General features: G+C 43.8%; 3 protein-coding genes and 1 pseudogene across 7 annotated transcripts; 2 read left to right on the plus strand and 2 right to left on the minus strand.

The window, feature by feature from the left end:
* Positions 1–7,309: 7,309 nt before the first annotated feature.
* FAM53B (family with sequence similarity 53 member B) lies at positions 7,310–89,505 on the minus strand. Of its 2 annotated transcripts, none has more exons than XM_077126340.1 (4): positions 89,390–89,505; positions 79,908–79,962; positions 61,485–62,263; positions 7,310–10,949 (listed from the first exon to the last, which is right to left on the minus strand). In XM_077126340.1, the coding sequence occupies exons 1-4, from the start codon at positions 89,465–89,467 to the stop codon at positions 10,608–10,610; spliced, it is 1,254 nt and encodes a 417-aa protein (XP_076982455.1). In that variant the 5' UTR covers positions 89,468–89,505; the 3' UTR covers positions 7,310–10,607. The 2 variants fall into 2 exon arrangements, with proteins under 2 accessions (XP_076982455.1, XP_076982456.1); XM_077126341.1 differs by lacking the exon at positions 89,390–89,505 and adding an exon at positions 68,300–68,496.
* Positions 89,506–89,535: 30 nt separating this feature from the next.
* EEF1AKMT2 (EEF1A lysine methyltransferase 2) lies at positions 89,536–178,708 on the minus strand. 2 transcript variants are annotated; one of them, XR_013161802.1, is made up of 7 exons: positions 178,581–178,708; positions 176,496–176,561; positions 175,935–176,049; positions 156,459–156,566; positions 153,470–153,686; positions 150,628–150,819; positions 89,536–89,649 (listed from the first exon to the last, which is right to left on the minus strand). XR_013161802.1 is itself a non-coding variant. In XM_077126345.1 (6 exons), the coding sequence occupies exons 1-6, from the start codon at positions 178,685–178,687 to the stop codon at positions 150,725–150,727; spliced, it is 708 nt and encodes a 235-aa protein (XP_076982460.1). In that variant the 5' UTR covers positions 178,688–178,708; the 3' UTR covers positions 148,964–150,724. The 2 variants fall into 2 exon arrangements, 1 of the variants encoding a protein (XP_076982460.1); XM_077126345.1 differs by lacking the exon at positions 89,536–89,649 and having other exon boundaries at positions 148,964–150,819.
* An 8,029-nt stretch (positions 178,709–186,737) lies between these two features.
* On the plus strand, positions 186,738–230,735 carry ABRAXAS2 (abraxas 2, BRISC complex subunit). 3 transcript variants are annotated; one of them, XM_077126346.1, is made up of 10 exons: positions 186,738–186,844; positions 190,778–190,868; positions 195,071–195,107; positions 197,365–197,431; positions 203,047–203,205; positions 214,314–214,504; positions 215,330–215,449; positions 216,653–216,737; positions 225,228–225,342; positions 227,292–230,735. In XM_077126346.1, the coding sequence occupies exons 1-10, from the start codon at positions 186,746–186,748 to the stop codon at positions 227,759–227,761; spliced, it is 1,434 nt and encodes a 477-aa protein (XP_076982461.1). In that variant the 5' UTR covers positions 186,738–186,745; the 3' UTR covers positions 227,762–230,735. The 3 variants fall into 3 exon arrangements, with proteins under 3 accessions (XP_076982461.1, XP_076982462.1, XP_076982463.1); XM_077126347.1 differs by lacking the exon at positions 203,047–203,205; XM_077126348.1 differs by lacking the exons at positions 190,778–190,868; positions 195,071–195,107; positions 197,365–197,431; positions 203,047–203,205 and having other exon boundaries at positions 186,739–186,844.
* Positions 219,182–219,374, plus strand: LOC143654702 (small nucleolar RNA U3; annotated as a pseudogene).
* Positions 230,736–231,155: the final 420 nt, after the last annotated feature.

Below are 231,155 nucleotides of genomic sequence, written 5' to 3' on the forward strand. Positions count from 1 at the left end.
TTTCCGTTTTTTGTTACATGGGCTGGGGCCGGGAATCGAACCGAGGTCCTCCGGCATAGCAGGCAAGCACTTTGCCCGCTGAGCCACCGCGGCCCGCCACCTATTATTTATTTTTAATCCATATTTTTTTACTCATCTGTCAATATCATAGATAAAAGGAGCATCAGACACAAGGTTTCCACACTCACATAGTCACACTGAGAAAGCTGTATTACACATTATACATTATACATTCATCTTCAAGAAACATGGCTACTGGAACACAGCTCTACAGTTTCAGGCACTTCCCTCTAATACACCTGAAACTAAAAAGGTGATAGCTATAAAAGAATAACCTCCAGGATAAACTCTCAACTCTGTTTGAAATCTCTCAGCCACTGACACCTCATTTTGTCTCCTTTCTTTCTTCACCCTTTGGGTAGAGAAGGTTTTCTCAATCCCTTGATGCTGAGTCCCATCTCATTCTAGGATTTCTATCCCACGTTGTCAGAGAGGTTTATACCCCAGGAGTCATGTCCCATATAGAGAAGGAGAGGGCAGTGAGTTTGCTTGTCATGGTGGCTGAGAAAGAAAGGTCACATCTGAGCAACAAAAGAAGTTCTCTGGGGGTGACTCTTAGGCTTAATTTTAAGTAGGCTTAATCTGTCTTTTGCGGGGATAAGTTTCATATGAACAAACCCCAAGATTGAGGGCTCGGCCTATTGATTTGGTTGCCTCCACTGCTTGCAAGAATATCAGGAGTTCTCCAAATGGGGAAGCTGAATTTTCCCCCTTTCTCACCATTCCCCTAAGGGGACTTTGCAAATACTTTTTTATTCACTGTTCAAATCAATAATCTATCTTTCCTTCTGGTTTCATTTGTGCCCCCAGCCCTCCTCCCTCTAGCATTCTCACATTCAGTTTCATTGAATGTACTAACATTATTATGCTACAATTAGGTAGTATTGTACTATCCATTTCTGAATTTTTACTATCAGTCCTGTTGTACAATCTGTATCCATTCAGTTCCAATTACCCAAAATGTACCCTTTTCTATTGCATGATGACCTCTGTTCCTAATTGAAATTCACCAAGTTCATTCATTAATGTTAGTTTATATCAGCGAGGCCAGACAGTATTTGCCTTTTGTTTCTGGCTAATTTCACTCAGCATAACGTCCTCAAGGTCCATCCATGTTGTTACGTGCTTCATGACTTTATTTTGTCTTACAGCTGCCTAATATTCCATCGTATGTATAAGCCACAGCTTGTTTAGCCACTCATCTGTTGATGGACACTTGGGCTGTTTCCATCTCTTGGCAATTGTAAATAATGCTGCTATAAACGTTGGTGTGCAAATATCCATTTGTGTCCTTGCCCTCATATCTTCTGAGTAGATACCTAGCAATGATATTGCCAGATCATATGGCAATTCTATACTTAGCTTCCTGAGGAACCACCAAACTGCCTTCCATAGCAGTTGTACCATTTGACATTCCCACCAACAGTGGATATGTGTGCCTCTTTCTCCACATCCTCTCTAGCACTTGTTGTTTTCTATTTTATTAATAATGGCCATTCTGGTGGGTGTGAGATGATATTGCATTGTGGGTTTTGTTTTTTTTTTTTTGCATGGGCAGGCACTGGGAATCAAACCTGGGTCTCTAGCATGGCAGGTGAGAACTCTGCCTGCTGAGCCACCATGGCCCTCTCATTGTGGTTTTGATTTGCATTTCTTTAATAGCCAGGGAAGTTGAACATCTTTTCATATGCCTTTAGCCATTTGTTTTTCCTCTTCTGAGAAGTGTCTGTTCATGTCTTTTGCCCATTTTGTAATTCAGTTGTCTGTCTTTTTGTTGTTGAGTTGAACAATCTCTTTATATATTCTGGATACTAGACCTTTAGCTGATATATGGTTTCCAAATATTGTCTCCCATTGTGTAGGCTGTCTTTTTACTTTCTTGACAAAGTTCTTTGAGGCACAAAAGTGTTTAATTTTGAGGAGTTCATATTTATCAATTTATTTCTTCAGTGCTCGTGCTTTGGCTGTAAGATCTAGGAAACCACCTCCTATTATAAGATATATAAGATATTTCCCTATATTTTCTTCTAAAAGTTTCATGGTCTTAGATCTAATGTTTGGGTCTTTGATCCATTTTGAGCTAATTTTTGTATAGGGTGTGAGATATGGGTCCTCTTTCATTCTTTTGCATGTGGATATCCAGTTCTTCAAGGACCATTATTGAAGAGACTGTTCTGTCCCAGGTGAGTTGGCTTGACTGCCTTATCAAAGATCAATTGTTCATCGATGAGAGGATCTATTTCTGAACACTCTATTCAATTCCATTGGTCAGTATTTCTATCTTTATGCCAGTACCATGCTGTTTTGACCACTGTAGCTTTGTAATATGCCTTAAAGTCAGGTAGTGTGAGACCTCCTACTTCATTCTTCTTTCTCAGGATATTTTTAGCTATTTCGGGCACTCTGCCTTTCCAGATAAATTTGGTTACTGGTTTTCGTATTTCTGAAATGTAAGTTTTGGGGATTTTAATTGGTATTGCATTGAATCTATAAATCAATTAAGGTAGAATTGACATCTTAACTATATTTATAGTCTTCCAATCCATGAACATGGTATGCCTTTCCATTTATTTAGTTCTTCTGTGATTTCTTTTAGCAATTTCTTGTAGTTTTTTTACATAGGTTTTTTGTATCCTTAGTTAAATTTATTCCTAAATATTTTATTCTTTTGCTTGCAATTATAAATGGAATTTTTTTCTTGATTTTCCCCTCAGATTGCTCATTACTATTGTATAGAAATACTACAGATTTTTGAGTGTTAATCTTGTAACCTGCTACTTTGCTGTACTCATTTATTAGCTCTGGTAGTTTTGCTGTGGATTTTTCAGGGTTTTCAACATATAGTATCATATAATCTGCAAACAGTGAGAGTTTCACTTCTTCCTGTCCAATTTTGATGCCTTATATTTCTTTTTCTTGTCTAATTGCTCTGGCTAGAACTTCCGACACAATGTTGAATAACAATGGTGATAATGGACATCCTTGACTTGTTCCTGATCTTAAGGGGAAAGGGTCCTTCATTTTTAAGGGGCTCCTTCACTTGCTCTCCTGGGCAGGGGAGTTTGCTCTTGGGGAAGGAGACAGCTCTGCTCCTCCCGGGGTGTGGTGGGCCCCCACCTTCAAGCTACTTCCCTGGGAGTGGGCACAGGGGAGACAGTGGGTAGAGAGGGGCAGTTCCTGGGAGTGCAGACCCCTGCTTTGTCTGGCAGAGAACATGGCAGCACTCAACCTTGCAGTGGGTTAAGTGAAGTGAATGCTATCATTCTCCCCATTTTACAGACAGAGAAACTGAGGGGCAGAGAGGAAGTGCTCGCCCAAGGTAAGGGCCAGAGCTGAAAATCGAATCAAAGCCTGACCCCACATCCCATGTCCTTTCTAGCTCCTTCCACAGCACTGCCCCCAGACATGCCCATTCATTGGCAGTGACCTGACATGACTCCAGTGGCTGGGATTTTCTGGCATCTTCCCTTGGGAGATAAAATGTTCTCCAGGGGGTGGCAGGGCAGCCTGGGGAAGTCGGGGAACCCCCCCAGACTGACTGATATCATCTGGAAATGGGGAGAGGGGTATTTCCTTAGGGTTTTCCTGAGCCCTGCCAGGGACCAGGCCGAGCTGGGGGCTTTGCTGTCCTGCTGGCAATGACGACCCTTGCCCTGCTGCTCTCTTGAGCCATCGTGCCACCCTCTCCTTTGGGTCTTTCCCTGGCCTGGGCACTGGGGCCCTGGCCCTGACCTAAGGCAGCCCCTCCTTCCACACCCCCACTCAACTTGGACAGGGCATGGGCCCAGTTTCCCCGGCCAGGGACCAAAGGGAGCCACTGGCGCCCTGGGGCACGGCCACAGCCAAAGGACCTGTCTGTGGTCAGATGAGCCATATATCTGCCCTACAAATGGCCTCTGAGCGCAGGAGAACAGGCCTTTCTCGGCAGAGACCCCAAACTTGGCAGCTGCCTGGGGTCAGGCCCCAGTTCCCAGCAACCTGTTCTAGGCAGAGCAGCTGTCGGGAGTGGGGAGAGGAGGAGGATGGGCAGAGAGGAGGACGCTGTGCCTCCAGTAAGCACAGCAATGTCACCTCATTGGGGACACCCTCCGCTGGATATTCCAACCCTCAGGGTTCACACGATGCCACCCTGTAATGACGATGCCGCTGCTGAAAACAAATTAGAATTGGGTTAACCGACCAAGAGATTTTACTGGCCCCCGCGGCTCAAAGTCCCGGACCCTAACTCTCCGCATTTCTCAGCCTCTTTCGGCAGGTGGCAGAGAAACAGCCCCCCACCACCCCAACCTACCCTCCTACTTGCTTAGCCACCCCGAGGCCTGCAGGAAAGTCCCAGCAGGACAGGACTCGTAAACACAGGCTGCGGTTGTGGCTCAATCTGATTGGCTGGGTCCTACTCGCAGGCCGACCTTGGGTCAGGGGTGCAATGTCAGCCCCACGCGGCCTCCTAGAGCTGGTCACGCTAAAGAGGGCAGGAAAACATCAGAGGCCCATCCTGTCATCTCACCCTCGAGGCTGGGGATTGCACTAGCTTAACAGCTGTCTGCACTGCCAAGCCGGGCACATCCTTACAGTTCTTCTCTCCTTTAGTCCCTGGTCAAACACATGTCTGCAAAGGGGCAGGCAGGGGGCTGCTGGGGGCTGGGATTGATCCAGGGCCACCCTGGGCCCTACCCTCACGTGGGAACACCCCGGGGCCTGCTGTGCTTGGCAGAAGCCTCCCCTGGTCTTTGCCCTGCCATTCCTGGGGACGGGAAGCAGAGAAGGGGTGGCCTGGAAAGTTGACCTGTCCAGCTGCAGGTCAGTGGGCTCAGGGCTTTGGGTGCCGTCAAGCTGCCCCCAGCTCCAACCACTGCAGCCTTATCTCCTGTGCTGATTTGAAACTGTTATGTACCCAGGAAAAAACATTTCCTTTTAATCCAGTCTTGTAGGGGCAGACATAGTACTGGGTGGGACCATTTTGATTACATTGTGTCCATGGAGATGTGAACCACCCAATGTAAGGTGGGTCTTAATCCTTTCCTGGAGCCCTTTCTGAGAGAGAGCCAGAGACATGTAGAGAGAAAAAACGAAATGCCCAGCGACATTTTGGAGAGAGCTGTTACAGAGAGTAGAGAGATGAAACCAAGTGAAGGACCCAGAGGGAGAGAGAGACCCCAGAGACCCTGAGAGAAGATCGCAGGACAGAGAGCTCATAGAGAAAAGCAAGCAAGGACCCACAGACGCTCAGAGAGAAAGACAGTAAAAATAAACTGAGAGCCACAGCACCCAGGAGCAAGGCACCAACAGGTGTTACCATGTGCCTTCCCATATGACAGAGGAACCCCAGATGCCAGCAGCCTTTCTTCAGAGATGGTATCTTCCTATTGATGCTGTAATTTGGACATTTTCATGGCCTTAAAACTGTAAATTAGTAACCTAATAAATCCCCTTCGTAAAAGCCTATCCACTTGTGGTATATTGCATTTTGGCAGCTTTAGCAAACCAAAACACCCGTTTCTTGATTCAGGTGTTCATGGATTGTTTCATTTAAAGAAATGATCTGCTGCTAAAAAAATTCATGATCAAAAAAAAGCCTGTCCTGAGTGTGACCAAGGGAGGCCATCAGGACCTTATAGATGAACTACATGTAGATCTAACAGGGCAAAAAGCTTCAGTGGGCGAGGTAGGGTTCTAGAAAACAAACCAACCTCTGCACCCATCCTCAAGGGCCATCAAGCATCCCATACCCCAAGCCCAGCCACCTGGGGCAACCCGGGACTGGGCTGCATGGCTTGCATCCCTGCAGCCAAGCAGCAGAGCTCTGAGCCCCGAGCAAGCAGGGGGCCAGCACCACCTCCTTGGCCCCCCGGTGGGTGAGTGTGGTTGGCCTCGGGGTGTTGGGGAGGGCTGAGTTGAGCTGCTCACCAGAGCTCCGGGAAAGCGGACTCCTCCACCTGCTCCTGGCTCAGAAGTTAGTCAGGGCTTCTGCTCTGTCTCCTGAGGCCCTGTGGGCGAGGCACTGGGCACCTCCACCTCACACACACACACACATACCACCCCTGGGTTCCTCCACCGCTGACACATGCACACATATGTACACACACTGCCCGCTGGGCTCCTCCACCCCTGATACACAAGTGCACACACGTGCACACACTGCCCGCTGGGCTCCTCTACCCCCACACATACACATATCTGCATACACTGCCCCCTAGGATTCTCCACCCCTGACATTCACAGACATGCACACACTGCCCCTGGGCACCGGGCTGCCCAGGACACTGACTTCTGCAGCCACATCCTGTATCTGAGCCTGTTGGCAATGCCCTGAGGCTCAGAGGGAACGGAAGGGCTTGGGCTCTGAGCCCCCAGGCCAGAGGGAGTCCAGTTGATTTCTGCAGCCGAGACAAACCACACAGCCGGGCTCCAGGTGGTTGGGTATTGAACCAGGAGGCTTTATTTACACAGTAAAAGTAACAAGCAAATTCCTGAGAGACTAGAGCAGATCTAGTGCAAGACAGTCATGGATAAAACACAGCAGCAGCCAGCCCGGCGAAGGCCGGAGGGCAGACTGCAGCAGGCGGCGGTGGCTGAGGCTGGGAACTGGGAGAAGCCCAGATCCAGGGTCTCCTGCCTGGGTGTCCCCTTGCCCCTGCGGGGGTGTGGCCCAACACTACACTTTCTGGCCTTTGCACTTCCTGGAACTTCAACATCCACAATGTATGCTCAGGCAAGCATGGCCGCCACCCTAGAAATGGCCTCTACGCTGCCTGCGAGTCCCCAGGACCCCTCCACTGCCAAAGACTATGCTGGAAGGTGAGGACCCCCTACCTAGGCTACAAGCACCACTGTACTGGGGCTCCCCCCGCCCCACACTTTATCTTTTTCTTTCTTTCTATAGAAAGAGGCATGACTTCTCCTGGCTTGACCCACTGCATCCATGCAGCTCGAGTCAGCATCACCTTGCAAGGGCTCCCCAGGGCATCATTTGTTTTAGGGGATAGACCCCCTGTCCCCCGAGGTGCACATACCTCTGACTGTAACTTCCTCAGCAGGAAATGATAAGCTCACGCAGCCACCAAGCCTGAGCCCCGTGGCAGAGGATCCAGGGCTAGTTTTAATTACCCGGGAAGCTGCTCAGACAGGCAGTGCCCCCAACGACACGTTGGGTGGCGTCAGCGGACATAGGAACCACACACCCCACTGCACTAGACTGTTTTGCAAATTTGGGCTTTTTTTTCTTTTAATGTGGATTTGTCCTTTATTAAAATTTTTTTTTCAGCATACAAAGTCACAAAACTTTCCTGCTACATTTTGTTGAAAAGTAAGGCTTTCTGAGAATGGGCATCCGGAAGGGTCATCAGAACAAACTCCCCTGTGGCTGGCTGGCCGGACGTCCGTTTCTGCCTGGGTACTCTGGCCAGGCTCCGGCCTCCACCGTGAGTAAGGCAAGGGGTTTGCAGTCATGTAAACCACGTGGGGCCACCAGGGGCAGAGCTGTGTGGCCCTCGCCCCTGCTGGCACAGGCCCACCCCAGGCAGTCGGGGGGCTAGAAGCAGCTCTTTGGAGTGAGTGTGAATGTGCTAGGAATGGCCAGCCCCTCCTCCCAGCAGGCTTTCCTGGAGCCACAACCCCACCCTCATCCTTCAGGGCCCCTGGACAGGCCACGGCCTCACCTGGTCTCCCTCCTGGCTTCAAACACCTGTTTCCCTTGTGGTGGGAGTTCATGGGCATCAGCTAAGAGAGGCAGGACCCCGAAAAGTGTCTGCAGCTGGGGGGCACCCACACAGGTGCCCAGCCTGGCCAGCTGCGTCGGAACAACCAAGCCGTATCCAGGGGCCTCAGTGGCAAACCCCCCTCCAACTGACTGAGCCCAGAGCACAAGCCCTGGGGCCCCCAGAGAGGGGCACGGCCTCTCTGGACGGTGTGGCTGCCTAGAAGACAGCAGAGGCACCTTCTGATGGGCTCTGCTCTCTCCAATCAAAAGACCGACAATGGAAACAAATGACAACTGGGCAGTAGGGTCACCACTCTCCTCTCCCCTAATGCTGCTAGTGTGAACTGAGCCTTGGAGCTTTGGTGGATCAGGAACAGCCAGATCAGGAAGGCCAGAAAGGGCTGGAACCTGGTGATGGGCCTGGGCCATTCCTGCTCATTAGTGGTCCAGGGCAATGGGGGCAGCTTGGGGGCAGGGGAAGGGGATGAGGCTGTGACCGGGCATGCTCTGCACTTGTCCTTTCCTCCCACTCAGCCCAAGAGGAGGGAGACAGCAGGCAAGTCTGAGAGCAGGTGGCCTGCACCGTGGTCCTGAGGACCCCCACCCCTGCCTCCCTCCTTGCTCCAAGGAAAGGCAGCTAGGGTTGTGTCATGCCTTGGCCTCTGCTGGCACTGCCTGCCAAGCCTCTGGCTATCCCCTGCTAGGCCCTCCTCCCTGCCTGTGGTGTGAGCTGTCCAGAAGGTCTGATTTAGGCTGTGGGGACCCCGGCTCTCTAGGAGAGGAAGCATCAGCAGGCCTTCTCCACATTCACCCACCGCTGGGCGCTCTACACCCAGACCTCTGGATTTGCTCCAAGTCACAGCCTTTGTGACTAACCCGCACGGCAGGTGGCCAAGTGAGATGTCCCTGTCCACATGGTCATCTGCAATCTGACTGGGCTCTCCAGGGTCCCAGGTGGCCGTGCCCAGTGGGAGCCCACACCTGGGACATGCCAGCAACTGCACACATCCCCACTGCACTAGCCAACCTGAGGTTCCAAACCCAACCCTGGAGGGCCACTCAACTGGGGTCTGCAAGCATCTTACAGATGGTTTCTAAGAAAAGCCACCTATAAATCAGAACTTGAGCTGCCACCCTTTTGATTCAGCAACACCTGAAGGTTTAAACAAAGCTTCCCAAACAGCGTCTTTCTTTAGGAGAAAGAAGGTGAGAACCATTTGTTCTCAACCTGCAGCAACGAGGCCTCCACTTGCCGGGAGAAGATGAGCAAAAGCAAACCAGCCACTGTACTACATGTCCACAAACTCCAGGGAGAATGTGCCTGGTTATTTTTAGCCTTATGGGAAAATGAGTTCCTTGCTTATAAAGCAAACCCAACTACTATTGTCTGCAAAGGATGCCAAGTTTGCTAAAAGCCAGATCCCAAGAGAGCAGAGCCCATGAGGTGTGTCTGCAAGCCAGGCCAGAGGGAGCTGCCCAAGAGGGGCCTTTTGCCCATGGCTGGGGCCACCAGCATGGAAGCAGCACTTAGAAAAACTCTGCTTCCCCCAAGCTGAGAAGAGGGTGAATTTGTCTTGAGTTGCATGAGGGGCCTTGGTTAAAGCAGCAGCCCCCACACACAGATGAGAATGCTTTTGGACTGCTGCAAGGCCCCCCAAGCCCAGGCCCCAGGCAGAGACCATCCCATCCTGGGCAGCCCCTCCGCCTAGCCTTTCTCCAGCAGACACCCCTCACCTTTGAAGTGTGCGCATAGCCTAGATTTGTGCACCTGCTCACAGCTCCTGCCTTGAGAACATTTTTAAGAGGTTGCCCTTCATCATGATGCCTGGACACGGGCCTGGGTCAGCTGGGCCAGCCCTTAGTGACTCATTAGCCAAGGAAAATGGCCACCGCCCCAACCTGCCCCTGTGGTCCCATAAGGTGGCAGAGAGGCAGCCTATCTCTGCCAGCCACAGCTCTGGGTAAGGTCCTGCGTGTCCTGGCTAGGATGCCAAGCAGGGGAGCTGGCAAGGGTGTCTAGGTTTCTGGCAATAGGTCTACCAAAATTTTACCTATGTGGACGGCTTCTGACCAGCACCCCCTAACTACCCCCCCACCTCAGCAGGCTGGGGCACCAAGAGTTCAGACATGGGCTTAACCTCTGAAGGGCTACCCAGGACCCCCAGGGCCTCTGTCTCCACACTTGGAATTAAGGCCAATGGTTCTGGTGTTACTACAGAAGGAAGCATCTCCTAAGCCTTCCCAAGCCTGATGCAGGGAGACCTGGGAGAGAAGGCACGGAAAAAAAATGGAGCGAAAGAAGGTGTGGGGCCGACTCCCCCAAAACTGAGCCTGAGCAGCAGACTGGGAAGGCCCTTGGTGTGGCCCAGTGGGTGCTGGTCCCGTCCTGAGCCTGGGCCTTCCCTGACAAGGCCGCCCAGGTCGGGAAGCACCGGCCAGGAGTCAGAATCCGAGCAGGGTCCCCAGAGGCCACTGGAGTGCTCATGTCCAGGGTCCCATGAGAAAAAAGGGGCAAAAAGACCCAAATCAAAAGCTGCTCTGTCAGCTACAGTAGTTACACGGAGCAGGGGGCCACAGGCTCCAAGTCATGGGTGAGAGGCTGGCACGTTCCAAGGCATGGCCTGGCAGGCCAGCCTGGCTGGAAAGAGAGTGGTCAGCTTCCCCAGAGCCTGGGACTCCCTTGGACCGGACAGCCTCTCCCAGGGGGTGGGCAGCAAAGCCTTCTGGGCCCTGAAATTGCCCAGGAGTACAATGTCCCCCGCTCCTTCCACCTCAGAGGGCCCACAAGGTACCCAGAGAAATCCCCGAACCTAGCGCATCCCCCACCCCAAACAGGGCCCACGGCCCCTCAGTTGTTCTCTATCTGTTCAATGTCCAGCTCGCCGTCCAGGGAGCAGGGGCTGTTCACAGTGGCCCTGCGGTCCCGCCAGGCCGAGGCTGGGTCCTCACGCCTGCCGCCATCCTCGTCCTCACAGAACAGCTCCTCTCTGCTCGTGAGACAGCCATCGAAGGCGGGGCGCAGAGGCTCGGGCACCGGGGTCCCGGCAGGGGTCCTGCCCCCAGCACCGGTGGAAGAGGCGGAGAGCAAGGTGGTCCAGGACCTGGTGCTGCTGACATGGAGGGCGAAAGGGCTGTGGGAGTCGTCCGTCCCTGTGCTCAGGCAGCTGAGGCTGCTGAAGGTCTGGCAATTCTGTGGGAGAAGCAGACACACAGGCATCTGAGCCCCATATCCCCTCCTGAGGAGCCCAGGACCAGCCCCCCTCAAAGCCAGAGCCCACGGGAACCTGGGCTCACCCCACTGAGCAAGGATAACGGTTCATGGGCCACGTGCCCACGAGGAGGGACCCTGGCCGATGAATACACAAGCCTCTTGTTGATAGATGCAGATTCAGTTATTCTACTACGAATCTGGCAAACGCCCAGTTCGGGTATGGCTGCAGTGACACAAGCCTGCTCCAGCCTCAGTGACCTGCCTTTCTGAAGGGCAGTTTGTAAGAACGCATCAGATTGCTCTGACCCCATGATCCCACATCTCGGACTCTTATCTATGGGGTACATGCAAAACTCCAGAGACTGGTCTCCTGGTCACCCCACTGAACGGAAGGGAAGAAAGCAAATCCGCTACGCCAATGGCTAAGTAACACAGGTATGCTACCGCTGAGAACAGGCCTTGGTGAACTTCTGGCACAAAGAGAAACAACCCCTCGAGAAGTGGCCTGAGGCGGCTGGAAACGGTGTCAGGTTGTGCTGCTGCAGAAAGGGGGATATAATGCCACCCCAACACCTCCCACAACAGGGGAGGCCTGTGGAGCCCCGAGGGGCCGAGCCATGGCCCCAGTTTAGTGCGTGTCAGAACTATCAAGGGCATGGGGTGAACACGTGACCTAGGCCCACCCTGGAGACACTGATCCCCCAGAATGGAATTGGGCTGCCCCTGCTTTCCACAGGTCCCCCAGCTAGGACTGCCACTGCATGGGTCCTCAGGCAGCACACAGCTTCCCCAGGGCCCAGTGAGAGAGTGTGGCTACAAACAGCTGCCTCACCTGCCATGCACACCTCTGGGGGTGGGGGGCACTGGTGAGGGAAGCGTGGCAGTGAGTGGTGAGCACAGCTCAAACAAGGCAGTGAGGTGCTTGAGTGTTGTTGGTAAATGCCAGTCCTGCTCAAGCCACCATCCTCTAGAGTGCCCCGTCTGGCCCTGAGCACAGGAGATTCAGTGAAACATCTACTGCCGAGGCAGTGTATAAAACTAGGCTTCCTTCTCTCATAGCCAGCACCCCCTGCCCTGGAATCCTGGTGGGGAGCCCAGTCCTGCCGGGCAGACTGTAGGGGTGAGGACACCTGAGGCCCAGCCCCGAGTACCTGACAGGACAGCACGAGGTAGGTGCACACAGGCTAGGGACAAAACCCCCTGACTCTTGATTTATTTCTTGCATGCTCGTGGGGGTCTGGGGGTGGGTGGGTAGCAAAGGCAAGGGCCGAGTCCCAGCCACTTCTCACCCTGCACACTCGCTGTCCCAAGGGCTTGGTCATTTCAGAGGCTGTCATGTTCATGTGTCACTTTGAAAGAAAGATGACCACTGGTTGTCCCAGTGAACAACCCACTGGAACAGGCTCAGCAGATGGAAAATAAAAGGTGTGCTCTCTCAAGGATGGTGCTTTGCCTGTCGTCGGCATGTTCATGGTTCCCAGAAACTATGGAAGGAACAGCTCGCATGGGTTTGTTCTCCTTGGCACCTTTTGATGGACTGTTTCTCTGCTACATGAACATGCTGGCGTGTAGAAACACTTCGCCAATGGCGATGTGATCTGCAACCAGCAGGGACTCTCCTTGCCGGTGGAAACATTGCTCTCCTTGCTGAGGGCCCAGTGCACATGCTGTGGTCCCCCCAGGGTGCCCAGTGCTGGAGTCAGGCCATTATCTCCTGTGAGATAAGAGGTGCAAGAGGGTGGGAAATGCTGCTGAAACCCTCAGGAACAGAACCCACTCCCGAATCTACACCCTTTCCTGCTCCCACCCGGCCTCATGCACAGAGCTGCTTACAGGCAGGGGCTACGTGACACATTCTCAGGCCTAGCTTTGTGCAAATGTGATGACCTACTTCTGGGCACTAATCATGTTCCACGTGAGCCATGGTCAGCATCATGGCACTGGGCCTTCACAGCTGAACGGCCACTGCCTCGTGTGTGCCCTGGCGAGGGCTGGGGTTGGACGAGCTGTGGCATATGTAGAATCTGCCACATTTTGGCATGGTGGCTTCGAACTAGTCCCTTCCAGTCTCTAGGCCTCAGCCCATCAGCCAATAAGGGTGGGACTAGGGTCCCAGGGTCACTCCTGCTCTGCGGCTGCCTGGAATCAGGGCCCTTCAGGCAGCTACAAGGTTTGGCTGGTGAATCTCTCACAGGCAAGCAAGCCATGAGTGCCACTGAACTGCCATCTCCCCTGGTTTCCCCAGTGGCACGTGGAAACTCTCGTGACTCAAAACCGTGCCATTAGGGAGGGCCACGATGGCTCGGCAGGCAGAGTTCACATCTGCCAAGCCGGAGACCCAGGTTCGACTCCTGATGCCTGCCCGTGCAAAAAAAAAAAACTGTGCCATTGGGCTCAGTGAAGCCAGGACTGCCTGCCGAGTGGGGGACATTAGTGCCACACGGGACAGTGTGGGCCCTGCCCAAACCACCATTCCTGGGGGGCAAGCAGGTGCAGCCTTGGGACAGGGGCTAGCCCAGCACCCCCAGAAGAAATACACACAGGCCTACGACAGGCCTGGGTGCCAGAACCCTCAAAAATGTCAGGGAAGGCTGAAAAGCCACTAAAACATTCAATGTGCCCTGTGAACACATTATTCCAAGGTGAAATTGCTGTTCTGGAACAAACTGTCCCTCCCTGAAATTCTGCTCTCCTGAGGCCCATCCACAGTCTAGCTATAGGCCCCCTACTCAGTTGTCACTGAGTCCAGGCAGCAAAGTGGCAAGAAAAGTATCCATGTGGCTTCAAATTAGTGGCTGAAGACCTTGGTCAGGACCCCACTTCTAGTCTATGGCCAGAGAGCAGCAGCCTGCTTTGGGGGTGATTCTGGAATTAAATCCCAGAAATTCAGTCATTCCAGTCAGACCCCAAGCCAGCCACACTGGAGGCCGTGGCGCACCCTCAGCCCTAGCCTGGGTCTCCAGCCCCTCTGAGCCCTCCCATCTCCCCAGGACTCCCTCTTCTGCACAGTGTTCTGTCCAGACATTGGATCCTTCATCCCCCTCCTGTGTGGGGTCTCCTGGGCCCTGGGGACAGAGAGAATAGTGATGTCGCCCTTGTTTCTCACACTGAGGGGTCCCATCAGACTTGGCCAGAAAGTGTACCCCAAGAGTAGAGCTGGTGCCCCTCTACCATGCCTGGCCTCGCACTCCTAGCCAGCCCAGCCCAGCGCTTGTGCTCGGGGATGGCGCTGCCCAAGTGTGAGGCTAGAAAGCATTCCAAAACCGGTCAGAAGAAACTTGAGAGGGCACAGGCCTTTTGCCAGCCGGGGGCCCCTCTGCCTTGAGCTTCAAGGCAAAAGCCAATTCCGCAACCTCAGGAAACTTCAATTAACATCCCACATCTTGCTGCATGTGCAAACCCTGTGGGGTCTCAGGCCCCACCAGATTATCCCCTCTCAGGCCAGCCCAGGAGAGCTTGCAGAATGGCTCCAGAACACCTAAGGGTCTGAACTAAACAGCAGTGACTTATCAGTAGCAACCCAGAATCTACTCTGGGCCCACAAAGGGGCCTTCAAGGAGGCAATGCCGCCTCGGTGTTGGGAGCCTCATGTGATGAAAGCAAGGGTACCCTGTGGACGGTAGGGAGTGTGATGGCACTCAGCAGGCAGCCCGCTTTCTCCCGGCCCTCTCAGCTGGAGGACGGGGAGCCTTCATTCCCTTGCCCCGGGCCCCAACCAGCCCCTGCCCCGGAGGATGTGGGGAGCCTCCCAGCCACACGGAAAGGTGCGAGGAACGTGATTCTGGGGTCAGAGGCCTGGACTCATGTCAGGGCCCCACTGTGCCCGCAGGTCACCTGCTTCAGCATCTCTGAGCCAGGAGCAGCCATCCCTGTCCCGGCGGCCTTGCTGGGTCAGGGCAACCATCACACGAGGAGGAAGAGGCCAGGCAGAGACCACTGGTCCTGCCTGGGTCCCCTTAACGGCAGAAGCACCCCCCCTCCCTGCAGTGAGTGCTGGCTGCAAACAGCTCACAGCTGCTCCTTCCCCTGAGAACTGTCCTCAGTGGGCAAGCCTGGGGTGAAGCCCTCCCGATGAGGCAGTCCCGAGCTACTGACTAAAACAGAGTAAAAAGGCTGCCCACTCCTCTGGTGGGGTCCATCGAGGTGTTCCTCTGGCCCCAGAGCTCCCCGGGGGGACAGGCTGAGGCCAGGCTCCAGCTGAGCCCACGTCTTGGCTCAGTTTCCCCCCGTCTGTCTGTCCCCTCTCCCCCACAGACTTCTCCAGAGCCTCCATCAGTCACCTGCACACAAACCTTGTCTCAGATTCTGCATCCAGGATACTAACTGCAGCCTGCTGTAAAGACGCCATACGACTACTCATCACGCCTGCTGTTCTTTCTAGAATCAGGACAGCAGGCCCTGGTGAGAGACCGATCATGGGAACCAGCCCATCCTGCGTGGCTGCTGGGGACACCACGCATCGGCCAATCAGTGTCCTAAAGGCAGTGCCCACACAAGTACTCCCTCAGTACCCCACAGAGCCCAGGCCACCTGTTTCCCTAGTCGCAAGGCAGTGCCATGTGCTCCACTCCCTCTTCCCCACACCACTCTCAGGGCTGCAGGGTCACTTCTCACTTTTTTCCTCCTCAATGTTATCTCCTTCTTTTGAATCCAATTGTAGGGCTCTCTTGGTGGTGAAGGTTTTTAGGAAACTACCCCAAATCCCTTTTAGAAAGAGGAGTACAAATAAACCCAATCACCACGTGGAGATGACTGGAGCCCTGAAGCCAGCTGCCCTGCTGGCACATGCTGGGCCCAGGGCTCTGGCTGAGGCAAAGCCTCTCTCCTCCCAAAAAGTCACTTCTCTGAGAACAGAATTCTCCAAGTATCAAGAAAGCATCCAGCCCATGAGAAAGGCCAACAGCTTAGAAATTGTCTAAGCGGCGTTTGTACTGGAAGCTGACACAGGGACAACTGAGATGGCAAGGCCTGTGGTGTCTTAGGGTTTTCACCTATCTCAGAGAAGAAAAAAAGAGAAAGCCTCCAGCATATTTGTGGCCTGTCTTGCATCCATCTTGATCAGCCTGAATTTGGCATGAGGGCCACACTTGCACAGGAAGCCGCTGCTGTCCTGCCCCACGGAGCTGGCGGGGTCACAGTGGCAGGCACTTCTCCCTCTGCGGAAGTCCAGCAGCAGGGCTGTGAGACAATTTGGTCCCAACAGGTGCTTAGATGCGCTGCCCCTCCACCCACTCTCTCTGCTCCCCATACAACTGCAAAACTCTTGGGTTACAGCACTCGGAACCCAGCCCCCAGCCCTGAGTCAGTGCAGTTTCTGCTGCCCCACCCCCTCTCTCCTTACTCACCTGGCCCCTCCCCCTCCCGAAGGAGAAGCTTTGCATCACCACCCCTCTGGAGGCTGCCCCAACCCCATGTGCACTCTCTTCCCTGTGAGGTAGGCTGCTTGGAACCCCTGCTCCCATACCCTACTGCCCTGACCCTAAAGCCACCATTTCTGCTGGGAGCCGGCTCACAGGGGGTGCTCAGTGCAGCCCGAGGGTACAGGGGCCCCCAGTCAGCTCCTCCTGAGGCTCGTATCTGTGCAGGCCTGAGCCCTGGAGCTGCACCCTGGTAGGCCATAGGTAAGAAGAGCAACAGGCCTTGGAGGCCTGAGGCCCACACGGCCTCTGGCAGCCCAGGCCACAGTTCATGGTGGACACCACTACTGCCCTAGCCCAGATGGCAGATGGCCTGCCTGAGCACAGAAGGCATGGAAGCAGCGCCAAGGGACCTCCCAGGGCTCCCACAGTGGAAAGCAAACATTGTGTTTCTGTGGCCAGCGTTCTGGGCAGCACATGCTCAGGAAGGGGCCGGGAAAGCTGCCTTGCTCTCTTCTTAATGTGAGAAGGACTCAGCCTAACAAAAGTTAAGGGACCTTTCCAAAGCACACAAGGCTTTGGCAGGGGGCCACAGCTCACACACGACCAGAGCCCACAGTCGGCCAAGGTCAGGGGCGGCATCTGCAGCAGGCCTGGGGGCATGGAAGGTGGGTCCAGGGCTGGCTGAGGGGGTCACAGGCACTGGTTCCCACACGGGCTAACTGGAGCTGAGTGCTTGGGCCCCCATCAGGGCTGGGGAGACAGGGCTACTGAGTCCTAGGGCCCCCTTAACTCTGTTCCAGCAGCTCTCATCTCTGTTCTAAGGAAGCCTTCTCTGGAGGACATACCAGTGCAAATGGATCCTTTTTGGACAAGTGAGCAAATCACTGACCAGGTTAACAAGCTCATTTTACAGATGAGATTGAGGCCTAGGGAGGGGAGGGCAGTTGATGTGTCACCTTCCAGGGCCAAGCTCAGAAAAGCATGAGGTGCTCGGGGTTAGATTACAGGGTAGGACAGGCCGGCAGGCTGAACTAGACTCTCAGCTGAGCCATGTGCCCACTGGGACACTGGGAAATCCTCCCAACTTCTGAGCCTCAGTTCCCTCATCTGAAAAACAAGGCTAATATGAGCCTCAAAGTTAGAAATGTTCAGAGAATTAGGAGAAATGAGAGCACCCAGGGGGCCCTGCTGGAGCTCAGCAACCCCTCCTGCTCTCTGCTGTCCCACTGCGCTAGGGCTTGGAGGAATTCCTGTAGTACTCTACAGTGCCAGCAAGATGCAGAAAATGGAACTAGGAGCTCACAACTTTTGGTGCAAAGTCTACACTACAGATGGTCAAACCCAACTTCCCTTTATTACAAAAACCTGCATTTCAAAGTGAGGATACATGAGCCACTCAAAAAGGTAAAATACCTAGGAACAAGCTTACCTAGAAAACCACACAAAACTGACACGAAGAAATTTTTTAAAAGCTCTAAAATAATGAGGAGAGACTAGCCCTATCACATACCAAAACATAAAACCTCAATAAATAAAATAGTATACTAGCGTATGAGTACACTTAAAGACTGATAAAACAGAAGAGAATGTTCTGGAATAGACCTAGGCTAGTATATGATAAAGGTGGAACCCCAAAGGGAGGAAGAGATGGAGTTTTCAACAGATGCTGTAGGGTGCGTGCCTGGGGAGCCAACTGAGAAAAAACTAAGGTACAGATTCACACCACACACAGCATTAACCACACACAGGATTAACCATATAGATCAACAATTTCCATATGAAACCATAAAAGTGCTAAGAAGGAAACATAGAGGAGTACCTGTAAAACCTTGGGGTAGAAAAGCCTTAGACTGAAAATCCAGAAGCCAAAAAAAAAAAAAAAAAAAAAAATTGATAAAAACATACATATGTCAAAAATGCCAGAAGTACAGCACAATACTACCTAATTGTAATGTAATTATGTTAAAACACTGAATGAAGCTGCATCTGAGCTATAGTTTTTTGTTTGTTTTTATATATTTTTTGTATTTTTTTCTCTATATTATCATTTTATTTCTTTTTCTGTTGTCTTGCTATTTCTTTTTCTAAATCGATGCAAATGTACTAAGAAAATGATGATCATACATCTATGTGATGATATTAAGAATTACTGATTGTATATGTAGAATGGAATGATTTCAAAAAAAAAAAAAAAAAAAAAAACTGTATCTCCTAAATAACACCTCACTACCTGTATTGCTACCACCCTGAATTATTGCAGTAAATTCCTAAATGGTCCTCCTGCTTCTAACCTTGTCTATTCTCAATCCAGCAGCCAGAGTGACTTGAATGAGTCAGGTCATCACGTCACTTCTTTGCTCAGAACCTTCCAGTCTTTCTCGAGCCACTCAGAGTGAAAACCAAAGTTTTTACAGTTGTTGCAAAGATCTGGTCTCATTCTCTTTACATGTTTTAAATAGCACCATCCCCATCATTCTTTTCTCTTGCCCTTCTTTATTTTTCTTCATAGCACTTAATACTACCCAGCACTTCATAATTTATGTTTATTTGTTGTCTGTCCTTCTACTAGAATGTAAACTCCATGAGAGCATTTTTTTTTAAATAACTGTGTAACCGCATTTAACTTGCATGAACCTTTCTTTGTACATCTGTCAAAAGGACATAATAATAACCAAGTAAATCATGATTGTGAACATAAAAAAAAAAAAAAAAGCCAGAAGTCCCGGTAGGAAAGTTAAATTGGTACAGCCGCTTTGGAAATCAGTTTGGTGGTTTCTCAAAACGTTAAGTATAGTCCCAGCCCCCAGCACCTCCCCCCAGGTATGCAGCCACACAAAAATGTGCACGCGAATGTTCACAGCAGCACCCTTCCCAACAGCTAACTGGTGAGTGCCACCCCAGCGTCCGTCAGCGGATGGATGGGTGAGCAGAGCGTGGGTCATCCACACCAGGAAACATTATTTGGCCATCAAAAGGAACGAAGCCAGTCACAAGAGACCCCATTTTGCGTGAAGTGTCCAGAATAGGCAGAGAATAAGTAGATTCGTGGTTGCCCGGGGTTGGGGCAGGCAGCGGTGGGGGCTGGGGCAGGATGGAACCAGGAGGAATGGGAAGTGACTGTCAATGGTTTCGGGTTTCTTTGCAGGGTGACGAAATGTTCTAAAATTGATTGAGGTTATGGGTCCCCAACTCTGTGCATACACTAAAAACCACTGACTTGTGTACTTTAAATGGGTGAATTGTATAGTATATGAATATCTCAATAAAGTTGTTAGAAAATGCCAAGAGCAAAGTCAAAAGACAAAGAACAAACTTTGCACATAAAAAGAAATATGTGCAACTCATTGCACAGGCAAAAAGTAACCTCCCTCATATACTCTAGAAAAGGAAAAGATGAATAACCCAATGTTTTAAAAAGGGCAAACAAGCAGAACATAGAAAGGGACAAACAGCCTTTCAATATATGAAAAGAGGCTCAGTTGCATTCATAATTAGAAAAATGCAAATTAAAATGACAGAGAAACCATTTTCCACCAATCCGATTGGCAGAACTCCCACCGTTGGACCAGACTGTGGTCATGGGCCACTCAAGCCTAGCCGCTGGGCTGCACCCAGGTCAGCTTCTACCCAGGGCCTCCTGGCAGTCTCCTCCAAGGTATAAACACACGTGCCAGGGCCCGGCAGGCCTCCTGTTGGGGATCTGCCACAGAAGCAACCCTTCCCACACCTAAAATGACACAGGGACCCTGAGTTCTCTGCAGCCAAAGACGAGACACAGCTAAGGGTCCCTCGCAGGGATCTGGGTACAGACATGCAACCGATGCCCTGCAGCTGGGAAGCAGGAGGCAGCGGGGCCCCAAGGTTGCCCACTGCAACTCCATCCGCCAGGGTTGATTAGTTAAGAAGCAAGGTGCAGGGCGGGCCACGATGGCTCAGCAGGCAAGAACGCTTGCCTGCCCATGCCAGAGGACCCAGGTTCGATTCCCAGTGCCTGCCCATGTAAAAAAAATTTAAATAATTAATTAATTTAAAAAATTTTTAAAAAAAGAAGCGAGGTGCAGAAGGGTACATGCAGTGTGTTATCTTTTTATAAGGAGGGAGAAAAAACATAGAATTGAAATTTCCATTTGCATAAAGGAATTCTGGAAGGATTACAAGAAATAAATAAAAACGTTAACCCAAGGGCGTGGGGGATGGGAAGGGCGAGGACAAGTGCTGACACTGCATGGTTTTTGTTTTTGAACCTCATGTCCAAACTCCTCCTAAAAGTAAATTTATATTTATATACTTTTAAAAACAAGGTGATGCTATGTTAAAAATGAAGAATGACCCAGAAGTTAAAATCTTATCCAAATGGTCACTTGTATTATCCAAAAAAGAAGCCCCTGTCACCGCCCCAGCCACAAAAGCAAACAAAACAAAAGCACCTCCGCGTTAAGCAGTTTTGATGTTTCTCCACCAAAGTTCTTTTCAACTTTCCTTTTCTCCTTTTTGGCAGGAACAAAGTGTATGTGCTTTTTCTTATTACAGCACTTCGAAAAATTGTGTGGACCAAAACACCCTCCCAGCCTGAGTTCCTGCACTTCATAGTCATCACCAAATTGAATGGGAGTTTCGCCCAAGCACAGGGCGCAGAGGCATGGAGGGGGGCGGGGGCAGGGGGGCACGGCATGACAGGGAACCACCACCTGCATGTGGGTGGGGAGCTGCTCCCATGGGGTGATCCCCTCGCAGAGAACACAGGCAGGTGACCACTGGAAAGCACCGCTCTTGTAGAGGCTCACATGGCCCATTCCCACCCAGGGGCTGGTTTGGAGCATCCTGCTGGGTGGGAGTGCGCCCGTGGGCTCTCCGCATGGCCAGGGTAGGGCTGGCTGCTTTGTGCCACAACCTCAGCCGTGCAGAACCACGACTGTCCCTGGGGCTGCGTGAGCCTTGTCCGAGGGGTCTAGGGAAGGCCACCACACCGAGCCACTGCCGGCTGCTAGTGGGAAATGTTTCTGGGGCGGGGACAATCTCCCCACATCTGAGAGTGGCCTCCAGCAGAGACACTAGGCACAACCCCCAATCCAGATGGGCATCTAGCCAGGTGTCTACAATTGTGCTGCGTGTGTACACGGGAGGGCCCATTTCCACCTGTTGTCAGAGCTTTACACCTGGCAGACAGATGAGAAGGAGAAATCAACTTCCAAGTGTCCTTTCAGCTGGATTTCCTTTCAATGTGATGGTAAAAACTCGCCATTCCTTCCCAACCATAAAAGATAAATCATAAAGCAGAAAAGCCAGGCTAACGCTGCGGAAGCACACTGACAGATTTATCTGCCCAAACAGGCCCTGGTGCGGTCAGCTCCAGCAGCAAGTGGCCACAGCCTGCCTCTTTCAGTTGACAAAGCGCTCCCTACTCTCACCCTTGTGGGTTTGGCTCTGCCCCCTCCTGCTCCTGCGTCACCAAGGAGTGTGCCAGGCAGGGCCCAGAGCAGCACCTCAACAGTGGGGGTCTGTCCCCACACTTCCCGCTCCTTCCAGGGTCCACCCCAAGACCATGGCACAGAAGGAATAGACTTTGCAGCAAACGCCCACGTAGCCAAGGCCCTGAGCTCAGACAGCTGGGAGGAAACACACGTACATCCTGGAGCTGCTCCCGGAGGGAGTCCGGCTGTCTCCCAAGGTCAAATACTGGGAAATCTAAATAAAACTTTCCAAAAGTCAGACTGAAGTCCAGGCAAACCTGCGGCTGGGACCGCCTGTACCAGCTTGTCTTGGGGATCCCTAACATGTCCGGACAGTGGTATTCTGTTTTTTAAGACAGAGGTGTGCTAATCTCAGGACCAGCCTAGGCTCAATACCTCCTGGGTGGGCCTCTGGTGGCCAGCCTAGAAACCCAAGGGGTGGCACAAGCAGCTGGCCCTACACGGCACCAGCGTGGATCCTGACCATGTGGTCAGAGCAGGAGGGCCGGCTCAGGCAGCAGTGATGAGCCACACTGTGTTAGGGGCCTGCAAGGACCATGGCCCACAAGGAGGGGCACTCCTCGCCGACGTGGGCACCCTTGTTGTCCAGGTTCCCTCAGAGACCCACGGCAGAGCCACTGCAAAGCAGTCCCAAACTGGTTATAAATGTCCCACGGTCACACTTCAGCATCCAGGAGCCTTCTCTACTGCCCCTACCCCCGGCCACCCGCCAACCCAGAGTGGCTCCTCACAGGCTGCAGCCACCATTGTAAGTCTGGCACACATGCCATGCGTCACCGGAACCTCCTGCCCCCCATCCCAGCTCCTTGGCTTCTTCCCAGGTCAGGGCTTCCAAGGGTAGCAGCCGTTCCACCCTGAGGAGCGTGCCCTGGTGGAGGAGAGCAAGCAAACTCTGCCCCTCCCTGTGTGAGAAGAGGGTCTCCAAGGGTGGCTCTGGAATGTCCTGCCCCCTCTGGGCACCTATGGAGGAGGGAGTCACCCTACCTGAGCCCCAGGAAGCCCCGCCCTGCCCAGAGAACCTGCTGCCCCTCAAACATCAGCCTTAATGGAACTTGAGCTCCAGCACTGAATCCAAATCCAACCTGTACCCCTGACCCCAGTGTCCCCAAATGGGCATCTTCAGGCCAGACCCTGTTCTGAGCTCCTGACCCAATGAGCAAGTCCTTGCAACATCCCACGTGTCTCTGAGCTTGACTTGTCTCAAAGCCGGCCCAGCACCTTCCTCTCCCAACCTCAGAGCATAGCACAAACCCTGGCTCCGGGGCCAAAGGTCTCACCTGCCCTGCCCACGCTTCCCAGGCCACCCAGCTTTCCTAGGCACAACCTTTGGCCACAGCCACCCTCCTCACCTTGCACAACCCAGCTACTGGCCTACATTGGAGGTTCTTGGCCCCCAACATCCCTTGGGGTCAGTTGGAGGGCCTTGGTGGGCTCTGGGCCCTATCAGCACGAACCAGGTCTTCTGCTCTCAGTGTTCATGATGCTTGGAGAAACAGGCAGGGCTAAAGGAACATTTGTTGAATGAAGGAAACGGTGAAAACGATGAGCCAGTTGGGGTGGAATCCTGGCCTCAGCACTAGAACTGGATTTCTCTGTGCTTATCATGTGACAAATGTTCTCTTTCCCACGTCCTCATGAGGCTGAGATCACAACAGTTTGTGGCTCAGAAGGGGTTCAACACCAGGGCTGAGTGCCAGATTGTGCAAGCAGCAGGGAAGGCACCCCCCTATCACCCAACTGCCCATCCCATAAAGGATGCCACCAGAGAATATTCCATGAGAACAGAAATTGCAAACCTGCTGGGAAGAGGAGAGGCTGCTGGCCCTCCCTGGCTGGCCGCAGAGGCCTGCGGGGGTGAGAATAAGGCAGTGGCCCGGCCCAGCCCAGCCCACATGCCCCAGCATGCCCAGGCAGGGCACAGGGCCATGGACAGACCCGCAGGCAGGGGTCGGGCAGGACATTCCTGGCACATTCTGCTTTTCTGGGCTCTGCTGTCACCCTACCCACAGGGTGGGGTAACTGGCAGGGACAAAGTGCTTGGGGCCTTGAATCAGAGAGGGCCCCTTAGAAGGCTCCTTTTCCTGTAACCTGTGGAACACCTTTGCTTAGCTACCTGGGAGTGGGGAGGGGTTCTGTACTGTCCCTCAGGCTCCAGCAAACCCAGACACCCTGGAGACATTCCTTTAAGGTGCCTCCAGATACCTGAGAGGACTCAGAGGGCCCTGTAATTCAGTGGTGGGAGTATAACTGGAACATGCCCTTGGCCACCAAACAAACCCAGGCTGGCCACCTGCTGCCTCCCTCTGGCCGAGCAACTTCAGGCGTGTTCCTTCGGCTCTCTGAGTCCTGGATCCATCCTGCAGTTGGCAGTGGAGAGAGGGTGAGACCCAGCTCAGGCCAGCATGTGCTCGGCAGGACGTGGCTTCCACGTGCAGGCCTGACCACAGGCTCCGGAAGGGTTGGCCGGGGTGGGTCTCCTCCTGTGACTTTCCCAGGGACACGCCATGATGCAGCTCTGAACTTTTCCTGAGAGGCTTATTTTCTTCCCTTTCCATTCTTCCGCTTTTGCTCATAACTGTTTAAATACTTGGCAGAACACACAAATGCAGCACCTGCATCCCGAGGCAGCTCCAGAAACCCTCAAAGCCTCACGCTTCCAGTTAATGGGCCCACAATGGATGTAGGAGGCCAGCCCTGGGTAAACCTCTTGCTCCTTATTCTCTCACCATCTAACCCTGAAAGCCGGGCTCAGCCAGCACCCCCATTTGACACATGGAGGGACTGAGGCTGACTTAGGCAAACTTCCTACCACGGGCAGTGGCAGGGCCAGGCTCAAACCACCACCACCACCCCTGCTCTGCTCCTGGGCACTTCCCTCTTCCCTGCACTGCTGCCAGAAACACCAGCACCCAGGGCTGAAGAAATCCAACCTTGGTATTCACCCCAGACCCATCCTCACCTGCTACTTAGCAAAAACTCCCGAATACACCTCCCCATCCCCCAACCAATCACAGCAGCAGAGAGAGCTGATGGGTGAAGACTGCTGGGGCTACACCTTTGCAAAAGGGCATTTCTGGGCTTGCCCCTTGTCTCCCAGGAGTGCGGGAGTCCCAGCCCACTCCAGGCTCTCTCTGCATGGTGGGTGGGGTGGGGGACCACATCTGCTCACCAGCAAGGGCACCCAAGAATTATGCACAGGGCTTGGAGCTGCCCTGAATCGCTCTTCAATCCACACCTCTCCTCGTGTGTAGAAAATCAGCCCACCAGGTTGAGCTGCCATAAATTCCATGTCATCCCCTGGAATCTGGTCTTGTTCCAGGCACCAAGGGCATTATTGAGGGTTTGTTCTTGTGTCCTGGCAGCTGCAGAGCCTCTTGTGATGACGGAGCCCTATGGGGATCCTCCCACTGCACCCTGGGAGGAAGACACCATGATCCTCCCTGGAAACTGAGGCACAGGGATGAGGAATGTGCCTGGCCACCCAGGGAGTGAGTGGGGAGCCAGGACTGGAACCACAGCAGTCAGGTGCTGGGACGGAGCGCTACACACTGAGCAACACTGCCCACGTGCAGGAAGAAAGAGGAAGGGGCACGGCCCCTCCTGCAGAACAACAGTGTGGCCACAGCTGGGCAGACGTGAGGATGTGGTAGGGAAGGAAAAAGCCAACAGCAGGAGAGAAGAGCGTGAGCTCAGGGCATGGTCGTAGCCCCAGCACCCACAGTGCCAGGGGTCTTCACGGGGCCCACTAGGACTCCCTCCTCTTTCTCCCTTCTTTCCCAAAGATGAAAATGCTTGCTTATACATGCACGTGTACATGCACGGGCACACACGGCTCCCCCATTAATCACTTCAAGAGGCTGCAATCTCTACAGAGAACTGTGATGGCAGGTGGCACCTGAACCCTGACCTCCCAGTGCTCCTCCCGTTGAGATGGGAGAGGCAAACTGGAGGGGTAGCAAAGATGGCCAGAGAGGTCCGGAAGGAGACCAGCACCCATACCTGGGGCCCCACCTCTGCTGTGAGACCTTCGACTGACTGAGCCAAGTCTGGCAAAGAGCCTACATTTTCCTTGCAATGTCCGATGATTTGGGAAAGGCACAGAAACCACAGGGGAAGCCCCTCACTTGCCTCTGAAAGTGGATCCTGCAATAAAGGAGCTGCCTAGCCCCGTGTCATGCACTGGGAGCTCAAGAGATTACCAACCTCCACCCCACCTCCCTGGGAGAGGCCCCTGGAGAAGAGAAGACCTGGGGCCAGGTTTCCATCAAAGCTCCCTCTGGACCCTGGAAAGAGGGACCTGCTTTCACCCACTTTACTTCCAGGCAGTAAATGGATCTCGCGGAGAGTCAGAGTGGATAATACCACAGCTCCCATGAATGGGCGCCTTCTGTGTCCAGGCCCTGCACTATAGATGCTCTCCACCTCAACAAAACAGAAATGCATACCCACAGAAATGCACACACACACACACACACATGCCCATCCTGCAAATCAAGCAAGATGTATTCCTTGGAGGAAAAAGGAGACCCTGGAGCTCTAACTGGCAAGCCGCCACAACTGGAGCCGGGGCCATGCCAGGCAGGCCTGGTGCACAGAGCGGTCATTCTTCTCTCGCCCCCTCCAGAGCGCTGGCCTGCGAGGGCTGAGCAGCAGTCTGCCACACTGGCAAGTCAGGGGGTCTTAACGAGGCTTGAGCTCCAGGCAGAGAGGGGATGAAAGCCAGAGCTGTGCACATGGATAAATCACAGAGAGGGCCTCTCACCCATGCCAGCGCCTCTTTGGGCAGTCATGGATAAAGCAGGCCAGCTTCAAGGGGGTGCTGTTGTAGGCAGTGATTCTGCCACAGCAGATGTGAGCTGCTCAGCTCATCCAAGGGAGCCCAGACACCACCTCCTCAAGTTTGGCACCTCCCCCTGCAAAATAACTGGCTGGGTATAGGCACCACCATGGTGGGCCAACAGACAGATGGGGTAGGGGGTCGGGGGATGCAGCCAGCACACAGGTGCTCATTCAGCCACGGCAACAGTCAGACTGGTTAATATATTATGGTGGCAATGGTCACGAGTGAACAAGGAATCTAAAATCCCCAAGGGTGGGTACCCCCAACACACACACACGTGCACACTCAATTCATGTTCATGGAAGCTTTGAGATCACCTCATAAAAGAAACGGGTCTTCTCTTTCATTTGCTCTTAAAATTGGTTCTCATCATGAAACTAAATGTGAGCCCAGAATTTTTCTCATAATTGTTTAGGCAGGGTCGGTGAAAAGAAACCCCTTTGAATTACAGCATAAAGCTCCTGGCAGCTAAGCAAGCTGGCCTGGGCTGCCTTTCTCTTCTCCATGTTTACTTGCGCTCCCTCCCCTCTTTAATCGTCACCATCGTCTCCTTTAAGTGGAGAATTCATGGTGTTTTCAGGAAAGCAAGAAAAATGGACATTCCTGAATGCATTATTATGGGACCTATTAAGGCAGAATCATTCACATTCTCCTTTTTTCTCACTATTAGCTTGAAATGATGTTAGAGAAAAAGGGAGAGAGAGTAAAAAGCAAACAAAATACAAACAAAAAATCCCTTCCTCGATGGCCACTCTCCATCTCTTGAGAAAAGTATCAACTGTTGAAGGACTCAGGTTAACGGGAGACCACAAAATTGGGCTGCTCATCTGGTTGAAAGCAAGAAAGCTTCTAACTGACTGGGGGAGAAACATCAATTGCAGCTTTAGAAAAACCTATTCTCTTGGCCAAGACACAGGGTCATTGAAGCCCAAGCCGCCTTGCGGCACTTGTGGTCATGGCTAGTCACAGCTATTCATGACCAGGTGGTGATGGCTACTGCAGGAGCTATGCAGGGCCACCTGTGGCTGTGAAGACTACTCTCACTCACTGCCGGGGGTCCTGCAGCCCCAACAGAGCCCCAGGAGGCCAGATACCAGGCAGTCAGAGCTGTGCCAATTAAACCCCTGAGCCACTGGCCTTTCTCTTTCTTGTTTTCACTCCTACGGATATATTAGCACAGATTCCAAAGGTGAGGCTGCTGCCTCCACCTCCCACCTTGCTCTTTAAAAGGGTAGGAAGAAGCTCTGAAGAAGAGCGCTGCTGGGGTTCTCTGGGGGAATACCTCTGCCTCATCCCCAGAAGGCCTGGGCCCTGCCTGGGTCTCTGAATCATTCTAGGGTAGTGTGCCAGTGCTGGAGGCCTCAAACCTCCTCAGGAACACAGGGGCATCTGATCTGAGAGTGGGGGCAGCAGAATCCCAGGCCACTCAGAGTCCTGCTCCTGGCTGACCCACCCCTGAGAGCATCCCACTTGACCCTTTGCTACCCTGGGGCCTGCTCCCAGGACACTTGGCCATCCAGGGAGAAGTGACTGTCAGGGGTAGGCAGGGGAGCCAGGTCCGCCCATTGAACAGCTCCAAGCCAGCTTCCCTAACTGGGCCTGGCACCCTACAAGCATGTGGGCAGTCTGGGACCTAGCCTTACCCAGGGGAAGTTGTGATGGTTAGGTTCTGGTGTCACCTTGGCCAAGTGATGATGCCCAGTTTTCTGGAGAGGCAAGTACTGCCTTAACAGTTCCTGAAAGAATATTTCATGACTGGTTGATAAGTCAAAAGGCCGATTTATTAAATCATCAGTCAGTTGATTGCAGCTGTGACTGATTACATCTACGATCAACTGAGGGCATGTCTCCTGCAAAGGAGATAATCTCATCAGTTGGGTTTAATCCAGTTGGGTTTAATCCAGTTGGGTGAAGTCTTTTAAGGGAGAAGAGAGAATTTTCACTGCTTCTTTAGTTCGTGATTCTCTCCTATGGAGTTTGTCGAGATCCCTTGTTGGAATTGCCAGCTTCACAGCCTGCCCAACGGATTTTGGACTCATCCATTCCCACGACTGTGTGAGACACTTTTTAAAATCTCGTATTTACAGATATCTCCTGTTGGTTCTTTTTCTCCCGAGAACGCTGACCTATACGGAAGTTGAGACTACAAGCATCCAGCACACCAGCACACTGAGGGGTTCTGGTTGCACCCTCATAAGCAGGACTGGGACCACACCTCTCTCCCTCTCCTTCCCAGTGCCCTTGTGGAATCTGGGACAGCTCCCAGCCCAGAAATGGTTGAAGACATGGGTGGCAACTCTACCTGCCAATGTGATGCACGTCGACCAACTGACCCACCTGGCACTTAGTGACCCTTCTCCAAATGAGCAGTGTCTAGGCCGCAGAACATATGGTCCTCGAAAGGCAGCATACTTCCAGGAGGGCCACCTTCCAGGGTTGCTTGGAGAGGGTATGGGAGGATAGGACCCGGAGAGACCAGCAGAGCCTGAGGGCAGTAGGTTCTGAGGGCACAGCATGTCTTAGAGGTGCAACACAATGGGATGGGGCAAGAACGTAACAGAATGGCTGGGCACCCTCCCCATCTCTGCGTGGGACATGACTCCCAGGGGTGTGGACCTTCCTGGCAACGTGGGACAGAAATCCTGGAATGAGCTGAGACTCAGCATCAAGGGACTGAGAAAAACCCTAGAATGAGCTGAGAATTAACATCAAGGGATTGAGAGAACCTTGTCAACCAAAGGGGGAAGAGTGAAATGAGACTAAGTGTCAATGGCTGAGAGATTCCAAACAGTCGAGAGGTTATCCTGGAGGTTATTCTTATGCATTAAGTAGATATCACCTTGTTGTTCAAGATGTAGTGGAGAGGCTGTAGGGAACTGCCTGAAAACGTAGAGCATGTGTTCCAGTAGCCATGTTTCTTGATGATGATTGAACAACGATATAGCTTTCACAATGAGACTCTGTGAATGTGAAAACCTTGTGTCTGATGCTCCTCTTAGCTACTATATCAACAGAAGAGTAGAACATATGGAATAAAAATAAATAATGGGGGGAAAAAATGTTAAAATAAATTTTGTTTGAAATGCTAGTGGTAAATGAAAGCGAGGGGTAAGGGGTATGGTATGTATAATCTTTTTTTTCTCTATTATCCTTTTATTCCTTTTTCTGTTGTCTTTTTCATTCCTTTTTCTAAATCGATGCAAATGTTCTAAGAAATGATGAATATGCAACTATGTGATGATATTAAGAATTACTAATTTATATGTAGAATGGAATGATATCTTAATGTTTTGTTTGTTAATTTTTTTTAATGAATAAAAAAAAGTTAAAAAAAAAAAAAAAAAAAGAATGGCTGAGGAGTCAAGGTAACCAGCCCTGCCCAGAGCATCTGCTCCCACATGGGGTGAGGACAGCATCAACTCCCACCTGGAATCCTGAGGGCCTGCCTTTCATGCTCACCTCTGAAGGAGCCAAGCCTGAGAGGGCAGGACACCTGGCCGTGGCCACCTGCCAGCAGACAGCAGCAGGGCAAGGGCCAGGGTCAGCCTTAAAAGAGTCCGAGGGTGGGACAGGGCAGCATGGGCTGTATCATCATACACTGTGGACCTGCTCTCTTCAACCCCACTTGTCACACTTTCTACCTTCCTTTTCCCTTAATTAAAAAAAAAAACTGGGGGCGGGCCGCGGTGGCTCAGCGGGCAAAGTGCTTGCCTGCTATGCCGGAGGACCTCGGTTCGATTCCCGGCCCCAGCCCATGTAACAAAAAAAAACAAAAACAAAATACAATAAAACAAGAAAATGTTTAAAGATGTTTCCCTTTCTTCCTCCCTTCCTTCCTTCTATCCTTCCTTCCTTCTCTCTGTCTTTCCTTAAAAAAAAAAAAACAAAAAAAAACTGAACAATGATATCCATAACGACAACAATAATTAATGCTCACCGGACTCTCACCCTGAACCTGCTGAGAAACACGAGGCCTTAGCCCATCAACCAGCTCCAAGAGGGGCAAGCCAGGAGGTGGTGACCTCCCCTCCTGGGAGCAGGCAGCAGATCCAGTCAACTCAGAAGGCAGGTGGGGGATGGTAAATCAAGGACAGCTCCTGCTAGGTCAATGCTAACATCACCCCACCAGCCCCAAATCCTGATTCACAGGTACAACAACTCTGCCATGGCAGTGGGACCCAGCCATGGCATGCACTGCTGGCAGCTGCCTGGAACAGTGCCTGCCTGCAAGGTTCACTGAAGGGGCCCGAGGAGATCTTGGCATCACCTATGAGGCAGCAAGAGCAGCACACTGAGACACGATCAGTATGGCTACCAGCCTTCCCCTCTAAGGAAGCACCACATTCCCAGCCCCTAGGACCCAGACTCCAGAATGGAGAGAACTGAAAATGTGAGACCAATGAAGCCAACATCTTGCCCAGGGGCAGCAGGTTCCACAGCGAACCTGTGTGGACAGTTATGAGAGGCTCTGCAGGCCAGCTCTATCACCTCCATGGGGTAAGGAAGGGCCTTAGTGGGTTTGTGTCCAAGAAGACATGGAGACAGGAACCTCTCCCTCTGCCACCACACCATTCACACAACAGGACCAGGAGGGAGGGCAGGACCTTTCACTCCAGACCAGTGGTGCTCAACTGGGACCCCACATTTCTGTCATGACTTGGAGGGTGGGCTGCTACTGATCCTACAATGCAGGCTAATGCCACTCCTCCAACAAAGAATCATCCAGCCCCAACGTAAGGGTGCCGACCTCGCATTCCTCCTCAAATCATGTTCTGGAAGGCAGCTTGCTTTCTTTTAGATATGTGCCAAGTGCCTCAAAGAATGGTCCCATTGTGGCATCAATGCAGATTATCTAAATTGGCCTGGGCCCCCAATGGGTTCAAAAATCTTTCCAGGCCTCTACTACCTGATAGGAGAGGTGAAGGAAGTACACAATTCTATAGAAAGGCCTTACAAAGACTCCTAGGACAAAAAGAACCACTTTGCCGAATATTCGCCCTAATTAGGATCTCTACCCCCTTCTTAGAAGGAAGACTGGCTCACAGGAAATCACGCTCCCCCTTCCATTTCTTCCCTTGGCCCTTGTGCTCCCAGCCCTGAGCCTTTGGAAGGTCAGGTCAAGGGCTGAAAAGTAAAGACACTTGGTTTGCAATGGGCCCAGGGTTCATGGCAGCCTCAACTTCCCATCTCGCAAGCCGTGGTGTTAGTGACTGATTTTTGCTGACTTTCCCCCAGCTTCCTGCATGGGAGGCCTGGCCTCCATCTCATCCCACCAGGTATACTTCGATTTCCCTTATCTGCATGCACTGCATCAGGAGGCTGCACTACCACAATGATTCATTTAGTTACTTTGTGGGAAGGTTGGAAGTAGGCATGACTGATCCCTGGGATTCTGGGAAAATGGCTGGCATCTCATTCCAGCTGCAGAAGGGCCTAGGCCAAGCAAAGAGCCATTGGGTGGAAACATGCAGGCTGCCACTGCACATCCACAATGTGGCCCTGTCCATGGGCATCTAGGGATCAGCCCAGCAAACATGACGGGGGGCGGGGGGGGGGGGGGGGGGGGAGATTGTCATCCAGTGTCTGCACCAGGCACCGAGAGCTCAGGGCACACAAGAGCAACTCCTGCCTTTGAGGAGCTGCCATCTGAGGACAAGTGGCCGGTAAAGAGTGCCCACCAAGAGCAAAGAATTAGGGCCAATATTTGCTCATTTAATTTGTGCCACTTCCATTAAAAGCACGGATGGCTCCTGCAATGCTCCCACACCAAAGACCCTACCACACATTCCCAGCCCTTGAAGCCAAAACCCCCATTTCAGGCCACAATTGGTCACTGTGAGGTCTTGAGCTGTTGGTTTGCACATGGGGAGGCCCTGAGCTAACTGGAAATTCTCTAGGGACAAGCAAGCAGGAGAAGGAAGGGAAGACAATTTGTTGAAGACCCACAAGCTGGATGCTTCACATGCATCCCACTGAGCCCACAAAACCACCAGGGTGAGTTAAGCTCAAGGTCACCAACACACAAGTGTGGAAACTAAGTCTCAGAGAGGAAGATTACATGCCCAGCATCACCGCTAGAATGCAGGCGAGGTTTTCCACATGGGCAGGGCCTTCCCATGGCAGTGACCCTTATCATCCCCAGGGCCACCCCCAGCACTTCACTGGAAGTACTGAAGGCAGACCAGAGGCAGCTGCCTGAGACAAGCCAAGGGAAACATCTTTGGCTTCATCAGAGACACACAGTAGGAGCTTTAGACCCAGAGGGTGGTATTGTCAGTTGGGCCATCAGTTCTTCACAAAGCCCAGGACAGCCCTAGGGAGGGAAACATGGACCTAGAAAGCAGCAGGGAATCAGGGTGGAGTTGAGGGATGGAAAGGAAGTAGGTGTGGGAAAGGAGAAAGTCAATAGGAAATGCACTTGGGACATGCTAGTAAAGCCACCAGTGGCCCCATCGCCCCATCCCGAGCAGGCACAGTTCTCCTTGGGGTGGTAAAAGCCTGTCTGCCTCTTCTGGGCAAAATGGCACCCCTCTGTCTTCTCCAGGAAAGCCTCTTTCTGAGAACACTGAAGGCACCCAAGCTTCTGGGAAAAAATGAAGAGATCCTGAGGCTTCTCAGGCCTGGGAATGTTTGTCAGAAAACCGGAGCTTAAGTCAACAGGCTGTGGTGTGGCCCACAGCCAAGCCTTGGACAGGAAACCTCCAGAAGGGAAAATGACAGTGGGCGGTGGCTACCTCCAACCCCTGTGCCCAGTGCCCATGAGCCTATGCTCCCAGCTTTGCAGTGGGGAAAGGCCCAGAGACAGGGCCCAGATGCACCATGGTCCTGCCACCACTGGCCCCAAAGCCACTGGGCCATCCCTTCCACCCCAAAGCCACCACCTCCCCAGTTGAATAATGGCATCATGACCCCATCTAGACCACCTTGCAAGGCCACTGGGAGACCTGAGGCTTCAAAAGGGAGAAACCACTAAAGTAGTGAGAGCAGGGGCCCTGTGGACGGAATCTGAGGCTCTTCTCGTCTTTGCTGTGCAGGCACTAAGGCTAAGTAACAGGTCCAGGGTCAGACAGCAGGAAGGAGCACTGCCAGGGCACACCCAGCCCACTTCCCCGCCCGTTCAGGGATCCTCTGGCTGCCACAAGGCCTGGCGGTCGTGAGAAGCTGCCCTGGGAGTGGGACATCATCCCTTCCCTAGAGGCATGAGCAGTGTTACTGGAGAGTCTAGCGGAAAACATTGGCCTCAAGATTTCAAGTCTTTCAAGTTCAAGGCAAGGCCTGAGAAGGCAGAATGGTGTCAATGGGGGATGAGTGCTGTGTCCTACCAACATGCAGAATGGTCAGGCCTGTTGGCAGAGAGCCAAAGTGGGCAGGGGCAGAGGGCAGGATTGGAGTGAGTTTCCTTCAAGCTCTCAGATTTACAGGTTCCAGCTATAAACTTCTGCACCCATTTCTTCATCCTTAAAAATGGGAACAAGAGAACCAGTCCCGATTTTCCTGAATGTTTGTGTTTTCGGCCTAGATACCACTCCACCTTAGGAGAGGCCCTGTGTTGATTTTTAGTCCTAACCATGGCGCCAGCATGACATGCTCTGACCAACTAGAAAGGGGCTGTGAGAGGAGGTCACTGCTCCAGCACACCTGCCTGGGCATCAGAGTTAGCAGCAGGAAGGAGTTCTTCTCACCAGCCCCATCTCCCAGGAGTCAGCAGCGGTGACTCTACAGAACCTACATCCTAACAACCCTACAGATTTGGACAATGCCGCTTCTAAACTGACTTCCAGATGTAGAATCAGTCTGCTAATATACAGCCATGCCAAGGGATCTGCCATAAACTGGGCCCAAATGGAAGATGGCAGGATCAGTGAACCAATGGCCACCCTCCCAGAGCTCGGTCCCATGGTGTCCGCAGTCCCTGGATACACACTGGGAAGAGTGCACTTCCTTCTTCCAACTCCTCTAGCTCCCAGCAGCCCCCACACCAACACCACCATTTGCTGAAGGCAGTGTATCTCAGGGCACTGAGATACCACATGCTTTTCTTAGTCCTCATGGTGTCTCCAGGACGCGGGCCTTGGGAAACCTATTTTTCAGAGAAGAAAACAGACGCCAGCGAAATTAAATAATTTGCCCAGGGTCAGGACTGGGCACAAAACTCAGATTAGGCTCCACTCCACTCTGCTCTGTGGTCTCCAATCATCCATGAGATATTTATAGCATTAGGAGCTAAAGTCATAACAAGATGATCTGGCGACAAGTACAGACATAATTATCTACTGAACAGCTTTTCTCCGTAACGGAGCCAGGATATTTTATTCATAGTAATATAATTAAGTATAAGATCATTTTAAGACACTGTAGGTTTCTGCCCTGCTTCCAGAGTAGGCACTAAGGAGACAGACCTTCCTCTATAAGGAAGAACTTTTTACCAGCTAGAGGAGGCCACAGGTAAAAGGGGCCTTCTTGAAGGGGCACAAGCCAAGGTCATTGTAGCTTGCCTGAGATGACAGGTGACTCCCATTATGAATCAGAACCAGGCATGAGACCTGGTCCTTAAGGATTCTCCAGGCTAGATGATGATAATGATGAAGATGGTGGTGGTGTTGAGGGTAATGGTGGTGGTGGTGATGGTGACAGCAGTGGTAACGGTGGTGGTGGTGATGATGGCGACGGTGGTGGTGATGGTGAGGGTAATCGTGATGATGGTGACGGTGGTGGTGAGGGTAATGGTGGTAATGGTGGTGATGGTGATGATGATGGGGATGGTGGTGGTAACGATGGCAGTGGTAACGATGATGATGGTGATGGCAGTGGTGATGGTGGTGGTGGTAACAATGGCAGTGACAGTAATGGCAGTGGTAATGATGATGCTGGTGATGGTGGTGGCGGTAATGATGGGGACGGCAGTGGTGATGATGGTGGTGATGGTGACGGTGATGATGGGGATGGTGGTGGTAATGATGGCAGTGACAGTGATGGCAGTGGTAACGATGATGGTGGTGGTGGTAATGATGGTGATGGTGGTGGTGATAGTGGTGATGGTGGTGGTGATGGTGATGATGGTGATGATGGTGTTGTGGTGATGATGGCAGTGAGGCCATAGCAGCTACCCTTTGCAGGGTGCCCAGAGTGTGGGCAGATAAGCTAAGTGCTTTACACCCTTAGGCTCATCTGAACTTCACTTCATTGATGACTACCTACGAGGTAAATATTATCTCCATTTTATAAATAAGGAAACTGAGGCTCTGAGTGGTTATCTGGTAGCAAGTGGTAAGGCTGAGATTCAATCCCTGGTCCCCCAGATTCCTCAGGCACTGTTTTTCCTCACCTCATGCTCCCTAAGTGGCTCACTCCAGGTGAGAAACTTCTGCTGATGATCAATATCCAGACTCTATTTTCACAGCTCAAATGTCCCAAATTCCCCTATCAAGCTGGCATCCCTTTGCCATCTGTCATTTGTTTTAGGAAACGGGTTTATTTGAAAGGAAAGGGTTCAACCAAAAGTAGACTTTTTGTGTCCTAACACTCTAAATCTACCCTTATTTTACCTCAGTGGGAGTAAAAGCAAACTTCTTCACATGATAAGGAAGAAAGAAAGATGAGGACCAAGGGCTGCTGGGAGGACCTGGGGCCAGGTACCAGGGGCACTGAGGCACTCCATATGTAGGGCTCCAAGCACACAGCTCAGCTGTACCAGGCATGAGGGCCCCCTGCCCTCCTTCCGAGGCCACTTCCTGCCCAACCAGCCCCAGCCAACCTGCAGCAGCAAGGACTATGGCAGTGAGCAGAGCGGGCAGGGCAGACCAACTGTACCTCAGCATCAAGGCAAATCCCTTGTCCTGCACAGCCTCAGTTTCTGCCTCTACAATATGCAGTGATAAAGTAAGGTGACCCCTCCTTGCTTCCCTTGGAAGTTCTGGTGAGGTCCGCTGCCTGCCCTGAGTCCAGGCCAAAGTACCCTGACTAAGCTCGCCAGTGTTCTATTTCCATCCAATGCTGAAGATGTCGGAGGAAGGCAGGAAGGGCGGGGCTACCTGACTTCTCAGACCCGCTGTGGCTTCCACACTAGGGATGGCACCCAGAAGGGTCGTCAAGGAGAGGAAGTAGGAGAGAGCAGCTTGTGACCCAGCCTTGCTCTGAACCTATAGGTACCACTACTGTAAGGCCAGCTGCTGAACAAAAACACAAGCCAAGAATGGGCACAAGAAACTCCGGGTAGAGCGCCCCACTCTCCCGCCTCCTCCCCTGCCTCCTTGGTAGTCCCAGCAGACTGTCCACACTCACTACCTCATTCTCACCTCCTGGGGCAATGCCTTACAGACCATTGGCTGGCATCCTGCCATGCTCAAATCTCCCTGCACAGAAACAATGGGCACACACCTAGCTCCCTGGCCCAAGCTGCTGAGTGTGAGCACGTGGTAGGAACTACTTGATCCCCCGACACACGGCTCCTGCTGCCTACCATGACCTAGCCTGAAGCATTCACACCAGCCCCAACATGGAGATGACCCAAGCCCAAAGGTGTTCTCAATCCAAAGGGCCTGTGTTCACTGGCTCATTTATTCATTTCAAATCCACGAGGCACCCCAGGAACAAGGCACCGTCTAGTGTGCTGGGGACTCAGTCAACGAGCAAGCTCCTGTCCCCAAGGAGTCCCCTTCCAAAGGTCATGCCTGGAGAATTTCACAAGATGCAGGTGTGAAGAACAAGCATTTCTTTGAGGCAGTACCTATCTCCCTAGATTCCTCCTTTCCCACCCTCTTGCCCACGTGGGTCCTGAGACTGACCTGAGGTGGTCCCTGCCAGGGTCCAGCAGTGGCGACTCATCTACTGCCCAACTGTCTCTATTTAGCATGTATGAACCATAATGATAGTGCTCAGGACGATGTGAGGTTTTATCATGCACACAGCACATCCCTATCCAGCCCCGGGGTCAGCAGAGCAAGGAACTCAGGCCCAGTAACTGAGGAGGAACCTCAGGCCTTGGGCAGCCCAAGATAAGAAGGTTCACACTGCCCACAGCTGTCCTTCTCTTGTCTGGTCCCAGCACACCATATCAGCTGGCAACCTGACCCCAAACTTCCCTGCTCTGTGCAGACTTTCTAGCTCAGGGGCTAGTTCCTTCAGTATAGAGAACATACTGTATGGAGCATATACAGTATGGAGCCCCTGGGGACTGGCCAGCAAAGCCCCAGAAAGGCCCAGACAGCTTCTGCTGCTAAAGAGACCATCTTTGTTCCAATGAAACTCTCAGGCTTATCCACGGGAGACAGGGGTACCTCTTGTCACCCCTCGAGCCCACCTACACTTGTTGAGGTTGGTGTGAGCTCCATGCCTCCAAGAACTGCAGACAAAAGTACAAGCCTCCCAGGTCGTCAGGGAAGATGTGACTACCAGGCTTTGAGGAGCAAAACTCAAGATACCCAGGGGGCAGGGCAGTATTATCAATTGTGTCCCCAAGGCTCCTGAAGAGAACTCAGCTGAAAAGAGTCAGGTGCTACTGACTGGTCTGCTCTGATAACGTCACATGGTCAAACCAGTACCCCAAATTCATGGGCAAAAGCTTTATAACACCCAAACCAAAACAACAGTTGGGCTCTGCCCAGCCAACAAGGCCCTCAGAACGTGGTATGGGGCTGACAGTGGGAACATCTCTTGTTCTTGGACAGCCTGGAAACATCTGGCCAGACTGCTCACTGAAGCCAGGCCAGCTCAGCTCCTGAGTCTCAGCCATGGACATCGGCTGGGGTGATGTGAAAGCAGCTGGTTAAATTATACACAAATGTGTCTTTCAAGCTGATGGAGTTATACCCTTTGATAGTTTGTCCTATCAAAGAGAATGCATTCATTCGTCCCAGAGCTTGAACCAAACAGCCTAAAAGAATTCATTCTATTTTTTTTATTTTATCTTTTTTTCTTTTTGGCATGGGCAAGCTCCAGAAATTGAACCCGAGTCTCTGGCATGTCAGGTGCCACTGAGCCACCGTCATACCACCCAAATTCATTCTATTTTGCAGAGGGCCAAGAGTTTTGTGGAATTTTGTTTTTAACCACGTGCCTGTTTTTTTTCCTGGATAGGATGAGAATCCTAAGCTAACCTCATATATTTTCTGTTTTAATAATAGAAACATAACAAATAACAGTTTCCCTGTTCAGGGAGCAAAACTCTTACTTCTTGCCATTTCCACAAGTGGTATAAACTGACTATACCTGAGGGCTGTGGAATCAACAGACTCCTAGGGCTAGAAGGGATATTGAGAGTTTCTTATTCAGTGTGACAGATTTCAGAAAAAGGGCTGCAAGGATCTACAGCAAACATTCAATGTCAGTTACTGCTGGCAGGTGGGTGGAGGAAAGGAGGGTGTATCAGAGGAATCTCACTTTCTGTGTTTTTATATTTCAGAACTGTTTAAATTTTTTTATACATATATGTGTTCAATCTGTAACCAGAAAAAAACAATAAATGTAAATAATGTCTGGAAACTAGTTTGGAGTAACCTCTTATTCCAATCAAAATATTGCCACCTACCATGAATTGAGCATTTGTCATGTGCCACTATATCTGGAGGGTGAGGAAGATGTTACCTCACTTAACTTTCTATTATTGGGTCCATTTCACAGATGAGGAAACAGCTCAGGGAAATGAGTGACTCACTCAAGGTCCCACAGCAAGATCCATACCCAGTTCTGTCTGTCCCCAAAAGGCCTGCTACTGGCAAGTCTGTTCCATGGCCTTCAGGCCAACTCAGTTTCTTTTCTATTTGCCTCTTTTTCTACTTAGTCTCCAAAGGCAGCTGTGATGATATATAGGTCACACTAACCACAGAGATTACGGGGACTGAGGAACCCCACAATCAAAGAAGGTCGGATCCTGCCTTCACCCCAGCAGACCGTGCAGCATGGGGTAAGGGGGCCAGCAGCTAATCATAGAAGGGGTTTCATGAGATAATAAACTGGAGAAAACTTTTATGTATTTGGGATTGGGACCCCATCTGGCAAACACGGAGGCCTCACCACTTTCTGACCTGGCACATACCATGCCATCAAAGGACTTTTCAGGACCAGAAACACTGGGTCCCCTCTGGGGGGGTCCCTAGGCCTCAGGGTCCCCACTTGCCCAACGTCGATTGCTCAGCCATGGTGACACGTCAACTGGGGCTTCGCAAAGGGTGTTCTGCCAAAGACGGGGTTCCAGCCATGCCGGGAAATGCTGCACTCTGTGTGTCGACTTGGAAAGACAGAAGCACAACCAGGGCTATGAGGAAACCTTGAAAAGACCTACTGAATTGTGTATGATGTTCGGGAAACATCTGCACGGGTCCTGCAGAGTGTCCAGAAAGCCCCCCTTGGGAGGTATGAGGGATGGTGCCCGGGTGGAAGGTGGAGGCAAGGAAGTGCCCAGTTCTGAGGAGCCTGCCAGCCCCCTTGACCATCAGGCCTTGCTTCAACTCAGCCACCTAGAGCAAGCCTGTGGCACAGCCAGGGAATGCCAGGGCTCAGAGTGGCATTCCCAGCTCACACCCATGTACCCACTTTCTCCTTGGTCTTAGACCATGGGATGTGCTTCAGCCTTCAGGACCCTCAGACCCTCCTCGCAGTCTCTGAGGTACACTGGCAAAGTGCACGGACTCCCAGCCACGCTGCCTAGGTTCCCGTCCCTCATCCGCCACTGACTAGCTCCCCAACCCTGGCAAGGATTGTAGTAAGTCTTTGTGCGTCCCCATCCTCAGCTGCAGCCAGACCTGCCACCAACAGCATTCATCTCAGCGGTCTGATGCGAGGACTAATGAAGCTGCAGCATGGACGGCGTTTAGCACAGGACCCAGCAAACCCGGCGGATGCTCCATAGTTACGATTTCACTCTTGTCATCCAGTCATCCACCTGGGGCCCCAGAACACTCCTGGGGTCTCCCCATTTTGCACAAGCCTTACTTTGCCTTCATTCCACTCATTGCTCACCCAGTGGGGACTGTGGTCAATACGTCCCCCATCCTCCAGTCTACATTCATAGGATTTGCAGACTCTACATAGCCTTCACAGCTAAATAGCTCTTTAGAAATATCTCAGCTGCAGATACTCCTGAGTCTGCCCCCGAGCTGACCTGCAGTATGGCCGCCCAGCAGGTTGTGGTAGGGCAGGAGGACTTACAGGGGTATGGCTTTACTTGGGAGGGAGAGGTACAACTGCTCCTGACCATCCTCTTCAAAGTTGGGCCTGTGCCAACAGCAGTGGTGGAAGTGGTTCTCGATCACCTCCAGACCGTATTTCTGAGTCCTGAAGTCGTTCCAGCCCATGCACACAGCCCCCAGCTCTGGGCTGCCCATTGCAGTGACGGCATGAGCCCTGGGTCCAGTCGGCTGCTGGTGACCGAGTCTGAGGGTGTGTGGGGCAGAAACCACAGCCATCGGAGGCTTTCAAGCATCTGAGCTAAATACCCGCTCCCTTATTTTCACAAAATTGCTCCAAAACTAACTTGCCAGGCCACAGTTCTGTTACCACAAAGTTAATCTCCTCTAGCAGCCCCCAAGATGGTTGTTTCCCTTGGGGGCCAGAAATTTCTGGGTATCCGGCTAAGGGCAAACTTCATAGATGTCTGTCATTAATGAAGAGAACGCCCAGGTGACATGACTCCTAGGGGTGTAAATCTCCCTGGCAATGTTGGACATGACTCCCAGAGACAAGCCAGGACCTGGCATCATGGGACTGAGAAAGCCTTCTTAACCAAAAGGGGGAAGAGAGAATGAGACAAAATAGTCTCAGTAGCTGAGAGATTTCAAACAGAGTCAAGAAGCTATCCTGGAGGTTATTCTTATGCATTATATAAATATCCCTTTTTAGTCTATAGTGTATTGGAGTGGCTGGAGGGAAGTACCTGAAATTGTTGAGCTGTGTTCCAGTAGCCTTGATTCTTGAAGATGACTGCATAACGATACAGCTTTTACAAAGTGATTCTGTAACTGTGGAAAAACCTTGTGTCTGATTGCTCCTTTTATCCAAATATGGACAGATGAATAAAAAAAATGGACAAATAAATAAATAATAGGGTGATAAGGGGTAAAATAAATTGGATAGATTGGGGGAAAAAATAAAATAAATAAATAAATACATGGGGAAAAAATTCCTATCTACCTGAATGTCCCCTTCCTTCCTTTACCTGGCTAACTCTCATCCGTGAAGAATCAGCTTAGGTGTCATCTCTAGGATGATGCTCCTGAAATCGGTCAAATTATGCTCAGACGCCCTTCTCTGTACTCACAGTATCCCATTATTCCGTTTATGATAAAAATAATCTCATTTAATTGTTATTTAAACGGTATACTTATCCAGTAAACTATGGATTCCTTCAGGATTAAGAACTTTGTCTATAAAATTTCTGTATGTCAAGTGACTAATACAACGCCAAACAGATAGCAGCCACCATAAAAATGGTTAATTATTATCAATACTATTTGTTGAATGAATAAGTAACTGAATGAGTTGAAATGAAAATAAAAAAAAGAGAGAGAGAACAACCCCTCAGGCTGCCCCTGCTTTTGGGGCTGGAGTTTTATTCCACTGCAGTGAGCCAAATGGATGTTAAACTTCCTCGAGGGATGGGAGGAAACAGGCAGTGAGTGAAAGCACAAAGACTCGGGCCCTGGCTTTCTCAGGCACGGTGGTGACACGAGGGCAGTGAGACCAGACAAGCAAACCAGCAGTCCTGATCTAGAAGGTCTGACAAGCTGCTGCCACTCCTGGATGGTAAGGGTGACACCAGAATCAGAGCCCCAAGGGGGCCTTGGCACAGTTCCCATGAGAACTTTAAAGGGCCATGAATCTGGTCCCAAACAGAACTCAACAGACACAGGGCCCCAGGCCTCCGTAGCACCTCCCCAGAGCCCACTCTTCCCCTAGGCCGGCTCTCACCTAACGCCCCCTCCTCTGCACAGGAGGTGGGGGATGGAGGAGGCCCAGGCAGAGAAGGACCTCAGGAGGAAGACAAGGCACCTAAGGCTGGAAGCAAAGGAAAGGCTTCCCCACTGGGAAGGCTCGTGCAGGGAAAGATGCGGCCCCTCGCATGTCCCCACTGAGGCCTGGGGAGCCTCTGAGCCTCAGGTCTACTCCAGAAGCAAAACTTCTTAGTGAGCCACTGTGCTTCAAGGCCACCATTACCACTCCCATTTGGACCCTGCACAGTGTCACCGCTTCACACTCAAGGCTCAGATTGCAGTAATAATCCAATTTTAGCCGACTTTATCTAGAATGATGATAACTGTCACCTCAGCCTGTCTGGACGGCTCCAACAGCCAGCTTAGCAGAACCTAGATCAGGAACACTGGGCAATATCCTGTGAGGTCTCAGCTGCTGCCCTGTGACTGAGCATCGACCCCAAGGCCAGCCACTGCTGTCCTTACCTGAGACTGCCACATACCCAGAGCGGTATGTATGCGAGGGCGGGAAAGCCCATTCCTGGCCAGCCTCCAGCCCTGAAGCCCTTTGCAGATCCCTGGAGGGCTTGCCTCCCTCTAGAGGTCTGGGACAACCCCACCAGGCCCAGTTGCAGACAGGGCTTTCTAAGGGCTGCCAAGGGCCAGGGGCAAACAGAGAGGCCATCCACAGAGGGGCTATCTCCCACATCAGGAACTGCTCACAACCTAAGGAGCACACGAATCATCTGGGGATCTTGTTAAAATACAGGTGTCAGGGGAAAAGATTCTGAATTTCACACACACACACACACACACACACACACACACACACACACACACACACACACACACACACACACACACACACACACACACACACACACACACACACACACACACACACACACACACACACCACCCCAGTGATGGCCAGGCTGCTGGTTTGTGGATGACACATCGCCATCTTTAATCCCTTGAAAAGGGTTTGCCATGGCCCCCTTTCACCCCAGGGGTCACTGCTCTCCCTGGGGACTGACCAGCTACCCATGTCTCCCTACTCCTGCCTTCAGGATTCCCCAGGATCCCAGGTGAGTGCTCCAGCCTGCAGGGGAGGTACTGGCCTTGGCCCGGAGGCTCTGAAGCTGGTTCCTCAGCCAGCACTTCCCCCATACAAACATTTGGCACATGCCAGTGTTGAATTCCAGGGTCTTCAGCTGGCATATGAGTGCCAGGTTCACACAGCACCTGGGACGGAGCAGACCCTAACTGCTCAGGCCTCATCTGCCCATAATACCCAGGAGACAAGCAGGGGCCCAGCTTCCTATGAGGAAGGGGGAAATTGGACACAGGGGCACCTCCTCCCAGGTCCTGCCAGGACACAGCCTCAGACACCTGCAAGGAGCTCTGCAAGGGAGGCTCAGGGGTTTTGCCACCTCCTCAGAGCTGGGCCCACTGACCAGAGGCCTCCAATGTTTCAGTGCCTACCTCATCACCCTCAATAACATTTATCTGTCCTGCCTGCTAGCACCAGGCTCCCTCCATGGGCTGGGCACACCTATCCATGGAAAGCTGGACAGAGTACCAGGTGTAGAAGCCTGAGAGACTGAGCACCTTCGGTGGCCAGCACAGCCTTTGGGACATCCTGGTGCTCTGCTCACCCCCAGAAAGCTGCAGAGAGGGTGCTAGGCTTGGAAGGCAGAGATCTGGGCTGGTTCTCAGGGTCCCCCATGCCCCACTCTAACCATACTCCAGCCATATGAGTTGGTACGTTGTCTTAGAACATCCACCCATCCACTCCAGCTGGGGCAGAGCTGGGCTAGGGCTGAGGCCCCAGGCCTGTGCGGGCCCTTCTGGCAGGAGAACACTTTCACTCTTCTGTTGAAGGGGCTGGTGCCAGGTCACATACATGATGGGGAGAATCTCACCGCGCCCCACGTTCCCCACCACTGGCTTTCTCCAACCTTCCTGCACGTGTTCTAACCGCCGGGTGAACTCAGCATTTGCCATCTTGAATCACTGGCCTGGTGAGGTGGTCCTCACCACAACAGCGTTGTGTACTAATGCTACACACCAGGAGGCCGGGCTGCCTGAGTCCATGGCTGCACCCGTGGAGGGTGAAGAGTGCCCACACCCTCCATGTGCTTGGTACATGCGGCCTGAAAGAAGGACAAATCCGGAATGTGAAACTAGTCCTCAGGGGACATGAATACTTCATTTTGCTCTGCCTCAGCTTATAGCTGGCTATGGAGACCCAGCTGTTCCTACCCCAATGCCTTTCCCTATAGCCTGCTACCCCTTGGAGGAACAGACGGGGCCTGCTGCATGCTGGTCTCCCCGAGACCCTGGCCAGGCTCTTGGACACAGCTGGTGCTCAATCAGTACATGCTGATTTGAACCATTTTACAGGGCTGTTAGCTGCCTGAAGTCTGAGGGCCCAAAAGGTTCCCATGACGGGTAGGGCCATGTTTCTGAAGCTCCCAGGCTGACGGAGCTGTAGGCCCAGCATTCCTGTAAATCCCTCCTGGGAGGGAGGGGAAATCAAGAGCCACAAATGGAGTTCTCAGGAAAAGACAGGGCTGCTCTGGGACCTTGTGCTCAGCTAGTGGCTGCCATGTTCCACCCAGGGCTCTCCCCACACCTGCCCCGGAACCCATCTAGGCTCATGTTCACTGCTGGTGGGTGGATAGGCCCAGCCCTGGGAACTCCCCACAGACAGGGCCTGGAGCTGGAGCTGGTCAACCCTACAAAGACTGGCTCAGATGCCACAACCCAGGTGACATATGGTGACAATGCATGGCCAAGCATCAAAAAGCAAGATGGCAAATGAGGAGAAGTGATCAGAGCCTGATGCTCTGCAAAGCCTACCTTCTCAGCATCACCACCAGAACCTTACATTGTCACCTGCCTTCCTGTCCCACCCATCAATGACTGCCACCTGCCTCCTCTAGCCCTGCCCTGGCCATGCCCCAGTGACATCAGAGTGATTGAGGTTTCACAAGTACTGTAATTCAGTAGAAAAGAAGCCCAAGGGGACAAAGACAGGATACTAAGACACAGCAACCCTCTCTGGGCCTTCCTGACTGGCCCGTCCCACAAATGGGATGGAACAGGCAGGGGCAGGACTCCACAGTTCCAGGATGGAACAGTCGCAAGCATCTAAAAGCTCCCTCACTCAGGAGTCCCAGGACCCACTCTTCCCTGGGGCTGCTGTCCTGGGAGAGTGAACACAGTCCGGAGGACCAGCATGTCAGAGCCCAGGTACCAATAAAAGCCAGGGCAGTAGGCCTCTTATCCAGCCTCCTCCTCAGTGCTGGGCACATGGGGCCTCCCTAAGGGAAGGCTCAATCCCCACATCACAGAGAGGATGCTGAGGCCCAAAGAGGTATAGTGACCAGCCCCAGGTAGCCACCCTTCCAGGGAGCAGCCCACCAAGACTCTGTGCTCAGCCCAAAGAGCCCTGGAGCCCAGACTCCTTCCACTGGGGGACCTACCATCCGAGGCTCGGGAGAGATGCTGGCACACTGGTTTGCTTGTCATTTTCCCTGTGTGACAGAAGCTAAAGCTCTGATGTCTCTGCTGAGTGACAATTAGCCTCGCACCATTTCAGATTAGATCTCCTTTTTCTTGCCAAACAGTTAATGCTGCATAATCAGCTCACATCTGCTAAAACACTCTTCCAAACACACGGCCGCCGGTAGGCGGGCTGCTACCCCTTCTGGCTGGACCGTTTCTGAGCAGGCCTGTTCCCAAAAAAAGGGTCTTTTCTTCTACCGGTTCCCCTCCTTGATTCTGTGCCCACGTTTATTTGCCATCAATCCTTAGAAAGCTTCATTATCCAAGACAGTTCCAGATTAAAGTGTGATTTCTGGAAATCCTCCAGGTGGATTTGTGTCTTTTAAAAACTGTATATCAATTACAAGGAGGGATAAAGGGAGCATACATTTGCACAGAGCATGTGCACTTAGAACTGCCCAAGGATAAGATACACCACCAAGTCCCAGGCTGGATCTGTCACCCTTCCCCATGGGGCAAGTGAAACTCTGAAACAGAAAGGCCTGACAAGGTAAGCAGGACCAGATGGCCCAGGAGCCCTTCCCCCTCAGCTCATTATCTTTCTGGGGTGACTACATGAGAACAAGGTGAAGAGGCAAGAAGGGAAATCGTGGTGAAGACACTGTGCTCTGAGGGCCCACGATGTGCAAAGACCAGGGCCAGCGGAGCAGAGCTGCCTTGCAGCAATCTTCCAGGCCTCCTTCTCTCCTCTCTTGCCAAGTCTTCAGCCCTCTCCGTCAGGAGTGTGGTTGGAATTTTCCCTCTGAGAACACAAAAAGCCAAGCTCCCATCCCTCTTGTCCTCATGCCTTGACACCCCTATGGCTGGTTACTTCAAAGGCACCTCTGGGGGAAGAAGAGCAGGACCCAAGACCAAGGGAGAGGGGTGCACCCCTGCTGCCCCAGCACGGTCTGGCTGAGGGCCTGGGGGAGGCTAGCTGGGTCCCTGGGCTTGGGCAAAGAGCAGGTCAGCCTTGGGCCCCTGCCCCACCATTCAAGACTTGTCACTCTGGGGGATGGTAGTGGCAGCAGCCGAGGAATAAAATCTTCCAACAAGCCACAAAAAACAGATGACACAGGTTCTACTTCAGCAACAAGAGGATTATTCTAAAATATGGCAAGTCCAACTGAGGAACAAGACCTGCATTTCAGGATCCTCCCCCAGCCTGGGAGGGACCAGATACCTGGGCTGCCCCCCAGAGCAGAAGAAAACAGAAGAGGAGAGCTGGACCATGCCACTGCGGGTCAGGCTGAAGCACTCTCCCAGGTAAAGCAGACTGCCATCCAGGGGGGCCTCCCTACCCCAGTGCCCTGGCACAAACCTGAGAACTCTCAGCTCAAGAAATGCCACTGGTCTGCTCGAGGGCCAAGGAAGGAGACTGGGTGGCACAGTTGGGTCGATAGTAGAACTGTGAGGGCCCTCACGGTTTAAGAGCCCCATGGGCAGGAAAAGGGGCCATGCTCCCTGAGACAATCCCATGTACCAGTCCCTGGGTCAAAGGCTGCACAACAGCCCCACAGTAAGGATATGCCCATCTCCACTTGTGGGCCAGGCAGCTAGTGATGTTGGGCAATGGTGGGCACAGCTGCCCGCATGGAAGGGAAACGGCCCTGGCCCATGGCCAGGGAGAACAAAGATGGAGCTCAAGTCACTGCCCAGCCACACGGCAAGGTTGCAAACAGCTCTGACCTGCCATTTCCTCCCTAAAGCGTGGAATGAGAGGAACTTCTCCCAGGTCAATGAAAGGATCACAAAGTCTGAGGAAAACTCAAGAACAACCAAGTCTCACAGAAATGCCAGCCAGCATGGTGAAGACCCAGAAAGGAGAACACGACAGCCCTCAGGCCTCCAGCCCATCACTGCCACTTCCCACTGGGCTTAGAACTGAAACCCCCTCTTCACCATAGCAGGCAAGGCCCGATCAAGCTGACCCCACAACCCCTTCAAAGCTCCTCTGAATGCCTTCATCGCTCGGGACCCTGTGACAGTGGCCTTGCTCTGCCCGAACCAGCTCAGCTCACTCCCACCTCAGGATTCTGGGGCTTGCTTTTCCCTCTACTGGGGATGCTCCCCATTACCATGGGGAGCTGGAAGGTTTCAAATCATGTGGGTCTTTGCTCAAGGATCACCTCTTACAAAAGGCCCCCCAGGCCCCAGTTTGCAGGTGGTTGTCCCATATTCTATCCTCCCACCTGGCACTGCACTTCACCCCAGCCATTATACTTCCTTTCACACACATATCCCCATCTGAAATTACTTTGAATTATCTATCCCCCTTTTTAGAAAGTAGCTCACAGATAAAAGGAACAACCAGGTGTAAATGGCAGAAATGTCCCCAAGGCCTAGCAGGGGTCCAGGTATCCCACAGATGCCAGCTATGACTGGTAGGAACCTGAGACAAGAGCTAGCACAAGTCTCTATGTCCACATTCCAGGGAGCTGGACACACATTGGGAGATGGCAGCTTGGCCCAGGTTTTTATAGGCCGGTCGCATGGCTATAGGAGCTAAGTGAAAGCAGGAGGGCTCAGTTCCCACAGCCAACAGTCAGCCTAGATCACTGAACCGCAGCACTCAGTCTCAGCCCAAGACCCACCCACACATCAACATTGTGCTTGATGGGGTGGGGCCCTGTTGCCTGTTTCCTGTGAGGCTCTGGAAATAGGGGCCCTTCAGGGAGCCCCGAGATGGGCAGCAAATAGCAGGCAGTGAGCCTCACATCTTCCTCTCCTTTTCCTGGGGCCTTCAGTCCCAAGGTGGGTAGCACGAGCCACTAGGCTGAGCAGCAGGCTGTGTATCTTCCTGTCACCTTCATGGAGCTGTCACTTCATGGAATATCATGGAGCTGATATTTCAGCAGCCATGCTCTTGACCCCAGCAGGGGCACTTTGTTCCATCAGTAGCAGATGCTTCCACTTTACAACACTCACAAAACCACCTTCATTAAACTCCCTCTCCAAGGCTATCTCGGAGACACCAGCCCTGGCTAGCCAATGCTCACTTCCTTGGAGGTCTGGTTCCCCTCCCCATGGACCTTGACTCCAAGCTTCCAAGTTTGGTCCTTGAGTCCAAGGGTTCAAGCAGCTTCCAGCAGTAGCTTCTTCCATGAAGGCTTGGCGTTCTCTTCCTGCCCCTTCAGTTCTTCACATACCTGGTTAACAACTTCTTACAGTGAATTCTGTTAACATAACAGGTGGTTTCTCTCTCCTCGTGGAGTCCTGGCTGATCCTTTAGGCTTGCTGCACTCTCCATGCTCAGAGCTCAGGCAAGGAAGCAGCTGAACCTCCCCACCCCCATAACACTCCATAAAGACTCAATACCTTGTGTGGCCTTGCACTGTTCCAGGGAAGGGGGTGGGGGTCCTGATGATCTTTAGCTACATATATCACTGAGGTGAGCTCACTGCTACTACTCACACATTCAACTTCTGGTGGTTGTACTATATTTTAGAACCAAAATTTTCATTTGTTTTCTAAAAAAGGAAGAAAAAAATGCCACCCTCTCTCCCCACAAAAAGTGGAATTATCCGAGAGTTCTACTAAGACTTTCAAAGGAGACATTATTACTCTTTGGCCATACATAGGCAATTAACACCCACTCTGAGTCAAGTTAAACTAAGTTCCTGATGGCCTGGGTACTGCAGCAGAGTCTGTTCTACGGTGTGGCTTCAAGTGGCAAGAAAGGATGGTAATTCAGGACAGCACATGATGCAAAATGTTATAGACAAGCAGGCTCTCATCAATGCAGAGCTTCTCTGTCAAGGCAGTGTTCGGAATGACAGAGGGCCACATGACAAGAGGCAAAATGGCTAAACTGAGGTTCATGCCCCACCCTCACCCCACAAGAGCCAGCAGCCAGCTCACTCTTGGGTCACAGGCCCAGACAGGCTTCAGAGCACACTGATCACTGACGTTCAGCAATGAGCTCCTGGAGCTCCTGGAGCTCTCCTGTAGGTACCAAGCTCACTTAAGGGGGTGCACAGCCTACCTGGGAGGCAGGAAGAAAGGAAATGCCCAAATTCTCCCAGGGACTCAGTTTTCCCTTCCCTGTGCCCTCTGAGGCTGCTTCAGCAGGAGATCCAAGAGACCATCCCAGGCTCCTCGTTTTCTAGGGATGCTTTCTCAGCAGTGAAGGGACCAGATGAGGCACAGTGGAGGCCAGATTCGGCGTGGTAAGCATCTGCAACTGTGAAAGCTTCCATACTTCCCCAAGCCCGAGTCCACAATGGAGGAGTCCAGTTTCAAATGGACAGAGACAGAAATACTTCAACAAAGGAGTCAGAAGTTTGAAAACTGGAGGTGATGGAGAAGGATGAAGAATTGCGCTTCCATGGTATGGAAAGGGTAGCTTGGGCTAGCAAACTACTGACATTCTAGGATTTGGAGGGCGAGAGTAGTTCCATGGATACTTACAGAAACAAAATGAATCACAATGATCAACTAAACTTCATTTCTACTGAGAAACAATTAAGAAGAAATATGGCCAAAGTGAGAGCTACAGGTTAGATAGGGATAAGGACTGAAGATCAGCCAACACTAAAAAAGAGCAAATGAAAGGAAGCTACCACTTACGAGGATTAGGATGACTGAGTCTCTGCCCAGTGAATCTATGACTAGGGGAGTTGGATGCTAATAAGGAGATTAACCCATCAGTAGACACACTGGTATCCCCCAGGGATGCTTCTTGAACCTTTAACACAAATTATACCTTCCACCCCACAGGTGAGCACACCATCACATTCGCCAACAGCCTCCTGGTTAGCCTCCCCGCTTTCTCCATACCCAGTTCAGAGGGGACTTTATCTGGGGTACACTTGCTCCTCTGCTTAATAAAACTCTCTAAGGGCCCCCCTATACTCAAAATAGGAGTCAAACATCTTCCAGGGCTTACAGAGAAGGGCACCTGGGCCCTGCCTACATCCCTGACCTATGCTCCTCGCCTGCTCTGCTCTAGCCACACTGGAGTTTTGCTTAGCCCCTTGAAACCTCCAAGCTCCTCCATGAAAGTTATCCAGTGCTTCCCAGGCCTGGGGCACTTTCCATGTGCAACTCTCGCCCATCCTTCAACACGGCTGAAAGTTATCTCCTCAGGGAGGCTCCCCGCTGTTGCTGCTGCCTCTGCCCTTGGCTGCTCCCTCTTGGCACTAGCTCTAGGGTATCCTAAGAAAACAGTCCGGGAGCCCGACTTCCAGCACATAACAAGGAACAGGGCCACCAGTACACAAAGCACCTGGATGGGCCATGAGGAGCCACCCAGGGTTTCAGACCATTAACTCTGCCACAAAAACTGGGATAACAATCAAGGATAGGAACTTGCTTTTAACCACCTGTTTCTGCCTCAGTATGTCTGGCACTTCCCATCAGAACGGTATTTCCAGACTTTTCTGAAGCAGCCATTCATCCATTGCAGCAGTAAATCAAGCCCACCCTTCTCTGACTGGTGCCCTGGAAGGTTCATTCACAGGTGGGCCACCACCCACTTTATGTAGGATTGGGAGCCTGTAAAAGTGGGCTCTCTGATCCCTTCTGTAGGCTCTAGGTCAGGACAGTGAGCCCCGCCTGAGGGACCTCAACCATCTATGCCATCCCGATGAGCCATGACTGGGCACAGCACCTCTGCAAAATTCCTAGGGCCGGCACTGGCCTTCAGTGCTACTCCTGGACTCCCACACTCTCCTGTGGGGGGGGGGGGTTTGAAATAGCCAGATGCTGGTGCCAGACTGCCCCAGGCCCACTGATACACTGATATAGACTCGGGTCCTCGGCCCAGGAGGCTGCAGTTCCCTGGCTTCCCAGCTGACGCTGGACACCTTGAAGCAACCTGAGGACTTCTCTAAACACTTCCCTTTGGGTCCTTAGGGTTGAATGGACCTGTCTGAGCTGGTCAAAGAGGCAAAGCTGCTGCTGGCCCAAATGCCTTTCCTAGTTCGGCTTGGATGAAGAAGTAGTATAGTCGTCCTGGGGATGTGTCAGTGCTTCGCTGGGAAGGTTCCATTTCCCACCTGACCACGAGGGCCTCCACCTCCCAGGCCTCTGTGCCTGGCATCAAGGCAGGGCCTGACAAGCCTAGGGTACTCCGAGTACATCTGGGGGGTCAAAAGCTCTCCTCTAGTGGCTGGCTCAGGAAGAAGAGGCCCCCCACTCCAGGAAGTATGGGTGCCCCCATGCTTCACCCCCTCAGGCTCCTCAGTGCCCTTCTGCTCAGAAGGGCTCCAATTAAGGCATGGAAAATCACCAAGTGGCAGGAAAAGCTGCCTCCCTGGCAGGTCCCCAGCTGAACTCTTCCTAATTTTTTTTTTATGGCTGGGAGATCAAAGCTATTGTGTTAACACTCGGCCTTGACCTGAGTGACCTTAGCAGATCACTTATACAACCCAGTAGGCTCCGGCAGGGGTGGTAAGGAGTGGTCCAGAGGCCTGCACAGGTTCCCCTGGGATTACCAGGGCCCTCGTCAGGGGAACTATGGTGTCATTCCAGGCCCATTCCAGATCTGGCTGATGACCCAGAGAGGCCACGCAAGAGGGCCACCATGGGCGCTCAGGGGGCCGCAGGGCCAGGCTGACTTGGTGGATCAGGTTGGTATCAGCAGAGAGCCAGCACGTGAGTCTGTACTACATCCTTTGCAGCTCCCTGAATCCTCTCCATGCCCATGAGAGAAGGGAACTATTACTGCCATCTCACAGACAGGGAAATGGAGGCCTGCAGAGATAAAGTCACACGCCCAAGGGCACACAGCTGAAATACAGCAGGTAGAGCACAGCACTGAACCAGAAATCCGGTCTTCCCAGGCCCGAAGTGACTGTGCGGCTTTGGGCAAGTCACTGAGTCTCCCTGAACTCTGGAGGCCCCACCTCAAGTGACAGGCAGGTCAGAGCAGGGATGGCAGATGAAGTCCAATGGCTGCCCTGTTAGTGGCCACAGGGGTAGCCAAGTGGAGAAGCCAAAGAAAGACTCTCTCTGTGCTCAACAGCAAGGATGGCCGATTGGCAATGTCTGTCATGAGCACAGACAAAGGAGTGCTGGGTGGGAGCCCAAAACTGCCCCTTGGCATCCACAGCTCTGAGAGTCCAGGTCCGAAGGACTCTCCTGTGTCGAAGCCTGTCCTAACTCCCACTGAGTCAGAAGCAGATACTCCCATGTCCACCAAGGTTTTCCTGTCCTTTCATTCAGATTTAGCTCATTCCGACTGGAATTATGGGACATTTCATGCCTACCTTTCTCAGCAGGACTTCTCGCCCTCTGGATTCACATTGTAAAGGGAGATCACCTCAGAATTCCTCAGTTTGTGGTCATCTCAGTCTCCATCCCAGCAGGCTAGGGGTTCAAGGCAGCAAGAAGCCTAACAAGTGGAGTGGCCAGCCAGCCACTGGCAAGATAGACAGGTAGAGGCCAAAACGGCTCAGGCAAGCCAGGCCTGCCAATGGGATCAGGCCGATGGAAAGCACAGCTGGCCTGCACCTGCTGGGGTTATCTGAGCAAGACAGTCACACAGTGGCAGAAGGGTGACGCCATATACGGTGACTGGGGAAGGACCCACAAAGGTGGCCCCTGCTGGCACACAGAGTGATGGCTCAGCCTTGCCCAGGGATGAGCCTGTACAGCAAAGAGCCTTAAGTTATTAATGAGCATTTGACAACCCCTCCAGTGGCTTTCCTGCAGCAGACCCTCATCCATGGAGACCCTGCAGCCCCAGCCAATGCCACACTCCAAATCTGTCCAGGACCACAGCACCAGCTCTCTGCAGCTACCCAAGTGGGCTGGCATGCTGCTTTCTACCTCGTGCTGCATTCCACCCAAGACTGCCTCCGGCCAGCTTTCAAGAGGCCCTCAAACATCTGCTAACATAACAGTTGCTGCCTGTTTTGAAGCAGCTTGGGGAGACTTGGGGACTCAGTGTGTGGGCAGCTGCGATCAATCAAACCTCTGTTTCAGTACCCCGACCCCTCCCCATAGACGTCTTGCTTCTGTCTGAAGCACTGTGGAGAAATACAATTTGTTGCTCTTTCAAGCTGACCAGCCTGAGCTAAAAGTACAACAGGGGCAGTGACACCCAGGGGCATGGCCATCAGTGGAGAATCTTTTTCACTGTAGCTTCTTTTGGAATCTGTGCTCACACACATGTGACCCATTTCTAAATCGTAAGGCACAGCTAAAGTCCTGCTGGAAGCCAACCAACACTTGGTGGTCAAACCAGGTCTCCAAAAAGCAGCAACTAATAACATCAGCCAAAGTCCTGCTCATAAACAACACACATCTACAGCCTAGGCCCTGCCTCAGTGGCATACAATGTCATTTTGCAAAAGGGGGCTGCAGCTTCGCATTAAACACCAGGCAGAAGGGTCTCTAAGACCATTAGGAGGAAGAAAACTGTGTGGGGAGATCAACAGAATGAGACCTGAACATGAGCAGGAGCAGAAATGATTCTCCAGGCTGCATTAGAGCAACCTGCTTTGCAGAACCAAGAGGTGGCAGTCACCACCCCAGCGAGGGATAGGTGCTGCTGGAACCAGCACTGTGCCATTTCCCCTAGATAGAATCTGCCTGTACTCAGGACCCAGATGGTTTGGGTTACCCACAGTCTTGTTTCACACGGCTACCCAAGACTTTGGCATTGGAGGATTTAAGAGCCCATGATTCAGTGGTAGAATTCTCGTCTGCCATGTGGGAGACCCGGGTTCAATTCCTGGTACTCCTAAAGAAAAAAGATATTCAACAAACGGTGCTGCAATAACAAGATATTCACATGGAAAAAAAACCCACACCACACAGCATACAAAAAAAAAAAAAAACCAAAACATACAAAAAAGCCATGTATGAAGATGGTCTGAAAGCCACTTCTGAATTCCCACTCACTGCTAGCTGATGGGGATACGGCTGGGAGGGGCAGGGCCACAGGAGAGGGCACCTGGTGGGTTCCTGAGATCAGGATACGCAGGCAAGGAATCTCCACTGTGGGTGGCTAATCAGATTCACAGAAGGAAGGCCTGTGGGCAGATGGCATCCTCGCCATTTTCAACAGAAAAAGGACGAGGCAAGAAGAGGAGTTAACAAGAAGTTAGTGGCGAGGGCAGAAAAGGGAAACAGAACTAGAAGGAAAAAGATGGACAAATAAAGAAAAAGGGGAGTTCCCATAATGGACTGAGTATGCCTCCAGGTAACAGCTACACTCTGGGCTCAGCTCTGCCTCTGGAGTCCCCCAGAACCCACGTCTTGCACTGTAAGGACAGCACTCTCCCTGGGCCAGGCATGTGTGTGTGTGCAGAGACAGGTACTCACATACATACATCATACACACGTACAGATACACATCCACATGCATACCTACACCCTGTTTGGGATTGAATCATGTACCCCACAAAAGGCCTGTTCAAGTCCTAACCCCCAGTTCTGCAGATGTGAACTCTTTTGTAAATAGGATCTTTGAAGATGTAAGTATTAGTTAAGGTGAAGCCAAACTGAAGGGAGGCAGGCCTTGGTGAATGTAACTGGAATCCTTATAAGCAGAGGAAATTTGGATGCAGTCAGGAGAAACCAGAGGAGGCAGAAAGTGACAGATAACCAGGAGACGAAGACAAAGATGCCTTCACCAGAACACAAAAGACTCCAGGAGAAAGCACGGCTGCCATGTCTTGATGTGGGGCTTCCAGCCTCCAAGGCCGTGAGACTGTAAGTTGCTGTTGTTGAAGTCAGCCAGCCTGCAAGGTTTGTCACAGAAGCCCTGGGAAACTAAGACACCTACACATGTATGTCATTTCCCTTCTTCCTCCCAGCAGTCCTATAAGGACGATAATGCTGTAGTTTTCTGCATAGATACTCAGCAATTTGTCCACTGCTGCACAGCTGATGTGGCAGCTGGGATGAGCCCAGATAGCCCATCACCACCTCATCCTGCTCAGCTCTGTTTCCTCTCTCCAAGCTAAGCAGTTACATTCCTTTTATCCCTTTCCCATGGACTCCAGAAACCTCAGCAACCCACCTCTTCTTGAAGGTCTTCTGGAAATCAAGCAGTCCAGTGGGGTCCAGCAAGGCCTCTGTTTCTTCAGGAGCTGGAATGGATAAGCTCCGAGGTCATGCCCCCATCTGACCTCCTCTGGCTTCAGGCTATGGCGCTCTGGGCTTCCAGTGCTAATCTCTCTCAGTTCTCTCCCTTGTCCCCTTTATAGCTGGCAGGTTGGAGGGGCAATGGTTCCCATGCTCTCTCTGGTCACCCTGACGGTCTGAGGGATAACACTTGTGTGTTCATACCTGATCTGGGAGGTCTGCCCTGGGCCCTGTGGCCTAGTTCTAGTTGATGCCTCTAGGGAAACTGTGGGGGGTGGGGGGTGGGGGGAGAGCATCACCCCAGAGAACACAGCCCTTTGCAACTCTCACCTCCCCAGAGCTGGTGCTCATAGTACTCCTGTATAAGGTACTCAATAGGCAACCCCTTCACTTCAAAAAAGAGAAAAGGCATAAACCATAATCACAAGACCTATGAAAGAAAATCAAAGAACACATAAAGGAAGCAGTGGCAGGAAGTACGGAGGAGCGGAGCTGCAGATACAAGCCTGCTGTTTCCTTCCCATATATGTAGACCAACCCTTTCCAGTCTTGGAAAAACTACAGTCATCAGTCAGATGTCAGCCTCCTCTGAGCAGGGGGCAGGTTCCAAGCTGTCTGTTTGACAACAGTCCCTGGATGTAAGCAAGTGCCCAGCTCACGAGGTGCCCAGGTACGGGTTCCCCATTTTCCAGGCTGAGTTCTAGGCTCTTTTTTTTTTTTTTTAATTTTTTTTATTAATCAAAAAAAAGAAAAGAAATTAACACAACATTTAGAAATCATTCCATTCTACACATGCACTCAGTAATTCTTAGTATCATCACATAGATGTATGATCATCATTTCTTAGTACATTTGCATCGATTTAGGAAAAGAACTAGCAAAACTGCAGAAAAAGATATAGAATGTTAATATAGAGAAGAGAATTAAAATAATAATACTAATAAAAATATATATATATAAAAAGGAAAAAGAAAAAAAACAAAAACAAAAGATACAAACACACAAACAAGCAAACAAAAAACCATATTTCAGGTGCAGCTTCATTCAGTGTTCCAACCTAGTTACATTACACTTAGGTATTATTGTGCTGTCCATTTTTGAGTTTTTGTATCTAGTCCTGTTGCACAGTCTGTATCCCTTCAGCTCCAATTACCCATTATCTTACCCTGTTTCTAACTCCTGCTGGTCTCTGTTACCAATGATATATTCCAAGTTGATTCTCAAATGTTGGTTCACATCAGTGGGACCATACAGTATTTGTCCTTTAGTTTTGGGCTAGACTCACTCAGCATAATGTTCTCTAGGTCCATCCATGTTATTACATGCTTTATAAGTTTAGTCTGTCTTAAAGCTGCATAATATTCCATCGTAGGTATACGCCACAGTTTGTTTAGCCACTCGTCTGTTGATGGACATTTTGGCTGTTTCCATGTCTTTGCAATTGTAGATAATGCTGCTATAAACACTGGTGTGCAAATGTCCGTCTGTGTCTTTGCCCTTAAGTCCTTTGAGTAGATACCTAGCAGTGGTATTGCTGGGTCGTAATCCATTCTGCCATTCTATGTCTTTTGATTGGGAAATTCAGTCCATTAACTTTTACTGTTATTACTGTTTGGATAATATTTTCCTCTACCATTTTGGCTTTTGTATTATATATATCATACCTGATTTTCCTTCTTTCTACACTTTAGTCCATACCTCTCTCTTCTGTCTTTTCGTATCTGACTCTAGTGCTCCCTTTAGTATTTCTTGCAGAGCTGGTCTCTTGGTCACAAATTCTCTCAGTGACTTTTTGTCTATAAATGTTTTAATTTCTCCTTCATTTTTGAAGGACAATTTTGCTGGATATAGGAGTCTTGGTTGGCAGTTTTTCTCTTTTAGTAATTTAAATATATCATCCCACTGTCTTCTAGCTTCCATGGTTTCTGCTGAGAAATCTACACATAGTCTTATTGGGTTTCCCTTGTATGTGACAGATTGTTTTTCTCTTGCTGCTTTCAAGATCCTCTCTTTCTCTTTGACCTCTGACATTCTAACTAGTAAATGTCTTGGAGAACGCCTATTTGGGTCTATTCTCTTTGGGGTGCGCTGCACTTCTTGGATCTGTATATTTAGGTCTTTCATAAGAGTTGGGAAATTTTCAGTGATAATTTCTTCCATTAGTTTTTCTCCTCCTTTTCCCTTCTCTTCTCCTTCTGGGACACCCACAACACGTATATTTGTGCGCTTCATATTGTCATTCAGTTCCCTGATTCCCTGCTCAAGTTTTTCCATTCTTTTCCCTATAGTTTCTGTTTCTTTTTGGAATTCAGATGTTCCATCCTCCAGTTCACTAATTGTAGCTTCTGTCTCTTTAGATCTACCATTGTAGGTATCCATTGTTTTTTCCATTTTTTCTTCTTTGTCCTTCACTCCCATAAGTTCTGTGATTTGTTTTTTCAGATTTTCTATTTCTTCTTTTTGTTCAGCCCATGTCTTCTTCATGTCCTCCCTCAATTTATTGATTTGGTTTTTGAAGAGTTTTTCCATTTCTGTTCGTATATTCAGCATTAGTTGTCTCAGCTCCTGTATCTCATTTGAACTATTGGTTTGTTCCTTTGACTGGGCCATATCTTCAATTTTCCGAGCGTCATCCATTATTTTCTGCTGGTGTCTGGGCATTTGATCAGATTTCCCTGGGTGTGGGACCCGGCTGGTTGAAAGGTTTTTCTGTGGAATCTCTGGGCTCTGTTTTTCTTTTCCTGCCCGGTAGGTGGCGCTCGTGGCGGTCGTCTGTCTGCGGGGCAGTCGGCCCAGGAAACCGTGCGTGGAGGCGGGGGTCGCTGGCCGCAGCTTGGGGGAGTGCCGGTCCAAATTGCCCAACTGGCCCGAGACGCCAAGAGTGACGGGAGGGCCCCGCTATCCAACGTTCCCAGTCAGACCGGGGAGCCACGTGCGTGGAGGGGACCCCAGTCGCCAGCCGCCCCGGCCGGGAAAACGTGCGCCCCTTGGGTATCTCACCGCAGCGGATTCTCCCTGCCCGTTCAGCTGTTCCAGAATGGGGTACGCTGTCTTTTTGGTCTCTGTCGTGACTCCGGGAGCTGTTTCGTATTGTTTCTGTTTCTTTAGTTGCTTTTCTGGAGGAGGAACTAAGACCCGCGCGTCTTACTAAGCCGCCATCTTCTCCCTAGGCTCTTTTTCAGGGCTTGCCCTGAGCCTGGAATTTATAGACCCCTGGAAACCCAAGCCCCACCCCAACACACACTCTTTGCAAAGTCAAAGCAGCAAAGGCCCAGAGATCAGGGCATGCCAGAATCTAGATGCTGGCGGAGGGGAGGTGGGACAGGATGTCACTCAGGGGCCATCAGCTTCACCCCAGGGCTCTGGCCATAGACTCTTCAGCTCCCAACTTCCCAGGGGCCCCTTCTCCACTTTCTCCATGACCTACCCATCCTAGGCAGCCAAGCAAAGGCAGTGGATCATGGCAGTTCTCTGGGATGCAAGACTCACTCCTGGATCTTACAGGCCAGCCTAGAGCAATGAGGCAATCTATACATCTGGGCAGAGCCCCACCAACCCATATATTTCTAATCACTTTCTACCAATACGCAGACAGGAAGCACCTCCAATGATGCCAGTGGCGGTACTCCAACTTGTGGCTAATAAAATACAATTACACGTGTAAGCTGTTTTTGTCACCTATCTAGCTATTAGCTAATAAAATAAGCTCAGCATTAAATACTGAACAGAAGCCATTTATTGTACCCAGAACTCAGGGTTCTGGGTTGCCTTCAGAAGTCATCCAAATCTGTCATCTTTCTAGCCCTTTTTTTCCCTATTTAAATTTCTCCAGAGAAGGAAAAGTCCACTTGCTTATACAACGTAAAAGTGTATTTGATTACTCTCTAGCTAGTAAGTCAAAATGTTCAGTGCTCAGGGAAAAGAAACAGTGGCCCATGGAAGAAATAGGAGCAGGGAAGCCAGGGCAGAGAAAACTGTCAGCTGGCGAAAGTCGAAAGGTCCTAAATGAGCCTTGTGGGCACGGGAGAGGCAGAAGCTTTCACCAGCTTGCCGGCTGGTAGCTCCAGGCCAGAACCCTGAGAGCCTGGCTCTAGGGCCAGGTCACTTTAGCCTTGGGGGACCTGCACCTCTTTGGGGGGGGGGGGGGGCAGTGACTCCAGGCTGAAGGGGAACCGTCGGGGCAGAGAAGGAGCTCTCCAAACAGAAGCTACATTTAAGTCCCAGCTAAGTAAACAGTGCTGGGCAATAAAGCAAGACAGCCATCCCCTCTAGAAAGGGAACGGCACAAAGCACCTGCCCACCCCCACACAGCCACAGCGCTGCGAGAGCTAGTACACCCAAGACTTGCCTTACCAAGTGGATCTTCATCCACCTCAAACCCAGCAATGACAGATGATCATTGACACCAGACCAGAAAAGATGGACAGCCAGACCACTTAGCACTTCCTGAATAGAGCCAAGTGGCCACATCAACTCATCCTCAAGTTATGCAGGCAGATTCCAAGCTCCCAACCCCAGCTCCTAGCCCTGCTCCCAGCCCCAACTCCTAGCCCCACTTCCATCCCCATTCTCATTTCTCAGGTCCCATCCCTTCTCCCACCTCTAGCTCGTAGCCCTGCTCCCATCCTCGCTAGCCTCTTCATTAAGAACTGAACACAACCTCACTCAGGTCAAGGCCATCCTGAGGGAGGAGTATTAACTCCAAGGTCCTTCCATTCCAACCCAGTATCAGGGTCAGAACAAGAAAGACCACAGGACGAGGACGATGTCCACATGACAGGCGCGTGGGCTGAGATGTCGCCTACTGTGAGCAGTGAAGAGCACTTTGGAGGAGCACAGAAGACACTGACCACAGCTTCTTGATGGTCTAAAATGGTTAATTTAAGTTTAAACAAATGGGTATGTGCCTGCCTGCACCTCCACCCCCACCCCATCTCTTCCTAAAGCCACCGCCCAAGGCCTGACACCGGAGGCCCTGACACCAAGTCCCAGCATGTGTGAATGTTTCCTACAGCAACTGCAAGGGGTATTCCCGGAGCGGAGGCTGCGACACCCGGTGGGAGGAGGATGGGCCCTGCCCCTCACACCTGTCCGCTCCTGGGCCTCCAGCACCAAGTTTCACAGAGAGCAAGTACTTCTGATTCTAACCTGGGAGCTAGACTCTTGAAAAAAGGCCCAAGCTGAAGTTGTCTTTTTTTGAACAGCATTTAGAAAGAAAGTAGAGACTGGCATCCCTCATGTGGTGAACAGGAGAGGACCAGGTGGCAGAGGCTCTCATAGCGCAGCCTCATCACTGCAGCATCTAGCATACCCCAGGGCCCGGGGGCACCCGGCACGTGAGCTCTTACCTGGGCCATCTTGGCAAGGTCCAGGGAAGGCCTCTGTTCCTGGGCTTCCTCAGGGCGCCGTCGCTTGATGCCAACCTTCTTGTCGTTAAGGACGCACGGCTGAGAGCGGCTGCGGGAGAGTCCGCTGGGGCGTCTTGCCAGCTCTGGGGTTGAGGCAGGGGTGCTGTTGGCAGAGGGGGGGCAGTATTCTGAGAAGGAGAATTGCTCGTGTGAGCAGGAGAGGGATCGCTGAGTGTCCAGCCGGCACTTTTCCGCTGGGCTCGGGTCGGGGCTCCAGACATCACCTGCCTGTCCACAGGTGGCCAAGCCTGGTGCCCCTTGGCTGGGCTGCCCCCCAAACCTGTGGCGAAAGCTCGCCTGGTCACAGGGCGAGGAAAGCACGTTAGCCCGAGAAGGGAGGCTAAAGCTGGAGCTTCTCTGCATGGTGCCGAAGCCATTAGAATAGCGTGGGACACTGCCCCCACTGTGACACCGGCGCTTCTCCACGGGAGTCCAGACTTTGGACCCCAAGGGTCTCCAAGACGTCCGGCAGCTGGACATTTCATCAGAGAAGGACAGTGACCGGCACTGGCGCTTGCTGGGGGGCGCGGAGGGGTTCCCATTGTGGTCGCTGAGGCTGAGGTCTTGGATGAGGCTGGTCACAGCACAGGCCGTCACTGCCTCCCGCTGCCACAGAGGGCCATCCGGACACTTCTCCGGCAGGCACTCCCAGATACTGGCGCTTGGCTGATCAATCTGCAGAGGGCACTTTCTGTCCAGGTCTCGCCATCTGTCATTTTCTGGTTCACAAATAACAAAGAGATACAGGATTTGAGAAGGCCTTCCCGCCAGCCCTCCATCACTACGCTCATTGCCAATTTAAACATGGGGCTGCAAAGCCAGAGAGGCCCTCAAAACCATCCCAGTCCAACCTCGTTTTACAGCCAAGAACCAAGACTTGGGGGTGGGGCTGAGGGGGTATGGGTCCCACGGCCCTGTGCTGAAGTACCACAAAGCCTAGAATCCAGGGAACCCCTTGGGACCCTTCTATGGTTTTCCTTCCAACCTGACATATCTGCCTCCCAGGAAACCCCAAAGCAAGATTTTCACTTTGCAGATGGGAGACCATCCTGCTGTACCCTGTCCTGGCTGGTGGCAGGCAGAGTCACGGCCATCTGTCTGCTGAGTCCATACCCAGCAGCCTGTCGCTCTTGGGCTGGGATGGACAACCAGGGCCAAGGATGAGACTTTCAGAATTTCAGATGATTAAAGCCAAAGAGAGCTGGGAGGCACTGCCAGTTAGACCCCTTATCTGAATTCTATCTTTAAAGCTCTTACTGATAACAGAAGGCGGACCTCATATTGATTTATGCCCTCAGTCCAAAAATGCACAACACCTGCCCAACACTGAGCCCCTTTCTGCAGGCTTGCTGGATTTCTTGCTTAAATGGAGCACATTCAAAGCCCTTAAAACCTAGTCTCAGGTTCCGGGTCAAGATGGCGGCTTAACAACATGCGCATTTTAGTTCATCCTCCAGAACAACTACTAAATAGCCAGAAACAGTACAGAACAGCTCCTGGGGCCACGTCAGTGACCAGACATACAGTGTACCCCAGTCTGGACCAGCTGGACCATGCTGCGAGCATCCCCCAGAACAGTGAGTTCCCAAAGCTGGGGCGGCTGGCGCCCCTCCCCCACAGGCCGCTTCCCAGAGGGGAAAGGAAAGGATTTTACCAGCAGCAGGGACTGGGCACAATCAAACGCCAATTGTGGAACTAATTAACAAATTCTGACTACTAAAAATAGGCCCCCAGCTTAGGTGAACCTGATCAAAGCGGAGGTTGCTCATTTTTGCCCCGGCACCAAGGGGGCAGGACTGACAGAAAAAGGGGGAAAAAAACAAAAAAGAAGGAAACAGAGGTTTTTGTGGCTGTGTATCTACAAAGGCTTGATTGCCTCTGGATACAGCGGCAGGACTTTTCAGGCTGCAACTGCTCCAGGCATAGGCAGAAGTGAGCTCTTTTGGGGGCTTATCTGGAGCTTGTGCCTTCCCCAGGGGAGGGGTGAAGCCCCACCCAGGTGGAATCCCTCCATCAAAGGAATTCAGACACCAGGGCTTGGTAATTTGAAGCCATTAAAACCAGCCTACAACCTCTCCTCTGTCTCCACCACGCCCCCAGCAGAGAGAATCTGCCAAAGTTAAAGGTGCCACAACATCTTTTGCTGGTGGGACTCGCAGGCAAGCAAGTGCCACATACTGGGCAGGATAAGAAAAACAGAGCCCAGAGACTTCACAGGAAAGTCTTTTACCCTGCTGGGTCTCACCCTCAGGGAAAACCGATGCAGGTGGCTCTTTCCTCCTGATAGGAGGCCAGTTTGGTCTGGGAAAATCTGGCTGGGGTCTATAAAATCTAAGTAGACCCTCCTAAGTGTGTGTGTGGGAAAGGCACCACACAAGCAAGGCAAGAAACAAGAAAAGAAGAACTGAAAAATTCTCTTCTAGTTAAACAAAACTTAAGCTAAAGGTCCAGATAAAGCTGAATGGAATGTCAAAGAACAGACAGACAACAAATTCATCCAGCAAGAAAACCCTAGATAAAAGAAGTGAAAGCAATCTCCAGAATAAACTAATTAAGGTAATTAAATGCCTAGATGCCAGCAAAAAATGACAAATTACACTAGGAAAATTGAAGATATGGCCCAGTCAAATGAACAAACCAACCATTCAAATGACATACAGGAGTTGAAACAATTAATTCAGAATGTACGAACAGACATGGAAATCCTCATCAAAAACCAAATCAATGAATTGAGGGAGGATATAAAGAAGGCAAGGAAAGAACAAAAAGAAGAAACTGAAAGTCTGAAAAAACAAATCACAGAACTTATGGGAATGAAAGACACAGTAGAAGAGATGAAAAAAAAATGGAAACCTACAATGTCAGATTTCAAGAGGCAGAATATAGGATTGGTGAACTGGAGGACGGAACATCTGAAATCCGACAAGAAATAGAAACTATAGGAAAAAAAAGGAAAAATATGAGCAGAGACTCAGGGAATTGAAAGACAATATGAAGCGCACGAATATACGTGTTGTGGGTGTCCCAGAAGGAGAAGAGAAGGGAAAAGGAGGAGAAAAACTAATGGAGGAAATTATCACTGAAAATTTCCCAACTCTTATGAAAGACTTAAAATTACAGATCCAAGAAGATCAGCATACCCCAAAGAGAATAGATCCAAACAGACGTACTCCAAGACATTTAATAATCAGAATGTCAGAGGTCAAAGAGAAAGAGAGGATCTTGAAAGCAGCAAGAGAAAAGCAATCCATCACATACAAGGGAAGCCCAATAAGACTATGCACAGATTTCTCAGCAGAAACCATGGAGGAGAGAAGACAGTGGGATAATATATTTAAATTATTAAAAGAGAAAAACTGCCAACCAAGAATTCTATATCCAGCAAAACTGTCCTTCAAAAATGAGGGAGAAATTAAAACATTTTCAGACAAAAAAATCACTGACAGAATTTGTGACCAAGAGACCAGCTCTGCAAGAAATACTAAAGGGAACACTAGAGACAGATACAAAGACTGAAGAGAGAGGTGTGGAGAAGAGTGTAGAAAGGAAGACTATGAGTAAAGGTAAAAAGAAGGAAAATTAGATATGACATATAAAATCCAGAAGGCAAAATAGAAGTAAGTACTACTCATGCAGTAATAACACTGAATGTTAATGGATTAAACTCTCCAATCAAAAAACATAGTCTGGCAGAATGGATTAAAAAACAGGACCCATCTACATGCTGTCTCTACTCAAAGGACATGAGGCCAAGGACACAAATGGACATTTACACACCAATGTTTATAGCAGCATTATTAACAATTACCAAGAGATGGCAACAGCCAAAATGTCCATCAACAGACAGTTGGCTAAACAAACTGTGACATTTACATAAGATGGAATATTATGAAGCTGTAAGACAGAATAAAGTTATGAAGTATATAACAACATGAATGGACCTTAAGGACATTATGCTGAGTGTGATTAGCCAGAAACAAAAGGACAAATACTGTATGGTCTCACTGATATGAACTGACATTAGTGAATAAACTTGGAATATTTCCTTGGTAACAGAGACCATGAGGAGATAGAAATAGGGTAAGATATTGGGTAATTGGAGCTGAAGGGATACAGATTGTGCAACAGGACTGAATATAAAAACTCAGAAATGGACAGCACAATATTACCTAACTGTAATACAATTATGTTAAAACACTGAATGAAGCTGCATATGAGACTAATAGAGGGAGGAGGGCTGGGGCATAAATGAAATCACAAAGAAAGATAGACGATAAAGATTGAGATGGTGTGATCCAGGAATGCCTAGGGTGTATAACGATAGTGACTAAATGTACAAATTTTAAAAATGTTTTTGCATGAGAAAGAACAAAAGAATGTCATTACTGCAGTGTGTTGGAAATAGATGGTACTTAATATTTAAAAATTTCAACTAATGTGTGAGACTAAAAGAAAAAAAATGTTTATTTGGTACAAATCTATACTTTGACTAGTGCATCTCCTAATATAACTTACGTAGATAGTTGATTGAACACCTTAAGTACATGGAACTTTGTATAGGACATGAGATTTTGTTGGTTTGTCCAAGTGATGCCCTGATGAATACCAGAGTGATTTGATCAAAGTCCCCTTCGGGGAACAGTGAGAACGGGGGAAAACTCAACTTCCCCAAGTTGAATTCTTGATATTCTCACAAGCAGTGTTTACAACCAAAGCTATAGGCTGAGCCCCCAGTCTTGGGGTTTGTTCATATGAAACTTAACCCCACAGGGGATAGGTCAAGCCTACTCAAAATTCAGCCTAAGAGTCACCCCCAAGAGAACCTCTTTTGTTGCTCAGATGTGGCCTCTCTCTCCAGCCAACACAACAAGCAAGCTCACCACCCTCCCCCTGTCTACGTGGGACATGACTACCAGGGGTGTGGATTTTCCTGGCAGCGTGGGACAGAAATCCCAGAATGAGCTGAGATTCAGCATCAAGAGATTGATAAAAACTCTAGAATGAGCTGAGACCCAGCATCAAGGGATTGAGAAAACCTCCTCGACCAAAAGGGGAAAGAGTGAAATGAGACAAAGTGTCAATGGCTGAGAGATTCCAAACAGAGTCGAGAGGTTATTCTGGAGGTTATTCTTAGGCATTAAGTAGATATCACCTTGTTATACAAGATGTAAGGGAGAGGCTGGAGGGAACTGCCTGAAAATGTAGAGCTGTGTTCCAATAGCCATGTTTCTTGATGATGATTGTATAATGATATAGCTTTCACAATGTGACTGTGTGATGTGAAAACCTTGTGTCTGATGCTCCTTTTATCTACCTTGTCAACAGATGAGAGGAACATATGGAATAAAAATAAATAGGGGGAACAAATGTTAAAATAGATTTACTTTGAAATGTTAGTGATCAACGAAAGGGATCAATAAGGGGTATGGCCTGTAAATTTTTTTTTCTGTTTGTTATATTTTTCTGTTGTCTTTTTATTTCTTTTTCTGAATTGATGCTAATGTTCTGGGAAATGATCATGATGATGAATGTGCAACTATGTGATGATATTGTGAATTGCTGAGTGTATGTGTTGGGAATGTTTGTTTCTTGTAATTTTTTTTAATTAATAAAAAATTAAAAAAAAAAACCTAGTCTCAGGCTGCAGAGACTAAGAGGACAAGTTAAATTTACACAGTCAGGTCTCTACTTGAATGCATGAATAAGTTAACCCTGCTATGAAATGCTGACTTTGCACTTGGGCATTTATTTTCATGGAGTATGCAATCACTATTTGTTGTTCTTTTACTGTGGAATCAGGCACTGTGCGGAAAATTTTAGGAGATGTAAAGATAAATTTGACACAGCTCTTGTATTCAAGTTCACAGTACAAAAGGTTAAGAAATAGGCTGTGCTGCCAGGAATAGACATGTTAGCACTTTCTCTCTTTCATAATCTACATGTATCTGTAAAATGTGAATAAAGAGAAAACTATGGCTTAGATGGGTCAGTCAGAAGATAAAAGTGAAATGAGAAACAATACGCAGTGGAGATTTAAATGTGCACCAATTCTTGTCATAATGTCAACCATTTATTGAGCATGCCCTGTGGGCCACATGATCTGTACATCACCCCTGTCTGGAGATACCACCCTGGCTGAAATGGGAAATCCAGGCTTGTAACAATAACCAGCCCTGGGACACAGGGTTAACAAATGGTAGGATTCAAACCTGGTTGTTCTGACCCCAGTCTCCATGCTCATTTCACTACACTATAGAGCTGAGGGGAACCACAGGTGACCCCAACACTGGCCCTGTCCTCAAGGAATTTACAAGTTTTGCAAGATGGGCTAGAATCATGTGTCACCTATGTAAGTGCCCCAGGTACCAAGGACTGCTAGTCTGTCTTCTTCATCTGAGGCCCCTTTCCCAGGGCCAGGGGGAGATACGCCCAAGGGTGATGTGGTATTGAGAGGTTCAAATGATCCATGCAAGCCCAAGGGAAATGCCAAATCAGGATTAAAGGTTACATTCCTTCCTCTCGGGCACTGTGGTCACAAGACACACAGATGGAGGGGCGAGGGCCCTGTGTATCCAGAGAAGGTCTCAGAAGCTGGCGATGCTGAAGAGAGATGCCCTTTAAGCCTGGACAGGCTGGTTTGGTGAAAAGCAGGACTGTTCCCGACCAGCCAAGTATCTCATTGCTGACACTGCCCAGGCCCTGACACACTGCAAGTCTGAACATGTTCATTTAATGGAATCTGATCCAATTATTACCAGAGTATCTTTTAGTAATCAGCATATATGTTGTTTAGAATGTCTTCATTATCCACAGAAAACACTGCCCTCAAATAGTCACCATATTTTTAAAGAGTATTCCTTATACTTTAAAAAGTTTCAATTAGGGGCCACGGTGGCTCAGAAGGCCTATTTCTCGCCTGTCACGCCGGAGACCCGGGTTTGATTCCCAGTACCTGCCCATGCAAAAAAAAAAAGTTTCAATTAGACATTAGTCAGCAGTTGAATATTCAGTAAAATAAAATTTTATAAAGTAAAAATAAAAAGAAATACAAACTAACACTGAGTTACAACCATCTCCATTACTGATTTAAAAGTGGGAAAGTTGTCCCAAGAAAAAAGTGGAGATTTATATATGATGGTTTTCATCAGAACGATATGAATGAGAACCAAATGGCAAAAATAATTCAAATGTCCTATAGCTAGGGGCCGGCTAAATAAATTCTGAAGGAATAAGATGGAACATGGACAAGCAGTTTCAAAGAATATTTAATGATGTGGGGAAATGCTTATGATTTAATGCTAAGCAGAAATAGGAAATAAAACCATATATTCAATGTGATTTCTAGCTAGTAAAACACGAATGTTATTTATGAATCAAAAAGGGAAATAAGCTAAAATGCCAACACCTGACTGGTAGATATGTGGTTGATTTTTATTTTTTCCTTGTTTTCAATAGTCCACTAATTTCTCCAAGGAAAAATATATTACCAAATTAGGAAAATATCACTTCTGTTCATTAACAAGGGAGTGGGGAGGAAGCCAAGTCCACTATCCCCTGTGCCCTGGCTTAACTCGGCCAATGACCCAGAGGCCTCCTTTGCGCACGCCCCTTCGGGTCTTTCAGGAAGTTCCCAGAAAAGAAAGCTGGTCACCAACTTCTCTTTTAGAACCGGAGGCTACCTTTAGAACGTCTCTCAGCCACGCACTGGAATACCCATGATATTATAGGGGTTTGATCCTAGTCTCAGAGGATGACAGTTTCATCTCATTTTCATTTCGCTTCTTGGAATTTCCCCCATCTCCAGGGAAATCATGAGAAAAAAGGGGAACTGGGAGCTAGTCAAACAAGGACATACTAGGCTCTCATCTGGCAGCACCTTTCTTTTCCTGTGGCCATTCCATGAAATTGGTGCTTCTTGACTGGGTACCTTAGGTGTCCCTGTCCAGGGCCAGCATCTTCACTGCCTCCAGAGAGAATTTTCTGGGGTCTGTTTCCTTCAGCAGTCTCCCACCACCTTCAGGACAGAATGTAAATGTCTCAAGCCTGGCATCAGGCCCCTCTACTCATCACTGCCCCAGGAGATTCTATACTTCAAATGAACCAAACTTCCCATCACATCTGAAGTCAGGCAAGAATCACAGAGAATTGAGACATCCTGGAAAACCCCTGGAATACACTCCTCCAGGGTGCTCATGTTTTGTGTATATAGCCCTGAAGAATAATTCTTATGCAATGACAATTCTTTATAAAACTAAAGCTTAACCGGACTGAAGGAAGGAACCTAAGTGACATCCACACACGAGGGCTGGGCACACAATGTGTACTGTCCTTTGATTAATTGTCAAACCTCCAATGGCAAGTGGAGTCAGGCAGAGAAATCTAAGGTCTCCAGCCTGCCTGCAGGAACTAGTCCATTCTATTTTAAATAGAAGCCTCTATGACCTTATTATTTAAGATTTCTTTGTTGGGGGGAGGACTTAAAAAGTCAGTTCACCATTAAATCAAAATGTAGTGTGTCTGCAGTGAACATGCAGCTTCTCCCAAACATCAGTGCCCTCATGACCTGCCGCCTTTGCAAAGGCCTGGAATGTCATTCTCCCTCCCTCCTTCTTCCACCAACAGATGCTCTTACTCATCACTTAAGAGCCAAGTCAACCATCCCCTCCTCTGAGGATAGGCCTTCCCTGGATCACCCCTTCTACTCCCATGCTCTTTGCCTGGCACACGTGAGGCCAGATGTCAATTACTCGTTCCCACGTCTCCTTTTACTCCAGTAAGAATGTGATACATAGCAGACCTCAGTCCATGCTGAGTGGAGGAAGGAATGGATTATGACATGCAGGTAAAGGCTGCTGGGAGGCTACAAGGGTTCACCTTATCACCCCTGCTTTTTGTTCCCAGCACAGGTAATCCTTCTTCAGCCAGGTAGAGCAGACCTGGGCCTTGAACTCTTTGCCCTGCCCGGGCCGGGACAGAGATGGCTGCATGGGAAGCAGCCAGGAGCCTGGCTGATCGAGTCATGACCAAGGCACTTTGGACATACCCAGCCTGCCAGCCGCCGAGTGCTATTCTGTGTGTCAACACCCATCAGGGGGCCACTTGCTCTGTCCATGGAGCAGATAATATTTTAATTGTTTCTATCTTTATCACTTAGAGAAGTACAATATAAGAGAAGTAAAAACAATTAAGGCTATGTTTAGCCCTTGCATTTTCCCCGTTTGCTCAGGGAACAGAAAGCAATTTGTTAGGTCAGGTCACCAGACAAAAGAAACAGGAATAGAAGTTCATTTTTAATGGCAAACTGCCCCGAGCACTAGGCCCTGAGAGCACACCCACAAAGGGCCTCTGGAGGGCGCCGAGGAGAGGCTGCAGACACCCCGCCCGTCCCTTCAATATCCCTTCTGCACAAACAACTGCAAACTGACCACGTCATTACTCTAGCAATGCAGATATTCATAAGAACTTTCTACTTGACATTTTGAGAACATTGACAGTTTTGACAGCTGATCAAATGGTATCTAAGTTAGTGTTTAATACTTAGAATTTAAGAACTTTGCTATCTAAATATGTAGATTTTTTATTTGTTGCCTTCATTTTAAATTGGTTTATGAAACTTACTGTGCAAACATAGGCTTTACAATGATTACATGGGTACTTTATTTAAATATGTCTATGGTTAAGCTAACTAAGATATCCATTGTTGGTGGTTAAAAAAGAAAAAAAGTGACCATGGCCATGGGTGTGGGGAGTCTGCTGAGCAGTGATGGCATGGCATGGTGGGAACGATGCAAACCTGGGCTCAAACCTCAATTTCTTCATCTGTACAGTGGAGATGACAGATAGAACCAACCTTGCAGAGCTATTACAACAATTCCGATTAGGTGCCCAGGGGAAGACCAATAGAAAATAGAGTAGGCTCTCAAAATGATAATGACTATTATTATATCAGAGTTGGGAAAAGCTCTGCTATTTGAGGCTGGGCTCTGCTGTGTAAAAGCTCTACAGAATCTGGGTGGAATGGGAGCCTGTGTTTTCTCCAGCAGGATTCCTCAAAGTAGGGTTTCTAGGCCACCTGCATGAGCCTCTTTGGGTGCGGCTGTTAAAATATAGATTCCCAGAGCCTGTCCCTAGAGTGGCAAATCAGAACCTCTCAGGGTAGGAAGCTGCATGTTAACAAGCTACCCAGGTTACACTAATACAAAAAATGTGGAGACCCACAGTTCTAGGTGACAGGCCACAGAGGCCTTCTTCCTCAAACACGCTGCTCAGATAGCAGCCCTGTGAGCCCACCAGCCATGCCCAGGAAGCTCCTTGAGGGTTGACAAGTTTGTTCTACAAATCCAGATTCAGAACATCAATTGAAAGCTGGCATTTGTGGCCATTGTTGCCATGTGGCCAGTTAGAGAAAACACATCTGTGGAGAAGGAAGACTTCTCTCTTCGTGTGCTGAGAAGGCTACCATTCACACACAGGAAGGGTGGGACACAATGCCTCCCTGTTGAGTTTTCCAGTGTGTTCTAGGTGGAGACAGCCCACATGTGAAGAGGATGAGTTTAAACCTGCTACCCTGTCCCTGGGAACATGCTGTGTCCCAGCCAATTGGGGCCTAGAGCTTTGCAGAAAGCACCTCAGCCATCTGAGTACAACACCAAGCCTCTGCCAGCTGCATGCCCAGTGACTCAAACTGGGAAAGCTCTGGCATCAGCTGGTTAAAACTACCCCATCACATTTTCTTCACCCTTCAGGATCCATCTAAAGCATCTCCATTTCCCTGCTGAGCCTATCTTTCCAAGTTTGAAATTATATACAGGAGTGTGTGTGATATATGAGTGGTTGGGTGGCTACATGTTCATAGGCGTGTATATATGTATGATGTGTGGTGAGTGTGTGAATATATGCATGCCTGTGTGGTGTGTGTTCATATATGTATGACTGTGTGTGGGTGTGAGTATGTGACAGTATACCTGAGTGTGAGTATATGTGGTGCGTGAATATGTACAGGAGTATGGTGACTGTGTGTGCATGTGTGTGTATGTGACTATATGAGTATGGTGAACGTGCAGTGAGTGTGTGTGTGGTGTGTGAATGCACCAGGGCTCTGCCTACCAATGGCAGGGACCCCAGGTACATGCCTTCATGCCCCGTTATCTCACTGCTGGACAAGCTGACCTCTGAGGCCTCTTCCAAAACTGAGGCTCTGTGATGACTGAGCTAGAAGTTTCCAACTTAAAATTGAGTATCCCAGAACGTTCAGGAGAACCCAAATCTCCACACCCATATTCACAAGGCCTCTGTCCTGCAGCCCCTTGACTAAGGCATGCAAAAGGCTGGTGAGTGAGCAGATTCTAGAGCTGGAAGAAGGAAAATGCTCAGAGGAACATGACTAACATTTGACCTCAAATGTTCTCGTTTCTATTTCTGCCCTTAAACTTGAAGAGAAATTCTCAGGGGCCCAGATCTCTGGGGGACTACATTCAGAAGACAGAGGAGTTTTACAGCCCTGGATATCTGACCTCCTTGCTGTGTTTCAGAAACTGCCTTGTAGCGGCATAACCACAACAGAATGTGGTTTCTAGAAAAGGTTAAGCACCGAAAGCACACACCCAAGACACAGGATTCTCTCAGCCTTCCAGACCAGGGCTGTGAGCCTCCAGGCCGATCACCCTCAGCTGACTCATTTTGGGATTTCACACCTGTCTGTTTGCTCTGACTAAAAGTAGCTCTCCCCTGCCCTGTGGCTTAGGCTATGCTGACTTGACCTGGGGTGGGGGGGGCTGCAAGGAATTTGTGTTTGGTTTGGGGAGTAGAAGCTTATCAGGCCTTTCAACAGCAAACTCAAGAGCAGGGAGCTGAGGTAGCTTTCCGACGGCAGTTTTTACTGAACTGATCTTATGAAAAATGCACAGGGGATTAAAACAAGGAACAAGGCATGCATGTGAGATATCTGTTATGGTGTCCTCCGTTTTTAAATGGATATTAGAACCCCTTACCCCCTGGAGTACCTATTTCCTTCCATCACCAGAATGGAGACTCAATTCAGAGTTTTGCTGGGAGGAAAAGGTCATCAGACTTGGCCTGCCTGAGCCTGTCTGCCCTCTCGCTAAAACACAAGCCGTAACTTGGGTTCAGTTACAGCAACACAGGACTCTAAGCTTCTCACATAGGTCCAAGAGACAAGGGCTTAGTGAGGCTGCAGATATCACACCCCACACTGCCCCATCAAAGGACACACGGGAAGGCTGGCCTGCAGGGCTCTGGGAGAAACCAGACAGGCTGCAGAGAACAAAGACCTCGTCCAAAACAGCTTACAGGCCCCTGTCCTCCCCAGCCCCGTGGAGTGGGCGTGTGGCCGCTGCCACTGTTTCTGGGAGGTCTTTGTTCTTGCAAAAAGAGGCCCAATGGGATCCCCAAACAGCGGAGTTGTAGAAAAGCACTGAGCTGGGCCTGGAGAGTGCTGGCCTCAATCTCCTCATCTGTAAAGGCAGGGTGGACTGGGGGCCCTACAACAGCCCTTACAGCTCTTCTCAGGCCCTCCTACTCCATCTCCCACCCTCCAGGGGCACTTAGAAATTGGTAGGGAAAAGCTAGTATTCACAATGGTAAAAAACACCCTGAAGGGACAGAAAGCTGTTTTATCAATCTCCTTTGGCCTCCCGTTCAGTTTGCACAGGGTGTGCACAGAGCATGTAAACCTGGCAGCTGTTTGTGCTTCATCTCTAAGCTGATCTATATAGCAGAGCTGGGTGCCATTTTAGAGATGAAGAAACTGGCAGTGGCCTGCTCACAGAGCAGATGGAGAGCTAGACAAGAAACTGTCAATAAATGCTTAGTAACTGTTAATTCACTAACACCCCTTTGGGAACCTGGCTAAAGCTAGGACTGAGCACAAGCGGGTATCAGGAGCCCACCACAAACCAAGCACATTACTCAATTCGCTGGTCCTCACAGCACACCCTATCTTCCTGGTGGGAGGGTAGGGAGACAGAGCTCGAGAGAGGCATCTCAGCAGAGCACAGGCTTAACTTAACCTAGTCTGTAAGTCCCAAGGTTACACTCTTGCAGTTGGCTCAGACCACCTCCTAACTTGACTATCATTCCACATGGAAGGGTACTCGGCCATGCATAAGCAGTGCTGGTCCCAGGTCAGTCTGGAAGTAGTCATTCCCTCTGGCATCTTCACGGCCCTGTCCCCATCCCAAGACAGGCCAATCTGAGGCAGAAGGCAGCTCGGGAGGCTATCAGGTGCCAAGGCCAATTGTCTCTACTTCCAATCTGTACTTTACTCCAGAAACAGTCTGAAACTAATACGTGGTAAAGGAAAAGTTGAAAAACCACCCTAAATGAACAAGTCTTATACTGTTTTAAAAATTAAAAATGATAACTATGTATACTTTTATACAGATGTACAGTTTTTGACATGAAAATGAACCTGACTCCAACTTAATATTCGGTTTATACCGGAGGCCCCTGCCCCATGATCCTCTTCCAAATGGCTGTCTCTGAAAGACAGAAAATGCAGCAGAGACAGAAACGTGCCGAGTCACTCGGGTTTGGTTATTATTGTTCATTTTGTTTCTTTCATTTGTTTGTTTGTTCTAAGAAATCTCAAAACTCTCAACCTCCAAACAGCAGCTTTTCACATAACGTGCAATCGCATTCCACTTTCAACGACAAACACTGGCTGGTTAAAGACCCAAAGCTACCAAATCTAAAAGCAAAATCTCCTCATCCTGCATGGCTCTACACAGCCAACTCATTTACCTTGTCCAAATTAATCCAGAAAGTGCCCCGGGGAACAACCCTTTTATGTACAGAGTAGACTTTAACAGGCAAGTAATTAAACACTGAAAGTGAGGGCTTATAATTAAAATGCTGACAAACCTGAACGGTAGCAGCGACCCAAGTAGGCCTGCTATAATATTTTTACAATTCCTTTTTATACATAATGTATGATCCTTCTGCTCCAGTTTCTTCTATGTTCTTTGCCTGTGAAATAATTTACATTAATAAATAATTTATTACCATAACTCCTAAAGTAATTATGGGTTTCCATCCAATTTTTTTAGCATATGAATTGTTTGTTCTCTGTCCATTGATTTGTATTTACAAGGCTTTTCCTAGTAGCCTTTTGAAAGCATTGGTATAGCGTTCCCTCTCTCACAGATTATTTGATTTCCAGGGCTTCTCGCCTGAGCGGTGAAGAAAATGGAATGTAGAGTGTCCATTGTCCCTTCAATGCAGAGCTCACTTAATGGCTGCAATTAGACGAGGCCAGTGAATGAAGCCTGCTCCCGCCCCACTTGCCCTCTTTCCCTGACAAAGATTGAACGAGTAACCCGTGACCCAAGCGCAGTGTGAAGGACCCTTCTCCCACCGCAAGTGGCGGGGTCCCTATGGAACTGTGCACCTGAGGATTCGTGGGTGGCCCGGGCCACTCCCCAAATAGGATGATGTGCTTGGCCGCAGCCCAGCCCCTTCCTGCACCTTCCCTGAACCCCATGCCAGGAAGGGAGAGGGCTCGCGGCCCAGCCAGCTGACCCGTGAGCATACCATACCTAAGAAGCTGCCACCTGAACAATGTTCCGGTGCCAAGCACACGGTTACTGCCCACATGCATGGCTCTGCCCCAGAGATGCCACTGGCAGAGGACATTCCGGGTCAGGAACAGAAGTTGTACTAGGGATGGACTGGGAAGTCAGAAAGAACACTAGGAGGCAAAGATTTTCCCGCTAGAAGGGGCGAGATGGGCCCTGCAGGGATGGGGCTGGGCAGGCTCCCTGCTCGGGGCACTCGGCAGCTGGCCTGGTAGCAGCTTGGCTCCACGCAGGCCTGCCCTGTGACCACCCACACCTCAGGCTTGCTTTGTTCTCGCAAAAGCACAAAAGTGCTTCTATGTATCAAATTCCAAACTGAGGTGCAGAGAGGCCTGTGATTAGAGCCCCTAATCACAGAGTTTGAAGTACTCAAAAAAAAAAAAAGGAAAGGCAAGGAAGGAAAAAGGGAAGAAGGAGAAGGGGAAGCAACCACATTTAGTTAGCATTTAACTGCACGGGCATCAGGTTTTCGAAAGCCTGGCATTTCAGGAAGTGGTCAGTAAGTCAGCACACCTCACTCTATGACACTGCCTGGATTTCTTTAAGAATATTTCAGAAACTCGAATTTGTACTGGCTTACAGCTAGGATAAGCTTAGGAGGGAAATAGATCCTGAGTCCCGGGGTCATGGTATTCCCAGTTCTTACAGAAGAATACCAATTATCAGGCCAGAATGAGTGTTTCATCTCCAGGAGACAGACAAGGGAGTTGGTGATTATAATATTATAGCATCTTATGTTCACTGAGTACTGTCCAGCCTGAGAGACCTAAAACCCTCCTGACAAGTCTAGCTGGGCCCAAGGCATGCCCTCTTTTCTGCATTGGAAAAGCAGGCATGCCTAAGATGTAACCTCAGTGCCTGGAGTGCACTCAGAAAATGGTAAAGGGTTGCTTCTGGGGTGAGTGGGCTGGGGAGGCAGCCTGAGCCCACCTGTCACAGCAGGCTGCTGGCAACAGTGACTGCCAAGCACCCTGCCTTGGCTGGTGCAGGAAAGGGCACCTCCTGGGTAATGCTGTATCTTTTGACTTCACGAGCACTGCCAGGTGGACAATGAATTTTCAAGAGGAGGAAGCTGAGGGCTAGGAAGATGAGGTGCTTTGCCTATAACACTCAGGGTCCCCAATGTTGGCACATAGTGCGGAACCGGCTGTTTCTCCATCTTGCCTCCTCTAGAGGGAAACCTCCTGGAGGGCAGGGGTTGAGTTTAATTTACTCTCTCCCAACACCAAATACTTTACACCTAAGAGGCAAGCAATCGATCTCGGTCAGAGCAAGACCCTGAAGTAAGTGCTGGTATGTGAAAAGCCCTGGGAACACGCTGCCAGGCAGCTCCAGGTTTTACGGAACTAAGTGGGGCTGAATGACAGAAGATGAAGGAGGAAGGAGGGAGAAGCAGAGGATGGCTGCCATGACCCCCACCAGCGCATCTCTCTTGCTCCTCCCTAGGCCAGCTAGTAGGGGCCCAGGGAGCCCCATGGAGGGAAGGCACATATGACTGAGGCACTGGGACCCAGAAGCCACTTCCTGCAGGGCTCCTCCACATGCTTGAGCCTGGGGACCAGGCAGCCCAGCCCATCCTGGGAGCCTGGGCCAGCCTGAGATCTCACCCACGGCACAGGGCACCACGCTCCGTGGCTCCAGCAGCCTCAGAGCCTGTGGTGTGCAAGGCGAGCGTCTCCCCAGGCCTCCCCTCCCCGGCACCTCTGCCCTGCCTGGGGCCTGTAGACCTTCCTCCACAAAGGCAACTCGCTCACCTCCTAGCGCGTTCCCGGTGTGGCAGGGGGTCCTCTTCGGAGGCAGCAGGAGTCTCCACTCAGGTCTCCACCCTCTTTCTACCCTGCATTTAGGGATCCCTCAAACGCTGCCACACATAGTTCTCAAGCAAGCTTACAAGAGAGCTACTATCGTAATTGTCAACCTGCAGATAAGAACACTGAGGCCATGACACATTAAATTCCTTTCCAAGTGACTATGAGCCCTAAGACCGACCAGACCATGACAAACCTGTGACTCCTCTCTCCACCTCAGGACTCACCGGTGGCAAATGCCAAGGAAGCCCAGTACGCAGATACTCTCAAAATGGAAGCCAGGCATTAGCACTCCCACCACCCAGCTGAAAAGTCCGGCCCGGTGTGGAATGCAAGCCCAGGCTGTGTCAGGGTGTGGGCATGCCCGGAAGGCCCCCTCTCCCTCCTGGGCAGGCAGAGGCAGCTTGTCTGTGGGAGAGGGCCTGGGCACAGGTAGGTGAGGCGGGCTCAGGGCCACACAGCTGGGGAGCTGGGAGTTTGCTGAAAGCTGTTACCCCCCAAGGAGGGGTTCAATCAAGTCCTACATGGGGACACGTCTCAGAAAGGTGTTGACAGGAAAACCAAAGCCAAGTGGTCTCCTGTTTCCATTTCCTCTGGGGGGGCAACATCAAGAGAAGGGCCAGGTCTCCCCTACAGGCACTGGGCAAGACTGAGAAACAAACATTCTGCCTCCCCTCCCACCTGGGTCCAACTCTGCCGACCTCAGCTTCTCCATTTGTGAAGGGAACATCCCCACCCTCACCCTCACAACTGCTGGCAGAGCCAACGGGCTCATGCCATAGGACACATCCTCCATCACCATCACCACCATCTCATCTACAGACATGGAGACTAAAGAAGAAAAATACCACACTGGGTCCACAGAGAGAAGACGCTGAGGCAAAAAAGGTGCAGAATACCTCATACAGTCCTACAGGGCAAAATTTAAATCTCAAAACCTGGAGTAGCTCTCTAAGCCAACGCAGACATTACAGAAACTCAGCAGGCAAGGTGTCCACAAAAGGGGGCAGGAGATTCAGGGGTCTGTGCCCAGCAAAAGGAGAAACGATGCACAATCATCTGGAGCAGAAAGAAATCAATGTAATCAATATGGCCATCTCTCCTACACCCCTTATAAAAGCAGTAATTTCCACCTGCGTAGAAACATAACAGACCAAGGTAAACTTTTTGGAAAACACATCAACAATATGAATCAAGTGCCTTAAAAATATTGCTACGCTCTGGGCTTTCTCTTCCACTCCTGGCAACTGTCCTAAGGAATAATCCAAGGGGCAGACAAAGACTGATCGACTTAGACAGTCAGGGTTCATCGTGGCAGCAAATAAGAAGAAACAGCCACTCTATCCAACAACACGAAAGAGTTGAATTGGTACATATATTCTGATACAGCCACACAAGGCAATATTAGAGACTCACGAGAATACATGGACTGAGCAATTGTAATGGTGCGGGAAAATCATGGTGACAACCACCAAGCAAAAAAGACAAAAAAAAATGTAGGTGTATTTTTTATATAATTTCATACCATCACACGTTCACCATGGTCTCGAGTATGTAAAAAAATGCAAAGAATATAAAAATACACAAAATATTAACAGTAGTTACCAATGGATATTGGGACTATGAATTTTACTTTCTACTTTACACTGTGGTTTATTTCTGACTCAAAAAACAGACCGTGAAAAAAATAAAAAACAGACCATGTGTTACTTAATCAGATGGAAACTCTCAGTGGCATCACTGGAAATTAAATGTGTAAACCACCCAGCCAGCGCCTATTCCCTCACTCAGCCCCCAGCCCCGTGTGGGACCGAGAAAGCTGCAATGCACAGAGAAGCCCCTGTGCCTACTACTCCCCTGGAAGAAATGTCAAGCACGTGCTCTCAGCATCTCACCTAGAGGACTCACACCCTTGAGGAAAGGACTAAAGAAGGACTGCCACCGATGCCTCGGTTACTTACCCATAATTCCACAAGAGAAAAGTGTAGGTCCTTGACTCATCTTCTTTGGCGTGTGCTGAAAACAACCAGAAAAGCTATTCACTTCTTCAGGTCATAAGAAGTACCTTTCCCATGACTTTGCACTGACCATTCGTAAAGTCACAATTAAAGGGGTAACTAGCCTCTGCCCATATCAGATTAGGGAAAGGAGCAAAAAGTATTCAATTTAAGAGAAATGACTGCACATAACTAGGCTTGGACTCTTTATCCAAAGTCTCCAATGAGTTGGGGAGTCCATCAAGTCAATCGGCTTTAAAAACACATCAGGGGTGGGCCACGGTGGCTCAGCAGGTAAGAATGCTTGCCTGCCAAGCCCGAGGACCTGGGTTCGCTTCCTGGTGCCTTCCCATGTAAAAAAAAAAAAACATCAGAAAGCCCCACACTTCCTGACAAGAGAGGTTTTTTCCATGCCATTCTGTGGAGGAGGTAAACTGGGAACAGTTCAACGAGCTCCACAGCCCTGCCTAGGAGAGGAGGGGACCTCCCCGGTGACAGGAAGAACCTTGGGTGAAGAGAAAAGGGCCCCACCTCCCACCCCCAGCACCCCTCCCTTCCAGACACAAGAAGAAGGCTCTTTCCCTCTAGAGAGAAGCACCACGTAAAGGCTCAGGGGGCTGGCCTCTCTCTACAGGCCGGCCTACAGCTCCAACAAGGCCTCTCAAGGCATGCTCTCTACAGTGAAACAGAAACTCAAAGATTATATTTGGTCTCAACATAATAGCTACGACTTTTGAACTCCCGGGCACCATATTTCCATGATAGCTGTCTTTCCACTGTAAACATTCTACGTCCCCCCATACCCTAACTAGCATTAGCCAAGTGCTATGGCCACTGGGTAATAAATGGGCCAGAGTGGCCTCTAGGGCCCAAGTCACAGCCACAAAGAACGCTGAGTGTGGGGAATCCTGGGGGCTCTATGTGCTAGCAGAGCCCTGTTCTGACCTCTAGTGAGAAGATGGCCCAGTCAGGGACCTAGGAAGAAGGGTCCCTGCCTCAAGTATTCCAAAGACTCGTTCACTTAGCTGTTCATTCAGCTCATTCATTCAACAGAGACGTACAGGCATGGTGCTGGGGGCTGGACACTTAATTGTCCAGGGGAGTCAGCCTTTCATGGAGGGCTCTACCTCCTGAGAGGAACCCCTGACCCCACAAACGAAGGGACACGTGAAGCTTCCATAAGAGGGCAAAGCCCAGGCCTCAGTTCTTTAAGGTAGAGAATAAGGGCGGGGCTGACTCAGAATCCCCTGACCCACCCAGATAAGAGGGTGGCAGCGCGTGGCAGGAGCTTTCACTCCCACCCGTAACTGCCTGATTTGGGAACCTCTGGTTACTGAATGCCAGTCCTGAGCCAGCCTGGGGACCCAGAGAGGAAGAAGGGCCTGCCTCAGCACTCTGGAAACTCAGACTTCACATAAGATTTAGGCAAGAAGACAAACCATTACACTGTAGAGAAAATGGGGATAGACAGAGGGGCCCAGGGCCAGGAGGTGGCACCTAGCTCAGGTTGAGCAGGTTCCAGGGGTGTGGTGAGGGGTGTCAGGCAGGAGCTCACAAGGGGCTCAATGGGGGGACATTCCCTCTTCAGTCTCCCTGAACACCCCATTTCCATGGCAATTTAAACCATCAAATCTACAGCCATCCACAAGAATATAATGCAGAGTTAAAGGCAGTTGCACCTGTCCCCTCCCAGATGACATGGATCACACAGCAGGAAACACAGCTGAAAGCTCATGCCAAGGTCACCAAACAAAGAGCAATGACAGCCATGCAATGGCTCTGCTGAGAGGCTCTTCTGCCAGGGTCCAGGGCTGGACAGCAGGGTAGAACCCCTGGCTCCCACAGGACCTCGTTCTCTACCCAGGGCCTGGCCAACACTCTGGGAACAGCCAGGCACAAAGAAAACGCCCACAGGGCAGACAGGGCTCCCACCCCCTATGAATGCCAGGGGGTGACAGACCCAAGCCAGAGCCCACAGACACCCACAGCAGGATAGGAGCAGGGAAGGTAGAGGAGGGCAAGTGCATTGAAGTGACCTCTGTCTCTCTGACTTGCAGCAGAGCTAAGAAGGGTTTGGGTTTTACAGACCAAAGCAGGAAGCAAACTCGTGCAGCAGTCTGAGTGCTGGGGAACATGACCCACTGGTCTCTGCCATCCCACAGTCAGTATGTTCTAGGCTGAGGGGCCTCAGGGCAACTCAGGGCCCACCCTGGAAATGTGGGCATGTGAGTGGGCATCAGCCACCCTGGGAGAGGTGCCAAACCTGCAGAAGGAAGCTACCTGACAGCACACAGGGGCATCTCAGCCCTCATTCACTCAACAAGGACTGATCGGCGTTCCCCAACACACACACACACACACACACACACACACACACACACACACACACACGCTGTGAGCTTCACCGCTCCCCAGCTGCAAGACACCACCACCCGACACAGAAACCCCAAACGAGCCTCCTGACAGTTTCCCCTGCCTGTGCCTTTGGCGTCCATTCTCTACCTGGAACCCAGTTTTTAGAGCAGAGATCACACCGTGTCATTTCTCTGCTTAGCACGTTCCAACATATTTCCCCTGCAATGAGGTTCACATCCAAGCCAGAACCTCCACCCCCCAAAACCTGCCAGGCCCACAGGAACGACCCTGGAGCCCTCCTCAATGTCGTCTCTGTCTGCATCCCACTCCTCACACACTGCTCAGCAGTGACAGACCGAGCTTGCTGCCACCTCACAGCCTTTGTGCTTGGATCTTCCCACCACAGGCCCCATGTTCTCGTTCCTGTCTTGTAGCCTCATTGGCAGGGCCTTCTCAGACCACCCCGGCTGAAACAGTGACTCACCACTCCCAATTCCTCTACCATATTGCCTTGTTGAACATTTATTTGCATAGAATTTGTTTCTAGACTGAATCTCCAGGAGAATGTAGCTTCTTAAGGAAGGGCTGCTGTCTTATACCCTCAATATTCCCAGCACAGAGCAGGCACCAAGTATCTTGTGAATGGTAGGTCAGCTTGTGGCCTCCTCCCAGCTCAGCTCACCTTGCTCCTACTGCCCAAGCACCTAGCATAGGCCACACTGGTAGAAATGAACCCACCCAAAATCACTGTGTTCCTGCAGAGTCAAAGCTCAGTGGGGAAGTGGAGAAGTCCCCAGCTGGGAATGGCCTCTGGCTCTGTACCTAAGGGTACAAGGGGCCCAGTGCTGGCTTGAAATTTGGCTTGTGAGGCAACAACTTCTCCGTTTGCCCTGTTGTGGATGAGTCGTGCTCTGAGCCTTTTCCTGCACCTATGAAACTACTTTCATTCTGGTGCTCATATGCCGGTTTGCCGAGTAGAGCAGCAAACCCCTCTGCTAAAAGCACTTTGATACTGAGTTGGGACACCCCACCCTCCCTCACAGTTTTGATGGGACTATCGACCAAATTGCCACAATCTCCCCTGGTCAAGGGATGGGCTAGGAACTTGAGCTGGCCAATGATATGCTTGCTCTCTCTGTGGCTCTGACCCCTGAGCCCAGGGGGTGCCATGTGACCCATCCATGGGTAGGGAGGCCCTGAGCCCACTCATAAGCTCCCACTCCCAAAATCTGCCAAGCTGTCCTGTCCTTGCCTTTTCTAGAGCCTGAGTCATTAGCTTTCCTCCAGTTCTATGAGTTCTCCAATAAATTCTTTTGGTGTGAGTTATGATCCAGAGGTGGTCTCTGCCGCTTATAACTGAGGTGCACTGACTGTTTTTATACCACCTCTTGGCCCTATGGCCTTCTGGGCCCATGCTGTGAGGTGGCCAGCGGTGGCCCAGCTGGAACACTGCACACCCAGCAGCTCCCCTGCATGGCAGGCACCAGGCACCCTTTGATCAGCTGGAGGCTTGACTACGTCAACTCTGAACCCCAAAGTAACACACCAAGCAGTTCCCGATTGGTTCCCAGTGTACCCAGCTTACCATAAATCTCTGCTGGTTTATGCCCTCTGCACCCACTGTGGTAGAATTAGTAAACTCCTACGTGGGAAAATCTGACAGCCTAAGGAACACTCTCATCCCTCTCTACACAGAAAACATCCCATCTACATGCATAAGCAAGTGCCCAACCCCTGGCTAACGCCTGCAGCAAAGTGCAAACAATAAGCAAGCTTCCCCTTTTGTAGTTCTACGCTGAAACCTTCTGTTCCAAGCCCACCTCAGGACAAGGCCTCTTCTCTGCGAGATTCTTCAGATCTGGAGAGAAGGTTTTGGAATCAGATCCTCCAAAGGGAAGACAAAAGTTGGAAATCAAGTTGAGGCTTAAGGCGCCATCTGTCTGCCTAAAGAAAAGAGTTCAGAAGAAGACCCAATAAAGGCTCTGAATGAGGAACCAGCACACAAGGAAAATACCAGCACTCATGCCTGGCCATAACCCGGTTCTTGGGAACCTTCTTATGCAGATTATTGACTAAAGCATGAAGTGGTTTCCTTCTTCTGACCAGACACAGGGAACCACACTGCAATGTGGAGAAGCTCATGCTCCTGCACTTCGGGAGAACAAGGTGGTGCCCGAAACTCAGTGAGATCATGGCAGTGGAAAGCAGAAGGGAGAGCTAGGCATGAGCGAGAAGAAAGAGAAGCTGAAAAGGGAATTGTGTCTCGGGTGGAGGCTCTCAAAAATGCTGACGCAGATGCGAGGGGCCCTAGCTCCCAAGACTCTGGGCTCAGCCCTGGCACAGGGGACCCCTTGTTGCTATGGCTGGCCCAGGTAAGAGGTGTTCAGACTGTGTCAGATCTCTGTGCACCCCTGAATTCTAACCTCAGGCCAGCTTTGAGATTGGCCAGGGACCCCAGCCAGGGCTGCTGAATCCCCAGTGCCAAGGCAGGGAGTCTGAAGGACAGTAAGGAGTTGAGTGTGCAGCTGGGGGCAAAGCCTGGCATGGCTACTAACTCCAAAGACAGTCAAGTACCTTAACATTAGCATCCTCATCTGTCAAGTGTAGACAGAAGACCTGCTCTACCTACCTAAGACACTCCTCCAAAACCCTATCATCGCTGTTTGTGGGAAAATACCCTGAGAATGGGGAAAGTGAGGCAGCAGTGGCCAGCCAGGAGCAGCTTCATCCCTAGCTCCCTTTGGTCTCCAGCCTTGAAAGAGGCTATGAGAAATGCCTGGGAGAGGAGGCTGGACTGGCCCAGGAAGGTGTCCTTCTGGAAATGCGAAAACAGGCCCTCGGCCTGAGTGTGGGCGGCAGGAATGAGCTGGGGGAGAGCAGTGCTCCTGAGGTCAACCATCTGGGCTGCTTTCCAGTAGCAGCTAATGTTAGATCACTATAAGGAAGGGCCCTCTCAGCAGAGGAAAGTGCCCAGGAGGAGCGGGGAAAGGGGAACTGGGCCCGGACATCGCTGTTGATGGTGCAAGCAAAGCCAGGGCTGGGGTGTGGCCTATGCCCTCAGCACTCACTCTGTGGGTCCAAGTGGAACCCAACATGGGGAAAGGTGGGACGCAGGGAGGGCTGGCAATCCGCTTGCTTTTTTTCTACACCTCTCAGGAGTAAGGGCAGCCAGGAGCATTTAGCCTTTAAAACAAGAGAACCACCACCCGGACCTTAGAAGGGCAGAGAGGAGGGCAGGGAAGAGGGGAAGGAGGGACAGGGAGGTGGAGAGAAGGGAAGAGCAAAGAGGTGGGCACAGAAGGCAGGAAGGTGGGCAAAGAGGAAGGCAGACAAGTAGGCAAGGAGAAGGGTAGGGAAAGGGCCAGGAGGAAGGCAGGGAGTCTTGTCACTCCTCAGCCAGGTCTTGGGGAGCATCTATGGGGTTCTCCTCCAACGTGAGGCAGCACCAAGTGCTCCTGAGGACCTAAAGTGACTTCTTTCACATTTCTCTGACTTTCTCCTCTGTGATTGAAGGATTTGCCTCAGATGCACCGTGCTTCGGGGTCTGTTCCCCTAATTCCAAAGTGGCCAGTGGTGATTCATTTCCCAACCTCCCTCAAAACCATCCTATCTTTTTAATCTTAACACCCCTGTTTTATCCATTTCTTAGTCCGATAAGAAACAAAAGAGAAATTACTTCCCATCCTTCCTGTTCTTATCTTGATGGCATTTACACGAGGATGACGGTAGCAGTTTAGGAAGCTGAACCAAAACCCCCACCGACTTCCTCTGGCCTCTCTGGCTGTTGAGAACAGCTCTCCACCTCGGTTGACCATCACCCCCCCTCAGGGAAGCCACCACTAGTCTTTCCCTGACCCTTTACAGTCCCTGTCTCTCCAAGAGGCCCAGAGGAGCCCAAAGAGGTCACCGGCATGGGGAATGGAGGGGGGGGTGTCCTGGGGGGAAGGCCCAGCAGAGGGGACGAGGGCCTGACCTGTGGTCTGGGCCCTGGCACCTGCTCCCCAGTGGTGTGACCCGGGCAGCTTCTGAGTTAGCTGAGCCGCAGCTTCCTGTCTGTGCGACAGGGCAGGGGCCTCAGCAGGGTGGCACGAGGCTCCCAGGAGCGGAAGGGGGTGACAGGTCCCCGTAAACACAGCGCAGGCCACATGTTCCCCTCCCGGCGCCTTCTGCTCACTCACCCTGGGCCCTGGGACAAGGCTGGAACAGGGCAACGTATGGAGAGTTGAACCTGTGGACAAGAACGCCTTCTCTCCCTTCTTTTCCCCTCCACACAGCTAAGGTGCCCTTTTGGGAATCGGGGAAGGGGAGCGGATGGGAAAGAAGTCGGATGGGCCCAAAGCACAGGGCGTCCTGGGTCCAGAGTAACTGCTGAAGAGTAGCAGGGTCCTTACCAAGAAGGGGAAGGGTATGTGAGGAGAAAGTGAAGCCCCAAATTTGTAAAGCAGCAAGCGTGCCCGATGGGAAACACCTCAGAACCCCTTCCAGTGAGCCTATGTTCTTCCCTCAACTTTTTTCCTTTTCTTTTCTGAAAAGACCAGTTTCCCTTGCCCAGCTAGGCCTGGAAGGCCACCGTCCAGGCAGGCACTTAGACCACGACCCTTCCAAAAGTGACTCATTAGACCCCAGGCTCACATGCCGGCACCTCCCTGAGGAGGGATCTAGGCTCAGGGTTGGCCACTGAGGCCAGGAGCACCACTGGAGCTGGACAGGACCCTCCCTGGGGACCTCCAGGAGGCCCTCACCCATGAAGTCATTCCATTATGGCCAGAGCTACTCTAGATGTGTACTTCAGATTTCGCCAGGAAAAACACCCACCAACAACAGCAAACAAAGCAGCCATGAAACAGAGCACCAGCCAGAGAGAGACTAAAACATCAACAAGCGAGAAGGCAGGTGAGTTGAGAAGAAGCCGGGCTCTGGCCTGCGTGCATGCATTCGTTCTGCAAACATTCAATGAGCACCTTCCCTGCACGAGGTCCTCATTTTAGGCACTGGATTCAGAAACAAGCAATAGAGAAGAAATTTCTTGCCTTTATGACACTGGAATTCTAGTGTGGGGAGTTATCCAATAAACAAGATAGAGAGGCGAGGTTCAGAAAGTGATAGGTGCCTCTGGGGGAAAAAGATAGGGAAAAGGGACAAAGTGGAAGTGTAGGTGGGGTGTGGGGAGAGAGGAAAATTGAATTTTACACTGAGTGGTTCACAGAGGAAGGTTTGCTATGGGAACGCCATTCCAGGCCGAGGAAGAAGGACAAAGGCCCTGAAGCACGCTCATGCCTGGCGTGTCTGAGCAAGGCCAGTGTGGCTGGGGCAGAGTGACTGGTGGCATGGCTGAGATGAGATCAGAGCAGTCACGGGAGGCCTGATCACAAGGTCCTGCACATTCTGGTGAAGACGCTGGTGTCTGCTCCCCACAAGACGGGAAGCCAGGGGCAGCTTCTGAGCAAAGGAGAGGCAGGATCTGACTTAACATTCCCTAGATTGCTAAGCAGAGAACAGACAAAAGGGAGACAGAAGCAGGGAGTACAGCTACGAAAATAACCCAGGAGAGAGGGGACAGCAGGTCTGATCAGGGTGGTGGCAGTAGAGATGGGGGGAAGTAATCAGACTCTGGCACATACCTATACGTGATATATTAAATGCAAACTGGAAAGGCGAAGCGGTGGGCACGAGAGCAACATGACCAAAGCAACTGCACTACTTGTTCCAGTGACCCCAGCCACCTGCCCTCTGCCATGCCCTTGGCAGTGCTGGAAAACAGGACTGGCAAAGCCATTCCCTGCCCTGGAAGCTTCCAAGGAGGGCTCTCAGGGGAGGCTCTGGCATATAGCAGCACTGCCACAGGATTCAGGCTGGTAAGGGCAGGAGAGATTTGAGGTGGGGAGAGCTACTGGACTCGTGATGCATCCAGATGCCAGACCAGAGGGGACAAGGCCCAGGCCCTGGAGCAGAGCTGCCAGGAGGTGAGGGGCAGAACTAGTGAGGCAGTCCCTGCCAAGCTCCAAATTTGGGCTGCTTCCTTTGTAAAATGAAGAGGGCAGACCCAACTATTTCTAAGTCACCTCAATTCAACTTCCAAGGCCAAATGCAGCATCCCTGCTCTGTGACGCCTATAGTCAAACTGGCCAGCCGCCTCCACGTGTCCTGGACTTCATTAACGGGTCGCTATGACTGGGACCCTGCAGTGTCGCAGTACCCACTGGACCACCCTCCTTCTGGACTGAAAGCCCCTCAAGGGCAAGAGCGAGACCCAGCCCTGATGTAACTATGTGGCCTCAACGTGTCCACCCCATGGCTTGGTCCAGGTCTGGGGAAATGAACGCAGGTCTCGGTGGCTCCTTCAGGGACAACACACCACCCAGACCTCTCTGCCCTTGGTTTGGTTTTCACTGGTCTGGGATCAAGGAAGGGAACCCACTAAGGGTGCTTAGTGTGGGCTCTCGTAACAAGATTATGGGGGCTCCGGGAGAGGCACTAGGCTGGTGGGCAGCCCCACGATGACCATGGAAGCTGCAGATGGTCCTGGGGACTTAGGCTACGTTACCTGCCTTCCGCCCCAGCCCACCTTGCCACTCAAGGTGGGGAACTTCGGTAGAGGACAAAGTCAAGCACAGGGTTGCCACCGTGGCCTGCCATCTTGGCTGTCAGACTGCACCTTCTCTCTCTGTCATCACTCACTCGTCACGCTCTCCCCTACCCCTTGGAGGTACAGCCTTACCTTGGTCCCTCACTCAGGCACCACCTCCTGGTGGAAACAGCTTCCCTCAGAGTGGACACTTGAGGAATGCCAGCCACAGGCCGGGCCAAGGCAGCAGAACCATGGTTGGCATTACTGAAAAAGGTGGTGGCTTTCCCCCTCACTCACCAAATGACCCCTCATCTGGGCTGGCTAGTTCTTCCTGGCAAGTATTTATCCAGGCTTTGAGTTCATTTGTCCTATTGCCCCCACCTGGAAGGGCTCACAGAGCTCTACTTGTGGACACTGGGAACCCACTTTGCTAAGCCTGTATGCTCAGAGTCAGTCCACAGCCAATGGGTACGGCAGGCCTCCCAAAAGGCCATCAAAGCCATGCAGTTCCCCAGGACCTTACCAACTCAAGGCTGAAGGTTCTGCATGTCATGGAGTCGGCCCCCTGGTTGTCGAGACTTTTACTCAAGATCATCACCATGGTAAGACCTCAGGCACTGGGCCCTGTTCCACAATGGGCACAAGCCATCATGCGCTGAGCAGGCGTGGGCGGAAGTGATGTCCTGGGCACCTGCTGGCTGAGTGACGTCAGCAGATACGGCTTTCCATCAGCCTCTCTTCCTTGGGGTGGGGCCCTTCTGGTAAACGGCCACGGTTTCCTCCCTGGATGGACAAAAGAAAGGCAAAGAGATCAGACCCAGGAAAGACTGAGACTCTGGGGGAGCTGCCTACTGCCCCTGGCACTGGGACTGTAGTGGGAATGAAGACATCTCCTGCCAGAGGAAACACCTTCTGGGAGGGCCAGGAAGGCCCAGAGCACTTCATAAAGTCCCCACCAACACTCCCCCCACACCATGCTAGCTGTTTGGAACAACAATAAATCTGGGTCCAATTAACTTTTCCTTTAAATCTCTTAGGCGCCTAACTAACAATCTGCTGTCCCTGAAGTATGTTCAAGTTGTGGGACACTTTACCACTGAGCTGGCTTTATAGGAAGCTACAGTTTACACCAGGACAAACTAATGTGCACAGCACGCACTGCCCTCCGCATTCAATTCTCCTAGCAGCACTGTTCACAACAGTCGAAGGGTGGACGCAACCCAAGTGCCCAGCACCTGATGGACAGACAGACAAATGGGCTGGACACACTCGACGGAATATTATTCAGTCATGAACAGAAATTAAATGCTGATCCATGCAACAACATGGATAACCCTGAAGATATTACGTTGAGTGAAATGAGTTGGACAAAGGACAGACATTATATGCTTTTACTTATGTGAAATACCTAGAATAAGAAATTTCAGAGAGACAGAAAGGAGATTACAGGTTACCAGGGGCTGACACAGGCCAGGGGCGCTGGCAGGGTATAGAGTCTCTGTTTGTGGTGATGAAAAAGTTTTGATAATGGATAGTGTGTTATGAACATAATTAATATCACTGAACTGTATACATGAAAGTAGTTAAAATGGATAACACTGTCTTATATATACAATAAAAATTTTCAAAAACAAAAACCTGAAGGGATCGGTCCTGGGCAGTTCAGTGGCAGAAGGAGACCCACAGTACTTGACAGGGTCGGTTCCGGGCAGCTCAGTGGCAGTGGGGGACCCACAGTACTTGAAGGGGAGTTGGTCCCGGGCAGCTCAGTGACAGTGGGGGCCACGCAGTACTCATAGGGGTTGGTTTCAGGCAGCTCAGTGGCAGTGGGAGACCCACAGTACTCCAAGAAGTCAGTTCCGGGCAGCTCAGTGGCAGTGGGAGAACTACAGTACTCGAAGGGGTATGAATTGGGCAGCTCAGTGGCAGCAGTGGACTTAGAGTCAGCAAGCTGGTTCCCCTTACCCAGTTATGGGCAGAAGCCATAGGGAGGATTCGGCGGGTCCATTCAAATGCACACGTCCTGCCCTCTTGGAAGCGCCACATTTCAACAGCATACTTGCAACGCTGAGGGCTTTTGTGGCTGTATCCCCTTCTCCATAAATTAACCAAACCAAGTCCAATGGCATTGTAGGGCCTGCCCGCAACATTCTGACCTTCCAGCACCTCCATTCTGCACAGATAACTAGCACCGCCTCCCCAGTTTACCATCACTGCCCACCAAGCAAATGCAACCTTCAGTTCAGGTTTGAAAAATTACTCTTACAAATTAATTTATCTGATTCTATTTCCCTGTCCCGCCCTTCCGTGGTTAAAGCTTCAAAGAAAGTCACATGCACAAGGAATCTGAAGATCACTTTCAGAAAGTAAAAAATAATGATGATAATCGTAATAAATAAAGAGGCAGCTCCTAATTTATAATAAAAAACAAACTGCTCAGTAAAGGAAAATGTTTTAGAATCTGCTATTCTCTGTAAAAATTAATTGCACCCTGGTATTTACTTGCGGTCCAGATTGTAAATCATATTTTCCTGTTTACTTCGATTAGACTTTACAGTGGGTGTTATTGAAATTGCTCAATTACGGACCAGCTGGCAAGCCCAGGAAAATTACCTTCTACTGTTCTTCGAAAACAAGGTTCATCCAAAGTGCAAAAGCAGGGAAGGGGAGGAGGGAAATCAATACATTTTCAAAGGATTTACTGTTCGGGAAGGAGGGCCCGGTAGAGTCTAAAGATTCCCAGATCACACTGGGAGACCTAATACACAGTTCCAATACCACATAAATCTAGAAGCAACACATTCTGACCAAGTATAATCTGTTCAAGAAAAGAATTTTAGACCACTCCTCTACATTCTGGCCAAACAGCTCAGCCAGAAATGCCCGCCAGCCCCCTGGATGCTTGGTTCCCGGAGGGGCTGGGGCCGGGGCCGTGCCAGGTGGGAGAGCACCAGGAAGGTATTCCAGGACTCGTCCCCTCAAAGGGGCTCTTTGTGCCATGTGGTGGCAGTGGCAAGGCAGATGGTAGCCATCTTCCTTCTGCATGTAGGCCTCAGTTCAGTTCGGGGGGCAACCTGCCTCTGGCCCACTGGCTGGGAATAACCTGCCTTTCCTTCTTGAAGGAGGCAGTAAGGTTTGGTAGCTATAAGCTCGGGTCCTTAAGTCAAACACTCCTGAGGTGGAATCCCGTCTTAGTTGGGGGACCTTTGCCAAGTTACTCTGACACTCAGTTTCTCCCTCTGTAAAATAGGGACAACAGAGGCAGCCTCATAAGATTACTATACCCTAAGAAAATAAAGCTCGAGCCCTTTGCTCCATGCCTTGCTCACCGGAGTAAGTGCTCAAAAGAGCAGCTACTGCTATGAGTTTCCAGGGGGAGTTTTTTGGGTCCAGACCCTTTTCTCAACAATACAAGCATCTGTCCTCCCCAAAAAAATTTTTTTTAATGTTAACAAGCTAAATATTGTGAAATTTACTGGAAATGTGGTTCCCCATCCAAGCCTGGCTGCTGAGCGCAAAGGCCAAAGCCAGACTGAAGCAGTGGGGTAGAGCCTCCTGGCTGCCCCCAGCTCTGTCCCCACGCAGCCCCTACAAGTGGCTGGGGCACACTGAGGCAGCATGAGGGTGAATACCGTCAGCTCCCCAGCAACTGAGTTGTCAGCAAACATGGCAGGCACCAAAAAGACAAAGAAGGTATAGCAAGACCCCTGACCCCAGGGTCACGGAGAGATTGCTGTAAAGGCATGCAATGCCTAGAGAGAAAGCAGAACACAGAAGGTCAGACCCGAAGAAGGAAAAGGGACCAGTGGAACTGGGCCTTAAGAAGACCCCCCTGGCACAGGGGCCAAAGACAGGCAGCACTGCTGTAGGAGCCCAACTAGATACCCATTAACAGGGGCTGGGTAAAAAATTATGGCATACCTCTGGCATGAAATACCATGTGGCCTTCAAAAAAGTTGAAAAGAGGCCCTTCTAAATGTACATGCACGGAGCAATTTCCACGCAACCCTGTAAGCGAGCCAAATAAGACCCAGAAGAAAGAGGACAGTGCGGTCCTGTGAACAGAGTTGCCTCCAGAAAGGGGACTGGAGCTCTAAGAACACCCTTTCATTGTACAGTCTTATGTTTGACTATTTCACCCAATGCATGGGATACTTTTTTGATTATAAAAAGAATAAGCAATATTTCAATATGAAGAGAGAGGTATCCCAGGCCTGGGGAACAGCATTAAACAGAGGCATGGAGTGTGGCCCTGTACATAAGATATGTGGGAGCAGTGAACAGAATCATGGCTGGTACAAGGATAAATGGAGAGAGGGCAGCAATAGGCAAGGAGCTGGACAAACAGGCTCAAACCAGACACAAGGCCTCTGAAGGCAGACTGAATGTGAAGTCAGCCTGTGACCAGAGGTGTTTAAGATACTAGAGCTGGCCACTCGAAACCACCTGCAAGACAGTGCTTCCTTCCAAGGCCCTTGCCACACCTAGCACAGTGCCCTGCATATGTCAGAGCTCAAGGCATGTGTCTGGAATCAACCTAAATCATAGCAGCATTTGAAATCCAGACCAAGGCCTGGCACATCCTGGAGCTCCCTGGGATTCCTTTGGCCAAGTGCCTTGGGGAACACTGGCATTTATCCAAAGACTTAGAGCCTGTCTGAGATTGGGGCAGAGATCTTCTTAGGGAGGAACCAGGAGTTTGGCCTTTGAAGAGACAGGAATCAGGTGCACATGCTCTGCCAAAGTAAAAAGGAGGCGACTCTAGATTCCACAGGTGGCAAGGTGACGGTCTGACAAAGCCTTTATGGAGGCACCTCCAGAGCACAGAGCCAGCTCTGGCCCACTCGGTTTTCTTTTAACCCCTATTAAGAATATTAAGAGTAGTTTCTACCTGCTGAGCAACAACAGTGGGGCCAGGTACTTCATACACATTACCTACGAGACAAGTTCTGTCTCGTAGCTAATGTGTCCCTTAGCCAACCTACCCAGGGTGTGGCTAAGGGACGAGCCTGGATTTGAAGCCCTGGGGACCAGTGGTCTCCCAGGCTTCTACTTCCTACCTGTGCCCACCGGCAGTGCGGCCCTCCCATCTGCCTCTCTCCATCCCAAACGCAGCCTTCAAAAGTCCACTCAAGCAATTACTATCTGACCCAGCAATCACACTCCCGGGCATTCATCCCAGAGAAATGAAAATGTATGCTCACACCAAAACCTGTATACAAATGTCCCTAGCAGCTCCATTCATAATAGTAAAAACCTGAAATTAACCCAGATGTCCTTCCACGGGTAAATGGTTCAACAAACTCTGGTCCATCCGTACCATAGACTACTACTCAGAAATATGAAGGAATGAACTACAAATACCCACTACTAGACAAATCACCAGAGAATTAGGCTGGGTGGAAAAAGTCAATTCCAAAAGACTACCTATTGTATGACTATATTAATCTAATACCCTTGAAATAGCAAAAATTATAGGAATGAAGAAATACTAGTGGTTGCTAAGGGTTAGGGATGGGGTGTAGAGCTGGAGGCTTCCTAGGGCGATGGAAAATGTTCCTGGTTGTTACACTGTTCTTATAGTCTTTGCAATGTGTCACTATCAGGAGAAACTGAGTTAAAGGTACAGGGAATCTCTCAGTATTATTTCTTATGGCCACATGTGAATTTACAATTTTCTCAAAACAGAAGAGTTAATTAAAAAAAAAAAACCCACTTAAACTATCAAAACTCAAAAAACTGAACACCAAAAAGACAGAATTGTATGAAATTTCAAAATTTTTTTTAAATGGGGCTGGGAGGACACTTGAATGCCAGTGCCACCACCAAGGAGACAACATGTTATGGGATTCTGCAGCCCTGGCCTCCAACTTGAGGAAGGCACCTACCACCTTCAGTTTTCCCATCTTTAAAAGGGGGTTACTAAGCCTTTGCCCCGGGGGGTTGCTGGGAGGCTGCCTGGGAAATGGGAATAAAAGCACTCGGCCAGGAGGAGGCCCCAGGCCCTGGCAGCTCACTCTCCTCTGCACAAGCAGCAGCTGTGGTCAGTGCTTCTCGTCTGACAGCACCATCCTGGCAGCATCTCTGCTGTTCCCTGGGCCTGTCTTTAATTCTAGTATTGTCACTTCTCTGTGCCACGTTTACCTCTTCTCTGGTGAACATAGGGCCTCCCACCCAGCCCCCCAATACTTGTCCAGGGCCACCCCAGGGGAGGGCTCAGTTAAGTTCTCCCTCAGTCGGCACCCCCGCCTGGTCACGGGGACAGGGTCTCCAGGAGCTCCCACTCAGTGACTCACTTTCACCAGAATTTCTATTGAGAGAGACGGCAGAGTCAGACTTTCCACTCATCTGTGAACCATGTCCCTACCCACCCTTACATTCCACTGGGGGTAGACAGAGGTATAGGCCCTTCTGCCCATCTGCCGAAGTTCTCACCCAAATGGCACAAGGAGAGCCCCAAGCCCCCCAGCAATGTACCCACAGCACGGCCTGTGGTGTGGGTGTACCCAAGGCCCAAGGTCGCAGCACTCCTGCCCCAGAGGCCTCTCCACCTCCAAGTACTCCCGAACAGTCCCACACCCCACACCCTCACCTCTGCCTCCTGAGGGCCAGTCACATGCTGGGCACTTCTCAAGAAATCCTTTCACATTCCTATCGAGTTGCCGCTGCTATTGGTGGTATTTCCATTTTCCAGATGAGAAGGCCAAGGTTCCAAGAATTCAAAGAATTTAAGCCATTCACCCAAGATCCCACAGCTAGTAGGGGCAAGGCCAGGATTCAAACCTAGGCATGCCTCCCCAAGGCTGCTTTGACACTGGGGACAGGGGACAGCTTTGCTCTTTCATACAAGTCATTCCTAACAGGAACCTTACTTGTATGTGTTCTGCAATCTTCTATGTGCCTTCACTTGTTTGCAATCCTTGCACCCTTCCATCGCCCTTGTCTGATATCACTGTGGTCTTACAGCTTCTGGCAAATGGAAACCTTGCCTAGTGCATCTGCTTCAAAAGAGAACTGCATGCTAAACGAACTAACACATGCACAAAAGTTCTGCAAACTCTAAAATTCTATATAAATATCTGAAAGATCAGAGGAGCTTACCAAATGCTTCTCTAATATATTCTGAAGGGCTATCCTATTGAAAGAAACTGCCCATACTGGAAGTCGTCAAGACAACTGCACTTTTTCTTCTTTTGGATTTTTTATTATTTAGCCTGCATTTACTGCTTGCACAAGTTTATAGCTGAGCACTATCTCACGGCCTGAAATACAGGACTCAGAGCAAAACCTAAACATGAACCCAGCCACTGATGGCTCAAGCAAGTCATTCCTCTATGAGCTTCCAATTCCCTCCCATTAAGCAAAGGAAAACGAGAAGGCAAGAGCAACTGCACAACATCTTCACAAAGGCCCTCTGCACTTTTTAAACTTCTGCAGCTTCAGTTATTGGTGTGACAAAAGCAATCTGCAAGCAGGACATAGAAGCAAATTTATGAACATATGGGGAAGTGCATTTCTCAGTGGTTCATGCTGTCTTTCTCCTGCCAGATCCTGTGACAAACCAAAAGTGCAAGGAGGGGGAAGAGGGGAGCCAAATCCTGCAGTCGGCAGTGTCAAGGTTCATATCTGCTAAGAGAGGAGAATTTATTCTGCTTGGTGATGCCTTTTGCTTGCTGTTTTCATAACTGAGTCACATGAGTTTAAAGGACAAAAGTTAAAACCCACCTAAGAACTTTATCAAGCACCCATATTTCCCAGACCACATTGATATTGGAAAGAGAGTCTGCAGCTTCAACCACAGGACAAGTTCTGAGCACATGCATTGCCCATGCTGCAGTGGAACATTTAAACTAACTCTATCAGCCCAGGTTCCCAGGTCTTTAGCATCTATTGAAAGCTAACTGATAAAAAAGGGCTATTCCTTCACACCTTCAATATATACAGAGAGAAAAAGAGACAAAACCTCTTTAATCAACTATTAAACTTATTAACACTAAGCAATTGCTCAACGCCCAAGGTTAGAAATTTGTTTAAAGTAGCATCACAAGAGGGAATACCCCAAAAAAGTACTTTTACTTATTTATTTTTAACTGTTTTCCAGTTCTTCTTGGTCTGTATTTGTAGCAATAAAGGATGACCATACACTCACACACCAGAATAAAATAAGAACTATAGCAACAGCACCAGGTCTGCATCCTCAGAGTCTCCCTATATGTGGGCACCATCATTACCCCATGTTACACAGGGGGAACCTGAGGCCAAGGCCATCACATTGGCAATGACAGAGCAAGGCATCAATTCACATCTGCTCAAATCCAAAGTCTTAGTCTTTACTACTAGACTCCTATATTCCAGGATCTGGGAGTTATCATAATTATCTGACTTCTTGGTTAAGTGGATTAACTGCTGAAGTAGAGACATTAGGTCTGTAATACCCCTCCCTCCCCCACCTTAAGAGTCCACTCAGAGGTACCCCAGGCCAAGCACCCACCTTCTACAACTTAATACTGAAACCCAGGATAGGGTCACTGCACTTGCCACCCTTAACCATACAGACGTACAGCTGTGCCGGGACCAATGAGGAAGATGGGGTATCTCCCAGGGAATCCCAGGGCGCCCTGCTCTGAGGCCTAGAGGGCATTGTGTTGGCTTTTTGCTGCCCCAGATGGAACCTGTGTCCATACGTTCCCCATTCTCCCTTGGGCCTCTGCCTCCTGCTGCTGCCCCACCCAGCCCACTCTACCCTTTCTCTTATGTCTGCACCCAAGGTCCTGAGGGGACACCTCCACCCCACATGAACAGCCTGGGTGTGGGCCAGGCCTCAGTCATCCTCCCAACTTCAATAGAGAGCCTGGCCAGGAGCAGAAGCCTAAAAAGTGACCATCTGCTATCTCAATAACGGAGGTCAGAAAGAACGCTGGACTTCAAGTCCAGAGGCCAGGCTTCCAGTTCCAGATAAGCCATGGGGCCCTGGACAAACTATATAACTTTGCTAAGATCAGTTTCTTCCTTTATAATACGTAAGAAGCAATTTTGTTTCTGCCCACCCCAGGTATGAGAAGTTTAAAGGAGGTATATTCTCTTGGTGCCCACTATAAAAGTGTGCCTAGCAATACTGAAATCCTTAGGTGGGCACAGTTCCTAGCAGAGGTGGGCCCTCATTAGATGCCTGTGAATTGGCTAAGAAAACTCTTGTTTTCACAGCTACAGAATACACTCCTGGGGGCAGGAATATGCTTTTGGATCCTCTGGGCACCTCCCTCCTGGAATGGGATTGCCAGATACTCCTGGGGGTGAGCCAATATTTTCTTGTGGCAAGAATAAAGAGTAAAGAGCAGTCCTGCCCCAGAGTATGTGTCCCAGGAGGGACTGCTTTCTTCAATAACTGGGATAAATCTAGATTCCCTGGCCTAGTCTTTGGGTAACAAAGGCCATCAAAGGCCCACATTTAGGGAAAGAGGGACTGGCAGGTCACAGTTCTTGTCAGTGGAAATAGTTCCTCTAAGTGACATTACATGACTAAAAAAGGACTCGACCTGTGTCCCTGGTTGAACAAAGTGGCCCAGTCTCCCTAATGCATCCCTCTTACTGGAGGAAAAAAAAAACAAAACAGTAAAATGAGTTGCTGAACCAAATCAGGACTCTGTTCTCCAGAACTTCTCACAGTCACTCTCACAGTGTTGTAGGGATTTTCTATTTTTTTAGCAAAACACATTGCAAAGGGAAAGGAAGGAATGACATTATTCAGGGACATGAAAGTATTGGGATCCAAAGCCAAAACAAATCTGAACATGGGAACAAGACAGCCCATGTTGTTTCTTGAAACCAAAGCCAACTGCATGCATAACTTGTCAAGAGCTCATTTATCAATGAGAAATAACTGACACCCGAGTTTCCTATAAGCACTCCTGTAATTCTCACTACTGCTCATGTCATTTAACCCACCAAACGCTACAAAAGAGGAGTTCGCTACGGGCTAGAATTTGCCGAACAAATTGGAAGGAAGTGAAAAAAGGGGAACAGGAGATAAAGAAGGGAGGAGAACTAATACTTACTGAACAAGCACAGAGCTAGATACTGCCTTCTCCTCCAAGCCGGAAGAGGGAAAGGATGGGCAAATAACTAGAGGGCAGCAGGACAGCGCAAGGTGTCCCAGAAAATAATCTACTGTAATGCTAAGCCACTTAGCCCAAGAGAACCATGACCTGTTCTTCAGTCAGACCTATTTACAATTACATTAATTAAATCAAATCATGATCAAAAGAGATGAGGGGTAAAAAACCAGAAAGAAATTTTTTAAAACTTGCAATGCCAAAGCAAAAGGCAGTATGACCTGGGTTAACAGAGAAGGACTTAGGAAACGCAAGTTCTGGCTCCAGCTCTGCCACTGACCAGCTCTGTCCAGTTTGCCAAGTCACTTGCCCCCTCTGGGCCTCAGCTCCTTCACCTGTCAAATGAGGCTGAACCAGGTGAGCTGTTCCTGACTAATGAGAGTCGGTGAGGCCCGTACGAGCTACGTGGCTTTAGCCAGGTCATTTGATGGGCTCTGAGCTCACAGTTTCCTCATCTGTACATGGGAACCCTGAGGGAGCATGAGAATCAAACAAAACAACGGATTTGAAGGTGGTATGTGAACTATAAGAAAGGACAATAGCTGCTGACTCTGTCCTGAAGCAACTACTATGATGGGCTGTGTGCAGGTGGTTGTCCCGCCCTGTTCGATCTGACCTGCAAAGTCAAGGCCCCAGAAAATATCCAGCACAGCTGGACTGGAAGGCCGAATCTTCACTCGTCCCCATCAAGAGCCTCAACTAAGACATTTTATATAGCCAGATCTGGAGCAAGAGGCCATGCACATCTGCTGATCTGCTTGCCAATCTCCCTGGGGCAAGCCTTGGAGTGGGGGGTGTGGACCAAGGTGGGGACCGCGGGGCTGCAGAACAAACTCCAGCCCCTTACACATCTACGGGGGGTGGGGAGCATATACGTAAGTAACTTTCCCAAGCTCAGTCTTTAAGCACACAGGGGCAACCTGGTGTCTTTTTGTGACGCTATCAACCTTCTGAATTAGAGGGCCAGAAAGGAACCCAGACACTAGTTTCTACACCTTCATCTCCCACCTTCCACAACAAGAACATCCTTTTACTTTCCGAAGTATTTATTGACTTTTAGGGCTCCCAGACAGCCATCTTTCCTCCCTCCTTCCTGCAAGACACTCCACCCCCAGCACAGGCCAGACACCCAGCCCTGCTTGTGCCTGCATACCAGTCCTGCTTCAGACGCTCTGATGGGCAGGGAAAAGCAATCCTGGCTGGGGCCGTGGCCAGTGCTCCTCCCACAGAAACTCCTCAGGCCAGGCACAGAGTGAATGTAATCTTTCAACAGCTGGCCCTTGGCTCACAGCTGGGAGGGCAGCAATCTCTGAATCTCAGGGGCCTAGGAGCTGGTGGCCCCAAAACACTGGTCCAGAAGAGTATCAGATGCATCACACTGGAACACCAGCAGAGACACAGGAGAGGACCATGGAGCTCTGTAAGGACTGTTAGGGGTATGAGAGCCTCCGGGTAAAAATAAATCAGACAGGCTAAGAAATCAGGCTTTCAGCCTCAGACATTCTCTCCCCACCTGACTTCACACTACAAGCTCTAGTATACTTTCAAGAATGCTATCATCTGCCAAAACAAAACTCAGAGAGACCCAGGGCAACCTGACAAGTCTGTCATAGCGCCAAAGACCCCTAAAGTCCGTGGCACCTCGCAGGTCAAATCCCCCAGCCTGATACCTGTTGGGGAGCGGTCAGAAGGGTGGGAAAACCCCATGAAGGCCACACTCAGCCGTCAGCTGCAGCACCACGGCAGGGGCCGCTACATGTGTAACCACCACCATCTGTCCGTAGACGGATCAAAATAGACCTGACCAGTGTCTCTTTATATGGAGAAAGACCCCTGAGGGGCTTCACCAAGGGCCTAATTCAAACAAATGTCTGTGCATTTTGCTCGAAGTGATCACAACTGGCCATGGGATTAATGTAAGGAGTTTGGGGGAGCAGCTGCTTATTGGGTTTTCAGCTCCTTTTTTATTTTTTGGCAGGGTGTAAGGGTGAGAGATGGGAGGGGTGCCTCATTTGCAAACTCGTCTCCACTTCCTTCTGAGCACTCTGCACATTATACCTCAGCCTCCTTGGGCTCAGAGCAAAGACTGTGGGGTAGGAGCAGTAAAAAGAAAATGACTAGGCCCAACCAGATTTGCCCAACTAAGAAGCAAGGCACCTCGGGCAGCAGGCCCACCACTTTCAGGTATCTTATAGCTCTAAGTGAGACTCAAAGGGCCTCCAGAGAGTTAACCTAACTTCCAAAGTTGAACTGATCATCATACTCATCAGAAATGCCTAGACTCCAAAAGAAACAAAGATTCATTCTACGGTTTGTCCAGTATCTACCCCAAAGTCCTTGATACACTACCAAAGATGTCAGCTGCTACTGCTGCTATGTCATTGTCACCATCCTAACAGCAGGCCCATTTGACCTGAGATCTCTGCTGCAGAATCCCCTTGTTCTTAGGAAGCTCATTTCCCTAAGTCAGCCAGCAAAATTCCAAAGGCAGGCCTCTGAGCATTCCTCTATGCATCTCCCGGAATAAGTCACCTCGCAGTGGAAAGGGAGTTTCTTCTCAGGTCCCACACATCATCTGGGAGGGGTCAGAAAACATACTGGAGGAGGAAGGCTACACACGAAACCATTAATGCCAGTTAGAGACTGGCATGGATTGTTAACGTCAGAGCTAAAAATAATAATAAAACTACTTATGCCAAAAATAATAATAATAATCAAGTCAAAAGGAAGAACAAAAAAACTCCACTTGTCAAACCAAATAAGTGGATGGGCTCAGAAGAGATGAAATTTAACAGGTACTAGTCAGAGGCAGGCTGAGTTTGGGTACCAACAGAGTTTTAGGAGCCTTCAGTGAAAAGCCAACAGCACACCGTCAGCCATAAAAAGCTGAAGTGATGGAAGGGTATTCATTTATTCAACAAACCCTTATTGATGAAGGAAGTGAAAATAAATTAATAACTGAGGCATGAATGAAATAAATCAAATGTACCAAGCACAGTTAAAAAAACAAATAACCTAATAACACAACTAAGTCCTCTAAAGTTTGAAAATGTGCATCGTTACCTTGGGGAGGAGGGTGAACACAAGTCAACCTCTAGAGACAAACCCAAAACATAATTTGGCATTGGCCAAATGCTTCCAGACTGCTCCACCACCAATCATCTTTGCCCTCTGTGCTGTCTGGTGTGACCAAGGCAGATAGCAGCCTGACTGCCTAGCAATAGGGGCAGATAGAATAAATGCTGGGACCAGCATGCAAAGGACAAAAATGCAGCTTCTCAGAAAGGTGAAAGACAGGAAACCATCTTCAGGTACCATGTTAATGAAAAAAGTAAAACCATAACAATGGGTGTAGTAAGGTCCCATTTGTGTAAAACTAAATAAGTAATCACAATAATTCAGAAGTCTCTGGAAGGAAGCAAAAGAAAATGAACATCAGTTGTCTTGGGGAGGAGAAATGGGTGGCTGGGATCAGGGACTGAAAGGAGAATCTTTGATAAATACCTTTTTGTACATTATGAATTTTGAACTACATGCAGGAATGACCTAAACAAAGAATGTATCTTTTTTTTTTCTCCCATGGGCAGGCACCCAGGCCTCCAGCATGGTAGGCAAGAATTCTGCCTGCTGAGCCACCATCGCACCACCCTCTATAATTTTTTAATAATTAAAATAATATGTATCTGTATATGCTGCCATAGGCATAGAATAACTCTGGAAGAATAAACAAGAAACTGGCAACAGGAATTCCTCCAGAGGTGGAAGGAGATACAAAGCTGGAAACAGGTATTGGGGAAGAACTCCTTCCCACAGTTTGATTCTGTACAACGTGCATATATGTGGCCTATCTTTTAATACTGCAGGCCTGTTTCATGCCACCAGACCTCCCCCAGTTCAGCTTCCCCCTTGCTTTATGCAGACCCTCTCAATCTCCTGGGCCTCCCCACAGGCTAACTATACTCCTCTCGCATTCTCAACTCAGGTGTCACCTCCTCCAGGAAGGTCTTGCCCATACCCATATCTCTGCCTCTCTGCAGGATATCAAATGCAAAATGAAGGAATGGGCTGGCAGTGGGTCTGTTCTCCCCAGGAACTAGGGGTTTCTGGGAAGCACAAGCTCAACCTTAGCTCCCTGGGTTCCCAGCACCTGGCACAAAGAGCTGCTGAGGAAATGTTTGCTGAACCAAAAAATACATATGCCACGGTAAGTCAAGTCTTGAGTTTCCTGGTGCCAAAAGCTATTGAAATTGCTCTTGGTTAAAGGGGGGTTTCCCACAGCTATCAAAATTGTGTTGTTAACACTAATTCAAAGCAATGCACCTCCCAACTCACACACAGTCTGGGCTCCAAGGCAGTTTGGGGTCCACAGCATTTGAGTATGAGAGAAGCAAGCTACAGCTACCAGAAGCTGTGGTCCCCACAAAATCCCTGCAACTGTACCCGCTCACAGTTCTTCAGAAACCTGTGAATGTTCATCAGAACCCCTGCAGGGAGGCGGCAGCTGTTCTCACACCCAGCCGCAGGAAAACCCTAAGCCTCAGGGCCCTTCCCTAACAACTTGCTTTCTATGCTCTGCTTTAAGGGAAAGAGGCCTGAGAACCTGCCTCACTGCAGTCAGGCTGGGGCAAGACTATACTCCCAGGCCAGCCCCAGGCCAGGCAGAGCCTGGAGGGACAAAGCCTCTGAGCACCCTGGAAACTTATGACCCCTGGGAACAAGGAGGTTTGAGGTCCCGGGAGCCTGCCTGCATGTGAGCAAGGAGGGCCAAGAGACAGGGACACCTACCTACAAGAAAGTCAAATGTCTATTTCACACCATGCTCCTTAGAATGGAATCCAAACTTTCCATTGAAACAAACTGTTTTCTAGGAGACTTCAGGTTAATAGGCAGAGTCCCATGCACACCCAGGGCCATGCTTCCCTTTTGTCACTATTATTTCCTCATATATCAGCCTCTCACCCTCAGTTCAACACTCTCTGGGCTGGCTTATGCAAGAAACTGAGGGAGGAAGGCAGAGTACACAACTAAGCTTACACAAACAACCACGTGTTCAAATAAATACACCACAAGGCAGGATAAGTGCTCTAATATGATGAATGCCACAGGGACAGAGGAGTGAGTCTGGGGTTCCAAGTGGGGAGGTAAAAATGTGGGAGATTTCCTAGAAGAGGCAGGATAAGGGTTGGATCTTGACGGACGGGTTGGTAGGTGTTCAGCAAACACAGAGTGAAGGTATCCCAAGAGGAACCTGCCAAGTGGCATGCCTGACCCTCGAGCAAAGGCGGGGAGCTGGGAGCCAAGGGGTCCTTCTCGGCTTCTGGCAGAAAGAGCCCCTCACCGGCAGCCCAGCCGATTTGTCCTGGCTGATGCTGGGGCCCTCCCACAATACAGGAGGGTGGGGGCTTTGCCACACCTCAAAGCCTCCAGGGCCACCCACCTCCCGGCTCCCAGCCTGGCCTCCACCTTGCTCTGTCGCTCTCTACTTCTACCAGCGTTTCTCTGCCTTTGGTGAGAACACCAAACAAACATGCTGAGCTACAAGAGGTGCAAGCCATGGTTCCCAGTTTCCTTAGCTGAGCAGAGCCAGGTGAACAGGGTATCCCAACAGGGCACACCAAACTTCCCCTTCAAAACCTAACAGCATAAGGGCACAAAGCCACAAAGCAGTTATTTCTAGCTCCCCCACACCAACAGCTCTGCCTTCACCCCAGCAGCTAACCCAGAATGTCAACGGACAATAAAGCGATTGTGTTCTCCCTTGGGAAGGGGAGTGGCCCCATGCAGGCCCATATGAGAATGTCACGGCCATCTCCGACTCCCGAGTTACAAATATGTGATGGGGCCTGTGCCGAGCACGCGCTCCCCGCGTGCTGTGTGGCTATGAAAGCACAAGGGTCGCCAGCTGCCTGGGACCGATAAACTGGGAGAGACACAGCACTGGGACAACGAAGAGCAAGTTAGGGAAATACTTGCACAAATGCTTCATTCAAGACCATGACTGATTTAATGTCCCTAGTTTCTGAGGAACGGTATTGGAAAAGAGGAGACAGTCCCTTACAAAACACAACAGCCAGGAAAGCTGCAAAGATGCCAACGGCCACCACCTCCCTGCTAGTCTACCTGAAGTAGAAGATGCAAGGCAAGCAGTGAGTTCAGATTCACTTTGGATGAGTGAAAAATATGACATTAAATCAATACTGCAGGCAGCCAATCACCACTTTTGGCTTGGATCTGTCTGTACAGACTTAGGCATGCTGCTCCCTGGCTCTGGGCCTCAGTTTCCCCAGTGGTAACAAGGTCTCTTTCACCTCCAGAAACTCCGGCTGGACTCATCTGTCTTCCGGTAAGAGAAAGAAGCAATAATGAAGCAGCTGATTCTGGGTACTGTTGACACCCCAGTTTCTACCACTGCATGGGAGCAGACTTTGGGGCACATGAAGCCAAGGGTACCCTGGCCTGGGGATGGACATGATGAAGGACTGTTGTGGTGCATCCCGAAGAGCACAAGCACCCTGAGGGACACGAACCATCCAGGAGGATGACCACAGAGGTGGGGGGTACCAGGGAGTATCTCCATGCCACCCATGCAAGCATCGATCCAACTGAAGCCTTTCTTTGATGAGAATGGGTCAAATCAACCTCCCTAGGAAAACTAAAGCCCAAATCACTGGTGTTGCCACCTGTGGCATCTAAGGTCCAGATAAGAAAGGTGAGGGGCAGGGTACCTGGAGGGGAGCATGTTGTAAGTTACAAACAGGTAGGAAAAACATTTCTCCAACAATCACCACAACAGTCTGAAGATAAAGTTTCCAAAGAAATGGCTGGCTAGGAAATTAAATACCTTTGGGCACGTAGGGTCAAGTTTCCCAAAAAATAAGACGCTGAATTTTATATATGTATCCCACCACACAGCTGGGGTTAGGGAAGGAAGCCAGGCCCATAAATAGGACAGGCATTCAAATCCCAGGCCAAGGCCCATATAAGACGACCCATACCCCTACCAGGCTAAGTATCAGGGCACCTGACACCTGCTTCAACCATGCAGTTTTAGTGCAGTGGTTCTCAAAGTTGGTTCCTGAGCCAGCAGCAGCAGCATCACTTGGGAACCTGTTAAGAGTTGCAAAGTTTCATCCCCATCCCAGACCTGCTAAATCAGAAACTGTAGGCACAGGGTGCAGTAGTCTGTTTAAAGGAACCCCCACTGATGAGTCTGGTGCTCCCCAACACTGAAGATCCACTATGTAATAGATTTTGGTATACCTAGAATGTTGGTAATTGGGAGGATTTTGCAGATAAGAAAACCTGGGCCCATAAAGGTGGAGTCTCCTGCCCAAGACTTGAGGTCAACATTTCCCTGGGCCAGCCCCTGCAGATCTAGATAAAGAGAACCCAGGCCCTGTCTTTAAGGTGCTCCCCATAGTCGCCAGGGCCTTTGGGCACCTTCTCAAGAATCTTGGCCCAGCAGACCAGGGACCAACAAACCCTCCAGCAGCACAATGGACCTACTGGCAGGGAAAAGGAAGCAGGTTAGGATATCATATTTCCACTGCCAATCATGGAAGTGAGGAAGGGCCCAAATTTCCCAAATTTAGCCAACAACTGAAAAGACAGCCAGAAGCCCAAAGGTTGGCCGGCCATACGATGAAATGTGAGAGAATCAGAAAGAAAATGTTATAGGTTATCTGCCACAAAAGGAGGGGAAAAAACAGGATCAAGTTAAAAAGGTAAATGAAAGGGATAATATTAAATACTTGGGAGTGAATATGAAGAGAAAAACTCAATTTTTAGAAAAGTACAAATGGTCTTTTTGAGATACTTCACTTTCAAAGTAAAGCTGCATTGAATCTCTGTCCAAAAGAATAAGTTAGCACACTCTAAAAAAGCATGTTTTCATTTACCCTGAGATGTTTTTCTCCTTCTACCACCAGTAGAAATTATCTACTTGATACATGATAGCTAAACTGCCTGTCAAAAGAATTAAAAGATTAAATCTTTATTAAAAAAAAATCCTACATCATGTGTTGAAATCAAGTGGGCACTTCTGGACCAGGAAGATCAAACTGGTGAGGCACCCGAGTGACTTTTTATTTTATTTTGGGGGTGGGGGGGAGGTGCAAGACAGACCCCTCCATTAGAGGGTCACCTAAAGTTAGCACCTGGTGCAGGCAGCCAGGCTGGGTCAGCTTCCAAGGTGTCAGGGCAGGTCCATGGGAGAAGCAAGGTGCATGCTCCACGAACAGGAATGGGAGCACCTCCCTTTTTAGGTAGCACGCACCTGTCAGTTGACCTGCAAACAGAAGGACAGGAAGGACTGCAGAGGCTAGGACCTCAGCCATGGCAAACGGCAGCATGGCTATCTCCACGAGGAAACACCATTCTCCAGCGCTCGCCCTACACCACATACACTGGATGGCAAGAACAAGTGCATCTGCTGACAGCCAGGCAAGGAACGTAAATGAATGACACAGGCAGCTGGGAATCGCTGTGACTTGCAGAGGAGAAGGCACATCCTACCTGAAGCAGACAGCTACTCGGACACATAAACGTATGCAGTCAGGCCAGAAAGCGAGCTCAAAGTAGTATTAAAATTGTTCTGACATTTCAAGAAAAAACAAAAATCCAGGCTGCTTTGTAAAATTAGGATTTTTAAACATAGTCAAAATAATTGAAAATCCTTAAAGCATCCTGTGCACCAAAAAAATCACATCTGAGGACCACATCAAGCCCAGATTGCAGGTGTGCGACCCATGGCATAGACAATGCTAACTACTGGGCCCCAGAAATATTGGGACGACTAGGTTTCCAGTTGGCTTAAAGAGCTGCACAGACTTGGCCTTAAGAACCAAGGTCATATGTAGATAGTTTGACTGAACACCATAAGTACTTGGAATCTCAGGTAGGACATGAGATTTTATTGGTTTGTCCAGAGTGATGCCCTGATGAATCCCAGAGTGATTCGATCAGTGAATGGAAAAGTATTTGCAAAGCCCCCTTCAGGGAATGGTGAGAATGGGGAGAAATTCAACTTCCCCAAGTCGAATTCTTGATACTCTCACAAGCAGTGTGGACAACCAAAGCTATAGGCTGAGCCTCCAGTCTTGGGGTTTGTTCATATGAAACTTAACCCCACAAAGGATAGGTCAAGTCTACTTAAAATTAAGGCCTAAGAGTCACCCCCAAGAGAGCCTCTTTTGTTGCTCAGATGTGGCCTCTCTCTCCAGCCAACACAACAAGCAAGCTCACCACCCTCCCCCTCTCTATGTGGGATATGACTCCCAGAGGTGTAGATCTTCCTGGCAATGTGGGACAGAAATCCTAGAATGAGCTGAGACTCAGCATCAAGCGATTGAGAAAAACCCTATAGCGAGCTGAAACTCAGCATCAAAGGATTGAGAAAACCTTCTGGACCAAAAGGAGGAAGAGGGAAATGAGACAAAGTGTCAATGGCTGAGAGATTCCAAACAGAGTCCAGAGGTTATCCTGGAGGTTATTCTTATGCACTGAGTAGATATCACCTTGTTATTCAAGATGTAATGGACAGGCTGGAGGGAACTGCCTGAAAATGTAGAGCTGTGTTCCAGTAGCCATGTTTCTTGAGGACGACTGAATAATGATACAGCTTTCACAATGTGACTGTGTGATTGTGAAAACCTTGTGTCTGATACTTCTTTTATCTACCTTGTCAAGAGACAAGTAGAACATATGGCATAAAAATAAATAATAGGGGGAACACATGTTAAAATAAATTTAGTTTGAAATGCTAAAAAAAACAAACAAAAAAAGAACCAAGGTCATGTGTACCTACCTGTGTCACCCCCTGGCTCACTCTGTGCATTTGTAGGAGTTCTAAAGATGGCTACAAAGTTCAGACTGTCTGAAATTCCATGTAAATCAGAATAGTACTATCAAACAAATCCCCAATCCCAAAAGGTGGCAGCCTTCCATCCCAGCCAGATTCTAGGAAAGTTCTTGGTCCCACAGAGGCTGCAGTATCCACTGTATGGGTTGAAAAGTAACATTATCTGGAGCAAAGGAGAGTCAGGGGTCTGCCACACCCTCGCCAGGAAAACTCCCTTCTGGTCTCTCCCACAAGGTTGTGTTGGGGAAGGAAAGACGGTCTATGCCGGATGGTTTAAACAAATGCAAGGAAGCCCAGCAGATGGAACAGATAATTCTGGATCCCTGCCGCCTTCAGAATGATGGCTTTGTCAGGTCATCGTGAACAGAACAGCTGCTTCCTCAATCACGACGACTGCATAGGACAGAAAATTCCGTTTAGATGACTTTTATGCAAGATATAGAAACTAGAAGGGGGATTTCCTGCCTTTTATTTCAGAATAGCCCAGGATAAACGAAGACTTCTTGTACCGTAACAACATACTCAAAGGGAAAGCTCAACAGAGTTGGCTTTCTTTAAATGCCACCCCTCCACCCAGAACCACCTGTTTCTCTGCCCATAAGCCACAATTATAACGTTATCAGGGAACACACACAGAGGACTGTCCAGTGGTATGATGCCTGATGGGGAATAAAGCAGTGTGCTGAGGGGAGATGGGCTTTGGGACAGATGGACATAGGTTCAAAGCCCTCCTGGCCACACACCCCGATATGGCCTGCACTCAGCCCCTCCTGTGAGGTGGAGCTAATGACCAACCCTAGGGTTGGGGGCCAACCATATGAGATACTGGGGAACGAGTGCTTAGCTCACAGTAGATGTTGGTCAGCTCCTTCGGTAAAAATCAATTTCCAGTGAAAAATTATTTGTACTGGGGTTTCTTTTGGGGCACGTACAATTTATTCCTCTCTCAGAGTCTTGGGGCATCAGTGAGCAATTCTGGACCATGATTTCACCCCTCTGCTAGCTAAAGGAATAGGGCACAAGAGACCACTCTGAGAGTGAATGGTTAGAGGCAAGCAGGATGTCAAAGGGCATGACAGGGAGGCATACAATCACATTTGGTCTCTGGAGCTTTTCTTTTCCCTTTTAAACCAAAGGAAAAAAATATATTTTTCCATACACCCTCTCTTAACTTCAACTTTCCCATTAGCACAAATTTCTTTCATGTAACAATTCTATGGCATAAATTCACCAGGCTTAACTTGTTTTATCCCTTTTTTTCTTCTTACCCAAGGTCCTGAAAGCTCCTCCTAGTATCATATTCTTGTATTTTATAAACATTTTTACCCTGAGTACAAGGAGGAGGAAACTGTGCAAGTTGTGGGAACTGGTGTGTATCGTTCCCATACAAGCCCAACATGCAAAGGCCCAGCTACCCCAGTAGGAGTGGAGCAGCCTCCTCTCAACTCACCATCTCTCATTAGAGACCTGAGTGCAGCTGGTCCCCAGTGATATACCCGGCCACAAGGACCAAACCAGTGGTAAGCAGCCAAGCATTTTTTCTCCCCACTCAGAGTCCCTCTCATGTACAAATGATGGAGAGGTGGTTCCAGCTGATTTATTTATGACCAGGTCCATTGAACTGAAAATTCATATTCTCCATATTTATCTCCATACCTCAAACGACTCTACCCCCTCCTGTTCAGAGCACACTGGAACCAAGCAAGATGAGAGCTACAGCTCAACCCAGATCCCAGTTCTTCAATGGATGGCATCAGTATATGAAGTTGACAGCAGGTGAAGGAGAAAACTTTGTGGTATTAGCTAGCAGAAACCTGCTAGTTAAAGGACCTGAAGTTATCTTCCTTCCTCTTGTCACATAAGCCATCATACAGGATGAATTTAGTTCCTGGCCCATTGCCCATGAAAAACAAGGCCATTTCATCAGCACAAAAATGCTCCCCTTCCAGCACTGTCAGAACAATGGCAGGATCCACCACGGCAGATGGCACAGAACAGAGCACGAGATGCTCTAGGAAAGCATGCAGGGCCCATCATGTAGACACTCAGATGGGGGCCCTGGTGGGCAGGCTGGCTGCACAGCAGAGCCAATGAGGTCCAGCAGCCCAGGTGATCCAGGAACTGATGGGAGAAGGACTGCCACTCTCAGGCCAGAAAGTGGCAGTGCTGAGGGGGTTCTCAAAGAGCAAATGGGGAGACTTCATCCCTCACAGTTGGGGAACGTGGCCTAGGCAGTCTGGGTACCTGCCCAGAGTCATACAAAGGAAGGTCCAGGTCCAGGTCCCCTCTGTCACATCATATATCATCCCCAAGTCAGTGGACCAAACCTCCATTCTGTGTCTGTAGGTCATTGAAATCTAGTGTCCTTTCTTTCATCACAATGCCTCCTCCCACACTTTTAGGCCTCTCAGATTTGAGTTTTCCATGCACAGGTAGACAGTCTAGCACACAGCTACCCAATGGGACTTTCCACAATGACATGATGTTCCCCTATGTAGGCCTACACAGTCATACACATGTGGCTACTGAGCACTTGGACATGTGGATACTGCTACTTAGGAACTGAATTTTCATTTCATTTTGATTAAACTGAAACAGCTACATGTGGCTAAAAGCTACACCACAACAACAACATAGAAAAGGGCTCAGCAAATTGTTTCTGTAAAGGGCCAGGAAATGAATTTATTTTAAACTTTGTAGACCAAGCCACTACCATGACCACTATTCAACTCTGCCACTGTAGCATAATGGTAGTGTGTTAGTTAGATTCAGTTGTCAACTTGGCCAGGTGAGCATACCTAATCTTGTTGCTGCGGACATAAGCCAACGGTACGTGAACCTCATCTGTTGCCAATTACATCTGCAGTCGGCTCGGAGGTGTGTCTGCTGCAATGAGTGACGTTTGACTTAATTGGCTGGTGCTTAAATGAGAGATGACAACGTAGCACAGCCTAGCAGCTTGGCATTCCTCATCTCAGCACTTGCAGCTCAGCCGGGGCCCTTGGAGATGGAGAAAGAAATCACCCCGGGGAAAGTTGTTGGAACCCAGGGGCCTGGAGAGAAGACCAGCAGAGACCACCCTGTGCCTTCCACGTAAGAAAGAACCTCAGTGGAAAGTTAGCTGCCTTTCCTCTGAAGAACCAACAAAATAAATCCCCCTTTATTAAAAGCCAATCCGTCTCTGGTGTGTTGCATTCTGGCAGATAGCAAACTAGAACAGGTAGCCACACACAATTTGTAAACAAATGGGCATGTCTGTATTTCAATAAAACTGTATTCACAAAAACAGGCAGTGGGCCAGATTTGACCTGTAGGCCAGGTCTACCAACCACTGACACAGAGTCCAGAGTTGGAAGTTCAAATTCCAGATCTACTGCCCACCAGCTGGATGACCTTGGGCATTTTTTTCTTACTGAGCCTGAAATTCTTCAGCTATAAAACGAGACTTGCTTTGAGAATTGTTCTAAGAATTTAGTGACAGCCTGGAATACAGAGCCTGTCCCCCAAAGAGCAGGCAAACTGGACAGAGGATTATTCTCAGTTTACAGATAGGGAAACAACTTACCTTTAAGGCTCAGAGAAGTTAAATGGCTGATTCAAACTCAAAAGCAATTCACCTAAATGTTGCAAACTGTCATGGTATGCTAAGACCCAAGCAACAGTCTTCCTGAAAACCCTAAAGAATACCCAGAGCTCTGAGACTCTGTGATAGTTTCACAAGGTTTATTTTTCAGAAACTTAAAATCTCTAAATTGTTGAGAAGCTTCTCTATGGCAGAGAAGCCCTGAAATCTAGAGATACCAGTTTCTCCAAGAACATCAACCAGTTGCATCCCCTGGACCCCATAATGTCGACACCACTTCTCAACAGGAAGAGGTTAAAATGGTCATTGCTCAAATATCCCTGAAGATTGAGAGAAGGATCAAATGAAAGAGAGGAGTTGCAACAGAGAAGATAGGATTTAGCAAATGAGTATGACTACTGAACCATTAGATTGATATTTCTTTTCGGTCTCCAGTAACCAGTAAACTAGAGCAGCTAGAAATACCTGAAATTGTGGAACTGTAACTGATACCATACTTGGAAGTTTGTTCTATAACTACTTGTTAAAATGCACCTTGAAATCTATCACTTTTCTGTATTTATGGTATATTTCGCAATAAAAAAAAGTTTTTTAAAAAATCAAAAGCAATAAAGGAGCTGGAGGAGAAGCCAGAGCTCCTATTTTCTGCTTCCATGCCCTTCTCACTGCTCCTCCCAGGCTGTTGAACTGACTGCACCTGTGCGAGGTTCTCACTGGTCTCTGAGGTTCACCCAGCTATTCACACCAGACCATCTGGGCTCACTTGTACTGCTTTGACCTATAAGGGCCTCTTTTGGGAAAAGAAGATCATTTAGAAGAACAAGGGAGACACCTTCTTAAAAGCTCCCAGGCCCTGGTCTCTACACTGTTCTGGAGTCCACGTCACTAGCAGTGAACACAGACCCCTCATCCAAGGGCATCGCCCACCAACACACCATAAGAACCCTACCACAGGCTATTCCCTTCACTGGACAGTGATAGGATGGGATTTGGAGTCCTAGAGATCCAGTTCTGGCCATCATCTTTTAACACAACTTCTCCAGGACTGAAAACCATCTGTCCCCACCCAATGATGGGGGACAGCAAAGAGATGCACTCTTACATTTCTTACAGATCTCTAAAGGAGCAGATTCAGCACAAACAGGAACGGAATAATGGTGTATTTTTTTTCTTCCGTTCAAGACTAAGACCCCACTGCCTCCCAGGGAGAGAAAGCCACAGAGGCCTTCTCTCTAGGCCCTCTCCCTTTATTCGGGTCAGCTAGAATCATCCTGAGCAGAAGAAAGGACAATCAGGATTGCAGTCCTCCCCTCCACCACGTGGGGAACCCAGTAGTACGGTTCCCGCACTGCACAGATGAGTGGGATGACTAAATCAGAGCTGGGTAACCAGCACAGCAGTGAACTAGTAGGGCTCCTGGGCTATGACTACTGAAAACTAGGTCTTCCATCTCCAAAAGCAACTGAGGTCTGGCCCCCTCATGGTGCGTTCCATTGGGCACATCACCTGGTCTTACCAAGGTTCCACACATTTACCTCCAAACTCTACCAGAACTAGTTTCCTCAGAGTATAGGGGAAGGGACTGACCAGGCTTTTTTTTTTTTTTTAAAACATAACAACATACAAAGACAAACATTCTTACCATATGATCATTCCATTCTTGGTATATAAACAATAATTCACAATATCATCATATAGTTGAATATTCATCACAATGATCACCTCTCAGAACATTTGCATCAATCAATAAAAAGAAAAAAATTAATATATACCATATCCCCTACCCCTCCCTGATCACCAGCATTTCAATCTACTAAATTTATTTTAACATTTGTTCCCCTATTAGTTATTTATTTTTAATCCATATGTTTCACTTGTCTGTCAGTAAGGTAGACGAAAGGAGCATCAGACACAAGGTTTTCACAATCACACAGTCATACTGCGAAAACTGTATCATTATACAATCATCTTCAGGAAACATGGCTACTGGAACACAGCTCTACATTTTCAGGCAGTTCCCTCCAGCCTCTCCACTACACTTTAACCAAAAAGGTAATAACTATATAATGCGTAAGAATAAACTCCAGGATAACCTCTCAACGCTGTTTGGAATCTCTCAGCCACTGACACTTTATTTTGTCTCATTTCGCTCTTCCCTGTTTTGGTCAAGAAGGTTTTTTCAATCCCCTGATGCTGAGTCCCAGCTCATTCTGGGTTTTTCTGTCCCACGTTGTCAGGAAGGTCCATACCCCTGGGAGTCATGTCCCACGTAGAGGTGACTAGGCATTTTTAAACATCAGTTCAAAGCTGAGTAGGTTGCTGGCAGGCCTGGAGTGCTTCTCAGGGGAACACAGAGAAGCACGATACTGGTGATTCGTTTTGGTGGCAAAACACTAGGGCTCCTGAGCCACAGCACTGTATCTGAGAACAATGACTTCCAGAGCTTTTTCTTTAATATACAAGGACATGCCTGAACTTCACACAAGTTTAAAAACAAAAACTAATATTTTTTTCAAAGGCAAGTCAGAACCCATTCATCTGCCAGCCAGGTATCTGATCCATACAGGGTTGCGCCTCATGCTTCTAACCTTATTCCTCTTTTGCCTCAGTTTGCAGTTCACCTTTTGGTCTATTTAGCCTCAGCCAGACCTAACTTCTCCTTTACCTGTCTTACTAATAGGCAAGGGTGGATGCCAAGCTTCCTGGGAATTAGATATCTTATGGACACAGAGGTTTATTGCCAAAATTAAGACCATTTGCATCTAAATGGTCTTGCTTTTCTCTTCAAGACAAAAAAGGGATGTGCAAAAACCCTGCAGGGCCTGGAAAAGATGCTAAAAAGCCAGGATGTGGGCAGGAACCCCAGCTACCACAGGAGAAGAGAGGACTGCAATGCAAACTGAGAAAGTGAAGATGGCCAGCAAATCATGCCGAAATGCAACCAACACATTAAATTTGCTGAGGTCCAGTCAACCAAGACTGTGTGTAAGATGCTCTATGGTGCCATTCCCACACTGAATTTTTGAACAACTAGCAAATACTGGCAGAGCCATTTTCTTCAAAACACTGGAAAACAGTTAAGAGGTTGCAGTAATTGGGCAAGGACCAAATAAGGAAAGAAGAGCTTAGAAATTCATGGTGCCCTTGCTGGTCCCTTCTCCACCCCCTCCCCAGCCCAGTGTGGAGCCAGCGTGTACTCCCACTGTGGATCCCCAACCTTGTTTTGGAGAGAGCAGAATCACGCCTCTGCACATTCTGGGGTATCTGTATGTAGGTGTCACCCAATCTATTGGGTGGCACCCTGAAAGACTGAACCGGGAAACTTCTCTCAGTCTCAACCTCAGAACTTGCCCTGAAGGCAGAAGCAGCTTGCTGACAGCTAAAGCAGTAGAAGAAACAATTAAGTCAAAGTAGACTGGGACAAAAAAGGATTACCTACTTTGAGATATAGAATAAAAGCATGGAAAGGGGAGAAAGTCTATTTCATGGGAGTAGAGGGGGGGTGTTCTGATTCCTCTGTACAGAGGAATTCCTAAAGCCATAAGCAAAGGACAAGAAACAGACTCAGAAAAGACAAAGAAGACCTTTCACTTCACTTTCACCTTGGGCTGATCTTCTTGATAATAAGAAGGATACACTATGAAGGACAGCACCAGTCAATGCAGAGCCCATTATCAAATACTGTGAAAGGTACTGGTTTGTGTTTATTAGTTCCTGGCACTCAGAGGAAATCTTCATCATATTACTAGCTGAAACAAACTTAAGGAACAGTCCAGCTCAGGGACTAAATCCAAAAGTTAACACATTAAAATATTAATGTACAGCATATAATAAGAGATTGCAGGACAAAGAAAGGGGCAATGACCTATGCAAAGGAGTAAGAAAAAAATTCAGAAACCATGAACAAAGAATAGAAGACACTGGACAAATCAGACAAAGACTTTTAAAAATGATCCTCACTATGTTCAAGTTGACAAAGGAAAACATGGAGAAAGAACTAAAGGATATCAGGAAAACAATGAATGAACAATATGAGAATCTCAATAAAGACACAGAAATTGCAGAAAGAAACCAAATACAAATAATAGAGCTGAAAACCAAATACAAATAATAGAACTATCGGTTACAGTTCCACAATTTCAGGTATTTCTAGCTGCTCTAGTATTGGTTATAGTTCCACAATTTCAGGTATTTCTAGCTGCTCTAGTTTACTGGTTACTGGAGACCGAAAAGAAACAAGGTTGGGGATCCTTCTCCAAAACAAGGTTGGGGATCCACAATGGGAGTACATGCTGGCTCCACACTGGGCTGGGGAGGGGGTGGAGAAGGGACCAGCAAGGGCACCATGAATTTCTAAGCTCTTCTTTCCTTATTTGGTCCTTGCCCAATTACTGCAACCTCTTAACTGTTTTCCAGTGTTTTGAAGAAAATGGCTCTGCCAGTATTTGCTAGTTGTTCAAAAATTCAGTGTGGGAACGGCACCATAGAGCATCTTACACACAGTCAAGGTTGACTGGAACTCAGCAAATAACTAAAATAAAAAATAACTAAACTAAATAACAATAACTAAAATGAAAAACTCCCTAGAGGGTTTCAACAGCAGATTGGAGCTGATAGAAGAAAAAATTAGAGAACTCTAAGACAAGACAATTGCAATGACTCAGGCTGAGGAGCAGAAACAAAAAGTAATCTTAAAAAGCAAACAGAGTTTAAGAGACCTGTGGGACACCATCAAGCGTACCAATATATGCATTATGGGAGGCCCAGGAGGAGAAGAAAAAGAGAAAGAAACAGAAAGAATATTCAAAAAAATAATTTAAGAATCTCAATGAACTCCAACCAGAAAATATTCAAAGAGAACCACGCTCAGACATAGAGCAGCCAAGGAGAAAGTTCTGAAAACTGCAAAAGAAAAGAAACTTCTTATGTACAAGGGAGACCCAATAACATTAAATACTAACTTCTCATCAAAAACCACAGAAGTAAGAAGGCAGTGAGACAGTATGTAATGTGTTGAGAGGGCAGTATGATGGTGGCTCAGTGGCAGAATTCTCTCCTGCCATGCAGAAAACCCGGGTTTGATTCCCAGTACCTGGCCATGCAAAAAAAAAAAAAAAAAAACCTCTTAAAGTGTTGAGAAAAAATGACTGCCAACCTAGAATCTTATATCCAAAACTGAGGAAAAGATTAAGACATTCCCAGGGAAACAAACAAAGCCGAGGGAGTTCACCACCAGTAGGCCTGTCCTACAAGCAATGTTAGTGGGAAACTGACATTCAGTCTTCAGACTGAAAAGAAAGGAGATTCTAAAATATAAATGCATAAAAAGTAATAATCTATGGTCTAGGGACATACAATGTATAAAGATATAACTTGTAACAAGTAACAAGGAGTATAAGAATAGTGTTGTTGTATAAGCTATTGAAGTTAAGTTGGTATCAAACCAAACACAATTGTAATAGAGTTAGAATGTTAAATTTAAGTCCCACAGTAATCACAAAGAAAACATTTGAAAAATATATACAGAACAAAACGAGAAGCGATTCAAATGGTACACTACAAAAAAAATTGAAATAAATATGAAAGTAGGCATTAATGGAAGAACTGAGGGGCAAAAAAAGGTATAACACGAAAGATCAAATAACAAAATGGCAGGAGAAGGTCCTGTATTATCAGTAGTTACTTTAACTGTAAATGGAATAAACTCTGGTCAAAAGGTAGAAATGGGAGAATAGACAAAAAAGTATCACCCAACTATATGCTGTATACAAGATATTCATCTCACATTCAAAGACACAAGTTGAAATTGAAAGGATGTAAAATGTATACCTTGCACAAGGGTAGTTCAGTGGTAGAATTCTCGCCTGTCATGTGGGAGACCCAGGTTTGATTCCTGGTCCATGCACGTCCCAAACAAATAAACAAACAAATGAAAAACTAAACAAACAAAAATTCAACAAATAGTGCTGCAATAAGGAGATACTCACATGGAAAAAGACTGAAATGTGACCCCTGCCATACAGCATTAAAAACACATACACACACATACACCAAGCAAACAGTAATCAAAAGAGAGCTGGGGTAGCTATACTAATATCAGATAAAATAGACTTTAAGTCAAAAACTGTGATAAGGGACAAAGAAGGCTACTATATACTGATATATGCACCTAATGGCAGAGAATGAAAATTCATGATCCTACTTTAATAATAGGAGATTTCAAAATACAACTTTCAATAGCAGAACATCTAGACAAAAGATCAATAAGGAAATAGAAGACTTGAACAATATTCTAAACCAACTAGACCCTACAGGCATATAGAGAACACTTCACCCAACAGCAGCATAATATACAAGCTTCTCTAGTGCACATGGATCATTCTTCACGATAGACCATATCTAAGGTCAGAAAACAAGTCTCAATAAATTAAAAAATACGGAATTTATATGATGAATTTTCTTCTGATCACAATGGGATGAAGCTAGCAATCAAATAACCGAGAGAGAACCTGAAAACCCACAATAGTGGGGAAATTAAACAACACCCCCCTAAAGAATCAATGGGTCAAAGGTAAATTAGGAAATAACATAAGGCAAAAATGAAAACAAAAACACAAGGTACCAAAAACTCTTAGCTACTGCAAAGGCAGTGCTGAGAGGGAAATTTATTGCCCTAAATGCCTTTATCAGAAAAGAAGAAAAGGTAAAAATGCAGGAATTAACTGTCCACTTGGAAGAACTGGAGAAAGAACAGCAAACTAATCCCAAAGCAAGCAAAAGGAAAGAAATAACAAAGATTAGAGCAGAAATAAATGAAATTGAAAACATGAAAACAATAGAGAAAATCAATAAGACCAGAAGTTGGTTCTATGAGAAAATCAATAAGATTGATGGGCCCGCAGCAAGATTGACAAAAAGAAGAGAGAGGATGCAAATAAATAAGATCAGAAATGGAAGAGGAGACATAACTACTGACCTCACAGAAATAAAGGAGCTAATAACAGGATACTATGAACAACTTTACGCTAATAAATACAAACAATTTAGATGAAATGGACGGGTTCCTGGAAAGACATGAACAACCAACTTTGACTCAAGAAGAAATAGATGACCTCAACAAACCAATCACAAGTAAAGAGATTGAATTAGTCATTCAAAAGCTCCCTAAAAAGAAAAGTCCAGGACCAGACGGCTTCACATCTGAATTCTATCAAACATTCCAGAAGGAATTAGTACCAACTCTCCTCAAACTCTTCAAAATAATCGAAGTGGAGGGAAAACTACCTAATTCATTCTATGAAGCCAACATCACCCTCATACCAAACCAGGCAAAGATATTACAAAAAAAGAAAACTACAGACCAATCTCTCTAATGAATATAGATGCAAAAATCCTCAATAAAATTCTAGCAAATCGTATCCAACAACACATTAAAAGAATTATACATCATGACCAAGTAGGATTCATCCCAGGTATGCAAGGATGGTTCAACATAAGAAAATCAATTAATGTAATACACCACATCAACAAATCAAAGCAGAAAAATCACATGATCATCTCAATGATGCAGAGAAGGCATTTGACAAGATTCAACATCCTTTCCTGTTGAAAACACTTCAAAAGATAGGAATACAAGGGAACTTCCTTAAAATGATAGAGGGAATATATGAAAAACCCACAGCTAATATCATCCTCAATGGGGAAAAATTGAAAACTTTCCCCCTAAGATCAGGAACAAGACAAGGATGTCCACTATCACCACTATTATTCAACATTGTGTTGGAAGTTCTAGCCAAAGCAATTAGACAAGAAAAAGAAATACAAGGCATCAAAATTGGAAAGGAAGAAGTAAAACTATCACTGTTTGCAGACGATATGATACTATACGTAGAAAACCCAGAAAAATCCACAACAAAATTACTAGAGCTAATAAATGAGTACAGCAAAGTAGCAGGCTACAAGATCAACATTAAAAAATCTGTAGCTTTTCTATACACTAGTAATGAACAAGCTGAGGGGGAAATCAAGAAACGAATACCATTTACAATCGCAACTAAAAGAATAAAATGCCTAGGAATAAATTTAACCAAAGAGACAAAAAACCTATATAAAGAAAACTACAAAAAACTGCTAAAAGAAATCACAGAAGACCTAAATAGATGGAAGGGCATACCGTGTTCATGGATTGGAAGACTAAATATAATTAAGATGTCAATCCTACCTAAATTGATCTACAGATTCAATGCAATACCAATCAAAATCCCAACAACTTATTTTTCAGAATTAGAAAAACCAATAAGCAAATTTATCTGGAAGGGCAGGGTGCCCCGAATTGCTAAAAACATCTTGAGGAAAAAAAACGAAGCTGGAGGTCTCGCGCTGCCTGACTTTAAGGCATATTATGAAGCCACAGTGGTCAAAACAGCATGGTATTGGCATAAAGATAGATATATCGACCAATGGAATCGAATAGAGTGCTCAGATATAGACCCTCTCATCTATGGACATTTGATCTTTGATAAGGCAGTCAAGCCAACTCACCTGGGACAGAACAGTCTCTTCAATAAATGGTGCCTAGAGAACTGGATATCCATATGCAAAAGAATGAAAGAAGACCCATCTCTCACACCCTATACAAAAGTTAACTCAAAATCGATCAAAGATCTAAACATTAGGTCTAAGACCATAAAACAGTTAGAGGAAAATGTAGGGAGATATCTTATGAATCTTACAACTGGAGGCGGTTTTATGGACCTTAAACCTAAAGCAAGAGCACTGAAGAAGGAAATAAATAAATGGGAGCTCCTCAAAATTAAACACTTTTGTGCATCAAAGAACTTCATCAAGAAAGTAGAAAGACAGCCTACACAATGGGAGATAATATTTGGAAATGACATATCAGATAAAGGTCTAGTATCCAGAATTTATAAAGAGATTGTTCAACTCAACAACAAAAAGACAGCCAACCCAATTACAAAATGGGAAAAAGACTTGAACAGACACCTACCAGAAGAGGAAATACGGATGGCCAAGAGGCACATGAAGAGATGCTCAATGTCCCTGGCCATTAGAGAAATGCAAATCAAAACCACAATGAGATATCATCTCACACCCACCAGAATGGCCATTATCAACAAAACAGAAAATGACAAGTGCTGGAGAGGATGCGGAGAAAGAGGCACACTTATCCACTGTTGGTGGGAATGTCAAGTGGTGCAGCCACTGTGGAAGGCAGTTTGGCAGTTCCTCAAAAAGCTGAATATAGAATTGCCATACAACCCAGCAATACCATTGCTAGGTATCTACTCAAAGGACTTAAGGGCAAAGACACAAACGGACATTTGCACACCAATGTTTATAGCAGCGTTATTTACAATTGCAAAGAGATGGAAACAGCCAAAATGTCCATCAACAGAAGAATGGCTAAACAAACTGTGGTATATACATACGATGGAATATTATGCAGCTTTAAGACAAGATAAACTTATGAAGCATGTAATAACATGGATGGACCTAGAGAATATTATGCTGAGTGAGTCCAGCCAAAAACTAAAGGACAAATACTGTATGGTCCCACTGATGTGAACGGACATTCGAGAATAAACTTGAAATATGTCATTGGTAACAGAGTCCAGCAGGAGTTAGAAACAGGGTAAGACAATGGGTAATTGAAGCTGAAGGGATACAGACTGTGCAACAGGACTAGATACAAAAACTCAAAAATGGACAGCACAATAATACCTAATTGTAAAGTAATCATGTTAAAACACTGAATGAAGCTGCATCTGAGCTATAGGGTTTTTTTTGGATTTTTTTTTTTTTTACTAGTATTACTACTTTTATTTCTTTTCTCTATATTAACATTTTATATCTTTTTCTGTTGTGTTGCTAGTTCCTCTAAACCGATGCAAATGTACTAAGAAACGATGATCATGCATCTATGTGATGATGTTAAGAATTACTGATTGCATATGTAGAATGGTATGATTTCTAAATGTTGTGTTAATTTCTTTTTTTTTCTTTCCGTTAATAAAAAAAAAAGATTATATATATATATATATATGGAATATGTAAATATAGCTTTCATTTTTCTTAACTATTAACAAAACTCTCAAAAATAGATATTGAAAATTCTATCCTTTCTCTGATTTGCTTGAAATGTCATATACATAAAAATTTCAATAACAACATGCATCTGATTATGGTCTCTACATACTTCTTACTAATGACTTTATTAATCATCTATAATCAGAGAACTGAATTAAAAGATGCCTATTTTAGGTTTAAAAAAAAAAAGGATCAAAAGCGGATACTATGATTGCAAAAACCTTATGACTAACACTCCTTTAATCCAGCATACGGACAGATGAATAAGAAAATAAAGACAAATGAATAAATAATGGGGGGGGGATAAGAGAAATGGAATTTTATAAAAATAAAATTCTTATTTTTATTTTCTTGGGGTAATGAAAATGTACAAAAATTGACTGTGGTGATGAATGCACAACTATATGATATACTGTGAATCACTGAATGCATACTCTGGATGACTACATGGTATGTGACAATATCTCAATAAAACTGCACTTTAGAAAAGAGGATACAACTGTACACCAAAAATTAGACAGCCTAGATGAAATGAATAAATTCCTGGAAACACAAAACTAAATTAAATGATTCAGGAAGAAACAGAAGACCTCAAGGGACCAATAACAAGTCCCTTGGATATTTCTAAAGATTTGTTTTAATTGGGACATTTTCTTGGTCTCAGAACTGTAAACTAGCAACTCATTAAATTTCCCTTTTAAAAGCCATTCTGTTTCTGGTATATTGCATTCCAGCAGCTAGCAAACTAGAACAGACAACAATGATCACTTTCACCACTGCTATTCAACATTGTGCTGAAAGTTCTAGCCAGAGCAATTAGGCAAGAAAAAAGAAAGAAAAATTTTTTAAAAATTAAAGAAAAAAAAAGAAAGAAAGAAAAAGCATCCATACAGAAAAGGAAGAAAACTTTATCTGTGGATGGCATGATCTTATATATATAGAAAATCTTGAAAAATCAACAAGAAAGCTACTAGAGCTAATAAACAAATTCAACTAAGGACAAGGTACAACAAAATTAATGCAAAAATTAGTAGTGCTTGTGAACACCAGTAGTGAATAATCTCAAGAATGAAGAAAAAAATTCCATCTATAAAAGTACTTAAAGAATCAACTATCCCAGGAGTAAATTTAACAAAGATGTAGATGACCTATACACAAAGAACGACAAAATTATGCTGAAAGAAATGAAACACCTAAAGATACAGAGGGATTAGAAGTTTTCATGGATTAGAAGACTAAATATCATTAAGATGTCAAATACCCAAAGTGGTTAACAGATTCAAAGTAATTCCAATAAAAATTCCAACAGTCTCTTTTTTTGTATAAACAGAAAAGCCAATCATTAAATTCTTATGGAGTACATGGGTGGTTCAGTGGAAGAATGCTCACCTGCCATGCAGGAGACCAGGTTCACTTCCTGGCCCATACACACACGCACACACACACACACACACACACACACACACACACACACACACTTTATATGGAAGCATAAAGGGGCCTGAAAAGCTAAAGCCATCTTGAAAAAGAAGAATGAAGTTGGAGGACTCGCACTTTCCAACTTTAAAAATTATTACAAAGCTACATAAATCAAACAGCATGGTACTGGCACAAGAACAGATACACAGACCAATGGAATTGAACTGAGAATTCAGAAATAAACCCTCACCTCTACGATCAAGAGATTTTTGACAAGGGGTGTCAAGTCCTCTCAATGAAAGGTGCTGTGAAAACCGGATATACAAATGCAAAAAAGAATGAAGGTGGGGCGGGCCGCGGTGGCTCAGCGGGCAAGAGTGCTTGCCTGCCGTGCCGGAGGACCCCGGTTCGATTCCCGGCCCCAGCCCATGTAAAAAACAAACAAAACAAACAAAATATAATAAAACAAGAAAATGTTTAAAAATGTTTCCCTTTCTTCCTTCCATCCTTCCTTCCTTCTCTGTCTTTCCTTCCTTAAAAAAAATAAAAAAATAAAAAAATAAAAAGAATGAAGGTGGACCCCCTACCTCACATCATATACCAAATTCAACTCAAAATGTTACCCAGAAATAAACCTAAGAAAAAAGGATCATGGACCTAAACATAAGAACAAAAACTAACTCCTAGAAGCAAAACAGGGAAGCATCTTCGGACTTTGTGTTAGGCAATGGCTTCTTAGACTTTACACAAAAGACAAGCAACAAAAAGAAAAATAGATAAATGAGATCTCCTCAAAATTTAAAATGTTTGCACATCAAAGGACTTCACCATGAAAGTAAAAAACCTACAGAATGGGAGAAAATATTTGGAAACCACATATCCAACAAGGATGTGATATCTAGAACTGCTACAACTCAACAACTAAAAGACAAACAACCCAATTTAAAAACAGGCACAAGGCCTGAATAGATCTTTCTCCAAAGAAGATATACAAAGGGTCAATAAGCACATAAAAGATGCTCAACATCATTAGCAATTAGGGAAACGCAAATCAAAACTACAAGATACCACTTCGCACTCATCAGAAGGACAATTATTTAGAAAGTGGAATATTACAAGTGTTGGAGAAGAAGTGGAGAAATAGGAACATTCATTCATTGTTGATGGGAATGTAAACCGGTAATAGTAGGGACTCAGATACTTGCACACCAATGTTCATAAGCAGCATTATTCACAATTGCCAAAAGATGGAAGCAATCCAAGTATCCAACAACAGGTGAAGGGATAAACAAAATGTAGTATATATACACACAATGGAATATTATTTAGCCAGAAGAAGGCAAGAAGTTCTGATACATGTGACAACATGGATGAACCCTGAAGATTTTACATTGTGTGAAATAAGTCAGTCGCAAAGGAGAAATATTGTATATCTTACTTATATGAAATAGACTAAACAGAGTCACAAAGTAGAATACAAGTTGGCAGGGGCTGGTATGGGGTTAGGGAATGAGGAGTTAATGCTGAATTGGTAGAGTGTTTCTATTTGGGGTGATGGAAAAGTTTTGGTAATGGATGGTAGCTATGGTAACACAACACTGTGAATGTAATTAACAAGACTGAATTACATATTTGAACATGGTTAAATGGGGAAATTTTAGGTTATATATGTTACTAGAAAAAATTTTTTAAATACCATAGGACGGTTCAACACAAATAATGAACCCAAATGTAAACTATGGACTACAGATAATAGTGAAATTAAAATAATAATGTTTCATCAACTGTAACTAAAGCACCACACTAATGCAAAGTGTAATAATAGGGAAAACTGTGTGTGTGAGGGGAGTATATGGGGACTCTTTATTTTCTGCATGATTTTTCTGTAAACCTACAACTTCTCTAATAAGAAAATAAAAAATTAAAAGAAAATTAAAAAGCTGTGATGGTCTGCTGAGCTGAAGAGCCATCTGCTTCTTTACAGATTCATTATCTTCCTTAATTCTCCTCCTTCTAGGCCCCAATCAGACGTCACGCAGCCATCGGGACCTGGACTGCTATTCATGGGGTGCTGTTGCTATCAGTGATTCCAGATAGGCCACTCTCCAGGGTTTATGCCACCAGCTTCCCCCACCCCTTCAGAACCACAGACCTCTCTCTACCACAGGTCACGGAGCATGGAAGCTCCTTGTAGTAAAACCAATCACACCAACATGCTTAAATTCCATTTACACTGAATCAGATTTTTTCAACTCATGCACTGTACTTTGTTCATTTTGATTTGTTTAGTTCCAGGGCAGGCCCAGGCAGGAAACTTTACAAGTTCTTAGGAATCCCAAGTGACCCCACTGAATGCAACAGTGTCAACAGAAAATAAACAGAGGCCACACCCCTGCAGCCAAGTACATGATATTTAACGAAACTTCCTTCTTGCCCTTCCAAGGTGACCACTCAAAGGCCCTGAGCAGTCTCCCCCTGGAAAGGACCCCTTAACTGAGGACCCTAGAGAAGCCTGACCCCTCTGCCCTTTGCTTCCTCACCAGCATTCAGCTGGTGACCAAGTGGTGCTCACCCTTTGCCCTGCCCTGTCTTTGCTCTCTTCTGCCCTTGGTCACCACCTTGCTCCTCAGCCACAGACCCCCGGCTGTCTTCTCCAGCATTAGCACATCATTCTCCAGCTACCCAGACTTGTGGGGTTAAGTCCAGTCACTTTCCCTTGCACTCCACTGCCATCCTGACCTTCACTAGCCTAGCACCCCCTCCCATCTTACACTCTTCTCACCCAGGCGCCCCATGGCAGGCTTTCTGACCACCTGCCAGCCACACAAATGCCCTGAGAGACAGTCTCAGGCTGCTGTGCCTTTGCACAGTCTGCTCTCCTTGTCTAGAGTATCTTCTCCCTACTTCATCTGTTTAAATTTCTGCACATTCATCAAGACTTAGATCAGTTGTTACCATCACCTCTTCCAGGAAGCCTTCCCTACCTGCTCCCTTCAGTAGACTGTGACTCCCACAGCACCTTGTGCATACATATCTCCATTACATTTATTACATGTCCTGCACACTCAACAAATAACTGTAGTCTGACTGTACCATAAGCCTACGAGCTCCCTAAAAGCAAGCGTTCAATTTACTCACCTCTGGGTTCTCCTGGATCTGGGAAAGTGCCTGGCACACAGAGTTGGTGTTTCCTAAATACTGACTGAATTGAACTGAGCAACACGTCTGCAAAGGGCAGGAAGCATGATGAAACCTCAATGCACTCCACAGGTGAGCTCTGTTGTGTCTAACAAGCCTGGTGCCTACACAGATGCCTCAGTTTGGTCCCTTATTTGACCCTCAGTCACAAAGCTTTACTATTTATTTGCCCAAGAAGAAGGTCTGGGTCAATGTCACACAAGCGCAGCCACTTTGGGGAGGTCATCTGGAAAGGGCTTTCCAAGGGTCAGCCCCAACCACCTGAACCAGCCTCTGTGGGGAGAGGGCTGTCTTAACTCTGTACCCAGGAGTCTCTTCCAAAGCTTTCCAAAGCACATGCAGGAAATCCCACGTGCCCAAACTCTCCACCCCATTCACCCCACATGATGCTGGGTGGGAGCCAACCAGGTATGAGACTCAGAAGGTTCAGGGGGGCAGAGACAAGCAGGAACCAGTCCCCTGAGCCAGAAGGAACAGAGACCATAGGGAGGGCCAGGACCTCCAACTGTCACTTTGGTCAACGACTCGTTTCAAAAGCTTTCATGAGCTTAGATGAGCTCCTGCGCCTGGAGAGACTAGTCATGTCTGAGCGGCAGCAGGGTCCGGAAGCACCCACAAACACACTGCAGGAGCCCGTGAGAGGTGGCCAAGCTGTCACCAACAATGTCATCAACAAAGCTAGGGGAGTGCTCCAGCTGCCACCACGTCACCTGCACCAAGAGGAGGACGGCTGCAGCTGCAAAAAGCAGAAGGGGCAAAAACAAACAAAAGATGTCAACTGCAAAGAATATGAATTCAGGAAGGTGGCAAATGGATCCTTCCCTTGGTACAGAGAGGTGTGCAGCCACCAAGTTTTTCAAAGAAGACATTTCACAGAAGTTGTGAGAGTCAAGCTGAGATTTTTAGGCTGCAGCAGGACACTTAACTGCATTTAATTTTCCAGGTTTAAGACCAAACGAAATCACTTTTTGTAAACAGAGATTTCATTTCCTAAAGAGAAGCTTAAAAGATGTTGCCAGTCTTAACTCTTCGTTAAGAGACATGCTGCAAATTAAATTATGACATATGCTTTCAATCCCTCCTTCCAACAAAAACCAAAGGACATCTCTGAATAATCACTACACTGTTAAATTTGCATTTACCTAATCAAACTGACATTGCATTGGAATTTTGAGCTGTTGATATAAGTTTTTAATCCATACACAATTCAACATTTAAAAAAACAAGGATATCTGAGAATGGGTAGGAAAATGCTCTACCTGGCCCGGGCTGACCTGTCTGGAAAGCACAGCTCAAACGCAGTCCCCTCTGCTCTTTCCATCATCCTGTCATCCAGAGAGCCATCAAGACAATTGTCCAACCCCTGTCCTCCCAAAGCATGTGCTTGCTACAGGATGCCCAAGATGCTCAGGAATGTTCCCCAAGCTTTCTGTGTTGCACCTGTGATTTTACTCAGTGCCCACCCAACCAAACTATATGGGCCAGATGCCATCAGCATTGCCATTGTCCAGATGAGGAATCCAAGGCCAGGAGAAGTAGTCCCCTGCCCAAGGGCACATGGCAAACAAGTGGGAGAGCTGGAATTTGAATCCAGTCACTTCAATTCCAGAAAGTCATGCTGCCTTTGCAGCAAGTGACATATAGCTGGGCTCTAGCTCCTCTCCTCCCAAAGCCCCTGGGGGTGCTGAGTGGTATATGCTCCTTCTGCAACCACAGAGGCTCCTGTTGGTCCACGGCCCTCCCCAAACCTCATGACTGACCTTCTTCTCATTCAGAATCCCATCATCTGCCTCACATCCCTTCCCACGGCATTGCACCCTTTGCAAGGGGCTCTTGAGACAGGTTCTCTGCTGAGTGCTGTAAAACATTGGGTGGCAGGCCCAGCAAGAGGAAAAACCTGAGCTCAGAGAGTCCCAGCACATAGGTGGTACTGTGCCCACTCCTGCCAGCCAGGGAAATTCCCCCATGTGATGCCAAAGACCTTCAGGGGACAGTGGCTCTGGGGCCCAGACTACCAGGGCTATGTCACGAGAGGTTTCCTGGCATTCCACAAACCCCTGGAGACTCAAGACACAGACCCTCCTCCTTCCCCCCATGAGCTCCAGGAGACAGGCTACTTCTAACCTGAGTGGGGCGGCAGCTGTAGAAGACATTCTCCTTCTATCTCCAAACACACAGACAGGCTGCCAGTAGCCAGCAAACAAGACCTCCCTCCACCCCCAGGCCTCTAGCCAAAGTGAACATTAGAGCAAGGGGAATTCCACGAGCAGACTGAGTGCCTCTCCCAGCCTGGCTTTGTTTGGTAGGCACTTCAGGCTAAGGTTGGCCTAGGAGGGTGATCTCCACGGATGAGGATAGGACAAGCAGGAGCAACCAGAGCCACACAGGCCACCTCCTCTATCCATGACGCTGCTCACACTGCCAGGGACACAAGAGGCCCAGCAGGCCTTGCTCTCTAGGAGCTGGCAGGTCCCCATGCACTGCCCCAAAGCCCCTCCTGAAAGCAGCAGGATGGTGCCCAGCAGGGAGGTATCAGGGATCCCCCTCTGGTTAATACCACCTACAGCAGGAGCAGTGCCTCCTTTGAACTGTGGCCAGTACAGGATGAAGAAGAAGGATGGCATGGTGGAAAGAATGTAGATTGAGGTCAGCCACACCATTGTTCAAATATCACTGTCACTCTCACCCAGGAGACCTCTCTGAGCATCAATATCTTCACCAATAAAAGGGGCTGGTCTTTCAGCCATACACTGTGCTAAGGGTTAAATGAATGAATGAAATCATGTGCCCATCCATAGGCCAGGGCACTCAGGAAGAACAAGTTGCAGAAAATGACATCAGTTCCCTCCTCCTCCCTCACTGGGCCCAAACCCAGCTCCTAGCAGATTGGAAAGAATCCTTGTTTACCACCACCGACCAAGGCGCAGAAGAGCAGACTGACGGGTTTACCAAAGCGGCCAAAACTCTCTTCACCAAGCTCATCTTCACAAGGTGTCAGCCCTTTCTATTACAATCTGTTTTCCAGTGAGGGAAACCAAGTCCCAGCCTAGCTTAGAGAGCCACACCCTTTCAACAACTCTTTCAAGATCCTTGCTGAGCATGCCTGAGCGAAGGAGGCAAAAAATGGGCTGGGTTGTCAGAGCCAACCAAAAGCAAAGGATATCACATTTCACTGGCCAAAGTTTTGGCTAAAGAATGCTCTGAACAATGATTAAGTCTGCCTGTAGGTCTATGCAAAAGCAAACTGTCCTGCAAGCAAAATAAGGTCACACATCAAAGACCACAGCACTTGAGCAGGAAGACCCGAGAGACCCAGCTCTGGGCCCAATGAGCCTCGGCTGAGGGACATCAGGAAAGCCACCTCTCTTTTCAGGGGTTGCATTTCTCTTCTGTAAAGGGAATGTGCACTGACCAGAGACGCCTCCCTCTCCACAGTCCCTGCTCATCCTAAACACAATGCTGTGAAATGCCATCCTGCATATATTCATAGAAGGATTGTTTCTAAGCAGTCTGGACAACCGTGTGGCAGACAGCACGCCACTCGCTGCAAACCCTAGGGAAAGGGACCCAGGGCTCGGTGAGAATCACCAAGAGACACCCTGGACTCACACTGCCTCTTGCCTTCCTTGAACTCCTGAGGGATACCATGTGCCAAACTTTCAGAAGGAACAAGAAGCTGAAGAGACCAGGCAGATGGTGAGAACATCGGGCCTGAGAACAGCCCTGACCTAACAGTCTGAGTAAAGCCTGCACCCTTTGAGCCTGAAAGAAGGCAGTAGAGAGGGGCCAGACTGAATGTTGTGCAGGGAGGTGTCCACATCCTGGCCCAGCAGGAAGAGGAACTACCTGGGTGAGCAGCTGACGTCCACATCAGGAACTATGCCTACGGGTGGAGACCTTTCAGATCTTCCTTCACCAAGACCCAGCAGAAGCTGAAAGTTCTATTGAGTGTGTTCCAACGATGGACACAAAAGTCCCTAATTTCCTGCCAAAGGAGGTGAGGTAGTCATGGGGTCTATTCCAGCCTTTATTCTGCAGTCTCATATTAACAATAGAATCAACTCAGGGTATTTTTAAAAGAAAATCAATGCTTCGGCCCTAACCCTTTCTGCCCCCAGATTCTCATGTCACTGCTACAGGATGCAGCCTGGGTATCAAGTTTTTTAAAAACCCTCCAGATGATTCTGATGTGCAGCTAAGATTGAGAACCACTCTTTGAGATACTAACTTCTAGAAACTCAAAGCACAGGGCCCCAATCCTCTCCTACAAATTGATTAGAGGCAGATAGGGCAGCAAACCCAGCCAGGCAGGCTTTGCTGGACATGGAGTGCTGCCCTAACATGTATGCACGCGCACACACACACACACACACATACACACACCAGGGCCCCTGAACAACCCTGACTAGAACATACCAAGTTCCCATATGCTGGAGGACAGACAACTTTGTTTAGTAATGTCATTACTTGGCCATTTATACAAAACATGATACCATACAAAACTAAGATAGCAAGCATCACAAAATAATTTACTCTGAGACATCTGAATTACAAACACTGCACTCCCCCCAAAAAAGTTGGAAACCCTTTAAAAAACCTCTTTGAGTGGAAAATGGGATGTGATTACTTGGTGACGCTTCTACTGAGCTGCCAGATTTATTTCCTGTTTCTCCCCAAAGGTCACTGGGAATAATTATACTTTCTTGTGAATCTGTCTTTTGTAAGGATGAAGTAAAACATTTCAATCTTCCCAACTAAGGCACTACCTTTGGTAGCAGAATAGACACAGAATCCAATCATTTCCTCCTGACTCCAAAAAAATAAAAAATAAAATAAGAAAGGGAGAGGCAATTAAAATTTCTAAGTTTCCCTGCAGTGTTAACAAGACTAAACAAAATCTATCGTTTGAGATAAAACAGAACCCAGGGCCTCTATCTTAAACACACGGATAACAGTGCATGGAAAGCAAGCAAGCTCTGAAGCCAGGCAGACTGGGAGACTGCTACTGGCTACTCAGCCTTGAGGCTCTGTGGCCTCTGGCCAGTTACTTGGCCTCTCTGAGCCTCAGTTTCATCAGCTGTAACTGCAGACTGCTTTGCCCGGGGAAAAGACTAAAACCCCTGGCCCTAGATGGGCCTTCACCAACCAGTGGGTACCAGCAAGGGCTACATTGACAACCTGCACCCATTTTGGCTGCACTGAACTTTTCATGGTCCTAAATCTTCATAACTTGGGAACAACATCATACCAGCAGAAGCAGAGGGTTTGTTTGTTTAATTGGTAGAACAAAAGGAGCAGAAACCAGGAGTAGGCCAGCCACTTCATTCTGGGGTCAACTGGGCTGTTTACCAAACCTGATGTGCTTTCAACCTCCAGAGAGTGACACTGTGGAAAAATTCCCTCCACTGAGTGATTAGCTTACGCTCCCTGCTTGCCCAGGAGACTACAGACGCCTAAGAGGCCCTACTGTTTCCATGATATTCCTATGTGGTCTGGCCACCCCCACCCCCACTCCATGCCAAAGGCGGCTTCCCTGTGCAGCCCCCACAGCAGGAGAGACTGAGAAACATTAAAGCAGCAGTGGGGCCTGTCACACTGCTCCTTAACCCCTGACGTGATGTGAAATTCTACAAGGTAGACCCTTTGAAATGCAAAATCTGCCAGAGTCCTTCAAACGTGTTTTTATTTACTCGAGTTCCTAAGGCTGCTTTCAAATACACCCATCACCATTTTCCCTCTCAATCAACCTACACTTAACAAAAAAAAAAAAAAAAAAAAAATGGCTGACTACAGCAAGGATGTCTCTGGTTTTCTTATTTGTTTGTTTATATCTGAAAAGCTCAAGTATCTCCAGTTGCTGCTATGAAAAAAAAATCTTATCTTCAGCCCTAGCCTTCTCCACCTTCCCCTACTCCCATCACCCCGACATCCTGAAGCCAAGTTTCCTCTGGAAGATTTCCTCCTGTTCTAACTGGCAATAGCACTGCCTGTGCTACTCAGGGTCTCAGCAAACATTCTTGTGCAAGAATCCGGGCTCCCTCTGACCCAAGTTCGGTAAGGTTAAGACAGGCAAGGCCACACCACCACCACCAAAAACCACAACCCGCAATTTCCAAAGCCCAAAGCCTGATCCAAAACTGCATGCACAGAAGGTTTAGATTAAGCATCAAAGAAGAAGTCACCTTAAAACAAAGTTGTGTGGCAAAGAAAATTACTCCACCATCAGAAGATCCCTAGGGAATGGTAAATGGCTTTTGAATATACTTTTCAGCAGCGTGGCCACAGGTAACGTTGACTGTGAGCTGCGCTCAAACAAAAATGTTCTACGCACGTCTCCACACCAGCAATAGCATCTGCTATGAATGGGGTCAGCGATTACAGGGCAATCCCTAACCCTGGACCACTGTGAAGGTGACTCAGCCATGTAGAAGGAACCCTCAAACACAGGAAACAAACACAAAAATTAATCAGAGGAGGAGCTTTGAAGATTTTGGAAAGAATATTCATTGGGCGGGTTTAAACAGCCCCTCTTCCTGCACAATCTGACGTTTTAGAAAGGAGATGAGTGAGATCAGCTAACATTCAGGCAGCACTTGAGTCCCTTGGCAAGACCCTCCCTGGGGGGGTGGAGGACAGGGCAGCAGCTGGACAAGGGAGGAGGCGAGTCCAGCCCTGCAGAGCTAAGCCGTGCTGAGCCCAGCCAGACCCGGCCATGTGCTTTGTGTTGGCAACGAATCGGCTCTTTCAAGAGAGGAAGAGTCTGACAAAAAAGGACAGCTGCAGCAAAGCGAGAAGCTGAAATGCAAAACCAGCCCAAAAGCCCCAAATCTGGGATTCTCCCGTCAAGTCAAAATATAATAATAATAATGGTACTATCACCTTTGAGGTATGTACTGCTAGTTAATCTGTTAAAGTCTCCCCCTTGTGAGGTCAATTAAAGAGAGCCCCTCCACATCTGGTTTCCATCTAAAACCGAAAGTTGTATTATCAGCATATTACATAACAAATTATGCCTGCAGGTTTCTCTTATTACACATCAGTGAGGTGCACGTGGTGGTGGTGATGATGGGAGCTGTGCTGATCTGAGGAATTGCTTGTTTCAGTCCTTTTTTTTTTAAGGTCAAGAACAAAGTTTGCTGTACAGTGTGTAACTTAATTCAAGAAAAACACAGTGCCTAGAAAAGACATCAATAGGGCAAGAGGACAAGTGAGTGGTCCACAGCTCCAGCCTCAGTGTCCCTTGCCATCAAGCAGGGGATGAGGGGTGTACTTTTTTAAAGAGCTTGGAAAAGACACACCAAGTTGCTCTGCAGCGTCCTCTGCTGTCAGCTCCCAGTTTTCAAATAAGGTTTCCTCCTTCCTCTCCAGCCTCCTGATGGGAGGAGAGCTGGCTGGACTTGCCTTAGTATCTACCATGGGTCACGCGCCTGCTCACTAGACCCACTAAAAGGACACCAGTCTCCGAGGCCTCTATGGAACCAGGAGGATGGGGAGACAGGGGACATCAAAGGAACCAAGAGGAGAGAAAAAGACTAAAGGGTGTGGAGGGAAAGAGCCCAGGAACTAACATCAGGGTTTCCTGTTAAATGCCAATTAAATGCAGTCACCATAACGACAAAGCTCTTTCCCGAAGAACTTAGGAACTTCCCGACTGTTCTGTGCAGCACATCACAAAAAAAAGAGAGACGGGAGAAGCTGATTTGAAACATCATCAGTCAGAACAGTGGCACACTCTACTTTGTCCCGACAGGGGTAGAGTATCCAAGTCCACTTTTGAGGCAATGGTACTACCAGCTTTTATTTAAAATGTTTGTCTTTGATGTTAGAACAATTGCACACCAATATCACCTTCTTTAAAAACAGAGTCCTTGGACAAAATTATTTGAACTAACCTTAAAATCACTTGTTCTCTGGAGGGGCATTTGGGAGAAAAGCCTTCTTGGCTCTCCTTGGTGTGGCAACCTGGAATAAGTCCCTGGGACCTGGATAAGAATACTCCAAGGTCTGCAAGGTAGGACACCGAAAGAATCCAGAGGAGTTTCCACACTGGTCCAAGGGCTGCCTAGCCCTGAAGTTAAGACCCAAACTTCTCCCACTAAAAAGGGCCTATCAAGGACAAGTCGTTGTTTTCTGTTCATCTGCGTGAACACAACTAAGGGGGGGAAAATCCTGCAGACCTGCAATTCAGTATCAAAACTGTAACTGAGACAAGTTACTGTTAAAAGGATGAATTAAAATGAAACCAAAACCTGGCCAAGTCAGGAACAGTGAGTCTCACAGGATCTACCCACTGGTTCTCTCCTGAAACCAGGTGGCATTTTTTAACCCAGAGTCTGATAGCAAAGAGGTAGCCCCTTTCAACTGGGGAACTTCAGGGACACATATGCTAGTATGTCATTTGGGCATCGGCTGATATGTTGTATGTAGCACATGATGCTCGCCAGGCTTCCTAGATCAATAAACAATGCCATGCCAACTCCTGCAGCAGTCCATAGCAAACAGTCCCTCTTCTCCACCATTCAACAAACATGTGTTCCTGTTGAACAACTGGCAGCCCGGCTCCATCAGCACTGCCTCCGGCAAGGCAAGCACCGTGGCGGTGGCAGAAATGCCGGGCCCGGGATTCCCACCATGGGGGCTACTCCCCCAACACCAGTCCGGAGACTGTAAGTATGGAGGACTTGGAGTGTGGCCTATAGGAGGCAGAATCCCATTCATCAAATGCTGCAAAGAGCTTTTCTTTGTTCACCATCGTACTAAGTTCAGTACGTGTTAATGAACCTGGTGGTCAGATGGGGGGAGCTCGGCTTCGGGGGGCGTCCGGAGGCGAGGGACCCAAGCGATTCGCCGCTGCTCCCCCGTCCAGTCCGGCGTCCGGAGCATTGTTTCCCAAGTCCGCGGGCGGGGATGGGGAGCTGAGGAGTGCAAGAGAAACCATTGGGGGCACCGCAGACCAAGGGCTCTCTCCGGACTCTGAGTGTCCTCTCTATCCATCGCCCCCACCCCATCCGAGAGAAACCCCGAGCGGGGAGCCCAACTCCCACAGCTTGCAAACGATGGACTGGCAAAAATGTGACTTGACCAGTGTGTCTGAGCTGGGATGGCCCTTCTCGCCATGTGCAAAAGCTACGCCGGCGCCAAAGCCCCCACTCCGCAAGCCCCGGTTGCGACCACCCCTCACCCGGGCAGAACACCCACACACATACACAACGTGAGCGCCCCAGCCGGTTCAGCAGCCGCCGAGCGCCCGCATCCCGGGGTGGCAAACGCAAACTTCCGCGAACAAAAGAGTTGTGGCCAAACGATGCGGGAACTTCGGAGCCCGCTCCGGGGATCGGCGCGTCACCGCTACCGCAAGCCGAAGCTCAGGTTGAGACGCGGAGGAAAGGACAACCCACCCCCACCCCCGCCCGCCGCCGGGGAAGCGCAGACTTTTCCGCAACTGACGGACTGACTTGCTTCCTCCGGCTACGCTCTGACAAGCCTCACGCCTGCACCATGAGCGAGGGGCTCGGCGCCCCGAGAACCACCCGACCCACTGCGAAACAAGACAGAATAAGGGGAAACCGGTAACCTAAAAAAAGGCGACCGCAGGGCGCGCGCGCGCGCGCGAGCCAGTGGCCAAGACCAGCTCGCAGGGCGCTCACCGCGAGCACCTCTGCTCGGGGCCAGCTCGTCGCCGCCGCCTCCCGGCCCGGGATCGCTTACTCTGCGCGGCGGGCGCTCGGGGCCGGGCTCGCGAAGTCGTCGGGCTGCCCGCCGCGCGTCTGCCGCGCGCACGCTCTCCTGCCGGCGCCGAGCGCTTTGTACCGCGCGGCTCCCAGGGAGGAGGAAATCGGCTTGTCACTTCCTGAACTGTTTGCAACTCGTCCTTTTAACCAGCCCCAGGAGGGCCGCCCGCGCCCGTCGCGCCCGCAGCCACCGCGGAGCCGCTCGACCGCGGCTGCGTGTGGCTGGGTCCCGGTGCTGTGCGGGCGGACGGCGGCGTCGCGGGCCCCGGCGCTCTGCGCGGCCACAGCGTGCAGGGGCCGGGCGGCGTGCAGCGGCGGCAGCGGGCGGGCAGGCGAGTGTGCTGTACGCGCAGCCGCCGGTGGGCGGGGAGTGGGGGTGGGGGGGTCCGGCGCGCCGCCGGCGGGGCTAAAAGGCGTCCTGCGAACTGTGCCGCGCGCCGCGCTCGCGCCTTCGAGGCCGCCGGGCGCGGGAAGCAGACCTGGGTCCGCGCGGCACAGCTACCGCCACCGCCACCACCACCGCGGCTGCCCGGGCCCGGGATGAGAGGCCGCGAGCTTTGCTCCCCGGTCCCCGAACGAGCCGATACGAAAACCCTGGGCCGCGTGGGCTTCAGATGTCCGGCTTCCGGGTTGTTGGGTTCAGGTTTTAGAGAAACGATCACTTCAGCGGAGGGCCGGGCGGCAGGGGAAGGGGGGGCATGGAAGTGTTGTCACACTGGGAAAATAAAGCGCTAGTTTCCTAACTCTGGGCGCTGATCGAAATAAAAGGAATGTGTACTTCAGAAGCCAATCCAGAATGTATGCAACTGCTGAAGGAAGGATTTGTGGTTGCTAAGCAGAGTCAGAGCATGTTTAGTTCTGTAACTTAGGATGTTGACTTAAGTTCAGGAATGTAACCCTGATAGAATAAGCAGAGTATTTTCATTGTGCTGCTTACCTGGGGGAGGGGGATTGTTTTCCTTGTGAAGTGAAGCCCTAGATTTCCCATTACTCCTTCCTATTGGTGTATGTTATTTTATTGACCTTGTCTCCAAAAAGAGATTTTTTGAGAAGGTTTAAAAAGAACTCCCTCTACCTGTTTTGTGTTCTCCTTTGCCAAAAAAGCAAAATACCTCATTATTTTACATGGATTGTGTATCTGCACCATTTGAGTGGTTCTATTCATAAATCTGGAAACTTTTCCTCTTGCTACTAGGAACATTTAATTGATTTTAATCCAATGTTTCAATCCCAGTATCAAACATAAATGAACAACTAACTTCTTGAGCTTGTATGCACTTGGAAAACTAATATATTTCATGGCTATTACTGAAATATTTCCGTTTTTCATCACAATGAACCCATTCTTTCCAGAAAAGCATGAGCTAACATCTCCTTTCACACTAACTACAGCTCACTCCAGTCATTTCTGCTGCAAGCTTAGGATGGACAACATCAGCAAAAAGATGTGAGTATATTTCAAATAAATGATGCAAGATAAAATCAATTCGTTCTAAGAAAGCCCTAAAGAGCTAATATACAGAAAACGAAGATTCTGAAATCCTTGGTGGTATACATTTCTTTACTTTTAAAAAAAAGTATCAAGAACCACCTTTAAAGGATCAAGAACCAAGTCTCCCCAGATTTAACAAAGACAGGCATAAGGGAAAACCTGAGAATGCTGCTACAACTTAATAAAAACATCAGTGTTTCCCTAATGCCATCTTATCAGAATATAACTTTAGCCTTTGAGGGCTTTAAGGATACAGTTTAATTTACTAACTTTTTATTAGGAGGCCTAGAGTGACTCCTGCTGGCAAGGATTCAGTTTATTCCTACAATCTCTTTGCTCATCAGGTCAACTTAAAAATCAGGATGCAGGCAGGGGTCCTGGGCCTGGAAACAATTATTGCAACCATTATTCTTGTTGCTTTCAGGATGATTTTAGACTCACAAAATTCCAAGGATTGTGGTTATGGCAAGCTCCTTTGCTGTAACGCCTCCTTTCCAACTTAAAGCAGCCTGTTTTTCTGGTTCTGAGGCTTTCTTAAGAGTGTATAGACAAGTAAAAGAGCTGCTTAAGGGGTTGTCTACTAACCAATGAATAGCTATTTTTCATTTTCTAAATTTGAATCTCCAAAGGCTAAAAATACAAACATTAAGGCCTGTGTCACTTAACCTTCCAACTACATGCTCTTCCCACATTATGTAATGTCTTACAGATGTATTATAAAACATCCCCACTTTTTAGTGGTGTACTCCATAATTCTTGATTATAAGAATCCCATCCATCAGGTTGTATAATAGAGAATGTTTAATTCTGTTGACTTCAGAAGAGTAGATATAAACTCAGTCAAACTCTGGATTTAAAACAATGTAAACTACAAGTGGGGGAGGGAGGACTACTAAACTGCCTACCTTTGTCCAATCCTAAATGGTCAAAACCAAATCAGAACCAGATTTAGAGCACAGTTATACACCTACACACAAATTCACAGGCCTATTTAGGGATAAATCCAAAAATAAACACTTGCAACTTTTCTATTATCAGCAACCAACATTAAGCTAATTACCCATGGAACACCCAGGGAATAAAAAATGTAGGGAATCCTAAGTCCCTACTCCAAGCCCAGTTAGGAGAAACCGGGGAAAAAAACACAGCAACACTGGATCTCCTGGAACCTCCAAAACAGGACCACCAAGCAAAGAAGGAATTTTTTTGTACTGTGTCTCATAATCCATTTAGACTGCAAGACTGAAACTGAGTATCATTCTATGCCTGAGAGCTCCCCATTCCAAGTAAAAAGCTCTTAAGCAAGAGGAGACAATAAGGGTGTATTTTATTAAGAAAGGGTGTAACCAGCTATAACCTGTATCAACAAGCTAATAAAAGTATTCACCTAAGCACATTTGTGCAAAGGAGGGTAAAGGTTGAGTTCTGATATACACTAAGGAGTGTCTTAGATAGTTAGTTGGTAGGTGGTTTATTTCTGTCTTTAGAACCAGATAAATGTGATGTTCAAACAAAGAGCCAACTTTTGAAGGTAACAAGTGCCAGTAAATGTTCATTTTCCCCATCAAACCTATATGTACCTATGATTGTAAAACGAGCTCACCCCCAAAATATTATAAACTGGTTTGAGAAAATAACATAATGCTCTCTTTACACCAAGAGAGTGAGCTAAACAAATGTCAAACGTGCCATACACTGGAGAGCAGTATGCAGATGCATGTGCATTAACCCCTTTATTCAGCTTCCAAAAGCCAGGGCCTCTTTGTCACAACTGTTGTATTAAAAGCTAGTCATTCACATTTCACACTGTTCTTTCTACATCTGAAAAGATCTTTTTTAAAGCAGAACCTTTTACAATTGCTTATAATGGATTATGGGAAGACAGTCATCACCAAATCCACTGAAGTATTTTCAAAGAGACTGACCACTGAAAAAAATCTAGCAAACTACACTGGAAAATATGGAAACTTTTTGGTTATAGATGGAAGCCAAAATTTTGAACCAATTATGGGAGCACTTTTCTTATGTGAATCTTATTCAGAAAAAAATATTCTATAATCTTTCCCACATTTATGGTTCAACTACAACTAACAGCCCATAAGCATGTTATAACACACTAATCTGTCCGTTCTTTCCTTTCTGTTCTTTTAATCTGACAGTCTGAAATCTTTCCAGTGATGAAAAGAAGTGATACTTTTGGTTGGACTCTCTCTCATAGATATACATGAAATATATAAAATATATATATATATATTTTAAACTTTAAGAGGTACTTTGGTACTTAAAGACAAAAATATACTTGTTGATTCAAGAACTAAACAAAACAAATTTTTTCATTGAAAAATAATCACAGCAGTGAATTTAATGATACCAATCTAACTCCTTTGATAGGAAATGAGTTGAAAGAGGCTTGAAGGGGATGACTATTGAAATCAGTGCATATGAATCTGCACAGCTTTGTAACTGAATGTCTAGCACCATTGAGGTACGAAAGCATGCCAGCTGGGTCGGCATTGTGCACCACAAAGTGTGGGGTTGTAAGCCCAAGTCCTGAGCACAAACTATGGTTTCCAAGTTGGCAGGTGCTGAAAACACCGCAAATGTCACGCTTGCAACTCACTGGAAGGGAGAGCTCTGGGGAAAGTAAGCTAAAAGGAACAGAGCAACAGTTAAAATTCATTTCAATTCACTATTACTTTTTTTTTTTTTGCAAAGTTAACAGTAGCTATTGGTGTTATGTGCTACAAGAAAAAACATGAAAAAAGGAGACTGAAAAGTTTATGCATAGTACAAAGCAAAAAAAAAATGAGAAGCGTTCCATATTTTAAAAAAAAAAAGAAAGAACGAATAAATAATGAGGGTTTTTCACTATCTACGTTTAAAGTGACTGGCATATCAAACCTTTATTACTATTCTACTGCAGATTCAAAAATATAATTGATTTTTGGGTTTTCCTTGATCTATTTCTGATCTTAGGTGAAGCAGACTCTAATTAGTGCCATATCATGCGGTTAGTCGCCCATAACCTAGTTTACCTCAGTCAGCTACACCACCAAAAACATTGCTAAAAATAAATTACAATATTTTAATATTACCACACATTGAATTCAATCTAGAAAATATTTCAGCTGCACAGCCAGGCTAAATGTTTATGGTATCATCTTCAAATGGAAACTCTAAGAATAAAGGTTTCAACTTACCATTCTTTAGAGGAATTCAAACTCAGTATTTGAGATGCAAGCCCAAAATTTAACTTATTTTTTTCTCTTCTGTCAACTCCCTGCCATCTAAGTCACTGCTCAAGAAAAATCTATTTTTAATTCACTCCCAGTGTTATGCTCAAAGCTACTACTATCTTCCCTATCCCCCTAAAAATGAAACTCAGTGAATTTCATTTTCATTAGGTGGTAATGAAAATGTGAAACAATACAGTTTGTGATTTCACAGAGGTTAAATACCCAGTCTAAAGAACAAATCCTTTGAATTTAAGATGTCAAGAAAAAAATGAGTTTCTGGTGTCACCAGATAGAACATTCCTGGGAGCATTACAAAAAGAGCACTGGCTTCACACATTAGCCTGTGAATTTCTTAACTGTCCTTAGCAGTTTCTCAATGTGCTATATTATTCAAAAGCAAAGATCTTTTGTTTTAATTCATACCATTCCTCCATTACTATATATAAGAGGGACCGAACTTCACCTATTCTATATGTGCAACTGTAGTTTAACAGTATCTAAAATAGAATGAAAAGTTGCCTTGCTAATTAAAATAATTACTTTACAACTCTTCTTAATTTACACAAAGGCACAACAACAACGACCAAAAAAACTTGATCAAAACCAGCTTATTCACATTTGCTCTTGTAAAGTATGGGTCTGAGAAAAGGCACAACACCTCCTGCCCCAAAGTAGCTGAGGTGCACAATGAGACCCAGCAAGGATAAGCACAGACTGAGTTGTACAATATGAGGATGCAGATACAAATGCGTGGAAAATGCATGAAACTCTGAGCTGATATTTTAAACTTGCCACACTTATATGTACTTATATAAATAATTTGTATTCACCTACAGTAACAAGGTGCTGTAGACATCAAATTGTGGTCATACTAATACAATCATTAAAAGGTGTAAAAAAAAAAGTTATTCAACCATTGTTGAATATTCAACCATTGTACTCTTAAACTACCTAATTTAAAGTACTGAAGCTTTGATTATGTTTTGTCCTAAAGCTGAACATCATAACTCCCTGACCTCATCTCTGTAGGGATGTCTTAAAATGGTTCAAGACTACAGTTCTTTGAGGTTAACTAGAGAAGGCAGCACTGCTCTAGCCAGCATTTCCAGTCACAATAAGTACTCCAGGCATATAGTTGTTACTTCACCACCAATAAAAAGGTTATATACACAGATCTCAAAGCCGGATGTGTCCTAGACTAGCATAAACAATGGATTCAATATAATTTACATACTATATGTCAGTTCCATTACAAACAAAGGTAGAATTAGATAAAGTACTACTCAACAGGAAACTTTAAAATGCCACTGTGCCGTTAATTAATAAAAAAAAAAAATGCCACTGTGAATGGCATTATTAATTCAATTTACAGCAAGGAAAATGACTCCCTGACCAAATAAATCAAATATACATGATCCAAAATGGAAATCAATTATAAAACCCTTCTTCCTAAAGGGTCAGTAAAAGACCAAAATCCACCTCAACTTTCACTAAACCCAATGCTATCAACTTCCTAATGGATAGTCATTCGGAGTATCTGCTCTTGGATCCCTTGCTTGATGTCACCTGGAATAATGCCTAAGCATTCTGACCTAATGAAGGAAGGTATCCTCGCCCATTTGTTTTTTTTTTTTTTTTTTTTTTTTATTAACGGAAAGAAAAAAAAAGAAATTAACACAACGTTTAGAAATCATACCATTCTACATATGCACTCAGTAATTCTACATATGCACTCAGTAATTCCATTTGTTTTTGATTCAAAAATGTATCCCACTAACATTTTCCCCACCATATACCAACACTTGTTACGGAATTTATTATTGAATGATCATCACGTAAACAGATTATTATCTAAACTCAGAGGGAATTCTTATAGTCTGCTGCAACACATAATAAAGGACATTTCCTGAAAATCTTTTCCATTAGGATATCTGGCCCTAAATTCTTATCTAACTAAATAAAAAGACACTTTAGCAGCAGCCCTGTCTACAGACTAAGAAGGAGCTACACAGTATGTTTTTTTAAAAGACGTTCCAAAATGCCCACATGTTGCAAACTATCCCTCTCATTAGCTGACACTCCTCCTCCAATATTCGCTCATTTAATCACTCCTAAAATACAGATGGCCTTACCACAGAAATGAATACATTAACTCAGTGGCACTGAGTGTTAAATTCCTGAACTAACACGCAGTTCTAATAAAAATATTAGCTCCAACGGGAAGAAGGGTTCTTAGAGGAAAGAACATTTCCTTGGCACAGATGGCATAAGAGTCTACCTTTATGTTTTCATTTAATATTCACAACGCCACTAAGTAAAATCTACAGAATTTTACTTCTCTCTCCACTATACAAGTTGCTTCAAAGAAACAGACAGAACGGAAATCAATCTTAAATGAGTACTGAGGCACTTTGCCAGCACCTTTAACATACTTCAATTTCATTTGGGGGATTGAGAGAGGTGGTAAACAGTTATAGAGACAAACTTAGCAGCAGAGAGAAATACAGGACATAAGGGCAGACCCAAGTGCTATACTCAAGCACGGAGATCTAAGAAGCCTAAGAAGGAAGAAGTCTCAAAGTCCTGGGCCTACAGCAGGACTTGTGTTTGCAGCAGGGAAAGAATCAAATTAAGGAGATCCCTTCAGATGGTCACAGTTTTGCATAAACCCAGAATGAGCTCAACTTAATCTTTATATAAAATGGAAGTAGACTAAGCATTAAGATGTATATTTCCAAATTCCTTGGACAAAATAGCTTAAGTCAAATGCGTACTGAATTACCAAATAATATCAGAGACAATCAATACTCAAATCTAAAATCTAACAATGAACACTCAAAGATTTTTTTTTAGATTGAAAAATACTCAGCCAATTGCTTAAAATGTTTTATCATAAGGTTCATTTATTTTTTCATATTTTATAGATAACATGGCATAAAATGATGTTTAACAAATGGGCAATTTAAATTTCCTATATATGCTGGAAATCTACTGGGCAGGCCTTTCTCTAAACCTCAATTAATTTCAAGGGTAGAGAACTTTAAATATCACCTATGGAAAGCCCTTATTTTAAAGAGCTAAAAACTGAAGCCCAGAAAGAAAAGTGCTTTGCCAAGGTCATTTGTTTCCTCCAACAATTTTTTTTTAATTTCTCTTTGATATTTATTCCATTACTTAACAGATTTTAAACATGAATTATCCGTTACTATAAAATGAAAAAATAAATTAAATTCCAAGTTCAGAAAATAATCTAATATTTAATTGGCCCCAAATTAAAACATTAATCAAAAGTAGTTATAATGAGATGTCTCTATTACTTCTGGCTATATAACCTCTTTACCATACAAGAGTTTCCTTGGCTCCCTAAATGAATCAATCTTTGGGAAAGAAAGACTTATTTCATAATGAGGTCCAGTATGTAGAATTCCTCTCTCTGTTTAATACAGTTACCTTTTAATTAAGTAACAACTAGACAACTGGCACTTCCAACTACACAGTCATATGGAATTCTGTCCCATCTCTTGAACAAACTATATTGTCAATTATTGGACATAACTGGGCTCTCTTTCTTCTAGGCCTCAGAAGGGATAAACAGACGTGTATGCCTTGCTTAAGAATGCTTCTCAAAAATCAACAAATATTATCATTCAAAACAACAGCATAAAAACAGTTTCAAAGAAACACACATGGTCCCCAAAGGTTCTATTTATAAATAGCACATGTAGTTTTCACTCACAATTTCAGGCCTTTCTTCCAAAATTTGCATTACAGCTTTGTAATTCAGCCCAGTATGTTTTATTAAATACCATATTGTGATTTTCCCCTTTCAGACTCCAACTAGGCTTCTTGGTGAGGGCATGGAAGGAAAACCTAATTATTGCTGCTTCAGCGCATCTAAATTTATTTCATTAACAAAATCAACAGAATAGGGGCTAGACGCAGAAGGATAGAATGTAAACTGTTCTTTACTTTCCTCTTCTCCCCTCCTACCCTGACCCCTCCCCCTAGTGAAGTTCGATGGTTAGAAATCATCTTCACATATTTCATCCTAACATTCTTTTTAGCCAGGATGTACTAAAATTAGATGGGAACAAAGGAAAGACATTTTTATCCTGGAGGAAGGGTTAGAAGGAAAATGTGAACCAGCACACTTACTCTCTTCTGCATTTAGCCGCTTCCTCAGACTCATCCCTCCTCTTTGAGCTGAAGTGGTAGGGAAGGCAAGAGCAGGGGAACCAGGACCCTGCCAACCTTAATTTCTATTCTGCTATAATCACTGTAAACTTCTTTGTCAGTAAGAATGTTAATCAAGAGTGATAAATACAGTTCACTGGGTGGGCCATGGTGGCTCAGTGGCAGAGTTCCCACCTGCCATGCCACAGACCCGGGTTTGATTCCTGGAACATGCCCATGTAAAAAAAAAAAAAAAAAAAAAAAAAACCAGTTCACTGTCTACTTCAGAGTATTTTCAAATTTTTTCCTAAGCTCCTCAGATAATACCTAGGACATGCTAATTGCTAGTTCATGTATAAATTTTTAGGCATTTGGAGAAACAAATGCATTTGATTCTAAATGCTTCCAGATAGCATGCACAATAAAAATCACTCACGAAAATACTCATCATCCTGATGCAGGAATAACAATACATATTTTAAAACATCCCATGGAAGGATTTATTTCTTCAGGATGGGCTAGTTAAAACTGTAGATTTTATCTTTTCATATTTTCCTTTTATTATTTTCCTCATATTTTATCTTTTCATATTTGCAAGTAATTTGCAAATACATCAAGGCACCATTGATCTCTTGGTTGTAAGTCTTTCTTACAATGGTATCAGCATGACAACAGAACATTCTGCCAGACCATAGATCCCAGTTTTTGAAGTTCTACTATAGAAAAAAACAGGATATTGATACATTCAGGTCTTGCAAATTATTCCTAACTTTCTAATATGGCCTCCCTGGACCTAAACTACACGTCCACACAGTGACAGCTCAAAATTCAGTTAGAAAAGCTCTTTTAATGATTAGTCTAATGCACTGCATTGTAAAGGTTTTTTTTTTGAAACTCAGTAATACCAACTCAAGCTCTCTTTTTTTCTGGTTACTGGAGCCCATCTTGACATCTAAGCTGGAAATGAATGATCTTTCAACAACACTCCAGGGATTTTACTAAGGTCATATTCAATCATTCATTAGGCTTCTTACCCCTCGCTTTTCAGAGTTCCATTGTAGAGCTGGTTTTATTCAGCATTTATGTAGCCTGTAGGCTTGGGTATTTGTCTGCTTAATGTTGAGTTTCATTTCTATACCCCTAACATAGGAATCTATCAATTGACCAAAGAACTTCAAACTATTCTTTTACTTTTCTAACAAATCGCATGGTGTGTATGAAGAATAAATTAGCATTAATTTTCTTCCATTAACTGTTAATAAAACATGCTCATGGGCTCCCCCATCTTCTAAGGATATCCCAGTTTCCTGCCTAACTAAGAAATGATGAGGATTTCCTAATTTTTTCCCACTATGCCAGAATCCTTCAAGCTACCATGCTCCTCCCCTTCCTTGCCTAGGTCATGGACAACCTTCATGCAGTGAAGTGTACTAGACAAGACTCCTTTCAAGCCCATCGACACCCCTCCACAATTAGCAAGGGGTTCCTACTGTGGAACACAAGACACTTAGTCTCTTGTTCTCAGAGCAGAATGCTGTCTCTGGAGCCCACACACTTTAGCTCACAGAGCCAGAAACAGGAAATCAAACCCAGGTCTCTCCCAAAGCAGTAGAATACAAGCCTGGAGACCAACTGATTTTTCACATTTGTACATATTTTCATTGCAGGCTAACAGATAAAAACACACACAAAGAAATATGTGTGTGTACATGTACACACAAATACATATATACACATATAAAGTTATTTAAGAGAAAAAGTAAGTATCCTATTAACATAGCAGGGGTACTTAATTTCTTCACATAGCAATTTAAGGAAAATTATTTCAAGGCCACACAAAACTTAGTTACTAATATAGATTCCTTCAAAATTAAGGTTTCTATTATACTTGGGATGAATGTGAGTTAAGGTCAGCATACAGCACTGCATTACAGTATCAGAGAAGTTTAAAAAAGTGAATGAAAAGCATTATATTCTATCCCCCCAGATAAACAGAAGATTGCATGCATATCACAGAAGAAGAAGAAAGACAAGCTCACTGCTACCACAATGGGAAAAAAATCATTCAAGGACAGTTTGTACTTATTTTAAAATGGCTTTAGTTAAGCTGCCAAGAATAGTGTCAGGTTTGATTTGTATATGCATAAATGCCAGTCCCAAAAAGCATCTCTAACTTGTGCACCTGGCTTAAAACAAAATGTTCTGAAAACTTTCTAATTGTTAATTGGTGTAACCCGCCCATTCAGGGCTTAATTCCCTTTGGACTTGCATACGCACTTCCTACACACAGAAGTGGCCTGTTATGCAGCAATAACATCATAATGAAGAGCAACAATTCTGGGCAGGCTCCACAGAGAAATCTCGTTTGCATTTCAAACAAGTTTCCTCAAAATAAGAGTCTTTTGATGAAATAAAATTACTATTCCAACTTCTTATCCACAGAAAACAGTATTCACTACTTGAATTACTGCCCCCTTTCATAACTGCTTCATTTCTTTCACATCTACCCTGATAATCATATGATTCAACACTAAGTTTAATAATAATGCTATTATTATTATAACATTATAATAATAACATTATTATAATATAAACAGTATGACTGCTTCAGTAACTTAGGGACATTTACAGCTTTTTTAACAGCCTGGTATTATTTGAAACATTAATTTCTTTTTAGCGTTTTTGGGCCTTCTATTTGTTCTAATTTCAACTCCTAAGAGGCTGGTTTCCAGCAGCAGTAAACTGATAAGAGATGACCACTCCCTTTTCCTAACCTTATCAATAGCTTCATAATATTAAAAAATAAAAAAGCTTTCATCTTTTCAAATGAAACAAACATAGCCCCACCATGGTGACTCAAGGAGCTTTTCACAAAGGCCTATTCCAAATTATCTGTGAAATAAACTCAACATCTCAGTCTGGTCCCACAGAAGGCCTATTTTGTTGGATTGGTGCTTTAAAATAGTATACAATTAACAACTCAAAATTTTAAAAACATACTTATACACTATTATTTTATTTCAAATCAAAAGTATTAATGGGAAAAAGCAAGAAAAGACTGGATCTTCTCAATAAATTATAAAACCATGTAAATATATACATATATAGGTATCTATATAAACATCTACATATATATGGTTTAAGAGCCTTATGTGCAGTTTGAAAAATCCACACAATTCTTTAAAAATTCAAATTGCATATAGTTTAATAATTTCTCACTTTTTACACGTTGAAAATAAAATCTTTTCAAAAAATGTTACCTTTGTTGAAAGTTCATATAAATATACTGTCTTCAGCTATCTTAGACAAACAATTTTAATGGTAGATTATCAATATGGATTTAAATCAAAGATCCACCCCTCAAAAAAAAACAAAAAAGGAAGAAAAAAAAAAGATAAAATGCTAAATTTACTCACTACTGGGGTAACATTTGCCAAATAAACAAAATTCCTGTTAGTTTGGCAATATAATCCAACAGGTACAAGAAGCTGAAAACTATAGAAAATTATTTCACTTTTTAAAGAACTCATATTGTGGGTGGGCCAGGGTGGCTCAGCAGGCAGGGTTCTCGCGTGCCATGCCAGAGAACCGGGTTCATTTCCAGGTGCCTGCCCATGTGAAAAAAAAAAAAAGCTCATACTGTTACTCTAAGTTTAAACTGTTAGCCAAATACAGAGTCGCATTAGTATTCATAAACTTCATCTTCTAAAAAATGTTTAACAAATAAACTGTTTCTCTTGCTAATTAGCTCCTAACTAGATTATCTTTGTTTCCATATCCCTAAGGGTTTATGTAACTTACACCATACTTTCAAAGAATGACATAATTCAGTTCTTCCTTTCTGGGAATAGAAAGGACAAGCCTTTTAAGGCAGGTAGGAAGACGGCATAGAGTAATGAAGGATGACATGAGCTTATTCATGTGATAGTCCACAGATGAACCTGTCACTAACAAGGAGCTGCATTGCTCCTAAAAATAACTGCCCAATTTCTCTAACTGAATTTTATCTGTACAAGTCCTCACTGCCCAAGTGAACGGTAAATGCCATAAAGGCAGAGGCTTGGCACCTGGGTGGCAGAACATGCCATGGGAAGGGAATGGGTTTTAGAACCACGTTGACCCAGAGAGGAATCCTGGCTTCATCCTGTACTGGATGTTTGACCTTGTAGAAGTGACTTCACTTCTCATTAAATTTACTTTTTTTTTACATACAAACAGGAATAAGTAATACATACCTCAAAAAGATACTGGAAAGACATGATGATTTAATAAAACAACAGAACTCAATACAGTGCCTAACATACAGCAATATCTGTCAGTTTTCTTCCCTTCCACTTTCAGTTTATCTGTCACAGTTTATTGAAGAACATTAGTCACACAATACAGGCTTAATCAACTAATACATTTTTCTAATTTTGCTTAGTTTTGTACATGAAGGCCAGGGGGCTTTTCCCAAGTGTTAAATAATTAAAAAATAACCACCTTTACCAATATTTGACCCAAAATATTATTTCTTATCAATTATATTTCATAAATAAACTAATAAAACACTAAGAAAGGTGATTTGTCTATCATTACGGCCCTGGAAGAATTTGGTCAAATCTACATTCAATTCAACTTTACCAAGGTACAACAATCAAGAGTGCATGCTTTCTGCAAACACATTTACTGCTATAAAGTCTTTAACTGTTCAGCAATTACAGGAAAATTTTTTTTAATCAAAAAGAAAAATATTTACATTTCAAATTAAAAAATTAAAAGTTATTCTCAGCTGATCCCAAGCACTTACATCCTCATGATTTTTTTTATCATCCCTTTCATCTATTCAACATGTGCATCCGCGGTACTTACTAAGCAATTATTGGCACTTGCATTTTCTGTGTCAGGTTTACTTTGTTTGATGTGTGGCTTCTTAAAAAACCTAACTGAATTTGTCCAAGGAAAAGCCTCATGTTTTCTGGAAAACCAATGCTGCTACACTGCTCCCAGATCTGCCTCCAAAGCTGAAGTTAGGTGTTGGCAGTTCTTCGAAAAGTTCAAATCCTGTCAGACAAAATGAAAATAGTTTTATTAGGGACTGAATGGCACGCTTAAGGGAAATTTGTATTAAGCTGTAATTTCAACCCCTTTATAACACTATGTGATTCCAAACATAACTGCGGCAAAACCTTATTTCAAATTTTTAAAATTCTTCTATATGTGGATGACACACGTGTACACCCAAAAACCCTTTGCAATGAACAAGATACAAACCCAAAACACGACCAATACAAAACTGCAGAAAGGAGGTATCCATTCCCCATTTCCTCCTCTTCCTGTTTACCATTTACCTAGGCATCTTCTTTACCCCACTTCACCACCTAGTTTGTAGGAAGCATTTTCAATCACTGAATCTCACCACATGCCAGGCACTGTTTTAAATGCTTTATATATATTGACTCAATTAATCCACATCACACATACAAAAGCATGTAACAGAGAGACTAAGTAACTTGGAAATAAAAATGAATTTGTTACCAAAGGTGAAGACCCAAACTGAGCTAAGATGAAGGACTATTTGTTTCTCTAAACTCCGTGGACCAACTCTGTACAGAATTGGGGTTATTACATTTTAATAGAGAATACATCAAAATATTAACAGTGATTATGTTCTGCTGATGGATACTGAGTGACATTAATTATTCTTGGGCTTGTTAACATTTTTCCATTCTTTTCATAATGAATTGGGACTACTTTTGTAGTAAGAGATTATTTTTTTAAGTCAGTAGTTACAATAAGATCAAGTACCCTTAGAAAATCCTAATTTTGATTCAAGTAATCCTCACCAAAACAAACAACAAAGCAAAATATTTTAAAACATGGCTACAAAGGGAAAATGCAAGATTCACTTTGACAATTTTAGATAACATTTACATTTCAAATCAGGAAAGAAACAAAGAATCTTAAAAGATTGGTGAAGCACACTTTACGCTATACAAAGAGAAACATGGAGGCCAATCCTGACTAAATCCGTAAGGAGACTCTCAGTAGTGGTACGTGGCAGCATATTCCTTTTGTGCCCTGTATCTAACTCTAAAAACCATTTTCTACCAGATTCATGCCTTAAAAATGTCTTCAGTTGTATATAATTATAGCTTTAACATTTCCTGTAACATTTTATTTAATTTCAGTATTAAGCTCTAAAACTGTTTACTCAATAGTACTCAAACACAGACACATTTCTAAGCACTCTCTAGCAGGCTTAGGTCTGTTCCTCATTATCAAAGACAGACAAACATGTTTTTGTCTCGTAAGTTCCAGGGGTAAAAGAGAACACCTGTATTTAAAAACCAAGAAAAGAGCTTGCCCGATGCAGTGTAACTGAGCATTTATTAAAGCTGTCAGGCTTCAGGAAGAGGGAAAGACTATTGATATGTGTGGCCTCAACAGTTTTAGAGGAAACAAATTTAACATGGAAGATAATAAAATTAATGGCTTGAAATAAAAGATAATAAATCACATATACTTCTTGTTTTCCAGGCCACAAGCTCACATTTCAAGCCTAAAACACATGAGGTTTTAAGTTATATAACCTGCCAAAGCCATTGACTGCAGACAAAAGGACATGTGTTAAGTATTCTCCCTCCTAGGGACTGTTCCCATATTACCAAAAAGAAAACAAACTTTAAGATAAGGTGCATACAATTTGATTATGAATAAAAGTACACAGTAAAACTGCTCTCTTGAGGTAATTCATTTCCCATTCTACTGTAACAAGTGAGGTTCAAAATGTAACCAAATATTTAGTACCATAACAATTTACTTAATACTCAGTACTAAAATTTCCTCCCATTCCTATAAAAAGTTAATAATAATCTGAACAGGACTCTAAGGAAAAAAAACAAGCAATTACTAGTCACAGATGAATTCTCAAGATATTTCCCAGAAATGCCTATGCCCTACATGAATAAACTGACAGAAAAAAAACATTATTTAAAACATGCAAAGAACAGTCTCCCAAAGAATTCAAAATATTTCATGTATGGATTATAAATTTTCAATTCTCACAATATCCCCATTTAGTAGACAGAACACTAATTACATTTTGCTAACAGGACAAAAAAAAAAAAATCCTGCCTTGGCACCAAACTTGAAAAACACAGAAACAATTTCTTCAAGAATCAGTAGGTAGCACTTCTACTACCGATTCCCTACACTTTGGTTTCTGGCAGTATTAAAATATTTGTTCTACATACACTGAAAATAAGAAAACAAATCTTAAATACCTAAATGACCACTAGTAAAACATATAAAGTATCTATAAAATTAAAACTCTCATCATGTAAGATTTTTTAAAATACTACTTCTATTTGCATATTACAAATTCACTAGTAAATCTGTACACTCAGGTCAGAAAGTATAATATATGTGCTCTTTTTATTTGATTCTCTAAATAGTAGCTGTATGGCTTAAATAAGAATTTAATATTTGCAAGCTCATAGATTTTAGCATTTAAGTGTCAGAAACTGGAAACATTTTTAAAAGGCCCTGGGTCTAAAACAATGTTATTAAAGTCATCAGTAGAGAAGAAAAGCAGATAATTTCCACAAAGAGAAAAGTAGAACAGTATTAACACCAAAAAAGAAAAAAAAATTCTATTTAACTGCATTAAAGCTGGAATAAGCACACATTTAAACAACATATAACCGTTTACCTTCGCTGAATTCATTTAGCAATTCTTCCTTGGTCCAATTACATGAGGTTATTAGAAAAAAGCCTTTCACTTTCAACACCCTGGAAAGAGATTTCACATATTGCTTTCTCTTCTCAATTGCACTGTCAGGACTAAGGCTTATGGCATCAAAAGTCCCTTTGTCAACACAAATATGAAATCCAGACAGCTCTGTGGAAAGGTTCAAGAAGTCTTCTACCTGTATTAAAAATCAATATCTATATGAGAACTATTGACACACAATCTTTATTAAATCTAAATGACAACCTATAAAAGATTATGTATAAAAGGAGCCTTTAATTATGACACTTCACATTTAATAAACATATTTTCAACTTTATAGCTAACTCTTACATGTTTCATTTCATGATCATTAAAGCTAAGATTAGTAAGAGAAACAGATAGCATTTCCTTGACATTCCAAATCTCTACAAATTTGGAAACAAATCAAAGCCAGGTGAACTGTCTAACAGTACCAGCACACTATGGAGTGTACAAACTTGTTTAATAACAAGCGTTTCTGTCTAAAAGTAGAATATTTGACATATTTTTCAAAATGACAAAATTTATCTAGAACTCAAACAGTTCAATAAAAATATGATATTTTTAGCTTATTTGTTTTTTTCAGCTTAGTTGTGTGAACTAAAGTGAACATGGTAAATCAAAAGTTCATTTTACTTGATTCTGCAACTTACAAAACTACCAATGGATCCAATGACTGGAATAAAGCTTAAGAAATGAAATAACTGTTTAAATCATAATTAATATTATAAATATCACACACTTTAGGTTTTTAGAGTCATACATCGTATCACTCATTTTCAATAATCTAATGTTACATAATAAGCATCTGAAATAATGATCTGCTTCAATTTTATAAAAGTCACATTAATTTACCAATAAATGTAATTCAGAAAAGCTACTCTGAAAAAGCAGTTAAACGACTAGCTTGTGATAATTCATACAAACTTAAATAATCTAAAAATCTTTTAATACTTGACTTAAAAATATGGGCTTTATGTTTTATAACTGAAGTTCATTTTTTTTCCTCCTTCATGTCCAAAGTATTTATTTGTAGCAAAGTAATGAAACTACCACTCTAAAGAGCTACCCTGAAGATGCTTCCTCATCCTAAATACCTGTATAAAAGTTCTCACTTATTCAACAAATATTCTCTGAGCACCTACTATATGCATGCTCTTTTCAAGCACAGGGAACATAATAGTAAACAGAACAGAAAAGGTCCCAGCTGGTATATACATATCTTATATTCTATAAAGGGGAATTTTCAAACATTAAGTAAGCTGACAAATAATTTCAGATAAAATGCCAGGAAGAAAATAAAGAAATGAGACAGAAAATGACTAAGAGACATATTTTGGCAAACTTGGTAGGAAAGGCCTCTCTAAGATTAGGTAACACTGGAGAACAGATCTGAATGATAAGAATGAGCCAGTCAAGCTAAGATCTGGGGCAAGAACATTCCAGGCAGATGGCAGCAGATAGAAAGACTCATAACAATCTATCATGTTCAAGAAACAAAAAGATACTGATTATATATGTAGAACGGAATGATCACAATAGGAATGTTTGCACTTATTTGGTGTTTTTTTGTATTTTGAGGCACATATTTTATATCTATTTTGTAAATAAATACAAAAATAAAAATAAAAGATAAATTAAGAACACACACACAAAGAGAAACAGATAAAAATAAAAAATAATAATTAAAAAATAAATTAAGAACACACACACACAAGAAATTTTAATGATATCTGCTGCATTCACTTTCTTCCTAACTCATTACCCATGACACAGAGATGAGAGGGCATGGAAGTTAAGAGGTTGCACTTCGGAGTCAGAGTTGCATAAACAGCTATGTCCATCACTTATTAATACCATCATCACAGATCTCCTTGTGCCTCAATTTCCTCATTGTAAAATGGGAATATTAACATCTATCTCATGGAATTCTTTAAGGATTAAAGGATATAATATGTAAATCAATTCCTTAATGCCTGGCATATAATAAAGGCTTGATAAATGAAAAAAAAAACAAACAAAAAGAAAGCATGACTGAGGTGTTGCTGGAAAAAAAAAAGAGGAAAGAGCTAAGAACTGTGGGACTATGTAAGATGGAGTTGGGGGGTTAGAATCTTCTTCCAGTGCAATGGGAAGCCCTTGGAGGACTGTGAGCAGGGAAGTGACCTGATTTGATTTAGAGTGGAAACAGTGATGCCAAAGAAGAGGCACTTCCAGTGGTCTAGGCAGGAAGGGATTGTGATATGGACTTGGGAAGTAGGAATGAAAATATTAAAGAATGATCATATTCCTGGTATATTCTTAAGATAAAACTAATAGAACTGGATATAGGATTTAAAGGATTGAGAAGAATCAAGGATGACTTCTTGAGTTGTGAGTGGTGCAAGAGGTTGAACCGCAAAACAGAGACGGGGAATACTAGAAGAAAGCAGGTTTGAGGAAGAAACCAAGTTTTTTTTTTAACTAAGTTAAGAGGCTATTAAGTCTCCAAGTGGAAGTGTAAAATAAGCAGTTTTTATATGATTCTAAAGCTCAGAGGACAGGCCTAGGCTAGAAATATAAATTTAGGAGTCACCCTCTACTCAAAAATAAACTAAGTAATCTTTGATGGCATTATACTGCTTCATGCTTTTACAATTTTTTCATCTGGTTAAACTATTAGATATTATTTGTGTGTGTTTGTGAACATGAGAGAGAGCATGAGCACATATACACACAAGAAAGAAGAGAAAATAACTCCTCCCAAAATTGATTAGATCAAAAGCTTTCTTACTTAAAAAAAAAGTTTAAATTTGGACTATTTATGCCTGATCCTTAATTTACATGAGTTCAAAGAGTCGGCAAATTAACGTCCTTTTATGAACACTTAAAACTTGTAACTCTTATTAATTAAAAAAATAACAGTAATAGGAATAATATAACTAGTTACCTTCAAATTAATGTTAAATAAACCTTCTTTCTCTATAATACTTCCAGAAAGCTGTATTGCAGAAGGAGAGTAATCAATCCCAGTAATATTAGAGAAACCAAATTTTGCCTAGACAGAGAAATAATTTAGTTTAATACAATTTTTAATATAATGCTTTGCCTATGAATTATAATATTCCTCTAGGGCTAGGTGCTTCATTTTTGGTACAGATCAAATGACATATAATATTCAAAAGTCTACAATGTTTACATTTTATTGTAGAATATAAATAGAAACCAAAAGTTTAAATTTATATAATGTGACAATTCATTTGCTTTTATAGTATTTGATTTCTTTTTCTAAAGGAAATCCATTTTCTCAGAGAATAAAAATAATGCATAAGCCTTAGGCAGAAAATACACTAAGTTCTGATGTCGATATGCTCCAGTCCACATACAAATTTATCATACATTTTACTTAACATAATTAAATTAATTGAATAAAAAATATATATGTAATAAATTATTGATTTTAAAAATTCCCTTCAGTGTAATTACAAATTATGTAATTGTATAATACTTTCTGGTTTTTTAAACATTTCATATATTTCATCAAGCTATACAGAAAACCCATGAGCTAGGCTGAACAGGTATTAAAAGTAAAGAAAGCTCACAGGACTTAAGAGTTTTGAGACTAAACCTTTAGTCCTGTTTACCAGCCATACGAACCCATCTAGAGCCTGTAGCAAAAGCATGGTGGCTCCTGTGCTTCAACATTTTTAGACCAATCAGGCTAAATGTATTTTCAAAGGAAATTCCAAGAACAAAAGAAGTTGCAAAGCACTGTGTGGCCTGCATTACATCTTCTGCTCTGTGCCATCTGCTAAATGGTTACTTCTTTTAAAACTTAATGTGCCCCTGGAAAACTTAACCTAGACTTTTCAACCCAAATCTAAATGTAACACTTAAATTATTTTCTCCAGAGGATTTCTGCTCCCTTTGATTATTTTCCTTTTTTAAACATAAAGTCTTAACATTCTATTCCTTGACTGAACCCCTTACACCCTTTCACTACCTCACTTCCTATACTCTTCTGAATCTTCATTTTCCCCCAGTTTTCCCACAATTCCTTTTCTATCAGACCTAGAAATCGGGATGATTCTCTTAAATGCCTCCTAGCAGTCTTTTTTCCAAGCCTATTTATTCTTCCAGTAGAACTTATAAAAACCTCCCTAGACCAATTCATTTGGAGCCTCAAACTATCTCCAACCTTTTCCCATTCAATTTATGGCACTCGGTGAAAAATAAGCAGGCATTCTAGGAAACAATAAATGACCAAAACCTAAGATGGATAAAACTGACATTAGAAATAGACCCACAAATAAAAATAAATAATAGGGGGAACAAATGTTAAAATGAATTTAGTTTGAAATGCTGGTGAAAAATGAAAGCAAGGGGTAAGGGGTATGGTATGTATAATCTTTTTTTTTTCTGTTATCGTTTCACTTCTTTTTCTGTTGTCTTTTTATTTTTTTTTCTGAATTGATACAAATGTTCTATGAAATGATGAATATGCAACTATGCGATGATATTGAGAATTACTGATTATATATGTAGAACAGAATGATATGTTAACGTTTTTGTTCTTAATTTTTTTAATTAATAAATAAATAAATTTTAAAAAAAAGAAATAGACCTATAGGCAATACAAATAAAGGAAACATCAGAAAGAGACTTAAATAACTGAAATAAATGACAAGTTGGAGAATTTTGGCAGAGAAATGAAAACTATAACAAAGAACCAAAGGAGTAACAGAACCGAAAAACACAATAATTAAAAAATTCAAAGGCTAGAGGGAACTGCCTGAAACTGTAGAGCTGAGTTCCAGTAGCCATGTTTCGCAAAGATGAATGTATAATGATATAGGTTTTTCAATGTGACTGTGATTGTGAAAACCTGTGTCTGATGCTTTTATTTATGATATTTACAGATGAATAAAAAATATGGATTAAAAATAAATAATGGGGGAACAAATGTTAAAATAAATTAAGTAGACTGAAATAATAGTGAACAATGAAAAGGAATGGTAAGGGGTATAGAAAAAAATAGGGGGAACAAAGGTTAAAATCTATTGAGTAGATGGAAATACTAGTGGTCAGTGAGAGGGAGGAGTAAGAGGTATGGTATGTGTGAGTTTTTTTTTTATTTCTTTTTCTGGAGTAATGCAAATGATCTAAAAATGATCATGTGATGAATATACTACTAGATGATGATATTGTGAGCCACTGATTGTACACCATGCACGGAACATTTGTATGTGAAGAATGTTCATGCTTGTATGTTGTTTTGGTTTGATAATACAAAATAAATTAAAATTTTTTTTAAAAAGAACATATTAGACACAGCCAGAAAAAGAATTAGTGAACTGAACTGAAAATTAGAAGAAAATATCCCTATTAAGCACAGAATAACACAAGGGAGGAAAATTAAAAACAGAAAAGAACATCAAAGACATAATATGGAAAAAGTAAAAGAACTAACATATACAATAGGAGTCTCAGTCTAAATGACTATCAGTCAATTAATGGATAAACAAAATGTGGTATAACCATACAATAGAATATTATTCAGCCACAAAAAGGACATAAAGCAGTGATATATGCTACAACTTGGATGCACCTTGCAAACATTACACCACATGAAAGAAAACAAATACAGAAGGCTACATTATTGTATGATTAAATTTTAGTGAATTGTCCAGAACAGGCAGATACGTGGTAGACAGAAAGAGATGTACAGGAGATTAAGGGAATTGGGAGTGAATGCGAATAGGTACAGAGTTCCTTTTGGAAGCAATGAAGATATTCTGAAACTAAGTAGTGGTGACAGTTGCACAAATTTCTGACTATACTAAAACCACTGATTGTATCCTTTAAAAGAATGAACTTTATGCTATATGAATTATACCTCAATTTTTAAATAAGAAACCTGAAATGGATTTCTCTATCACTAACATCTGTCAAAGTAGAGTTCAAAGCAAAGAAAATTACCAAAGGATAAACAAAGACAACGTAATACAACAATAGGGGGGTCAATTCATCAAAAAATCCTAAATGTGGATATACTTAACAACAGAGTTTCAAAATTCATTAAGTGAAAACTGTCAGAAATGAAAGGAAAAACAGACAAACTTCAATACTCCTAGCAACTGGTAGAACCACTAAACAGAAAATCAGCAAAGAATTGAACACCACCATCAAACAACAAATCTTAATTAGATTTATAGAGCACTCCACTCAACAACAGCAAAATGCATATTTTTTTATATACACATGAAAAAATTCACCAAAATAGACCCATATCCTGGGTCATAAAACAAAATTTAATAAATTAGGGGAAAAAATCATACAAAGTATGATCTATGACCATAATCAAATCAAAGATAATAGAAAAATCTCCAACAGTTAAAAATTAAACAACAGAAAGAAGGTATTAGTAGCTAAGAGAGTTAAAATAGAGTCAAGAGGCTATTCTGGGGGCTATACTTATGTTAGATATTATCATTTACCATGATCTGCCAAACCCCAACTAAAGCATTCCCGTCAATCCTAGAGAACACCTAGGACTCTATCTTAGAGTCTACAAAAGTTTCATGCACTATGATAACTTTCCAGAAACCTACATTCTCCAGATAAGTTCTTAGGCCAGATAAGTCCTGAAACCCAGAGGGGCCAGCCTATCCAAGAACACCAACTAGCTCCAGCCCCCTATCCCATAATATTGACAGCCCTTTCCAACATGAAAAAGTTGGAATGGGCATAGCCCAAATACCCATAAAGATTGGAAAAGGATCAAAGGAGAAGAAGGAGTTATAACAGAGAAGATAGGATTTAACAAATGCGTATGACTGCTGAATCATTATATCGATATTTCTTTTAGGTTCCAGTGTCTTGGAGCAACTAGAGGAAAAAAACTAAAATTGTGGAACCACAACTCATAAGAAACTCTGTAATCTGTTCTATAACTACTTGTTACAATGTACTTTGAAATTTATTGCTTTTTTGTATATATTTCACAATTTTAAAAAGTTTTTAAAAATTAAACAACACAACTCTAAATAATCCATGGATCAAAGAGAAGTTTCAAGAAAAATTAGAAAATATTTTAGACTAAATGAAAATAAAAATACAACATACATAAAATTTGTGGACTCCAGCTATGCTTATAGGAAATGTCATCACATTTATAGCATTAAATATTTATATTAAGAAAAAAAGCTCTCAAATAAATATTCTAAGTTTCCACCTTCAAAAAAAAAAAAAACAGGAAAAAAAGCAAAGTAAGTCAAAAGCAAGAAGTAAACAATAAAGGGAGAAATTTAATGAATTTGAAAATAGAAAAATAGAGAAACTCAAAACAAAAGCTGGTTCTGTTAAAAGATATAAAGTTCAAAAAAAAAGATAAATCTTTAGCACATCCGACAAAGAAAAAAAGAAGACACAAATTACCAATGTTAGGAATGAAAGGGTATCACTGCAGACTCCTGAGTATAATGTGCAAAACTGCATGCACATAAATTCAAAATGAACCAATTCTTCAAAACCCACAAACCACCCAAACTCACTTAAACAGATAACCTAACTAGTCCTTTAACTATTAAAAAAATTGGATTCATACTTTAAAAACTTCAGAAAAAGAAATCCCAAGGTAGAGGGTTCCATTGGCTATTTCTAGCAAACATTTGAAGAAGAAATAGCACCAATTCTCATCAAAAAAGTAGAAGATGAAGGAACAGTTCCCAACCAATTTTATGGGGCCAGTACTGTTCTAGGATCAAAGACAAGCAAAGATAATACAAGAAAGGAAAACCACATACTAATCTCCTTATGAACATACCTGCAAAAATCCTCAACAAAATATTAACAAATTGAATCCAGTAATATACAAACAAAGCAATACACCATAAACAAATGGGGTTTATTCCAGGAATGCAATGCTGGTTCAATATTCGAATACGAAGTAATAGTACAAAATATTAACAATCCTTAAAAAAAAAAAAAAAACTTCAAATTCATATCCATTGATAGCAAAAAAAAGTTTTTTGACAAAATTCAATGACCAGTCTAGCAATAGAAGGGAACTTCCTCAATCTGATAAACGATATCTATAAAAAACATACAGCTAACATCAGACTTCATGGCAAAAAACGGAAGGCTTTCTCTCAAGATCAAGGATAAGACAAGAATGCCACTCTCATCGCTACTATTCAATTATTTTGGAAGCCCCATCCAGTGTGATTAGGCAAGAAAAATAAATGAAAGGCAGACAGATAGAAAGGAAGGAATAAAAATGTGCCTTTTAACAGACAACAAAATTCTCTACATAGATTACCTCAAGGAATCCACAAAACCTACAAGAAATAATAAGTGTAGGACCAGAGGACACAAGGTCAACAAACAAAAAATCAACTAAATTTCTATCACTAAGCCACTGGAAAATGAATTTCAAAAAGCTCCAAAAAATAAATATGTTGGTATTAATCTAAAAAATATATACAGAATTAATATGCTCAAAAGTACAAAGCACGGCCAAAAGAAATTAAAGACCTAAATAAATGGAGAAACATACCATCTTCATGAATTGAAAGACAAAGATAGTAAAGACGTCAATTCTCCTCAAAGTACTGATTTAGTCCAATTTCAATCAAAATCTTGGGAGGAATTTTTTAGATTTAGATAAAATTATTCTAAATGTATGTGGAATGGCAAAGAGACTAAAATAGTCAAAACAATATATCAAAAAAGAATAAAAGTGGAAGACTCTTATTATCTGACTTTAAGATTTACTACAAAGCTATATTAATCAAGACAGTATGGTAATGACAAAGGGTTGGACATATATGTCAATGAAAGAGAACAAAGAGTCCAAAATAGAGCCATACAACTGTGGCCAAATGATTTTTTACAAAGGTTAAAAGGCAATTCAATGAAGAAAGGATAGGCTTTTCAACAAACAGTACTGGAACAATTGGAGATCTATAGTCCAAAAAACTAATTTCAATCTAAGCCTCAGATTTTATACAAAAAATTAACTCAAAATGGATCACAGATCCAAATATAAAAGATAACATGATAAACCTTTTAAAGAAAAAAAAAATATTGGTAACCTCGGAGTACACAAAGAATTCTTAGACAATATACTAAAAGCACAATACATTAAAAAAAAATACTTGATAAACTGGACTTCATCAAAATTAAAATATGTTGCTCTACAAAACATCATGTTAAAAGGGTGAATAAACAACAGAATGGAAGAAAGCATCAGCAATCACATCAGAGTAAGGACATATATCCAAAAGATAAAAAGACTTCTCAAAACTCAACAGTAAAGAGATTTAAAAAAATTTTTTTTTAAATAGGCAAAGGACTTGAACAGAAATTTCACCAAAGAGAACATACAGATGGTAAATAAGCACATGAAAGCATGTTCAAGATCATAGGTCATAAAGAAATACAAATCAAAATCAAGATTAGATGCCACAAATATCAATATTGCAGGGTGTTGAAAACAGATGGTAATTCATATTTTAAAACTTTAACTTATGTGTGAGACTAAAGCAAAAAATATTTGGTACAAAATTTATATTTTGACTAGTGCATCTCCTAATATAACTGAACACCATAAGTATATGGAACCTAGAGTAGGGCATGAGGTTTTGTAGGTCTGTCCAGAGTGATGCCCTCATAAATTCCAAAGTGATTCGAACAGTGAATAAAAAAATATTTACAAAGACCCCTTGGGGGAATGGCGAGAAAGAGGGAAAATTCAACTTTCCCATTTGGAGAAGGCCTGATATTCTTGCAAGCAGTGAGGACAACAAAATCAATAGGACAAGCCCTCGATCTTGGGGTTTGTTCATATGAAACTTATCCCCACAGGGTAGGCTAAGCTTACTTAAAATTAGGACTACGAGTCACCCCCAGAGAACCTCTTTTGTTGCTCAGATGTGGCCTCTGTCTCTCAGCCAACACGGCAAGCAAACTCACTGCCCTTCCCCTCTCTATGTGGGATATGACTCCCAGGAATGTAAACTTCCCTGGCAACATGGCACAGAAATCTTAGAATGAGCTGGGACTCAGCATCAAGGGATTGAGAAAACCTCGACTGAAAGGGGGAAGAGAGAAATGAGACAAAATAAAGTGTCAGTGGCCAAGAGATTTCAAATAGAGTCGACAGGTTATCCTGGAGATTATTCTTATAATCCCTTTTTAGTTTAAGGTGTATTAGAGAGGCTACAGTGAAGTGCCTGAAACTGTAGAGATGTGTTCCAGTAGCCGCGTTTCTTTAAGAAGACTGTATAATGATATAGCTTTCACAAAGTGACTGTGTGATTGAGAAAACCTTGTTCTGATGCTCCTTTTATCTATGGTATGGACAGATGAGTAAAAAATATGGATTAAAAATAAATAAGTAATAGGGGGAACAAATGCGAAAATAAATTGGGTAGAGGGAAATACTAGAGGTCAATGAGAGGGAGGGTTAAGGGGTATGGTGTATGAGTTTTTTCTTTTTTCTTTTTATTTCTTTTTCTGGAGTAATGTAAATGTTCTGAGAAATTATCATAATGATGAATATACAACTATGTGATGATATTGTGAGCCACTGATTACATACAAAGTATGGAATATTCATATGTTAAGAATGTTCATGTTATGTTGATTGGTTTTATTAATAAAAATTTTTTAAAAAAATTAGATGCCACTTCATACATAGGAGAGAGGCTAAAATTAAAAAATAAATAAAAAGCTGACAATTCCAAGTACCAACAAGTCTATGCACCAACTGGAACCCTCATCTATAACATAAAAAACAAAATGGAAATGCAAAATAGCACAACCTCAGAAAAATAGTTTGGCAGTTTCTTATAAACATATATTTACTCTAGCAATGAAACTTACATTCAGACAAAAACCTGTACACAAATATAACAGCAGCTTTATTCATAATTACCAAAAATGTTCTTCAACAAGTGAATGGAAAAACAAACTGTGATACACCCAAATAACAAAATACTTCTCAGCAATAAAAAGGAACATATTACTGATACACACACAAATGTGGATGAATCTAAAAAGCATTACTCTGAGTGAAAGAAACAGTCTCTAAAAAGTTACACACTGCATGATTCCATTTATATGACAGACTCAAAGAGACAAAACTAGTGATGAAGAATAGATCAATGGCTACCAGAATAGGGAGGTGTTACAACATAAGAATAGGATGAAGAATGAAAGAAGACCCATATCTCACACCCTATACAAAAGTTAACTCAAAATGGATCAAAGATCTAAACATTAGGTCTAAGACCATAGAACAGTTAGAGGAAAATGTAGGGAGATATCTTATGAATCTTACAATTGGAGGCGGTTTTATGGACCTTACACCTAAAGCAAGAGCACTGAAGAAGGAAATAAATAAATGGGAACTCCTCAAAATTAAACACTTTTGTGCATCAAAGAACTTCATCAAGAAAGTAGAAAGACAGCCTACACAATGGGAATCAATATTTGGAAACGACATATCAGATAAAGGTCTAGTATCCAGAATTCATAATGAGATTGTTCAACTCAACAACAAAAAGATAGCCAACCCAATTACAAAATGGGAAAAAGACTTGAATAGACACCTCTCAGAGGAGGAAATACAAATGGCCAAAAGACACATGAAGAGATGCTCAATGTCCCTGGCCATTAGAGAAATGCAAATCAAAACCACAATGAGATATCATCTCACACCCACCAGAATGGCCATTATCAACAAAACAGAAAATGACAAGTGCTGGAGAGGATGCGGTGAAAGAGGCACACTTATCCACTGTTGGTGGGAATGTCAAATGGTGCAACCACTGTGGAAAGCAGTTTGGCGGTTCCTCAAAAAGCTGAATATAGAATTGCCATACGACCCAGCAATACCATTGCTGGGAATCTACTCAAAGTAATTAAGGGCAAAAACTCAAACAGACGTTTGCACACCAATGTTTATAGCAGCGTTATTTACAATTGCAAAGAGATGGAAACAGCCAAAATGTCCATCAACAGACGAGTGGCTAAACAAACTGTGGTATATACATACGATGGAATATTATGCAGCGTTAAGACAGGATAAACTTATGAAGCATGTAATAACATGGATGGACCTAGAAAACATTATGCTGAGTGAGTCTAGCCAAAAGCTAAAAGACAAATACTGTATGGTCCCAATGATGTGAATCGACACTCGAGAATAAACTTGGAATATGTCATTGGTAACAGAGTTCAGCAGGAGTTAGAAACAGGGTAAGATAATGGGTAATCGGAGCTGATGGAATACAGACGGTGCAATAGGACTAGATACAAAAACTCAAAAATGGACAGTACAATAATACCTAATTGTAAAGTAATCATGTTAAAATACTGAACGAAGCTGCATCCGAGCTATAGGTTTTTGTTTTGTTTTGTTTTGTTTGTTTTGTTCTTATTATTATTACTTTTATTTTTTTTCTCTATATTAACATTCTATATCTTTTTCTGTTATACTGCTAGTTCTTCTAAACCGATGCAAATGTACTAAGAAACGATGATCATGCATCTATGTGATGATGTTAAGAATTACTGATTGCATATGTAGAATGGTATGATGTCTAAAAAAAAAAAAATGGTCAGCACAATACTGCCTAATTGTAATGTAATTATCTTGGAACGTTGAATGAAGCTGCATCTGATCTATAGTTTTTTTTGTTTGTTTTGTTTTGTTTTCTCTTATATATTTTTGTACTTTTTATTTTTATTTGTGTTTTCTCTCTGTGTTATCACTTTATTTCTTTTTCTGTTGTAGTGCTATTTCTTTCTCTAAATTGATGCATATGTACTGAGAAATGATGACCATACACCTATGTGATGATATTAAGAATTACTGATTGCATATGTAGAATGGATTGATTTCTATTGTTGTGTTAGTTAATTTTTTTAATTAATAAAAAAAATAAAAAAATAAAAAAAAAAAGATGTAATGGAGAGGCTAGAGGGAACTGCCTGAAAATGTAGAGCTGTGTTCCAGTAGCCATGTTTCCTGAGGATGATTGAATAATGATACAGCTTTCACAATGTGACTGTGTGATTGTGAAAACCTTGTGTCTGATGCTCCTTTTATCTACGTTGTCAACAAAGGAGTAGAATAGATGGAATAAAAATAAATAATAGGGGGAACAAATGCTGAAATAAATTTAGTTTAAATGCTAGTGATCAATGAAAGCAAGGGGTAAGGAGTATGGTAGGTATAATCTTTTTTTTTTCTTTCCTGTGTTCATTTTATTTCTTTTTCTATTGTCTTTTAATTTCTTCTTCTGTATTAATGCAAATGTTCTAAGAAATGATGAATATGCAACTAAGTGATGATATTGTGAATTACTGATTATGTATGTTGTTTTATTTTGTTTCTTTATTTTTCTAATTAATAAATAAATTAAAAAAAAAAAAAAAGAATAGGATGAAGAGGTTTTTGGGTGGAGGTATTCTACATCCTGATTGTGGTGGCAATTACAAGAATCTTTTCATGTGTTAAAATTCACAGAACTTTATGCAAAAATGTTAATTAATTTCTCTAAGCCCAACTCTGCAAGTGAAATCATTGCCCTCCCCACTATGTGGGACATGACATCCAGGGATGAAAGTGTCCCTGCTGGCGTGGAAAATGACTCCCAGGTATGAGTCTGGCCCTGGCACCATAAGATCAATAATGCCACCTGACCAAAAGGGAGAAAAAAAGTGTAACAAATAAAGTATCAGTGGCTGAGAGAGCTCAAATAGAGTTGAGAGGCCGCTCTAGAGGTCACTCTTAACACAAACTTCAGTTAGACATTGCCACCTAACATAATTTGCCGAACTCCAACCAAAACCATTCCAGCCAATCCTAAAGAACACCTAGGATGCTATATAAGATTCTATAAAGGTTCCATGCATTAGGGTAACTTTCCAGAAATCTACAACCTCCAGATGGGTCCCTGGACCAGAGAAGTCCTGAAGTGCCGAGGGGCCAGCCTCTCTGGAACATCAACTGGTTCCATCCCCTTATCCCATATTATTAACAACCCCATCCAACATGAAAAATTAAGAAGGCACACAGACCAAATACCCATGAAGAGGGGGAGAAAGATTAAAGGGATGGTAGAGTTATACAGAGAAGGTAGGGTTTAACAAATGAGTATGACGTCGAATCATTATATTGATATTTCTTTTAGCCTCCAGTATCTTAGAGAAGCAAGAAGTAAAAACTTAAAATTGTGGAACTGTAAACCCATACCAAATTCTGAAATGTGTTCTACAACTAATTGTTGCAATGTATTTTGAAATGTATTCTTTTTTTGCATATCTGTTGTGTTTCACAAAAAAGAAAAAAATATTTCTTCTGGAGCAGCTAGAAGAAAAATTCTGAAACAGAGGAATAACAAACTCTGAAATCTATTCTGTAACTGCTTGTTGAAGTATACTTTGAAAATCATTGCTTTCTCTTCTTTTGTTTGTATATATTTATATTTAACAAAAAAAAGTTAAAAAAAGATATTGGGACATAAGAAAAAACTGGAATATAGAATGTAAGCTTTATATCTGCTAAATTTCTTGAACTCAGTATAATCGCACTTAAGGTGATGACATAAGTGAATATCCTTGTTGGTAGGAAGTATACATGGAAGTACTATGTAATCAAGGAGTATTATGTATATAACCTGCTCTCAGGTGTTTAGAAAATAGATAAACAGAAAGACATAGGTAGATATAACAAACCTGAAAAGATTGCAAAATGTTAGGATTGGTTGGTCTGGGTACCTGGGGAGATTAGGGTGCATTGGGGTTCTTTGTATGGTACTCCAACCTCCTTTATATTATATCGCAAAACTTTGTATAATTTACACAACTGCCCAGTAAGTTTGAAATAATTTCAAAATAAAAAATCAAAACTGGTTAAAAAAAAAAAAGTCAATTAAATTTTTGACAGGATATTATGAACAACTTTACACCAAAAAATCTGAAAATGCAGACAAAATGGATACATTTCTTTAAAAACACAAAACTGACTCAAAAAGAAACTGAAAATCTAAATAGTCCTAAAGCTATGAAAATTTCATAATTTAAATCTTTCCTACAAAGTAAACCTCACATCCAGAAGATGTTGAATATTCCAAACATTTAAGGAAGAAACAAAACCAATCTTACAGAAATTCTTCTAAATAAGAACAGAGAAAGAGAAAAAAAATCGGTGCCCAGGTGGTTCAGTAGTAGAATGCTCACCTTCTATGCAGGAGACCCAGGTTCGATTCCCGGACCATGCACCCAAGACAAAAAAAAAAAAAAGGAACACTTCCCATCTCGTTTTTTGAGGCCAAGATCACCATGATACAAAAACCTTATAGGAAAATTATTGGCCACTTTCTCTCTTAAAGCTAACAAATCCTAAACAAAATACCACCAAATCAAATCCAACAAGACATGAAAAGGATAATACACCACAACCAAATTGGGTTTACTCCAGAAATGGAAGTTTGTTTTGACATTTAAAAAAGCAAACACCACAATTATATCAATAAAAATGTCAATTAAGGGCGGGTCATGGTGGCTCAGCAGGCAGAGTTCTTGTCTGCCATGCCAGAGACCTGGGTTCAATTCCCAATGTGTGCCCATGCAAAAAAAAAAAAAAGGCAATTAAAACAGTTAAGGACATTACCCCTAAAAATTTAATTCATTAATAGAATAATGAAGAAAATCACCTGATCATTTAAATAGATAAAAAAGAAAGCAATTAATAAAATTCAACACCCATGATTAAAAGCTTTTATACTAGGTATACTTGTCAACAAAGGAGTAGAACATATGGAATAAAAATAAATAATAGGGGGAACAAATGCTAAAATAAATTTAGTTTGAAATGCTAGTGATCAATGAAAGCAAGGGGTAAGGGGTATGGTAGGTATAATCTTTTTTTTTTTCTTTCTTATGTTCATTTTATTTCTTTTTCTATTGTCTTTATATTTCTTTTTCTGAATTAATGCAAATGTTCTAAGAAATGATGAATATGCAACTAAGTGATGATACTGTGAATTACTGATTATGTATGTTGTTTTATTTTGTTTATTTTTTAATTAATAAATTTTTTTTTAAAAAAAGCTCTTATACTAGGTATAGAAGGGAATACCCTCAATCTGTTAAAATCAGTAAAATCTCCAGCTAACATTATATTGAACACTGAAAATATTACAGACTTTTCTCAACATAAACAGACAATGGTACAAGGCTGTCTGCCTTCATTTCTATTCAACATTGTATTGAAAAACTTTTTAAAAGGCATTTTAACAAACAAGATATTAAGATTATAATAGAAAAAATAAAACTATATTTGCGCATGATTTTACTGCAAATGTAGAAAATCCAAAAAAATCTATAAATAAGCTATTAGAATTTATGTGTGATTTAGAATGCTCACTGGATACAAGATCAATATTAAAAATCTGCTGTACATAAATATATACTAGCAGTAAACAAACTATTAGGAAATGACATTTTAAAAGAAGCAACTGCAAGAAAAAAAACCCCTAGGAGTAACTATCAAAAGATATGTAATGTGTCTACAGAGAAAACTACAAAATAATAGAGGGAAAATAAAGACAATCTAAATATATGGAGAAATATATCACATTCATGAACTAAGAGATTAAATAGTGCAAATCCTTAAATTCTCACCGAATTAAACCATAGATTTAATGCAATACCAATCAAAATCCTAGCGTTTTTTTCTAAAAAGTAATATAATTCTAAAAGTGAAATAATTGTGCAAAGAGCTAACTAACAATAGCCAAGGCAACAGTGGGGGAAAAAACAAATAAGAAGACTTACAGAACTGCAGTAATTAGGACAGCATGGTATTAGCTATAAGGATAAATAAACATACCAAAGGAAAAGAATAGAGAATCCAGAATCAGCCCCAAATATACACCATCATTTGATTTACAACAGAGGTGCTACTACAATACTGTGTGGGAAAGGATGGTCTTTTCAAAAAAATCAAACAGGGCTATTAGGATATTCATATGGAAAAAAAATAAATCATGAATTCTCCCTCACAACATGCACAAAAATTAATAGAGAACTACATGTGAAAAGGAAAACAATAAAACTTCTAAAAGAAAACACAGTAAAATATTTTTGACTCTGAGTAGTAGGCAAAAATTTCTTAAACAGTACTTAAAAAGCACTAGCCATTAAAAAGAGAATGAAAAACTGAACTTTAGCAAAATTAAAGAACTGCTCATCAAAAGGTATTACTATTATGAGAGGGAAAAGGAAGCCACAGACTGGATAAAGGCATTTTGTAATAAAAAGTTCATATATCCAGAATATATAAAAACTCCTACAAATCAATAAGAAAATGATAGACAAACCTTTTTTTTTTTTTAAACATGGGCAGGCACCAGGATTCGAACCTGGCTCTCTGGCATGGCAGGGGAGAACTCTTGCCACTGAGCCACCATTGCCTGCCCACAAACCAATTTTTAAATAGGCAAAAGCTTGAAAAGTTACTTCACAAAAAAAGAATATCCAAATATCTAAAAAGTATATGAAAATATGCTCAACATCTTTACTCACCACAGAAACGAGAATAAAACCACAGTAAGATACCACAACATACCTACTAAAATAACTGAATTCTTTTTATTTTATAAAACCAGGTGTTGGCAAGGATGTACAGCAAGTGGAATTTTTGCACACTGCCAGTTGGAGTATAAATTGGTACAACCATTTTGGAAAGCTGTTTAGCAGTACCTTTTTTTTTTTTCACATGGGCAGGCACCAGGAATCGAACCCGGATCTCCAGCATGGCGGGCCAGAATTCTGTCACTGAGCCACCATCGCACCACCCTAGCAGTATTTTTTAAAGCTAAAAAAACACATCATCTATGATCCAGAAATTTTGCTCCTAGGTATATATGCAATAAAAATTCATACATATATATACCATAAAATCGTATATAGGAATGTTCATAGCACCACTGTTCATATTAATCAAATACTGGAAACATACCAAATGTCTATCAACAGCCAAATGAATGAATTGTGAATGAATGAATGGTAATGTTTCCATATAAATGAATACAATCCTGTAAAGAAACAAAGTGATTTACTGGTACTCAAACAAAATGAATGCATAGGGGTAAACTTCAAAAATCAATGTTCGGGTTTGGTCCCCAGTGCCTGCTCAAGTTTAAAAAAAAAAGAAAAGTCAGTGTTCACTACAACGTCCAGATGGGTCCCTGGACCAGTAAGTCCTGAAACTAGAGAGCCTATCCTCTCCAGAACATGAGATAGTTCCATCTCCCTACCCCATATTACTGACAACCCTTCCAACATAAAAATTAGAATGGCCATAGTCCAAACACCCCTAAAGAGAGGAAAAGAAAGATCAAAGGTGATGGTGGAGTTATACAGAGAAGATGATAGAATTTAACAAATGAATATGATTGCTGAATCATTAAACTGATATCTCTTTTAGTCTCCAATATCTTAGAGCTAGAAGTAAAAACCTAAAATTATGCAATTGTAACCCATGTCAAACCCTGAAATACGTTCTACAACTAATTGTGGTGCTGTGCTTTGAAATTTATTGCTTTTTTGTATATATGTTATTTTTCACAATAAAGAAAGAAAAAAGTTGATTGTGGTGATGAAAAAGTATTTAAGCCTTCTAGCCTCCTATATCATGGAGCAGCTAGAAGGAAAAATGTGAGGATCGTATGTTAGCCCATGACAAATTCTGGGATCTGTCCTGTAACTACCTGCTGAAGGGTACTTTGAAAACTATTGCTTTTTTATTTCTTTGCTTCATACATGCATATGTTACTATACATTAAAAAGTTAAGAAAAGAAAAACAACAACAACAACAACAACAAAAAGCCTGGCTATTACAAAATGCCCGTGTGCAAAACACGCCTGGGAAGGGAGCTATCATGCAGTGGTCAGCAACACAAAGACCAATTCAGGGGAAAAAATTACAAAAGTTTGTGAAAATTCCATTTTTTAAAAATCAGGAAATAAAGTCTTTATGACGTGCCCAAGCAGTGTGTTATTTCCCTGTCCTTGCGAGTTTTCAATTTTTGGCAATAAAAATTTTTAAAACCATAAAAAAAAGTCAATGTTCAGCAAAGACATGGGCAGCCCCACCATCTCCTCCTACCTGCAAATAAAAATAAAAATACATACACAATGATATCATGATTCTATTTATATCAAGTCAAAAACAGTCAAAACTAAATGTAATGGGAAAAAGCCTTTTCAAGAAGTGAGTGGTGGAACAACTGGACATCTAGGTGCAAAAAAAAAAAACTAACCTCAACGTGTACCTCACACCTCATACAAAAACATTAGCTCAAATGGATCACAGACCTCAATATAAAACATTAAAACTTTTAGAAGAAAACACAATATATTTGTGATCTTAAGTTAAGCAAAGAGTTACTTAATATGTCACCAAAAAGCACAATTCATAAAAGAAAAACTGATAAACTGGGCTTCATCAAAACTTAGAACTTCTGTTCTTCAGAAGATACTGTTAAGACAATGAAAAGACAAGTAACAGACTGGGATAAAACATTTGCAAACCACGAATCTGACAAAGAACTTGCATCCAAAATATATAAAGAACCCTCAAAGCCCAGCAATAAGTAAACAAATGACCCAATTTAAAAATGGGCAAAAGATCTGAACACATATTTCACCAAAGATATACAGATGACAAATAAACACAAGAAAAGATGTGTAATATTAGCTCATTTGCATTAGGGAAATGCAAATTAAAACCACAATGAGATACCACTACAGCTAATATCAAAATTCATCAAAACTCACATGGTGATAGAAGTCAAAATAGTGGTTAGCTTTGAAAGGGAATGAGTGGGAGAAGGCAGAAGGAGGTTTAAATGGGGCAATGTTTTGTTCATGGGTTACACAAAGGTGTTTTTACTTTAGTTTACTAAAACTAAACCCTTATGACATACTCATATTTTTACATGCATATTATTTCATTTAACAAGTTTACATTAAAAAAGAAGAAACTTCCCTTAAGAGACTCCATACACGGGTAGTTTCACCAGTGAATTCCACCAAACATTTAAGGAAAAAATAATATCCATCTTACACAAACTCCTTCAAGAAAGGAAAAGAATCTCATTGAATGATGTCAGCATAATCTGACACCAAAACTTGAAAAGAACATTACAAGAAAGGAAAATTACACGTCAATCTCTCTCATGGTCAAAGTTGAAAAACTCCTAAACAAAATATTAAACTGAATCCAATGATACATGTAAGTTGGGTTTATTGCAGAAATGCATAACTTGAAAAGTTATTCAACATCATTCACCAACATTAATACAATAAAAGAGACAGATTTTATGACTATCTCAATACATACAGGAAAAGCAATTGATAACATCCAATAAGGTTCATGAGAAACACATACACACATACACAAACCCTCTTAGCAAACCAGGAACAAAAGGAAACTTCCTTAATTTGATGTAAACAAATCTACAGGAAAAAAAAAAACCTTCACACTAACATAATAGCTAATAGTGAAATATCAAAAGCATTCTCTGAAACAGGGCGAAAAGGCAAAAATGTCTTCAATCACTTCTTTTCAAAATTCCACTAATGGTCCTAGACACTGTAGTAAAGAGACAAATATGTATGAGATTGGAAAAGAAGTAATAAACTATCATTATTCACAGTGTATGTAACTATGTAGAAAATTGAAAAGAATCTACAGATAAACAATTAACTTCAAAGGATAAACCATTAAACACTACAGATAAAATATTAAAACCCAAAAGAATCTACAGATAAACAGAATGAATAATACTGTGGGTACAATCATGCAACGGAACACTATACAGCAATGAAAATTGTTGAACTACTGCTATGCAACAACTTGAGTGAATCTCACCAATAAACTTTTGAGTGAAAGCAGAAAGAAAACAACACAAACTAAAGAGTTCCACAAAGATATTCAAAAACAGACTAAGCTAATGTATGATGTTCAACTCAGAGTGATTAGTAGATATTGGTTACCTTTAGAGAGGAAAAGGAATGGATTGGGACGAATTCCAGAGAAGTTTCTAGAATTCTATAGTACTCTACTTCTTGACCAAAGTGATGGTTACATGGTGTATTCACTCTCTGATAACTCATGGAACTATACACTTATCATCGGTGCACTTTAATGTGCATATGCTATACCTAATTTTTTTTAAGTTTATTACAAGTTTTCTAATTATATTCCATTGCTTAAAACATTTTAATGACTCCCCATAACCTAAAAGGAAACTCTAAGCTATTAAGCACAGCATAATATGATATGCTCCTACCTTTAACTTGATCCTCATCTCTGTCCTCTCCCATGTATTTTATATTCCAATTTACCAAATTATTTATAGGTCCCAGTACATGCTGTGCTGCCTTAAACCTTCATGTCTTTAACTACTGTTTCCACTGCTTGAAATTCTCTCCCTCTTCACACCCCTACCCACAAACCCTGTTCCTGCAACTTCATTCAGCTTGGATCTTAGCTCCTCCGAGATTCTTCTCTCTCCCTCTTCCCCAAAGTTAACCACTCCATTTTCTATACGCTACATATCTATATAGATATACTCAGTACATCTATTATTGCATCCATCAAACTGTAGTATAATTGTCCATTTATATGTCAGTCCATCCTCTATTAGACTTCAATCACAAGGTCTAAACCTTCATGTCACCAGTGCCTAGCAGAAGGCCTGGCAAGTGGGAATCAGCAACAAATTTCACTTTTATATATATATATATCCTTACTAATGAAACTGTAAGATCATCTAGGATGAAGCATAAGTTTTACAATTCCTCCACACCACCTAGCACAAGAATGCGCATACCATAGGCACAAGACAGTGACAGTTTAGCAAGTAATGGAATCTATATCAAAACCCAGTTCCATAGGCAAAATGCTCTTTCCAAATCATATGCTCACCTATGATTGGGTGTGTGTATATATATATATATATATATATATATATATATATCCTACTGTAATCGCAAAAAGCTGTCTTCCTTTTACACATAAAAAATTTAAAGAGTTTAGAGCTAGAAGAAATCAATAGAGATTAGTCAAAATTCTAAGGAAAGATCTGAAGCTCAAAGAAATTAAGGGGTTTTACCAAGGTCAAGGCTATAGTTAGAAGGGCCAAGCCTAGGACTCATATTCCCCGGACTCTGTTTTCTCACAACCCTAGGGCCTCCTTTTGTACTATGTGGCTGCTTAAAGTAAGTGGTATGACTGCTTTATTTCTTTATATTTAGATGGCTCAGCTCCCCAGTTGCAAAAAAAAATTTTTATTTCACTTTTAAATGTGGCTATAACACATAAATACTGAAAGTACCAACAAGTTCAACTAGGAAAACACCATTTCCAGTTCCAATATCAAGCAGGGAGGCATCCAATGGGATCTTGTGCTTTTCCATCCACCTTATTAATCGACTCATACTCTCTTCTCCAAACCTGTTAGAAACAGAGAATCAGATAATCAAGTAACAAATGACAATGATAAGAATAGCAGTTTACACTATATGCCCAATTAAGTCTCTTATTTTTAAGTAAACTGAAAGCAGCAAACACTATTTGCGTCTGTAACTGCTTAAGTTTCATGCCCTACTGCTATCTGAAAGAAAACATAATAGGCAAAGTCAGCATGCTACTAATTAATTTTCCTCTACATTAACACTAACACTTGTTTCAAACGATATTGTTTATTGAAGAGGCAGCTCTAAAATGAGAAAAATTTCCTAATAATCTGACTAAATTTAAGAGATAAGAGATACAGTTTAAATCTGCCCACAAAGGCTAAAATCAGTCCAGGGTACCCAAGATTTTAAGGCTGTCTTTCTTTGGTACAAAATGTATATCTATATAGTCTTCTGGTAAATCACATTTTCTTTCAAACTTACCAAATTTCTCCTGCATCTCCATATTCTTGGAAAGCCTGGAGTTCTTTCTCATAAACAGCATCCCAACTATATAAAGAATGAAATGCAAAGGAAGATTCTTAAAATAAAAAATATTATTTCCAATGCATTACCTACTTATAGAGCTATTTATGAAAGAGGGTTAAAACATTATTAGTCAAGCAAACTCACCACCCTCCCCCTGTCTACGTGGGACATGACTCTCAGGGGTGTGGACCTTCCTGGCAACGTGGGACAGAGATCCTAGAATGAGCTGAGACTCAGCATCAAGGGATTGAGAAAACCCCTAGAATGAGATGAGACTCAGCATCAACGGATTGAGAAAACGCTCTCAACCAAAAGGGGGAAGTGCGAAATGAGACCAAATAAAGCGTCAATGGCTGAGAGATTCCAAACAGAGTCGAGAGGTTATCCTGGAGGTTATTCTTACTCATTAAGTAGACACCACCTTGTTATCCAAGATGTAATAGAGAGGCTGGAGGGAACTGCCTGAAAATGTAGAGCTGTGTTCTAGCAGCCATGATTCTTAAAGATGATTGTATAATGATATAGCTTTCACAATGTGACTGTGTGATTGTGAAAACTTTGTGTCTGATGCTCCTTTTATTTACCTTGTCAACAGACTTGTAAAACATGGAATAAAAATAAATAATAGGAGGAACAAACGTTAAAATAAATTTAGTATGAAATGCTAACTAAATTTATTCCCTCCAATGAAAGGGAGGGGTAAGGGGTATGGTATGTATGAATTTTTTTCTGTTTTCTTTTTATTTCTTTTTCTGAATAGATGCAAATGTTCCAAGAAATGATCATGATGATGAATATGCAACTATGTGATGATATTGTGAATTACTGATTATATATGTAGAACGGAATGATCAAAAGTTAAGACTGTTAAAAAAAAACAATAACACACGTAGTCCATCTCTTAAGCTCTTGTGATAAAAGAATGAAAGACATGAGCAAGCAGAGTAATAAACATGTAAAGCAGTAACTGACAAATAATAAATGCTATGCAAAATTTAGCTTTAAAAATAAAATACAAAGAAGTGCTTGTCCAAAGAATTCTAAGTCCCAGACTTACAAAACTTGACTGTACAGGTCAAGTTTTCACAAGTCATCAGGGCACATTTCACTCTCAAATGGGCAGATATAAGGATTTTCTACCAGTACTATGGTTACTCATAATGGAACTCACTAAAGATAAGTTCTTAAAGGTTAAGTTTTTTAAGTTTACGGTTGAATACTTAAAACTTCCCGTCTGTCTCCTGTGCTTTTTGTCTCCGCCTCTTCCTCTTTTCTACCCCTCTTTTTAAATGTTCTCTAGCTCCCCTTAAATGGAGTCCCCCAACCTCCCATCTTTTGCTTTCTCTTCCTACTGCATCTCTCTAGAATCCCTACCCCCTCTTATCCTTCCAATTTACCTCTAGTTCTTACCGTTCCTCGCAGTCTTTCATTCACCCATCTATTAACTGATTCAGTATTTATGTGCGGTTTCAGGTCAAGTCACTTTCTCTAACCTGAAGACGCCCCACCATTTCTTCGCTCTCTCTGCAGGTTTTCCTCCATTCTCACCCCTTCCCGCTCCCAGATCCCTGAACTCGTCCCTGTAGCCTTTCCAGCTCCCTTACTCCGCAGTTCTTCCCGGGCCTCTTCTCCTGGCCCCACGCCCCCGCCCTAATCATCAGCCCCTCCCTCTCTTACTTTCCCCAAGCCTCTCGGTCAGGTTGGGGACCCCGGAAGGCCATCCTCCTCCTCCCCCACCCCCGCACATCCCAACCCCGAGAGTTTCACAGCCCGTCCCGGACACCACAAGCCCCGCAAGCCAGCCCTTCAGTCTTCGACTCTTTCAGATACTCCTTCAACTCCCCCAAGGCGGCCCCTCGGGATGCCCTCCTTCACATCCCCTTTAGTCTCCCCAAAAGCGGCCCTTCAGGTTTCCTCCCGTCACGCCCCAAGGCTCTCCCGGAGGCCCCGGGTCGCCGCCCCTCAGACCGGCGGCCCCACCGCGAGCTCAGTCCGAGCGGCGCCGCCCACCCATCCCGGCCCTGCCCCGCTCCCACTCACTGCTCTCGGGTGCCCAGCGCCGACGGGGCGAAGCCAACCTCTCCCGGGCTGCCCTCGCGGGACCGCGGCGCGGACCCAGCGCCGCCGCCGTCAGCGCCTGTGCTCATCTCGCTTGGCACCCGGACGGCCGTTGGGGGCCGCCATAGAGACGCGGCGCGCCAGAGCGGGCATGCGAGATGGCACCTCTAGAAGGTGGGAGGCCGCTCTCTCGAATGCTCCAGGCCCGGCGCTGGCGTCCGCGGGAGCGAGTCCCAGGTCCTCTGAGCACAGGTGTGGGCGGGGCGGAGTCCTCCCGCTCCCTTACCCCCTTGGTCCAGGTGCCCCCCAACAGCTACTATATTTGGTGAGTGTTGTTCGTAAGGGACCTTCAAGATATTTTTTTAAAAGACTGGCAGTGGGGTAGCCACTTTGAATACCTGAAGCCGACACTGCTCAACCCAAACGTACAGATCGCTTAGTCTCTCCAAATCGTGGGCAGATTTGGGAAGTCCATCCCATTTCTCTGTCTGCTCAGGTGGAAGCCTAATTTTGTTTGTGACTAGGATTCTGACCGTGCAAATTAGCATTCTGGTCTCTTCGGACTTGATGCTAGTGATGGGCATGTAAATTTATGCCCAAGGAAATAAATGCCTTACCGTTTACACAAATAAGCCATTCTCTGGGATCAGTGTGTTGTGGAAGGAACAGCACTAGAGTAGGATGGCAAGATGCGTGGATTCCTGTCTCAGCTTTGCCTTTAACCAAGGGAGCCAGCCTAAGACTCGACTTTTCTGTGCTTCAGTTTCCTCACCTATGCTGGGCTGGAAATAGATGGTAATTTGGCTTGCTTCCAGCCAGCAAACCAGAGGTTGCATCTGCCTCTTGGTCTGACAGCTGTTTGTAGTCCCCCTTTGTAACGATGCAAGAGACATTATGGCCCAAAGGCCTCAAGGTTTTGTGGTGGTGGTGGTTGTTTATCTGCAATGAAATGCTGGTGGGCCAACGTCCTAGGCAAGGATCTCAAAAGCCCCTAGCAAGCTGCCTCCTGTCCAAAATGCATTGTTTCCTGGGCCACATTATCTGTGGACTTGGCAGACAGAAGCACACTAACAAGTCCCAAGGGGTAAACATCATCAACAGTTACCTTTTCAGCTCACAGAAATCCTGACTGGGACTGAACATGCATCTCCTCCTGTACAAAGTGTTCCAAGATCTTCAGGCACCACTGGTGATAAAATAGGTGGAAGGCAGATGGGAATCCACATTCATAGTGATTAAAGAACTCAAGACAGAGTGTAAAGAACCATATTACAGTGAATAAACACACCTGATGCCATGGTCAATTAGTGCTGCCCTGGATGTTTTCATCTTCTCTAGATTCTAGATGCCAGCAAAAGCAAGCTTGTGTGTGACTGAGTGGGTCTTAGAAGTTTTAGGTTCTAATTAAGACACACCCATGAAAGAGGAGGCCTCCTTCCACCTGGCATCTTGCCAATACTTAAGACGCTTTTGCAGTTTGCAGTGGAAGGTACGAACACTTAGTATGGAACCCTGAAAAATCCACACTTTATACAGAGATCCATCTTGGGCTCCAGGCAGGATTAATCTGGCTATTTAGTCCAAGAGGCTGTGTGGGGCACCATCTCTGATCACCCAGGGCAACAGAATTGTTGGTGGGTGGTGGAGAGGCTCAATCTGAGCAGAGCTACCCAATGCCAGGAAGAAGCAGGAATGTGCCAAGGAACACAGTTCCTCCCACTGGATGCCATCATGAGAGGTGGTTGGGAGACTCTGAGAGCAGTCTCCCTCTCATTCTTCAAATCCCTGCAGCCTGGCACCCCTTCACCCACAACTCCTCTAAAACGTCTGAGTTCCCAAACTCTTCCAATAGCCAAAACCGACGCAGTGGAGTGCTGGGCTGTATCTTCCTTGGCCTTCTGCAGTCAACCACACCCTTCTTGAAAGTATCTTTGTTTTCCAAAAACTACCTGTTGTTATGTGAGCCAGTAAAGAAGAGAGCAAGGCACCCTGCTCTGGAACTGGACTCCAGTCCAGAGTGACTTAGGGCAACATTCTTAACATCTCGGTGCCTTGTCCTGTCCATTGATATAACAAGGATAATAATGGCATCTCTCACACAGGGCAACCTTAGAGCTGAAATGAGATAATCCCTGGAAGGTCCTGCATGTCCTGCACACGGTAAGTGCTTGAAAAATGTTAACTTCATGCCTTCGGCTGTAAAATGGAATTTAAAATTACCCTACTTAAGAGCGATGCTGGAGTCGATATGCTGGGCAGGTAAAGAGCTTAGAACAGCACCTGACGTGGAGTCAATGCTCAATAAATGTTAGCCATCATCATTATTAGTGACTTCCAACTCTAACCTTGTCCCCAGCTCCAGACTTTTATTGCTGCTGCCTGCATTCCCTGGTTACATGGTTACAAACTGCTCAAAGCCAAATTCACTTGCACTGCCTTCTGCCACCCCCATGCCTCCAATCTCTACCTGCTCTGGTTAATCAGTCCCTGATCACCTACACTATCACCCCAACCTGGAGCACACTCCCTGCCTTTCTCTCACCATCTCCTCACAGGCCCTGTGCATCTCCTGCCTTCTTGGGCTCAGGGGGATTTCTCCAGCCTGTCGTCACCGCTCTGCCTTCCTTTGGGGCTATCAGGCTCCCAGCTCCCAGCTCACTGGAGCCATTGCAGCAACCTCCAAGCAAACCTCCCCTGGGCGATTCAACTCTCAGTCCCCTCTGAGGCCCTAGCTGTGCCCTGCCACCCTGTCTTCCTTCAGAGAGGCCACCAAGATTCCACCACTATTTCCTCTCCTCCAGTGCCTGACACCACTTGTTTCCTTTGACTCTTGAGATTCAACAGCAACTTAGTCCTTATTCAAGTTCTATACCTTGGCAAGTGACTATTTCAACCTCTTAAATCTCAGTTTCCTCAACCACAAAATGGGTGTAACCCAAATGAAGCTCTAGGCTTTCTTATTCCCACTTTCAGGGTATTTGCCTACATATAGAAATATGTTGTTTTCTTTTAACAGATATACATAAATGGAATCTTACCATTTGCATTGTCTGCAACTTGCTTTTTACTTAATGATATTGTTGCAATATCCTTGGAGACCTTTTCTTGTCAGTGCCTATCAATCTCTTTCATCTTTTTTTTTTTTTAATTTACATGGGCAGGCACCGGAAATCGAACCCGGGTCCTCTGGCATGGCAGGCAAGCATTCTTGCCTGCTGAGCCACCATGGCCCGCCCTCTTTCATCTTTTAAAGTACTGCTTGATAATAAGAGTGACAGCTAATGATCATCAGACTGTCATTGTGTGCCAGGGACCAGGTTAAAGTTGTGTAACATATTATCTCATTTAATCCCCCAAATCACCACATGAAGTAAATACTGTTGTCCTCATTTTACAGAAAAGCAAGCCAGGGCACAGAGAAGTTGCCTAAGGTTACACAGTAGGGACTGGAGCTGAGATTCGAGCCCAGGCCCTTCACTATAAAGCTTTCACACTTAATCACTACATGGGTGTGCTTTATCACTTGTCAGTGTTTTGCTGAAGGTTTTCACGAGAGGTAGCCAAGAGGAATTACATCACCCAACACACAGTACCAGAACTAAAAGTTCTTCATCCTCATCTATCTCTTGCCAAAATCCAAAGTCTCACCACAGCTACTCATCACGGCATCTCTTTCTCCTTCTCACCCAAAGCTTGCCAGTCTGTCTGTCTCTCCTTCCTCTCTTGTCTTCTCCTACATCTCGAATAGTTTCTTTGGTGGGAAACTCTAGGTGTCTCCCTATTACTAAGCCTCCTTACTCCTCTTCTCAGCTTCTTCTGTCTCCATCCCCTTCTAGCACCCTGCTAAGAAAAGTCTTCATGGGACCCGCCCACCTTTTCAGACAACATCCACTCAACATTTATTCAGCAGGAGCTACCTGCCAGACGTTGTTCTAAATAAAGAAGCTACACGAGTATGCTGGTTTGAATCTGTTATGTACCCCAGAAAAACCAAGTTCTTTAATCCTTATTCAGTTTTGCTGGGTGGGAGCTATTTGATTGTTTCCATGGAGATGTGACCCACCAAATTGTGGGTGGAAACTTATGAGTAAATGGTTTCCATGGAGATGTGTCTCCACCCATTCAAGCTGGGGTTGCTTATTGCAGCCCTTTAAGAGGGAACCATTTTGGAAAAAGCTTTAGAGCCCATGCAACCAGAGACCTTTGGAGGTGAAAAAGGAAAACGCCCCTGGGGGAGATTCATGAACAAGAAGCCTGGAGAGAAAGCTAGCAAGTGTCGCCATGTTTGCCATGTGCCTTTCCAGTTGAGAGAGAAACCCTGAACGTCATCAGCCTTCCTTTTTTTTAAATTAATTTTAAAAATTTTTTTAAAATACCAAAAAATACCAAACAAATGTAAACATTCTAACTTTTGATCATTCCATTCTACATATATAATCAGTAATTCACAGTATCATCAGATAGTTGTATATTCATCATCATGATCATTTATTGGAACATTTGCATCTATTCAGAAAAAGAAATAAAAAGAAAACAGAAAAAAATTCATACATACCATACCCCCCACCCGTTCCCCTCACCGATCACCAGCATTTCAATCTAAATTTATTTTAACATTTGTTCCCCCTATTATTCATCTTTATTCCATATATTTTACTTGTCTGTTGATAAGGTAGATAAAAGGAGCATCAGACACAAGGTTTTCACAATCACACAGTCACATTGTGAAAGCTATATCATTATACAATCATCATCAAGAAACATGGCTACTGTAACACAGCTCTACATTTTCAGGCAGTTCCCTTCAGCCTCTCCACTACATCTTGACTAACAAGGTGATATCTATTTAATGTGTCAGAGTAACCTCCAGGATAACCTTCGACTCTGGAATCTCTCAGCCACTGACACTTTATTTTGTCTCATTTCACTCTTCCCCCTTTTGGTCGAGAAGGTTTTCTCAATCTCCTGGTGCTGAGTCTCAGCTCATTCTAGGATTTCTGTCCCATGTTGCCAGGAAGGTCCACACCCCTGGGAGTCATGTCTCACATAGACAGGAGGAGGGTGGTGAGTTTGCTTATTGTGTTTCATCAGCCTTTCTTGAGTGAAGGTAACCTCTTGTGGGTACCTTAATTCGGATGTGTTCACAGCGTTAGAACTGCAAACTTGTAACTTAATAAATTCTCCTTTTTAAAAACCATTATCTTTCTGGTATGTTGCATTCCGGTAGCTTCTAAATTAAAACAACCAGTAAGCACATTAACATGAAATACCTGTACTCATCAAGTTCAGAGCATGCTGGTGGGGGAAGAAAAATGGTAAGCAAGAAAAATGAAGACAATAGATATGTTAGAGGATGATAAGTGTTGGAAAGGGAAAAGCCAAGCAGGAAAGGGGTAGTAAGAGTGTTGGATAAGGGTTGCAATCTTAAGATAACCAGCAAATGACTCTCTGAGACGGCGACACTTAAGTGAACAGCTAAAGGAGGCTGCCATAGGTTGGTGCCCAAGAAAGAAGACCCTGAGACTGAGTGTAACTTGGAGTAAGATTAATGGGGAGTGCACTCAGGATCAACACTTGCTGGTGAAGGGAAAGAAGCAGGCTTGTGCAGAGGAAGCAGTTAAGCTGTGGAACTGCCATTCTGGAGGGCACTCTAAAGCCGTGATACCCTCCTGAATTATCTGAAATCGGAGCAAGGGGCTGGGCCTTTATTCATCTACAATAACCAGTCATTAAATATTGGTTTCCCATGAAAGAGGGAATGCGCTGGGACGATGAGATTCTCTTCCACCAAAGATAATTCCAAAAGAGGGCTGATAGCTGAGAGTTGTCAGCTGTCAACCTGTCCTGCAGCTGCTATAATAAGTGGATTGATCCTGCAGGGGGTGACCAAGGGGGCATATCACATCCCCAGGGCAGAACTGAAGGAACATTCCAGGCAAAGGAACAGCAAATGCAAAAGCTCCAGCGTGGAATGAGCTAGGAATATTCAGGAAGCAGAAAGACTAGAGTAGCTGAAGCAGAGTGAACAAAGAGAGCAATAGTAGAAAATGGAGGGAAGAAGAGTAATGGGGGTTGGATCATTGTAAAATTTGGGGGTTAACTCGAGAAGCCACATGATTTAAATTTACCTTTTAACATGACCATGTGGCTACTATGTTGACAACAGACTTGGTGGAGGAAGGGTTAAAGGCAGGAGTGGAAAACAGGGCTTCTCAACGTCATCACTTTTGACATTTTTTTGGATAATTCTTTTTTTATGTTTTTTTATTCTTAAATATAACATATACACAAACAAAAGGAAGAAAGAGCAATAATTTTCAAAGTACACTTCAACAAGTAGTTGCAGAACAGATTTCAGAGTTTGTAATGGGTTACCACTTCACTTTTTCCTTCTAGCTGCTCCAAAACACTGGAGGCGAGAAGAAATTTTTTTTTGAGAAAAATAACATATTTACAAAAAAGCAATAAATTTCAAAGTACATTGCAACAATTAGTTGTAGAACAGATTGTATGGGTTACAATTCCACAATTTTAAGTATTTACTTCTAGCTGCTCTAAGATACTGGAGACTAAAAGAAATATCAATAGAATGATTCAGCAATCATACTCGTTTGTTAAATCCTACCTTCTCTATATAACTCCACCATCAACTTTGATCTTTCACCCACTTTTTTTTAAAATTTATTTTTTTAACATTTGTATTATAAACAATGAATAGACATACAAACATTCTTGGCATACAAACATTCTTGACATGGTTACAATCTTTCACCCACTCTTTAGGCATATTTGGCCTATGCCCATTCTAACTTTTCACATTCGAAGGGGCAGTTGATCATATGGGATGGGGGATGGAACTAGCTGATGTTCTGGAGAGGTTGGCCCCTCAGCATTTCAGAAGTTACACAGTCCAGGGTCCCATCTAGAGGTTGTAGGCTTCTGGAAAGTTACCGTAGTGCTTGGAACCTTTGTAGAAGCTTATATATTCCCTAGGGTTTTTTAGGATTGGCTGGAATGGTTTTGCTTGGGGTTTGTCAAATTATGGTAGGTTGGGCTTGATAGTTCTTTGTTGTCAATGAAACCACTGTCTACCAACACACTTTTGTTCTAAATAGCCCGCCCTTACTGGTTCACAGAAGTTTCCATTTCCTGTGTTTTTGAGCTCCCACCTCCTCAAATTTATTCATAGGAAGCTTCGCTGCAAGATAGTTTCCTGTTTTCAACAACCTTTGCAGCACTTGTTAAAGCCAGTTTTGACCAGTTCTAGCCACAAAAGCAGGCACAATCTGGAGAAGCCCTGACCTAAAGTCACCTTTGCTTAATTATAATAGTAAAAATCATACCCACTGACCATGCTAAGCAGTCATTTTTAAACATGCGACACATGAAGTAACATGATATGGAACCGTACATGTTCCACTTAAGCTTACTCCTTAAACCACATCACCTCACCTTTCCCTAAACCACTCCCTTACACCCACCTACCCAAAACTACATAAACATCTCCAACTTTTTCAGCTTGGGGAGACAGATCTGAGGCATGCCTATCTCCTTGCCGGACTCCCTCTTAATAAACACTTTTCTTGGAAACCTAGTGTCACCGCATTTACTTCCTTGGATTTCTTTTCCTAACTTTATTACAGTTTATCTTTCCTGTTATATGTTTTTTTTGTTTTAACTTTCTCTGATGATTTCCCATAAATTTTACGTTCTTCTGTACCCAAAATCCAATCCCTTCTTACCACCTCTTCATTTCAAACCACATCCAAGCCACCACCATCATTGCAGCCAGAGTGGTCATGTTACCATTTAAATCACATCACATTGCTCCTATGCTCAAACTCAAAGCCCCCCTCGTTTCCCTCCTTCCATCATTGAACGCAGTAATTGATGGCTTTGATCACCAACAGTTTCATCTGCAAAGGGAAAGGACTGTCACCGACTCTACAATGGAAGCAGTGCCTGAGGTTCCTGAGCTCGAGAATCATGAGGGTGATGCAGGGCGAGGTTGGGTTTAATCAGAGAGCCTTGCTCACCAGGCCCTCGCCCCAGGAGCTCAGGCCCATGGCCACTCCCCTTGGAGGACTTCATTTCCCAGGATGCTTAGGGGCGGGACCGGCCGGAAGGCTGTGTGCTCTTCGCGAGGCATGATGGGGGAACTGGAGATTTCCATCATGGCGGCTTCCATTTCGGGCTACACCTTCAGCGCTGTGTGTTTCCACAGCGCCAACAGCAACGCAGACCACGTAGGTTTCGGGTCCCCCGCCGCGGCCACTGGGGCTTCCAGCCTCCGACCCAAACCAGCGCCTGTGGCCAAGCCGTGACCGCTCGCGGCTCGCGTCCCTAGCCTCGGGCCAGCGGGAGGAACGGGTAGCCGGTGCTGCCCCAGCGCACGGCGAGCTCCTGCCGCCCGGGGCTCTTTGGCTCACTGGAAAGACTCCCTTGCTTGCCCCCCTCCCACCCGCAGCCTGCCAGTGTTCGGACAGCGGTCTCCAGTCCGACAAAACTGCCCCGCCCGGACAGTCCTCGGTGTCGGGAGTCACTTGGGGAAACCGAGCGCCTGCCCCTCCCAGAAAGTCAGGCTTTTTGACTTGTGAGGGGCGCCCGGGGTCGGTAAGGAGATGAGAGGCCGGGCATTAGACTAGGACGCTAGGCATCCAGCCCCGCCCGCCCGCCTCACAAATTGTCGTGGGGTACGACTAGAGAAATCATGATTGTCACTATTTACTCTTTAGACACAGTCGTGTGTTTTCTTCACCTCAGCTGAAAATGTAAACAGGAGCGTTAAGGTGCCGGCTCTACTTGCCTTTCCTTGCTGTTGCATGTTTAGTTCCTTGGCGAATATTCTAAGACCACGGACAAGTCGCAGTGAAATAGGGAAGTGACAGGCCCATGAATGAGTGATCGGAATTGCATAGGCTTTGGAGCCCACAGGGGGACCAGAACCTGTCTGCTTCATTGTCTCATTTTACAAATTGTGTTTGAATGTCTCTCGCCTTGGTCAAAGTAGATAGTTTTTCTCTTAAAGTGGGTATTTGCTTTGCTCACAGAATTGGGGAATTACTTATTTATTTACATATTTTGCATGGGCAGGCACCAGGAATTGAACCCAGGTCTCCTGCATGACAGGCGAGAACTCTGCCTGCTGAGCCACCGTGACACTCCTGGGGGTTCATTTTAAATGATGTCATTGTCATTAACGATGTGTGTGTGTGTGTGTGTTGTGGTTGTCATTACAAAGCAAAATGATATGTTACAGAACTAGTAACAGATTTTGTATTGACGTCAGCAGTCTTTGCTTTCATGAATAAAAGCTGATTTCACAGAGAGGTAAATCCATTAGTAAGCTGAATGGTATTACATTATTGTTTCTTTCATCTCCTCAATGTTGACGGAAGAATTTAATGGTAAGAATTATACAGCATGGGTTTTTCCAGTCTCTGGACTCTACTGCTTTTGATACTGCAGCCAGCTATTTAATAATGTAATACAGTTACAGATACAGTTAGTTTGTGATCCTCCTAGTCTCTGTGACATTACTAGATATAGTTTCAATGAGCTTCTAACCCTCTCTGGTTTTTGGAGTGTTTAGTAATTTTGCAGTTTATGTACAAAGCAAGATTATTGTAAGAAGTAGTAGCTACCTGTTGCAAATCCATAGTTTGTCTACAAACTGCAGCAAATTGACTACGTTACTTAGATTGTTATTAATTTAATAAAAGATGTTTCTTTAAGGTGAGTCTGTGCCAGACATAGTGCTAGGCCTCATGGGAATTTTCACCAGTACCAATAGTTTACAACTGTGTTTATATTAATCTGATAGTTACAGATGTGGAATACTTCAAAGCAAGTTCAATTTTTTTTTTTTATTTTAAAGTTGAACCAGGAATTTAATTTTATAATACATGCTTGTATTGCCCAGGCAAGAAATTAGTTAAAAATCACTCACTATTCTGTAGAGCTGGGATTAGCAAACGTTTTCTGTAAAAGCCAGGGAGTAAATATTTTAGGCTTTGCAGGCCATATGGTCTCTGTGGCAGCTACTCAACTCTGCTATTGCAGGGAGAAGGCGGCCATAGACAATAAGTGAGTGAGGTTGACTATGTTCCAGTAAAATTTTACTCGAACACTGAAGTTGAAATTTCATATAGTTTTCATGAATTATTCTTTTCTTTTTAAACCATTTAGACATGTAAAAACCATTCTTAGCTTGCAGGCCTTATAGTAGCAGGCATAGGGCTCGGTCCGGCTCAATTTGGCCTGAGCCCACTGTAGTTTGCCTGCTCCTCCTATAAAGTAACAGTGGCTCAGATCACCCAACCAGTAGATGATTAACATTCATTTCATACTGGTTTTAGAATGTTTTGATGTCACTGTTAGCTTATGTCACTGTTTCTCAAACTGAGAGCTGCGGTCAGGTTGTCAGATAAAAGACTACATATATATATGTGTGTGTGGACGGTAGTCCTCAGTTTGAGAAACAGTATTTATATTTTAGTATAAAATATTTATATTTTAGTATAAATATTTAATAAAATTATTTGTTTATCTGAAATTCAAATTTAACTGGGCATCCTATATTTTTATTTGCTGAATCAAGCAACCGTAGTCTATGGGACACTAGGAATCTATAAGTATGTTCTTACGGTTTTAAAATTTTCAATTGCAGACATTTTCTATTGCTTTTACCCTTTGATTATTATTATCTTTTTTTTTTGCCTCATACAGAGACCAAACTTCTCATTTGTAGTGACAGCTCATATTGAAAGACTTTAATAAGACAAAACAAGCTTCTTTACTCAGTATTTCTCAAACTTATAATCAATGGACATTCTTTTGGGTCTGAGAGAACATTTTTTCTTTAAAAGGGGATCTCTTTATTGCTCAATTTGAGACATGCCCTATATGTGATGACTTGGAATATTATGACACTACCACTCCCTAAATCGAAAACTATGCTATAAAGCATCTGAGGCTCCCTTTACAGACTATCCACTCCCGTTATGAGTGTTATTTAAACTAGGAGACTTCTTCAGTTGATTTAGAGAAGCAATCTAGGGTTATGTGTGTGTGTGTTGATTAAATATACTATTATATATAATAATTATATATTATAATTATATATAGTATGTATATATATGGTACAAGGGCATTATTTGAACAAATGTATTCAACCAATATTTTTTAGCACCTACTATGTTTCATGCACTATGCTAAGTGCTGCAGGTTGAACGGTGCCTTCATGGCACTTATTTAATTGGAGGATAAGTATTTATTTATTTAAATGTATATAATAAGACAGATAGTGATATGACGGAGAAAAGAATGCAGGGTAAAGAAAACAGAGGGCCTGGCAGATGATATTTTTGTTTTGTTGGTCAGGGACCGCCTCTCTGAGAAGGTGCCATTTGTGGGAAGGCCTGTATGAAGTGAAGGAATAAGCCATGTAAATTTCTGGGAGAGAGCATTACAGGAGAGCTTATCAGTTCACTTTCTCTAAGAGATAACTCTTCAATATATCTTTACTCCTTTTATTGTGCTAACATGATAGCAAATCCTTAAACAAGTTCTAGGCGAAGTAATCCAGAGCTGATTGTGGTGGTATATTTCTTCAACAGTATAAATAGATTAACTCTGTTCTTATTAAAGAAAAATATTCATGTGAGTGCTATGAAATTTAATTCATTTGCTGAAATCCTAATTTCCTCTGCCAGCCAGAGATTCAAGGGCGGTTAGTTCTGCATTGTATTAACTTCTTTATCCTTTTATCTTAGCAGTGTTTTTTAAGACAACAAAATAAGTTGTTTGCTGGTTCAAGAAAAAAAATCTTTGAATATTTCTGCTTCCTAAGGCTTTTTTTCTTTTTTATGTTGGCTATTAGACTTAGTAGGATTTAAGTAATGAATTCACTGTACTTGTTTTTACTTCAAAAAAAACAGGAAAGACTTGAGATTAAAATAATTTCATTTTGTAGAATTCTTTTTTGAACAACCTAGTGAATAGCTATACCTTAGTTTTTTTTTTTGTCTCATTTTTGGTTTGTAAAATAGTTGTTTACATGACAAGTTCATTTAGATTATTGTCAAAGTTATAAAAATCTTAATGTCCTCAGGTACTCTTGATTTCAGTAAAAATCACTTCATTTTTAGTCTGCAATTGTTTTCTTTTGTTACTTATAGGAAGGTTTTTTGCTGGGAGAGGTAAAACAAGAAGAAACCTTTAGCATCAGTGACTCACAAATCAGCAACACAGAATTTCTACAAGTTATTGGTAAGTAAATTATCACTGACCTTAAAAATAATATAAGAAATGATATTTTTGTGTATGTTCATCTTGTTGTATTCTTTGGCTCCTAACTCTTTTTAAGCTGTATAATGTAAATCATAATGTATATTATTTGCACTAATAAATAATACAAAATGTTTTTATAAAGTCAGTGTAAAATGATCTTTTCTAGTCATTTATAAACAATGCCCTATATTGCATAGATGGAATTTTAGATAATCTATAAAGCTATCCCTTACCCATTAATGAGGCTGAGTTTTACTGACTCTCTGTGACCATTTGATCATCTCCTAAAAGCCACAGTGATCCTCAAGATTGCAAATTAGGCTGTCCCCATTGTCAACATCACCCCTACCATAATAAAGGGAAGTGTTGTGTCAGTCTTTCCTAAAGGGGTCTAGCAAGTATGTTCACACTTATTTACATGAGATAGGAGCTAAATCTACACAGCCTTCTGAGGCATAAACCAAACAGTTAATTTGGGGAAGCTGAGGGAAGATTTATAGATGCACCCACTGTCCTTGTATCAGTTTCCTTTTGATAAGTAGGAAACAGGAACCATAGCCCTTTCAGCTGTACCTCAGGCATATCATCAAACAGCAGGCATATCCTGATAACCAGAGAGCAGAGCAAAAGATATTTCATTCATTTATGCAGCAAACATTCGTTGAAGAACTTCCATAAAAGTGCTAGACATTGAGAAGAATATCCAGATACTCATCTAGGAACAGTAACATCTCTGCCTTTCAGGAGCGTGGTATGGATAAACAGGTTTATAGAAATAGTGGTCAACACAAGATGAGCCCTGTAAGGAAGGAACAGAGAAAATTCCGTAAGTGTCCACAGTTGAGGAAAAACTGCAAGTGGGCAAAATCAGTAAAGACTTCATGAAGGAGGTGAACTTGGGGGCAGTGGGCGGTACATTCAGGGGAGCATGGAGGAAGGAGTGTATAAAATATACTGAGAGTCTGGCCTGTTTCTGTGTGACTAGAATAGAGAATGTGTGAAGTGGAGTGGTTTGAAATACAGCCAAAAGGTTAGGTTTTGTTAGGGCCAGTCGTCAATTTCCAGCCTGCCGTGCTAGCCTTCTTGTACCTGGCTGGGGGAGTAAGGGGGGATAGAGGTGGGATTAGTATTGAGGAGGAACAGAAGACTAAACTGTCTCCCAGAGGATCAAAGCTATAAACCCCAATCACTACAATATTGACTTATTAAATAAAGACTTGATATGTACACAGGGTATGGCTATTCCTTCATTGCGTTTTATTATTTATCTCTATAAACTCCTAAGATAAAGCGAATTTTGCTTTATAGACTCTCTGTGCAGTTATTTATTCTTTGTACTGGGTTTTCAAAATTAATTTTGTAGATGAAGGCTAAAATGCCATATGCAGTTAACTGACAGCAAAGGCTTAAAAGAAAGCTCTTATCTGGCTTGATCACAGAAATAGTACTTCTGATTAATATTCTGATAATTTATATTTAAAGAGATAAAATAGTAAAGAAAAGTTGTTCAAATTCTACATAGCACAGTGTACTGATTATTTGATTCATGAATCTTCTGGTTCTTACTGCAAGTACCAGGTTTCCATGGTATTGTAGTTATGGAGAAGTACCAATTGATATAGATTCCCAGCTAATACAATGCCATGACAAATGTCTTTGCTCTATTTATTAGCTACATTTAATTCACTGATTGGTATAATTATGGATCTCATAAATAAAGTGTTTCCTAGTATTATCGCAAATGTATTGTTATCACTATCATTTTTTTCTTTTAAAAATAAATTCAGGTTTGAAAATATAAACCAGAGACTGAAGAACCTGAGCATTAGATTAAGTGGCATGCGTAGTGTTATATATTCCATACCAATAGTATGGAGAAATTTTCTGGCATATTGGAAACGTCCAAAATAAAATGTCTTAAATAAAATAAATTTATCACATTTATTATCTGTTGGAAATGTCTGAATCCAATCACAGACATCTTCACCTCACCCTATATAATAAGGAAGACATTATTTAGAACATTTTGAATGCAGTGTCTTCATTGTTTTGAATGCATATTGGTTTAAAAAGCCATGATATCTTAGAGCAGCTAGAAGTAAAAACCTAAAATTGTGGAATTGTAACCCATACCAAACTCTGAAATCTCTTCTACAACTAATTGTTGCAATGTGCTTTGAAATGTATTGCTTTTTTTTGCATATATGTTATTTTTCACAAAAAAAAAAAAAAGAAAAAAAATTCCTAGCCTCCAATGCTTTGGAGCAGCTAGAAGGAAAAATCTGAACTAGTGGGATGGTAACCCATAACAGACTCTGAAATCTGTAGCTTCTTGTTGAAGTATACTTTGAAAATCATTGCTTTTTCTTTCTTTTGTTTGTATATATTTTATATTTAAAAATAAAAAAAATTATTAAAAAAAAGCTATGCTAACTTACTGTAACAGAGGTGTTCATTCTTAGTTCTCGGAGTGGTAGGAAGGAGGCAGCAACAAAAGTGTCCCAAGTAAGAGAGGTGATGCAGTAACAATTATTGGAAAGACTGGAAGAGGAAGGAGAAAGGAAAGAACTGTTCATCTCAGCCACTAGGAGGAGAGGCAGAGATAGGAAGACAAGCAAGAACCATGATACCTTATGGTGGGGATTTTTAAAGAAAGGTGTGCAGACAGAACGTGTGTGCATGAAGAGGAATTGAGCCTATGGGTGAGATATGGAGGCATGGGAAACTCTGGAAATCACCTGTGCAGCAGGCAAAGCTGCCCTGCTCCTGCCTCCTTCCAGAGGTTGGCCTCACAGTTATGTGTCACTAACTTCATCAAGCTCTGGAGCTTTGTCATGTTTGTGACCATCACCATGTTTTCTCCATGGGGTGCTTAGGTATTGCAAATACGTTACCAGAGAAAGCTTTAATTTCCTTTAGGAAATGTCACCTGATATCTAGAGCATCTTTAGGGTGCTTCTGATCCAGGTTGTAAATCATGAAAGATAATTGGGACAGATGGAGAACAGAAGTGTGCACTCAGAGTTCAGAGTTTTCTTCAGGGATTTCCTTTAAATAAAATATTCTTTCCTTTAAGCAGAAAATGAGTTTTCCTGCTTCTAGTTCCTGACCACTGGGTACTTATGTTTTTGTTGCAAATATTCCATGTCCTAATTAAAGTATCTCTGAAACAGACTGTAAAGCTTGATATCAGTTATCTCATTTTTGGTGATAAAAGAAGGAAATATTTCTAGAAGAGGTTTTCTTATTTGCATCACTATATCAATACCCATAGCTAATAAATGAACTTTTCTCTCTTGTGGAAGTGTTACCTTTGTGCGTGTGTTTTGACAACCTAAACACAAGTAGAGAAACTAACTGGCAAAGCCCTATGTCCTTCAGGGCTGTGGTTTCATTTTTATTGAGTTAAAATTGCAGCCTGCAACTCTGGGGCTATGGCTTTTTAAACAGCAGGTGATGAGTCACTCTCGGAGAGAATGTGATTAATAGAAGTGAATGGTCTTATAAAGCAACCCAGACCTAAGCCCCCTGATGAGCTTGAAGAAATTGTTCACTCGAGTTAATCACAGCAATCTTAAGCATTCTACCACTGAAACAGCGCTCTTTTTAGAAGCCATTAGGAGCTGCCTTGTAAATGACTGTTTCACTTGGTATAGACCATCTTTGAAACAGTTGATGTATTCCAGCATTCCCTGGCTTCCTCTTCAAAAACACCTGGCCCAGTTGTCATGAGTTGTTAGCTGGTTAGTGATGGTAGGGCGGTTCAAGTCATGCTATCCACAAACTGTCCTCACGGCTTTTGTCTAACTTGATTAAATGCTTCTAGTCAGCAGTTAGTTTTTCCTGTTATGCTTTGTTTAAGAAAGACAAGAATAAGAGCACCCAATAGCTGCATGTTCTTGAATAAAAACTTTCAGATGTGTACTCAACATACATGGGCAAATGGAAATAGAATTCTCTCCAGCTTATTTTGTTTTGCGAGTGTGTCCTGAGCTTAAATATTAAGAAGGCACTATTGCATTGCCTTCATTAGTATACATGCAATGCCTGTTCAGGAGAGGGAAACTGTCTTTTTATTATCTGAGATTTTGGTAACAAAGAATCCTGTTCTATTTTATAGTTGCCCATGTCTTATTTATATGATTGATTAACAGAGATGTAATTCCTTTTTCTCATTACAGAAATCCATAACCATCAGCCTTGTTCCAAACTTTTTAGGTAAGCTGCATTTTCTTTGTAGCTCTTAGTCCCTAAAAGATTGTTTTAATTAAAAATGGATGAATTTATGCCTGCGCACCTGCTTGTGGCTCATGAAGTCATGAGTACATCTGAGGACATCCAAATTTGCTTAGGGCCAGCTATGTGCATGGCATCATGTTAGGTGAGAAAACATGTTATGTTGCAGAATGCAACATAAATCTTTGTCTCAGTGATTACAGTGAAAGTGTCCTGTGACTGAAGTGGAATCTCGCTCCTCTAGCCTCCCTATCAAGGGCTCTCCAACCCTAGAGAAGGAAGTTTATCTGGATCATATGTAGATAAAATAAGTTAGTGGGTGTTTTTAAGAAGAATAAAAATTGTTCAGTGTTCAACTTCAATATTTAATGAAAGCAAACATAAAACTTTCTTTTTGTGTTTAACTTAATATACATATGTTCTATACTACAACCAATTGAAGAACAGAAAGAGAAAGAAATGGGAGGAGGAACATTCAAAAGGGGAAAAGCAAATGACAAAGAGACATCTGGAGAGAAAAGGGTGGGGAGAAAAGACCAAGATCCCCCATTCACTGGACTTCTCTTCCCCAAACCACCCCCCAAGCCTCTGCCTTCTTTCTCAGCCCAGACCCTTCTACCTGATGGCTTGTATGATGATATAAATTCTGTTTCTTAAAATCCCTTGAAACCCTAGGTCCGCCACCTTCCCAGAAGCCAGGCCTTTACTCCTCTTCCAGTACTCCCCACACTAGTACAATTAAGCCTCATGGTCAGCACGTCCTTCCTTAGTATCTACCAATACTTCTGTCTAGCTTTTTCTGCTCTGTGTTCCCTGCAGCTTTCACCCTGATAACTCTCCTACTCTCAGCTTGCCAAACACCCCCCAACTCCCTGTACCACCCCCCACTCCCCACCCCATACCCAAAACCCCTTGGTAACTTGTTTCACATTCACTTACCAAAAAACACATAGGAACGCCTACCCATTGATAATTTCAAAGGATTGTTGATGTGCAAGACGACTACCTGTAAATGAAGCCTCCAGAAAGCCAAGAACTTCATCTCCTTTAGATTTAGACATAATTGAAAGAGGAGCAGGGAAGAGTGACAAGCAACCAGCAGTTCAATTGAAAAGAATCTCAGAGCAAATGAAAGGATTCAGGCCTGGTCCATATATTGCCTCTGCTTGGTCTATGGCAGTATCTTATTTGGCCCTGGTGGTCTGAAGCTTCATTGGCATGCCCAGGCCTCACTTTTCTGAGAAATTCCTTTAAGCACTTTCAGCAAAGTAGTACCAAAACAAAGATTTGACCAAGTTTAAATCATAATTCTTAAAGCTGAAAGAAACTTTAGAAATCATCTATCTGCCTCAAACTCTTTAACTTGCTAAAAATGAAAATGGAGGCCAGGAAGATGAAGTGATTTGCCCAAGATCGTCCACTGGGGCTGAAGCTGATAACTCCTGACTCCCAATTCAGTGTTCTCTCTACTGTACCTGGTACTCCCTCTTGCCTCAGTGAGGCCTGGGCATGGTGGGAGGGAGGAGGGCTGTGAGAATGGCCTTTCTGAAACCTCAGCCAGTGGTGAATGGTTCACATTTCATCACACCTGCTCTGCTCACCACAGGGTCCTGGTCAGATTGGTCTCTTTTAGAGGCAAGCACATTAAGTTTGAAGCTAGCCAGACCTGGATGCAAATCCCCGCTCTTCTGTTTCAAGCTTTCTGATTTGGGGCAAATCACTTAACCTCAGTACAAAAATTGTAATAAAACTTGTTGAATTATTGGGCTTATCTAATACTCATCTCCTAGTATTGAGGCAAGATGAAGTGAAATAATATAAAAAAGCATCCAGCTAAGTATCTTGCGCATATTAAGCATTCAAGAAATGTTCATCTCTGTTCTTTTGTCAGAAAATGAGCTACTGCTTTATTTTTTATTTCATTAGTATTTTAGAAACAAAAATTGTCACAGTCCTTTGAAATCACACATTTTGTAATTACTTATTATCAGATCCTCCCACATCCAAATGTAATATCCTTTGTATGTAACGTTCTCTTATGTATCCTTTGATGCAAAAGATAGCTCGTATTAGCAAAGCATTTAGATTGATTTCTGTTTATATTGACCAACGATTACATCTTTCTTACCAACTTTTATAGTTGCCCCATAGACATTTGTAGTTAAGTACATCCATGTCATGCTGCTATGTGATTTTAATTTATTCAAAAAATTTTTTTCTCTTAAAAAATAAAACACAGTTTTTATGACTATGCAAGCAAAGTTAACGAAGAGAGTTTGGACAGGATTCTTAAAGATCGGAGAAAGGTAAGTTTTATTTCTTGCCTGGCCTGGTACAGAAAATGCTCTTTATCTTATCACACAAATTTAAAACCAGAAAGAAATGTAAAATTGAACAGTGAAATTTGATGCTAATGTAAATTCTGTTAGGTAGATTTTAGAGGTAAATTGCGGATGTGAGACAGTATTTTTAATATATCAATAGAGAAAAAATGTAGCTATTTATAGTTTGATTCCAGTCATGTAAAGATCAGAAAAAGTAAATATGAGCTATAATCTAGAATATTAAGTAGTTGATTCTGAGCAGGTCTGTTTTTCTACTTTGTGATTTTTTGAAACTTGTGCAGATATTTAATTCACATGCAATAATTTTTTAATTGAGAAGAATATTTCTAAAAAATATAAATTGTAGTCTTGCAGCTTTGGGTATGTTACTCTTTCAAGCTCAATTGAAATTGAACACGAGGTGTATTTCCAAAAGGTCGTGTGTCTGTTATTTCGGTCAACATAAGCATCTGTTGTTCTGATTTTATGTAGTAAAGAAGTCTGAATAAAATTGAAAATGAAGGGCGGGTCACGGTGGCTCAGCAGGTAAGAATGCTTACCTGCCATGCCAGAGGACCCAGGTTTGATTCCCGGTGCCTGCCCATGTAAAAAAAAAAAAAAAAAAAAAAAATTGAAAATGAACCGAAGTTTTATTACTGCGTATTGTCTGATACTCTCATTTAGAATTTACTTTCTCTGCCATGAATGGGTTTTACTTTTTACTCTCGGATATTAATTTCAGAAAAATAGATTGTTAAACCGCTTGAGAAAAGAAAGTACCAATAGAAGTTTTCAACTTGTCAAGCAGGGAAAAAAATACCTACATTTAAAAGCATATATTATAAAAGGCTTTTAAGAATTACTTGAAAATTTAGTAGATTGAAATGCTGGTGATCAGTGAAGAGAAGGGATATGTATGAATTTTGTTTGTTGTGGATGATTTTTTTCTGTCTTCTTTTTATTGCTTTTTCTGAATTGATGCAGATGTTCTAGGAAATGATCATGATGATGAATATACAACTATGTGATGATAGTGTGAGTTATTGATTATATAACAAGAACGGAATGATCATATGATAAGAATGTTTGTGTTTGTATGTGGTTATGTATCATAAATAAAAAAATAAATTAATTTTAAAAAAGAAAGGGAGGGGTATGGTATGTATGAATTTTTTTTCTGTTGTCTTCTTTTTCTGAATTGATGCAAATGTTCTAAGAAATGATCATGATGATGAATATGCAACTATGTGATAATGTGAATTACTGATTATATATGTAGAATGGAATGATCATATGTTAAGAATGTGTTTCTTTGTTGTCATAATTTTTTTTTAATTAAAAAAAAAAGAATTGCTTGAGGATAAAAGTAAAAATGATAACAGTGTGGGATTTCATCCCCAAGCTTTCGGAGAAGGTAAGTTTAAGGAATAAGAGTGCAATTAATTTAGATCAGCAACTTTTCCATTTATAGTACCTTCTCAATATACTGACAGGTGTATTCTATATCACGGAAGAAAGAAAAGCAGAAAATGATAAAGAGAAGAATGGGTACTATTAGGGGATAGATTGGAAGAGAGGAAAAATGGCTTTGCTTAAGAAACAGAAGTTCAGCATGGCAGACGGTGACCAAGCTGCCTGCCCAACTGGGAGATGGTGTGAGATCTAACTGGAGCCAGAGGATCACATGGTCCAACTTTCATTTCTTGTGGTTTACCCACAGGCATGCATTTTAGAATCTCTTAGACCGTCCTTCATCTCCTCCCTTGACTCCCTCATTCCGTGTACTTTCATATATATTTTTTTACACAAAAGCTTTTTGTTAAATCCTAGTCAGCATTAACCACAACAAACAAAATTTATTTCCATGAAATTTTTGTAAACTTCTATATCTACCTAGATTTTGTTCTATACATTCCTACTTCTTATTCTAGGAAAATCAACCATTTTACTTTAGGACAAAAATCATATCTCTTTTCTTTTACAAAGAAATGCCTTAACATGCAAAGAGATGCATACTTTACACACCTGCAAATAAGTCACCAAACAAGATCTTTGAAACTTTCTTTAAAACATCTTACAAAACTATTTTCATATTTTAGTGGACCAAATGTTCATTATACTCTCTAAAACTAAAATTTGTTCCATGAAATTCATGAAATGTAAATTGAAAAGAGATAACTATTTTTTATCCATCGATATGAACAAGAGAGTAAATGGATTGATGGTATATCCAGTGGTGGCAGGGCTGTGGGAAATGGGGAAGCAGTAGATGGTGGGAATGTAAATTGATGCAGACATTTGGAAGGACAATTTTACAGTAAAAGAATTTTGAGCTATGTAGTCCACCTTAGGAATCTGTTCCAAGTAAATAATTGCACCTGGGCACAAAGATATGAGAAGCTGGCATCTTCAGGTACTTTATCTCTGTGCCAGGCCGTGTTCTAAGTGCTTTTTACATACTGACACATTAAATCCTTGCAACAGCCCTATGAGGCAAATTACCGTGTTATCATTCCTGTTTTACAGTTCCAGCAGCTGAGGTTAAGTTCCTTGCTCAAAGTGCCCAGCAGGTAATGTTGGAGCCAGGATTCAAACCCACATTCCAGCCCCAGACTATATTGCTTCTTAATACAGTATGCAAGGATATTGTTTGCATCATTGTTTAATAGTGAAAATTTTGAAAGCACTCTAAATCCTGGTCAGCATTAACCACAACAAACAAAATTTATTTCCATGAAATTTTTGTAAACTTCTATATCTACCTAGATTTTGTTCTATACATTCCTACTTCTTATTGTAGGAAAATCAACCATTTTATTTTAGGACAAAAATCGTATCTCTTTTCTTTTATAAAGAAATACCTTAACATGCAAAGAGATGCATACTTTACACACCTGCAAATAAGTCAGGGGAATTGTTAAATAAATTCTGATGGTACCTCCATACCATAGGATGTGAAGCAACCATTAAAAAGAATGGGGAAGGCTTTCATGCAGTGACATGGAAAGGTCTGTAAGTTGTTAAATGAGAACAACAGTATCATAGGTTGAGTCCATTTTGTGTAAAAACAAAAGTCTGAGTGGGTGTTTAAATACACAGAAAAAGGTCTAAAGATTTGGAAGGAATTCAAACAAAATTAAATGTGGTTATTGTGGGAAAGACTGTGGGAGAAGGAGTGGATGCTGCTGGTGAACAGGGACTTCATTTGATGTGTTTCTGTATTTTTTTTTTTACGGCCATGTGTTTCATAATTGAGAAGAAGAAGAGGACTACTATATAGTAGGTTGGGACACATTTCCAAATTTATTTTTGGAATATTAAAATTGGATTTACTTTCCTTGAATGATCTTTATTACAGTGTTTTAGTAATCTGTCTTTGTTATGCATATTTCCATTATAGACACAGTACATATTCATTATAGAAACTTTGAAATTACAGAAATGTAGAAGAGAAACCCATATTTTCACCATCCAAAGACTGTGGTTAACATCTTGATATATTTTCTTCATCTTGTTACTGTACACAGGTTTTGGGTTTGTTAATATGGTTGTGATCATTCTATATGTAATAGTGTCAACAATAAAAATAAAGCTAAAAGTTAAGATGAAAAAAAATTTGGATTTGCTGTTTTGAGACACAGTTGACCAATCAAAACTTGTTATCTGAAGATGCCGTTCCTGTAGCCAGGATTTCAGAAAAGTTGACAGTTGATCTGCAGGTTTGATTTTCTAGGACTTCTTACAAAAACAAATGTATGTTTCCCTTTGCAGTTAGAGGTATGAGTTTGTTCCTTCAGTTTTCTTGGAATTATGTTTCATTTTCCAGGGTGTCCATTGAAGGCAGAAAATATATCTTATATTTCATTGTACTTCTGTGGTACCTTGTATATAATGCAAACTCCCTAAGTATGTTTTTCAAAGATCCTAATTTCCTGCGCAAAAACAGAGATGATATATAATATTTAGATGACTGAAAGTTGTAATAGTTAATTCTAGCGTGGATTTTCCCCCTCAGGAAAGATGCAAAATGATAGTTTTACCACAAAAGTGTTACTACCTACAAAGGCATATTTAAAATGTTAGGCTAAGGTAGAAGGGAATGTTTCTTATTTGATCTCCTCCTCTTCCCCCCCACCCCCAGCCCCCATCCCAGTAGGTCCTGCATGGTTGGGTACTGAATTAGTGCTCTTGTAGAATCTGTATTGTGTTTATGAAGTTTCCATGGGCCTTGGGTTTTAGGCTAAGGCCAAACATAGCAAGTGAGAAGGAAGAGGTCTATAAACCTTCAGCAGAGTATTAAAAATGTCCTTTCAACATCACTGACTAGTTTCTCAGTAGTCCTTACAGCTAACTTGTTAGCTCTAAAAGGCAAGATCATAAATGTCATCAGTGTTAATTTTTCGGCATCTTATCTTTCATGGATCAGTATGGTGGGAAAATCTTTTTGACAAATATCAAATCAGTGGGTTGATTATTATCATTTTATATCCAGAATAAACATATAAGCCTCCTTTCTTCTCAGAAAATACAAGTGGAATAAGACATTTGGCAGAGTGGAAGAGTCAGGCAGACTAGTTCCAAATCTTAGCTTACTCCATTAATTGTGTGTTTTAGACAAAGCATCTCCTATAGCATTTTATGCCGGAATAAATGTGTAGATTTTCTTTTTATTTAAAAGATATCAGAGGGGGCAGTGTGACGGTGGCTCAGTGGCAGAATTCTCACCTGCCATGCCAGAGACTGGATTTGATTCCTAGTACCTGCTTATGCAAAAAAAAAAAAAAAAAGGGAAAAAGCTGTCATAGATGGTGCAAGGGTAGTTCAGTGGTAGAATTCTCTCCTGCCATGCAGGAGAGCGAGGTTCAATTCCCGGTCCATGTACTTCCCCAAAAACAAACAAGCGAAACAAACAAAATTCAACAAATGATGCTGCGATAATGGGATACTCACATGGAAAAAATAATGAAATGTGATCCCACCATGCAACATATGAAAAAAAAAGATATCAGAATTAATGTCTTTAATTAGAAGTTGCTCTTCATGCTCAGTACACCTTGAGAAGGGGAACTATTTCTTAAATTTCTTTGTCCCCTGTAGGTCCTTATATCTGATATGAACTTGGTGGGGAAAGCATTATTAACCTAGGGTTATTGTGAAAATATTTTTAGCTGGGTTCCTGGCACAGGGTTTCAGCAAAGGTTAGTTTACTTTCTATATGAAAGTGCCAGAATATAATCTAAATTTACTGTTAGTTATAATATGACAATAATAGTTTTAATTAATTAAAAGAAATTACAAGAAAGATAAAAAAAATTACAAGAAAGAAACACAAACATATGCTCATTCTGTTTTACATATATAATCAGTAATTCACAATATCATCACGTAGTTGCATATTCATCATCATGATCATTTCTTAGAACATTTGCATCGATTCAGAAAAAGAAATTAAAAAAAAGAAAAAAATTCATACATACCATACCCCTTAACCCTCCCTTTCATTGATCACTAGCATTTCAATCTACTAAATTTATTTTAACATTTGTTCCCCCTATTATTTATTTTTATTCCATATGTTCTACTCGTCTGTTGACAAGGTAGATAAAAGGAGCATCAGACACAAGGTTTTCACAATCACACGTCACATTGTGAAAGATATATCATTATACAATCATCAAGAAGCATGGCTACTGGAACACAGCTCTACATTTTCAGGCAGTTCCTTCCAGCCTCTCCATTACATCTTGGATAACAAGGTGATATCTACTTAATGCATAAGAATAACCTCTAGGATAACCTCTCGACTCTGTTTGGAATCTCTCAGCCATTGACACTTTGTCTCATTTCATTCTTCCCCCTTTTGGTTGAGAATGTTTTCTCAATCCCTTGATGCTGGGTCTCAGCTCATTCTAGAGTTTTTCTGAATCCCTTGATGCTGAGTCTCAGCTCATTCTAGGATTTCTGTCCCACATTGCCAGGAAAGTCCACACCCCTGGGAGTCATGTCCCACGTAGAGAGGGGGAGCGTGGTGAGCTTGCTTGTTGTGTTGGTTGGAGAGAGAGAGCATATCTGAGCAACGAAAGAGGCTCTCTTGGGGGTGACTCTTAGGCCTGATTTTTTTGTGTGTGTGCCTAAAACTTTTTTTTTTAATTAATTAAAAAAATTAACCACAAGCAAAAACATTAACATATCATTCCATTCTACATATATAATCAGTAATTCTTAATATCATCACATAGTTGCATATTCATCATTTCTTAGAACATGTGCATCGATTTAGAAAAAGAAATAAAAAGACAACAGAAAAAGAAATAAAACGATAACAAAAAAAAAAGATTATACATACCAAACCCCTTACCCCTCGCTTTCATTTATCACTAGCATTTCAAACTAAATTTATTTTAATATTTGTTCCCCCTATTATTTATTTTTATTCCATATGTTCTACTCATCTGTTGATATGGTAGATAAAAGGAGCATCAGACACAAGGTTTTCACAATCACAGTCACATTGTGAAAGCTATATCATTATACAATCATCATCAAGAAACATAGCTACTGGAACACAGCTCTACATTTTCAGGCAGTTCCCTCCAGCCTCTCTGTTACCCCTTAACTAAAAATGCGTAAGAATAACCTCCAGGATAACCTCTCGACTGTTTGGAATCTCTCAGCCATTGACACTTAGTCTCATTTCACTCTTACCCCTTTTGGTCAAGAAGGTTCTCTCAATCCCTTGATGTTAATTCTCAGCTCGTTCTAGGGTTTTTCTCAATCCCTTGATGCTGAGTCTCAGCTCATTCCAGGATCTCTGTCCCACGTTGCCAGGAAGGTCCACACCCCCGGGAGTCACGCCCCACGCAGAGAGGGGGAGGGTGGTGAGACTACTCATCGTGTTAGCTAGAGAGAGAGGCCACAATCTGAGCAAGAAAAGAGGCTCTCTTGGGGGTAACTCTTAGGCCTAAATTTTAAGTAGACTTGACCTATCCTTTTTGGGGTTAAGTTTCATCTGAACACACCGCAAGACGGGGGGCTCAGCCTGTAGCTTTGGTTGTCCACACTGCTTGTGAGAATATCAAGAATTCAACTTGGTGAGGTTGAATTTTCCCCCATTCTCACCATTCCCTGAAGGGGACTTTGCAAATACTTTTCCACTCACTTATCAAATCACTGTGGGATTCATCAGGGCATCACTCTGGACACACCAACAAAATCTCATGTCCTACTCAAGGTTCCATGTACTTATGTTGTTCAACCAGCTATCTACATAAGTTATATTAGGAAATGCACTAATCAAAATATAAATTTTGTACCAAATAAACATTTTTTGCTTTAGTCTCACATATAAATTGAAATTTTAAAATATTAATTACCATCTATTTTCGGTACCCTACAGTAATGACATTCCTTTGTTCTTCCTCATGCAAAAACATTTTTAAAATTTGTACATTTAGTCACTATCATTATACACTCTAGGCATTCCTAGATTATACCATCTCAGTCTTTATCGTCTATCTTTCTTTGTGGTTTCATTTATGCCCCAGCCCTCCTCCCTCTATCATTCTCACTTTCAGCTTCATTTAGTGTTTTAACATAATTGTATTACAGTTAGGTAGTATTATGCTGTCTATTTCTGAGTTTTTATATTCAGTTCTGTTGCACAGTCTGTATCCCTTCAGCTCCAATTACCCAATATCTTACCCTATTTCTATCTCCTGATGGTCTCTGTTACCGAGGAAATATCCCAAGTTTATTCACTAATGTCAGTTCATATCAGTGAGACCATACAGTATTTGTCCTTTTGTTTCTGGCTAATCACACTCAGCATAATGTCCTTAAGGTCCATTCATGTTGTTATATACTTCATAACTTTATTCTGTCTTACAGCTTCATAATATTCCATCTTATGTAAATGTCACAGTTTGTTTAGCCAACTCTCTGTTGATGGACATTTTGGCTGTTTCCATCTCTTGGTAATTGTTAATAATGCTGCTATAAACATTGGTGTGTAAATGTCCATTTGTGTCCTTGGCCTCGTGTCCTTTGAGTAGAGACAGCATATAGACGGGTCCTGTTTTTTAATCTATTCTGCAAGTCTATGTCTTTTGATTGGGGAGTTTAATCCAGTAACATTTAATGTTATTACTGCATGGGTAGTACTTTCTTCTACCATTTTGCCTTTTGGATTTTATATGTCATATCTAATTTTCCTTCTTTTTCCCTTTACTCATGGTCTTCTTTTCTACACTCTTCTCCACACCTCTCTCTTCTGTCTTTTTGTATCTGTCTCTAGTGCTCCCTTTAGTGTTTCTTACAGAGCTGGTCTCTTGGTCACAAATTCTCTCAGTGATTTTTTGTCTGAAAATGTTTTAATTTCTCCCTCATTTTTGAAGGACAGTTTTGCTGGATATAGAATTCTTGGTTGGCAGTTTTTCTCCTTTAATAATTTAAATATGTCATCCCGCTGTCTTCTCGCCTCCATGGTTTCTGCTGAGAAATCTACACATAGTCTTATTGGGCTTCCCTTGCATGTGATGGATTGCTTTTCTCTTGCTGCTTTCAAGATTCTCTCTTTCTCTTTGACCTCTGACATTCTGATTATTAAATGTCTTGGAGTACGTCTGTTTGGATCTATTCTCTTTGGGGTATGCTGATCTTCTTGGATCTGTAATTTTAAGTCTTTCATAAGAGTTGGGAAATTTTCAGTGATAATTTCCTCCATTAGTTTTTCTTCTCCTTTTCCCTTCTCTTCTCCTTCTGGGACACCCACAACATGTATATTCGTGCACTTCATATCATCATTCAATTCCCTGAGTCCCTGCTCATATTTTTCCATTTTTTTCCCTATAGTTTCTGTTTCTTGTTGGATTTCAGGTGTTCTGTCCTCCAGTTCACTAATCCTGTGTTCTGCCTCTGGAAAATCTACCATTGTAGGGTTCCATTGTTTTCTTCATCTCTTCTACTGTGCCTTTCATTCCCATAAGTTCTGTGATTTGTTTTTTCAGACTTTTGATTTCTTCTTTTTGTTCATTCCTTGCCTTCTTTATATCCTCCTTCAATTCATTGATTTGGTTTTTGATGAGGTTTTCCATGTCTGTTCGTATATTCTGAATTAATTGTTTCAGCTCCTATATGGCATTTGAATTGTTGGTTTGTTCCTTTGACTGGGCCATATCTTCAGTTTTCCTAGTGTGATTTGTTATTTTTTGCTGGCTTCTAGGCATTTAATTATCTTAATTAGTTTATTCTGATGATTGCTTTCACTTCTTTTACCTAGGGTTTTCTTGCTGGATGAATTTGTTGTCTGTCTTTTCTTTGACATTCAGTTCAGCCTTATCTGGACCTCTAGCTTAGGTTTTGTTTAACAGAGGAGAATTTTTCAGTTCTTGTTTTCTTGTTTCATGCCCTGCTTGTATGGTGCCTTTCTCCCCCCACCCTTAGGAGGGTCTACTTAGGTATTATAGACCCCAGCTGGATTTTCCGAGACCAAACTGGCATCCTATTGGGAGGACAGAGTCACCTGCGTCAGTTTTCCCCGAGGGTGACACCTAACAGGTTGAAAGACTTTCCTGTGAAGTCTCTGGACTCTGTTTTTCTTATCCTGCCCAGTATGTGGTGCTTGTCTGCCTGCAGGTCCCACCAGCATAAGATAATGCAGTACCTTTAACTTTGGTAGACTCTCCCTGCTGGGGGCGTGGTGAAGACAGAGGAGAGGTTGTAGTCTGGTTTTAATGGCTTCGAATTACTAAGCCCTTGTGTCTGAATTCCTTGAGAGAGGGATTCCCCCTGAGTTTGGGCTTCACCCCTTCCCTGGAGAAGGCACAGACTCCAGACAAGCCCTCAGATGAGCTTGTTTCTGCCTATGCCATGGGGCAGTTGCAGCCTGAGAAGCCCTACCACTGTATCCAAAGGCAGTCAAGCCTTTGTAGAAACACAGCCACAAAAACCTCTGTTTCCTGTTTTTTTTTCTTTTTCCGTCAGCCCTGCCCCCTTGGCACCAGGGCAAAAATGAGCAACCTCCGCTTTGGCCAGGTTCACCTGAGCTGGGGGCCTATTTTTAGTGGTCAGAATCTGTGAATTAATTCCACAATTGGTGTTTGGTTGGACTCAGCCCCTGCTGCTGGTAAAGTCTCTTTCCTTTCCCTTTCTGGGAAGCAGCCTGTGGGGAAGCGGCGCCAGTCACTGCAGCTTGGGGAACTCACGGTTCTGGGGGTGCTCGCAGCCGGTCCAACTGGTCCAGACTAGGGTACACTGTGTGTGTGGTTACTGATAACCCCAGGAGCTGTTCTGTACTGTTTCTGGTTATTTAGTAGTTGTTCTGGAGGATAAACTAAAATGCGCACATTGCTAAGCTGCCATGTTGGCCCAAACTCTTGACAGTAATAGTTTTAGGTTACCTTTCCTTTATGTTATTATCATTGTATACTTTTTTTGTTTATTAGAGCAGTCATAGGTTTACAGAGAAATCATTCTGACAGTACAGAGTTCCCTCATACACCTCCATTTATTTCCTATTAACATTTCGCTTTAGTATATAACTGATGAAACGGTATTCTTGTATTACTAATTTTAATAGTTAATAGTTTACTCTTTGTGTTGTACAGTTCTATGGAGTGTTTAAAATTTTTATTCTAGTAACATATGTACAACCTAAAATTTCCTATTTTAACAACTTTCAGGTAGGAAATTCACTGATATTAATTACATTCTTAATGTTGTGCTACCAACACCACCATCCATTACCAAAACTTTTCCATCACCCCAAGTGGAAACTCTGTACCAGTTAAACATTAAATCCCTATTTCCACCCCAGCCTTTCTCCTTGTAACCTGTATTCTAATGTTTTACTCTATGAAATTGCATATTCTAATTACTTCATATAAGTGAGATTATACAATATTTGTCCTTTTGTGTCTTGCTTATTTCACTTAACATGATGTCTTCAAAAGTTCACCTATGTTTGCATGTATCAGAATTTCATTCCTTTTAATGGCTGAATAATATTCCATGGTATGTCTGTTCCTTATTTGTTTGTCCATACTTCTGTCAATGGACACTTGGATTGCTTCCTTCTTTGGCAACTGAATAATGCTACTATGAACACCAGTTGCAAATATTTGCTTGAATCCCTGCTTTCAGTTCTTTTTGGTATATACTTAGAAGTGGGATTGTTAGGTCATATGATAATTCTATATTTAAGTTTTTGAGGCATTGCCAATCTGTTTTCCTCAATGGTTGCATCATTTTACGTTCCTGCTACCAATGGATGAGGGTTTCTATCCTCTGTATCCTTGTTAGCACTTACTATTGTCTTTTTCTTAATAGTAGCCATTTCTTAATAGTGGATATGAGATGGTACCTCATGATTTTGACTTATATTTTCCTGATGGCTAATGATGTTTAACATCTTTTCATGTGCTTATTGGCCATTTGTATATCATCTTTAGAAAAATATCTATTCGAGTGCTTTACCCATTTTAGAAATATGGTTTATCTTTTTGTTTTAGAATTTAGGAGTTCTATATATATAGTCAGGATTGAACTATTATAAGATACATGGTTTCTGAATATTTTCTCCCTTTTTGTAGGTTGTCTTCACTGTCTTTATAATGTCCTTTATTGCACAAACATTTTTAATTTTGTTGAAGTCCCATTTATCTAATTTTTTCTGTTGTTGTTCATGCTTTTGGTGTAAAGTTTATGAAACCATTGCCTAATACAAGGTCCTGAAGATGTTCGCCTATGTTTTCTTCTAGGTTGTTTATAGTTTTAGTTCTCAAATTTAGGTCTTTGATCTTTTTAGAGCTAATTTTGGTGTGTGGTGTGAGATACAGGGGTCCAGTTTCATTATTTTGTATGTGGATTTCCTGTTTCCCTGCATCATTTGTTGAAGAGACTCTTCTTTCACCATTGAGTGGACTTGGCACCCTTAACAAAAATCTGTTGGTCTTATTTTTGCCATTGCCCTTTAAGTTTTAAATTATTTCAGAATAAGTTTAAAAAATCAGTTGGCTATAGATGTGATAGTTTACTTTTGACTCACAATTCTAGTCCATTTGTCTGTTTGTCTGTCCTTGTGCCAGTGCTATGCTGTTTTGATTACTGCGGCTTTGTAGTAAGTTTTAAAATCAGAAAGTTTTGAATCCTTCAATTTTGCTCTTCTATTTCAATCTGTGTTTGTTTATTTGGAGGCTCTTACCCTTCCATATAATTTGATGATTAGCTTTTCCTTTCTGCAAAGAAGGCTATTGGAATTTTCATTGGGATTGCATTGACTCTGTAAGTTGCTTTGGTAGAATTAACATCTTAATATTTAGACTTCCAGTTCATGAACATAAATGTCCTTCCATTTATTTAGGTCTGTTCTAGAATTTTTTTTCAGCAAAGTTTTGTAGTTTTCCCTGAACAAGTCCTTTACATCCTTGGCTAAGTTTATTCCTAGGTATTTGATTCTTTCGGTTGCTATTGTAAATGGAATTTTTTTTTCTCGATTTCCTTTTCAGATTGATATACTAGTGTATAGAAACACCACTGATTTTTGTGTGATAATCTTGTACCCTGCCCCTTTGTTGAATTCCTTTATTAGGTCTAGTAGCTTTGTTGTGGATTTTTTAGGATTTTCTGTATATACTATCGTGTCAAATGCAAAAGGGAAAGTTTTATTTCTTCTTATCCAATGTGAGTGCCTTTTATTTCTTTTCCTTGCCTAATTGCTCTGGCTAGAATTTCCAGAACAGTGTTGAATGCCAGTGGTTACAGTGGGTATCCTTATCTTATTCATGATCTTAGAGGGAAAGCTTTCAGTCTTTCACCATTGAGTATCGTGTTAACTGTGAGTTTTTCATATATGCCTTTTATTGTGTTGAAAAAGTTTCTATTTATAGTTTTCTGAGTGTTTTTATCAATAAAGAGTCCTGGATATTGTCCAGTATCCTCTTCTGCATCAGTTGAAATGTGTGTTTGTTTCTTTCATTCTATTAATATGATGTATTATATTAATTGATTTTTGTATGGCAAACCACCCTTGCATTCCTGGGGTAAATCTCACTTGATCACAGTGTATAAAATTTCTTTAATATGCTGTTAGATTCAGTTTGCTAGTATTTTGTTGAGGATCTATCTTTACTTCTTAAAATAGAATTTGTACTAAAAACGTTTGTTCCAAAGAAAGCAGCTGTAATAATGGACATTGTTCTTCTAACAAATAATTAAATTAATAAACTGTCTCTACAACCAAAATTTTCCATCTCATTATGTACAAGAGAACCCCAAGGAGCTCATTTCAAATGCAGATTTGTGGCTCTATCCTTAGAGGTTCTGAATCTGTAGATTTGGTGGGGCCCAGAAATCTGCACTTCACCAAGCTTCCAGATGTCGCTTATGTAGGTGGTCAGCAAATCATAAGGAATATTCTTCCAAAGGGCATATCAATTTAATTCACTTAGCCAAGTTAGTTATGCTATAGTTAGAGCTAACAAAACTTACCTTTTTTTTCATCACATAGTTATATATTCATCATCATGATCATTTCTTAGGACATTTGCATCAATTCAGAAAAAGAAATAAAAAGAAAACAGAAAAAAATTAATATATACCATACCCCTTACCCCTCTCTTTCATTGATCACTAGCATTTCAATCTACTAAATTTATTTTAACATTTGTTCCCCCTATTATTTATTTATTTTTAATCTATATGTTTTACTCATCTGTCCATAAGGTAGACAAAAGAAGCATCAGACACAAGGTTTTCACAATCACACAGTCACATTGCAAAAACTCTATTATTGTACAATCATCTTCAAGAAACATGGCTACTGGAACACAGCTCTACATTTTCAGGCAGTTCCCTCCAGCCTCTCTTGTTACGCCTTAACTAAAAAGGTGATATCTATTTAATGCTATTTACTGTATGTCAATTATACCTCAATAATTGTTTTTAAAAAAAGTTAAGTTCAAAGCAATAGGCTGAGCCCTCAATCTTCGGGTTTTTTCATATGAAACAACCCCGCAAAGGATAGGCTAGGCCTACTTAAAATTAGGCCTAAGAGTCTGTAAATTGCATGTACAGTCAAACTTTGTTTTATTGCGTTTCACAGATAATGCATTTTTTACAAATTGAAGATTTGTGACAACCATGCATTAAACGTGTCGGTCAGTGCCAGTTTTCCAACAGCATGTGCTTAATTCGTGTCTCTCTGTCACATTTTGGTAATTCTCGCACTATTTCAAACTTTTTCATCAATATTATATCTGTGATCTTTGATGTTATTATTGTAATTGTTTTGGAACATCCATTTATGAACCACAAACTTAATTGATAAATGTGGATGTTCTGACTGCTTTACCAGCCAGCCATTTCTTCCATTTCTCTCATTCTCCTTGGGCCTCCCTATTCTCTGAGACATAACAAGATTGAAATTAGGCCAATAAATAATCTAAAATGGACTTAAATGTTCAAATGAAAAGAAGAATTGTATACCTCTCACTTTAAATCAAAAGCTAGAAATTATTAAGCTTAGTGAGGAAGGCATGTTGAAAACCAAGATTGGTCAAAAGCTAGGCCTCTTATACAAAACTGTTAGCCAAGTTGTGAATGCAAAGGAAAAGTACCTGAAGGAAATGAAAAGTGCTACTCCAGTGAACACATGAAAGTTACGAAAGTGAAATGGCCTTATTGCTGATATGGAGAGCAAACCAGCTACAACATTCCCTTAAGCCAAAGCCTAATCCAGAGCAGTTTCTGTGAGGGCTGAAAGAGGTGTGGAAGCTGCAGAAGTATGAAGCTAGCAGAGGTTAATTCATAAGGTTGAAGGAAGAAATCCATCTCTGTAACATAAAAGTACAAAGCGAAGTAGCAAGAGCTGATACAGAAACTGCAGTAAATTTTCCAGAAAATCTAGCTGATGAAGGTGTCACTAAACAACAGATTTTCAGTGTAGACAAAACAACCTTCTATTGGAAGAAGATGCCTTCTAGCACTTCCATAGTTAGAGAAGAGAAGTTAATGCCTGATTTCAAAGCTTCAAAGGACAAACTGACTTTATTAGGGGCTAATCCAATTGATGACTTTCAGTTGAAACCAGTGCTGCTTTACATCCTGAAAATCCTAGGGCCCTTAAGAATTCTGCTGAATCTACGCTGCTTGTGCTGTATAAATGGAACAACAAAACTTGAATGACAGCACATCTGTTTACAGTATGGTTTGCTGAATATTAATTCCACTGTTGAGGCCTACTGCTCAGAAAAGAAAGATTCCTTTCCAAATATTATTGATCATTGACAATGCATCTGGTCACCCAACAGTTCTGATGGAGATGTATAACCAAATTAATGTTGTTCTCATGCCTGATAACACAACAGCCATTCTATAGTCCATGGATCAAGTAGTCATTTTGACTTTGAAGTCTTATAATTTAAGAAATGCGTTTTGTAAGCTGTAACTGCCTTTTGTGGAGATTCCTTCTGATGGATCTGGGCAAAGTAAATCGAAAACCTTCTGGAAAGGATTCACAATTCTAAATGCTGTTAAGAACTTTCATGATTCGTGGGGGGAGGTTAAAATGGCACTTTCACAGGAGTTTGGAAAAAGTAGATTCCAACCCTCATGGATAACTGAATTCAAGATTTCATTGGTGGTAGTAGCTGCGAATGTGGTGGAAATAGCAAGAGAAATAGAAGTCGAGCCTGAATTACTACAGTCTCATGATAAAGCTTCAGCAGATGAGGAGTTTGTGCTACTGATGAACAGAGAAAGTGATTTCTTGAGATGGAGTCTGCTCCTGGTGAAGATGCTGTGAACGTTGTTGAAATGACAACAAAGAATTTAGAATGTTATATAAACCTAGTTGATAAAGCTGTAGCAAGTTTGAGAGGATTGACTCCAATGTTGAAAGAATTTCTACCGTGGGTAAAATAGTTTCAAACAGTGTCACATGCTAGAGAGAAATCTTTTGGGAAAGGAAGAGTCTACTGGTGTCGCAGACTTCATTCTTGTAATATTCTAAGAAATTGCCACTGGTACCTGACCCTTCAGCAACTACCATCCTGATCAGTTAGCAGCCATCAACACTGAGGCAAGACCTTACACCAGCAAAAGGATTACTACTCGCTAAAGGATCTATGATGGTTAGCATTTTTTTAACAATAAATTATTTTTTAATTAAGGTATGTACATTGTTGTTTTTTTACATAGTGCTACTGCACACTTAATAGTCTACAGCTTAGTATAAATATAAATTTTGTATGCACTGGGAAAACAAAGAATTTTTGTGACTCCCTTTATTATTACATTCACTTTATTGTGGTGGTCTGTAACCAAACCCACAATGTATCCTAAGTATTCCTGTATTTAGAGTATACACTTTGATAATTTTTGACATGTGTAAACATCCATGAAATCATTGGCATCTTAAGATAATGAATACATTCTTCACCCCTGAAAGTTCCCTCGTGCCCTCTTCTAGCTCCTTCCTTTCTCCCCTCTGCACCCCTGTCCTCTGTTAACACCTCTGTTAACCTCTGACATATAGTGTTTGTCTCACAGTAGATTAGTTTTCATTTTCTAGAATTTTAAATAAATGGAATCCTATAGAATATACTATCTTTTTTTTGTTTTTCTTCTTTCACTTGGCCTAATTATTTTGGGTTTCATTCATGTTATTTATATCAGTAGTTCCTTTTTATTGCTGAGTTAGATACCACAATTTGTGTGTCCATTCACCTGTTGATGAACAATGAGATTGTTTCCATTTTTTGGTATTGGAAATAAAGCCATTATGAACATTTGTATACAAATGTCAAAGCTAAACTGGTAAGCTTTCAAGCAACTTTTAATAAGTTTTTTTCTTCTGTTTTTGTTGCAGAAAGTTATTGGATGGTACAGGTTTCGGCGAAACACACAGCAACAGATGTCGTACAGAGAACAAGTCATCCACAAGCAGCTCACCCGGATCCTTGGTGTACCGGACCTTGTCTTCCTTCTCTTCAGTTTCATCTCCACTGCCAACAATTCTACTCATGCTTTAGAATATGTTCTCTTTAGACCAAATCGAAGGTAAAGAAAGCTTTCCCACCAGACTCACAGAAACAGGCAATTGTCGGCATGAGTAATTAAGATTCATGACTCTGAAAATGAGTATTGTACAATTTATAGCATCTTTAAAGAAAAATTTTTAATTCTCTTTAGCTACTTCTCTTCATTTTTTAGGGTATTTTCCTTGTCACTTATTTGTATAAATTAAAATTGTTTTTGAACCAAGAAGCACTAGCAAGATATATTTATTATACATACATGAATTCATATAGCAGTAACCAGGTAGAAATCATTGTTTCTCTATAATCCATTATGTAGAAATATAGTTTTTTGCTGCAGTAGACTGATTGCAGTTTTAAAGCACAGATTTCAAAGACAAAATTGTAAAATTGATCCATGTACTGACTAATGAGCTTTTTGCATTATAAACTTGTTAAAACAACAAAAAAAAGCCAGAATGTCGTGTGATTATACTGTCGGTCCATAAGCAGAAAAGTTTTCCTCTGGAAATTCATTTATCGTAGAATAAATTAAATGAACACCGGTGAAAATAAGTATTAATTGTCATATAGCCATTTGCAAAATTTCCTTAATGAATCAGTAGGTATTTCTTGAGCAGTTACAGTATGTTTTAGGACTTGGTGTGGAAACACCAAGATGTGTAAGATACTTCTCTGTCCTCAAGAAGCTCTTGCCTTAATGGGAAGAAGAAAATTGCTCATTAACTCATGCATTGTCGGGTTGTCTTGCTCCATGAGATCTGCTAGTTCACCAGTGTGAGGAACTGAGACTCCTTATTGTCAAGACCCCCTCACAGAGTGATCTCTTTCTGTATTCCTCCCATAGGTATAATCAAAGGATATCACTTGCTATTCCCAATCTAGGCAATACCAGCCAGCAGGAGTACAAAGTGTCTTCAGTGCCAAATACTTCTCAAAGTTATGCCAAAGTTATTAAAGAACATGGGTAAGTTGAAAGGTAAAATGAAAGTTTTTCTTTCCTTCTGTCAACAGTTTCTTTGTTAACAGTATTTAAAATGTTTTTGAAGAAATGTGAAATCAAGTTTGATATGATTGAAATTGAAGAATGCAGTAAGGGATAGTTGTCTTGAACCACCAGCATATATCAAAATTTTATTCTTATTAAAAAACTAGTTTACTTTCTTTTATTTTTTAACAGCTTTATTGAGATATTCACATACCATACAATTCAGTCATTTAAAGCATACAATTTGATGGTTTTTGGATATATGCAGCCATCACCACAATTTTAAAATTTTTTTTTCACTTCAAAAAGAACACTGTATCTTTTCACCACCACGCAGCCTTAGGCAACCACTTATTTACTTTCTGTCTCTATAGATTTCCCTGTTCTGGACTTTCATATGAATTGAATCATATAATGCGTAGTATTTCACGTAGCATAATGTTTCCATGTTGTTCCATGTGTCAGTACTTCATGCCTTTCATGACCAAATAATATTTTTATATGGATAAACTGCATTCTGTTTACCCAAAACATTTTTGTTAATCCATTTTGTTTGTCTGCCGATGAACATTTGGGTTTCTACCCTTTGGTTATGAATGCAGTGAACGTTCATGTACAAGTTTCTGTGTGGACATTTATTTTTATGTCTCTTGAGTACATACCTAGGAGTGGGATTTCTGGCTCATATATTTAAACTTTTGAGGAAATGCCAGATTGTTTCCCAAAGTGACTACATCTGGCCACCAGCAGTGTATGAGACTTCCCATTTATATCCTTACCAACACTTGTTGTCTGACTTTTTGATTATAGCTATGCTAGCGTGTGCAAAATGGTAAAAGCTACTTTACTTTTCATAGTATTTTTTATTTTTATCATTTGCTACAGAGTTTTTTGCAATTACTACAGAAGTTTGGATAGAATATGTGTATTTCTGAGGTTCTAAGAGCTGAATGTATTACTGAAAAAATACATAAATTTTTATCTTTTTAATTGTCTTAGTAACATGCGTTCCTTTTTATTTCTCTTCTGTACATGTAGTAGTCTGGACATTATTGCTTAGACATTGTCATCTTGAAAGTCCCAGCATTTAAGTAGTGGATTTAGGTAGAAGTGATGGGAAAAATGGCTTTCAGATTCATGACAGTTATAAATGTGTGACATCTTTTTTTTTCCGTCTTCTAGTACCGACTTTTTTGACAAGGATGGAGTAATGAAAGACATCAGGGCGATTTATCAGGTTTATAATGCACTTCAGGAGAAAGTGCAGGTAACTGATTTATTTACTGGTTTTCATTTTATTCATATAGCCCAGTGCTTTTGATTCTACTTTAATTTTAATAATCCCCAAATTGATGCATAAAATGTGGTCCAAAAGTCAGAATATTCTTTCCCAGCATAATATCAGATCTGTAGTATAGTCATCCATGCCAACCTGTGGAAGCCTATCTTGCTCATTATGTGCCTGAAGTGGTGACTCTGAAGTACTTTATTAATATCACTACTATAAAAGTTTATCATCTCATTTATAGCAGAGTTTTGTAGGGAAATGTACTCTGAGTTTAAAAATAGGGTACTAGGAACACAGCTGTGCTGTCTCCTTCAGTTAGATTCAAAGTAAAGACTATAGCAAGAGGCACCCATACCTTGGTATAGCCCTGCTTCCATCTTCTATTTTGCATACTTTGCCCCTAGCTACCTCCACTGTGTGGGAGGATTGCATTGGAGCACATTCATTCCTAGTCATTCATGCAGAAAAAATTTATGGAAACATTCCCTGCAAGCCAGATCCTGAGCTAGCTACTACGGATACTTTCCCACTTTGTTTTCATCTTCCTTCATGTGTTTCTTAGGAGTGATTTGCTCAAAAGCACTAACAAACAAAAGAGCCTTTGAGCTCTTCTTTGAGGACAGAAAGGTAAGTAGTATAGTTCAGGAAACTCACCAAGTCCCGGAGAAAGCCTAGGTTTGAGGAAGAAGGCTCCAAAGCATAGACAGGAGAATGAAGGGAACTACTAAAAAGAGGAGAGCAGACGAAATTCAGCCTGTGGTAAAAGAAGAAAGCATAAAACAGGTAATTTCCAATGTTAGTATTCCATATTAGAGTCATGGTACACCTAGGAGCATTGGGAACTTTGTACAGGCTCTCTGGTAACTGGCCTATTTGCTGGCAATTTCTGGTATTTCTGCTATGGAAGAAACGTGCAGTGAAAAAACAGCTTTTTGTCCTGAATTCATTACTGTGCCCTTCTCAGACTGTCAGCATCTTTTCATTGCTGATGCAGTAAGGCCTTCTCTGAAAACACCAACAGTACAGCAGATTGCCTTTATGTGAATGGGTTAAATTCCATAGATGGTATCCCAAATAGTTATACTTAAGTAAATCTTGACTTTGAAATTTATTTTTCTTTTTAACTTTTCCTTAATTTAAATTTTTTGTTGTTAAATAAATGTTTTATTATCTGATGTTTGATTGTTGATTATAAATAAAAGATGAAGGCATCTCTCTCCTGTCTTATCTTTTGTTCTCCATTTGCATACTAGACTGGTATCAAAAATTTCTTTTTCATTTCAATAAAAATAACTAATCAAGAGAAAAGATGAAATCTTTCCCATTTTGCCCTTATTCTACAAGAATTTGTAAGCTATATACCATGCTCTCCTTCTGAAGAGAGTAAATCGGTGCATAATAGCACTGATATCTTGACCTCCATGATTTTGTTCTACCTTACATGTCTGGTTATTATTATTATTTTAATAGACTTTATTTTTTAGGACAGCTTTAGAGCTACAGAAAAATTAAGAAAATAGTATAGAGAATTCCCATATAATCCTTTACTGTATTAGTAATAATTTTATATTAGTGAGGTACATTAGCCGCAATTAAGGAACCTGTTCTGATACATTATTATTGACTAAATTCCATAGTTTATTCAGATGGTCTTAGTTTTTATCATTGTCTTTGTCTGTTCCAGAAACCCATCCACAACACCACATTACGTTTAGTTCTCATGTCTCCTTAGGTGCCTCTTGACTGTTTCTTGGACTCTATTTGTTTTTGATGACCTTCATAGTTCAGAGAAGCACTGGTCAAGTGTTTTGTAGGATGCCCCACTATTGGAATTTGTTTAATGTTTTTCTCATGATTAAACTGATGTTATGGGTTTGGATGAGGAAAACCACCGAGGTAAAGTGCCATTTCCATCACATTGTATAAAGGATGCAGAACATCAGTGTGATTTTTAACTGTTGATATTGATAACCCAGGGAATGTTTGTGCAAGACATGGATGACCACTGTAGCAGGAGTAGCCTAGACTTTCCTTTCTGGGAATGGAATTTTTTCTCTAACCCATGAGTCAAATCCCTTGTTTAGACAGCTTGAACCTTCCCCAGCAGCTTCTCCCTCTCTGATTTTTACCCCCAATACACAAGGCCCCTCATCTCTGGTCTTCCTACCCACCACCATCATATCCTCTAAAAAAGGGAACTTAGATTTCTCTTTGCATTTACTGAACGCTTATTATGCGCCAGGCACTCTGGTGGGCCCTCACTGGGTTAAATCATTTAATGGGAAGCAGCCTAGAGCAATAGAAAGAACTTAGGCTTTGGGTCAGGAAGACTTGAGTTGGAACTGCAACTCAGCCCAAGCAACTATACGACCTGGGCCATGTCCCTTTGCCTGTCTTAGCCTTGCCTGCTGCTCCTTTTTATTTAGTTATTGAGTTATTTATTTATTTTAATTAGAGAAGTTGTAGGTATACAGAAAAAACATGTAAAAATTACAGCATTCTGGATGCTCTTGAGCACAAAACTAGCTCTTGGTGTTGCTTTGCTGCAACTGCCTTTTGCTATTGATGGTCATTCTCTTCCCTTTGGGAGAGCAACAGGGAGAGGATGCAGTCTGAGTGGACTCTGTTTTCGATTTGGAAAAAAAAAATTACGACATTCTCATATACTCCCTGTTGCTGATACTTTGCATCAGTGTGGTATCTTTGTTACAATTGAAAAAAGAATATTAAAATTGGACCATAAACTATAGTCCATAGCTTATATAGGTGTCCTTTTTTCCCCATATGTCACTCTTACTATTAACATCTTATATTAATGTGGTACATTTGTTATAATTCATGAAGGAACATTTTTATACTTGTACTATTAACTATACTCCATCCTTTATAATAAGGTTTACTGTGTGATAAGGTCTTCTGTTTATAAATTTTTATCTTAGTAACATACATACAACTGAAAATTTCCTCTTTTGACCACATTCACATATGTAGTTCTGTGCTGTTAATTACACTTACAGTAATGTGCTGCCATCACCACCATCCATTTCCAGTACTTTACAGTCAACCTAAATAGAAACTGTAGAAACTAAGTATTAACTCCCCATTCTCTATCTCCAACCCAACCCTTGGTACCCAGTATTCTGGATTCTAACTCTGTGAGTTAGAATTCTAACTCTGTGAATTTGAATATAAAAATATTCAAATTATTTCATATCAGTGTTATCATAGAATATTTGTCCTTCTGTGTCTGACCTATTTCATTCAGTATTATGTCTTCAAGGTTCATCCATATTGTTGCATGAATTAGAACTTCATTCCTTTTTGTAGATGAATAATATTCCATTGGCTGTCTATAACACAATTTGTTTATCGATTCTTCTGTTGAGGGATACTTGAGTTGCTTCCATCTTTTGGCAGTTGTGAATAGTGCCTCTATGAACATCGGTGTGCAAATACCTGTTTGAGTCCCTGCTTTCAGTTCTTTTTGCTCTGCCCTGCTCTGTCTCACTTAAGCTACTGAACAGAGTTGAGGTAGGACAGCACCAAGAAACGTAGGAGAATCATAGGGATGTACTTAATTTATAAATCAATGTAGGTGAATCAAAGTCTAGAAAACCTGTCTAGGATGGCAAGGCTGGGTCGAGTGATTCATCTGTAGTCCTGGGGTAGAGTCGATGATATTAGTCCATCTGAATAAAGAATGTGCCAGCAGAAGAGATGGTGCCCAGCATGGAAACTGGGTTTCAGAGAGGAAAGTCATTAACCTGTCCCCATCTCTGCCTCAGAGAGAGGAATGTTAGGTGTGGGGCCATAAGACCCTAGAGATAGGTCTTTTGCTTTGGGGTAAGGACAGTTCCTGGATCAATTTCCAGCCCTCCCTAATTTCCAAACATTCATTTCGTCTTATTCTGGCTCACCAAGCAAACCTTTTCAGTACTCTGCTTTGGCCTCATCAATGTTGTGAAGAGGTGTCCTGGTGTAGTGGGTATTTGTTGGATTTGCTGTCTAGCATGTTTTTTTAAATTGTGGTACCCACATCCGATTTCCCTCTGGGAAACTACCCTTTCCTCTGTGTCCTCTGTACTTATGCCTTGGATGAGGTGTCCACTCTGGGTTTAGGGATAGAATATGTGAACTAGGCCTACGCAGTCAGAACTTAGCATTCCTCTGATGGCCAGAGAGATTGGTTCAGAGATGGATATGTGACCTAATTACAGCCTAGAGCCAATGGATTATAATGAGACACTTACGGCCTCTGGGAGAGAATCTTTCACAGGGTTTGTGAGGTCATATAGTAATTCTATACTTAACTTTCTCAGGAGCTGCCAAACTCATCCACAGTGGCTGCACCATTTCCACCAGCAATGATGAATGTTCCTATTTCTATTTCTCCACGTCCTCTCCAACATTTGTAATTTTCTGGGTTTTTTTTAAATAGTAGCCATTCTAGTGGGTGTGTAATGGTATCTCACTTCCCTAATAACTGGTAATGTTAACTATCCTTTCATGTGCTTTTTAGCCATTTGTATTTCCTTTTTGGAGAAACGTCTATTCAAGTCTTTTGCCGATTTTTAATGGGGTTGTCTGTTTATTGTTGAGGATTTTTAAAAATATTCTGGATATTTAACCTTTATGGGATGTGTGGTTTCCAGATATTTTCTCCCGTTGAGTAGGTTGTTTTTTCACATTCTTAACTAAGTCTTTGATGCACAAAAGTTTTTCATTTTCAGGAGATACCATTTATCTGTTTTTTCTTTTGTTGCTTGTACTTTGGGTATAAAGTCTAAGAAACTATTGCCTAACATAAAATCTTAACGATGCTTCTTTACATTTTCTTCTAGGAGTTTTATGGTCCTGACTTTTATATTTAGGACTCTGATCCATTTTGAGTTCATTTTGGTATATAGGGTGGGATAGGAGGCCTCTTTCATTCTTTTGCATGTGGATATCCAGTTCTCCCAGCACCATCTGTTGAAGAGACTGTTCTTTCCCACATTAGTGCACTTAGCAGCGTTGTCAAAAATAAGCCAGAGGATATTGTTTGGGTCCTTGATGTCATCTGAAGGCTTGTCTGGGCAGGAGGATCTGCTTCCAAGCTCACTTCCTTAGGAAGCCCTGGTTCCTCACTATGTGGAACTCTCCATGGTGTTGCTTGTTATGTTCTAACAACATAGCATCTGGCTTCCCTCAGAGCAGGTGATTGAAAAGAGAGGGCAACTCAGTCACAGAATAGAAAAAGAGAGAGAGAGCAAAAACAAGATAGAAGCCACAGTGTCTTCTCTGAGTTAGCCTTGGAGCCTACACACCATTACTTCACCAAATTCTATTCAGAAAAACAAGTTTCAAAGTCTAGTCTTTGCTCAAGAGGAGAGGAATTAAGTACCACCTCTTGGATTCATGGACATATTATAAAACCACCACATTAATCTATTATTGGGTAGCTTTCTTTAATAATTGATTAAGAAAAGATGATATAGAACATTATATTGTATGCATAAGGCATAAGCAGTACTGTCCTTAGACTGGGCAAGTAGAACCCATCCTTTGGACTCTGGTCCTCAGGGTCCCCCTTGCTTTTTGGAGTGCTTCCTTAAATTTTTCTGAGTCTCCCTCTGCTGGTTTGGATGGGCTGGGGCTGGCAGTGCCATCTGAGCAGGGTGCCTTGAGCCTAGGCCAGTATCTTTGTGGGCCCTGATTCCCATTTCTTCTTTTTGGAAGTGCTCCTCTTACCCTCTACACCATGTGTGGGGTTGAACAGATGCCCAGAGGAGCTCTGGAACTTGGGTCAATAAGGGTTGTCCCTTGGTCCCGTGTTCAGTTCTAAGGGGTGGCCTGGCAAGTAGATCATTCTTGCTGGACAGGTTTGCATGAGGTAGGGCTACTGGGATGATGCAGACACACTTATTTGGGGTGACTCATTCATGTCACTCAGTTCAAGTTAAGGTCTCTAGACCACCAGTAATCCACTGCCTACCTTGGGTGTGAGTTGCATGTGTGGGCCTGTGTATCCGTACCTCACGTCTACAGCACCCAACAGTGGCAAGGGTGGTGGCAGTGTCTTTACCCTACCACTAGCACCCAGAATGGCCTTTCCCTCTGTAGGCTCCACACCAAGTGTCCGGCAGTCCCCTGGGCCTGGCTGTGTCAGCCTCCTCTGAGAACTTTTGAGACTCTTGCTCTGCAACTCCAGTGGGCCTTTCTGGTCACTGTCCCTTCTTGGCTCCCATCAAAGCGCTGACATCGTGTGCTTCCAGGTCAGTCTCAAGCCCTGCCAGATAAGGAATGGACATTCTTTGTACATAGGAAATTCTCACTCTGCCCATGAATCTCTTACTTGTCCTCCCGAGTGGTGGTGACGTCTGGAAGCAGGGGTGCGTCAAGTTTGAAATAGATATCATTCTAGGAATGCAGTGATTAGTTTAAAGAGTTCAAGAGAAGAAGACACAGTGGATTAGATGTTGTGAATAATAATAGCATTGCTATCTTCTCACGGTGGGAGATAATGAAATTAACCAGGAGTGGCACACTGGACAATAAATAACATAAAGACATAGTTCCTGGACCTGAACAGTAAAAGATGGAGTCTGGGATCTATAAAGATTATTCACATGCATTGCTTTTACTCTATTCCTTGAAAAACGAAAGCACATACACAGTTAGTTGTATTTCTCTGTTATCATAGCTCCTATGTATAGTTGCAACCATTGACATTAATTATAACTTTTAACCAAAGTAACTACAATCTGTTTCATAGAGAAAACTGGGGAATGGGTAATTGTAAACTGTCTGTCATTTTAGCAGACTTGCTGAGCTCACAAATACACATAACCCAGGTTTCTACAGCCACACGTCTCCCTCATATGGCTTCTCAAAGTTGCAAGAATGGGGTGGGCCACGGTGGCTCAGCAGAAACCCAAGAGACTGAACATGGCCAGAGATCTGCCATGTTTGATTCCTGATGCCTGCCCATGCAAAAAAAAAAGGCAAAAATGGATTGTGCACTGACAAACCCAAAGATACTGCCTCTCTGTAAATGTAAAAATAAGAAGCAAAAGTATATAAACTTGAACTTGAATACTGCTTGCCAAGGGCCAAGAGAGGGCATGAAGTGGGGAATTAATGTTTAATTGGTATGGAATTTCTGTTTGGGGTGATGGAAAAGTTTTGGCAGTGGACAAGATGATGGAGATGGAGACACAATTTTGTGTATGTAATTAACACCACTGAAATGTATATTCAAAAGGGGAAATTTAGGTTGTATATGAGTTACCACACACACACAGAAACACACAAACAGAACTGTATAACACAATGTAAAAACTGCTGAAGTTAATGGCGTAATTATAATAACATTGTTTGAATTATAACAAAGGTGCCACACTAATGCAAAAGGTTAATAGGGAAAACTGTGTGTGAGGGAATTAAATGGGAACTTTGTACTTCCTGTATGATGTTTCTGTAAACCTACAACTGTTCTAATAAAAACAATTTTGTCTGAGTATATAAACTTAGAAAAAAAAAATCAGGTGGCCATAGATGCAAGGGTCTGTTTCTGAACTCTGAATTCAGTTCCATCAGTTACTGTACCTGTCTTTGTGCCAGTACCATGCTGTTTTGACTACTGTGGCATTGTAATAAGCTTTAAACACAGGAAGTGTGAGTCCTCCAATTTCGTTCTTTTTATTTCATAATGAGTTTGGCTATTTGGGGCCCCTTACCTGTCCAAATAAATTTGATAATAAGCTTTTCCTTTTCTGCAAAGTAGGCTGTTCGAATTTTGATTGAGATTGCATAGAATCTGTAAATCATTTTGTTTAGAATTGACATCTTAACGATACTTAGTCTTCCAGTCCATGAACACAGAATGTCCTTCCATTTATTTAGGTTTTCTTTTAGTGATGTTTTATAGTTTTCTGTTTATAAATCCTTTGTATCCTTGGTTAAATTATTCCTAAATGTTTGATCCTTTTAGTTGTTATCGTAACAACAACAATCCTTGGGTCTCAGTACATATATGCTTGGGCTTCTAACCTGCTGCTACGAGTGTCTCTAAAGTCTGTGTCTGTAACAGGAGGCATCTGGGCCCTGCCACCTCTACATGACTCCCAAGCTACGCAGGACCAAGTAAGGGGAAGGGGTTACAAACCAGCAGGTCCAGGATGGAAATTTCTTACCTGTCTTGTAGATTCTTATTTTCCCTCAATTCAGCATTTGTGGAGTCCTTCTCTAGTCTCTGTTGTCCTCCAAAGTTCTAAGCAGGTGGGATTTACCCTTTTATTAGCTGATTCTGAGGGAAGAATTTTCCAGGGAATAGCTTACATTGCTACAATGACAATGTCACTCCTACGTGTCTGCTTTTTAACTCATTAAGCCATCTGGGCTTTTTCTAGGATTGTTACAAGTGTTGTCCTTATGGAATGCTTTGTACTTGGACTTGAGCTAACTTTTTTTGTCATTTTCTTTACTCAGGCAGTGTGTGCAGATGTAGAAAAGAGCGAACGAGTTGTGGAATCTTGTCAGGCAGAAGTGAATAAATTAAAAAGACAAATCACTCAAAGGAAAAATGAAAAGGAACAGGAAAGAAGTAAGTTTCTTACTAATACTGTTCAGTATCAGGGAAATGTTTAAATAATTTACACCCTTCTTCACCCATCAAACCCCAAGTTAGTTTGTTGGGAAAGGATATTCTCTTGCTTTTAAACTTTTTCAGAGAAGTACTATTTTTTATAATATCCTTCTCCAGTCTCTTAAACTAGAAGCAAAAGAAGATCAAACCTAGAAAAGCTAAAGCAGGTTAGAAGAAATCCAAAGAAGTGATTGGTGCGGATTTTCACATTTATTGACCAATATTATCTATTTACATAGATGTGATGTTTAGTAATAAATTAAGCCTGACATACTCAAGATGTAAGGACTGTATCCTTTGTTCATTACAGCCACATACAGAAGTTCCCTAACATTTTAGTTTATAGTCAGGACCATAGTAAAGGCTTTAGATGTCTGTTTTTTTTGGTAACTGTATGAATGGATACCATTAAGCTGAGGAAACAGCTGGTTGCGTGAGAGGTGTGCCCATGAGTCTAATAACTCCAGTATCATAACAGACATTTTCTCTACAGTGCCATCAACTCTCACATTTGTAAGTAGAATTTATAAAATACATGGCAAATAATATCAAGTCTAAAAGAGAGATAGCTATGACCAATGTTTCTAATTTAATAAGAATTCTTACAAATCCATTAAAATTGTAATTTGTATGTCCAACCAGATGATGTTTGATTGAGTTTTACTGTTACATTTTTCTAGTGATAATAATTCCAAACACTTGTAAACAGCATTTTAGAGTAGTTGAATAAATTATGGTACATCTCTATGGTACCTCTATAAATTATAATCGAATATTGTACAGCCACTGAAATGAATTTTTAATGAAGTGGGTTCATTCTCAATACATAAATTTAAGTGAAAAAAAACTAGAATATAAAACTACAAAAATAGTATAATCTCAGTTATTTTTAAAATGCATAAACATACAAATATGTGCACACACAAAGCTGGATAAAACAAAAACAAGTTCAGGAGTGATTAGTGACTTGACTGACACTACTAGGGAGTAGGGAGATCTGATGTTTGAACATTAGGTCTTTTGGGTGCACAGATGGTTCGGGGGTAGAATGCTCACCTTCCATGTGGGAGACCCGGGTTCAATTCCCAGACCATGCACCTAAAAAAAAAAAAGGTTAATGTCTTTTAACTTCATGTCCTCTGCCATTTTCATCACAATTCTAACAGTATTACTGAGTTTTATTTTCTTTGTTCTTTTCTAATTTTGTATGAAGGTGTATTATTTTTATAATCTGAAGAAAAAAGTTATTTTAAAGTTCTTTAAAAGGCAGTATAGATTGTTAGAATATGTGGGGCTGTTCAACAGCATTCACAAAATGTGGTGAAATCATGGCCTAGTACCTGGGAAAATTGCCACACAACATAACTCTCCTGAGCTTTTAAGAAGAAAGAAGTGTCTGAGTTTTATTGTGTTAGGTAACTCTAAAACAATAGGCTTTTCAAAGTTAGGCCTGTGTAGAAAAAGCTGACATTCAAATAAATGCAAAGACTGCTAAGGACTGCTCAGTGTCATCCTTTTGTCCCCATAGTCTTTGAGCACAGTGAGCAACAGGTGTGGGGAAATAGCCCAGGATTTGGAGGGAAAAGATCTGCATTTTGCGTAACAGGTCCCCATCCTCTAACTGTTCAGTTGGTCAAGTCCTTAACCTTTCTGAACTCTGGTTTCTTTAGCTGTACAATAGAAATTATACTACTAACAATGATAATACTTCTGAAGGTTGCTCTGAGGTTTAAATTAATGTATATGAAAATATTTTGTAAATTATAAAGTACTGTGCCAGTTGTAAAACAATGATTTTTTTCTTCTTCCTTGTTGCTAGTTTCCATTACATTCAGGTTGACTGTTGAATAGGAAAAAGGCTGTGAAAGTATAGAAAGTGTTACAGTATTCTTCCTGTTTTCCCCCAGGATTGCAGCAGACGATGTTAAGCAGACAGATGCCACCTGAAAGTTTGGAACCAGTGTTCAGTCCTCGGATGCCCTATTCTGGGTTTGCAACTGAAGGTAGAAGTACACTTGGAGATGTGGAAGCCACTGATCCTCCCCCCCCTTATTCTGATTTTAACCCAAACAATCAAGAAAGTACTTTAAGCCATTCTCGCATGGAAAGTAGTGTCTTTATGCCTCGACCTCAAGCTGTGGGCTCTTCTAATTATGCTTCCACCGGTGCTGGACTGAAGTATCCTGGAGGTGGAGCAGACCGACCTCCTTCCCAAAGAGCTGCTGGAGACAGTGTTGATGAATCAGATGACAGCGATTATGAGAATTTGATTGACCCTACAGAGCCCTCTAATAGTGAATACTCACATTCGAGGGATTCACGGCCCACGACACATCCTGATGGAGACTCCAGGAACACTCAGACCTCCCAGATTTAACTAAACAAAAGAAAGTCTCCACTTAGCACTGTTTTTCCTAACTGCTTTTGAGAGAGGTTTTTTTGAGGACTTAATCTAGGGGGAAACCTGCTTTCTCAGATACCATGACTGACTCCTAAGAGGAGTGTCCTTGTGCACAGAACTTGTAGGAACCTTGCATCCGCTGTCCTCATCTTCTGGTGCAGTGTGCAGGTTTTACCACAGAATCATTAAGATAATCAAATTGTACTAATTCTGGTGCGATCCATGGATGTACTGGTAAATTTAGGCAAAGTGAAACTTATCAATGTAGTTTCTGTTCTGTAAAATAAAGTGGAAATTAGAGACTAAGCACAATTAGTCTATAAGTGTTCTATAAATCAAAAACTTACCTCTTGCACTATCTTGCCTTGAAATTTACTTTTTCAAAGGGAAGCGAGTTTAGCAGCAGCCTTCAAAGAACCTTCTTTCTATGATGAGCCAAATTCATCTTTGCCAGAAAAGAAATTTTGATAATTCCAAGAAGCCTGATTGGAACAAATTGAATATACCTTCTCTTGTCTGCATGACTTTGTGAGATTGAAAGAGAGGGCTTTGTTTCAACTTTTTTCTACTAGCCTGTTATGTATGATCACTTAAAATGGTTGCCTTTTTAAAAAATGTAGAAATAATAATTACCAGTAAGTAATCATCCAGATAAGTATGTCATAAATGAAGTATTTTTCTTTTGGTGAATTACAGTGACTGCTGTGCTGCACTAGCCACATTTATGGTCTCTCTTCTTGAGCCTCAAATGGAGGACACGCAGCAGTGGGTAACGGAAGGCAGTTGTTAGGTACCAGACCTGAGTCGATGATGAATGGATTCCAGACAGTGGATCCAGCTGAATTGATAACATAAGATGTAACTCATTTAGGTCTTCTGATAAATCCTAGTGTTAGTTTATTTGTGGAGGAAAGGTATTTAATAAATCATTTGGGAATCTTGATTAATAAAGATTCATTTTAAATCTAAATATCAATACTTTTTTTTTTGTTCTAAGTTTTTTTGTTTTAAGTTGCCATTTGGGGGATGATTGTGAAAGGTGTAGAGACGCTGTTGGGATGCACTTATATTTTTATTTAATTACTGCTTGTTTTCTCATTTTGCCCAGAATGTGTGAAACCATGACAGTCTAAAGATGTTGGCGCATTTGGGGCTCTTAGCTTAGAAATGATAAGACCCACCATTTATGATGAAGTTTGCCCATGAAGTTAATCCTTTAGCAAGTAACAGCCTTTCCTTTGAACTGGTTCAAGCCTGTTAAGAATAAGAAAATTGTTAAAGAACGTTGAAATCTGAGTTCCAAATGTAGTTTTATTTTATTGGAAAGAAGTTTACTCACCAAGCTCCAGTTCCTATACTAAGTTAGACAGTATAATTTCGACTGAAAAATGAAATGCTCAAACTGCCATTCTTCAGATATCCACTCTATGTGGTCTGTATTTGAACTACTTTTCTGTTTTTGTTGGCATTATACCACTGCCATTTGATTTGAAATGTTGCAGACCACTTTATCTGCACATGTCTTCTAGTTTCTACCAGCTACCTAGCAGCTTCAGCACCAGTGTGGATTTAATTTTTTTTAAAGTGCCATTGCCATCTCCTCCTTTCAGATTTTGACATTCAGGAAAATAATTTTATTTTTATGCCATACCAAAATCATCAATGTGTATCTGACAAAGCAGTTAAATGTGACAATAAAAACTTATTTAATCATGGTACTATTGTTCTAATGTCTATTTGAGCATGCAACCAGGTATTGCCTCAGCTTCTCTGCTCTGGAAGTTCTTAGTAGACATAATACAGTTTTTAAAAGGGCATTAAAATTGTCTCCATACAGATATTTCACCAGGCTGGTCTCAGGGAAAATACAAAAATACAATCTATTGAAATACTGCTATTGCTTTTGAGGAGAATGTATTGAGTATCAAGTTACCAAGAGAACTGAGTGTCAATTGAGTCTAAAATTTAATCCGAGAAAGATCCTTAAAAGAAACTTTTCGCATAAGAACCTTAACGGTTTGACCTACAATTAAGATGCAGTAGAACTTGGTGCTCTTAGCACATCTGAGGAATCATGAACTCACCCAAGAGCCAGGACTTCCTGGCTAACAAGTAATGATTATTAACTGTGTTCTGGATCTGGCTTGCCTTGACTGTGAGTTTCATTCCAGTAACTAAAACATCTTTATTGTTTTAAAAGATTTTGCTTCATCTTTTCCCACAGTAGTCCTTAATTTTGCCAAACAGGAAACCTAAAGGCTAGTTGTGCAAATGTGGTGCTAATAAATAATGGAAAATGTTTACTTTTCAACTTTATGACAAACAGATTTGGGAAAAGTTCTGGGGTTTAGCTTAATTGTCCTCCAAATTTTACAGTTTTTGTGTTATCCCAAATAAGGCAGGAGAGTCAGGACATAGAGTACATCCAAACTGGATTACCCTGGGGCTATTCTGGTCCTGGGAAGATCGGGTGTGTAGTGTAGCAGGGTACTCTCTAGCAATGAAACCTTGGAATATTGTTGTCCAAAGCGTAGTAATTAGAAGTAGCCTATTTGTTCAAAGATTTAGCAGCATGGAAACTCAATGCAGAACTTTTATAATAGCAAAAAACTGGAAATAGCATTAATGCTAATGATAATGAAATGGTTCAATTTTGGTACATCCATAGAAGAAAGAGTCTGCAACCATTAAGAATGTTGAGGTAGAAATACATTTCTTGACATGGAAAGATGATTTCTAGATGTGAAATGAAGAAAGCCAGGTTTGCAAATATTACATGAATTATGATATGAAAAAAATATGTATATAGGATTGCTGTTCATAGAAAACAATTCTAGTGTTGTGCCTAAGTCATGGTAATTTGGGTGATTTTTTTTTCATCTCTCACTTATTTCCATTTTCTAATTTTCCTGCAACTTAAGTGTTTGTATAATAAAAACCTTCAGAAGTGGTGGGTCATTGACTACATAAATTATTTAATGCGCCCCATGCTAGAGATGATTCTAGAAACATTCCTGATTCTTTGGGTTTTTCCACCAACACGCCTTAGATTATTAGAGTTGGACCAGTATTGGTCAGTCTTGTTGATGACCTAGTCAGTGAGCTTCAACCTTTATCTCATTTCTGGATAAAATCACATATTTTCACTTTGTTTTGCATTGACAGTGGTTTTTATTTCTAAAAAATCTAGAGCCAATTCACCTTTTCTTAGTTGGGAATCCATTTATTAAATTTCCAAAAGCACGAAGAAATGCCTTTAGAGACTGAGAGTGATTCAAAAGCAGTTTTTTTTTAGTATTTCTCTAAAGCAAAAGTGCTTATCAAATTACTACAAAATGGATTTTGGAGTCAAAACACAAGAATGATTTCC

The sequence above is a fragment of the Tamandua tetradactyla genome, chromosome 13, assembly GCF_023851605.1.
Source record: "Tamandua tetradactyla isolate mTamTet1 chromosome 13, mTamTet1.pri, whole genome shotgun sequence".
NCBI lineage: Eukaryota > Metazoa > Chordata > Mammalia > Pilosa > Myrmecophagidae > Tamandua > Tamandua tetradactyla.

Excerpts from the sequence above, each read along its gene's own strand:
- ABRAXAS2 (XM_077126346.1), top strand. The coding sequence starts at position 186,746 with ATGATGGGGGAACTGGAGATTTCCATCATGGCGGCTTCCATTTCGGGC. Across the intron at positions 197,432-203,046 it reads TTCTTAAAGATCGGAGAAAG|GTAGATAAAAGGAGCATCAG; the intron begins GTAAGTTTTATT and ends TCTGTTGACAAG. Across the intron at positions 215,450-216,652 it reads AAAGTTATTAAAGAACATGG|TACCGACTTTTTTGACAAGG; the intron begins GTAAGTTGAAAG and ends TCCGTCTTCTAG.
- FAM53B (XM_077126340.1), bottom strand. The coding sequence starts at position 89,467 with ATGGTGATGATCTTGAGTAAAAGTCTCGACAACCAGGGGGCCGACTCC. Across the intron at positions 79,963-89,389 it reads GAACCTTCAGCCTTGAGTTG|CACACGCCAAAGAAGATGAG; the intron begins GTAAGGTCCTGG and ends GGTTGTTTTCAG. Across the intron at positions 62,264-79,907 it reads TTTCTCTTGTGGAATTATGG|AAAATGACAGATGGCGAGAC; the intron begins GTAAGTAACCGA and ends TTTGTGAACCAG.
- EEF1AKMT2 (XM_077126345.1), bottom strand. The coding sequence starts at position 178,687 with ATGAGCACAGGCGCTGACGGCGGCGGCGCTGGGTCCGCGCCGCGGTCC. Across the intron at positions 176,562-178,580 it reads GCGCTGGGCACCCGAGAGCA|TTGGGATGCTGTTTATGAGA; the intron begins GTGAGTGGGAGC and ends TTCTTTATATAG. Across the intron at positions 176,050-176,495 it reads GGAGATGCAGGAGAAATTTG|GTTTGGAGAAGAGAGTATGA; the intron begins GTAAGTTTGAAA and ends TGTTTCTAACAG.